The sequence below is a fragment of the Myxocyprinus asiaticus genome, chromosome 1 (assembly GCF_019703515.2).
Source record: "Myxocyprinus asiaticus isolate MX2 ecotype Aquarium Trade chromosome 1, UBuf_Myxa_2, whole genome shotgun sequence".
Lineage (NCBI taxonomy): Eukaryota > Metazoa > Chordata > Actinopteri > Cypriniformes > Catostomidae > Myxocyprinus > Myxocyprinus asiaticus.
This window is the reverse complement of record NC_059344.1, coordinates 13,658,649-13,945,454: the sequence shown is the minus strand read 5'-3', so window position 1 is coordinate 13,945,454 and position 286,806 is coordinate 13,658,649. Positions and strand designations below refer to the sequence as shown.

Below are 286,806 nucleotides of genomic sequence, written 5' to 3'. Positions count from 1 at the left end.
TAGATTTTAAAGGTGTACTTTTAGTCTAATACTTTATTTTAATTATATATTATTATAATTATATATATTATTTACTCTGCACCCGTCTACTGAGGTACTTCAACTTGGGAATTAACATTACTTGCGTTTGAACATCATATTTACGGGCAAATTGGCGTTATTTATTTATTTATTTTTTTTTTGACATTGCCGTTGAAGCAAACAATTGTGGGTTGTGAGTGCCCACGAAGGATACACCACATGCATCCTCCGAATTTCAGTGAAAGAAGATCACATTCGAAGGATGCATTTGGAGTGTCCTGCTCGCTTTTCTGAAACGAGACAGCCTCGATGACGTATGCGGCCGACAAATGCGACCTCCGGAGGACGCATCATTCCAAACGAGACATAAACTGGTCGGCCCCATCGTCCAGACTGCATTCTGGAGTTCTTGACTAACTTGCTACTCGAGTGATACGAGGAATGCCGACAGACCTGAGTGATGAATTACAGTAACAGACAGAGAGCACGTGGGTAGAATGGCATTACTAAAGGCTTGAAGTCGCTAAATGAGCGGGGAAAGTGGCTCAGAAGTTGTTTTTAATTGTTTAAATAGGATGGGTAAACAGTATTATTCTCCTGTTTATTTCAGTTCAGTTCAGTTGCTATTTAAGTATTAAGACCCGAAGCAGCTCAAAGACGGCGTTGTGTGGTGATGCTACTTTTCTCAGCGCTGGTCAGGATGGACCAATCACAGTCGCCTGTGATTATTGGACTTGTGGCGGGGGGTATTATGTGGATGTTAGGTTGATCATTTTACATACTGTTAAAAATATCAAAACGATTATACTTTTATTGTCCAAACTGTTTTTTTTTTTTTTAAATTTTTTTAAGTCCTGATTTTTTAATGCAGTCCAATGGAACATGCTTCTTTCTTACCCGCGAAGCGCCCCCTGGTGGAAGACACATAAAAAATGGCAATAATTTCCTCCCAAAGATGCGAGGTCGCTCTTTGGCCCATATAAAAGAAGGCTGCTGTAATCTGTCGGTCACATGGCCAGCTAGTAATCCATTAGAATGTCTCATAACTGGTGGCTGCGTGTAATTCTTTTCTTTTTCAGTTGTCAGTTCAGGTTGTCATTAACTGTCATATAAGCAGACTCGTTGCATGTTGTTTTCCCTCTGCTGAGCATTTTGAATCACATATAATAAGTAAAAATCAGCACATTGAAAGTGGTCTCCAGAAAGAAACTGGATCCCATATGTTTTATTGTTTTGATCGATTGTCACAATCTATTTATGACCCCTGGTGGTTGATCAGCAAATATAGGGGTGGTGTAATCAAGAGGTTTAAAGGAATAGTTCACCCAAAAATGAAAATTCATGTCATCCCAGTTGTGTATGACTTTCTTTCTTCTGCAGAACACAAACAAAGATTTTTAAAAGTATATCTCAGCTCTGTAGGTCCATACAATGCAAGTGAATGGTGATCAGCACTTTAATGATCCAAAAATCACAGACAATCGTAGTAAAAGTAATCCATACGACTCCAGTGGTTAAATGAATTTCTCCAATTCTAAAGCTATATGATCGCTTTGAGTGAGAAACAGGTCAATATTTAAATCCTTTCACTATAATTGTTTACTTCCGGTCGCTCTCCAATGCGCATTCATGAAAGAACCGAGTACACGCAGCCTCTCACGTGATGTAAGCGTGCTCGCATGTTCAGATGAAAGCAAAACCAATGAAGCAATGAAACAAATCGAGTTGCACTTCTGACTGTACTGCGCTAGTTCTCGTGTGAACATGCCAATGCGCTTACGTCGCGTGAGACACAGCGTGAACTGGGTGCGCATTGGAGAGCGACTGGAAGTAAACAATTATAGTGAAAAGGACTTAAATATTGACCTGTTTCTCACCCAAAGCAATCTAATTGCTTTAAAAGACATAATTGTAAGCACTGGAGTCGAATGGATTACTTTTACTTCAATTGTCTGTGCTCTTTGGAGCTTTAAAGTGCTGATCACCATCCACTTGCATTGTATGGACCTACAGAGCTTAAATATTCATCTAAAAATCTTTATTTGTGTTCTGCAGAAAAAATAAAGTCATACACATCTGGGATGATATGAGGGTGAGTAAATGATGAGAGAATTTTCATTTTTAGGTGAACTAACCCTTCAAGATCTAGTCTAGTAACCGGAAGGTTGCAGGTTGGAATCTCACAAGATGCAAATCTAGAATGATCAATATTGTGCACAAGGCACACAACCACAAGTTGCACCAGGGGATTGGCCCTTTCAATAAATATATTATTATAGAAGTACAGTAGCTTCAAAAGCATCAGCCAAATTAGCAATATTGTATCTAGTATATTTACATGATGTAATGCAGTATTGAAAATGTGTTTTTAAACTATAGCTCAAAACTAAACTCTGCATTCTCACAGAAATGGATTCATTTAGTCATTTTCATTTAGTCATTTAGCAGACGCTTTTATCCAAAGCGACTTACAAATGAGGAACATCGCAAGCAATTTCACCAGCATTATGCAAAAACATTTCTTGGTCTTTGTTTTCAACATCCATTGTTTTTTAGGAGATTGTGGGATTTAAAGCCAACATAAAGTCAAAATTGACCAGATATTTATCCTAATACACATTACTGATGTTATTGTTCATGATTCATCAGTGCACATCATATAAAAAAAAAAAAGTTTGTCTTCATAATCTTTCAGCAAAATGTAATACATTGCTTCTTTCTTTTCAGATGATATCACCAAAGCTGTGGAGGTGGGTAAAATTACCAAAGTTCAGCCATGCAACTCTATGTGATGCAAGCTGATGGGTTCTTTGAATTGTTATCTGTTAGCCAATCAGCTCGTTCACATGTGACCTGTTAAGTCAATAGGTTCCCATGGTGTAAGCTGATTGGTCCTTTGGCTTGTAACCGGGTAGCCAATCAACTTGCATCTCTCTCTTTGTGTAACATTAATATTGTTCAATTTAGCAGATAAGCTGGTTTCATTGCAGCTGTGAGAGTTTTCTCTTAAACCCACCTCCACCCCAGCATCACAGGTCTAGATATGCAACATAGAGGTTGTGTGCAGTGTCGATTTGTGCAGCAGCATGTCATACATGCTCGATGCAACATGTCTTGTGTTTTGTCTAATTGTGCAAGTCTCCGTACTTGCTCTGCAGCAGCAACAGCAGATCTGCCTTGTCAAAACCATTTTTTTTTTTTTTTCTCTCATTTAATAACCTATTTCACTCAGAAATATGTCACATTACAAAAGTAAAATGGGTTACAAATGCAGTTTCATTATGACTTTAAAAAGAAATTATGGTTCCAAGTTTAGGAGGAGTATTGCTTTGTTGGTACTGAGTGCAAGCAATAGGAGAAACATTTTCCATTAACTTTGAAAGAACTGAAAGTGTCATTTGGGTGACTCCTGTGTGAAAGTTCGCCAGACTGAAAAGCAGATATTCCTGAAGTTCATCTAAAACATGCCTACCAAGTGAACACTCTGTGGAGGCGAGGGCATGGTCGAGCGTTCATGTGGAAAGAGAGTAAGTGATAAGGGTTCTCACCTGAGATGAATTGCTGGTTATTGCTTGTTTCTGTGTTCGCAGTGAGAGACGGGGGAAGTAAAAGGGGCCAGACCTCAGAGTGTGAGAGGAGAGAGAGTGAGACAGACACAGACACCTGACGCTGTGTGTGTGTTGATCGCCTGGCCCTCAACGATAGATTGAAGCTTCTCCTTAATCGTTTTGTGCATTAATAAAAAGGGACATTCTTGAGTTGGAATCACCGTCTCCCGCTTCCTCATTCCATTGAACTGTTACACACTCCATGGATGTGTACAAGTTTTCTTTAACCTCTTTATGGTATAACACTTGATCACTAGGGAATCAAAACTCATACACTGAATAACAGAGAAAACAGCGAGTCTCAATAAATATTTACATGGCTTTGATGGAGGAATCACACAAGATAAAAATACAAAAGATAAAAACAACACATTTTGGTTACAAAAACTATTGTTCTGCAAAAAATACAGCAAAGCCTCCTCTGCTGACCGAAACATCTCAGGACAATTCATAAATTGGACTTTGAACCCTGTAAAAATGTGAATCCTAAAACAGTAAACAACTAAATACTGTCCCTCTCACATTTACAATATAGCTGTCTTTTTATTTCATTTTTCTTTTTCAGAGACACCACTGTGATTGATGCGCCTTCACATTGTTTGCTGACTGTACAAAGCAGAATACAGCGGTGCCCATGTTGACAGAAACAGACTTTTTGAAATTTCCTTTGAACTAGTTGTGGTGCTAAGTCACCCAGCTGTCTGTTCGTATGCGTTTGACGGACGGATCTTCCTGGTCCTCTGTCCCTGGTGATTTTCTGCTACCTTGTCCTGGGGTAGCAGTGACCGACTGAGAGTCCACCCGCTGGTCCTCACGGTCGCTACCCTCATGTGAACTACCAGAAGAGCTGAAGCTCTCCACAGGAGAACGACCCACTTCATGTCTGGAGTTGGGCAGATGCATAGTGTGGATGGAGGTGTAGATACACTGGGCGGCATGTTCTCTAGGTAGGGAGATGGGCTCTGAATTGATGGTGATGGAGCTGCTGGAGGGGTCAGAGGGCTGTGTGCCTCTGGAAAAATAATGGCCATATCTGCTATGTAATTTGTGTCTCAAAGGAATAGTTCACTTAAAAAATAAAAAATTATGTGATAATTTACTCATCCTCATGTCATTGGAAAACTGTATGTTTTTTGTTCCTCTGTGGACCAGAAAGGGAGAATGTGCTGGTTTGAATGTGCTAAAGCACATGACTGAGATTTGATAAACGTTTTTAGTCTGTTCCTCACTCAAAGCTATTGTATGGCTTCAAAAGACTTGGAACAAAGTGCATGAGTAATATGGACAACTTCAATGGAGCTTTTCTGTCCTTTTGGAGCTAGAAAATATGTATCAAGTAATTTTTATTTGTAAAGTGCTTTTTACAACAAACAATGTTTCAAAACAGATTTATAGAACATTGTGCTGTAATGTCTTAAAGTCCTCATTGAGCATATTCCATGAAAAACATGTTTGAATTTTATTTTTATTTTTTTTAAGTATTTGTCTTTAGGCCCCCAGTAAGCACTGTGGCAAGGAACCCAAAACTCCATCAGATGTTAGTTCATTGAGAAAAATAACCTTGGTAGAAACCAGGCTCAGCTTGGGGAACCAGTTTCCCTCTGGCTAGACAGCATGAATATAATGCCAATATTAGTTATCTACAGTATGTGTAATGTGTTATCAACATCATCATACACTACTGTTATATGCAAAAGAGCAGCCTGGACATTCGGCTAAATATCTCCATTTGTGCTCTATGAAAAAAAAACATGCAGGTTTTGAATGACAGGAGGTCGAGTAAACTGACAGAATTTTCATTTTTGTGTGAACTGTTCCTTTAATACTTTAATAATGTAAATGTATAAATATAGAAGGAATTGCATGCTCATTACGGATCATAATGTGACACCACTCCTCTACATCTCCTCTTTGTCTCACCTCTGAGTACTGAACCCTGGCTGACCATGCTGACTATGTTGCCGTGACGGCCCTGATGCGATGCCCTCTGGTGAACTGAAGTCATGCAAGGTACTGGGCTCTGGACTGTTCAATTCATAATCTGTAAGAAAAGAAAAAAGAGAGCTGTAAAACAATCATGTTGTCAGCTGAAAAGTTGTCAGTTGCTGTATGGGTGTGTGGTAGGCTGCTTACCTGTATTGAATGATGAGGTCATGGCTGAGTACACAAGGCCCTGGGGAGGCAGACTGGGTGTTGCCACGGAAACCACTGGCGTGGTCAGTGATTGACTGGACTGGGTGTTGTTTATTCTCTAAGGTTTAAATCAACAATAAAAGTGTTAAAAGGATAGTTCACACAAAAATGAAAGTTCATCTTTTACTCACATTCATGCTATCCTAGATGTGTGTGACTTTCTTTCTTCTGCAGAACACAAATTAACTTTGAATCTCCAAAACTCACATAAAGGCATCATAAAAGTAATCCATAAGACTCCAGTGGATAAATCTATATCTTCAGAAGCAATTCGATAGGTGTGGGTGAGAAACAGATCAATATTTCATTTTTTTTCTATAAATCAACACCTTTTGACTAGCCCTGACCATATGCACAAAGTTTGCAATCACCAAAAAACAAAAGAAGAATGTGGAAGTGAAAGTGAAAGTTAAAGATTAATAGTAAAATTGACTTAAATATTGATGGTTTTTCACCCACACTTATCATATCTCTTCAGAAGACATGAATTTAACCACTGGTGTTATGGATTACTTTTATGCTGCCTTTATACGCTTTTTGGAGATACAAAGGTCTGGTCACCATTCACTTGCATTGTATGGACCTAAAGAGCTGAGATATTCTTCTAAAAATCTTCATTTGTGTTCTGCAGAAGAAACAAAGTCATACACATCTGGGATGGCATGGGGGTGAGTAAAATGAGGAGAATTTTCATTTTTGGGTGAACTATCCCTTTAAGGAAACAATATACATATATTTGTAAGGATTGATTGATTTACAATTCATTTTATATAGAGTATTTTCAATATTATTAAATATTTGTTTTCTCACAAATCAAATTGTATGTGCAGTTTGTTAGGATTTAAATGATAAAAACAGAAAAAATACTGTTCAAATTGAAGACAAAATGTATTTGAACACTTCACACTTTTCAGTCCACCTGCTGTGCCCAGGTGTAGCCTACTTCCCTAAAGATCAAATGTTTATGAGAGACTCTCCTTGGCCTGATATTTTGTGCTTGTCACATAATATTTAGTATGGATAGTATGTAAATAGAGACGCAGGGCTTGTTTTCGAGACGCAGGGCTTGTTTCACCCCTCACCTGTGTTCTTGTTCATTGTATTTTCAGACTTTTTTGCCATTGACGCAAGTTCCAGCTTTACAGGTCACATACAGAGGTTGCGCTACAAATATCTGAAGGACTGGGTAGTAAAATTTAAATCACGGTCTATTTTCATCCGTCATATTAGTTTACATATCACTGATACTTTGTATATTTGATGCTGTCTCGATATAGTCAACATTTTCAGTAAAAAATTACTTTGCATAGTAAGCATGAGTCTGATGAAACAGGTGTTCTATTTAATAATTTGCAGAGTTGGGGATCATTCTTTTAAAAGTGTACTTACGTTATTGATGTTTCTGGCTGAAAGCAATCTCTTTCATGCAGGTGGACGAGCGAGAGTGTAAAAAGAGTACTTTAAAAGAGTGCACGTTCTGCCGCTCTCAGCCATAATTATCACATAAAGTCACGTGATGTAAAAGGGTGAAAACTGATGTGCAGTTTCGAATACATGAGTCCTAATTGTAGAGAGCACATCAATATGAAGACACACTGGATGCTTTTTTCAGGTTCGAAAAAGAGGACATGTCCAGGGTAAAAGAACGTATTAGTCCCCTTACAAAAATAAACTGCAGTAAAACTGCAGTCTGATTGCAGTATCACTGTAATCTATGCAGTAAAACTGCAGTCTGATTACAGTATCGCTACAATCTATGCAGTAAAATTAAAGTCTGATTACAGTATCACTGCAATTTGTGCAGTAAAACTGCAGTCTGATTGCAGTATCACTGTAATCTATGCAGTAAAACCGTAGTCTGATTACATTATCACTGCAATCTATGCAGTAAAACTGCAGTCTGATTACAGTATCGCTACAATCTATGCAGTAAAATTACAGTCTGGTTGCAGTATCGCTGCAATCTGTGCTATAAAAAGTGCAGTTTTGTGTAGTAAAATGATGCTGTACTGCACAATGACAGACAATACCTTTTGACTGCAGTACTGATATAGTGCACTGCAGCACAATTGCAGGTCAGTGTAATACTACTACAGTTCAGTGAAGCATATCTGCATTCCACAAAAGTATAACTGCAGTTCTTTACAAAATAATTGCAGTTCAGTGTAGTACAATTTCAAATCAATGCAGTAGGAGCTGCAGTTTGTGTAGCACACCTGCATTTCAGTGCAGTTCAATGAGCTGCACTCCAGTACAAACTGAGTTGCAATTGCAAATGTAGTTTTCACATTGAACAAAACACTGTGTCTAGAGCTGTTAAAATTAACGTGTTAATGCTGTAAAAGGCATTTACTGTTTATTCACTGTTCATTCTTGTTATTCTCATCCTGAACACTGGGGGCACTCAAGAGATTTTTGAGTAAGTTGTCGACCCAAATTAAGGAAGCAGAGAAGCAGTTAGGGGTAGGAAGCTTGAGAAGCTGGAGGAGGGTGTCCCAGGGTTGAAAACACTGGGTTGTGACTGGTGCGAAGATGGGCGGAAGTTTTGTAGAATCTGGAAATGATCTGTAAATGGAGGAATAGTTGTGTGGCAGGGAGTATGGAGGGAATTTAGTACAGAGTCAAAAAAGGAAAAAAAAAGTGGGAGTCAAGCATCTGGAACAGATAGTGAGAGAAAAAAAACATCAGGCCAGAAGAAGGAAAGAAGAGTATAAGGTGCTAATGGAATTCATGCCAGAATTTAAAAATAACCTGAACCCATTTAAGTTGACTAAAGCGCTGAAAGAAACGATTGGCAATATTGAAAGTGCTAAGATGTTGTGGGATGGTAAACTGCTGTTGTTTTGTAAGGATAGCACACAACAAAAGAAAGCTCTAGGGCTAAAATCTCTGCTAGGACAAACAGTCACTCTTTTCAAAAGTTCTGTGATGGGGGAAAATAAATGTATGAGACGAGTGATTACAGGGATTCCCACTAATGTTTCTGTTGATGTAATCAGGGCTGTAGCTAGTGGGGTGAAAGGTGGTAATGATTCTAGGGGCCCACAGTTCCAGGGGGGCCCCACAACAAATTCTAAACTGTATTTTTTTAATAGGAAAGGGGCCCTAACAAATATACAGTCAGGGGGCCCAGAATACCTTGCTACGGCCCTGGATGTAATTAAGAAAAGCATAACAGGAGCTACAGTGATTGACACTAGGCGATTAAAATACATCAGAAATAAGGAAAAGATGGACAGTCTCTCTGTAATGTTGCATTTCAATGAGGGAAAAATGCCAGAAAGAGTGTTTTTAGGAGTTATGAGTTCCACAGTAAGGCCATATACTGTATACCTTCCCCACTGAGATGTTATAAGTGTCAAAAATATGGTCATGTGGTGACTATATGTAAAGGAAAGCAGCGTTGTGCAAGATGTGGCAGAGATAATGAGTATGGGAAGTGTGAGGAAGGAGTGAAACCTAAGTGTTGCAACTGTGGGGGCAAACATTGTGCTGGGTATGGAGGATGTCAGGTAAGAAAGAATGCTGTCAAAATACAAAATGTTATGGCAATGGAGGGATTGACTTATGCGGAGGCGATTAAATGAGTGAAGTGGACAGAACAGAAGGAAGCAGAAGAGAATGAAGAAGCACCAAGGATGCAGAGCAAGTGGTTGAATCGGGGCATAGTAAATGATAACTGCATGTACAATGACAAATTGGCATTCATTACGTTTATAGCTGAAGTAGTAAATTGTTCGGCCCAAACTGAGAGTAGAACTGAAAGAATAAGAATAATGATTAGAGCAGCAGATAAGTACTTGAATGCAGAAGGAATAACAGTAGACCAGATACATGAGAAATTGAAGATGCAAACTACAACACTCAGAGAGTAAGTGGAGGATCGTAAGGGTGCTGATAGTCTTACAGTGGAATGCAAGAAGCTTAATAGCAAATGGGCATGAATTAAAAAGTGTATCAATAATTTTGTGAGTAGGATTTAGGGTGGTAGAAGTGGTGGAGGTATGGACAAGAAATCAGAGCGTAAGAGTAATTATTTTTTATAATCCATGCGATTAAAAAAAAAAAAAACGTAATACAAAAAAACTTGGGGGTGAGGGCAACTTCAAATTGATGTGATGTGTTGATTTGAATGCACATAGTACTTTATGGGGCAGTGCACATAATGATCATAATGGATACATTGTGGAAGAAATATTAGATTGCAATGACCTAGTGTGCTTAAACGATGGAAGAGCTCAGGGGCACAATTCGGCAATAGATTTAACAATTGTGTCATAAAGTCTGGCTAGATAATGCACATGAGATGTACTAGACCAAAGTACTAAAAGACCAAAGCGGATTGGGATCATTTTAAAGAATTAAGTGAAACTAAGATGTTAGGAATGAGAAATAATATAGAGGATGTAGAGGAGTTAAGTAATACAATAAAATATATTCTCTGTAGCACAGCTGAAGAGATAATTGGGAAAAATTCAGGGGAGAGGAGAAAGAAGACTGTGCCGTTGTGGACAGAGAAATGCAGTGAGATCATTACAATCAGAAATGGAGCACTGAGAAAGGTACAGAAAACTTATTCCTTCAATGACTAATATCTAAGTGAACTCAGGCAGTTGTCAAAAAAGTAATTAGGGCTGCCAAAAGAAATTACTGGAGACAATTTTGTGATGAAATCAGTGAAAGTTTAGACATGTGAATTGTGGGGCATGATTAGGAAGATGGGAGGGATTAAAATACACAGGAGTATACCTGTAATAATAGATGGGGATAAATATATCATTTCTGACCGTGAAAAAGCAGAGATCTTGGTAAAAGCCTTTGTTAAGGTACACAGCAAAAGTAATATATCATAGGACATGAAAACTCAAAGAGAACAAATTATGAGAGACAATTCTGATATCCTGGTCCAAAGAAGGCCTTCTGGATGCACTTTGGATGTAGATTTTACATTGTATGAACTGAAGCAGGTATTGTCAGGGGTAATGCATACATCTCCAGGAAAAGATGACATAGGCTATGAAAATGATAAAGCATTTATCAGATTTATCGTTGAATACTGTTTTACATCTTTTTGAATAAAGTATGGGAGATAAGAAAGCTTCCCTCTTCTTGGAAACATGGAGTGATTATTCTTATAGCTAAGCCTGGAAAGAACCATTCTATAGCAGCTAATTATAGACCAATTGCTCTAACATCTAACTTATGTAAAATAATGGAATGAATGGTAACCGCTAGATTAAATTATATGATAGAATTTAAAACTCTTTTGTGTCCACATCAAAGTGGTTTTAGGAAAGGTCACAACACAATGGATTCTATTATATGTTTAGAGTCTGAAATCAGAAAGGCATTAATGAATAAAGAAGTGTTAGTGGGAGTGTTTTTCAATGTAGAAAAAGCTTATGATATGCTGTGGAAGGAGGGACTTTAAATTAAATTGGACAGAACAGGTATTAAAGGGAGGTTATATAATTGGATCATGGATTTTTTTATTTGGTCAAACCATACAGGTCAGGGTTGGATCATGCTATTCAAAGATATACTTAATAGATAACGGTACTCAACAAGGCAGTATATGTAGCCCAATCCTGTTCAATATTATGATAAATGATATATTCTCTAAGGTAGGACAAGGGATAGGGAAATCCCTATATGCAGATGACGGAGCACTGTGGAAAAGAGGACAGAATGTACCATATGTGGAAAGAAGCATGCAGATTGGGGTTGAAGAAGTGGAAAAATGTGTAAATAAATGGGGCTTCAGACTTTCAGTAGAAAAAACGCAAGTCAAATATTTCTCAAAGAAGAAGAAAATTCCCAATATAAGATTAAAACTTTATGAACAAACATTAGAACAAGTTTCAGTGATTAGGTTTTTGGGGGTGTGGATGGATTCAAATCTTACATTTGCTTTTCATATAAAGAAAATATTAGACAAATGCAAAAAAGGAATACAATTTTTTAAGATGTCTGGCATGGGTTGATTGGGGTGTGAATCAACAATCATTAAAAATAATATATTGTGCAATGATTAAACCAGTAATAGATTATGGTAGCATATAGCTCAGCATCAGTGTCCATGTTCGCAAGCTTTAAGAATAAGTTGTGGGGCATGTAGAGCTTCCCCTATCCCAGCAATACAGGTGGAAATAGTGGAGATGCCTTTGGATACATATTGCAGATCATTAAAGGGACATGCTGAAATGCAGCCAGTTAATTTTTTTTAGAAAAATGTTGGGAACATGAATGTGCAGAATTAAATAGCTTTGGATGGAATGCACAAAAAGAAGCCCAGAACAGGAATAGACAACATAAACATAAGTCCCACTGTGGTAATGCCTGTAACATCTCCCTGGCTGTTCCCAGTGCCAACCGTTGATCTCAGTTGCTAAATAAGATACATGAAAATGGAAGATATATTTCAAAGGATATAGCTGTGAAGCAGCATCTGGACCAGGAATATTTCAATAGTATTCAAATATATATACAGATGGATAAAAAAAAAAACAGACTCTGAACAAAAGAAAGCTACTGTTTATATTCCTCATTTTAAATGTAGTGTTGTAAAAAGACTATCAGATCATGTCTCAGTATATATACAATTAAATTATTGCAATTCTAATGGCACTTCAATGGGTGGAAGATATTCATCATATGAACGTTTTGAGTAGCCTTCCACAAGCTTCTCACAATAAGTTGCTGGAATTTTGGCCCATTCCTCCAGACAGAACTGGTGTAACAGAGTCAGGTTTGTAGGCATCCTTGCTCGCACATGCTTTTTCAGTTCTGCCTACAAATCTTCTATCGGATTGAGGTCAGGGCTTTGTGATGGCCACTCCAATACCTTGACTTTGTTGTCCTTAAGCCATTTTGCCACAACTTTGGAGATATGCTTGGGGTCATTGTCTATTTGGAAGACCCATTTGCGACCAAGCTTTAACTTTATGGCTGATGTCTTGAGATGTTGTTTCAATATATCCACATAATTTTCCTTCCTCATGATGCCATCTATTTTGTGAAGTGCACCAGTCCCTCCTGCAGCAAAGCACCCCCACAACATGATGCTGCCACCCCCATGCTTCACAGTTGGGATGGTGTTCTTTGGCTTGCAAGCCTCACCTTTTTTCCTCCAAACAAACGCTGGTCATTATGGCCAAACAGTTCAATTTTTGTTTCATTAGACCAGAGGACATTTCTCCGAAAAGTAAGATCTTTGTCCCCATGTGCACTTGCAAACTGTAGTCTGGCTTTTTTATGGTGGTTTTGGAGCAGTGGCTTCTTCCTTGCTGAGCAGCCTTTCAGGTTATGTTGATATAGGACTCATTTTACTGTGGATATAGATACTTGTCCACCTGTTTCCTCCAGCATCTTCACAAGGTCCTTTACTGTTGTTCTGGGATTGATTTGCACTTTTGGCACCAAACTACATTCATCTCTAGGAGACTGCATCTCCTTTCTGAGCGGTAAGATGGCTGCGTGGTCCCATGGTGTTAATACTTGCGTACTATTGTTTGTACAGATGAACGTGGTACCTTCAGACATTTGAAAATTGCTCCCAAGGATGAACCAGACTTGTGGAGGTCAACAATTGTTTTTCTGAGGTCTTGGCAGATTTATTTAGATTTTCCCATGATGTCAAGCATAGAGGCACTGAGTTTGAAGGTAGGCCTTAAAATACATCCACAGGTACACCTCCAATTCAGTACACCTCCTATCAGAAGCTAATTGTCTAAAGGCTTGACATCATTTTCTGCTTAAGAAAATAAGCTGCTTAAAGGCAGTTAACTTAGTGTATGTAAACTTCTAACCCACTGTAATTGTGATATAGTCAATTAAAAGTGAAACAATCTGTCTGTAAGCAATTGTTGGAAAAATTACTTGTCATGCACAAAGTAGATGTCCTAACTGACTCTGTGGAGTGGTTAAAAAATGTGTTTTAATGACTTCAACCTAAGTGTATGTAAACTTCTGACTTCAACTGTATATAATATCCAAATTAAAGTTGGGGTTAAGAGATATAAATATGGAAACAGAAGGGAGGATGCTATAATATACAGGCGCCATATTGGGCATACCTTCCTTACCCATTCTCTTTTTGTCATTGGGAAAAGTGAATCCGAGTGTTGTGCACAGTGTGGCCTCCAAGAGACAGTTGAACATGTGCTGATTTATTGCTCTGCATTTGAGAGAGAAAGAATCCAGCTGACAGAAGTATTAAGTAACATTGGAATGAATAATCTGTCATTAAAATGTATATTCCAAAATGCACTGAAAGAACCAAGGGTGCACAATGCTCTGTTAAGATATTTAAAGGAAACAGGCTTCTTTGGTAGGATTTAGTTTTTTTGGTTTTTTTTTTTTTTTTTTTTCTTTCGTTGATATGCACAGTTAGCTGGTTTGCCAACCACCATATAAAACGAAAAAGAAGTTTGAGAAGATTTTGGTGTGAAGCTTTCCTCTTCATCTCCTTTGCCCTATTTTGAGGAATAAGTGTTCTGAAGCTCAGTGTAAGTACTTTGTAATTGTATTTATTTGCTTGCATTATCTTCTGTACAATTAGCATTGTCATGGATTTAGTTGTTAGGATATGGTCTTTGTTTGTTTTGTGTTTATGCACAGAGTTTTTTTTTTTTTTTTTTTTTTTTTTTTTTTGTCTGTCATTGGGACAACATTTATGGGCCTTTGAGCAAATCTTGGATTCATGAGTAATACCTTGGACTACTGCTTGCATTACTGCTTGGATTACTGCTTGTATTGCTGCTTGGATTATTGCTTGTATTGCTGCTTGGATTACTTCTTGGGCTTAGTCATTTTTTCCTCTTTTTGTTTTCACTATATTGTCATGCAAAAGACTGGGCAACTGCTATTCGGCCTTTGAAGCCTGGCCTGGAATCTAATGATTTATGGGTTATATTGGGATTTGAGGGTTTATGGGGATTGTGTTGGGCCTACTCTGCTGTGTTACAAGTTTGTGTTGAAACTGAGGGTAATAATACAAGTGACTTACTGAAACTTGGATGTTGTCCCTCCCTTATTTCTTATGTTAATTTACTCAAGTTTAGTAAGTGTTACAATGCACTGGTTGGAATAGGGCGGAACCTTTGCGATGTGTCGGAATCGACATTCCGTGTCAGCAATCAAAGTGGTTAACTGTATTTTTTATGTAAACTAAGCCACATTCAAGAAACTCATTGGAGTACAGCAGCCAGTGTTTCCTCTGCGCCTCGTTGCACTTTCATCTTACCAGACTATTCGGATAAAGTATCATTGTTATGCTAAAAGCAAAACATGACCCAGTGCTTTTCATGTGGAGTTCAAAGCGGCGCGAATCATGTGAATGTGACTTCACGATTGCTGTGGTAAAGTGGACAGCCACAGCCTGTTAGATGATTAAGATTGTGGAGGATGAGGGTTTATGAGATTCAGTGTGCATTGCAACCTACTGTATGTTCTTTCAATTTGTCTATTTCCAATGTAGACTTAAATAAATGTTTAATGTTACTTAATTGGTGCCATTTTAGTGCCTTTCTATCTTTACAAAATGAGGCTTTATTTTGAAAATATTAATAAAACATTATTGTTACATATTGTTTTGTTTTCTAAATAACTAAATGCATTTTGACAAGAAAAGAAGTATATTTACAGTCATATTTCAGCACTTTCACAATTTATGTAATTAATGTGATTTATCATGATTAAATACTTTAATTGACTGACAGAACTAGTTTGCTGTCATTGGTCAAGTTTTTAATTAAACAGTAGAACAGCAAATGTATAAAGTGTAGAAGTGCAGAGTTCTAGAGAACTGCAGTACAAGTGTGGTAATCTGGATACAGTATACCTGCAGTGTTCTATACTGCAGTACAAGTGTGGTAATTTGGACTCAGCATTCCTGCAGTTTTCTATACTGCAGTACAAGTGTGGTAATTTGGACTCCGTATTCCTGCAGTTTGCCATACTGTAGTACAAGTGTGTAAATTTGGACATAGTATTCCTGCAGTTTTCTATACTGCAGTACAAGTGTGATAATTTGGACATAGTGCTCCTGCAGTTTGCCATACTGCAGTAAATTTGTGGTTATTTGGACATAGATTCCTGCAGTTATCTATACTGCAGTACAAGTGTGGTAATTTGGACACAGAACTCCTGCAGTTTTCTATATTGCAGTTCAAGTGTGGTAATTTGGATGCAGTATTCCTGCAGTTTTCTATACTGCAGTACAAGTGTGGTAATTTGGACGCACTATTCCTGCAGTTTTCTATACTGCAGTACAAGTGTGGTAATTTGGATTCAGAACTCCTGCAGTTTTCTATATTGCAGTACAAGTGTGGTAATTTGGACACAGTATTCCTGCAGTTTTCTATACTGCAGTACAAGTGTGGTAATTTGGACGCACTATTCCTGCAGTTTTCTATACTGCAGTACAAGTGTGGTAATTTGGATGCAGAACTCCTGCAGTTTTCTATATTGCAGTACAAGTGTGGTAATTTGGACACAGTATTCCTGCAGTTTTCTATACTGCAGTACAAGTGTGGTAATTTGGACTCAGTATTCCTGTAGTTTTCTATATTGCAGTACAAGTGTGGTAATTTGGACACAGTATTCCTGCAGTTTTCTATACTGCAGTACAAATGTGGTAATTTGGATTCAGAACTCCTGCAGTTTTCTATATTGCAGTACAAGTGTGGTAATTTGGACACAGTATTCCTGCAGTTTTCTATATTGCAGTACAAGTGTGGTAATTTGGACACAGTATTCCTGCAGTTTTCTATACTGCAGTATAAGTGTGGTAATTTGGACTCAGTATTCCTGTAGTTTTCTATACTGCAGTAAAAGTGTGTAATTTGGACGCAGTATTCCTGCAGTTTTCTATACTGCAGTACAAGTGTGGTAATTTGGACTCAGTATTCCTGTAGTTTTCTATATTGCAGTACAAGTGTGGTAATTTGGACACAGTATTCCTGCAGTTTTCTATACTGCAGTACAAATGTGGTAATTTGGATTCAGAACTCCTGCAGTTTTCTATATTGCAGTACAAGTGTGGTAATTTGGACACAGTATTCCTGCAGTTTTCTATATTGCAGTACAAGTGTGGTAATTTGGACACAGTATTCCTGCAGTTTTCTATACTGCAGTACAAGTGTGGTAATTTGGACGCACTATTCCTGCAGTTTTCTATACTGCAGTACAAGTGTGGTAATTTGGATGCAGAACTCCTGCAGTTTTCTATATTGCAGTACAAGTGTGGTAATTTGGACACAGTATTCCTGCAGTTTTCTATACTGCAGTACAAGTGTGGTAATTTGGACTCAGTATTCCTGTAGTTTTCTATATTGCAGTACAAGTGTGGTAATTTGGACACAGTATTCCTGCAGTTTTCTATACTGCAGTACAAATGTGGTAATTTGGATTCAGAACTCCTGCAGTTTTCTATATTGCAGTACAAGTGTGGTAATTTGGACACAGTATTCCTGCAGTTTTCTATATTGCAGTACAAGTGTGGTAATTTGGACACAGTATTCCTGCAGTTTTCTATACTGCAGTATAAGTGTGGTAATTTGGACTCAGTATTCCTGTAGTTTTCTATACTGCAGTAAAAGTGTGTAATTTGGACGCAGTATTCCTGCAGTTTTCTATACTGCAGTACAAATGTGGTAATTTGGACGCAGAACTCCTGCAGTTTTCTATATTGCAGTACAAGTGTGGTAATCTGGATGCAGTATTCCTGCAGTTTTCTATACAGCAGTACAAGTGTGGTAATTTGGATGCAGTATTCCTGCAGTTATCTACTCTGCAGTACAAGTGTGGTAATTTGGACGCAGAACTCCTGCAGTTTTCTACACTGCAGTGCAAGTGTGGTAATTTGGATGCAGTATTCCTGCAGTTTTCTATACTGCAGTGCAAGTGTGGTAATTTGGACTCAGTATTCCTGCAGTTTTTTATACTGCAGTACAAGTGTGGTAATTTGGACGCAGTATTCCTGCAGTTTTCTATACTGCAGTACAAGTGTGGTAATTTGGACGCAGTATTACTGCAGTTTTCTATACTGCAGTTCAAGTGTGGTAATTTGGACGCAGTATTCCTGCAGTTTCCAGTACTGCAGTAATACTGTATCCAATTTACCACACTTGTACTACAGTTAAAAAACTGCTGTTATTTTTTTAAGGGTCACTTTATGATAGACCATACTAGTTAGGTGCACTACACCTGTGGTTACTCTGCTAGGGCACATGTGTGAACTTGAGAACTGATTTTATACAAATCACCTTGATCCAAGTGGTTTAAAATAGCAAAACATGGCTAATAAAGGTGAAGTAAGTTTGGTCTAGCATCAAAAGGTCTAGCATCATTTGGTTTGATATTTTGTTATCTAATACAATGATATTCATATATTTTTAAGTGTGACTTGAGAATCCAAATACATTTTTGCCAATATAGATTTTAATTTAATATAGCTGTACTTGTAAACTGAGTTTCACTTTAATAATAGGTTTTAGCATATGATTTTGACTGTAATGTGGCATTGAACCACTAGAGGACCTAATTTAATGTGGATGAGATTAACTATTAAAGGGATAGTTCACCCAAAAATTTAATTCTCTTATTATTTACTCACACTCATCCCATCCCAGATGTGTATGACTTGTATGTCTTTCTTTCAGATGTGAAAGTGAAACTAAACAGGCACTACATGTGCCTGTTTTACTTTCATATGTAAAAGTGAGCATGAAAGTGGAGATTTAGAGTAAAAAAAGACTTACATTTTGATCTGTTTCTCACCCACACCTATTATATACACTTCTGAAGATATAGATTTAACCACTGGAGTCTTATGGATTACTTCTGTGTTTCCTGTATGTGATTTTTGGAGTTACAAAGGTCTGATCCCCATTCACTTGCATTGTGTGGACCTACAGAGCTGATATATTCCTCTGAAAATCTTTGTTAGTGTTCAGCTGAAGAAAGAAATTCATACACATCTGGGATGGCATAAGGGTGAGTAGATGATGAGAGAATTTTCATTTTTGGGTGAACTATTCCTTTAACATGTAGAAACTAGGCAATATAAATTAAATTAAATATATTATAAAATTCTTTAAGACTTAGCCAATGAGTCATTTTTTAAAGGTTTTTAAATAAAACATTATCAAAATCCCTTTCCAAATGCTCATCTCCTTTCTCTGGCTGCTTGCAAGAAAAAGATTTAAAGTGGGTAATTTTATAACATATTTGTGTAACTATATGTAAGCTATTAATAGACAGCTATTCATTGACAGATTAAACACTGTGGTGCTATCAAAACATTGCTTTGACATAGCATAATTTGTTTAACCAATGGCGGGAGTTTGGGGCGGGACTATCTGTTTGTCACCCAATGGAGGACGGGGGAGTATTCAGGAAACCCAGTTGACAATTGTAAATAATGCAATACATTTTTGAAAAAAATTAGGTCAAGGACTGTTTCAGAAAGGTCAATAATCTCACCACTCGGTCTGTCCATTCCTAGATTTCGATTTTCCACCATAGGTGGTAGGTCATTCTGTTTCGTTGCTCCTAAGCTATGGAACTCATTACCTCTTAAGGCCTATTCGGATGGCAATTGTTTCTCAGGGTGACGTCTGTAAAAGTAGGTTTTCATGGCTCCTCTGTGATAAAACTCATGCGTTCAGATGACAATTAAATAATGGGGGACGAGCAAGAATTGTTGTCAATCACATGATTGCAGTTGCGCTTGTTATATGGAAAATTCATCAATCCACAAACTGTGTCCTCTGTGTTTTTGTTTAAATATGTTTGGAATTACGCTAAAGTGAAAATAAAATGTTTAAAGCATGAGGGAACAGTGCTGCGGACATTTACAGTGTACATTTTCACATGCGAAGAGCAATTAAACAAATCAAGAAACTGTAGGGACAAGACTGTTTATCAATGTAGCCAAATAAATCTGTCAATGGGGGTACGCATGTTTCGTGTCACACAAGCGCAAGCAAGGAGATACAGAAGCCGCACATATCAAGGACAGTAATGATAGTTAAAATGAAATTTGAGGAGCTAGCAGGGGTGTCAGTCTCGGTTCCTGGAGGGCCACAGTCCAGCAGAGTTTAGCTCCAACCCTAATTAAACACACCTGAAGCAGCTAATCAAGGTCTTCAGGGGTGCTTGAAGATTACAAGAAGGCATCTTGGAGCGGGGCTGGAACTAAACTCTGCAGGGCTGCGGCCCTCCAAGAACTGAGTTTGACACCCTGAGCTATGGTAAAAATTGTTTTCTTATGTTTTATCTATCAAAATGACAGACATCATTTGGAATTATCTGTCAGTGTTTAAAAAGTGGAGGTGGAAATTAAACTTTTAAATAAGATAGACATTAACCTGGCAACTTTTAAAGTATAAACGAGTAGTCATGCAAGCCCTATGTATAAATGTATTTAGTAAACGTTTCTACATTAAAATGTGATATATTAAACTTTTATTACATTGCTGCGGTAATGGGAGCCAGCTGGTATGTGATAGCTGTGTGGTATGTGTAAACCTCACTCCCCTGGCCTCAAGAGGCACACGAGTGACTGACGCTAGAGGCTGTAGCCTTTAGCCTCCTCATTAGTGCACCTGCCTCCCATGCTGCAGACGACGGTTTGAATCTCGCTCTGAGCGGGTCAAGCAGGACCGGTTACACTGCCATAATAATGGACCATTTCAAAAGTTTAAATTATCTGGCTCTCGTTTTTCTTTCCCTTCTACTTAAGAGTTCCCACTCACGGGGCCTGGGTAGCTCAGCGAGTATTGACGCTGACTACCACCACTGGAGTTGCGAGTTCGAATCCAGGGTGTGCTGAGTGACTCCAGCCAGGTCTCCTAAGCAACCAAATTGGCCCAGCTGCTAGGGAGGGTAGAGTCACATGGGGTAACCTCTTCGTGGTCACGATTAAGTGGTTCTCGCTTAATCGTGATAAGTTGTGTGTGGATTGCGGAGAGTAGCATGAGCCTCCACATGCTGTGAGTCTCCGCGGTGTCATGCATAGCGAGCCATGTGATAAGATGCGTGGATTGACTGTCTCAGAAGCAGAGGCAACTGAGACTTGTCCTCCGCCACCCGGATTGAGGTGAGTAACCACGCCACCACGAGGACCTAGTTAGTAGTGGGAATTGGGCATTTCAAAATTGGGGAGAAAAGAGGTTAAAAATAAAAAAAGATTTCCCACTCACTGTGGTGGAGCGGCGATGTAATTTTATTATTGTGAATTATTTCAAACATTTCTGTTACACAATCCTCCAACTTTCACAACTGTCCATAACGGCCAGAACTGTTACCACACGCAGTGCAAACGTATGGCACTTAGCAGTAGTCCAAAAGGATTTCCAAAACGACTTTTGGATTATAAACTCAGAGATGTGGATTTGGACGGTAATTAAATTACCACACGACTTTGGTGTTTGTCAAAATACAGTAGGTAATTTGATTGGAATTTTCTCGCGGGAGGTGGTTGAAAAACACAGACATTTCGGATTCGGACGGCAATAAAATCACTGACTACCCCCTGTAAATGCTGGAATTACCTCACGTCCCCATGTAAAATAATTGCTGTCCGAATAGTGCTTTAGTCTTCATAATATCTCTTCTTTATCCACTTTCAAGTCCCAACTAAAAACGTATCTCTTTACATTTTGAGTAACCCACTGAGGTGTTAGAGTTGCTTTTTCTTCTGTTGAATGTGTATTTTGTGTAATTGTATTAATGATATCAACTTATTGTAAAGCGACCCTGTGCTTGGGAAAGGCAATATATAAATTAAACTACTACTTCTTCAGGACTACAGAATGTTTAATTGACATTGGAGCTTTGTTGGTAATTGGAGACTGGTGAATATCTTACCAGTGAAGAAACATTGTCCTTGCATACAGGAGGTATGAGCACTCTCAGATCAGGTTTGCGGCCCATCGTAGACGACGCTTGAAATTTTTGAGACATGAGTCTTTCCATACTGCTTCCTTCAGAACCACCAATAAAGCCATTGGCTAAATGAGGCATAATAAATGAAGAGATTACAACATGTTTGGAGCTGTGAGAGTTTACATTGTAAACTGTAATCAAAAAGGTCAAACTTTTTGTAACCCTACTGATTTTTATCTGGTGTCAGGAGTTTTTCAGAGTAGTTACAGTACATTTTGGTCCAACCTAGTCTCATAGAATGAACTTTACTGTAAATACATTTTTGCAAACTGACTTTTACATGACGTGATCTACATTTTGTCACAGTTTCCTGGTGGAAAAAACACTAGAGGCTCTGCAACAACTATGCGTTTTATTCACTTTAACACAAATCCCGACTACAACGGCTGATTATGACATTAAAAACACTTTTGCAATATTACTTACACACTGCTATGTTATGATATCGAAAAACGTTTACTCTAATGCATCATTTAAAAAAAGAAACATTTTAATGCTTGTATTACAGACCCACCTACATTTACACACTTATTCCAATGTGATTAGCTTGCACAGTAGCTCACCTGATAGAGTGTTGGACTTTGAACTCAGAAGACCATGCTTTGAGCCTATTCAAGCACGTACGCTGACAGGTGAAACAAAAGTGTCATAGAAGTGACACAAAATGACTTGGTTGACACAAATAGGCTTTTCGTTTGGAATTTAGTTTTTGGACACTTTCGGTTAGGTTTAGTTGTTGGTTAAGGGTAAGGATGTCTTTTTTGTTTACCTCTCATTTGATCAGGACAACCTTGGTTAAGATTAGATTAAAGTTTTAGGTTAGGGAGGTACGTTTTACTCAAGACCTCCATCTAATTTTCACCTTAAAACCTCATCTGATTACAGTACCATTTCACTCGCTTTTGGTGCCCCTTCTGGACATTTCAGTGGGAAACTGCAGCAAAACGTGTAATAAGGTACGTCATTTTGTTTTGCAAAAATGTTGCCACGGTCACGTAATGTTCATGAGATCAGGCTGTTTTGGTCTGTTCTCACCCAAAACTGATTGTATCAGTTCAGAACACATGGATTAAACCATTCAGGTCGTATGGATTACCTTTAGGGTGCCTTTGTATCTCCTTTTTGGAGTTTGAAAGTGTTTGATCCCATTGACTTGCATTGTATGGATATAAACACATAATATCTCCATCAAAATATCTTTATTTGTGTTCTGCAGAAGATAGTAATGTGACTCTGAGATGGCATAAAAGGTGAGTAAATGATGAGAGAATTATGATTTTTGAATGAACTATTCCTTTAAGTTGTATTAAACCTGGAATATTCCTTTAACACAGAGAGATACTTTCTACTTTAGCATGCAGAACTAGCAGTCCTTAAAAACATAACTCTGAACTAACTCAGGTCTTGGCCTTATATTTCCTGTCTTCACCAATCAACATCAGAGATTACCATACAGAGTTGAATTAAAGGACATACAAACAATCTCTTACTGTATACATTCCCTGGTATTTTCATAGATGATTTACTGTATGAGTAGTAAGTGTATTTATTACACGGCTCTCTGGAATACTCAATTCTGATTGTTCAATGGTGCCATCTAGTGGTCCTACATTTCTCAGTAACAACCGCACATCCATGTATCAGACTGCTCATCCAGGTATTGTGAGCCATAGATCCTGCTTCTCGGCTCACTGTGTGATCTCTACAAGTAAGCTAATAAAATTATTTCAACTCAATCATGTGCATTTATTTATTTATTTGGCAAGTATTAGTGTAATAAAATGTATAATGAGCAAACACCAACATGACTCTGGATTTCAGCTGTTCAGTGATTTATTTCTTCTCACATAATGTCATAATTTCAACGCGAATCAATATTTTATGTTTATATATTTATGTATTTAGTTAGTAGCCGTGTAATAAGAGTCATTCGGTTGTTATCACAAAATAAACCTCTTCAGGCTGGCACAAGACCTGATCACCCTCTCAAGGTTTATTTTGCTATGCCATCTGGCTGGCTGTACAGTGTCTCTTACTTGTTTCATCATTAATCTGTCTGCAATGTACACATCTAACTTTTTAAATTAAATTCTCCTGATTTGTGGATGATATGCAATCTTATCTCCAATAATATGTTCTTTCATAGACATATTCAGTGAGCACAGGAGTACATTGCACTTGTACTGTGTGTTATTTACACAGACTTGCAAGTTAGTTGAACTTTATCATTATAGTCAGTCATATTGTACAAGTTAACCTGCTATCTCCACAGTAAGTACCTACCCACATGTCTGGAGTGGACACCATTTGGAAGTGTGACATCTGAGGAACTTCGCAAATCATCTGATCATGAAAAATATGAAATCATGAGATTAGAGATTACTCGTAAAAAAAAGAATAAAAAAAATAAGAACTTCATACTGCAAGGATTTAATATAAAATGGGTGAAACTGATTAATTAGCTGTAAAGTTTGACAACATTAAATCAGTTGAGCCAAGGGGGTATTTATTTATTGGGTTTTTTTTTTTTTCTTTGTTTCTTTTGTTTTTCTTCTTTGTTTTACTTTTCAATAAAATAAGTATGCAAATGAGAAGTAAAAAACAAAAAGTACTGTGGTGTACCATGATATAATTTTAGTAACAGATGTTGATACTTTGTACTTTGAAACAGTATATATAATGATAACTACCATTTCCATATATGTATTCACACGGTATTTCAATGTACTTTATGCAATTCTATCATAATACCGTGGCCCTTTTTGGTACTTTTTTTGTACTTACCCATGACCCCAGTGCTATCAGACCTCTGGAGAGACAGTATGCTCGCCCCACTTAGGGATGCTGGAATGTCCAGCGAACTGCCTGTACTATAGGAGAGAGGAGTGGGGTTGTTGACGGGCAAAGTCAAAGGTAAAGGGAAACTCTGCTGACCCAAAACAACTGGCTGGTGACGATAAAGAAGACAGAAGGAAAATGAGATAGATGTCAGGGATATAGATTAAACATGAACATTATTTCAAATAATCATGCTCATTTTAATGTCTGCCAGATGAAAATAATCAGTTTTATTGCTTTGAAAAGTGATACCACAACTCAACAAGCCACCCCAGGTCACTGTAAATTAACACTGTGCCACGCTATGACGATGTCATGTGAAAACATTTGAGTGACAGGGTTTTGAGGTGAAAGTCTACTCTTAATTAACTTAGATGCCATGAAGAAAAAAAGATGCCTTGGGCTTTGCTTACAATTTTATGATTTCTCATCATATTGTCGAACTCTTCATTAATTTTCTGATATTTCTCCTCTGTGTGAGGGGTGAGGATGTATGATGTCTCTGGATCTGGGCTGTCACATCCTCTTTGCTCTTTCTTATTCAACACCTATAGGGAGCAGCAAAGAATGAGAGTATGAAAATGTTTCATTCATTAGCAATTTAATGTTTTTAAGCAAAGCAAATATAAGCTAAATTAAAAGGTAGTTGACACAACATGTCCATAAGGATTTTTCAAGATTTTGGTTAAAGGTTATATGAATTTGTATGGGAAAGTGTATAACTTAGCCTCTTGGTGTGTAAAACTTCTTTGAATTCATAAGTTCAAAAATTGTCCTATGGTGTGACAAATTAATTTTAAAATGACAAATATTCATAAGCTAATAAAAACTGCACACAAAATACTACAGTATATAATAAAATATAATATATATTATAAATATATTAGATAATATAATAATTAGCAAAATGCTGTATAAAATGGTTTTAGATGGAGTATAGAATGCCACACTGCAGAACATGCCACCTTCCCAAAAGTATTTAGTGTCAACTACTCGAATGCACAATCTTCTTTGACATTTTTTTGATTATATGAAAAAACTCATAGAGAACACACGTAATACTCCAAACGCATTACATTTTATCCAAGGCGATTTTGATTTCCATCTTACAAATGAGAATAATCCAAGCATAAACAATTAATCCAGGGGAAAACAATACAAGAAGTGCCACATTTCTAGTACTGCACTATATGTCATAATACATTAGAAGTGTAAGTGTGGAACAGCACAGAAAGGGCTTTTCAGCACTTGGAGGCAACATGATCACAAGGGACGTCGGCATGTTGTTTCTGATACTTCCAGTACCCTAGTATCGGCCACATTATGCCGACTCCCTGACAAGCACCCTCTCCTAACAGACATTTTTGTATTGGCTCCAGAATCCATAGACCCTGGTTTGGAAACCACGTTGAAACCAGGATTTAATCACGTTTGCATAATCAGTGGCGAATGCGGTTTGGAGGTTGCATTTTTCTCTCTAACATAAAATGTTTATTCCACTGCATTTATCAGTTATGTTAAAGCTCCAAATATGAAAATATGCTAATCTGGGACCAAAGTATAAAAGCTTTGATTCAAAAATACATTTCCTCATGCACGTAAGAGATTTTCATTCATGTAAGCTAATGGCAGCAGTGCTTGCCAAGACTGCCAAGTCCTTGAATGATATTATCTCAGGTTTCTTAGTATGAATGTTAGATTTGACTGTATCCTTATTTTTAGGTATAACCAATTAGCACCACTTCCAGTAAATCTGTCCACATGGCCTCAGTACCAACAATGTTACAAGAGCTAATAGTAGACTAATGCAGATATTTTTGTTTTCTTTGAATTTTTTGGGTTTTTTTTTCCCTAAATTAATCAGTTGTAGGTTTAAACTTTTCCTATGCTTAAATGGCTATCTAGTAACAGGACAAATGATAGCAAGTTAATGTGTCTCAAGACTGAAATTCTCAGTTAATCTCATAAGGATATTGGCTGATTAGTATGGTATAATAATGATGCACCACAGCTCTATTACGTTAGGCAGTTGCTCAGATGATAAGGGCGATATGGTGTCTGAAGGTGGACACTCGGACGCAGTCGATGGACAAGCTCGCTAGTACTTCTCTCTGTGGAGAGGAAGACCACACTGCAGTCTCTGAAACTGAACTGTTAAAGGTGCTTTCTCGGGTGGTTGAGAACTTCAAGCTGGAATGGCCCACTCCCAGTGCGCATGAGCGTTCTTGGCTAGATGATTGGTTCTACCTCAGCTGGCGTGACTCAGTGTCCTGCCTCCAGGTACTGTTTTTCCTCGAGCTGCACGAAGAGCTTTCCAAGATGTGGTGTTCACCACCGAATGCTCATCTTAGGAGCCGCAGCCTTCACAATGCTGGACCTCACTGAGGAGCGTGGGTATGCGTTGATTGCCCCGGTTGAAGAGGCAGTAGCATCCCACTCGTGCCCCTACTTGAACTCAGCATGGAAGTCCAGCCCTGCTCACCCATCCAAACCCTGTAGAACAACATCTACTCTCTTAGGCAAGGCCTACAGAGCAGTGGGTCAGGCCTGCTTGGCTTTGCACACCATGGCAGTGCTGCAAGCCTGCTAGGCTGACCTACTCAGGGAGATGGACGCGAGCAGGCCCAAGTCTTTAACTAAGCTGCACCGCACCACTGACATAGCTCTCTGGGCTACAAAGATCACTACACAAGCCATCGGCAGATTGATGGGTAGCCTGGTGTCTGCAGAGCATCTTCTCTGGCTTAATTTGTTAGAAATGTGTGAGAGGGACAAAGCTGTGCTGTTAGATGCCCCGGTGTCTCAACATACCTGTTCAGTGATGCCATAAGTGTGTTCACAGAAAGGTCTCAGGTGGCACAAAAGCAGCCACAGGCCGACAAGCACATCTTGCCAAAGCAAGTGCCTCCAACTTGCTCATGCTCTTTTTCAGGACAATGCCCATGCAAACTCAATGCATCCGCTGCACCATCATGAGGAAAACAGAGACGGATCCTCCGATAAGGTCCCAACATCCTTGGCCCAAGCGCAAGATCGCAGTTTCAAGGTACACTTGTATGCAAGTATGCATTCCCTCTCGTCTGCTTCAAATATTGTGCAAAATTCGGGATGATGAGGAAACGGTACTGCTAGTTGCACCAAAATGGCCCAACCGCCCATGGCTCCCAGAGTTAATACAGCTCTTGGATGCCCAAGAGATTCACGATTTGGCAACCACAACTGGAATTGTGTAAACTTCACATCTGACCATTGAACGGTGCCCTTCTGATGCAAACGGGCTCTCACAACCAGTGCTTGACACCATATTACAGGCCCCCACAATGATATGTTTATATACCTTGAAATGGCAAGTGTTCACTGATTGTTGTTCCTCTCGAGGCAAGGACCCTGTACAATGCATCGTACAGCCTATACTTCACTTTCTGAAAGAACGTTTGGATGCGGGTCTCACCCCATCTAAGCTCAAAGTGTATGTCCCTGTCATAGCAACAAGACGCATCCCATTGGGTGGTCTGTCAGTAGGCAGATATCTTTTGATTGTGAAATTCTTGCATGGTGCGAGGCGGTTGAGACCGTCTCACCCCATTACTGTGCCAGTTTGGGACTTAGCGCTTGTGTTAAAGCACTCACAGGCCCACCGTTCGAGCTAGAGTTCTGCACAGGATTGTTTTTTTCCATCCCAATCCCGCAAGTTTCTATTCCGCACCCAAAAACTCCCTCTGAATTTTACTTCATGTTCACCAGCTCTCTGCCCGCAGTGATTTTCTTCCCAACCGCTCCCATTCCCACAACCCTGCATTGTTTTCCACATAGGACAAAAGCCATACAAACAAGTGTACACAAATAACGTTTTATTTTTCTGTTATTGTTATTATCAGATAACGTGTAACATGATGCCCATCTGACTTGCCTGAGGTTGGTTTCTTAACATTTAAATTGACAAGTTTCACATCCATTGATGACACAGTGTGTCCACGCTTTGTTCTGCCATTCTTGTAAAGCTCCGGTGACTATAGCCTGCTCTAAATATTTGATAATTTGATGCACATTTTGTGTGCACATTTTTACGATGGATTTTCTGTTTATTGTTATAAAAATTAAATTAATTGTAAAATAAAATAATAATTATTGTTTTGTTTTTTTGCATTCATAAATCAATAATATAAAAATAGATAATAGATATAGATAATAGATAAATAGATATCAGATTTTTCAAGCTCTTCTCTGACCAAACACAACTAATGGACGTACCATCCGCTACCGCCTTTCACTCGGAAATTTAATCGCCTCAAGATATCTGATCGGGTCCCGCGGGTCCTGCAGGAGTTCCACAGGAATGCAGACCTCTAGTTCGAGCCGTTGGAAAAACTGAGTTTATGTGTACTCTCATTAAAGTCTGCGCTGCTTCTCACTTTGGCTTCAGTGAAAAGGGTTGGGAACCTTCAAGCGCTGACAGTTGACGACTCCTGCTTAGGCTTGTCAAAAGCCGTTCTCAAACCCAAGAAAGGCTACGTGCTGAAAGTTTTGACCACTTCCTTCAGGGCACAGGTAATTAACCTTCAGGCTTTCTCCCCTCCTCCATTTGCTTCGGATGAAGAGGAGTGGCTGAACATACTGTGTCTTATAAGGGCACTGCATGCATACAGTATGCCCGATGACACACGTAGGGGAGGTGGAGCACAAAGCGCTATATGCCAATTCAAATTGCTGTTAATTCAGAGATTGGTTACACCTGCGGTGATAACCCCTTTCATTCTCTTCTTTCAAGGAACCATGATTACAGTCATAACCTTATCTTTTCACAATGTGTGTCCTGTGAAATGTAAATTAAAAATGTCATTATGTCCCGGTTTCAGCTGTTAGGCTTACTGAAATTAAATATCCTCAATGTCCCCTGGTGAAAATATTATATACTTAAGCACACTTTATTCTTGGATGCTTCAGTATACTAAAGTGTATTGCTGGCAGACTATAAATTGGTATACTTAAAGTCTGCTAAATTGGAACAGCTAATTTTGTACTTAATGCGCTTTAGTTTGCTGAAAGCAGTGCTTTATAAGCAGTGCAACTAAAGATGTAAGTATACTTGGTTGTGCTAAAACTGAACTATTTCAAATATACTTTAGTACACTTTAAATATCTACCCTTGAATTTAATTTTTGAAATACACAGAACTGACTCAATTTAAAGTATAATTTTTTTGATGTTACAATTGCAACTTCGTTACACTGTATTAGTGTTGGACATCCATTAATGTTATACTAATAATATACTGCTTGCCCACACCACAAATGCTTTCAGCAGGCAATAATACAATATATACTTCTGGCACTTGCATTAGAAGTATTATAGCATGGGTATTTTTGGGAACAAAGTTGGGGGACCAAGCATAGTGAGTCTTATAACCACTGTTAATCCACAATGATAACATTATATTACAAAGTATTACATTAGGTCATACACAGTGCAACATAGGATCACAGCTATCTCAAACAACACTAATCTCAACCAGGGTAACTAAAAAAATAACCCCTTTTCATAACATAAAACAACATATTTAACATTAAGCTTAACTCGAAACAAAACAATAACACCAATTACTTTTAAATGTTAGTTAATAAAACCCCCCAAACAGTCCCCAAAACCTACACAGACCCACCTCATTAATTATGAAAATCAACAGCCATTAGCAAGTCCCCATGCAGAAACATCAACAGATGTTACAGTATATTCCTGGAAAGGACTATAATTCTGTGTAGTTTTAACACCTGACATTTTATTAAAATAGGTAAACGTGCCATTTTGCCATTTGCATAAAGTGAATAAATGCAGACATCTGACTGGACCAACTTATCACTGATCTACAAAGGCCCCTGGCTTACTCTTTAACCCTTGCCTCTTCAAGCCACACAATGTCGAATGCAACATGCTGCTTTAAAAATGGTATAAAACACAGGGCAAACTCTATATGCGTAATGTTGTTGAATGCAGACACAAACAACAAAAGACTGTCTGATTGAGACTGATTTAATAGATGCATAAAGAGGAGGAACCCATTCACGAGATCCTGCAGTCGAACCAATTCAGTGTGTTCCAGTAGTATCATCATCAGTGGCTTAACAGACAGCATTTTATTTTGTTCGAAAAAATGTTTGAGCAGCAGTGTGTATGAACTGAAAATAATGACAAGCACATAGTCTCTCTCCGTGGAAGCAGATTTAAATATTTTTAGTTTGATTGCATCAACATTCGAACTGTGTAAGGGGACAGTTTTTGACTAATATTTATGTAGATAAATAACTATATTCACAGTGATTTTGACAATTTTGGAAGCTGGTCTGGTCTAAATTGGGTGTACAACCCACTCTGCATACTGACTATGTAATGTTGTTGCAATGATGTCACAACCAGCCGCCCTCTTCAAAACTGGTTCTGGTGCAGTGACTGCTGCACATATAAATTTAGTATCACTCTTCTGTTTTAAGGAATGTCCATTGTTCAGTTAAAAAACTACTCAAAATCATGTTTTAATTATCATTTTTAAATAAGTTTCCAGCATTAGTGACTTCTTGTCATAAGACATCCGAGTAATACGATTTTGTTCTCTGCTAATATGATAACAGTATGTTGAAATGCAAATGAAACATGCAGTCTTAAAAGTTATCAGAACAGACATGGCGTAATAAAATATACATTATATAGTATATAATAGGAAAATATTTTTAAGTCATATTACTAATATTTTTTGTGCTTGAAGAACATCATTATGACAATTGCTTTTAACACTGTTCAAACAAGTTGTAGAATCATAAAACTAGAAAATGGATATAAGCACCTAACCAGTGTACTTTCTTAAAGTACACAATATTTGAACTTAATGTATACTTTCCTTAATTGCATTTGTAAAGGCTATACTACTTTTCCACTTCATCTGTAGTGGTCAAAGTTTCTCCGTGTGCATTTGAAGAAAACGTGAAATAAGTGCAATTATATGGTAAATTAGTACATAGATATGTTAATGTGTTTGTAGGATACTTATCATGAAATAAATGTATTTTAAATACAATTTGGTATATTACTGACTGTTTACAGACAAGGAAAGTTGTTTCTTTGCTAGTGCATGTTGATTTGCAAATACTTTCTTACAATGTATATGGTTACCCTGAGAATGACGTCACACACTTGTCGCTGTTCTCTGTTGTCCTGTCAGCCAGCACAAAGGGAAATACCCAAATATCTCTCCATTGAGTACTGAGGTATGTTACAGCCAGAGTGAAGCAAGAACACATGTTAAAGAGGGTGAATACAGGTTAATTTGGCATTAGTGTTGTTTTAAAATGAATTCCAAAGGGTTTTATCCCCTTAAACAATACAATTTTAATGACTAAAGATCTCCACTACACTATACAGAGGGAAAAAAATAATAATTATATACAAAAACTTCAAATGCGTCCTCAAACAATCATAGAACCCAAATCACAATTGTCCAAGTGTGACAAATTGTCAACTGGCAAACTGTGACACCTTCATTGTCAAAGTGGGGCACCTAGTTCTTTTCAAATTTAATTATAAACGTAATCATAATAAAATGCACAATAACTTTATCTTGTTAGATTCACAAAGAGTTATGTTAACATCCATTAAAAACTCTTTTGTTTTGATTTTGAAAAGATTTGATCTCTACACACTGTATATGGCACACATCATCCTCTCTTATCCCACTGATTTAACTTCCTTTCTTCCTTTCTTTCTTTTTCTTTAATTCTTCCTTTTACATTTACTGTCTTTCTTCAATGCCACTGGATTGTGAAATACATGGTTTATTATCATAGTGAATGGGTCAACATAACAATAGAACTAGCTAACAAGCTACAGCATCTTAAAAGCAAATTTAGGAAAATTAATTCTCCTTTTAGACTGAACTATAGGGTTAGGAATAAACTTTTACTTTACCTTTTTGAATACGTCAAGTGGGAGGATGCGTGAATGAGCTTCTCTCATGAATGTGCATAGTACAGCTGGGTGGAAATGAAGCTTTTTGGTGAATAAGGATGTAATTTTTGCTAAGGACTGATTGCATTGCTTCAGAAGACATACTGTAGATTAAACCACTCGAGTCTGCCCCTATCTTTTTGGGGCTTTAAAGTGTTGGACCCCATCAAAAGCATCATACATCTATGGAAATGTTTTTATTACATAATCATTTATTATATCTTCATTTCATATCATCTTTGTGTTCTGCAGAAGAAAGAAAGTCATACGAGTTTGAAACAGCATTAGAGTGAGTAAATTATGAGACAATTATCTGTTTTGGGTAACCTATTCCTTTAACGCATTGGACTTCTCGATTGCAGAATCTAGATTGCAGAACCCCCTGTCCAAACCCTGAGTACCGGTTTGAGACTTTAAAAATCTGGTTGTAAAATGCCGATAAACGCACACCTGTGACCACATATTCTACATTAATGGATCAAGTTGCTATGTTGCTTGACAACCGTGAATAGCTTACAGTTCAATTAAATACAGGTGAACAATTTAATTATTTGTTGAATAGTCCTGTTTTATTGTATTGCTGTTGGCACTGTTTCAAAAAAGCAATAAACCGTCACATGCTGTGTTTTACAATGATTGTACCAAAGGTATTAATGCTTAGTGTCATGCCTAAAAATATTCAGAATACAGATTTACAGAATAAAATCACTGTAAAGCATGGCTTCTCACACAACCTTATTGCTTAAATGCATTTCAATGTTTGCTTATGATGACATCCACTTTGCATCGAGACTTAACACTTTTTGGATTGTGTGTGCATTGCTTTTATTACGATATGAACGGTTTTGAACACTGCAAAAGAAAATGACAGAATAAGACTTCATATGCTAATGGTAAATGGAGCAAATGCATGTGAACACGAAGGTGTAATTTGAGTGCATGCACCAGAGAAGACAGTGGTCTATAATTACAACAGCCAGCATGGTCAAAATGCAGCCAAACTGTCTGTTAACTATATTACAGCAATACTGTAGTTAATGCAGACTGCATACCCAGATGCCACTGGTACTAGATGCATTAGTGTAATCTATTAAAGCCTGCTCTGTAATATCCTTTTCAATCAGACATACTTCATAATATTTACAATGAATCAAGACCACTATGTGAGATGTCATAGAAGATATCAGTGATTAAATAACATTTGTTTTTAACTCTACATGGGAGCACTTTAACTTGGTTTCATACAATCTTCAAAAACATTCAGTTTAATACAAGTAATTAAAGTCCCTTTCAAGGCAAGTCAGTCCACTCAGCGGCAATCTTTTAAATGCTCCCAGGCAGGCTGGGCACTACTGTATTTGTAAACAAACACCATAAAAGTGCAGCTCCTATCTATTAGAATGGGGAAAGACTGAAATATCCATAACAGTTGGTCAAGATTATGATCAAAGAACATATTTCAAATCAGCAATAAAATCTGACAACAATGGTATTATAAAATATGCTTATTTAGCTCAGATCACGCTAAAAAACAATACTGTTCAGGCTTGTTCAGCTAATGCACATGCGCGTTCTCAAGTTGTCTGTATTTAAAAGGTGATTGGCTCTTCTACCTAAAAGGTGGGACTTCCTTATCTACATCCTTTGGTCATTGGGTGTTCCAATTTCTCCCATTCATTTTTATAGAAGTGGTCCGAATCTGCTACACTGTCTCTGTTTAAGGATAATTGTTTATTTTGTTTTTTCGATTTTAAAATACTTTCTTATATTCCAGCTCAATATGCAGAGACTATTAGTAGGCCATTTGTGAGTTGATTTTCCTGAAAAGACTAAACACTGTGGCTCTGTGGCACTATCAAAACACTGTTCCGTTCATTTAAGAATCCCAATATAACATTATTGATTCAACAAGTGGTGTGAGTTTTGAAGCAGGACTATCTGACCAATGACAGTGACCACTGGCCATTTCAAAACCTTTCAAAACCATTAAAAAAATTGAAAACAAGGAACTGTTTCATCCTTATATTTGCAATTCCATTTGGTGGCATTAGTGGCACCAAAATTATACACTTCAGCTTTAAATCAGAACAAATCTTTAATCATAACTTTGCTGTAATGAAACACTGTTAGAAGCGTAATCCATATTCTGCTTTTGAAGTTTACAACCTGCCTGAATGTGCAGCCACTTACTTCTACGATGTCAGAATTGGTTCTGCTCTCGTGGGGCTCATTGTATTCTGTGTACTTGAGTAAGACCTTGTCCATGTCCGTGCTGGCGTACTGGAAGAGCTTATTAGAGCTGTTGAAGATTATCAGGGCTATTTCACAGTCACACAGAACACTGAGCTCATATGCCTTCTTCATCAGACCAAACTTCCTCTTCGTGAATGTTACCTAAGACACAAAAAATAGGAAAATATCAGAAAAACAATAACTTCTTAAAGGTGTATATGTGTCCTCCTAGTTGTTATAGATGTTTGCTAATGAATTCAAGTAACTTGATCAAGTTCTATTTGCCTATAAACTGGGTTGACATTTGTAGCTTTTCAATTATAAATGGTTACAACCAAAAGACACATCCAAACCAAAAGATACATAAAAAAAATACTCAGCTGTACAGAGAAAGTGTAACGTTGTTGGCTGCTGACAATGTTGGCAATGACGAAGACGTGAAGATGAAGAACCCAAGTGCAGTTTATTTATAAACGTGATAACCAGTAACCCTAACTACAAACGTGATTTAACAAAAACATTCAATACTTGACCACCACACAATGGAAAACATGAGGCTTAAATACATGGACATGGGGGAACATAAACCAATGAACAAACAGAACTCATAACAAGCTGATTAAACAATAAACCAATGAAAACATGACACATGAAAATGGAGGGAAAACAGACACCCCGCTCCCGACATCCCAACACATAAACAAAACACGTAAAACATGACATAATTCAAAGTTCTGTAGGGAGCGGGGGTGTCTTGAGGCGTGGGGCGTGGCGAGAAAGGGCGAGGAGCATGGGACCAGGGCAAAATCCGTGGGGGGTGAAGCCATGAGAGGCTCGAGGGGCAGAGCCATGGAAGGTGGTGCCGTGAGAGGCTCGAGGGGCGGAGCCATGGAACGTGGTGCCCGGAGAGTAGCCGAAGACTCGAAGGGCCAGAGTGGAGCTGATGGCAGGGAGGACCAAGGCGGTGCTGGAGGCTCGGAGGAGCAAGGCGGAGCTGAGGGATCGGAAGACTGAGGTGGAGCCGGTGGGACTGAGGACCAAGGTGGAGCCGTAGGGAAGGAGGTCCCCGGTGAAGCTGACAGATCGGAGGGACGAGGCGCAGCCAGAGGATCGGAGAGCCAAAGCGGAGCCAGGTGACCGACAGACCAAGGAGGAGCCGGAGGGACGAGGGACCCCGGCACAGCCGACAGGCTGAAGGACCATAGTGGAGCCGAGGGAACGCCGACCTGAGGCAATGTCGAGGGACCGACAGGCCAAGGCGAAGTCCAGGGCTCGGAGGGTCCAGGCGGGGTCGGAGGGCCGAAAGTTCCCCTTGCCTGCTCAGGAGAACTAAGGGTGGGTATAAGGGTGGGAACCATCTCCAGGTCCCACTGCTCAGGTGTGGCTGTGACATGGCATGGAGCAGGCTGAGGCATTGCGGTGACGTGGCATGGAGCAGGCTGAGGCATTGCTGTGACGTGGCATGGAGCAGGCTGAGGCGTTGCTGTGACGTGGCATGGAGCAGGCTGAGGCGTTGCTGTGACATGGCATGGAGCAGGCTGAGGCGTTGCTGTGACGTAGCATGGAGCAGGTTGAGGCGTTGCTGTGACATGGCATGGAGCAGGCTGAGGCGTTGCTGCGACTTGGCATGGAGCAGGCTGAGGCGTTGCTGTGACATGGCACTCTGGTTCGGCGGCGGCCATGACGTGGAACTCTGGCTCGGCGGCGGCCATGACGTGGAACTCTGGCTCGGCGGCGGCCATGACGTGGAACTCTGGCTCAGCATCCGCCTCCCCCACAGTGAACGAGGAACCAATGAACCGTAGGGCGAGGTCGATATATTGAGCCAGGCTGAGGGAACTGCGTCCACCAGGCATCAAAAAAGAAATGGACTCATTCAATCCAAATCTGAAACAGTCTTTGAGGGCAACCTCATTAAAGTCCACCTGGCAGGCTAGACCACAGAAGTCCTCGACATAGTCCTCCAGGGGACAATTGCCCTGACGAAGGCGCAGAAGTAAAACTGCTGGGTTCATGGGTGGTCAAGTATTCTGTAACGTTGTTGGTTGCTGACAATGATGGCAATGACGAAGACGTGAAGATGAAGAACCCAAGTGCAGTTTATTTATAAACGTGATAACCAGTAACCCTAACTACAAACGTGATTTAACAAAAACATGAACTTGACATAAACTAGACTTGACTATGGCATGGCTTGGCTTGACAACAAAACAACATTCACATCCATCACATTCAATACTTGACCACCACACAATGGAAAACATGAGGCTTAAATACATGGACATGGGGGAACATAAACCAATGAACAAATAGAACTCATAACAAGCTAATTAAACAATAAACCAATGAAAACATGACACATGAACATGGAGGGAAAACAGAAATCACATGACAAGGGAAACAGGAACTAAACATTTCAAAATAAAAGACATGAATCAACAGAATACACATGATAGAAAGCTGTTATACATTATGCATATAGTTACAAACAGGGCTGGTACTAAGATGTGGTCAATTATTTTACCTGATCTCATCAATAAAAATATTTTTGTTGGTGTCTACTAAACAAGATGGCACCGCAGATGGCTGTGTCGGTGTGGAGCTCTCTAGCGTTTTTGTTACTTTTGTTTGTTTGTCATGTTTTTTGTCACTCTTTCACAATCAGTTTCACCAAGGAAGAACTGCTGAATATTCGGCAGAGCATACCTGATCATTTTTTGCCAGTGTTTGATTATTCAGACATTTTGTTAGACATCTTATTTGGAGGCAAAGCGGTGCTCTACAAGTGATCCAAGAGACGCAAGCGAGGGAAATGCGCTGGTTGATCACATCACAGACACGGAGCAACAACACCTGGACTCACTTTTTTCTTGGGGATTTTAACAAAGCAAACCTCACAGGTGAACTGTCCAAATACAAACAACACATAATTTCCCCCCCCCACCCCCCAGAGACAGAAATATACTGGACCACTGCTACAACACTGTAAAGGATGCATATGCTCTATCCCACGTGCAGCTTTAAGACTCTCTGATCACTGTCTAGTTCATCTTCTCCCGACCTACAAGCAGAAACCAAAATCAGCTAAGCCTGTAGTAAGGACTGTATGAAGTAATGGACCAATGAAGCAGAGCTGGAACTACAAGCCTGCTTTGAATGCACTGACTGGAGTGTTTTTGAAGCTGCAGCCACAGACATGGACGAGCTCACAGATACTGTGACATCATATATCAGTTTCTGTGAGTATATCTGCATCCCTACAAGGACTTTTTTATCATTAAATAATGATAAACCATGGTTTTCAGCAAAATTCAGACAGCTTCTTCATGCCAAAGAGGATGCTTACAGATGTGGGGATAAAATCTTGTACAACCAGGCCAGAAACACACTGACTAAGAAGCTATTCTGAAAAGCTGAAAAAGCAGAGGCCTGAATGACATCACCAAGTACAAGACACCACCCCCTCGCTCTGTAGAGATTTAACAAATGACTGATGAACTGAATGTGTTTTACTGCAGGTTTGAACACCCAGTCTCACACCCCTCCCCCACTCTGATCTTCACTTATGGTCTGTGAAGAGGATGTGTGTCGGTCTTCAAGAAACAGAAGACTAGGAAAGCTTCAGGCCCAGATGATGTTTCACCTGCCTGTCTGAAAGTCTGAGCTGACCAACTGGCCCACATCTTCACACAGATCTTCAATACATCACTAGAGCAGTGTAAAGTGCCCTGCTACTTCAAATGCTCCACCATCTTTCCGGTCCCCAAAAAACCCAAAATCACAGGACTTAATGACTACAGACCTGTCGCTCTCACATCTGTGGTCATGAAGTCATTAGAGAGACTGGTTTTGGCCTACTTGAAGGACATCACTGGACCCCTGCTAGACCCCCTTCAGTTTGCTTACAGAGCAAACAGGTCTGTGGATGATGCTGTCAACATGGGACTGCATTATATCCTGCAACACCTCGACAGACTTGGGACTTATGCAAGGATCCTATTTGTGGACTTCCGTTCAGTCTTCAATACCACCATGCCTGATCTTTTCTCAACCAAACTGACCCAGATCTCCATGCCCACCCCAATCTGTCGATGGATCATCAGTTTTCTGACAGATAGGCAGCAGCTAGTGAGACTGGGGAAATTCACATCCAGGACCCTGACTGTTAGCACTGGTGCTTCTCAAGGATGCGTTCTCTCTCCACTACTCTTCTCCCTGTACACAACTGACTGCACTGCAAAGGACCCCTCTGTCAAGCTCCTGAAGTTTGCAGATGACACCACGGTCATCTGCCTCATCTGCGATGGTGACGAGTCTGCATACAGATGGGAGGTTGAACATCTGGCTGTCTGGTGCGGTCACAACAACCTTGAGCTGAACATGCTCAAAACAGTGGAGATGATTGTGGACATCAGGAGGAACACTCCAACATTGACCCCCCTCACCATCTTGAACAGCACTGTGGCAGCAGTGGAGTCTTTCAGGTTCCTGGACTCTACCATCTCTCAGGACCTGAAGTGGGACACCCACATAGACTCCATTGTGAAGAAGGCTCAGCAGAGGTTGTACTTCCTTTGCCAGCTGAGGAAGTTTAACCTACCACAGGAGCTGCTGACACAGTTCTACTTGGCCGTCATTGAGTCTGTCCTGTGTACATCTATAAATGTCTGGTTTGGTTCATCCACCAAATCAAACAGAAGCAAACTACAGCGGACAATCGGGACTGCTGAGAGGATTATTGGTGCCCCCCTGCCCACCCTCCAAGATCTGTACATCTCCAGAGTGAGGAAACGTGCAGGTAGAATCACTCTGGACGACACACACCCTGCCCACTCTCTCTTTGAGCCACTGCCCTCTGGCCAGCGCTACAGAGCACTGTATGTCATGTACATATTTAAATTCACTGTACATACCCCTACCTTGCGCATACAGTACTGTGCAAAAGTCTTAGGCACATAAGATGTTTCACAAAAGCATTTGTCTTAAGATGGTTATTTATATCTTCAGCTTTAGTGTGTCAATAGGAAATATAAATGTTAGACTCCCAAACATTACTTTTGCAAATGGAAAAGATTAGAATAGAAGAACAGGGAGACACCTGCAACAGATGTCATGGCCCCCACAAAGCCCCCCACTGAACATTGTGTCAGTCTGAGATTACATAAAAAGACAGAAGCAATTGAGACAGCTTAAATAGAAATAAGAACTGTGGCAAATTAAAAAGATGCTTGGAACATCCTATCTTCCAACAACCAAGAAAAACTGTGTCCAGGTGTACCTAGGAGAACTGGTGATGTTTTAAAGGCAAAGGTGGCCACACCGAATAATGATTTAGCTTTTTTATGTTTACTGGACTTTGTATGACATTAAGTGATAAATGAAAACTATTTATGTAATTATTTTTGAAGACATCCTCACTATGCAACAATTTTCACAAGTGCCTAAAACTTTTGCACAGCACTGTATATTACCACTTGCACATGTACACATGCCATTCTATGTTATACGTCCTATTATTTGTATATCTATTCATACTTACCTTGTTTTATATTCTGTGTCTCACTGTAATTTTCTGTGTGCACTTGTTTCTCCTATCACCAAAAAAATTCCTTGTGTACATGAGAACACTTGACAATAAAGCTCATTCTGATTCTCTGATTCTGTAACCTTGTGTAGTCATGTTAATTCAATGATGTTAAAGGGGTCATGAACTGCCTTTTTTATTTTGTACTGTTCTCTGAGGTCCACTTATAATGTTATCAAAACTATAATGTTAATATAGTTCTAAATTATAATGTCACATCAAAAAACATCATAATTTAGAAGTAATAGGCTATTTTCTGTCCTGTTTTGACCCCCCTCATCATAACACACTGTTTGAATAGGCGTGGCGGATTGCAGACTCGGAAGTAAACGCCCACTGGTATGATTGGCTAACAGTTTTGCATATTTAAAAAACCTTTGCTTCTATGATAAGGTCCCAAAGTTCCAAAGGACAGCTGTGTGCCCACTGATGTAAACTTCTGCATGTATGTTTGACAGCCTACATCCTTCATAGATGGACACTCCTGTGATTTAGGTTACAAACGCATAAATACTCAGTACATATCAAACGATCTGTAATAACAGACAAAGCAATTGTGACCACCTAATAAAAACAGTTACTCACACTTGTGTGGTGCGACATTACTGTCGGATCCAATATAGTCAGCACAGCATCGTCTTTTAGTTTCAATCTTTCTGAAAATCCTGCATCGAATTGTGCCTTGTTTGTAAACGAATCCGCGGTAAAATGAAGTGAACAAAGGACCAAGTTCTTACTGATGTGGTCTGGAACTTCATTAAAAATAAAGTTCATCCACTCTTTCCTAATGTTGGGATCAGAAGGAAGGCAATGCAAAGACTGTGTTTTTCCACAACTTGGCAATGCACAGCATCTTGTTGTCTTCGGAGCCATCTTTATCGTTTGGTTTCTGCGTAGACCTGCGTTTGCCTCTCTCGTTATTTACCTACTACATGCGTGAATCAGTGGGCAGGGCTAAACAGGCAGTGATGTAGAAGCAGGCATTGATCTTCTTCTGTGGAGGCGGTGTTTAGCCACACTATTACGTAATAAAGTGGCACATTCCACATCCTGTCGTTTTGGCAGATTGGCTTCAATATAAGCTGTTTTTAGACTAACGAGAAAGTTTTGAGTTCTGAAACTTACAGGATGTTTTTATAGTACAATGACCTGTTAAATGTCAAAAGATCAAGGGAATTTTGATTTCTCAGTTCATGACCCCTTTAAATTATATTTTTGTCTTTTTGAAAAATGTTTTAGATGTTAACACATGAAACGCATTATATATATATATATATATATATATATATATATATACTTAAAAATACAGAAATACTTAAACCAGCCCGTCTGGCACCAACAATCATGCCACGGTCCAAATCACTGAGATCACATTTTTCCCCCATTCTGATGGTTGATGTGAACATTAACTGAAGCTCCTGACCAATATCTGCATGATTTTATGCACTGCACTGCTGCCACATGATTGGTTGATTAGATAATCACATGGATGATGGTTGGTGCCAGATGGGCTGGTATAAGTATTTCTGTAACTGCTGATCTCCTGGGATTTTCACACACAACAGTCTATAGAATTCAGTGAGCAGCAGTTCTGTGGATGGAAATGCCTTGTTGATGAGAAAGGTCAGACTTCGAACTGACAAAGTCTACGGTAACTCAGATAACCACTCTGTACAATTGTGGTGAGAAGAATAGCACCTCAGTATGCTATTCTGAGATGCGGGTTGGCGCTGTTTTGGCGGCACGAGGGGGGCCTACACAATATTAGGCAGGTCATTTTAATGTTGTGGCTGATCAGTGTATACTGTGTGGCTGTGCCCAGCTGTCAGGGTTGCCACATCTTATCATGCTTCCTGCCAATTATCACCCCTCCCTGAGGAATCTCAAGCATAAGAGCACTTCCATGCTAAAGGCCAGATTCTTACAGCAGTGCATGTAACTCTAACTGAGGACAAGCTCTTTTGCATGGGTTCCAGTAATGCCATGGCTTTTTGGACATGTAACATGGTAATACCATGTGTTTGGGGACCTGAATACCATGGTATACTTTGAAGTACCTTGAAATACTGTGTAAAAACATTGTTTATGAATATGTTCATTATTTATTGTATTACATTTGACAGCATCCCTGTGCTAGGTACCACCAATATACTTTTTTCTAAGAGTCATGCTAACATGGTCAATAGGTTTCCTACATCAGGCCATCGTTTCACTTAAAATGAACGCAAAGGAGAAATTACATACATGTGGCTCGTTGTGACCAAGAGGCTTGGCTGACAATGAAATACTGTATGAATATGATTCACCCAAAAAAATCACAGCTACACAAGCACTATTCATTTATACAGGAATTTATTTCTACATATGGTTATAATTGACTAAAAACCATCAGAGTAAATCACTGATAAAAAAAACACTGTGTATCCTAAAAATAATCTGTCAAACAAGAGCGTCCAGACAAGATAGGGTTTGTAGCCCTGGTTGGTGTTTTAAATTTAGATCCCAGGACAGACTGGGTAAATTCAGGACTGTCTCTGTGGTTTTTCTTTGAGTGATGGGCGTCAGGGGCAAAGAGAGAGACTGTACAGGCCCTCATACTGACCCAGTTGACTAATGAGAGATGTGGAGCCCTGAACTGCTCTAATTACTGTGACCATACCACAGGGACTGCAGTCTAGAGAGAGCCCCAGACAACAACTCCTGTGTGCAGCCACAAGGAGGTGGGTCAGTCTAGTCCCAATACTACAGACCTAGAGTCTGCCCTCTATTCTCATTAAACCAGTTTTAAAAAATGGGGCACTCCAGAAAGACCATTTGAACAGATCATGTATGTAAAGAATGAAGGTCTGTGGTGTTCCCACTGCTACAAACAGACTACAAAGCTGGAATCTTTAAAAAAGTCTCAACGCAAACGCATTTCAGTGAACGTTTTGTACACACAAATTGACTGGTACCATAATGCAAAAAAAAATGTTTTTTTAAATAAAATACAAAAATAATAATTCATTAGGTAGTAACCAAAGGCAAACCAATATAAGCTTAACATTACTTATGCTATAAGGGATAGAAATCCTAAGGAATTTATCAAATCCCATTCTGATTCCGATTCCACTTAACGATTTCGGGTTCCTTAATGATTCTATTTGCTTTGGAATTTTCTTAGCACTTTAAAGTAACCATTATGAAAGTAACAGCCTGATCTGATGAAATGTAGGTCACCATGGCAAAATTTTGCAAACCAAAATTAAGTGTTGTATTGCACGTTTGGCTGCAGTTTCCCAGTGGAATGCAGTGGGGGGCGCCAAAAGCGATTTGAAATTATGTAACCAGGTGTGGTTTTTGAGGTGAATATTAGATGGATGTTTTAATGAGTAAAATGTACTTCCCTAACCTTAAACTTTAGCCTAAATCTAACCAATAGTTTATCAATAGTGTGTTTCTGCGTGTACATTGTGTTTTGTCTTTGCTATATGCTATGCATAATTTTATTTCATTTAAACGACTGATCTCAGTTCAGGACATTCTGGGCTGTCAGTAAAGGGTTAAACTTTTGACGCACCAAATGAAGGCAGGCATATTTACATTTTTCACAATGGTGCAGAGACGTTAAACTGGTTATAGGGTTAAATGTTCAATAGGTTAAGAAAACCGAGAAGCAAGTGACCATTTGCGCTGGTGGAAACACATGAGTGTACGATGTAAATTCGCAAAAATGTAGTTATGTTAATGTTTATTCTATGAGACTAGGATGGAAAGTAATGACTTATTGCTCAGTGATAGTCAGGAACCACTCCAACCAATTCAGTAAGAGTTGTTTCAATTGAGACAGAGTCAAATTGATAGCTCGTCAGTTCGAGACTGATTTGTAAATCTCACAATTCATTAAAAAGAACCAAATTACCATTGGAATTTGTTTGTCAGTCACACTACACTGGTCGTACTTAATGGTTGTTGTTGTATGTAATCAATGAGTACTATGCAATAGAAAGATGTGTTGTCTATTCAATGTCTTTGCAGCACCTAGCCTTTCTCGTTTGCAAACTCAGCTAAAACATTATTTCTTTTCAACCTAGTCTCATAAAATGAACTTTAGTATAACAACATTTTTGCAAACTGACTTTACATGATGCGTTTTACGTTTTGCCGCAATTTCTTGGTGAAATTAACACTAGAGGCACTGCTACAACTCTTCATAAACACTTATCTTTTGCTCTTTTACTCACACACTGCAATGTTATGATATCGAAACACTTTTACTATAACACATCATATGAAATACGACACATTTTAACGCTTGTATTACAGACCCACCCACATTTACACACTTAGTCCAGTGAGATTAGCTTGCATGGTAGCTCAACGGTGGTGTTGAACGTTGGACTCGTAAGATTCAAGCCCAGCCAAGCACACAAGCTGACACATGAGACGAAAGTGTCATAGAAGTGGCACGAAATGACGTGGTTGCTTAAGAAAATTTGCTTTTCATGTCACATTTGCTTTTAGAACTCTATCGGTTAGGTTTAGGCTTTGGTTAAGGGTAAGGATGTCTGTTTTGTTTACCTCTCATTTGCTTTGAGGACAACATTGGTTAAGTTTAGATTCAAGTTTTAGGTTAGGGAGGTACGTTTTACTCATTAAAACCTCCATTTAATATTTATCTTAAAAACCTCGTCTGATTAAAACACCATTTCACTCTCTTTTGGCTTCCCCTGATGGACATTTCACTGAGAAACTGCAGCCAAGCATGTAATTAAATACGTAATTTCAATTTGCTAAACTTGCCACATTCACATAATGTTCACGAGATTAGGTTTCTTTTTCCATAGCACTGTAGATTTAGTAGCGCCACTGAATTTTCTATCAGAGTATTTTAGTATGATGTTTTGCCTGTATTGGCATAAGAATGCAGACATTTAAGAAAACGCTAATTGAATCAAACATTATGAAAATTGTTTCTAGGACTTTGTTAAAAATGGAAATATTAATATGATCAAAATCGAGTATTCCTGAGTGCCGTATTGTAAAATTAAATATTAGCTAATAACAGTTTTTAAAACTGCTAAAATTAAACATTAAACACTGATTTAACAAGATACTTGAAAAAAAGTGCATTATCGATTGACAAGATTGTTGGTAGATTTTGGCACTGACACACTTCTGTTAACTGGCCAAGCATGCATGTTTATTACCCTACAGCCGACCAATAATCTCACAATGGCCATATATGAGATGATTAATTGGTCTGCCTGATATACATATCATCTGTGGTGGTGGTGTAGTGGACTAAAGCACCGAACTGGTAAGCGGAAGGTTCAATCCCCACAGCCACCACCATTGTGTCCTTGAGCAAGGCACTTAACTCCAGGTTGCTCCAGGGGGATTGTCCCTGTAATCAGGGTACTGTAAGTCGCTTTGGATAAAAGCGTCTGCCAAATGCATAAATGTAAATGTGACAGACGACCAGTTCATCAGCTGATATTTGGTCTTTCTTCTACTTAGATATGACTTTGACATGGTTGAGCAGATGTCCTCATCTCACCTGTCTGTTTCTCTCATCCATTATCCGGGTTATCTGGATCTTCTTTCGCCCCATTGTCACTTCCTTCTGTTTCTCTGACAAACAATCCTCTTGATTCTCCAGTGATTGAGGGAGATTATGTTTTGGTTTTATTGCCAAGTAAGAAAACACTTTCTCTCTTCATTCTTCACCACACCATAACCTGAAAGAGACATCAGTAGATGTTGAGGAAAACGGAAAAGCTACTTTTAAGGAAATGTATGGAATTTACATAAAAATGATCAAAACTAGAATATCACAAACAGCCTAGATGAAAAAAAATTAGTTAGTTAGCTTTTACAAGCTACATTTCCATGTTTCCTGCAGTTTAATCAAACAAACATTTTTCAACACATCCATCTTAGAGAGCTCTCTTGTAATCTCATTTGCTGTCTGGTGTACACAGCAACAGTATTGTCCTAAAGCCACTGGATTATAGGGGCAGGAAAAGTCACTGTGCAAATTCCCCAAGTACAGTGCAACATGACTGACGGTAACACTATTTCTCATTAACATGGATTCAAGCCATCTTATTTCCCACTACAACAAAATCACATGGCTACTAGTGAATGTAATCCATCATAATCCTTAAATCTGAAATACAACATGTAATCTGGGTAATACATGGTAAAAGTATCATTAGAAATAGTCTAATACACAGGCAATTTGTACATAAATTCCAACATGGCCAAAAAAAACTAAACAACAACAACAACAACAACAACATCATAACGCTAAAACAAAACAAACCATGCCATGATATCCTTCGTCCAATGGCAGGCTAGAGCTTACTTCAATGAATACCACAGGCTGTTATTTCCTTTCAGAGCAGAACCATACAGATCCAAAAGAAAAAAAAAATTGTCTACCTTTGATTGCATTTATTCTTGGCTTTGAATGCTTCCCAAGAAATGTAAGATAAAAAAAGGGTCAAATTCCAACTATATTTGGAGCTACTTCTAAAGAATGGACTTAAAAGTCTATACATGGACCTTTTAAGTGGATGAAAGAAAACTGTCCCAGAATTATTCCTGTCTGGTGTCCCCAGTGCAGAAGCAGGTTTTGATATCTGCCTGTGATAAAAGACAAAGAACGACACCCTCATTCCTGCACTTTCACTCTTTCCTGTTCATCTCCACGGTTACCAGGGCAACCAAGGAGCTGCCTCACATATGATCTATCAACTCTAAGTGTAAAGAAAAGCCTGTTAAAGGGATGGGCCAAGCTGCTTCCTTATTGCAGCAGACAGTTAAATATGTCACGCTCTTTGAAATACATGACTCTGCCGTCAAATCTGTGACTTCAATTTTGGTAAGCCCAAACCGATTTCAGCAGCAGAACTTTCAATCTACTCTTTCCGAATTCACAGTGCAATCAGTCGGAAGCTATACTAATTGCATGTCACACGCAGCAATCAGCAGCCTCTATATTCTCACACAATAAAATAACTGTCTATTTCTTTAATTAATATGTGAAAAGCCATGTAATAAGTGGGATGATTTACAGTAACCCAGTCATAATTGCTAAATAAACCCCTTCAGGATTATGGACCTTATTCACACTAGCACCATCTTTGAGTTTTAATGGGAATGACAACGAGGCTGTGAGGGATAGACTTGCAGCCTCTTCAATGGGCTGTACTGCAGTTTAAAGTGTTTTTGGATCATTTTCCAAAGTCAAAACCTTGATAAAATATCTGTCCAAGAACATTCAATTTACAAAGAACTCCAGACAACATGAGTTGTGAAAAATCAAATGTGATCTAGGAGCTTTATACAGCTTTATACCGTTCATGCCATTGAAGAGATTGTAAGGCAGGGGGGTACACGGAGCCCCTGCACACGTTACGAGCCAGTTTATATAAAAATCGTACAGATGCAATCGTACACGACACAACTTTATGACCTGGTAAATTCCGGAGCAATCACACGATTTTTTGTGCTATTTATCATTATAAGACATAAAGCCAGAGAAGGACATTGCTTTAATTCCTTGCAATTTAGAAATAAAAAAGAAGACTGGCATGGCCAGGGGCTGCATTAGCTGAAAACTCATCTGCCGATTAAAAAACAAAAAGGATAATTATTTCAAATGCTGTCCAACATTTGACAAATTCAGATTTTGAAGGGAGGCTGTGAGATTTCATGACTGCACTGCATACAATCATAACGTCATTGTGTTGCTGCTGCCAGTGTTAAAGTGCACAAAATGTTTAAACAGAAAGTGCGGAAAATTCGCGCACCGTTTCTGTCGGTTATACTTGGATTTAATTTTAAGCACAAACGTTTAGTGCAGAATACCTGTCGCATTTTATCAGAGGCTATTAAGCAGAGACAGGCCACTTCTATTTAAATGAATGGGCAAAATTGGAATGCCCAACTATACAAGACAGGAAAATTTCGTGTTTTAGCGTAATATGAGGTAAAGCACAATTTAGGAATCCAGTATTATCACATTTTATTGCTGATTTGAAATATGTTCTTTGATCACAACCGTTTTTGAGATTTTGGTGTGCATGTATTATAGATATAGGCTACGTCCTTCTCGTGTCACTGCTTGCATGTTGATAGCAGACATTCTGAAAAAGATCCGTGAGGTCTTGTCCATGTGAATGCGCTTTAAAGCCGCATGTAGCAAAGCTTAAAAATCCTTGGTTTCACCAGACGCGCTTGGGGAGTTAAAAAAAATCTATCACATATCCACTATCGTGTGCATATACAATTATAACAGATGCTATATCCCCCTAAATGTAGCCCTAGAACTGAAACAAATGCAAGTATGATGAATAAAAATAGACCATGGCGGAAATTTAAAAACTCTGTCCATCAGAGTGAAATAGATTGTTTTCTAGCGGAACCCGTATGGCAAATTATTTGTTTGAAGAGCAGAGAGCAGCATGGCCTTTCTGTAGAATCCTTAGTGATGTGGTTGTGAATAATATGAGAAAAACAGTTTTAACATGACCATTTTCTCCAAATGTGTAAAAGCTTAATGAACACTCAGTTTTTATTGATTGTGTGAGTTGTAATACCTTCGCCTGATTGGTCAGCACATTTTACACATGCAAGAAATGTAATTGGTGCTTGCCAGCGCAATTTGCCAAAACAATGTTAGGGTGTTATGGGTGGTTATATATATATGGCCAATGAATAGCAAGTGCTCTAAACAGAGAGGACTTGTGAAGAAAGAGATGTTTTGGGAGGACCATCCTGCTGCAAAACATATGTCTTATAAGGACACACCATTTATCCATGCCCATGAGGAGGCCATGCCTCTAGTTGAGTGTGCTTTAACACCAACTGGGCAAGTCTGACCCTGTGACTCGTAAGCCAGGTTAATTGCATCGACAATCCAGTGAGAAAGTCTTTGTTTGGAGACGGACATTCCTTTCGTGCGTCCTCCATAGCATGTAAAGAGCTGATCAGACAGTCTGAACTGGCAAGTACGCTCAACGTATGCTTGTAGCGCCCGCACAGGGCATAACAAATGCAATGATTGTACCTCATCTGAATTAAATGGAGGAGGGAAGAAGGCCTGAAGGTGAACCACCTGTGCTTTGAAGGGTGTGGTCAGGACCTTGGGTACATAGCCTTTCCTGGGTTTGACAATGGCTCTTGAAAGACTGGGGCCAAACTCCAGACATGAATTGTCAACTGATAGTGCATGCAGGTCACCTACCCATTTTACTGAGGCCAGAGCCAGAAGTAGTGCGGTCTTCATGGAAAGCATACGCAAATCAACAGAGTCCAAAGGCTCGAAGGGGGGCCCTGCGAGAGCTTTTAAGCCCCAAGTCGGGACTGTAGCCGGCCAAGGTGGGTTTAATCGTCTTGATCCTTTAAGGAACTTTATGATTAAATCATGCTTGCCTATAGAGGCGCCAGTTTCACGTGCGTGATACACAGATATATTTGCCACATACACTTTGAGCTTTGACGGAGTGAGTCCTGCGTCTGTCAGTCTCAACAGTGGCGGTGAATGAATTCCACCTTGGCAGTTTATGTATGCCACAACTGTCATGTTGTCTGAGCGAACCAGGACATGACAGTTTGCTATTTCCGACTGAAAAGCCTTTAAAACTAGAATTACAGCCAATAGCTCTAGGCGGTTGATATGCCATGCCCTCCTCACACATGTCCTCGTGTCGAAAGTCGGGCGTCCATCGCACACCACCCCCCAACCTGTGTTGGAAGTATCCGTAGTCACCACTTTCCATCTGACAACTTGTCCCAGCGCGACACATCGCTGGTAAAATGCAGGAGCTGTCCATGGTACTAAAGAAGCTATACAGCGGTGGGATATTGTGATGCGCTTGCGCCCTTGGCACCAAGCATGTTGTGGCACACGGCGCTTCAGTCAGCACTTAAGAGGTCTCATGTGTAAGAGACCTAATGTGATGACGGCTGATGCCGCCACCATAAATCCCAATGCTTTCTGAAACAGCTTCAGAGGAAGTGTTCTCCCCAGTTTGAACTGAGACAGACACTGTAGAGTGGCCTGAACGCGCACACTTGTGAGGTGCAAGCGCCCGCTCGTGGAGTCGAGGCGGACTCCCAAAAAGGAGATTTTTGGCTGGGGGAAGAGCGTGCTCTTCGCCCAGTTTACATTGAGGCCCAAGCAGTTGAGATGCTGAAGCAGTAAGTCTCTGTGCTGGCATAACAGAGCCTCTGATTGTGCCAGTAATAGCCAATCATCGAGGTAGTTCAAGATGCGTATGTCGCTCAGTCTTAGAGGGGCGAGAACCGCATCAATGCACTTCGTGAATGAGCGAGGAGTCAGAGACAGTCCGAAGGGCAGGACTATGAATTGATACGCTGTTCCCTCAAACGCGAATCTCAAAAACATCCTGCGATGTCGTACAATTTGGATATGAAAGTACGCATCCATCAGATCTATCGACGCAAACCAATCGTGTGGGCGTACATGCAATAAGATCCATTTCTGAGTAATCATTTTGAATGGGCGCTTTATAAGTGCGCAATTTAAATGTCTCAGATCCAGGATTGGCTGAAGTGGGACAAGAAAATTACAGCTGTAAAACCCCTTTTGCACTTGACAATTTGGCAGAATCTCTATCGCATTTTTCATGATGAGATTGTGTATTTCGGCTCGTAACACAGGCACGTCTTTGGATGAAACTGTGAAAGACAGAACGGCATTGAAATGGGGTGGCCGGCATGCAAATTGGATCGTATAACCATGTTCGATCGTTTTTTGCACCCATTCTGAAATGCCCGTTAGGGCTCGCCATGCGTCCGCGTAATGGGACAGAGGGCAATTTGGTTTGCTCACCATATGATATAATGCGTCGCTCACCATAGGGAAGCAGTTGCGCATAATGTGTGTGCTTTGAAGAGGAAAAGGACTCTTTTTTGAGAATGTAGGAGCATCTCGTGCATTTGCAACAAGAGCTGTATTCTTTATTGTATTTTTTATAGCATGTTTTATTGCATAGGACACAGAAACAACATTTTGCAAAACATTGTGAACAACAATATACCTCTCCCGACGAACAGCAGTGGGGAGGTGGGGAACTGTGTTCTGTGTCTCTAATCGAGCCTTCTTTGGAGCATCGGAGGTAACCACGGGCCCCGTTTTCCGCTTCAAAGCGTTGCACCCGTCAGGAGCGCTTCCGCTGCGCGGAGGGGTTTCTCCTGTCGGTGTGAGGTGGGTGCTGGTACGGCTGCTTCCGTCTGGGCCACGGCTTGCATGGCCTCACTGGTGGCTCGGCTGGGGCAGGGGCAGGTGCTGGCACTGAGTTAGCAGGCATGGGTCTTTTAGCCGGGCACTGGCTTGAGACAGAGCAGGGACGAGCCATCTGCGCTATGCTCCGTTTGGGCATAAAATGTTTTATAGCTTGCGACTGCTGCTGAGTCGCAATGTAATGCTCAGCAAACGTACTCACTCCGCCACCAAAGAGGCCGGCTGGAGACACTGGTGCATTCAACAGAGATGTTTTCTCTCTGTCACTCATCTCCGTGAGGGTCAGCCATATATGCCACTCCAGAACGACCAGGTTGCCCATGGATTTACCGATGACCTGCACCGTGACTTTTGTGGCGCGCAGCACTAGGTCTGTAGCAGTCCGTAGCTCTTTGAAAGTCTCCGGATCAAAGCCTTGCTCATCCATTTGTCTGAGGAGCTTAGCTTGGAATACCTGGAGCACTGCCATTGTGTGGAGTGCTGATCCAGCTTGTCATGCCACCAAGTAGGCTTTTCCCGCCAGTGTGGACATCTGTTTACACGGCTTAGAAGGATGTATGGGGCGTGATTTCCACGCCCTGTTACTAGTAGGGCAGAGATGTGCCGCTACCGCCTCCTCCACAGGGGGTAGTTGGGCATAGCCGTTCTTTTCCCTGTGGTTCACGTTCGTGAGAATGGTGTCACTGTGCATGCATGCTGAGAAGGGCGCATGCCAGGATTTAGATAGTTCGCTATGCACTTCGGGGAAAAACGGGACAGATCTGTGGGACGTGGCCACTTGACGGTGTCCGGACTGCAAGAACCACTCATCAAGGCAAGACTGCCCAGGTTCCTCTGGGGGAGACCACTCGAGGTTGAGTTCTTCGACCGCCCTTGCAAGGACATGAAGCATCTCCCTGTCAGTGGTGCATACTCGGTCCTCGACCTCGCTGGGGGGAGGGGCGGTAGCATCATCCACTGACCACTCGCCTGATGCAGCGAGAGACATGACATCGTCATTATCATCCTTATCATCCCCAGTGTCAGATCCACCAAAAGAGACGAGGCCGCACGCTCCTTCAGAGGGCCGGAGCTCGTCTCGCACATAGCGTATTGGGAAACATGTGCTTCGTGGAGATTGAGGGGCTCGTGGGGTGTGTGCCAGCACGAAATCCACCTCAAATTCATCCTGCTCGACCTCGCGGCCCCACCATGCCTCCTCGTGTGAATCCTCGGGTATCACAGAAGAGGACTGCAGGGGAGCGGAGAGTCTTCTCGCTGCCATGAAGATTCCGTCCACTGACTCGTGTGTATCAATGGCGAAGGGTAGAGGGCTTCGAGACAAGAGATGATCGCTGTCTTGAAGGAAGAAATTCTGAGGAAATGGTGTCTGTGTACCTGTTTTTATAGCAGTCAGTTTCGTGCCAAAACAGGTGGGGCTCAAACACCATAGCCAATAATAGAATATTGGCGTTATTGTAGAGAGGTTTCAAATAGGTAATGTATGAATGCACTCCCCATATGCGTAACTACGCAATGTAAAGTGTACAGAGTCGTAAGGGAACAAAATGTTTTTCTCTCCGGCTCCGGCATTCCACAGCCTCCTTTCCAAATGGTAACCAGTTAGAACAAAATAAAATAAAAGTTAATGAGGTTCTAGTTAAAATGACAGTACTCTGCGCTAAGGGTGGGTGATATACCAGTTGCAGTATTTCCAGATCTCACAAGAGAAACAAGATAAAATTAAAGGACTTTCCTCACCCATATATATATATATATATATATATATATATATATATATACATACACAGTACTGTGCAAAAGTCTTAGGCACATAAGATGTTTCACAAAAGCATTTGTCTTAAGATGGTTATTTATATCTTCAGCTTTAGTGTGTCAATAGGAAATATAAATGTTAGACTCCCAAACATTACTTTTGCAAATAGAAAATATTAGAATAGAAGAACAGGTAGACACCTACAACAGATGTCATGGCCCCCACAAAGCCCCCCACTGAACATTGTGTCAGTCTGAGATTACATAAAGAGACAGAAGCAATTGAGACAGCCTAAATAGATAGAAGAACAGTGGCAAATTCTCCAAGAAGCTTGGAACATCCTATCTGCCAACAACCAAGAGAAACTGTGTCCGGGTGTACCTAGGAGAACTGGTGTTTTTTTAAAGGCAAAAGTGGCCACACTGAATATTGATTTAGCTTTTTTATGTTTACTGGACTTTGTAAGACATTAAGTGATAAATGAAAACTATTTATGTCATTATGTTTGAAGACATCCTCACTATGCAACAATTTTCATAAGTGCCTAAAACTTTTGCACAGTATTGTATATATATATATATATATATATATATATATATATATATATATATATATATACACTATACAGGTGCATCTCAATAAATTAAAATGTCGTGGAAAAGTTAATTTATTTCAGTAATTCAACTCAAATTGTGAAACTCGTGTATTAAATAAATTCAATGCACACAGACTGAAGTAGTTTAAGTCTTTGGTTCTTTTAATTGTGATGATTTTGGCTCACATTTAACAAAAACCCACCAATTCACTATCTCAAAAAATTAGAATACATCATAAGACCAATAAAAAAAACATTTTTAGTGAATTGTTGGCCTTCTGGAAAGTATGTTCATTTACTGTATATGTACTCAATACTTGGTAGGGGCTCATTTTGCTTTAATTACTGCCTCAATTTGGCGTGGCATGGAGGTGATCAGTTTGTGGCACTGCTGAGGTGGTATGAAAGCCCAGGTTTCTTTGACAGTGGCCTTCAGCTCATCTGCATTTTTTGGTCTCTTGTTTCTCATTTTCCTCTTGACAATACCACATAGATTCTCTATGGGGTTCAGGTCTGGTGAGTTTGCTGGCCAGTCAAGCACACCAACACCATGGTCATTTAACCAACTTTTGGTGCTTTTGGCAGTGTGGGCAGGTGCCAAATCCTGCTGGAAAATGAAATCAGCATCTTTAAAAAGCTGGTCAGCAGAAGGAAGCATGAAGTGCTCCAAAATTTCTTGGTAAACGGGTGCAGTGACTTTGGTTTTCAAAAAACAAAATGGACCAACACCAGCAGATGACATTGCACCCCAAATCATCACAGACTGTGGAAAATTAACACTGGACTTCAAGCAACTTGGACTATGAGCTTCTCCACCCTTCCTCCAGACTCTAGGACCTTGGTTTCCAAATGAAATACAAAACTTACTCTCATCTGAAAAGAGGACTTTGGAACACTGGGCAACAGTCCAGTTCTTCTTCTCCTTAGCCCAGGTAAGACGCCTCTGACGTTGTCTGTGGTTCAGGAGTGGCTTAACAAGAGGAATACGACAACTGTAGCCAAACTCCTTGACATGTCTGTGTGTGGTGGCTCTTGATGCCTTGACCCCAGCCTCAGTCCATTCCTTGTGAAGTTCACCCAAATTCTTGAATCGATTTTGCTTGACAATCATAAGGCTGCGGTTCTCTCGGTTGGTTGTGCATCTTTTTCTTCCACACTTTTTCCTTCCACTCAACTTTCTGTTAACATGCTCGGATACAGCACTCTGTGAACAGCCAGCTTCTTTGGCAATGAATGTTTGTGGCTTACCCTCCTTGTGAAGGGTGTCAATGATTGTCTTCTGGACAACTGTCAGATCAGCAGTCTTCCCCATGATTGTGTAGCCTAGTGAACCAAACTGAGAGACCATTTTGAAGGCTCAGGAAACCTTTGCAGGTGTTTTGAGTTGATTAGCTGATTGGCATGTCACCATATTCTAATTTTTGGAGATAGTGAATTGGTGGGTTTTTGTTAAATGTGAGCCAAAATCATCACAATTAAAAGAACCAAAGACTTAAACTACTTCAGTCTGTGTGCATTTAATTTATTTAATACACAAGTTTCACAATTTGAGTTGAATTACTGAAATAAATGAACTTTTCCACGACACTCTAATTTATTGAGATGCACCTGTATTGCCAAAAGTATTTGCTCACCCATCCAAATAATTGAATTCAGGTGTTTCAATCACTTCCATGGCCACAGGTGTATAAAATGAAGCACCTAGGCATGCAGACTGCTTCTACAAACATTTGTGAAAGAATGGGCCACTCTCAGGAGCTCAGTGAAACCCAGCGTGGTACTGTGATAGGATGCCACCTGTGCAACAAGTCCAGTCGTGAAATTTCCTCGCTACTAAATATTCCACAGTCAACTGTCAGTGGTATTATAACAAAGTGGAAGCGATTGGGAATGACAGCAACTCAGCCACGAAGTGGTAGGCCACGTAAAATGACAGAGCGGGGTCAGCGGATGCTGAGGCGCATAGTGCACAGAGGTCGCCAACTTTCTGCAGAGTCAATCGCTACAGACCTCCAAAGTTCATGTGGCCTTCAGATTAGCTCAAGAACAGTGCGTAGAGAGCTTCATGGAATGGATTTCCATGGCCGAGCAGCTGCATCCAAGCCATACATCACCAAGTGCAATGCAAAGCGTCGGATGCAGTGGTGTAAAGCACGCCGCCACTGGACTATAGAGCAGTGGAGACGCGTTCTCTGGAGTGACGAATCACGCTTCTCCATCTGGCAATCTGATGGACGAGTCTGGGTTTGGCGGTTGCCAGGAGAACAGTACTTGTCTGACTGCATTGTGCCAACTGTGAAGTTTGGTGGAGGGGGGATTATGGTGTGGGGTTGTTTTTCAGGAGCTGGGCTTGGCCCCTTAGTTCCAGTGAAAGGAACTCTGAATGCTTCAGCATACCAAGAGATTTTGGACAATTTCATGCTCCCAACTTTGTGGGAACAGTTTGGGGATGGCCCCTTCCTGTTCCAACATGACTGCGCACCAGTGCACAAAGCAAGGTTCATAAAGACATGGATGAGCGAGTTTGGTGTGGAAGAACTTCACTGGCCTGCACAGAGTCCTGACCTCAACCCGATAGAGCACCTTTGGGATGAATTAGAGCAAAGACTGCGAGCCAGGCCTTCTCGTCCAACATCAGTGTCTGACCTCACAAATGCGCTTCTGGAAGAATGGTCAAAAATTCCCATAAACACACTCCTAAACCTTGTGGAAAGCCTTCCCAGAAGAGTTGAAGCTGTTATAGCTGCAAAGGGTGGGCCGACGTCATATTAAACCCTATGGATTAAGAATGGGATGTCACTTAAGTTCATATGCGTCTAAAAGCAGATGAGCGAATACTTTTGGCAATATAGTGTATATAGTTTAAGTCAGAAGTTTACATACACCTTAGCCAAATACATGTAGACTCAAGTGCTGACATTTAATCATAGAAAACTTTCCCTGTCTTAGGTCAGTTAGGTTCACTACTTTATTTTAAGAATGTGAAATGTCTGAATAATAGTAGAGAGAATGAATTATTTCAGCTTTTATTTCTTTCATCACATTCCCAATGGGTCAGAAGTTTACATACACTTTGTTAGTATTTGGTAGCATTGCCTTTAAATTGTTTAACTTGGGTCAGACATTTTGGGTAGCCTTTCACAAGCTTCTCACAATAAGTTGCTGGAATTTTGGCGCATTCCTCCAGACAGAACTGGTGTAACTGAGTCAGGTTTGGAGGCCACCTTGCTCGCACACGCTTTTTCAGTTCTGCCCACAAATTTTCTATGAGATTGAGGTCAGAGTTTTGTGATGGCCACTCCAATACCTTGACTTTGTTGTCCTTAAGCCATTTTTCCACAATTTTGGAGGTGTGCTTGGGGTCATTGTCCATTTAGAAGACCCATTTGTGACTGAGCTTTAACTTCATGGCTGATGTCTTGAGATGTTGCTTCAATATATCCACATAAATTTCCTTCCTCATAATGCCATCTATTTTGTGAAGTGCACCAGTCCCTCCTGCAGCAAAGCACCCCCACAACATGATGCTGCCACCCCTATGCTTCGTGATTGGGATGATGTTCTTTGGCTTGCAAGCCTCACCCTTTTTCCTCAAAACACAGCAATGGTCATTATGGCCAAACAGTTCAATTTTTGTTTCATCAGACCAGAGTAAATTTCTCCAAATAGTACAATCTTTGTCCCCATGTGCACTTGCAAACTGTAGTCTGGCTTTTTTATGGCGGTTTTGGAGCAGTGGCTTCTTCCTTGCTGAGCAGCCTTTTAAGTTATGTCGATATAGGTCTAGTTTTACTGTGGATATAGATACATTTCTACCTGTTTCCTCCAGCATCTTCACAAGGTCCTTTGCTGTTGTTCTGGGATTGATTTGCACTTCTCGCACCAAACTACGTTCATCTCTAGGAGACAAAATGCGTCTCCTTCCTGAGCGGTATGATGGCTGCGTGGTCCCATGGTGTTTATACTTGCGTACTATTGTTTGTGCAGATGAATGTGGTACCTTCAGGCATTTGGAAATTGCTCCCAAGGATGAACCAGACTTGTGGAGGTCAACAATTTTTTTTCTGAGGTCTTGGCTGATTTCTTTTGATTTTCCCATGATGTCAAGCAAAGAGGCACTGAGTTTGAAGGTAGGCCTTAAAACACATCCACAGGTACACCTCCTATCAGAAGCTAATTTGTTAATTGTCTAAAGGCTTGACATCATTTTCTGGAATTTTCCAAGCTGTTTAAAGGCACAGTTAACTTAGTGAATGTAAACTTCTGACCCACTGGAATTGTGATATATTCAATTAAAAGTGAAACAATCTTTCTGTAAACAATTGTTGGAAAAAGAACTTGTGTCTTGCACAAAGTAGATGTCCTAAACGACATGCCAAAACTATAGTTTGCTAATATGAAATCTGTGGAATGGTTAAAAAATGAGTTTAATGACTTCAACCTAAGTGTATGTAAACTTCTAACTTCAACTGTGTATATACAGTTGTGCTCAAAAGTTTGCATACCCTTGGAGAATTGGTAATATATGTACCATTTTTACAGAAAACATGAGTGAGCAGGCAAAACACATTTCTTTTATTACTTATGGGATTCATATTCAACTGTAGGTTATAACAGATTGGCACAATCATAAAACAAAACATGGCAACAAAGAAAAATATGAAATGACCCCTGTTCAAAAGTCTGCATTCCCTTAGTTCTTAATACTGTGTATTGCCCCCTTTAGCATCAATGACAGCATGCAGTCTTTTGTAATAGTTGTCTATGAGGCCCCAAATTCTTGCAGGTGGTATGCCCATTCGTCTTGGCAAAATGCCTCCAGGTCGGTCGTCTTGCATGAACCGCACGTTTGAGATCTCCCCATAGTGGCTCGATGATATTAAGGTCAGGGGACTCTGATGGCCACTCCAGAACCTTCACCTTTTTCTGCTGTAACCACTGGAGGGTCAACTTGGCCTTGTGCTTAGGGTCATTGTCGTGCTGGAGAGTCCAAGAGCATCCCATGTGCAGCTTTCATGCAGAAGAATGCAAATTGTCGGCCAGTATTTTCTGATAATATGCTGCATTCATCTTGCCATCAATTTTCACAAGATTCCCCATGCCTTTAGAGCTCACACCCCCCCAAAACATCAATGAGCCACCACCATGCTTCACAGTGGGGATGGTATTCTTTTCACTATAGGCCTTGTTGACCCCTCTCCAAACATAGTGCTTATGGTTGTGACCATAAAGCTCTATTTTGGTCTTGTCACTCCAAATTACAGTGTGCCAGAAGCTGTGAGGCATGTCAAGGTGTTGATGGGCATATTGTAACTGGGCTTTTTTGTGGCATTGGTGCAGTAAAGGCTTCTTTCTGGCAACTCGACCATGCAGCTCATTTTTGTTCAAGTATCGTCATATTGTGCTCTTTGAAACAACCACACTGTCTTTTTCCAGAGCAGCCTGTATTTCTCCTGAGGTTACCTGTGGGTTTTTCTTTGTATCCCAAACAATTCTTTTGGCAGTTGTGGCTGAACTCTTTCTTGGTCTACCTGACCTTGGCTTGGTATCAAGAGATCCCAGAATTTTCCACTTCTTAATAAGTGATTGAACAGTACTGATTGGCATTTTCAAGGCTTTGGATATCTTTTTATATCCTTTTCCATCTTTATAAAGTTCCATTACCTTGTTACGCAGATCTTTTGACAGTTCTTTTCTGCTCCCCATGGCTCAGTATCTAGCCTGCTCAGTGCATTCACGTGAGAGCTAACAAACTCATTGACTATTTACACACAGACACTAATTGCAATTTTAAAAGCCACAGGTGTGGGAAATTAACCTTTAATTGCCATTTAAACCTGTGTGTGTCACCTTGTGTGTCTGTAACAAGGCCAAACATTCAAGGGTATGTAAACTTTTGATCTGGGCCATTTGGATGATTTCTGTTATCATTATGATTTAAAAAGGAGCCAAACAACTATGTAATAATAAATGGTTTCATATGATCACTATCCTTAAAAAAAATGTTGCATGATCAGTCATATTTTCAAAATCAATGCCAAAATTTCACAATTTCTGCCAGGGTATGCAAACTTTTCAGCACAACTGAAGTCCTGGTTGCTTGGGCATTGCTAAGTTGTTGCTAACTGATTCAAGTCAAAAGAGCTCACCATCAAATCTCGATGATATTCTGGCTACAGGCCCCTACTTCAGAGTAAGTCTATGGGATTTTTTTTTTCACATGATTTATCCTCTTCTTGGCAAAAATAGTAATTATAAGTGCTTAGAAAGCACCATTAAGATCTTAAGCTTTCCCCACCCAAAGTCTTTCTACAAGAATATCTATTCCTCAGATTTGCTTTTTTCCTTTCATCAATATTCTGACCATTCAGCGAATGCATGACTTCCTATTTATGTTACGAAAAAAGCACAATGAACCAAAGAGCACCTGCTGAGTTCCAGACTACTGACGGCTCCAACTGAATCTGTCCTGCTATGTTTGATTCAAATGAAATCACAGAGCTCACACTGAGAACTAATGCAATACAATCTCATGTTATCTCTAAATTAAGTTATAATCAGCTTGAAGCCACTGTATATTATGGACTGTTTATCAATTCACTGTTACATTGCATAGAAAACAAATAAATGAATTAGCACTGAACAGGCAATATTTTAGAAAAAAGAAAATATAAGTAGATGGACGACATTCACATAAGAATGGCTACATACAAATGTGAAACCAAACACACTAAATGAATTGTTCAATATATATTAGATGCTGACGTACTGTACATTTCCTATCTTAAAATGATATCACTGATAAATATAATGTTAAAATGACAAATAGAAGTTATGAAAAGAAATCCAGGCTTGTGTCCACTAGTTTGCTGAGACTGATTCAAAGCCATTTTTCTAATTATTTATCCAGGCCTGGAGCTTCTCTGCCTTGTTTACCAAAAATTTGTAATGTGTTTGTAATTGCTTGCAAGTACAGTTACAAACTTATTTACAAGGAACTTAAACGTATCATTGTTGGTGATTTTCAGTGTTATTCCTTTGGAGATGTTGACGTCTCAATAAGGGATAAATCATTTACATTTTATTTGTTATACCCTGTTGCTCCAAAGAGCAGAGAACTCATTACAAAATCATATTTAGACCCCCACGTGACTGCTGTGTGCATTTTCCATTTCCCTTTTTGATTTGTAACTAGTAGCACCTAATAAACAAGCAAAACATTTTAATAAAAAAATAAAAAATAACAATTCTAGAGCAAATAGTTTTCCTAAACATTGATGTCATCAACATCATCTTTATCAGCCCGCTGATGCATGCAAAATGAATGGACTTTTTAAAAACAGCATATCAAATGAAACTAGAGATGCTACTCTTTACAAATAAACAAGTTTAAAAAACTTCTGACCAGAGGCACTTTTGTTGGCGCTGCGCCCGTAGGAGCACTCACGGAAATCGACGTCACGCTGTTGTGTCATGTGATGCGGTGCGCCAGAAGTTTAACCCTTAAATGACAGTGTAGAGTCTTGTGAATAGTATTCAGTCTGTTTTAATTCATTGAAATTATGCTGTAGAGCCGAGGAGGGCGGGGCCGGGCTGGAATGACGCACACCCGGTCCCCAATCAGCCTGATGGGGCATGCGAGGGATAATGGCGGCCAGGGACACAGTTCAAGAAATAGAGAATTACAGGCAGCTGTACTGTGTGTTTATGGTTGTGTGTTTTTGTTTAAGTTTATTATTAAACTATTATTTATATTCTTAAGCCGGTTCTCGCCTCCTCCTTTCCACTGAACCCCCCTACACTGGTGCCGAAACCCGGGAGGGAGGAGGGATTCCCATCGCAGAGTCCTCGACACTGCCGTCCACCCAGGGGAGCGCCGCTGCCATCCGTTGGGGGACGGAGTAGCCCGACCGCCCGTCCGCGAGGCGAGTGGGGACTGGACTCCCCAACCGCCTGGAGCGAGGGAGCCGCTGCCGGGGGCGGAGGAGTGCCCTGCCGTCCCCCGGGAACGCGGAGGGGTCGAGAGAAGACCGCCGTCCACGGGGGGAGGAGGGAAGCGACTCCCCGACCGCCTGGAGTGGTAGGGCCGCTGCCAGGGGCGGAGGAGTGTCCCCACGGGACGCCGGGAACGCGGAGGGGCATTCTGTCCACTGGGTCCTGACTCCGGTCCGCCCGGGGAGGAGCGGCTGCCGTCCGCCTGAGAGGGTGGAGGAGTGATCGAGGACCACGCGACGGCACATCAGGGAACCGGTGAGTTTCTTTTTCTCTCTCTCCTCTCTCTCTCTGTCGCTCCGTGTCGGCCTTTCCCACGCCTATTTTGTTTTGTTGTTGTTGTTTTTCCCCTCCTGTCTCCTCCCAGGTCGAGGAAGGCGGGGATGACCCGCCGGCAGTCGGGGCACAAGGCACGCCCCCCCCGGAGAGGAAGGGGGGATGTACGTCATGCTGGGGGCTCCCCGGCCTGAGGCAATGCCGGGAGGAGTGTAGAGCCGAGGAGGGCTGATGGGGCGCGCGAGAGATAAAGGCGGCCGTGGACGACAGTTCGAAAGAGAGAGAATTACAGGCAGCTGTACTGTGTGTGTTTATGGTTGTGTGTTTTTGTTTAAGTTGTTCATTAAATTATTATTTAAGTTGTCAAGCCGGTTCTCGCCTCCTCCTTTCCATTGAACCCCCTTACATATGCATTATGTTTAGCTAAGCCAAAATACAATGTCCACACATGTGGACGCGGGGTTGCACGAGGTTAAGATTTATCCTGTAGGAGATTTTTTACAGAAAAGATTTCAGTTTGAGATGGATCCTTGTAGCTTCTGCTCGATGTGGTATGATCGCCCAGTTGCACCGCCTTAATGACAGCCCTGACTCGAACAACTTTATCTTGCAGACACCAGTAATGCTCCTCTTACATACACAATCCTAATGATAACTTCATTAATTTGTCCACAAAAGCAAAGTATATATGTGATCCTTAATGCAATTGTACCATTACTGGGTCAAAGGTGACACCAAAGACCCTTAATAAATCTAGAAGTAGACTGATTTGAGGAATAAAATTAGAAGAAGACTTAGGCAACTCATCTTAGATTGATACCTCAAGTGATCCTCATTATTAACGGTCAAAAATAAAATAAAATTTCATCCAAATCTCCCTACCCGCTGTCTTTATTATTTTCAGCTATTTTTATAATTTGTTCCTTTGCAAATTATTGCAAATAAGCATAAAAATGGGCGTGAGCCATTCATTCATGTTTGTTGAAAAAGGAGGGCAAGGTATTGGCTAACAGGAGACAAAAATAATAAGAAAATAAAATAAAACATCACCCACATCTCCCTACTCACTGTTTTTATTTTTTTCAGCTGTTTTTATTATTTTCAGCTATTTTTATTTTTTCCTTTGCAAATGGTGTCAATAAGTGCAACAACGGGAGAGAGCCGTTCTTTCATGTTTGCTGACATGTTATTAAGAATAAACTGCTTGAGTTTGTAAATTAATTTAATTATCTTTATTTTAAGATGCATTTTGGGAAATCTGTTTGAAACAGGACAACGATAAGGCAGCTGTAATGGCTGTTTTTTCGCAGGTTAAGTGTGGATCTTAAGGGAAATAAGCATAAGATAGGAAAAAATTAAAAAGCGAATGCATGAACATACACAATAGGGACAAAGATATGAGCAGCATGCACACTAGAAGCTCAGTTACAGGTACTGCACTAAAACAACTCAGAATTCTGCTCTAAACATCATGTTTGCAAAAAATTAAGAGAAACTGTGTGTCGGTTTTTAGCGCTTTCTTTCTCGTCTTTTACTTTTTTGTGCTTTATTATCATTCGTTAATACAAAGATGTAATGATTGATGTATGTCCTCATGAAATCAGAGACTCTCTCCTAAAAATCCAAACACAAGTGGTATGTATCTTGCTTGTACATTTGTGATCGGATCACCCAAAACGCTTCTTAATACCAGTGTACACATGGCCTCAGTCGGGGAAGAATGGTCGTGTAGCTGATACACAACAGTCCTGTGTTATGCGCACCAGCACGACGGAAAACATGACTGTGAGTCACAGAGCACCGACTGCAAGTTGTGTAGTGTACGCTCGGCTTAAATCACATGTGTGTGGAGCAAAAGTTACTTGTAAGTAACTTGACATTTTTCAACATTTCCCAGAATAAACAAACAGTGAAAATCATATTTATTTCCAAGGGAAATTAGATTTTATCCATTGTGAATTGATTGGAAAAATAGGCGTTCCATACTAGAGTGGAGCCAGATCTTGCAGTCAGATATGGTGAACTTCTCCCCTCCTGAAACCACCGATTCGACATATTATACTGGTACCTGAGCCACTGTGGCATGTTGTTTTTATTAAGCACAGAGAACAAACAGCACACAAACACACAGATTTGTATAGATTGCAAAACAATAACTGCCTTTGTTCTCAGCTTCTATTTGTTCCTGTCTTCTCCCCACCTACCCGGATTCTGGAAATTCCACAGGTGACCATCTAAGCACAAGCGAAACAGATAACTCATCTGCAGCATCCATGACTGACCCGCCAACACTCCCTTCTAAGTTATCTGTTTCCTTGTCGACCTCTTCCATGTCTGCTAATTGTGGTGCCTTCTTCACCGGTGATGCGCGATACCATCTCCCTCACCCCTTGGTTTGAGAACTCTTCCAGCGGTATCAGGACTTCGGTGTAGATAGTGGTGGGTTCATCGTTTTCTTCACGTAGCACCTCTCTGTGGCCCCCCTGCTGGATAGGGGAGAGATTTTTCACCACAGCCCAATCAGTGAGGGCCTTTCCATCCATGTAGTATTGGAAACATCCACAAAGAACACCCGCCATTCGGGTGACGGGTCAGACCTGATGGGACATGTCGGGTCCTGATCTGGCGAAAAGGGACACTCGTGGTCAGACTCTATTTCAGGGGGCTAGTTCAGCCATGCTGATTACCTCCAGATGCAGCGTGGCAAGGACTTCATTCAGATGGCGATCGGTCACCGTTAGTCACCATGACCCATCTGGATTTTTGGCAGGCCATATCAGGGAGTTGTACGCGGACTGACAGTGTTTCACAATTTCCAGAGCTTGTAGGTTGATATGGTACTGTTTCTGTAGTGCCGGTGGGGTCCCTGGGACCAGAAGCATGTTAGCACTCCTTCAGTCATTTTTGTGTGCAGCACACACTTCGTGGTATTTGGAGCATAATGCTCCTCATGAACCTGTCAGAGCCCAGTCATGATACAGCACGGTTGCTATGGATACCTTGGCTGTCCCTTTGGCTGTTTTCAGATTTCCTCTATATTGTCTGCCTTCTCCCCACACCAGCTGTAGGTTACTGATTCCCAATATGGGGACCTCCAGTCCTGGCAGCACATAGACTTGAGTTGTGTTGAAGTGATCTCCAAACTCAAACTTAATTGGTTCTAACAGGTACGTTTTCTTTCTGTGTCCCGTCACCCCATTGATTTCAAACGATTGTTGAGTGACAGGGAGATCCAAGTTGGTAAGTGTGATGAAGGCTCCAGTATCAGTAGATCGCACCCTTGGCCCCATAATGATACCTGGAGATACAGTGGAGTGCCAGCGCTTCAGCACTCATTCACAGGAACCGGTCACTCCTAGGCATAGTTCCATTTTCCGGAGGACCACCTCCATGCGGTGCAGGTTTCTTGATGGGGGTTGTGTGCTTGGGGTCATATGACACCTGCTTGGCTTCCAGAGCATTAGGCCGGGAAATGATCTGGTGTGGTACGCCCACACCCAGGACATCGAGTGGAATGACAGTCTCTCCAGAAGATAGTTCTGACGGTGAATACCTCCACCAAGGGCACCGCTGTTGCGGCGGCCACAACATGCTTCTTCCCTGCCTGATGTACTGTGTGCGCACACTGGAGGGTATCTGCATGTCCTTCTACACCTTTTCATGGTCCTTTGTGAGGCCCTCTTTGAATAGCCTCAGTAAGATCTTTCTGTATTTTGTCAGACTGTCCAAGCCGCTATGGGCCTGGAAGGCTGTTCTTCTCTGCGTACTCTTACACATCCAGGCAGATTTGGTCGATAAGGCCCCAGTTGAATGAGACCTTAACCAACGAATTCTGGGCTTTCTTAATGGTGTCAGCTGTCAGGGTACCCATCTCGTCTGGGTCCTTAAGTTCAGTAAGGTTGGAGGTTTTTAAATCCTTTCATGCGGTCCCATTCTTTGTACAGGGAGGGCATTGTGTTCTTCTATGCCGGTTGTGATGCCACCATGGCAAGGGGTGGACAGTAGTTTCTGGCACATTCAGAGTTTTAATTTTTTTGTAGTTCAAGAATGGTGAATGATGATCCTTCTCTTAACTTTCTTCTCTTCTTCCCTTACCATTTAGTCTTCAGTTTGTCCACGAGGAGAGTTAAATTGCTAAATTTCAATTTAAATGCCTAAATAGCTATTTGACTATTGGTTAACATACTGTAGACCGATAGCCCGTATTGCCATAGTGACTTCGACCAAAAAAAGAACGTTGTTTCAGATACGGAACAATTTATAACATCTCGATGGAAACTTTTTTTTCTTTGGAATAATGTTCTATCATGAATTATGCACAGTAAGACCAGAAGTGTGTTGAGACAGTAAATGTAATTAATTTGGATTGCATAGTGACTCTAAAGGCACTTTTCCACCATCAGGCCAAACAGTTCTGAGCATGGAGAGTAACAGTTTAAGTAGCATGTCACTTTAGCATGGTTTGGTGTGGTGCGATTTAAAACTGTTCCCAGCCTGGACTTCTCAGCAAGGTTAGCTAATCGTACTGTTGACAGAGAACTGTGTTGGTGGTACGACTTAAGAGACATGGCGAATCACGATTGGTCACTTGTCCAATCAGTCCATTTTAATCCTGATTTTGCAGCACCACAATGAAAAAAGAAACTGTAACCATGCCAACGGGCCCATGAAAGGCATGGTTCCGCAACAAGTACAGTTCGTCCAATGGTACAAAAGCCCCTTACGATGGGCTCGTTAACCGAATTCTCACAAATGTCCACAGATAATTAATTCTTCTAAATCTTTACTACAGTAGATCTGTTCAGATATGCAACAAGACATTAACAACAGAATTGTTTCAATGTCTATACAGTACTATATTGTAATAAATGTTGCCAAAAAGGCAACATTCACAAGTAATAAAGCAGAGAGGAGTTTGCTGTCGAGTGCCAGAGGCAGAGCGGCAGCCCTCAAGACCTCAGGTGATCACTGAGTCTTAACAGCCAGTCTAATAGAGCACATTCATGTTCCTTCCTCAAATCTAATGTACAGTTTGATTTGGCAAAGTCTAGACATTTCTATTTACAGTCCACAAAAGCATACTTCATGTGTCTGAATGAGAGCAAACTGAGGAGCTAATATTTAGAAACAATTATATTTGATTTCAGTATTTATTGAGTATAATTTTGAAAGATGAGGAATTTGTAGTTACAAACATGTGGAGCAGTGGTCAGATAGAAGGCAACCAGAGGTTTAGGGTTCTTAGGCTTTTGAGCCTGATGGCTGAGGGACCCCACAGGAGTGTGTAGTGAATTAAGCAGGGACAACTCAAAAACCCAAAGAGCCCAAGGGTTCTCTGAAATGCATTTGATCTATGTAAACATATGCAGTGGATACTTTAGGTTAAATCTAGAGTTTATGAAATGTAAAGGGTTGTTTCCTCCTTTTCAGCTTTTTTGTGGGTACTGAAACAAATTACATGCCCATTACACCAAAAAAAAAAATAAATAAATAAAAAAAAAAATTCACAGCAAACATTAGTTTGCAATGTCCAGTTTTGCTCCAAGACTACTGGGAAGAAAAAAAATTTACTCAGAGGTTGCTTCTTTTGTTCTCAGTTATGTTTCACGTATGTACTGTATCAACAAGTCTCAGATGTTTTCTCATTAAATTCATTAGGAGAAATAAAAAGACAAACAAATAAGACATTTGTTGACATGCAGTAAGTGTATAAAAGCTGTTAAATTAATTTGAATATAGTAGCTTAGAAAAATTGGTCTTGGAAAATTATTATAAAAAATTTTTGAGTTAATGTTGAATTTTCTGACTTTTTATTGCAGACTTCAGTATCTTGGGAAATCTGAGCACAGTCTTAAAAAGTTAGTTGAGATCTCATCTCTTTTGAAACTTCAGATGAGACACATGTGAGATTACTGTGGTCTTTTCTTATAGGAGAAAAATCAGAGAAGCACAAGATTTAAGCAAAAGTCTCAATTAGCTGTCCAATAAATCTCACTGCTGTCTGTTTGAAAGAAACAACCAAGATATAAAAAAATCTAATTTGTGATTTTTCTTCCTATGGGTGATGAGACACTTAATGTAATGCGTTGTATGGCACTTAAATGATCTTTGGTTTAGATGTTTAAAAAACACTTTTACGAGATGATCCTCTTCAGCTGGACAACTGCTTGTGAAAATAGTGGACTGTTCACTTCTGGCAAATTTGAATGTTCTGGTAAGTCCCAATGTTATATTTATTAATTCTTCTTTTATTCAAATGTTTATGACTATAAAATATGCACTAAATCACTTACAGTATATGCAACTGTGAATGAAGACCACATTGATACTCTCGTTTCTTGACTAACTGTATGAACCCTAATTACTATGAAATTAAACATCTGAATGCAGGCCACAGTATTATGGCCAGCTAAACAAAATGTCTTCTGGGAACATGAAAATAGGACAGGTTAAATTATACAGCAATCCTGTATAATAGAGCATGTAATCCATTAATCCATAACATGTCAATGTAATCCAAAATTGTCAGTGGACATATCCTGCTCACTGTCAGAGAAAGATGTAAAGAATATATATATATACACACCGATCAGCCACAACATTAAAACCACCTGCCTAATATTTTGTAGGTCCCCTACGTGCTGCCAAAACAACGCCAACCCGCATCTCAGAATAGCATTCTGAGATGCTATTCTTCTCACCACAATTGTAAAGAGTGGTTATCTGAGTTACCATAGACTTTGTCAGTTCGAACCAGTCTGGCCATTCTCTGTTGACCTCTCTCATCAACAAGGCGCTTCCGTCCACAGAACTGCCACTCACTGGATGTTTTTTGTTTTTGGTACCATTCTGAGTAAATTCTAGAGACTGTTGTGTGTGAAAATCCCAGGAGATCAGCAGTTACAGAAATACTCAAACCAGCCCATCTGGCACCAACAATCATCCATGTGATTATCTAATCAGCCAATCATGTGGCAGCAGTGCAGTGCATAAAATCATGCAGATATCGAGTCAGGTGCTTCAGTTAATGTTCACATCAACCATCAGAATGGGGGAAAAATGTGATCTCAGTGATTTGGACCGTGGCATGATTGTTGGTGCCAGATGGGCTGGTTTGAGTATTTCTGTAACTGCTTATCTTCTGGGATTTTCACACACATAATTTACTCTGTATATGTAGTTATGTATTCTTTCTTTTTTCTTTTTTTATTACAATGAAAAAACAAACATCAACAACTAAACAAAACAAAAAACACTCTATCATAACGACAGCATACAAATAAACAAACAAACAAATTCTAATAATATATATACTTCTAAGACTATTTACCATACATCATTTTTTCTTCCAAAAGTAAACAAATAAATAAATAAATAAATAAATAATAAAAAATAAGTAATAACTAAATTAAATGAAAAATAACTAAATAAATAAATAAAGTTCACTTTAAATTTCAGAGTAAAGGCACATCAATTACCTAAGCATTATGCATTTAGACTTACAAATAAAAGTCTTATAACAAATAATAAAAACATTTATTACAGTGGAAAGAATGCCTTAAACAAAATGTAATTAATCTTCACAGAAGCTAACTAACTTTGCCCAGTTTTTAAAAAAAATATCTTCTCTACATATTCGAGCTATTATCATTTTTTCTATCTACGGTATATATATATATATATATATATATATATATATATATATATATATATATACACACACACATATATATATATATATATATATATATATATAGGCACTGTTGTCACACTGTATAACATAGTTCAAATGTACTTTTCAAACCAAAGTGACAACAACATTCAACCTTGTGCTTTCGAAATAGGATTACATCACTGACACAATTCAACAAAAACATTTAACGCCGTATCATTATGACGTCAAACTACTGCGCGTAATTTAAGTGAGGTTATCAGCACTCGAGAAATATTATCAAGTCTAGAAAGGATATTATTATCATATTAGCGTATCACTTTTACTTTTAATTATTTTATTGTGACTCGTTAATTCCCCAGCAAGCCTTTAAAACCACGTTCTTTTGGAACAGAACAATTCATCACTTACCGCAAATAGCAACGTAAACTTGAAGGAATGGATTAAAATAACGGGAACGATCTTATCCCTAGTCATCCCTGGACTCTCGAGCGCGCGCTGTTGAGATCTGAGGAGGATCACAGCTCCTCCCCTCTCATACAACAGTGTCCTTCAAAGACCTTCCAACCCACTTCACAAATAAACTTATCGATTTCGTCTCCTGGTCAAGGAGCTACCTGACGGCATGCCATTTTACACAAGGCTGTTGCAATACTGTGTATTAATAATAATACTATTAGAATTGTCATAAAAAGATGGTGTTATTATTTTGTTTTATTAACATGTTTGGAGCTCTGTTCTACAAACAGTAGCTGTAATATGGAATAAAATTAATTAAAACTAAATCTGAAACAGTTCCAGTCCTCTAATCTAATTGGAGAAGCAAGTTTCAAGTGCTGAAGATAAATACTTACTGTAGTCTACTGTAGACACTTTCCTATCCCATAAGGCCATGCGAGCTTAGAAGTTATCAAATTTGGCATAGATTTCCACAAAACTGCAATGTCAGTTGTTCATAAAATTCTACATATCCCCGGCAAAGTGTTTCTTTATTAAATAATTTGGCTACTTTGATCATGACTTCATCTACAGTATGATTGTAGTATGCTCAGGTCCGTTTAACACGATTGTGACCAAAAATATGCACAGAAAATGTGGAAAAGTCTGCAGATTCCATCAGGGCATGGTTGGAGGTCCTGTGCCAAGAAAGTTGTTCCTTGTGGTTACTGTAAACCTATTTGTTTAACAACACCAGAGTAAAAAATTTTTTCATGGTTGTTGTTAGTCTGTCATAGGTCAGAGAACAAACAGCTCAAAGGGCAATGCCAGCGTGGCGGATGTAGTATTTATATTATATACCAGCCCACCTGCAGAACGTGAATTCATCAAAGGTTGAAAAATAAGTTCTATTCAGTACATATTAGGACAGAATGGGAATTCGGATACAGCCAATATTTTCATTAGAGGAGCAATAATAGACAAAACAAATGGCAATATTGTGTTTAAAAGGTTAGTTAGATCTACTCGATATCAACTTGTTTATCAAAATGTTTTATATTAGCAGTATCTCACTAGCAATAACACATGCCGTTGTACTGAATAGGTGATTCAGGGGTAAGTACGAGGCCACACAACTGTGCTGATATTCAGTACAATAGCACTCTAGCTTTGATCATGCTTGAATAAATCCATAAACAAATAATCACTTTCAGAAATAAATACAGAAATAAATAAATAAATAAAGCCATCAATACAAAAATATGAAATTAAATAAATGGTTGTAAGAATAAAAAAATAAAAAAAAAGGGCAAAACTCAAATGCAAAACTGATAATTGAATTTCATTTATTTATTTGCAGGTTTGGTCCTCCATACTTATATATATATATATATATATATATATATATATATATATATTATATTTGTTGAAATTATAATTAACCAATATGATTAAATGCTGTAAAAGTATTGTTCATTGTTAGTTCATGTTAACAATGGAACCTTATTATAAAGCGTTACTTACTGTTGCCTAGAAGTGCACAACATAACGAAATTTAAAAAGCAAACGAAAATTCACAACACAAATAAATTAAGCCACAACACAAAGAAATTAAGCCACAACACAAATAAATTAAGCTACAACACAAATAAATTAAGCCACAACACAAAAAAATTAAGCTACAACACAAATAAATTAAGCCACAACACAAATAAATTTGTTATGTTGCCTGGAGGCCGTTGTTAGTGTATTACAACCTTATTTTAAAGTTGCCTGGAGGCAACACCATACCATACAGAGTTACAATACACAGGAATTACAATACTCAGCTACACATGCACAAATGTCTTTGCCAAAATGTATTTAGTTAAATTAAAATCATAACATAATCAAAACATAAATCTACTTTACTCACATTGGGAATGTCTTAACGTCTCCTGTCCTCCTCGTGTAAGCATGTAATACTGCCAAAAAAAGAAAAAAACCTAAACATTATTCACCAGGTTGACGTTGCCCCCTAGCGGCAGGGAGCATTTCTGTTGTGTTGTGGCTTAATTTCGTTGTGTTGTGGCTTAATTTCATTGTGTTGTGGCTTAATTTATTTGTAATTTATTTGTGTTGTGGCTTAATTTCATTGTATTGTGCCTTAATTTCATTGTGTTGTGGCTTAATTTATTTGTGTTGTGGTTTAATTAATTTGTGTTGTGGCTTAATTTATTTGTGTTGTGGTTGTGGCTTAATTTATTTGTGTTGTGGTTTAATTTATTTGTGTTGTGGTTTAATTAATTTGTGTTGTGGCTTAATTTATTTTTGATGTGGCTTAATTTATTTGTGTTGTGGTTGTGGCTTAATTTATTTGTGTTGTGGTTTAATTTCATTGTGTTGTGGCTTAATTTATTTGTGATGTGGTTTAATTTCATTGTGTTGTGGCTTAATTTATTTGTGATGTGGTTTAATTTCATTGTGTTGTGGTTTAATTTATTTGTGATGTGGTTTAATTTCATTGTGTCATGGCTTAATTTATTTGTGATGTGGTTTAATTTCATTGTGTTGTGGTTTAATTTCATTGTGTTGTGGCTTAATTTATTTGTGATGTGGTTTAATTTCATTGTGTTGTGGCTTAATTTATTTGTGTTGTGGTTTAATTTCATTGTGTTGTGGCTTAATTTATTTGTGTTGTGGTTTAATTTCATTGTGTTGTGGCTTAATTTATTTGTGATGTGGTTTAATTTCATTGTGTTGTGGCTTAATTTATTTGTGTTGTGGTTTAATTTCATTGTGTTGTGGCTTAATTTATTTGTGATGTGGTTTAATTTCATTGTGTTGTGGCTTAATTTATTTGTGTTGTGGTTTAATTTATTTGTATTGTGGCTTAATTTATTTGTGTCGTGGTTTAATTAATTTGTGTTGTGGTTTAATTTTGTTGTGTTTTGGTTTAATTTCGTTGTGTTGTGGCTTAATTTATTTGTGATGTGACTTAATTTATTTGTGTTGTGGCTTCATTTATTTGTGTTGTGCTTAATTTATTTGTGTTGTGTCTTAATTTAGTTGTGATGTGGTTTAATTTATTTGTGTTTTGGTTTAATTCATTTGTGTTGTGGCTTCATTTATTTGTGATGTGACTTAATTTATTTGTGTTTTGGCTTAATTTATTTGTGTTGTGGCTTCATTTATTTGTGTTGTGGCTTCATTTATTTGTGATGTGACTTCATTTATTTGTGTTGTGGCTTAATTTAGTTGTGATGTGGTTTCATTTATTTGTGTTGTGGCTTCATTTATTTGTGTTGTGGCTTAATTTATTTGTGATGTGACTTAATTTATTTGTGTTTTGGCTTAATTTATTTGTGTTGTGGCTTCATTTATTTGTGTTGTGGCTTCATTTATTTGTGATGTGACTTAATTTAGTTGTGATGTGGTTTCATTTATTTGTGTTGTGGCTTCATTTATTTGTGTTGTGGCTTAATTTAGTTGTGATGTGGTTTCATTTATTTGTGTTGTGGCTTCATTTATTTGTGTTGTGGCTTCATTTATTTGTGTTATGGCTTAATTTAGTTGTAATGTGGTTTAATTTATTTGTGTTGTGGCTTCATTTATTTGTGATGTGACTTCATTTATTTATGTTGTGGCTTAATTTAGTTGTAATGTGGTTTAATTCATTTGTGTTGTGGCTTCATTTATTTGTGTTGTGAATTAACTTCGTTGTCTTGTGAGTTAATTTTGTTGTGTTGTAGCTTGATTTCTTTGTGTTGTGGCTTAATTTCTTTGTGTTATTAACTTTTGTTTGCTTTGTAAATTTTGTTGTGTTGTGCACCCCTGGGCCACCGAAGGTTACTGAGTTAAGCACCACAAAAACAGCAATTCAAATCACACTACAGGATTCAATTACATAAATTGTATCATTACAAATAACAGTCATATTGTTTGTTGTTTCTTGTTTTAAGTTTGCAGGATATGAGTGATAAATAAATGTTTATTCATGTGTGTACAAAATTAATCATATAATTTTTTTTTTTAAATGTACCATATATTAATTACATCATATACTTAATATGTAAAATTACCTTATAATTTAATAGATCATATGTTGCTGTTGTAACATGTGGCCTTAATGGTATTTTATTAAAAATACAATTATTTCTGTTTCATTGTAGAAAACTAAATCTCTTTTTGTTTCAGAAACGTTTGGTGAGAAGATGAACAGCAAGCAGGAGAGACATCTGTTGGCCTGCCACAGGGAATATTGTGTCTGAGACAGGAAAATGTATTACAATAAATGTTTCATTCAGTGTGATTTATGAGATGTCTGAGGACAGTGGCCTGGATGTTACAGTCTCAGTGATGTCAGAGAAGCTTTTCTGCAGACTGTAGAATATATATATATAAAGAATAGCATAAAAAAAGAAACAAATCACACAGACTACTAATGAAATCACACAATTCTTAATTAGTGAGGTAATAAGTAATGTACAAGTCTCATTTTCCAGCAGCTTAAAGTTTCGAAGGTCCAAAATGGTATTTGGCTGACTTAAAGAGATGGTTCACTCAAATATTAACATTCTCTCATCATTAACTCACCCTCACACCATCCCAGACACAAAAAGCACATGTAGAGGTGTCAAACTCAGTTCCTGGAGGGCCACTGCTCTGCAGAGTTAGTTCCAGCCCTGCTCCAAAATGCCTCCTTGTAATCTTCAAGCGCTCTTGAAGACCCTGATTAGCTGCTTCGGGTGTTTAATTAGGGTTGGAGCTAAACTCTGCTGGACTGTGGCCCTCCAGGAACCGAGTTTGACACCCAAGCATAAAAGTAATCCATTCGACTCCAGTGGTTTTAATCCATGACTTCTGAAGCAATATGATAGGTGTGGTTGAGAAACAGATCAATATTTAAGTCCTTTATTACTATAAATTCTCCTCCCTGCCCAGTAGGTGGCGATATGCATGAAACGAATCGCTAAAAACAAAAGACGAATGTGAAAGTGTAGATTTATAGTAAAAAAAAAAAAAAAAAGACTTAAATATTCATCTGTTTCTCATCCACGTCAATCATATCTCTTCTGAAGACATGGATTTAACAACTGGAGTCCTATGGATTACTTTTATGTGATTTGTGATTCTTCAAAGTTAAAGCCATCATTCATTTTCATTGTATGGATCTAAAATCTGTTTTGCTTTCTGCAGACAAAAGAAAGTCATACACAGCTGGGATGGCATGAGGGTGAGTAAATGAGAGATTTCTTTGTTTTTTTTGGTTGAACTATACCTTTAAATTTTTTAGATGATGTATATGGCACCAAGAAACATTCTTACCTAAGATGGGTTGCAAAAACAGCCAAATTGTTTTAAGGAAGAGAAAATCTGCTTATCACAGGCCGTATAAACTCTGACCCACCTCAGTGTTTAGTATCAGAAGTGGTTCTGATGTGACTTGCAAGTTTCGAGCCTGTGATAGTTTGCAAATGTGATTCCTTTTGTTACGTCACCAAGGGGTAGGACGCAACAAAGTAAAGGGAGGTGTGCTCCCCGCACAACCGTCAAACTAAAAAACCATTTACAAGATCATAGATCCGATATTTGTTTTTATTGGAAGTAGATACAGTATTAAAGATGTAAAAAAAATATGCAGCAGGTATTTGGGCTTCAGGGTGACCCCTGGCCCAAAATAACAAACTAAACAACCTAGAAAGAAAAGGAGAAAATAACCACCTTTCCGTGTTATATGTGACACATTAGATTCAGCTTCTGTGCCACCTTTGCAGAATAAAGATGTCTTAATTTCATGAACTTTTCCAAATTCAAAATGGCACTTCATTTGGATTCAATTTGTGCATGAACTTGAATTAATGACACACAACACACTTTTTAAACATTGTTGTTATTGGCAAACATCAGACATTTGAACAAGAAAGAGCACAATCATTTAGTTAGAAGTCTCAAAACGAGACAAAAAGGGCAATGTACAAAGTGTAGCTGAACAAACAAACTCTATTCTGCTATTCCTAGACAGCAAAAGATCTGGTGATTATGTATGATGAAACTATTAACAGTAACAATAATACTTTAACTTCAATATATCATCATCTTGCAGATCCACTTAAAAGGACAATATTGAAAGTTGAATGTTGGTAGCTTGTAGCAGTCTATGGCACCATGGCTAATAGTTGTAGTGTAGTAGTTAGCTAATCTCCCAAAGAACAATTCATGTCACGGTCTTGTGAAAATATTCTCCTCTACAAATATAAAAATATTTGGGAACTATTCCTTGAAGTTGCCTTCATTTAGAACAATCAATTGCAAGTTTTCCACACAAGTCAATTGGCACTTTTGAACATTTCATAGACAGCTCCACACAGGACCCATAACTTATGGGATAAAAATAGACACATGGTTTTCTTTTTACACAGTGCTTATTTAATCCTGGTCACTTTCAACAACACACACACTTGTTTATGAGCCTCGTTTAGTGGGCTTTGTTATAAAAGTCGCCTTTAAAGGGAAGTATTGGGTCATGGTTAAAAACAACAGCTAAAATGCAGATATAGATTTGTAATTCTTCAACAGTCCCTTTAGTACGGTTTGGACTTAATTTAGGAACAAACATTTCACTCTGTAGTAACATAAATGAAATGACTGAAAAATGTGGTCCATTTTCAATAAAGAGCTCTGAATAAATATACTCTCTTTCATTCTTTGAAATGGAAACTGAAAACTCTTTGTCCATATCTCAAAACTCAAGCACATTAATATTATTGATAATGTAAACAATATGACTTTCTCAAGAAAACTTCTTCAATTACAGCCTGAATGTTTTACATACTTTCATTAAGAACAATCTAATCTGTATTTCTGATATTCTTCAGTTTATATACCTACAACATTTCTGGGTAAACAATTCTTTATTGTTTGAATAGGTCTGGTTCTTCTCATTCAACATTCATTTCTGTACTCTAATCAGTTTTGCGCTGACTGCTGGCTTTGTAAATAAAGGATTTAACATGCTGATATGTGGCTGTCTTAAACATCTTCAGGACTTTGAGCTGCCAAATATTTATTGTTTAGTGAGGCCTGATGCACAGATATGTACAGCTATGGAGACCACTGCAAAATTATCAGTTTCTACAATTTATAGGTATGTGTTTGAGTAAAATGAACATTTTTGTTTTATTCTATAAAGTACTGACAACAATTCTCCCACATTCAAAATAAAAATACTGTAATTTAGAGCATTTATTTGCAGAAAAGGACAACTGGTCAAAATAACAAAAGATGCAGTGTTTTCAGACCTTGAATAATGCAAAGAAAACAAGTTCATATTCATTTTTAAACAACACAATACTAATGTTTTAACTTGGGAAGAGTTCAGAAATCAATATTTGGTGGAATAACCCTGATTTTCAATCACAACTTTCTTGCATCTTGGCATGCTCCCTACCAGTCTTTCACATTGCTGTTGGGTGACTTTATGCCACTCCTGGTGCAAAAATTCAAGCAGCTCAGCTTTGTTTGATGGCTTGTAGCCATCCATCTTCCTCTTGATCACATTCCAGAGGTTTTCAATGGGGTTCAGGTCTGGAGATTGGGCTGGCTATGACAGGGTCTTGATCCGGTGGTCCTCCATCCACACCTTGATTGATCTGGCTGTGTGACATGGAGCATTGTCCTGCTGGAAAAACCAATCCTCAGAGTTGGGGAACATTGTCAGAGCAGAAGGAAGCAAGTTTTCTTCCAGGATAACCTTGTACGTGGCTTGATTCATGCGTCCTTCACAAAGACGAATCTGCCTGATTCCAGCCTTGTTGGAGCACCCCCAGATCATCACCGATCCTCCACCTGGTCATCTAATGGTTAGACGGAGACTAGAAGAGACCTTCAAGCCACAGTGTCTCACATCTAATGTGAAATTTGGTGGAGGATCGGTGATGATCTGGGGGTGCTTCAGCAAGGCTGGAATCGGGCAGATTCGTCTTTGTGAAGGACACATGAATCAAGCCACGTACAAGGTTATCCTGGAAGACAACTTGCTTCCTTCTGCTCTGACAATGTTCCCCAACTCTGAGGATTGGTTTTTCCAGCAGGACAATGCTCCATGCCACACAGCCAGGTCAATCAAGGTGTGGATGAATGACCACCAGATCAAGACCCTGTCATGGCCAGCCCAATCTCCAGACCTGAACCTCCTTGAAAACCTCTGGAATGTGATCAAGAGGAAGATGTATGGCCACAAGCCATCAAACCAAGCTGAGCTGCTTTAATTTTTGCACCAGAAGTGGCATAAAGTCACCCAACAGCAATGTGAAAGACTGGTAGAGAGCATGCCAAGACGCATGAAAGCTGTGATTGAAAATCAGGGTTATTCCACCAAATAATGATTTCTGAAATCTTTCTAAGTTAAAACATTAGTATTTTGTTGTTTAAAAATGAATATGAACTTGTTTTCTTTGCATTATTCGAGGTCTGAAAACACTGCATCTTTTTTGTTATTCTGACCAGTTGTCATTTTCTGCAAATAAATGCTCTAAATTACAGTATTTTTATTTGGAAGAAATGTTGTCAGTACTTTATAGAATAAAACAAAAATGTTAATTTTACTCAAACACATACCTATAAATAGTAAATCCAGAGAAACTGATATTTTTGCATTGGTCTCTTAATTTTTTCCAGAGCTGTATTAGTTCAACAGAAAGTCTCTTGCAGTATACTACACATCCGTGACTATGAAAGCACCATGAGAAGTGATGTGAGGTTAGCGGATGAGAGATGTCAGCCCTGCAGGTCAAACGTCCTCAGACACTGGCTTGAGCAGCAGTATGCTACAAAACTCACAGTGGTTCTGTTTACACAAGAGTAAAAAGAGAGCGAGTGAGAAAAACTGTAAGTATGCTTTTAATGAGAGACGTCAAGAGAGGGAAAATAAAACACAAATTAATAACAAATGACTGATTATCAAAAACACAGAGGTGGAGAGCAACCTACTGCACAACTTTTCTATGGTTAGTGAACCACTAAAACCCCTTTTCAACTAGCTTACTGTAAGAGAATGATAAAAGAATGTTAATTAACTTTCATATCAGCTGAGATCTCAATATATTAACATTAAAATTTGTGCATGTAAAGAGACATTGTTTTACTTCCACAAAAATATGTGTTCCTATTAGGCAGCTCCATGCAGTGATATTGAAATAGTCTGGGTTTTCTGGTATGCTTTCACAAATACACACACAATGGCTAACTTGTTGACCCCAAGAGTGAAAAGGAAGAATGTAAAAGGAGGAAAACAAGGCAAATAGAACAAAATTCTCTAACATTTTCTTCAATCTTAAAGGGTTAGTTCAACAAAAAAAGAACATTATCTCATCATTTACTCGCCCTCATGCCATCCCAGATGTGTAAGACTTTCTTTCTTCTGCAGAACACAAACAAAGATTTTTAGAAGATTATTTTAGCTCTGTAGGTCCATACAATGCATGCGGATGGTGATCAGCACTTTAAGCTCCAAAATGCACAATCATAGTAAAAGTAATCCATACGACTCCAGTAGTTAAATTAATGTTTTCTAAAGTGATATTATAGCTTTGGGGGAGAAACAGATCAATATTTAAGTCCTTTTCACTATAATTGTTTACTTCTGGTCGCTCTCCAATGTGCGTCCATGAGGGGATCCAGTTCATGCTGCCGTAAGAGCGGCAGCTCGATTTGTTTACAAGAGAACACGGTTCACAAACTTCATTGGTTTTGCTTTAATTTGAACATGCCAGCACACTTACGTCTCGTAGTGAACTGGATCCCCTCATGGACACCCTTTGTAGAGCGATTGGAAGTAACAATTATAGTGAAAAGGACTTGAATATTGATCTGTTTCTCACCCAAAGCGATCATATTGCTTTAGAAGATATTAATCTAACCACTGGAGTCTTTTAAGGATTATTTATGGACAATGGATTACTTTTACTACGATTGTCTGTGCTTTTTGGAGCTTTAAAGTGCTGATCACCATTCACTTGCATTGTGAGGACCTACAGAGCTGACATATTCATCTGAAAATCTTCATTTGTTTTCTGCAGAGGAAAGAACATCATACATATCTGGGATGGCATGAGGGTGAGTAAATGAGGAGACAATTTTTCTTTTTGAGTGAATTATCCCTTTAAACGAATGGCAGCTGCCATTTGTGCGAGACTGTAATGAGTGTGTTATTGTATGCTGTGATTTCAGGGTCAGAATGAGCCACTTTCTATCTTTTCTTATTGTCTTTTTCTCTCTTTGTCACTTACAAACACACACGCTCTTCCAACACAACATTCATCTCCAAACAGCAGGTGAACACTCCATTAGATCTCTTAATGCATGTGAAGTAGCTGAGAGCTGCAGCTGAGCAGGCTGATTGGGTTATGCTGGGAGATGCTGATACCAAAGCACAGTGTTGCGTTACAGATGGGGCATAACAGGCAGTGGAGTAAACACAGCTCGTTTCCACACGCTCAACATTTCAACCAATCAAATGAGAAGGAAGATGAGCAGATAAAGGAAGTGAGGTGGATTAGAGAAAACAGGCATGGAAAAGAGAGAGTGAGTGAGAGAGTCTGTAAATGAAGGGATGAACAAATGAATAAGAGCCTAAATGAATACGTGTATGACTGAGTGAGTTAATGAGTGAATAAGAGAAAACCACAGGACGACTGAATGAATAAGTGAATATGAGAAAGAGAGAGAGGGAAAATGAATGAATGAGTGAAGTGAGTGAGAGTTAGTAAAAGAGAATGAAAAAGTGAGAGAGTGAAATAATGAATGAATGAATGAAGGCGTGAATGTGTTAGTAAATACTAGTGAGAAAAAAGTGAATGACTACATTTGTGAGTGAGTGAGTGAGTGAATGAGTGAGTGAATGATTAAGCGAGTGAAGAAATTAATGACAGATTAAGTGAGAAAATGAATGAATAAATAAATGAGTGAAAAGGTGAATAAGGGAGTGCAGTTAGAGTGAAGGAATGAGTACATGAGAAAGTGAATGAATGAGCGAGTGAAAGGATGAATTATGAAGTGAATAGTGAGGGAGTGAAAGAATGAGTGAGAAAGTGAATTAATGAGAATGTAGGAATGAACCAGTGAGGGAGTGAATAAATGAGCATGGAAGTAAATGAATTAGGCAATGAATGAGAATAATGACAGAGCATAAATGAGTGAGAGTGAAGGAATAAATGAGTGAGGGAGTGAATGAGTGTGGGAATGAATGAATGGGTGAAGGAGAAAGTGAATGAATGTGTGGAAGGGTGAATGAATGAGGGAATGAATAAATTAGTGAAAGAGAAAGTGAAAGTTAATGAATGAGACAATGAGTAAAAGGGTGAATGAGGGAGTGAGTAGTGAGGGAGTAAATGAATAAATGAGAAAGTAAATGAATGAGAGTGAGAGAATGAATCAGTGAGGAAGTGAATGAGTAAGTGAATAGTTAATTAATGAGAGAAAGTCAATGAGTGAGAGTGAAGGAAAATAATCTGTGAAGGAGTGAATGTATGAATGAGAGTAAAAAAATGAGCGAGGGAGGGAATTAATAAATGAGTGAATGAATGAGTGAAAGAATGAACGAGTGAGGGAGTAAATGGTAAAGGAATAATCAAATGAGGGCATGAATGTGTGACTTTGAACAGTGAGTGGAAAAGTGAATGAGTGTGTTTGTGAGTGAGTGAATGATTAAGTGAGTAAGTGAGTGAAGGAATGAAGGAGCGATTGAGAAAAGTAATGAGAGGGTAAAAAGGTGAGTAGTGAGGGAGTGAATAAATGAATGAGTGAGGGAGAAAGTGAATGTGTGAGGGAATAAATGAATTGGGCAATGAATACATGACTGAGTGAGAAAGTGAATGAATGAATGAGGCAATGAGCAAGTGAAAGGGTGAATTAGGGAGTGAGTAGTGAGGGAGTGAATTAATAAATTATAAAGTAAATTAATGAGTGAGAGCGAGCAAGAGAATGAATCAGTGAGGGAGTAAATAAATGAGTGAAATAGTGAATGAATGAGTGAGGAAGTTAAGGAAGGATTGAGCTAGGAAGAAACTGAATGAACGAGTGGAAGTGAAGTAATTAATCAGTGAGGGAGTGAATAAATGAATGAGTGAGAGAGTAGGAATGAATGAGTGGGGGAATGAATGGATGGTGAGAGAGAAAGTAAATGAATGGGTGAGGGGTGAATAAATGAATGAATAAGGGAATTAATGAATGAGTGAGGGAGTAAATGAATAATGGAATGAATGAATGAATGTGTGAGGGAGTGAATTAATGAGGTAATGAACACATGATTGAATGAGTGAGAGAAAGTGAATGAATGAATAAGTGAAGGACTGAATGAGTGAGGGAGTGAATGATTGATGGAATTAATGTATGGGTGAGAGAAAGTAAATGAATAAGAGTTAATGAATGAGTGAGTGAGAGAATGTGACAGGTAGAGAGGGAAACAGAGCGAAGTGAAAGTAAACAAGGGCTTCAGAGTGAGTTTTTCGACATGCGAAAGAAATTAGAAAAATAAACATAAACAAGATGACGTTTTTGGTACATGAGCATGTAAATGACAGCATGAGTTAATCAATCTTAGTCAAGAGAGTAGGCAGCAAAGAGATGAAGAGGCAGAGTAAATGTGTGATATGATACAAGAGCATGCTCAGAGCAGTACCTCTTGTGCACTCCAGCGAGTGCGGTCTCTCTGAGAGGGAAGAGTTTGGGGTAGACGATGGTGAACATAGGCTGACTGCAGCGGTGACAGTGACCCAGAGGCCACTGGACCACATCCAGCAGACTCTTAGGCAACAGGAACTGCACATCTGCATGAAAAACCAAAGAACAATGATCATGAAGAGCTCAGACAAAGATCTTGGTGAGAGTTAAAACCCTTCAAGGGTTCATCCATGAGCTATTACTATTGGGCCCTTGAGCAAGACACTTAACTTTAGGTTACTCCGGGGAGATTGTCCCTTTAATATGTCTACTGCAAATCTCTTGGGCAAAAACCTAAGCTAAATGATAAAATAGTAATAACTATAATAATAATAATAATTTATTACCCATGCTCATAAACCTAGTGAACTTTTCAGCATTGAATGAAAACACTAATCAACATTTCCCTTAACACAATCCACCATCGTGAATGCATTTTCGGAAGAACACATGGAAAGCTGTCTTAGAATCTGGCCAAAATAAGATATTTTAGAAGGCTGAATAGCCTTCGTGTGAAGGAGTACACCTATTATACTTTAAAATGCACTGGAGGCAGCTCACAGGCTTTTGTAACAGAGCCTAAATCTTAGGCACTAGCACCATGTAACCCGATACATTGTTGTAGGTTTGTTTGAGACTCTTACCTGTACTGGTTCTGTTATGGGCCGCATGCAGGACTCTGCACGCCAGCTCTTCCAGAGGTAATACACAGTCAGTCTCGGAGCATATGGCCTTCACTTCAGAGGGGAGAGGAACGGTCACATCTCCCAGAGTCAAAGAGAGCTGCTTCACGTCAGAGATCTCAGTTGCTAGACCGCATCTGTGCACAAGCATTTTTGTTTGAGGCATACAGCAGCAAATAAATGAGATATCATTGAGCAAAACCATATTATCTGCTTTAAATGCAGTGTTATATCTTAGAATTAACCAGTGCATTATCATTATTTATGGACAAAAATTCTGACCACACGCACATACAAGTCTACACGCACAGTGAGTGTATTAACATTATGTTCTACGTGTGTGGTCATGTAAACACACTAATCAGCTTTCCTTTATTTGTGTAAGATCATTAACGGCGTAAGAATAAACCGATCAACACGGGTAGATTTTTGCCCATTACGCCAATTTCGTGTTGCATGCAAATACCATAACTGGCATTCTTACCGGCTCATCCAATGTACACGCATGTTGAGCGCATGCCTCTTCACGGCTGGACGTCAAATGTGGGGAATAACGCGATTATTTCAAATGTCATGATTTTTGGTAGTTATCAGCGTATTGGTGTGCATGAAAATGAGCTCATTGTGTGCCTTTTGCTCCATTGTTTGAATTAGCTACCGGCTAATATCTTGTAAAAACTAACCAAACTGTGACTGGTCATTTATCATGTCAGCTAGACAACCCCTTCCTCTTTAAGGATCTTAGATTGATTAAAATGGCAATAATCAAAAGTGAGGCTTATGCTTCATGTTTTCAATTTTTAAACTTTGGATTCTGGAGTCTGATAGCACATTACAACAAGAAGAAAGAACTCACCCACTGCAGCCAATGACTTTGTTATAAAGATACGACGGGAGACCCTTCAGGTGAGCGTTGTTGTCCACAAAGACAAACTGCAACTCCATGGAGCGCCCCATATCTGACAGAAACAAATGATTCTTCAGTATATGTTCCCATGATTAAAGATGCCCCCATGATCTCAATACCCTCAATGTCATTCAAATCCTGCCCAACATAAATGTCAGATAATTCCCCTGGAATGCCCCTCTGATGTCTCAATGCTGCCATAAACATTATCCATGTGCCCACTTATGTTATGTGGTGTAACAATCTGAAGTTGACATGAAGTTGACATGCACATCTGTCTGAAGGAATACAACATGCTCCTCAACTTTACAACATATGATTGTCTCAAATAATTACAAACCCAGCTCCTAACTCCTCCTACTCCAAACATAGATCCCCAAATTCAAACCCTAAATATTAACCCCAACCAGGGTCATTTTGACCATCAGGAAAGACAACAAATTAATAATAAATAAAAAATACCCAATAAAAAAAAACAAATCCCCTTTCAAATATACTACTAGTGTACAATAAAAAATAAAAAATGGCCCTGATTCATTCCTGAGAAACAGAAAGGAGTTTTTGCACTCTGGAGTTCCTGAAAAACAGATATGTTATATGAATACTAGTTAACAGAATATGGCTTCTGTTAACTTTACAACCATAATTTTATTCTTTCTTTCAAACGAGAATAAAGAATAAAGAATGTGTGTGTGTGTCTGCTCACCCAGAGGCAGTGAGGTCAGGCAGTTGGCGGCCATGGAGAGCTCATTGAGGTCAGGCAGCAGGCAGAGCTGGCGAGGAAGGCAGTGCAGGAGGTTGCGGTCTGCCGTCAGGCACTGCAGGGACAGACACCTGTGCAGACGCTCTGGCAGAGTCCTCAGGAAGTTCATGGAAACATCGAGAGTCTCCAGCTCTCTCAGATCTCCCAGCTCTACCAGCACAAGCAAGTCATTTTTAAAAAAAGAACCATGATTACATACGTGACATACAGTATGTATGGGTGAGGCTTTGAAACACAATAAAACTATCCATGCTAGTTAAATCATGTTAGAAAGTGTCTGAACAAGGCATTGTAAAACACTTGAACATGTTTTGAACACTTTCTGTACGATAAATTAAAGCCAGTCTCAGCTTCAGACGAAACGTTAACCAATTTACATGGAAAAGCTCAATAAAAGAAAGACAAAAGATGACTTTGCTCAAGTGTTTTGGAACAAAGTGTTTTAAAGAGTGTCAAAGGGCTTAGTAAGGGTTGTAACAATTCATTCGTTTTCTCGATGCATCGATTAGTAATCCTGCCGATTCATATGCATCCATCTTGAAATATGATTTTTGAATCAAGAATCGTTAGTGTTTGTCAAAAATCGATTTAGACCGTTAAAATACGAATGAATCGTGATTCAGTAAATTAGATACAATATTTTAGAATATATAAATATTTATTAGTTTCAGTACATGTGATTTAAATGAGACATGTGTGGCTTCATTCTATAGCACATCCCAAAAACTGCCCTCGTAATGAATTATTATTAGTTGATGTTGATGGAATTTTTGGGGTAAGACGTATACATTCTCAGACTTAAGAATTTGTAGGCTATTAATTAAATTAATATATTGACATTTTGACAAATGAATAAGACACAGTTTACGTTTTAAATTGATAGAAAAATGATGCCCTCATAAAAGTCAAAAATGCCCCTGAAAATCAAATACATGGGGCAAATATTGACCATAAATGTAAAAGTAAATTTTTGACACTGGAACACCATTGAAATAAAGTGATTTAATTGTGAGGTCAATTATAAAGCCACCATTTTCTATACGATAAAATATTGCCATTTTACTGGTATCATTGTTTAGTTGGGGACTTGGTGTGCAGAAAACTTTTAAATTGAAGTCATCAATACGATTGCTTTTCTCTTTTCTTTGAAACTGAATGTAGTCAGATCATGTTACTTTAATGTTGTAATATTTGGATTCGTTTATTGATTCAGGGTCCCCACAGTCATAGAAAACCTGGAAATATCTGGGAATTTTAAAATTGTGGTTTCAAAGCCTGGAAAAGTAATTCAAATTAATAAATACTTTTATAGTGAAAAATGGAATATGGAATTCTTTTCTAGCTACGTTCAGCTCAGAAATATTTTATTGGCACATTGTACTCTTGTACTATTATTGTATTCCAAGTAACCTGTATGTACATGTATTTAATGTGTTTTCTTTCGAGTTACTTTTGGTGAAATAAGCAATCTTAAGTAGTTTTTCTTACTTAAGATACATTAGGGGAAGTATTCAAAGGTGCTGTAAGCATTTGTTTTCATGGAAAGTTATGCAGAAAATGTTCCAACTCCCTGAAAGATATTCATGAAATAAGTGTCATAAGATATCTTACCTGTCTCTGTGACAGCACTAGACGCAAATAAAAATGTGTCCGTGGGCCACGGACAATGACGCTTTCAACCTGTCAATCATTTTGCGCGTTCTCATAGTATTGTAGTTGCAGCGAATTATTGAGGCTTACTGCCATTTTTAAGCCATGTTGTTCATAGCAGTTGTCTGTTGAGGGCACTATTTTGCTGCTGTTGTTTTAAACAACCATTTCTGCACGATGTCGGTCTCAATAAAGCTCATTGGTTATCTTTGGGGTGTGGGGTTTTGGAAAGAGGGGGCATGGCTAATTCAACGACTCAGTCTCGTGGAAGCAGAACAGCTGAAATCGCTTACAGCACCTTTAAAGAAAACTATAAATGCATTTTAAAAAAAATTTCTTGTGAACTGAATCATTTTGAATTTGCAAAAATCGTTTTTAAATCGAACTGAATAAATTGTATAAAACCCTTTGAATCGTGAATCGAATCAATTCGCTTTCAACCCAAAGATTCACACCGCTAGGCTTATTTACTAGAAAACTCCCCAGAGTTCACAATTCACTATTTCAGTTTAAATACATTACGCTCCTTCCATTTTAGATCAGTTTACCTTCATGGGTAGAAGGGTTTAAAGTTTCAGAGTAAAGACAGCAGAGTTATCTGGCTTCCTGCTCCTTTTTTGAGATCAATTCACCCAAAACTTTAACAGAACTCGCTTGCAGTAAGATTCTGTGAGTTCCAAGCATTTGTACGTTTCTGTGTATCATTAAAAATTGTTTTAGTTACAGTTTTTCAAATTAAGCATGTTGAAAGGCAACACAGTGAGCTTAAGAGGAAAATATATAACCAAGAGAGGTTAAAGGCTTGTGTTCTCATTTAGAAGCCAGGCTTACAAAAAAATCAAAGTCTTGGCTAAATGAAGTTCACCAATTGCATTGTCTACTGAAGTTTAAATGCTCCTGGTGATGTTGTTTCCTCATACTTAGCTGGTGAGCAAAGAAAGATGCTGTCAAAACTTGAAAGTGAATGTACCAGGAACTACTGTATATTCTGATGTGTTTGGTTCTATATTATATACAGATGTGTGTCAGCGTTCTCAATCCCAAACATCATCAAATCAGTTTGTTCTCCATTTACTTTTGATTATCTGCACAATATCTGGCTCCTGCACAAATTCACAATATGTGAGGAATCACATATTTTTTTCAAGGAAAAAAATGTCTCTCATTGAATGGAAGGAATCTCACCCACTCGCTTCTCTTCCATAGTCTCTGCACCCCTTCCCTCCACTAACCATTTCTCTTCACTTGACTTAATGAAGCTACAAATGCTCTTTGCTCAACTTTAAATTCTTGTCTTAATAGTGTCTGTCCTCTTTCCTCCAGGCCAGCACATGCCACACCCTCCAGCCCCTGGCTGTCAGAGACACTTCGTGTTCACTGAACCGAGCTGAGGGCTGTGGAGAGAAAGTGGCACAAGTCAAAATACCCTGCTGACCTGTGTAAGTATCAAATTACTTCTCTTTTTCTGCTAGAGCTTCTGCTGCTAAAATTGATTATTACTAGAACAAGATCAGTAACACTTCAGATTCCCATAAACTCTTCAACTTTCTCATCTCTTCTCTATCCTCCTCCACCACATCCTACTACTCTGACTGCTGATGACTTTGCCATGTTTTTTACTGACAAGTTAGTGAGCATCAGCAGCCAGTTCTCTACACCTAACACCCACAGCTACTCTCTTCCAACATCCATTCCTGTTTTCCTCTTTCTCTCCTCTCTCTGAGACTGAGGTCTTCAAAGAGCTTTTTTCTAACCATCCTACCACCTGTCCACTTGACCCTGTCCCCTCCCATCTTATGCAAGATGCCGATCTAACCCATACTCACACACATTATCAACGCATCTCTCACAACTGGAAACTTTCCCAATACATTCAAGGAGGCAGTAACCCCACTGTTTAAAAAACTAACACATAACCCCACAGTAGTCAACAACTACAGACCAGTCTCTCTACTACCCTTACTGTCTAAAACTACTGAGAGGGTTTGTGGCGGTGGGGGCATGGACGAGCATTCGTCCGGAGAGAGAGAAAGTGGTAAGGGTGCACACTCCTGAGCGCTATAATGTCTAACACCTGTTTCTGATAGCAGTAAGCACTGGGGAGAGCGATGACACAATGAGGCGGCGGGACAAACCCCCGCTATCGTGGAGCTGGCTTCGGCGGCAGGATTCCACACCTCCGGGGTACTGGGATGGGCTGCAGTGAAGGGACACAGGGGGAGGGGAGAGAGAGAGAGAGAGAGAGAGAGAGAGAGTGGGAGGGCTCTTCCGCCCTCTGATATGCCGACATATGGTCTTCCGCCACTTGGACGGCCTCCTCCAGTGACGCCGGGCAGTGGCGCTGGACCCACTCTGCCATTCCTTTTGGGAGACGACGGATAAGTTGCTCCAGCACCACGAGATGTAATATTGATGACTCCCTCGGCATCGCGGTCCTCAGCCAGCAGCCACTTCCAGCAGGCGTCCCGGAGCTGTTGAGTGAAGGCAAACGGGTGGCTGCGACCATCCGTCTTCATCAACCGGAAGAGTTGTCGGTATTTCTCCGGGCTGTGACCGACCCACTGCAGGATGGTCTTCCTCAGATCATCATACACCAGGAGACTTGCCACCGGTAGTTGTTTTGCCGCGAGTTGAGCTACCCCAGACAACAATGGGATGAGTCTGGCCACCCACTGGGGATGCAGCCAGGCCCAGATCTTGGCCGTCCTTTCGAAAAGATCTAGGAAGGCTTCGGGATAATCTTCTGCCCCCATCATCATAAGGGCAACCGGGGGCATGGGGGCTGCTGGGTCCGGGGTCACGGCCGGGGTTTTGTCCTGGTGTAGTAGGCTCCGGATCACGTGCCGGTCCTCTGCTTGAGCTTGGAGTACCTCCGGAATCGGCGATCCTGGTCCTGGCGTAGTTCAAGCAGGGCCTGATGTTGTGCATGTTTAAATTCTTGCCTTAATAGTGTCTGTCCTCTTTCCTCCAGGCCAGCACAGGGCCACTGCTATGCAGATGATACGCAGCTCTACCTGTCATTCCAGCCTGATGACCCTACTGTCTCAGCTCGTATCTCTGCCTGCCTCTCGGACATTTTGGCCTGGATGAAGGAACGACACCTTCAGCTCAACCTTGTCAAGACAGAACTCCTTGTGATCCCAGCCAACCCATCTGTTGACCACAACCTCACTATTCAACTTGGTTCAACTACACTAACACCAACCAGAACAGCCCGGAACCTGGGAGTGGTAGTAGATGACCAGCTTAATTTCACTGCACACATCTCATCAACTGCCTGGTCTTGCAGATTCTGGTCTTGCTTTACAACATCAGAAAAATCAAACCTTTCCTGTCGGAGTTTGCTACACAGCTTCTGGTCCAAGTTCTGGTCATTTCAAGGAGATCAGTAGTTACAGAAATCCTCAAATCAGCCCGTCTGGCACAACAATCATCCATGCGATTATCTAATAAACCAATCCTGTGGCAGCAGTGCAATGCATAAAATAATGCAGATACGGGTCAGGAGCTTCAGTTAATGTTCACATTCAACCATCAGAATGATGAAAAAATGTGATCTCAGTGATTTCGACCATGGCATGATTGTTGGTGCCAGATGGGCTGGTTTGAGTATTTCTGTAGCTGCTGATCTCCTGGGATTTCCATACACAACAGTCTCTAGAATTTACTCTGAATGGTGCCAAAAACAAAAAAACATCCAGTGAGCGGCAGTTCTGTGGATGGAAATGCCTTGTTGATGAGAGAGGTCAACAGAGAATGGTCAGACTGGTTCGAACTGACAAAGTCTATGGTAACTCAGATAACTGCACTGTACAATTGTGGTGAGAAGAATAGCATGTCAGAATGCTATTCTGAGATGTGGGTTGCCGCTGTTTTGGGGTCACGAGGGGGGCCTACACAATATTAGGCAGGCGGTTTTAATGTTGCGGCTGATCGGTGTATGTGGTGAACAAAAGCAAAGTCTCAGAGTATAATTTATTTACCAAAAAATCGAGTATATAACTAACAAGGAGAGTACCTGCACTTTTTTTCTTTTACTTCAAGCATTGCATGGATAAAACCACATCACATATACAAAATATATATGTTTGTGTTCTGCAGAAGAAAGAAAATCATACAGCTTTGAGACGGCATAAGGGTTATTTGTAAATGATGAGAGAATTATAATTTTTGGGTAAAAAAATAAAGGTTAGGTAATTGTCATTTCGAAAACTGTAAGACAACATTTAAAAGAAGTTCTCTCGTTTTCAGAAATGCACTTACAATAGAAGTCTATGGGACAATCGTTGTACATTTTGTTTCACAAAATGTTGTGTTTTTTACAATCTCTGGCATGAGTTGAAATTATTTTCTGTAGTGGAGCAGTGGTGGAGCAACAAAACAAAATACATAAATTTGTCAATTATTGGATCTTTTTCTGCATAGACTATTTATCACAATATTCGGTAGTAGTCCAATACATGCTCTACTTATTAATTTAGAGAGTAATGCTAGATGAAAGGCTAAAACATGATTGCATGATTCACCTTGTGGGAGAAATTTCAGCTGATTGTTGGCCAATCGCAGGTGTCGTAATGAGCGCAGTTGACCAATCTCTGGGCAGATGACTTGCAGAGCATTGTCACTCAGGTCCAGTGACTGCAGCTTCACCAGGTTGCCAATAGCTGCATTAACATGAAGACAAGAATGTCATCCTTCTAAATCAACCTCCTAAATAATCTACCTGAAATAAAAAAGTCTCAATGTGTAATTATGTTAAAATTACCTTGAGGAATAATAGCAATATTGTTCGAGTGCAGGTATCTGAATGAAAAAGATAGATTGTGCGATTAAGTTGAATAATAATGTTTATTTATTTATTTAAATCAGAAGTTAAAAAAAAAAAAAAAAAAACAGTGATTCTACCAAGCTCTTTACAGTCATACAGTGGCTTCAAAACGTATTTGGACATTTAAGCCAAACTTAAAAATGTCTGAATGTCGATGCATTAGACAACAAAATATCAAACTAACTGGCAGATCTGCAAACAAATGATGCTAGGCCTTTTCCTAGAAATAACTTCACTTTTGCCCCTTTCTTTTTTTTTTTTTTTTTTACAATGACTTGTTTTTTTTGTTTTTTTTAGTGGATGAATAAGGTCAGATCCCCGCAAGTTCACACTAGCAGAGAAACCACAGATGTAGTTCATCACATCCACTATGAACATGTTTCACGACATTTGACAGTGTCCAAATACTTTTTTTTTTGTATTCATTTTGAAAAGTATATCTATTGTTTTATCATTTAAAACCTGTATTTTATCTTTCTTAAATATAAATAACACCCATTTCTGAGTGTGGCTTAAGTTTCCAAAAATCTTTTGGGGCCACTGTACATAAAAAGTAGCTCATTTCAACATGGGGCATGTTGGTTAAAAAGAGATTACAACTAAAATCAGAGGGCCCTCTATTGGACAACAGCAATATTACAGTTGATCATTAAACCCAGAGCATATCTACAAACATTGACATCATGAACAATTAAAATTATTAAATTTAGAAATAAAAATAAACAATTAACATATATTAAAATAATTAATAAATTTATTCATGAAAAATGACATTATTAAATGTAAAATTATAAAATTGAAGTTATTCAATTTAAAATAAACAACTCACAATGTATTCATAAACTATGACATTTTTACATTTAAAATTAAACAATTACATTATTTTAAAATAAATATTAAAGTTATTCATGAACAAATAAAATATTATATTATTAAATAAAAAAAACAAATAAATTATTAGAACATCAACATTAAATGTATTCATGGACAACTGAAATAATACATTAAAAAAAATTAATTCAATTATTTTAAAATCAATATTAAATATATTCATGAACAATTACATTATTAAATTTAAAATAAAAACAAATAAATTATTATAATATCAACATTATATTTATTCATGGACAATAAAATTACTAAATTTAAAAATGAAAAATAAACAGCTAAATTATTTTAAAATCAATATTAAAGTTATTAATGAACAAATAAATTAATAAATTTGAAATTTAAAAATAAAAAATTCCATTATTTTAAAATGAAAATGAAAGTTATTCATGAACAATTAAATTAATAAATTAAAATTATAAATAAACAATTACATTATTTTAAAATCAATATTAAAGTTATCATGAACAATTAAATATATATATATATATATATATATAAACAAACAATTAAATTATTACAAAATCAACAAAGTTATTCTATACAATATACACTTTCAACACTTAAATTTGTGAGGAGTGTAACAAAGATAAATACTCACAATTCAATCAGGTTAGGAAGTTTCTGGGCAAGATTCTCAGGCTGTCAAGAAGAGAGCAGAATTAGGGTAAGTCAATTATTTACTGTTCCTACATGGAGTCTAAGCTCAGGTGGAAACCATTAGCATTGTGAGTGAGATCTCACCAGTGTTGTGAGCGAGTTTCTCTTCATGTAGAGTCTCTCTAAGAACTGCAGACCTTCATCTTTAAGAAGCTCGACAGGGAAATTGTTGAGGTTTCTATAGTTCAGGAAAAGATTCTTGTGCCGCTCTTGTTTGGCCATAAAGATCGTTTCATGGAGCTCTGAGGCCATGGCTGCGAGAGATATCTTTTGCTGATAGAGTTTTTCCTCTCTCAGCTTCTAATCTCCAGAACCTAAAAGATTTTTAATTTTTTTTTTTAATGTAGACTATTTTTTTTCCCATATTTTTATGGGTGATGGTGAACCTCACAAAATTATGTCTGGGTCATATTTCACCCCAAAATCAATTGAAAGAAATAAGATTATATTTTGCATGAAGCCTATTATTCGGACCATTAAGATTTTAGATAATTCCCCCATACCCAAGATTTAGACTGGGTACTTAAATGTTTTTAGGAAAGTCCTCCTAAAGTGTAAAAATGTGTTGCCGAGATTCATGGCATCTGATTCTAACCACATCTTCCTTGTTTTCCATTTAGATAAAAATGTCAAGTGTCTCAGTGGTAACAGCACTGTATCATGAAGATAAAAGGTCAAAAAATATGTAGAGAACATTTTTGTTGCCGTCATAAAAATAAGAAGTATAAGTCTATATAGTCTTTGAACATTAGCTGGTTGATGCAATAAGGCTTGCAATGGTCATTATTTTGAGAGTCCATCATTACCACACCCCAAACAACAACAACAACAACAACACATGAAGCTGCTCATTAACTAATATTGACTTCTAGTATGAAAACATTGTAATGACAGATCAAGCACTATAGGAGTAATGCATGCAATGCATGAAACAGAGATGTGTATCCACTAATAGCTCAAACCAGTTCACTGTACTGTCAGTCTGTTAAAAAACATACATGTAAATATAAACTGAAGTGGTGACAGTATTAATCTGATCATAACTGGTGGGCATCTCTCAAACTATTGCTTTCGAGACTAGACTGTGTGGACTGATTTAAGCAATACAGTGCGCGACAAATGTTTAGCATGCATGAATTACAACTTACATCACATCCCCGTTTAGCAATAAGAAATCGCTCTCGCGAAAATCCCTGGTGTTGTTTATGTACAGCGCTTCTGCTTCTTCTTCTGCTTCTTCGTCGTCGTTTAATGACGGTTGGCAAACCAGCAAAAGGTGCATTTCTGCCACCTACTGATCTGGAGTATGAAGCCTTGAAATTGGAAGAGGATATATATATATATATATATATATATATATATATATATATATATATATATATATATATATATATATATATATATATAGGTCATAGTTCATGACTAAAAGAGGCAATATAAATAATGAATGTAATAACTTTACATATCTTTAAATATAGTGATTTATATGTTCTTTTCTATTGAGCGGCACATGTCCCCCAGTCTAACCCTCAAAACTGCACTTAGAAATTAAACAACTAAATATTTTTTCATATTTTTAAAACACTTCATCCTAATGTACCTTTTCAAGTCCTATCTAAATTTAGCTGACAGGAGTTTTTCTGCCATTTAATTTTTTTTTTTAAGAATTTATTTATATAGAAAAGATGTTGTCCCCCATTTTTTTGTCGATACCGAAACGCAAACAAAAAAGTCTCTCTGGATTGATGCAACATTAGCCACAACCCAAACCATGTGACCAGGAAGACTCATAAGGCCTTCTTCCCTCCTGGAGCACATGGTGAGTAGATGTTCTTTAACATTTTGAAATAAATTTGTTGTAAAGTCAGAAAACCTGGATGTGTTTTTAAAAAGTGTCATTACCAAACTTCTTGTTACGCTTATAAAAACAAGATGTAATGTTTGAAAAAAATTATATGTGTTTTTTGTGACTTTATTCTGTTAAAAGCATTGATGTCCAGCATTCTGTTTTGCTCACATTTTAAGATAAAGGCAAGTTATTGTAGAATTGTCAAACCCGAAACAGTCAATACCGAAACACTTTTTGTCAGTACCGAACAAGCAATGCTGTTTTGGTATTGACATATTTGTTTTGGTAGTGAAATTCAGTTGTTAATTTTATGTATAATAATTCATAACATTTATATATGTAAATTTTTACTGATTGATACAGACAGAGAAACACAAGAGACATGCAAATATGCCAAAAAGTACAGCTGAGCACCTGCGCAAATATAGGCAGAGGATCAGGGATGACCCCATAAGATACCAGCAATACCTACAAAAAGATCGAGAAAGAAATTTAAGGCGCAATCAAGAGGGTAAATTTAAATACATAAAGGACTTGACTGAAAGGGAAAAGAGATACACTCGTGCGAAATGGAGAGCAAGTCAAAAACAGCATAGGTCACGGATGAAAGTACAGAAAGAGCTAGAGACCTTCTGTAGGGAAACAACTCCACCTGGTACATCATGTGAGGGTCAACGTACACCAGACCACAACATACCAGAACAGAGAAGGGCCAGAAGAAGGAGTCAGAATGCAAGGAAAATGAAACTGTTAGAGAGGGAGTTACAGTCCATGAAAAGAAGAGTTTTCAGATACAAGAAGAGATTACAAAGAATGAAGCCAGAGCAGTCAGTTAGTGAATCCCAAAAACCAAAACACAAAGACAACTGAAAAATATCAAAGTTCCCCATCATGTCAGGAAGTCTATCCTGTTGCACAATACACTCATTGACCATTTGAAACACAAGTATAGCTCTAAAAGCTTTAAAATCAAACATGTGTATGGTAGAGTCTTCTCAACTAAGATGCTGAAGAAGTACAGGAGAACAAGTAGGCATTTCACATCACCACTATAAGAAAAACTCAAAAAACACAAACCTTTCATTCGTATCAAGGAGAGGGTTGAATCTCAGTACAAAAGAAATGATGAGCACAGTGAGGATCTTGTCGAGGAGTTGAGATGACAATAGCTAGCTGTCTTCAGGGAAGAAACTATCATGCGTTTCGGGAAAAAAAAAAAAAGCAGAAAAGATATCTCTGAATCTATGCAAAATCTCCACTAAATGTTGATTTTGGAGATGCCCCAATTTAAGATTTCATAATCCTATTTCTGTAGATTGAGACCATTCTGGATTGTGTGTCCAAACATTAACAACAGGGACACCTGCTTATGCAAAGTGCATGAAAATGCTCAATTTAAGGCAGACAGACTAAAGCAGCTTGGCATCATCAGCACTAATAACTTGTTGAATGTGGCAGAGAGCTTGTGTTGTGATAAAAGCAGAAAACCTGCATGTACCAAGAGTGTGTGTCATGTAAAAACCGGCCCCTCCCTTTCATGTCAAGCACTTTGGGAGAATGAATGGATCACAAAACGAGAAAACTATGAATAGGAGAAGGATGGACAGAAAGAAAAGATCACAGTGTCAAAAACAGTCAAGTAAAGAATTGAGGGCACAGCTGAAGAGCTTTTGAAAATATTTGAAAAAGACATGAAATCAAAAGTTTCAAACATCTCTTTAATATTCAGCATCAGTATACGAACCTGCAAGCACTGAAACGTTCCCTGAGAGACAATGAAGCCATTCTGCACGTTGACTATGCTGAAAACTGGCAATGTAAGTATGCTTCAGAGGTGCATCAAATACACTTTGGAGCATCCCACAGACAGACAACACTGCACAATTGTGTTGTATACACTACAAAGGGTACAGTATCATTCTGTTCCATCTCTCCCTCAATGAAGCATGACTCCACCGCTATTTGGGCAGAGCTAAAACCTGTTCTCCAATATCTCAAAGAGTAGCATTCAAGTGTGCAAAAGCTGTTCTTCATTAGTGATGGTCCAACAATGCAGTATCGAGGAAAGAAAAACTTTCACCTTTTGTCAACATTTCCATTTCAGATGGGTTTCACTGTAGTTAACTGGAGTTTTCTGGAGGCAGGGCATGGGAAGGGTCCTGCTGATGGTGTCGGAGCAACTATAAAGAGATCAGTCGATTTTTTTGGTGGCTAAGGGCATTGACCTCCCCAATGCTAAAATCCTCTTTGAAACATTTCTGTCCCTGACAAAAATAAATCTGTTCTATGTAGAGGAGAAGGAGATTCAGGAAGTATCTTCTCTAATTCCTAATGATCTTCCATCAGTGAAAGGCATTCTGGGCATACATCAGGTTATCAGCATTACACATGGCACAATAAAAAACCGTGAGCTTAGCTGTTTCTGCCAACGGGAGAACTCCTGTCCTTGCCTTCCGTCAGTAACCATGAGAATGAAATTATCAAATTCTCATGAGGAGCAAATCAGAACATCACAAGGAAATGCCCTAGAGAGTAATGACACAAGCAACAAAACTGAAGAGACATTGTCACCACTTGAAGATGTCACCGACAACCTGGTGGGAAAGTGGTGCCTTTTGCAATATGACAATGACTTTTAACCAGGAACAATTGAAGATGTGGAGGAAGGAGCTTTAGAGGTTAAAACCATGCACAAAGTTGGCAAAAACCAATACTTCTGGCCAAAGATGGAGGACAAGATATGGTACACAGTAGACAAAGTCCTGACCTTAATCCCTCCACCTCAAAAATGTGACAAAAAGGCATGTACAAATCAACCCAAAACTGTTTGATGTTGTCTGCAAGATGTGGAATATAGAATAGAGTGAAGAAATGGTCACAAACGGTAATGAAAATGTTTTCATTTCCAGTTTTAATGTTGAAATGCATTGATAAACATTACTATTAATCTTGTCGTAATTTTTGTTGGTTTTTCTGATCATTCTAATATTGTTTGTTAAATGAGGACTACAAGACTAAAAACTAGATTGGTTCCACAGTATTGTTGACAGTTCTGAATATCAGCATCAAACAGACCTATTGTGTCTCAGCACAAGACTGTTCAATATAGCCTGTTAAAAGAAAGCTCTGTTATTGTACAGTGAAGAAACCAATGTTGTAGTTTTCATGTCTTGTCCATTGTGTAACATTTTCTAAATGTTTTGAATATCAGCACAGGCCTGCTAGATATGTTTAATGATTGAGTAACAGAGTATGTCTCCATTATCCATCCAAGTTTTTGGTTCTTTCACAATATTTTTGATGCAAATAAATGGATGACATAAGTATAAAAAACTGCTGTTTCTCCTTGTTTTTTACTGAAAACTAGTTATAGTTGCTAACATTTTCATTAAGTGACTTGGTATGAGGCAAATGAGTAAAAGATGTGCCATAAAAATTAAGGTCACTACTAAAACATTAAGGTCACAACATAAGGTTCATTATTTTCAATGAAAATAATACCATGATTCTTTTTTAAAAAATTTTAAATGGTGACCAGGATGGGGCGCATTATCATTGTATAAATTTGAAATTGATATCTTCAAAATCTAACATTTACCAAAAAATAAAAGATTGATTTTCACACTAGCTGTATAATCTGAAGTATAATAGGGAATAGAAAACAGTTCTGAAATAGCTTAACAGCTAATACAGGTCCAAAAAGTACAATAAAAGAAATTATTTTATGCTAAATCAACATAAATGAAAAATACTTATTTGTTTCCTATTTACTGTAAATTTTCAGTTGTAAAGACAAGAGTAAAAAAAAAACACTGAATTTGCACCATTTCTGCAGAATGACCCATATATATATGCATGCATGTACAGTTGTGCTCAAAAGTTTGCATACCCTGGCAGAAAATGTGAAATTTTGGCATTGATTTTGAAAATATGACTGATCATGCAAAAACACTGTCTTTTATTTAAGGATAGTGATCATATGAAGCCATTTGTTATCACATAGTTGTTTGGCTCCTTTTTAAATCATAATGATAACAGAAATCACCCAAATGGCCCTGATCAAAAGTTTACATACCCTTGAATGTTTGGCCTTGTTACAGATACACAAGGTGACACACACAGGTTTAAATGGCAATTAAAGTTTAATTTCCCACACCTGTGGCTTTTGTATAAATAGTTAATGAGTTTGTTAGCTCTCACATGGATGCACTGAGCAGGCTAGATACTGAGCCATGGGGAGCAGAAAAGAACTGTCAAAAGACCTGCGGAACAAGGTAATGAAACTTTATAAAGATGGAAAAGGATATAAAAAGATATCCAAAGCCTTGAAAATGCCAGTCAGTACTGTTCAATCACTTATTAAGAAGTGGAAAGTTCTGGGATCTCTTGATACCAAGACAAGGTCAGGTAGACCAAGAAAGGTTTCAGCCACAACTGCCAGAAGAATTGTTTGGGAGACAAACAGGTAACCTCAGGAAAAATACAGGTTGCTGTGGAAAAAGACGGTGTGGTTGTTTCAAGGAGCACAATACGATGATACTTGAACAAAAATGAGCTGCATGGTCGAGTTGTCAGAAAGAAGCCTTTACTGCGGAAATGCCACAAAAAGGCCCGGTTACAATATGCCCGACAACACCTTGACACGCCTTTGGAGTGACGAGACCAAAATAGAGCCATAAGCCTTTGTTTGGAGAGGGGTCAACAAGGCCTATAGTGAAAAGAATACCATCCCCACTGTGAAGCATGGTGGTGGCTCACTGATGTTTTGGGGGTGTGAGAGCTCTAAAGGCATGGGGAATCTTGTGAAAATTGATGGCAAGTTGAATGCAGCATGTTATCAGAAAATACTGGCAGACAATTTGCATTCTTCTGCAGGAAAGCTGCGCATGGGACGCACTTGGACTTTCCAGCACGACAATGACCCTAAGCACAAGGCCAAGTTGACCCTCCAGTGGTTACAGCAGAAAAAGGTGAAGGTTCTGGAGTGGCCATCACAGTCTCCTGACCTTCATATCATCGAGCCACTCTGGGGAGATCTCAAACGTGTGGTTCATGCAAGACGACCAAAGACTTTGCATGACCTGGAGGCATTTTGCCAAGACGATTGGGCAGCTATACTACCTGCAAGAATTTGGGGCCTCATAGACAACTATTACAAAAGACTGCACGCTGTCATTGATGCTAAAGGGGGCAATACACAGTATTAAGGACTAAGGGTATGCAGACTTTTGAACAGGGGTCATTTCATTTTTTTCTTTGTTGCCATGTTTTGTTTTATGATTGTGCCATTCTGTTATAACCTACAGTTGAATATGAATCCCATAAGAAATAAAAGAAATGTGTTTTGCCTGCTCACACGTTTTCTTTAAAAATGGTACATATATTACCAATTCTCCAAGGGTATGCAAACTTTTGAGCACAGCTGTATATTCACACACACAAATCTATATATACACATACATACCACTCTATATTCTATTGATCACACCTGTTGTTCTTATATAATTTAAGAGAACATCATAAATTGTAATCTGCTTTGGGCACTTTGCAATAATATTTTCAATTATATCTGTTCAATACCCATTTCTTGTTGTGTTCTTTCATTTTCATATGCAATTTCAAAGCACGTGCTCCACAGTTTCTGGAGAACCACAAGCATTACAAATACCAGATTCATGTTTACCAACAATGAAGAGATAATAATTAAGTGCGGTATGCCCAATATGCATATGAGATATTATTGTGTCCTCTTTCCTACCACCACAATTCCTCCTCTCAGCACCAACATGCTTTTGAATATTATAAAGATGACAGCCTTTTATTTCCCCATCCCACATCCTCCTGCCATTTTTTAATCACAGCTACTCTAATGAATCCTTTAATTTCTGTTTTGCTCAATGGAAATTTAACATTAATGTTTGAGTATCTCAAGGCCTGCTGTGCCAAATTTTCTACCTCTTCATTTCCTTCCACCCCTACATGTGCTGGCACCCATAAGAAAGAAATTATTAACCCTAGCTGGTGGATCCTAAACATACTGTGGAGAATTTCATATAATATATCTTTTCTTGATGCAGATTTGCCACTCAGTAGACTAGTCTAGTCAGTGCTGAGTAGGAGTCAAATCACTGTGACTACTCTCTGTACTTCCTCCACCCACTGAAGGGCCATTAAAATAGCGATTAAAATCTGATATCATCCTTGCTATACTGACTTTAAATTGTTGTATATATACAGCTGTCCGGATTCAGGTTCTTTTGATCCATCAGTATATATCTGTAATCTATGTATTTCTGGCCCAGATATTGATTAACCAGTATATCGTTGGAAATATATCTATTCCTATCTTTGATCGTATCAATCAACTTAAGATCTATTTTTGACAGTATATAACCAAGGAGGAATGATAGGCACTACCACAGTTGGGCTGATTTCTATTCTAGACAATCCCATATGTGCTTCTTTATTTCCATCTCTTCCAAAACTTTTTAAATGAGCTGCCTCATACTCACACCACTCCTCCAACACTTTTTTTTTTATTGGATGAAATTCTGCATGACCTTGTATTGAAGACCAGTAAGCCATAGATAGTTTAATCCTATGTAATTCTAATGGCATCTCTCCCATCTCCACCTGAATAGCTGGCACAGAGGAGGATCTAAAAGCACCACAGCATATACTCAAAGCCTGTGTTTGTAAAACATCTATGTCCTTTAAGAGAGTTGCCAATGCAGAACGATAGGCCAAACACCGATAATCTATCACTGCTCTTATCACTGCACAATAAATACTCTTTAAAGATTGTCGTCTGGCACCCCATTCCACCCCTGCCATTCATCTTAATATATTGACTCCTTTCTTACATTTATCAATAATCTTTTGAATATGTGTTGCAAATGTCATTTTGTCAATACCCTACAAATCTTATCACAGATACCTGCTCCAACAGCTGTCTATATAGTTTTAGTTTGATCTTGAAGGAATTCTTATTTTTAGAGAAACATATCACCTGTGTCTTTGACACAGATATACAGAAGCCCCATAATCCAGCCCATTTTTCCACCTCACCCACTGCACTTTGCATTTTTCCCAAAACATGATTTACATTCCGTCCCTCTTCCATATAGCCCCATCATCAGCATATAATGACTTCCCTATATCTGGTTCTTTAGAGAAAATATCATAAATCATTATGTTGAATAGTATAAGGCTACTAAAACTATCTATTTTATAAATCTCTGAATGTGATGCTCCTACCCTAACTCGGATTGTTCGATCAAACAATTTTTTTTTTATCCAGTTAGGCGTTCTGCCTTTAATTCCCAATTTATCCAACATAATTGTTTTCTCCCCTTTTCTTCCCAATTTGGAATGCCCAATTCCCAATGTGCTCTAAGTCCTCATGGTGGTGTAGTGACTTGCCTCAATCCGGGTGGCGGAGGACCAATCTCTGAGACCATCAATCTGCACATCATATCACATGGCTTGTTGAGCGCATTACCGCGGAGATATAGCGCATGTGGAGGCTTCACGCTATTCCCCACAGTGTCCACGCGCAACTCACCACGTGCCCCACCGAGAGCGAGAACCACATTATAGCGACCACGAGGAGGTTACCCAATGTGACTCTACCCTCCCTAGCAACCAGGCTAATTTGGTTGCTTAGGAGACCTGGCTGGAGACACTCAGCATGCCCTGGATTCGAACTCACGACTCCAGGGGTGGTAGTCAGCGTCTTTACTCACTGAGCTACCCAGGCCCCATTTATCCAACTTAATTAAAAGCCCTTCCTTCCATAGCATATCCTTTTCCACATCAAAGAACACTCCTATTAAAATCTCTTTGTTAACTTGTGCCTTTCTAACATCGGTCTCTAAGCAAAAAACAGCATCCATAGTATTGCGTCCTCTTCTAAAACCACTCTGATGATGAGAAATGAATCCCTTATTTTCCAGAATATATGTCAGCCTAACCATTACCATTCTTTCCTTTAGCTTACAGAGTTTAGACGTAAGTGCTGTTGGCTTGTAACTATTAGCTTGGGATTTATCTTTACCTGGTTTAGCAATGGGAATAATAATTCCATGCTTCCAAGATGATAACTTTCCTGCTTCCCATATTTTATTGTACTTAGATAATATAACATTCAGTGATGCATCAGATAAGTGTTTAAGCATTTCATTACATACATCATCTCTCCCAGGAGAAGTCTGTCTAACACCAGCTATAGCCTGTTTTAGCTCGAATACTGTCAAATCTGCATCTAATGTACAACCTGTTGGACCTTTGTGTACCACAACATCTGGATTCTCGTTTAAAATCTGTTCCCTAAGCCTTCTCATTTCGTTTGATATGTTATTGTTACTATGCACATTGACAAATGCACCTTTGCTAGTACCTCATCTTTGTCCTCATCTTTTATTGCTGGTCTATCACCATTCATAAGCACCGGTACTCTACTAAAGTTTTGAATTCCTCCCATCCTTCTTATCGTGTCCCATATCTTACTATTTTCACCAATACTGTCACAAAATTTCCTCCAATATTCTCTTTTGGCAGCTCTGATTGTTCTTCTAATTTCTGCTTGCGCCCTCTTATAATTAATAAAATCCTCATAAGAATATGATTTTCTAACTTTCCTGAGTGCTTTGTTTCTCACAAGGATTATTTTGCTACAGTTCTGACCACCATGGCACACCTTTCTTACCTTTTAACTTCCATTGCTGTACTACATAGTATTTCACTTATCTTATCATTATACTCTTCTATGTCATCAATAGATTTGTCCATCTTTATCTCACAAATCTTATTGAATTTTTCCCAATTTGCCGATTTAAATTTCCATTTATGAATTCTTTCCCCCACATCTTGCTTTACATTTACTCCTATGTTGCACTGTATGGGAAAATGATAGCTACCTACTGTACAGTCTTCTAAAACCTCCCAAGCACACTTTCTAGCCAGATTTTCTGACGCAATCATTAAATCAATTGCCAAATAATGTCCACGACCTACATCCATCAGCCCAGCCATCATTCAGGCACACTAGTCCACTGCATTCTAGCATTTCTTCCATTATACTACCATTATAAACTGTTTTCACACTTCCCCATAATGTATTATGTGCATTAAAATCCTCACACCACACCACCCTGTGACCCCTCAATTCTCCAATGTCTTCTAGTACTTCTCTACTTAATCTATTACATGGGTTATAGTAATTAATTACTATATATGTATAGTATAGTATACTCTGTATTCTTGTCCATATTTCCACCACTATCGCCTCATAATCTTATACCTATCACCCTGAAACCAACCTCTTGCATTGCAAAAATAGCCACCCTCCCCCATTTCCAGAATTTATATCCCTATGCACAACTTCATAACCTTGTAAAACAGAATTTAACTGTGGTTTTTAAGCCATGTTTCTTGGAAACACTATCTGAGGTTTACTATCTACTTCATCCACAAAAAAGACTTCTTGCATTCCACTGTAAAATGGTAAAAACTATTACGATCCCACACATATTGTTTGCGTATTTGCAGTCTGCATCTTTAGCTTCTCATCCCTCAACCCTACTGTAACTTTTTTCTGCTGCTCTGATTACAATTCTAATCCTTTCTGTTCTGCTTTCCATTTGAGCTGAATTATTTACCACTATAAAAGAAACGAATGCCACCTTGTCTACAATCATATAATTTTCTTGTATACATTCCATATCCTGATCACTTCCGGATTCTACACTATTACCTTCCATCAATACTCCAGTCACAGACCAGTGTTGCCTTACCGCTTCACTTACCTGTGAACAGCGCTCACTGGCCTTCCATCTGACAACATACACATCACGATACTCGCACAGAGAGCATTATGGGTAATGTCATTTTCAGAATCAGAATGAGTTTTATTGACAAGTATGCTTCCACATACAAGCAGAGGTGGGTAGAGTAGCCAAAAACTTTACTCAAGTAAAAGTACAGTTACTTAAAAAAATGAATAATGTTATAAATTACTCGAGTAAGAGTAATAAAGTATCCAATAAAAAGAATACTCAAGTAGTGAGTAACTAGTTACTTTAACATATAACGTAATGGATGTTTACTCTCCTATATTCCAGTACATGATACACATTTAACATGCATTACAGAATGATTATTAATGATAATAATAATACTATCAATATTATTGTTAATAATGGAAATTGTCATCATTCACCACCATGTTGTTCCAAACCCATATGACTGATTTCTTCCATGCATCAAATTAAAGGGATGGTTCACCAAAATTTTTTAATGCTCTCATTTTCTCACCCTCATGCCATCCCAGATGTGTATGACTTTCTTTCTTCTGCAGAACACATATGAAGATTTTATATAATGAGTTGTATATAATGTTTAATTATACACTGAAGCAAGATTATGCTTTATTCATGCCTTCTGTCATTATTTCACAGCTTTTTACATCCTGCGTCAGTGACGGTCCAGCACTGTCAGTGTCGAAAGAATTTAGATAATTTAATAAAACAAAGCCGCCCGCAGCTGTCAAATGCACATGCAGAAATGGTCACAATCACTATAGGCAGGGCAAAACATTTGCACTTAGCACGGATGATTACAAGGACAGTAGGCACTGATATGTTGCAGCACTGATATAAAAATGCAAACTTAGAAACTGAGGTCATAAGAGCCCACAGTTACAGATTCACGCTGAAAATGAATGAGTATCACCATGACACATACAAGCCCACATTATCTCTAAAATTGACCTCACTGGGTTTTCTTAAGTTGGAGCTGCAATTTTAATCTTGAAATATATCATTGTCTTGGTGTAAAATGAAGGCATTGTGTGGAGTGAAGAAATTTTTGTGCGCTTGCCGCTGTAGTGTTGAACGCGACTCAAGTGACAGCGTGCAGCTGTGAAGTTCTGCTGTCATAAGAGTCCCATTCAAAAATCTCAATAAATGTAACACTTATTAAATTAAAACCAGTAATGTAATGATAGGAACACTACCCATTGTAACAAAGTAAAAGTAAAACTTTTTTTATCAGAAAGAGAAAGGGTGAAAAGTACCCACCATGAAATATACTCAAAGTAATTTTTTTCCAGAAAGTTACTCAAGTAAATGTATCGGAGTAAATGTAGCACGTTACTACCCACCTCTGCATACAAGGAAGCCTCTGCATACAGAAGTTTCCAGTGCACAAACAATACAACAATAAGACATATATAATAAAATGTAATACAAATAAAGAGCGAAAAGAAATATAAGTATATATAGAAATACACAATAAGACAAAAATATACATATAGTATGTACAAATACAAATCTGATATATACAGTGCAAGGGAATGTAATGCAGAAGAGGTAGGATATGTTAAATAACATAACTGACTAGGCTGTGTATTGCATGTAATTATAGTATAGTTTTAACTGTTCATGAGGTTGATAGTCTGAGGGAAAATAAACTGTTCCTGTGCCTGACGGTTCTGGTGCTCAGTGCTCTGTAAAATCAGCCAGAAGGCAACAGTTCAAAAAGGTAGTGGGCTGGGTGAGTGGGGTCCAGAGTGATTTTTCCAGCCCTTTTCCTCACTCTGGATGTGTACAGTTCTTGAAGGGAGGACAGGGGGCAACCAATAATCCACTTAGCAGTCCACAGTGTCCTTTGTAGTCTTCTGATATCCAGTTTCATAGCTGAACCAAACCAGACAGTTTCTGAAGTGCAGAGGACAGACTCAATGACTGCTGAGTAGAACTGTATCAGCAGCGCCTGTGGCAGGTTGGACTTACTCAACTGTTGAAGGAAGTACAAACTCTGCTGCGCCTTTTTCTCAGTGGAGTCAATGTGGGTCTCCCACTTCAGGACCTGTGAGATGGTAGTGCCCAGGAACCTGAATGTCTCCACTGCTGCCACAGTGCTGTTTAGAATGGTGAGGGGGGTCAATGTTGGGGTGTTCCTCCTAAAGTCCACTATCATCTCCACTGTTTTGAGCTTGTTCAGCTCCAGGTTGTTTCGACTGCACCAGTGAGCCAGCCGTTCAACCTACCTTCTGTATACAGACTCATCGTTATCTTGGATGAGGCCGATGACAGTAGTGTCGTCTGCAAACTTCAGGAGTTTGACAGAGGGGTCCTTGGCAGTGCAGTCGTTGGTATACAGGAAGAAGAGTAGAGGGGAGAGCACACATCCCTGGGGGGCACCAGTGCTGATCATACATGTGCTGGAAGTGAATTTCCCCTTTCTCACTAGCTGCTGCCTGTCCATCAGAAAGCTGGTGATCCACTGACGTGGGAACAGAGAGCTAGGTTAATTTAGTCCATAGCAAAGCTGGAATGATGGTGTTGAAAGCCGAACTGAAGTCCACAGAAACAGTCCTTGCATATGTCCCTGGTCTGTCCAGATGATGCAGGATATGATGCAATCCCATGTTGACTGCATCATTCACAGACCTGTTTGCGCTATAAGCAAATTGAAGGGGATCTAGAAAGGGTCAAGTGATGTCCTTCAGGTGGGCCAACACTAGTCTCTCAAATAACTTCATGACCACAGACTAATGACTTCATGCCAGCACATCTGCGATTATATTATGTTATATTATAGGCCACTATTATTTAACAACACAATATATGTTATGCCTTGTAACTATCATTCAAATAAAGTTCTGCTTCATAATTATTCGATTATCTAATGCGATTATCTAATCAGCCAATCATGTGGCAGCTGTGAAATGCATAAAATAATTCAGATACAGGTCAGGAGCTTCAGTTAATGTTCAAATCAACCATCAGAATGGGGAAACAATTTTATCCCAGTGATTTCAACCGTGGCATGATTTTTGGTGCCAAATGGGCTGGTTTGGGTATTTCTGTAACTGCTGATCTCCTAGGATTTTCACGCACAACAATCTCTAGAGTTTACTCAGAATGGTGCCAAAAACAAAAAACATCCAGTGAGCGGCAGTTCTGCGGATGGAAACGCCTTGTTGATGAGAGAGGTCACCAGAGAAAAGCCAGGCTGGTTCGAGCTGACAAAGTCTACGGTAACTCAGATAACCACTCTGTACAATTGTAGTGAGCAGAATAGCATCTCAGAATGCACAACATGTCGAACCTTTAGGCGAATGGGCTACAACAGCAGAAGACCACGTCGGGTTCCACTTCTGTTAGCCAAGAACAGAAAGCTGAAGCTGCAGTGGGCCTCCCATTTGTGTACCTCAGCAGAAATCAAGATTCATCAGACCAGGCTATGTTTTTCCAGTCTTCAACTGTCTAGTTTTGGTGAGCCTGTGTCCACTGCCTCAGTTTCCTGTTCTTGGTAGCCTCGCTGCTGTTGTAGCCCATCCGCCTCAAGGTTCAACGTGTTCTGCATTCCAAGATGCTATTCTGTTCACTAACTTGAAAATATTAAGTAAATTCTACATTTGTTTTTAATTCAAACATGTAAAAAATGTTTTAGCTTACAAGTAAATATTATTTATGATTTGTTATTTTTTTAAATGGGTCATGTATCAATACTAAAGTAGAAATCCTTGTCATTTTTATTTTTTTGCAAATTTGAACAAATTTCACTGGGAAATAAAATAAGTAAATTTTACTAATTTTTTCAAAGTTGATGTTCCCAACATTTATTGGGCTTGAATAATTAATGAGCTTGCATGGTTTCACTATTTGCAAATTTATTTACACAATTTTTTATTTTGTTGTTACATTTCATAACTTCTTGTTTTGTGAAGTCTGAAGTTCATTTTCTACTCAAAATTACCTGTTCATGATAAATAATAATAATAAAATCTATTCATTGTTACTGTCATCGTGTTTAGTGCACCAAGAGTTGAGGTCTGCATGCGCAGCTCTCTATTGTGTTCCTGTGGAAAGCTTGCATCCCTCATGTGGTACACATTTTTAACATGCTAATAATGTTAAAAATGTGGAATGTTCTAGTAAAATGTTCATTTAAATGTTACTAAGCTTATTTAAATAACGTGTATCGCATTTAGAAAAGTTACTAAAATGTTTAAGTTAAATTTACTTTTTCCCCTCAATCAATATTATGTCATGAAATTAAGTAGATTTTAATTAATTTTAAACTAATAAAATGTCCTTAGAAAATCTGTGCAAAAACTTGCGAAATAAAAATTAAGTAAATTTTACTTGTCGTTTTTTTTTTCAGTGTATTGTATGTACCGAATCATGACAGAATGTCAAAATCTGCTTTATATTCATTTATCCAAACCTACTTGTATGCAAAAGTTGAAATCACAAAGCTATTATTCTTGATTAATTATAAGCATTATTTGATCCACACAAATAACACATTTTAAGCAATGAGCCACCATGAACTCTCTATATTGGGATACATGATTTCTTCAAACTTATACAAAAGAAAAACAATACAAAGAAAGTTAATAAGTTCCTTTTTTAATCAGAACAGCCAGGTTTGAACAGATTTGGACCACAAAACTTTCTCCATTCTCCCCTCCCTCTGGATCTGTAACACCCCTTTATACAGTATAATTAACTTTTATAATAAAAGTTGTACATCTCTTGATCTTGATGACGTGCTGGCATGTCTCAACGGCTCTTGAACATCTTAACATTTTGCTCTACCGGCATCAACAAGTTTAATGAAATAACATGGAGTTAAACAAATCCTTTTCAGTTTCTATCGAGATGGTGCAACCAGACCATGAAGACCTCCTATTGCTCAACTCTCAGACCTCCTGTACTCACAGAGCACACTGTAATGCCCAGATTTCAGAAGATTCATCTCGTGAGATGATAGGGAGCAGCAGTGTCATCAGCAGCAGGGTCGAGTGAGCTCTCAGGACGGGTCACTTCCTGTCCCTTTGATGCCCACTCAAAACCTTCAGCCCTGAGAATATCTAGCCCAAAGTCAATAGATCTGTATCAGGAAACTGAACAATCTTGAAATGGTGTTACAGCTAAGACATGGTCAGAGAGGAGCATTAGGTTGGCGTCTTGAATGATCTTGGACCATCTTTAAATAACCAAATGTGCAACGTTCATGAAGAGAAAAAAAACAAAACAAAACAACAACATGTAAATGCTTTTAAATCATTCGCTTGGGCCAGTTTCAATGACCAACAGTTTGTACACTTCCCTTGTAATCAGATGTACCAAAATGTTCAGATGTTTAATTTATTCAGCCCAATATCATGCACCAAACACATCACAATAGTTGAATTGTTTTGAACTGAATAAGTAATATTCTGTCTTGAACAGCTATGAAATAAATAAACCGTTAATAAAAGCTACTTTTATACTGCTTCTGTTCATTTTTACTTCAATTACACTGAAATAGTTTGCCCAATATCGCAATGACCTTTTATATGGGATTTTTCCTGGTGATATAAAAAATAGTTTTGTTTTCCAAAGGTCATAAAAATTGTTCATCATACTGTACATTTGATGCACCTGATAACATACATCCATTTTCACCCAAAGTGTTTTCGAAATAATAAACATTTGATTTCTGAAATATTTAAGTACAATCTTCCAATAAATGTGTAAAGACATTTTTAAATAAGAAAGATGCAAACAGTGAGTTTCAGAGACATGAAAGGGCGAGGAGATCAGAAAATCATTATATATAGTGAAAAAATATAATAATTAAATGTCAGCAACATTCCAGCATTTGGAGTCAATTGTCAGACCTGTATTTTTAATCTCAGAAATAAATAATAGACACATTTGAGCGAGATCCGATAAGAAAGAAAGCAGCTATTCATTAAAAAATGTCCATAAATCCGCAATTTCTCCACTCCAAGATTGTGGTTTGAAGCGTTTATGAGGTTTACCCAGATACAGAGACCAGTAACATTGCCCTCTTAATGAAAAAGGTCAGATGTACTTTATATACAGGTACATAAAAAAAAAAGAGTGAGGTAGATAAATATTTGAAGAAAAAAGAAAAAATCCCAAATCATGAAAAAAAAAAAAAAAAAAAAAAAAAAAAACACAACATGTAAAAATATCTAAAATGTAACACTTCATCAAGGTTTTTTTATTATTATTATTTACAGTGATCATAAACATATCACAAATAGGTGAGAAACAAAATAAATAATGGAAAAAAAGAACGAAAAAAGCTCAGGATGGGGAAAACAAAAAAGGAAAAATCCTTAAAGGAAAAAAGGCTCAAAAACTGGTGCTCATGGTCAAACCTGTATCTTAAATGTATACAAGTGATCTATGTTACAAACACAACTTCTGCATAGAGTTATGCTGAATCGTATCTGTAGAATTCTTGTTTATCAGACTCTGCTTGGAAGGAAGGAAATGCAGAGTTCATAACATATAAAAACGGTGGCAGGATCAGTCACAAATAAGGCTGAACAATCAATAAAGTATGCGGCAAGTCGACATTTACGAAATTAAATGAATTCAAAAGCAAATTTTGCCTTAATTTTCAATCCAGTCGACTTGTGAATGCGTATGACCAAAAACAGAGGAATGAATAACGACACAAGAAAACATTACAGGGGTCTGAGACCAAAACTTGAAGGAGTTTGACCTGAGAGAATTTGTAGCGCATTAATATGGTGAGAAACACAGTGCGGAGCTGTTTGAGAATCACGTTCGCCGTTGTTATAATGGCATGAAGACAGAAGTATGTTACCTTGCAGATTTTCCTTTTCAAGAGAAAAAAAAAACAGTATGAATCTAACTTTAGAAAAATCTGTCCAAAAAACCAAGGCATTAAACAACTTTACATGGCAAAACTCAACTCGTGAACTCTTTATCTCTTTTCTTCTTTTGCAGAACTATAAGCATATTAAAATGGACTGTAGTGGAAAGGCAAAGAATTACACCTGAAGAATCTCTTTATATCTATCCATATATATACTGTATATATTACAACTACAAAAGAAAAACAAGAATAAAATAGCAGCTTTTTTCAGCACAGACACATAGATGGTCATCTGAACTGTAAAAAAGGTACAAAAGTGACAAACCATGTACACGCTTTGTGGTCCAACATACAACTGAAAGACCAATCGAGAGATGTCTAGTTAAACATTAAGATAGAAAAACTTTTGAGCTCTATTTTACCCAAATCCATTCTAAATTTTATTTTGCAATTTTGTGTCTGTTGCATTTGTTGTCATTTTGGTGCCATGTTGTTTTTGCATCGTTTCACCTTTTCTTGCTGTCTGAAATGCGTCTAACCCAAAGCAAGAAGCTTCGTATACATCCGGCCAATGAGAACAAGAGGCAGGCGTAGAAAGTACTGATTTAACTTTTTGGCTAGAATATGACTGGAAAAAGCATGTACACCAGTGTGAAAAGAGTGAAGTGTCTTATTTGATATTTTCGAGCTGATTGAGAACATAAAAGGAGAAAGGAATGAGGCCAAGATGAAGTTGAAGGGACAGGTAAAGAGACGACAGAATAATTTGGCAATGCAAAAAAGGAAAGAATTTGGCAGGTTTGAGAATTTCTTTTGATATATATATATATTTCTTCTCAGGAGACCACACAGTGGCTTGACAAACACGGAGATATGTCCATGTTTCAGTCAAAGAGACGTGACGTAAAGGGAACTGGATCAGCAAGCCGATGACTGGGGCAAGGCACGCTCATTCTTTCGCCCCCCGTTCATGTGAGTGTAAGACTGGGTCTCGTCAAAAGGGCTCCGGAGAACCATGGAGGGTCCGTTCGCAGCGGATGCCGGGAGCGGGTGCTTGTCCGTGGAGCAGGGGGAGGAAGGGGGCGAGGATGGCCCGGCGGGCGTGACAGAGCCCTGGGGTACAGGGGTACACTGCTGGGGGAAGGCCGAGGAGGGGGTGAGGGGCTGCAGGTTGGAGGATGGCTCTAGAGGAACGTTCTCCATGGTTCCCACATTCTCCATGTCCAGCTCTTCAGTGTCAGGAGGTTTGTTCTCCTCGCTGTAGAAGAAGCTAGTCTCTTTGAAGCCCAGCTCCAGGTCGTCCTTGATGCTGCTGATGATCTCCAGGAAGGATGGCCGCATTTTGGGGTTGTACTGCCAGCACATGCGCATCAGTTCAAACCTGAGGGTTCACACACAAACATAAAAGACAGACTGATCAAAATGATCCTTAAAATATCATAAATATAGATAGACTGATGTGCTCGGCCAGGGTGATAATTTTGTCGATATTTGGACATTTTGAGATTATCAAATGGCTGATGAGCGATTAAATGATTGACTGCCTGGCCGATAAACAGAAGAGTAAGCTCACTTTGTGTCAATTCCAAAATCTACTGACAGCCTTGTTTATAAAACATTTTTCAGTCAATTTTGAGTAAAAACACACAGCATTGAGCAAAAGTTAAGCAATTTTGTATAGTAAAGCCCTGTTCACACTGCCCGAGGCATCATGTGACAAAGCTAAATGATCCCATTCATTTTCAATGAGAGCAGAGCGACTTCCGACGACACGAAATGCAGTGGTATGGACTGGGAAAACGGATATTTCTGAAAACAATGACGTATTTGTTGTCATGTGACGCAGTCATGTGATCCATGCAACCAAAACAATCAAGATGGCGGCCCATGTTATAGTGGTGCTGTCATGCCTGATATTCACTTTGATAGTGCTGTTAAAGATAAATGTTACTTTGTACAACATTCACATTGCATTCCTTCAAAGGCGACGGGAAGTTTACTCGGAATTGGTGTCTGGCGAGAGAACACAAGAACAATTGCATTTCAGACTGTACATGCAACGGCAATTACCACTTTTTCTCTTCCGATCAGATATCGGAAATCTCAGTTTCGGCCGATACCGATCCCAAGCCGATACCAGCGTTGCTTTTTTGCATAATCTGTTTAGAATATCTTTACATTATTGTGTGGAACTAATTGGGAGTACTCTTCAATATGTAAAGAAACACAAACCTCTAACTACACATTATTTCAATATAAATGTATAGCTTATTAAGAAAAACTTTATTATTAACTAGTATACTGGATAATGATAATAATTAACAGTAATTCCAGTCTTCAAGTCTTCAGTAGAAAAGAAACCAGTGTTTTATTTTTGCCTTTTTTTTTTTTTCCAAAAATGTTTCAACTTGCATCTGGACTTTAAAGGATTCAGATCTCTTTTTTGTTCAATTTAGTTGTAAGACATCAGTCCACTTTTCATTCACACAGTTATTTTATGGAACCCATTCAACTTAAATATTGTTATAAATTAAATTCTTATTAATATTATTGACTTTTAATTTTAAATACAACAGTAATATATTTAAATCGTGCACTTTTTAAACCCTCAAGCTTTTATTTTGACATTCTAAACTCTCCAGGAAGTCCTGTATGTGTCTGTTTGTAGGCAAGTTCACTAGTTTAATTACCTTCTTATTCAAATTCTGGTAAAATGCACCTTCGGTGCCATTCTAAATTCATATTATAAGTGAATCAAACAATTGAGCATCTACATCCGAGATGCTGTTCTTAAGTAGCGCTCAAATATTGCGCACCGAGTGAAGGTAAAAATAGCCGCGAGTGCATCACCAGCCTGTGCTTGAGTTTGTGTCAACAGAGCAGCACCATTCACTAACGGGCTGGCGCTGCGCATACTATATATTTACTTATTAAACACAGCCTTTTGCGATTCACAGAGCTATCACATGTCTTCAAGTGGCTTTGAATAAAATGCACGAGTCATATGAACTGCTTTAATGGTGTTTTTATGGTTCTTTTATGTCATTTTTGGAGCTTGACAGTAACGAACATCACTAACACATAGTATCGGATTTGGATCGGGCTCGTCGGACCGATACCCGATCCGTCTAAAAGCTTCAGTATCGGAACCGATACCGATCCAGGTATCGGTGCATCCCTAATGCACAGTAAGGGGATTTAAGCGTTTTCACACGTTTCAGTGTGGACAAGCAACTTTTGGAAAACGCTTAAAAATGGCGGTGTGAACGGGGCTTAAGGATGTTTTCAAAAATAACGGCATGAATAATTCCTATTTATCAGTTAAGTAAAAACTAAATCAATATTTGTTGTGACCACCCTACGCCTTTAAAACAGCACCAATTCTCCTAAGTACTTCAAATATCAAATAAGACACTTCACTCTTTTTACACCGGTGTACATACTTGTGCACAGTTTTTCAAAGTTGTTGGCAAATAGATTGTTTCCAGTAACTTGGAGAACTTGCCACAGTTTCTTCATGTAATCCCAAACTGACTCAGTGATGTTGAGATTCACGCTCCATGAGAGCCATGCCATCTGTTGTAGGTCTCCTTGTTCTACTTCTATTCTATTTGTTAAAGGAATGTTTGGAAATCTAAAATTCATATTTCCTAACCTGACACACTAAAGCAGAAGACTTAAAATAATCATCTAAAAAACAAATGTTTTTGCACAGTGCGTTAAAAGTTTCATATTTCAGCAAATTTTGTGTATGTTTTGTTTGCTACTTTTAAATGGTATTAAATTGAAATACTTGGTAATAATGTAATTCATAAGTTACCTTGATCACTAAATATCAGCATCTGCCAAATGAAAAATGTTATTGGTCGACCACCAATCGGGTGAAATATTTTTGCAAATGGTCAAGAAATGCCTGGGTAAACTTTCACCCAAAAAAATAAATAAATAAAATGCAACTTATAATTTACATAAAGAAAAATAAGTCTAATTTTAAGAACATTAGGATATCTTTCTGCGATCGGGAGTCACGTGACGCTATGCGAGTGGAAGCAGCCTAGTGGCATTTTCCACTACACTTTGCTATAATTATCCTTTCAATCAACATGAATCGGTGAGAACTGATTCACGGGGAGTGTAGGATGTGGAAGAATTTGAAATCGTCGGCCTGTGAGGACATTAAAAAGCATTAACAGTCACACACGTCTGACGCCTCTCAAGAACAAGATGGCGGGGGTCCGGTTGGGAATGACAACGCGCCTCAGGATGTAGGTCAAGATATTGCGAACATTTATGCAGCGCTAAAGAAAATATCGAATGACATAGAGGGCCTCGCGGAAATACGTCGAACGATCACATCTATAGAGACGAAAATTTCCGCCCTGATCACAAGAATGGACAAGGCTGAAAAGCGAATTGAGTCTCTGGAAGCAGCCGGAAGAGAGCTGCAGACTAACCTGCTGGCCACCAAAACTGATATGGATATGGAAAATCGAAGCAGACATAATAATGTTTGTTTAGTTGGAATCCCTAGGGAAAGGAAGGTCAAGATATGGTCAAGCTCCTGGACGGGGTTATTCCGAATTTGTTCGACACAGCAGGCCATCATCTGTTAATAGAGCGTGAGCACAGAGCTCTCGGTCGCTTCCTAGAGAGGGTCCATCCATTCTGGCAAGATTCTTGCGGTCGGTAGACAGAGACTTTGTTTTACATGCAGCGAGGAATAAAGGCAAGTTGTGCTGGGAGGAGTACAACATTATGGTTTTTCCGGACTTTTGAAGTGTTACATAAGCGAAACGGGAGAGATTCAAAGATTGTAAGAAATTATTTCACACACAGGATGTGAGCTTCGCTTTGCTATTCCCAGCTAAACTGAGAATTGATGCCAAGGATGGACATAAGACTTTCACATGCCCACAAGAAGTTATAGCCTTCAATAAATCAATGGAGTGAGTGGGTAGCTTTGACAGTGCTGAATCAGCGGGACTACACATGGTGCATTTTGCTGATGTGGTCTGAGAGGGTTTGTTATGCGGTTGGTTGCCCACTGTCTATCTCTCTCGATCTACAATTTTTTTGCATGTCAATATGTCACACTTTAATATAGGTAAAATGTTTCTCTACACATGGAATATTAATAGGCTGAGACACCCTATAAAAGGAAGGAATGTTATATCTTTTCTTTTTTTTTCTCCCCTTTTCTCCCCAATTTGGAATGCCCAGTTCCCAATGCTCTCTAAGTCCTCGTGGTGGCGTAGCGACTCGCCTAAATCCAGGTGGCGGAGGACGAATCTCAGTTGCCTCCGCGTCTGAGACCGTCAATCTGCGTATCTTATCACGTGGCTTGTTGAGCATGTTACTGCGGAGATGTAGCGCATGTGGAGGCCCACGCTATTCTCCGCAGCATCCACTCACAACTCACCACGCCCCCCTACCGAGACCGAGAACCACACATTATAGTGACCATGAGGAGGTTACCTCATGTGACTACCCTCCCTAGCAACCGGGCCAATTTGGTTGCTTAGGAGACCTGGATGGAGTCACTCAGCACGCCCTGGATTCGAACTTGCGACTCCAGGGGTGGTAGTCAGCATCAATACTCGCTGAGCTACCCAGGCCCCCGGTTATATCTTTTCTTAAGCGTAAACATTTTTGATATAGAGTTCCTTCAAGAAACGCACCTTTCCGAACAGGAAGCTGAAAAACTTGGTAGAGCATTGGGTGGGCATGTGTTTTGCAGTGCTGGTTCGAATAAGAGCAGGGGAGTCATCACATTGATAAGCAAACATTTACAATTTAATTGTCTCAAACAGATTAAAGATAATTTAGGAAGAGTCATTATTGTTCTGGCTGAAATAGAGGGGCAAAATCTTATTTTGTCTAATATTTATGCACCAACGCTGATGATCAGAACTTTTTTATAGATCTTGAGGGAAAGTTACAAGCTGCTGAGATCATCTATGAAATGGTTTTGAGTCGAGACTTCAGTATTTTAATGTATCTGGTCCTTGATAATAGTGATGCAAAAGTGTGTAGATCCTTTAAAGCAATGTTGACACTAGAGAGGATGTGTAAAAATCTTGGTCTTACAGACATCTGGAGACTTCTGAATCCATCTGGGAGGGACTACACATTTTTTCATCAGTTTATAAGATTTACACTAGATTTTTTTAATATACACACACACGTCGCTTATTCCATTTGCCACCGATTGCTCAATTGGGAACATTTTAGGTTTTGCTGCATATAGAGAAAAGAAAATCATATAGATGCTGCTTTAATACATCCCTCCTGCAGGACCCAGCATTTCAACAACTGTTAAAGACAGAAGTTAATGTTTATGTGGAGGCCAACTGGTCCCTAGTGCCCTCTGTGGGCATGGCATGGGAGGCGCTTAAGGCAGTTCTTAGGGGGCGGATCATACAATGTCTCATTCATTAAAAAAGATCAAAGCACAGGAATTCATGGAATTGGAAAAGAGCAATAAATGTGCTGAAACAGAGCTGAAGCGCCGAATGTCTTCCAATGGTCTTAGAGAGTTGACTAAAATATGACTAAAGTTGACTATAAAATATATTCTGTCACAGAAGGTAGAGTTTTGCTTATTCAGGGCAAGACAGACAGAGTATTTCTCTCAGATATTACTTTGGAGGTGCTTGTTGATGTAATTAAATCCTTGCCAACAGGTAAGGCACTGGGGCCAGATGGTTTTGCCACAGAATTCTTTAGATCTATGTCACAGAACTGGCTCCACTTATGTAAGAAGTTTACACAGAGTAATTAAAGAAAGGTGAACTACCGCCAACCATGATGCAAGCCCTGATCAGTCTCATTCTTAAAAAAGATAAAGACCCAAATTAATGTAAAAGTTATTGTCCAATTTCCCTGATCCAGTTAGATGTAAAAATATTGTCTAAAATTCTGGCTAATCGATTAAGCTGAGCAATTATATCTTTAAATACATATAGATTAAGTGGGGTTTATTTGTGGTCGTAGTTATTTTTGTCTTGGTAAGGGAACCCGGCAAGGCTGTTCTCTCTCCCCTTTGCTGTTCTGTCTTGCCTTGGAACCATTAGCAGCTGCAATAAGAAAATAGGATGATATTCCTGGTATTGTAGCAGGACGTGTGGTGCATAAACTTTTACTCTACGCAGATGACATATTAGTATTTGTCTCCATCCCTAGAAGATCTATGCCTTGCATCCACAGAATTATTAATTCAGATTTTCAGGATACAAGGTGAATTGGTCTAAATCGGAAGCTCTTGCTCTGACAGTATATTGCCCTACCACAGCTTTCCGACCTGACACCTTTCAATGGCCCAAGCAAGGCATTAGGTATTTAGGCATTTTATTTTCAGCATATTTGAGAGATTTAGTTAATTTTGACCCATTAATGAAAAAGTTCTCATGTGATGTTGATACGTGGGCTTCACTACATTTGTCTATGGCTGGGAAGGTCAATGTTATAAAAATGAATTGTATCCCTAAATTCAATTATTTACTACAGTCTCTCCCTCTAGAAGTTCCTCTTTCTTATTTTAAACAATTTGATAGAACATCTGAGTTTTTTATTTGGAATGGTAAACAACCTCGGTTACATTTCAGTAAGTTACATAGACCAATTGACAAAGGAGGTTTATGCCTCCCCAAAATTTTTGTTTTTATTATTATGCTTTTAACCTTAGACACTTGGCCCATTGGTCTCTTCCACCTGAGAGAGCCCCTCCCTGGTACAACCCTGAACAAGTGGTACTTGCCACAATTTTACCATTGCAAAGTCTTTCTATTAAATTGCCTAGAGAAGTAAAAATGCATCCCATTATTTCACACTTGCATTCAGTATGGACAAAGGTTTTCTGTTCAGTTTTGATACTTACCTAAATGTTTTCTCAAGCATATGGCTGAACCCCAAATTATGTATTAACAAGTCCCCCTTTTGGAAAGAATGGATGGATAGGGGTGTTGCTACACTTGGTGGCCTTTCTGAAAACTGAGCTTTGAGATCATTTGAAAATATAACAGCAATTTGGGATTTCTAGGTCTCAATTTTTCAGGTATTTACAGATACTCCATTTAGTTTGTACTATTTTTGGTGGTAGTACACAACCCCCTAAAGCTGCAGACACTCTTTGTATGGTGCTCACAGCCTTTGAAAAGGGTCATGAAGCTTCAATGTAGTATTCCTCGTTGATACAGAGTCTTGGTGATGGGGCCTTAACAGCCCTTAAGAGGTTATGGGAAAGAGATTTTAAATTGGTATTGGAGGATGGGTAGTGGGAAAGAATTTTAAATTTTTTTAAAACTATGTCTAGGGATGCAAGTGCACACATTACTCAGTTTAAGATTTTTCATAATTTCTATTGGACTCCCTCTAGATTGTTTAGGCTTGCTTTAAAAGACACACCTAACTGCTGGTGATGTCAGTTGGAGGATGGAAACATAGCCCATACTCTGTGGTTCTGCGCTAAGATTCAAGAATTCTGGTTAAGAGTATCTGTGAGGTTTTAGATACTCAAATTTCATTCTACCCCAGACTATGCATATTGGGTGATGGGGCGGTTATTAAATTAGGTGACAAATATACAAAAAGCTGGGTCCAAACTAGTGTAATGATTGGCAGACAAATAATTCTTAGAGGATGGAAGTCAATTATTGCTCCCTCATTTCAAAAATGCTTCACCGAATTGGGCAGGGTGGCGGTATTCAAAAAGACGTCATACAAACAGCTTGGCAGATTAGATTCGTATGTTAAGAAATGGGACAAATACATGACCTTTCTGAAAGGCTCTCAGTGAGGGCCATGTAGAGAGAAACCATTTCTCTCTCTCTCTCTCTTCATGTTTATATGTGTATACTCAGGCTTGGACCATGGGGATGTTTGTTGGGGATTAGGGTGGGGATTGGGAGGGGTATAGGGAATTAATGGGGGTTAAGGGGGATAATGGTTGACTCTGTACATGTATATTCTCCTTTGTTGTGATACGTTTGATAACCAATAAAAATGTTAATCTGAAAAGATATATTTTTGCAATGTGAAATCCCAAATTCTCAGTGAATTACTACACAAATAATGATATCTTATTTAAAATTGTAAAGTACTTTTACATAATCATATAATTTGTTGAGCTGCCTTTAATCTATGCTGATCAATAAAAACACCCTTCGCAAAGGAGGGTTTTTTTATCACTGTATTACAGTACTGATAAATTGGCAGAATTTAACCCTATAACGCCATATGTATCAAATATGATACATAACGTTTGACGGCTCCTGTCTCACTCTGTTCAAGCTGAATTGCCAAAGAAACGTATGGTATGTACGTTTCACATGTTTATGGCACCATCGAGTGGTTATTTGTGAAAAAAGTGGTTTCAATGTTCATATCAATCTATTTAAAATGGTGACGGACTTCCGCAAAAAATGACTCCTGTTGGGATAAATAACAGCTTAATTTAATAAAGTAAAAGTGACAGTAATGATTATATTGTTACTGATATTTTAAAATGCAACTTATGCTTGGTTAAAATTTTGTATATTATTTTATTGAAAAAGCATGTTGGAATTAAATGCATCAAATATGATACAATAGGCTTTTGAGGTATACCTCTCAATCACCATTCCATTCCATTCATGCCCACTATAAAAAAAAGACAATTCTTTCAAATGTCAGGCTTTACAGGGTTAAACTTTTTTTTTTTTTTTTCACAAAATAAAAAAGGATGACCCATATTGAGGAAAAATTCAATATTTCGAAATTTGCAACATTGTTTTCTATTCATGTGATCATAAATCAAATGACCCATGTAACATCAAGATCTCTTTGTGGTTTCTTTTTCCGACACTATATTATGGGTCATTGAGAGTGCTTAAGAGCTTGAATTTAACTTTCAGAAATGTAAGTACTGAATACCTCGAAAAATCGCCTTGTTTTGTTGTAAAAGGGCTTGAAATTTAAACAGAACATTCCTTCTATGTAATGTGTGTCAATCAAAGACGAGATCCCCACACTTCACTTTAACTGAACAGTGTCTTTAATATCCTTTCTGTTCTTTACAATCAGTTGTTGATCAAAAAGTAAAAAAATAATCAAAAATAGCAAGGACGGGGCAAAAAAAAAAAAAAAAAAAAAAAGTGTGATATAAATGGGAATATGTCAATGATAAAGTACAACTGTCCCTTGCATGTTATAGAGGAGTTTTGTTTGCACCCTGTCATATTTATCAGGACATGTTCGGTTAAGCTGAATTGCTTGTCCTGCACCTAATCAGCCTGTATGAAGCTGACTAGTTTTAAGGGTTAATTTGTTTGTGATCTTTTCTTAAAGGTGCTGTATATGAAACTACAAATGTATATGAGAAACTCTTATTATTTGAACATTAGTATTGTGTATTAGAGAACTATTCTGATAAGAAATTATAATGTGCATTTTGTTCAAAAATCCTTCTAAAAAATATACAATTGTCTGTCTGTTTTTGTCATTCAAAGGAATAGTTCACCCCAAAATGAAAATTCTCTAATCATTTACTCATCCTCATGCCATCCCAGATGTGTATGACTTTCTTTCTGCTGCAGGACACAAATTAAGATTTTTAAAAGAAAATCCAAACAATGCAAGTGAATGGTGACCCAAAAGGCAGTATAACAGTAATCCATAAGACTCCATTGGTTAATTCCATATATTATGAAGTGATATAATAGGTGTGGGTGAGAAACAGATCAATATACAAGTCCTACATTTTCACTTTCGCATTCAGTTACCTACTGGTTGGGGCTGGTCAAACGTGGAGATTTATAGTAAAAAAAGGACTTAAATATCGATCCGTTTCTCACCCATACCTATCATAATTCTTCAGAAGGTTTGGATTTAACCACTTGAGCCGTATAGATTACTTTTATGCTGGCTGTGATCTTTTTGGACCTTCTGAGTTCTGGTCACCATTCACCTGCAATGTAAGGATCAACAGCTCTGAGATATTCTTCTAAAAATCTTCATTTGTGTTCTGCAGAAGACAAAATTTCATCCACATCTGGGATGGCATGAGGGTGAGTAAATGATGAGGGAATTTTCATTTTTGGGAGAACTATCCCTTTAAGTGCTGTTATATCGAAATAAGATTATATTGAATCATGAACCTCACATCATACATAAAACCAAATCATGATATAACCATATCATCCCACCCCTAATTACAGTAAATTAAGTTGTCATTCAATAGGCATCATCTGCCTTGGAACTCAATGATTTTCAACAGGATACTGAAACTTGGCACAACTCCCCGCACTGAACAAAAGGTGGCTGTGTGATGAATCAGCAACATAAACATGCATGCTATCAACAGTTACGTCCTAAACACAGCTGCAGTGAGCTCATAGTGAAAGCTGAGGCCTGCTTTACTGTACAGCAAACACAGAGCCATAATGAAATCACACTGCAAAGCTGCAGAGACCCATAAAGGAGGCCTGAGAATGCTGGCGAAGAGGAACTGCTACAGTTACAGAGGAAGAAAGTAAAAGAGAGAGCGATCTCGCTGACACTTGAGCATTCCTGTTCACCGTCCTTAATTATACACCAACAAGCTAAGAATACCAAAGAAGACTGCTGAAATAAATACTCGACACCGTCTGCCAGCTCACACACACACACACACGCAGAGTTACACACATTATTAGTCTTACAAACACCAACACCAACACCAACTACACACAGCTAGCGCAAACATCAGCTGACAGTTACAACTACCCGTGCACCACATACACAAACATTCACACCAGCGAATCCAAATGCAGTATTTTCACTGACACTCACACACTTACGAGGGCTCTTGGCCCTCCAGCTGTGAGATACACAGATTGGACTCGTTGCCCTCAGAGCTCTAGCTTGTTTTCCTGCATGCTACTAAATGAAGTTTCCATTGATGTTGGGTCAGACAAAGTTTTTCAAGATTCCTGACATTTAATCATAGAAAACATTCCCTATCTTAGGTCAGTTAGGATCACTATTTTAAGAATGTGACATAATACACAATAAGTAGAGAGAATGATTTATTTCAGCTTTTATTTCTTTCATCACATTCCCAGTGGGTCAGAAGTTTACATACACTTTGTTAGTATTTGGTAGCATTGCCTTTAAATGGTTTAACTTGGGTCAAATGTTTTGGGTAGCCTTCCACAAGCTTCTCACATTGCTGGAATTTTGGCCCATTCCTCCAGACAGAACTGGTGTAACTGAATCAGGTTTGTAGGCCTCCTTGCTCGCACACGCTTTTTCAGTTCCCACAAATTTTCTATCGGATTGAGGTCAGTGCTTTGTGATGGCCAATCCAATACCTTGACTTTGTTATCCTTAAGCCATTTTGCCACAATTTTTTTAGGTATGCTTGGGGTCATTGTCCATTTGGTAGACCCATTTACGACCAAGCTTTAACTTCCTGGCTGATGTCTTGAGATGTTGCTTCAATATATCCACATAATTTTCCTTCCTCATGATGCCATCTATTTTGTGAAGTGCACCAGTCCCTCCTGCAGCAAAGCACCCCCACAACATGATGTTGCCATCCCCATGCTTCACAGTTGGGATGGTGTTCTTCGGCTTGCAAGCCTCACCCTTTTTCCTCCATAATGATGGTCATTATGGCCAAACAGTTACATTTTTATTTCATCAGAGCAGAGGACATTTCTTCAAGAAGTAAGATCTTTGTCCAGGATATGTCGATATAGGACTTGTTTTACTGTGGCTATAGATATTTGTCTACCTGTTTCCTCCAGCATCTTCACAAGGTCCTTTGCTGTTGTTCTGAGATTGAGTTGCACTTTTCACACCAAACTACGTTCATCTCTAGGAGACAGAATGCATCTCCTTCCTGAGCAGTATGATGGCTGCGTGGTCCCATGGTGTTTATACTTGCGTACTATTGTTTGTACAGATGAACGTGGTACCTTCAGGCATTTGGAAATTGCTCCCAAGGATGAACCAGACTTGTGGAGGTCCACAATTTTTTTTCTGAGGGCTGATTTCTTTTGATTTTCCCATGATGTCAAGCAAAGAGGCACGGAGTTTGAAAGTAGGCCTTAAAATACATCCACACGTACACCTCCTATCAGAAGCTAATTGACTAACTGTCTAAAGGCTTGACATCATTTTCTGGAATTTTCCAGGCTGCTTAAAGGCACAGTTAACTTAATGTATGTAAACTTCTGACCCACTGGAACTGTGATATAGTCAATTAAAAGTTATACAATCTGTCTTTAAACAATTGTTGGAAAAATTACTTGTGTCATGCACAAAGTAGATGTCCTAAACGACTTGCCAAAACTATAGTTTGCTAATATTAAATCTGTGGAGTGGTGAAAAATAGATTTTAATGACTAATGTTAACTTCTGACTTCAACTGTATGTACAAACGTGTTTGAAATATAAATTAGGGCTGTCAATCGTTTAAAATTCTTAATCGAATTAAATCGCAGTTAATGGCATTTATAATATTTTCGGCAAAAATGTATATATTAATTATATAACAATAATGTAATGTTGTTGAATAATTGTAATGAATAAACAATATATTTTAACAATTTTAAATAATACATATTATAAATATAATAATTCTGATCAATAAAATCCATTACATTAATGAGGCAGACAAGTCTTCATTGATAAGTCAAGACAAAAAGTGACTTTAGATGCCAATATATTATTTATTTCCATATTATTGAACATAAGCCTATCATTGGCCTACAGTCCACAGCAAATCATTTTGCAACTGAATTAGTCAATCTGTCTGAGACAGATTTATTATAAGGGCTTTTCTAAGGATGTGTCAGTGTTAATGTACATATGCGTCAGACGGACGCTTTTGGAGCGTCTCACTTTGGTTGCGTCATGTCATAAACACGTGTTTTTAGGTCGCTGTGTCAAGTTAAATGTCGTTTTTGAACTTCGTCTCGAGACCCCTGCATTCGGAATTGCGCTCCGTCCAGCTGCGCTCCTCTGTCGCTGGCATCAAGCAAGCCTGAGTGTTTTTTTTTTTTTGTACAGCAGCGCATTGCCTATACAGCTGGAGTTTTGCTTACTGCCCCCTGCTGTAAACAGGTGGTACTTCAACCTTGAATAGCTCAATTTCCTGATTATGGTCTGGGGACATGATTAATTGCGTACAACACGTTATTTTTTTATATAATTAATCGCAATGAACGTTTTAAATCGACAGCCCTAATATAAATTGTAATTTATAATACAATCTTATTATAACAATTCATAATAACTTTCATTAAAAACATTAGGAAACATTATTACATTATATAATCCTTACAATAAAACAGATAGCTCAGTTTTGAAGGCTGAAATATAGAATTCTAGCTTGGTCTGTCAACAGGACTGTGAAACTAATTTAAAATGTTTTCCTTAAATATATCCAAAATGTAAATTATATTCAAATTATAAAGACATTATTTCAGTTGGGAGGAAAAAGAAGCTACAAGACATAAGTGACAATCAGATTTTAAATTGATGCTGTCCACAATGTCCAAAAGAGGGCACAATGAATGAATAAAAAGCAAACAGCACCATGTTATATTGTTTAATGTAAAGAACATTCCCGGCTGATGACAAAAGTGCATTTAATTTTTAACTAAAGTGCATACTTACACAGTGCACAGCTTCAAAATACATAAAGTATCACAGTGTTTTTCATTAACTACAGTTGTATGTTCGGTAATAATATTCCCAGATAATAGTGATATTCAGCATTTGTGGCTCAGACTCTGTCACACAGCGGTAACGGCATGTATGAGCCCAGTGCTGCAATAGGGGCTGTTCAAACATGTCGCTAGACAGATTGCAACAGAATGGAGCCGGACATGGGGATCTTGAAAAGCGTGTATTAAAACTCAACTCTTTTCAAACCCACACAGCATTTGAAAACACATTGTTTATGCTGCGAGACACTGATAAGAGAGCAAGATGCAACGGCCAAAAGAGCTACACTTAATTAATTGTCAGTGCTTGGAACACATACTGTATAGTTCGAACAAAATCCTTTAGTTTAAACATTGGCCACCAACATCTACTCAGTTTAACAATTTAACTTGACTTGCATTACACATAGATGACTAATATTGGCATCGTATTCACGCTGTTTAGCCAGAGGGGAACTGGCCCCCCCAGTGAGCCTGGTTTCTCCCAAGGTTATTTTTCTACATTATCTACATCTTATGGAGTTTTGTGTTCCTTGCCACAGTCGCCTTCGGCCTGCTCACTGGGAGCCTATAAACAATTATTTTTTTAAGGCATGCTTTTTATCGCATTACTCATTATAACCACACAATAAGGACTTCAATAGCATAATTTTTTGTTACAAAATTTTCTGTAAAGCTGCTTTGAAACTATGCGTGTTATACAAATAAATATGATGACCTAAAATTTGAATGCATTTTCAGCATTCAAATGTTAATTTTGTCCTAATTTGAATAATTTTAATTTGACAGCCTTAGTTCCAGCCAAGCTAAAATACACATTATAGTACCAGCTATTCCATGAAGCACCTGTTTTCCTACTGTGTATAACACTGTACAACAACTCTATAATGTGGTTACCACTTTATAAAACAATAAGGCACTTGAAGCCATGCAATTTGGTGAAATCGCAGTTAAACGCGACTCCGCTGTGCGTCTTAGCCGTGACTACATTTAGAATACAGCATGGCCTTTTGTACCTTTTTGCCTATATAGTAAATGTACCTTCAACAGTTTGAAATATAATATTTGATCAGAAATAAAATACTGACATATGAAGAATTGTATAATGTTTGTTAAAGATGAACTGAAAGTTATTAAACAGTGCCACCGAATGCATTTTGGTTGGGAGGCTATTTCCAGTCATGCCAGTGCAGCTCCTATCTATTTGAATGGGGAAGAGACCGAAATCTCAAAAACGGTTGGTGAATCAAAGAACATATTTCAAATCAGCAATAAAATTTGACAACACTGGAATCATAAATTGTGCTCCTTCAGATTACACTAATAAACACAATTTCCCTGGCTTGAATAGCTAATGCACATGCGCACTCTCGAATTGATTGACAGGCAATGTATCTAAAAGGTGATTGGCTCTTTTACCTGTAAGGCTGCTAATTAGGCGCTTACAGCTCTGTGGTTGAGCATTCCAATTTTTCCCATTCATTTTAATTGAAGTGGCCAGTCTCTGCTAAATAGTCTCTGTCCTAACATGGCAGCCCCCATGAGGGGACCCTCTCCAGGTAGAATAAAACTAATTTTATAAAGTTACCGATATGACTAGAGTCCTCATCTTATGTGATTTTATAGATATGTTTCAAAATTACAATTCATTTCTTTAGGAGTAAAACATTTTTATTGGAGAAAAAATTACTGAGTGCACCTTTCATTTTCCAAACCTTGTTTTTTGGCCTTTTTGCAACTTCTACTGAAAGGTTCAGTATAAAAAGTGGACAGGAAATTATGGGGAGAGTGGAGGGGGACAGCATCGAGAAACAATGCGAACTGGACCTGCAACATGAGCAACATGGCTTAATGTGTTTGAGAACATGCGCTAACCGCAAGGCCACTGCTCTGATTTATTTTGCAGTTTTACTGAATAACTGGACTTCCTTTACAAGGTCTATACCCCCCTCTGAATGGCAAGGGTTTTACTTCTGTGACACTTGGCACTGTGAGTCTCAGCAGTCCTGAACTGGGTCATTAAAACAGAATAAAGAGCAGCAGCAATAATGCAGCACTTACTGTACCACCTCAGAACCCTCCCACACACCCTCATTCACCTCCTGTTCTGGCAGCTTTAAAGAGCTCTTTCACCCTTCCCGGCACTTCTCTCAAACAGTGAGGAGCCAGACTTGAGCCAACCACAACAGAGATCGTACACCAGAGTGCTGTGAGATGAAAACTAGGCACAATCCAACCTAAACCATTGAGCACTTCCTGTTAATGGACAGTGGTGAAAAATGCCATTACTCTCAGAACAAAACATAATTGTTCATTTGTTTCACCGAAATAATACTGGTTGTGAATTTTTATTTCCTTTATAAACTCAAAAAGGAGACAATTTTCTGTGGCTGGCTGACATATTGAATATTTACAATATATCCAGTACTATGTTTGTTGGCAATGAGAAATTAACAATAACATGAATGTCATATGCAAAGAATCTGTGATTCAGTTTTGTTCATCAAGTTTTCTAAAGACAATGCCAGTACATTACTGTAGCTTTGCTAAATTTTAATGACTGAGACCAAGGATTGTTTGAATTAATTTTCAATGTATGCATTTCTTTGTATGGATTTCTCTCTGTATGTATACTGACTTGGATAAGGACCTTGGTGTGTGTGTATATCATTTTTGATTATATACTGGTTAGGGATATTATTGTAATCCTGCATGGTTTTAAAGGTTTATTATGCTGTAAATCTAAATAAGGAATACTTTGATGTTTAGAAGTTATACTACCTTTAATGTATAATACCATGTTTTTCAGATTTTCAATTCTAATGCATAATAGTAGAGTACTTTCAGTAAATACTTATAATATAAATGATTGCTGCTGTGTTGCTTACAGGTGTGTGTGTGTGTGTAAATACATACATATAAAATATGTAAATATTTAAGTATATTATCGAATATCAATAAAGGCAGAAATATTTTGAGATAATCTTATAAAGATTGACACTTTTTTCTTCATTATTTTTTTTTCATCAGTTTTTAGTTTTAATTAAAATGCATTTAATATTTTTATAATGTAGTAACCATCATATAAAAGCAGTAAGGCACTTGAGGTCATGTGATATTGTAAATATGGGTGTCACACCCACAGGCACTCATAACAACGTCCTCTAGACGTGACTATCCAATATAGCATGGCCTCTCGTTTCTTACTGCGTAAACAGGTAATACACAAACAGACAGAAGTGTCATATTTGAATATGCATGAAGTACTGACCTTTGAAGCATGATATAATGCTTGGTTTATGACTTAATGAAAGTTATTAAACAGTGCTACCGATTCTAAATCATTGGATTTTATTTTAAGTTGCTATTTTAAGCCATTTCAGAGCAAGTACATACATTTTAAATATGTTGTTGAATATCATCAAAAGACTGACAAATACTGTCTTCTTTAGCCAAATTGGCCAGCCCTAATTTTCTGTTATATTTAAACTGCTGATGAGCTGTCACTTAAGCCATGGCCGATGAAATAAGAGTTGTGTCATGAAGCCAAGAATTGAGGCTTCATGTGAACATAAGCTATCCCTTACCACAAAAACTGGCTTCCCATTCTTCGCACCACACACCCCTACCTACCTTCCAAATATAATGTTATATTATTAAAAATGTGGTATCCCTGTAGCCACACTGTTCTTTGACGTATGAGAGCAGGCAGTGATCAGCAACATACAAACACACAGACTGAAGCCAGACGCAACCTAACTAATTTCAAGCCAAAGAAAACCCTGAGCTTGGAGGTTCTCACGGATCAACAAATTGTACTTAAATTTAGAGCACAGAACCCACTGGCAGAGTGTACTTAGTAGCTTTAAAGTCCAAGACAAATAATGGCAGAATCAAAACAAATAATGGCAGATTTCAAAAACAGTTTGGTCCTAACATTAATTCTCAAGATAATACAGGTTGCCATTTAAATTCTTGTTTTTTTAACTTTGTAATGAGGCCACCAGCACACATCATACAAAGATGGTTTGTTGGTGAATCTCATGATGAAACCTCATATTTTTCTTTTTTTTAAAGCAATGTTATTACCATTAAGGTTATTTGCATTGTGCATTGTAGTGTTTTTTTTATAATTAATTTAAATAATTATAATACAGGATTTAATTTACTCTGATATAGTAAAAAATACTGTATTTACAGAATTAAAAGAACTCAAAAGCAAAATGTCTGCACACATTACTGCAATAACAATGAGATTATTTGCATTACAGTAGGTAAACTTGATGTAATGAGGAAATGTGCTTAATTGACATGCAACTAATGCACACCAATCTCAATTATCCAAAAATAGGCTTATTTTCTTTATGCAATCTTTTTCTTTTGATCTAGGGGTAAATTATGACCTGGACATGTTTTTGTGAGATTCATCCTTCTACATCAACTCTTTTGAAGACTTCTAAGTAGAATTAAATGAGAGGAGACTTACAGCATATCAGGGCAGTTATCTGGTTTGTCGAGCAGTCCTCCCTCCATGACAAACCGCAGCACCTGCTCATTGGACATGCCCTGATAGGGCTGTTCGGCAAGGGTGGCGATTTCCCACAACACCACCCCAAAGGACCTGCCCAGAGAAGAGAAGGTTGGAATCGATCTACATTGGCACAGAGTGACCAAAGTGTCACAACATAAGCTGGCTATAAAAGAACAAGCATTGTCATGTTACTCTTTTTTTTTTTTTTTTTTTTTTATTATTATCTGTTAAAACGTATTAGAACAACAGTCAATAATGATTTCTGAAAGGTAAGCCAGATTACTATATGTATGGATGAAAGCTGCCTTGCTGCTAAATGAAGGTATTTTCTCAAGAAATATGAATCTTTTTTTAACTTCACAAGCCATTAAATTGCTATCCGATTGGAGTATCCACATTCCATTTACACTATGTCACATATGTAAATCTGATCTATTACTTCTATTTGCAAATATATTTCACTTCCATGATGATAACACCAGGCAGTGAAATTTTGCTTCAACAACTGTGGTGAAAAGGCAACAGCTGTTATGTCTTAAACTCCTGAGGTGGTCTGAGTGCCCGGATTACTATCCATCTTGAATGCATCTTGGAAGGCATTTGCACTTGTTCTTGTCATGATCGTATAGTTATCTGATCAATAAAAATGCAAGTGACCAAGTATAAATATCAACTAAAAATGTGAGTGCAAGTACCATGTTGCTAAGCTAATGAGTGAAAACTCTAAGCACAAAATCTGCATTTTTAATTAGTATGCATACTACAGCCATTCATACTCTGAGATCTCTGGTAGTATGCATGGCTTTTAAATAGCATTAAAGGGATAGTTCACCCAAAAATTTAAATTCTCTCATCATTTTCTCACCCTCATGCCATCCCAGATGTGTATGACTTTCTTTCTTAAGCAGAACACAAACCAAGATTTTTAGGAGAAAAAAGAAGGGGGTTGGTGTGCGTTGCGGCCTCCTCTTTGGCATCCCCCCAGCAGGTGGCGCCCTAGGCGACCACCTAGTTCGCCTATGCCTAGAAACGGCCCTGCACTGGAAGATGAATCAGCTCGAGATTCCTCAAGGCTCTGGAATGCCGCTCATATCAGCCGCAGCTGATGCTGTTTTCGGAAAAGCGCGGTCTAGACACCCCGAGGTTTTCTTTGAATTTTCTTAAATGTGACTAGCATATGAGGGAAATGTTTCCTAGCTCATATGAGGCCTGATACCCAGCTTCATCTCAAATATATGGAAAGACGTTTCTCCTCATTCCCTACCACATAAACGTATGCAGCATGTAATGGAAAATGTGTGATGAGCTGTGCAAGTGTGGGTTTTATTTCACTGGAGTGGTCACTGCGGCGGTCTTTGCTCAAATACAGATGTCTAAGAGAGTTGTTCTCATAGTTGCTGTTTAAAGGATTAGTTCAGCCGAAAATGAAAATCCTCTCATTATTTACTCACCCTCATGTCATTCTAAACCCTTGTAAAAAAAATTCTGTGGAAGACTTCGAAGAATTTCGAAGAATTGTAGTGGGGTTCCCCCCCCATGCAAATACAATGAATGGGGACCGAGGCTTTCAAGCTTTAAAAGGATGCAAACGTATCATAAAAGTATCATCAAGGTGGTCTATACAACTCATGCTCTGCAAGACATCCGAAGCAGTAAACGACTGCTATGTCTTCAGAAGTATTGAAACATAACACAGGAGTCACATGGGAGGCACTTTTATAAAACTTTTATGGAGCTTTTGTGTCCTTATTGAAGCTTGAAAGCCTCAGTCTTCAGAATTTCTCCTTTTGTGTTCCACGTACGAATTAAAGTCACAGGGATTTGGAAAAACATGAGGGTCGAAAATGATGCTCATTTTTAGGTCATTTATTCCTTTAATAGAATTGTGAACCAGTGTACCTTGACACATTGTGCATTTCACGTCTCGGTTGATATTTCTGTGTTTCTAACATCATGTAAGCATGCACACACTGATTCTCTGTAGAGTACTTGAAAGCTTACCACACATCAGACATGGTGGTGAATACTCCATCTTTGAGGGACTCTGGAGACATCCACCGCACAGGCAGCAGTCCCTTGCCTCCTTTTCTGTAGTAATCTGTCTCATAAATGTCCCGCGTCATGCCAAAATCTGCATATTAAGGACAAATGAGGTGAGATTACTCAGCTTCTATAATTTTACTTAAGATTTAGCCAAACAAAACGAAGAACATACAGTCTAATACTGCATTATCAACAATTGTCAAAATGTAGAGCATATATCCTATACAGCAATTAATTGTTTAATTTTATCAAACAAGAAACCCATGATATTCTGTTAAAGAAGTGCCACTTACTTTACTGTTCACAACCATTTTTGACTGGAAACAGAACAGGTGTAATTTATTTTCTTTTTTTTTAAGAAATTATAACATTTCTTCTTCCCTGATTTCAAGTTTTTTTTAGATCTAATATACATATACGTTTCTTGATTTCACCATTTATTTGCATATGCAAATAAGCAAATTTATGTAACTTCAAAACAGTAAAAAGCTACACATCTATAAATTTAAACATGAGAATGTGTCATGTTTTAGGGGGAATATTGCTGTCAAAAAATAAAATTTGACTTGAAAATCATGTTATGACAATAATAGCCAGTAGATGGCTGCAGTATATGCAGCCACCTGTGTAGTAAGTCTAAATTTTAAATTAGGTGCACTGTGGGTGTGTTATGCCTTACCCCTTCCTTTCTGTGTGTGTGTGTTCTGCTTTATGGCTGATTTATATATTGTATTTGTGAAAAAAAAATGCTCAGTTTTTTAGTCCCCATTCATTTCCAATGGTCGGCCAGTTTTGACAACAGTAAAGGTGTCACTTTTGTTCTTACAACTACTTAAGACTTATCAAATCAAGTCCAAATATTTTTTGTGTGTTCAGATGGCAAATGGATGAAAAGTCACCAAGTCCTGTACTGCTCAGATAAAGGAAACCATTTTTTTTACATTGGAAAAAATGATTTCGGTCACAAATGGCCGAACAGTAATGACCCAATAAAAGGATTTGCTTAAATCTAATATTTTCGTTTTATTACATACCACCAATTTTCACTATAAAGTCCTCGGCCACCATGCAATTCCTGGCTGCCAAGTCTCTATGAACAAACTTGTTGGCATTGAGGTAAGCCATGCCATCCGCAATCTCTCCTGCCATCTGGATCATCTTTTTCAAGGGTGGTAATGGCAGACTAGAGGTGCTCTGAGGAACAAGGAAGAGGAGAAGAAGGTGAGACAATGGGGAACAAAATTGGAGGAGAATGTAGACTATTCTCTGACTGTACAGAGCAGCTCATTAAGGCAAAGAAATAAATCATGTGAGAACAGAAGTTTAATTCTTATTCATGGAAAACTCTCAACTATGCAACACAGTTCTGCTACACTTCGTGGCGGCAATTCTTACCTTGCTGGAATTGTATATAATGGTACGGAAAAATTTGTCAAATGTGTGTGTCTGTATTTACCTCTGTGGACCGTAGCGAGCGGAGATAACTCTTCAGATCTCCCCGTGTCATAAGCTCCATGATCACAAGGGTGGGCTGTCCCTGCGAGACCACACCCAGCAGACGCACCTACACCAATCACAAAAGGCATCACAGGTGTAGTACAACTCACCAGTCAACAACTGTCAACATTATTCAACAATATTCAAGGAATAGTTCACCTGAAAATGAAAATGATCTCATCATTTAATCACCATCATGCCATCCCAGATGTTTATGACTTACTTTCTTCTGCAGAACACAAAGATTTTAGCTCTGTAGGTCCATACAATACAAGTGAATGGTGGCCAAAACTTTGAAGCTCCAAAAAGCACATAAAGGCAGCTTAAAAATAATCCATGCAACTCCAGAGGTTTAATCCATGTCTTCAGAAGTGATCCAATCAGTTTTAGGTGAGAACAGACCAAAATATAATTCCCCTTTCACTGTACATCTTGCCATTGCAGTCTCTTGGCACCATCATGATTTCTGGATCGCGTCAGAAGACATGGATTAAACCACTGGAGTCGTATGGATTGCTTTTATGCTGCCTTTATGTGCTTTTTGGAGCTTCAAAGTTTTGCCCACCATTCACTTGCATTGTATGGACCTACAGAGCTAAAATATTCTTCTAAAAATCTGTGTGTTCAACAGATGAAAGAAAGTCAAACACATCTGGGATGGCATGAGGATGAGTAAATGAGAGATTTTTCATTTTTGGGTGAACTATCCCTTTAAAGGCTGAGTTACATCAGTACTATAAATGTTTTGAGTTTCACATGACATTTTGCATGTGTGCTTTAACTGACCACATGGTGACAGTTGAATTCCTTCATTACGGAGGCTTCATTCAGAAACTCAATGCGCTCGTTCAAGCTAGCCGATTCGTTGACTGTTTTGATGGCCACCCTGGTTTCCGGCTCGTCCTTGACGACGCCCTTGGCGATGCCCTCATACACCATACCAAAGGATCCTTGCCCAAGCTCTCTACACATTGTGATTTTCTCTCGCTCAACTTCCCATTCGTCTGGCACATACACTGTAAACGGAAATTACAATAGAAGTTAATCACAGAGCTGCTGCATATTTAAAAAAAATAAAATAAAAAATACATATAAAAATGTCAAGTGCAAACAAAGTGTGACCATCTGTTTTAGATGGGTTCACACTGAAGCCAAGATAGACGTGTGCACAAATGCATGTAATAATGGCAGAATAAAATTTCCTAAATGGTTCTGGGAACAAACTGATTTCAGTTTCTCTATTTTAGTATAAACAAATAAGGCACTTAAGGCCATACATTACAGTGATTTTACAATGGTTAAGGTGTGTTGTTAGTGGAGACACAACATGAAGCGGAAAATGAACCTGGAACTTTTAAAGTTTTAAAGTCTTTTTAACAGTGCCAAAATAAGATGAAATAATAATAAAAGATAAAAATACATAAAATACATAAGATAAAATACATCACTGTTCAATAAATAAAATAGCTAATATATTGTATACACACTTGTGAATACAATCAAATACACTGTTCAATAAATTACTATTTTTAATAATAAATATTAGGGCTGTGAAATTGAATGTGTTAATTTCTGCGATTCATATTTTTTGTTTAACGAGTAAAAAACAATTAATGCATTTAACGCAGTGTCCGTTTCTTTTTTACTTCCTGAAACTTCACAAGATAGCAGAAATGTGTCCTGAGTTGTTCCCAGGGACTTTAGTACAATGGGCGAAACTTCACTAATGTTTTTTTTCACACTGTCTGTGGCTAAAATTGGCATATATACATTCAGGAGGTCCATGAAACTGATTGTGTGAAGCAGAGCATGCTTATTCATTGCGCATGATGCATGTCTCGGGCATAATTAACACAGGAGCAGTTTTACTGTACTGAGAAAGAAGACTTAACCCGCAAACGGTTAACTAAGCATGTGAGAGATATGGGCGAGCTTTGCATCGCCTGAAAATGCTCACTCACTTTCATCTGAACCAGTTTCAAAAGTGAACCCTCCCGAGTGAGACCCAGCGTGTGCTCGAGAGGGACCTGTCGTTCAGCAAGCCGCAGACAGGTATACATGAAGAGACTGAACGGCAGCCAGAGAAATAACTCAACAGTTTTGAGATTTTAAACTTCAGCAAATTACAGTTTTATATCTGTATGTATAGTGTCTAATAATGCATTGGCAATGTACACTTAAGTTTCTCTTGCCAATAAAGTTTGAACTGTATCTGCCCATTTGATCCTATTATTAAAAAAAGTCCACTGGAAAACGGCAGAAGGTTTTGCCCAAATTGTAATTGCAACATGTCCACTGATTTTATGGCATGTATACATATACTTGTATCAAAGATTAATACCTGTAAAAATGTGTCTAATTAACTATCCGGAGAGGAAAAAAAAAAAAAACATTTTAACGTACATATTTAAATAATTAAAATAAATGATAAATAAAATAAACTAACCAATTTCTTGCATTTTCCTTGAGAAAAAGTATAAAATACTGTACATTTATGATGATTTTGTAATGTTTGTTGTAATGTATCATGTACCATAATTTAACCTTGATTAATCATGATTAATCACAGAAAACACGATTAATTGGTTAAAAAAAAATGATCGATTCACAGCCCTAACAATATTAAAAAATATGTAGTATTATTATTATTACGATTATTGCTTTCATTATTAATTGAAATACATAATAATTAAACAATAATTAAAAATAATAAAATAAACCATTCTTCCATCAAGTCATAGCCTAACTGTAGGTGATATTGCAGATATACAGAATGCATTAACATAAAATTCAATTGATGAACTATTATGTGGTTCAGATTTCAGAGCTGGAAACATCTGTATTAGAATGGGAGTTTAATCATTGAAATGACAGTGGAATGCTTTTTGTATGTAGAAAATGAACTGCACATGTTGTTCACTGCCTGTACTGTCCTAAAAGGAGTTCATTCTGACCAGGACAGGCCAGTATGGAGATGACAGCATACTCACTTTCTGCTGCACTAAAGTACTCTGGATTAACAGAAGCGTAAAGGACCCCGTTTCCAAGCCTGTCACTGTTCCTGTAGATTCCAGACAACATTTATTAACCAAAAACAGCACTAAATCATTTCATTTCAGGGCATTCACTTTGTTATATACCGTAGTGTGACAAACAGAAGTGCGAAAGTGTGATTGAGGCAGTTTTACTAATATTAATTACAAGAATAAAGAAAGTGTAGATATGTTCAGACTGGTACCGTTTCTTATTGACCAAGATGAAAACCACTCCAGTGAAGACGGCTAATATCATAATAATTGGGATGATCATGAAGTACAGGAAGTGCTCGTAACCTGATTCTGAAACATGCCAAAAGAGAACATTTTAACACTCAACAATGTGTCAACAAATCTTTAATTTAAATTCTCATGTCTTGGAATGTAAGAATACATAGGCAAGAACTACAGTGAAGAAAATCTACCTACGTTCAACCTGAAGCACATAGAATGCTATTGGATCTGTCCACGACCCATTTCCTGCGAGAGAAGTGGCCCGCACACGTGCAGAGTAGTTTCCAGGTCCCAAGTTGGAGAGTTTCATGCCTTTGTGCTCCCTGTAGTGTTGTCGGGATACACATTCGTGCTTCTCGGGCTATACCCCACCCCAAAAAAAAAAAAAAAAAAAAAAAAAAATGCTGGTCAATGTACTTACAAAAACGATTTTTGAATGCCGACTGCTCATGCAAAACTCGCCACAAAGATACAAAGATGTTGTAAGGGGTTACCAGGTTGTTGCTATGTGGTTGCTGTATGGGCCAAGGCAAAAGAGCCCAGTCCAGAGTCAATGATATTTTGATGCCTATACAAAGTTTGTCACATTTTATCATCCACGAGGCAAAACATTTACGTTTGATTGCATAGAAAAATTATAGCGCACTTCTGCTGAATAATTCGCAGAATTTGAGCTATCACTCAAATTCATTACTTAAGATTTGGGGTTTGTTTAAACCCCTTACCATATGTATAGGCAATATTTATAGTGATACTTGCTAAAGGAAACATCTAATTGGGAATTCAGTGTTCACCTCAGCTCCAAGACGGTACTGAATCTCATAGAGCAGGATCAGGCCGTTGGGTTTGTGCGGTTCGGGCCACTTAAGGAACACTGAATCCTCTAGACCTTCCCAGGTCACAGGGCCAGGAATGTCATCGGCTCTTTCTACAAGCAAAAAATGAAGAAACAGGAAGGTTTGTCGATGATCTTTTAATGCAGCATGCATCCATTTTCTATAACCACTTATCCTATTTAATGTAGCAGTTGTTGACTAATTACTTGTTGACATCCTGCCCTTACCTGCCGGTTTGGTGCGGGAAAATACGAAGGCGGCTGCGCTACAGTGTCGAACCTCGTCATCGCAAGCGTGCAGGTCAATGCGGTAGACGGTAAAGGGCTGCAGGGACCTGATGTCAGCTGTGCGCTCCCTCACCTTCCTCTCGTGAAAGAAGTGTTCACGTCTGGTCGGCTCATCATCTGAGAAGTTTCCCCCTGTCAGGTTCCAGTTTCCAGGCATCAGAGTGTGGATGGAAGTTGCGTTTGCCACGCCAAACACATCTCGCCGTCGCCTGTCGGGAGGTCTGGGACAAGAGAGATGGGACACATTGGGGCTACGTTGTTCAACTTTTGGTGGTGCAGAAACTGAAACTAGTGCCATTTAAATTCAAACCAATTGAAGGAATGTTCCACGTCCAACACAAGTTCAGCTCTATTGACAGCATCTGTGATATTATGTCAATTGCCATAGAAAACTATTTATGTAGACTTAAAAAAAAAAAACAAACAAAAGATAAAGTAATGCACTTACAATGAAAGTCTATGGGGCAAGTGTGCTGAAGGGTTTAAAAGCAGAAACATGCAGCTCACAATTTTGTTAGAGTTTATATTAGTTTATCTTTACAAAGAAGCGTGTAAATTTTGCTGTAAAATTGTCTAAATCACCCTTTTAGGAACTATTATTCTAGGTGGACACACATCGAGACACATTGAGTTCAAGATGGTGGATTTTTCTCCATGTAATCAGTACTTAGCAGATAGTTATGTCATGCTTTCAGACATCCTTGGGCGTATTGTGTGAAAGTCCCCACGTTCACCGCCTTTACATGGTCATGACATGAGCTGAAAGTTTGGTAATGACTTAGTAAGTTAGTAAGTGATTTTATGACACTATGTTGACAAATATTATGATTAACTTGTGTGGCTACACTTGAACTGTGTGTGTTTTAACATTTTTCCCGGTGCAATGCCTTACCCCATAGACTTCTATTGTATGTGCATTACTGTGTGTGTTTATTTTTTGTTTTTTACTTAGGGTCAAGTTTAAATATTTTTTGTGGTAATCTACAGTATCCCACAGATCTTGTCAATAGAGCTTAATTTAATGTTTCTTCCAAAAATTATAATTCTCATTTATTACCCTCATGCTTTCTCAAACTTGTTTGACTTCATTTGTCTACAGAACACAAACAACCCATTTTTTTTAAAAGAATATTTCAGCTGTTTTTGTCCATACAACGAAAGTCAAAGTGACCGCAAATGGGGTCATGAACGTGGATTACACCACTCAAATCGTATGGATAATTTATGTACTTTTCGAAACTTTTACGTTTTGTAACCCATTGATTTGAACTGTATGGGCAGTTTCTGGTTGGCTGGGGGAGTAAGTGTCAAATTGGTTTGTTTGGGGGTGTGTTAGTATTAAAGTAACCCTTTTTGTTGGTTTTGCAGCTCTTTCTTTAGGGTAAGTTCACCTAACAGAGAAGTCATAGCTCAGCTATACTCACCTATATTTAACAGCATATGATAGGCTATTTGTTGTTTGTTTAAAACCCCTTGACATTTTGGCTTTATTATGTTAATTTGAAATGATTTACAATAAAATTACATCTTTAATTGCATTTTGTGTCTGACTCTCCTTAATGCTGCGGTCTTGAATAAGCTGGCCAAAACATAAATTGGGGGCTCGTCCGGGATCATATGGAGCTGTGCTGGTTAGTATGTGAATGGCAAATCTTGTGAACAGTGGACGTTACCTGAAAGGAGCCAGCTGGTTGGAAGGGAGGGCTTGGTGATGCAAACCAAAAATTACAATTAAAATTTCAGAGGTGGAGCAAGTTATTTCTTTTTAAGGAAAGACTACATATACAAACTTTTTTTTTTCCTTTGGAATGACATGGACCAATTAATAATTGGTAACAATAAGAGCAGGAACATGTACTGTATTAAGAAAGTGAATATGGTAATTTTTTTTTACTGAATTTTGATTTGAACTTGTATTGAACCTGGAACATTCTTTTAATTACCATTCAGTTTGTGAAAAGTAGAAATTTACCCATTTGCGGGTGTATTCATAAATTCGTGGGGTAACAGTGGGATGGCTGCGTTATCCCCTAAGTTACACCAGTCCGTGCCAAAGCAATCATGTATTTTGTCCCCAGATGATCTGGCAAAAACTATATCCCCCTAAACACACACACGCTAAAGCTGGTCTCCAATCCTCTGCCTGCTAACAATCACACATTGGAGCGGTATGTCATTCAACTCCCTACAAGATGCAAGTCCTTCCTCTGCCTGCTTGAAACACATATCCTACCACCACAGATGGATTGAGTTTGGATGAAAGCATGTGACCAAAAACACCGGAAATGCATCTCACTCTGTTTACACCTGATGCACACTGGATATCCTCATCACTTTTGTTTTTTAGCAAGTGACTAGAAATGACTGTACTTGGGTAAGCAACTATGTTCGAAGCGAAATAGAAGCATGTTCTGCATACTTCACACACTAGTATGGTACACTGTTGACTTCAGAGCCTTGCATGTTTGAAGGGATAGTTCACCCAAAAATTTAAATTCTCTCATTATTTACTCACCCTCATGATATCCCAGGCGTGTATGACTGACTTTCTTCACCAGACCACATTTGAAGAAACTAGAAAAATATCTCAATGGATGGTGATCTGATTTTTGAAGCTCCAAAAATCACAGGATAATCAACATAAACTTCATCGATATGTTGATGATACGATCGCTTTTGGTGCGAAAAAATAAAAAAAAAGTAACTTAATATTTATCTTTTTTGCATCAAAAGTGATGGCGTCGCTTTAGAAGCCATTAATTTAACAGCTGAAGGCGTATGGCTGACGTTTATGCTGGCTGTCTGTGATTTTGGAGCTTCAAAAATCGGATCACAATTCACTTGCATTTTAAGGATCTACTGAGCTGAGATATTTTTCTATTTTCTTCAAATGTGGTCTGGTGAAGAAAGTCATACACACCTGGGATATCATGAGGGTGAGTAAATGAGAATTTAAATTTTTGGATGAACTATCCCTTTAATCATAGACTAATAGTTTGCCTAAAATATGTCGCATACTGTCATGAGACAAGGAAGAACCACAACAATAACTGACAACAAAAACTGGTGCGATGCATATTTACGCACCAATGCATAAGATTTGAGAGCTAAGAGGAGGGAAAGATTTTCAGTAGAAAACTTACATTTGGTCTGTTTATCACACAAAGCTTCAGAAGACTTGGAATGTAGCACCCAAGTCATATGAACTACTTTAATGATGCTTCTACAGTACTTTTTACATTACCTTTTTGGAGCTCACACTGGGCACTTACGTATGTTTTCATTGCATAAAAAGAGCAGCATAAGTGGCTGGTCACACAGACAGACAACAACCTCTCGAACATTTCTGCACAGTTTTTAATTGCTTTTCTATGCAAACATGCTCTATATGGTTTTGACGGTTAATTCGCATCTTGCTATTTAGTCAGCATCTAGCACGTGATTGTCCCATTTTTAAGATGCAGTGTCAAGTTAGAAAAGCTTCAACTTTTAAAAACATGTCTTGAGACACCTGTGTTTGGTTCTTTGTTGCACTGCGTTGAGCTGTTTTAACACAAGAACAAGAAAGTGCTCTGCCTGAATGTCCCTTAAATTTTCAATTTCGATAAAGGTAGAGGATAAGGCGAATTAATCGGTCGATGTTTTAAAAAATCTATTTATAGAACGTTTTATATAACATTTCTTAGTCTTTCCTTGTTGTGACAAGCACAGATATAGACACTACAGGAGTCCAAATTTAACAGTCTCAGATGCAGTTTATTGTTCAATCAAAATTCCAATAATACCCCCACCCCCCACAAGATATAAACTTTGAGACAATGTGTGTGCTGATGGAGCACTTTTCCATTAAATTGCACCTCTAGAGGCAACTGTTATACTGTAGAATCAAGCTGTTGTAATTGTAGAATCAAGGGGTGGAAAGAGTACTGAAAAATAATACTCAAGTAAAAGTACTGTTACTTCATAAAAAAATTAGTTTGAGTAAAAGTACCTGTTCTAAAAACTACTCAAGTAAGAGTAAAAGAGTAGCTCATTTAAAAGTACTCATGAGTAGTGAGTATTGAGTACTGAGTTGTGAAAGCTATGCCCCTTTATAATAAAAACTCTATGCCGCAGTTTAAAAATGTAGCACACATCCCGTAATTTACATTCCTTTTTATGGCTGTTTGCCAGAAAGAATAAAAAATATAGGTATTTTATAGGTGTTTGTGATTGACAGCTTTTAAAATACATCACTTACCTATGATACTGTAAACATTTCATGAATCTGATTTAAAAAACAAATAAAAGGCCGACATGATTACAGAAATGAAAAGATGAAAAAGTTATTTTCAATATCATAATATATGAAACAATTACATTAAAATCAGTTTATGTGTAGGGTCTAAATTTCCCTTAATGCCGACTGAGAGTTATTGTTGCGCATAAAACATGTTGAAAACAATGCAAGGAATGCAAAAAAAAAAAAGTCACTTGGCGCGTCATGTCCCGCACAATAGAGGCAGTAGAGCAGTTGTTTGGTACAGGGGCCACATCGGGCTTCAAAGGAATAATTCACACAAAAATGAAAATTCTCTCATCATTTACTCACCCTTATGCCAACCCAGATATGTATGACTTTCTTTCTTCAGCAGAATACAAATTAAGATTTTTAGAAGAATATTTCAGTTCTTTTGGTCCATACAATGCAAGTGAATGGGTGCCAAAATTTTGAAGCTCCAAAAATCACATAAGTCAGCATAAAAGTAGCTTAATCTATGTGACTCCAGAGGTTAAATCCATGTCTTCAGAAGAGATATGATAGGTTGGGTGAGAAACAGATCAATATTTAAGTCAATTTTTACTATAAATTCTCCTCCCTGCTCAGTCAATCTCCACTTTAACTTTCACTTTCTTCTTCTTTTGTTTTTTTGTTCTCATTCTAATGCATGATGGACAATTTTCTGAAGTTTGTGTCTGGTGGAATGTTCTGCCTGAAGTATTGCTCTACAAAGGTTGATACTTTTCTATCAGGCATTAGGAAAAAACTTGATAAACGCTAAGCATAATTAGAAATTATTTTATCATCTCTACTTTCCTGGTAATTTATTATACAAATTAACACACTCTCTACATCAGGGGTTGGCATTATAAAAATAAAATCTAACAATATTATTAAAAAAATAGTATTATTAAAAATGTCAAAAAATGTTTATTCTATTACATTAATACTTTTAAAGCTACTCAAGTTATTCAGCCAAAAGTAGTGAGTGGTTTTCTCGTTTCTTTATTGTTGTTTGATTAATAGCCTTTTTATGACATAACCTACTATACAGTGCTCAATTCGGTTACATGTACACTAAAAATCTGATATTTTGATGCAAATATGCTTTTTGTCCCACTGTTTTCGTTCACTTTAGACCAAAACGACTGCGTTTACATTAATGCCTCACCAAGACGGGCATTGGCGGAATTATAAAGTGTATTTGACCGTTAAGGCGCATACCCGCATTAGCACTCTTGGGAGCACACGAGCATGTAAAGCGCACAAACATTAGCCGCCTGTCAATCAAACAGCACACAGCTACAGACGCCCGGAAATAAAAAGTCAATCTTTTATATTTTATCTAGATCAACCAACCAGTGGTTGTCTTGCTATCACAATCGATGTAATGAACACCCCTTTTCTAGATGTAGAACATAGGCTAAGTATAGAAAATTACTCAAAAGTTTATCGTCGATATCGAGGACATCTCTTTTTTTTTTTCAGATAAACATCAAGATTGGTTTATTGCCCAACCCTATTGATAACATCGCCTTAATCTCTCACAGCAACCCAATAATCTCAGTGATAGATAAATTACAGGCTGTTATTGATACAGAATCTAGTATGCAGAAATATGAAATTTACCTTGATATGTTTCTTAAAATTAGAGGCAGGATTAATGCTGATATCTGGCTTGAGCAAGCTAAATTCACATGACACGATCAAGCAATTGGCCTTTTTCACTGCGAAAAGCCCTTTCAGGTGCGGCCGTGATGTTCAGGTGTTGAAATTTGAGGCATCCTCCACATCCATAACAGTTGGCGCCCGATCTACAGCTGCCATTCAAGTTTTTTTACCTGTGATCTGATGGGAGTCACCAGACTCTCCCTAGCCAATCATGTTGATAGATAAAAATAAAATCACAGACGGTGGGAAAATAGCGCGTTAAAAGTACAGTTACATCACTTAAAATGTACTCAAGTAGAAGTATACCAATTTTAAACTACTTAAAGTAAAATTCCTGGGGAAAACTACTTACAGTAACGTGAGTATTTGTAATTCGTTACTTTACACCCCTGGTAGAATCCTACAGTGGCGGCCACAGAGGAACATGGATGAATAAAAAAAAAGAAAAAAAAGGCAACTATCAGCATAGATATTTGCTGATAACCGATAGTTCCAAAAAACAACTATCATCACCGATTAATTGGTAAAACCGATATATTGACCTACCTCCATCCCATGCATACAGAAACATGCATACTCTGCACAAAATACACACAGCAAGAGTAGTATGGTACTGTAGCACGCTATTCCGAACATACCCACTCTCATGACTCAAGACAATATCTTACATTCTTTTTCTCTCTCTCTTTCTCCAATTGTTTCTTCAGCCCCCTCTGTGCAGAGTGGCATTCATTGATCTGTGTGCACTCTGGCTAGAGGGATCTTCCCTTTATTTCATTGGTATTCCAGATGCCATTATTGTGCATTTCCTGGCAGCCGAGCTGTTTTTGGGGGACGGGGGGGGGATGGGACGGCAACTGAATGGATATAATTTCCTCTTCTCTCGCTCTCCAAATCCTGAACTTCAAGGGAACTCGAGGCACTTTCCTCAATATCTCGGTTTTCAATAAAAATAGGTTGTGTTGGCCCAGATACAGACATACTTCTCAGCTGCCTGACATATTTCTGGCACCGCCGCTTTCTTCGTCAGCCAAGCAATGGCAAACATGCAGAGGAAAAAAAGCAGGCCAGACAGAGGAGGATAATCCAGTCCCAAATCATGCAGAGTGGAGTATCAATGCCATTTCTGTGTCCTCAAGCCATATTTTTCCTGCACCACTATAAATGAACAGAAAATCGAATTCATAAGGCACATTGATTTCAATAACTGCCCGCTCAGGTGATGCAGCCCCCGTACAGCGATCTTGGCACGCTCCGCAGGACACACGTAATCGCAGCCCAATAATGGATAATACAATACAGATGTCGGTCCACATTTAAGCTGAGAACACTTAATACGTTACACCTTTGAGATAAGAGAGAAAACAAGGCTTACGTAGTCGTTTACATTTGTTTTGCATGGTCTCCCGTGCTATTTGGATTGAGCCCATACCACACAATTACCAACATCAGGGCTGCAGGGAAACAATAACCGAGGGAATGTTGAAAATGTTCCATAACAACCATAACAAAGTCTGTTGGATCTTTTGTATATCCATCAAAATGTATTATTCATGTTCTTGTAATAGCTTCAATCTACCATCCACGAGTTACAGTTTCAATAGTACAGTTACAAAATACAGTTTAAAAACATTTTATTTTTTTATTTTTTTAATGAAGCAAAAAAGTTATCCAACACCTATATTACCCATGTGAAAAACTAACTGCCCCTTTAAAATTAATAGATGGCTGTGCCACCTTTAGCAGCAACAACTGCAAATAAACGCTTCTGCTAACTGGAGATCAGTCTTACAATGCTGTGGTGGAATTTTGGCCAACTCATCTTTGCAGAACTGCTTTAGTTCAGCCACATTGGAGGGTATTCGAGCATGAACTGCCCGTTTAAGGTCCTGTCACAGCATCTCAATCGGGTTCAAGTCAGGACTTGGACTAGGCCACTCCAAAACTTTAATTTTGCTTCTTTTGAGCCATTCAGAGGTGGACTTACTCCTATGCTTTGGATCACTGTCTTGCTGCATAATCCAGTTTCGCTTGAGATTCAACTCCTGGACTGATGACCAGACGTTCTCCTTTAGGATTTTCTGGTAGAGAGCAGAATTCATGTTTCCCTCAATTATTGCAAGTTGCCCTTGCCCTGAAGCAGCAAAGCATCCCCACACCTTCACACTACCACCACCATGCTTGACCGTAGCTATGATGTTCTTTTTGTGGAATTCTGTGTTTGATTTACACCAGATGTAACGGGACCACTGTCTTCCAAACAGTTCCACTTTCGACTCATCAGTCCACAGAACATTCTCTCAAAAGCTTTGAGGATCATCAAGGTGTGTTTTGGCAAATTTCAGACAAGACTTAATGTTCTTCTGGGTTAGCAGTGGTTTTCGCCTCGCCACTCTTCCATGGATGGCATTATTGGCCAGTGTCTGATAGTGGAGTCATGAACAGTGAACTTTATTGATGCAAGAGGGGCCTGCATTTCCTTGAATGTTGTCCTTGGCTTTTTTGTGACTTCCTGGATGAGTCGTCGCTGTGCTCTTGGAGGAATTTTGGAAGGTTCACTACTGTGCCAAGTTCTCTCCATTTGGAGATAATGGCTATCACTGTGGTTCTTTGGAGTCCCAGAACCTTTGAAATAGCTTTGTAACCCTTCCCAGACTAATGTATTTAAATCACCTTTTTCCTCATTATTTCTGGAATTTCTTTTGACCTTGGTATAGTGTGCTACTGGGTGAGACCTTTTAGCCAACTTCATGCTGCTGAAAAAGTTCTATTTAGGTGATGATTTGATTGAACAGGGCTGGCAGTAATCAGGCCTGGGTGTGTTTAGTCCAGCTGAACCCCATTATGAATGCAGTTTCATAGATTTGGGGATTTAGTAACTAAGGGGGCAAATACTTTCACACAGGCCCATTTGGTATTGGTTAACTTTTTTGCTTCAATATATAATACGATCATTTGAAAACTGTATTTTGTGTTTTATGTTAAATTCTGTTTGAATTTCCCGGTGAATTTTCTAAGAGGCAAATACTTTTTCACAGCACTGTATGTTAAACTTATTATTAACAGAAAAGACAAATTATAAAATAACAAATTCAGGTCTGACAAAAGATTAAAATAATGAATCTCAAATATCTCAAACTTCTTTCTTCTTCACAACAAAATGTGAGATACAATTGCTCCCAGAACTGTGAAAGACAAACAAGTTTAGGTGTCAAATTTAAGGGAAGGAAGCAACATGGTAAGGAAGCAACATGGTAAGGCTGTTTTTCAACCAATGTATTGTTTTAGTATAAAAGTTAATCATTGTATTAATGGCTTTTTAATTTAATTACTAATAAGTAACAATGCCAAAAGACTTCCAAAGTAATACCAGCTAAAATGACCCCATTCTGGTCACTGATGCCAAAACACATTGGTTCTTGTAACTGAACACAATCAAAGTCACTTTAAGGCAAGTCAGGTCACTCAGCAGCCATATTCGTAACGCCTCCGAGCAGCTATTTTCTAGTCATCCAAGTACAGCTAATATTTACTTGAATGGGGCAAGAAGGAAATCTCCAAAACGGCTGGTAAAGACTACAATCAAATAACATTTCAAATCAGCAGTATTATACAGTATTATAAATTCTGCTTCTTTAGAACAAATCACACAAACACACAAAAAATGCTATTTTTCAGGCTGGTCCAGCAAATGTGCATGCTCATTCTCAATGAAAACTGACAGATAATGTCTCTGTCAAAAAAGTGAATAGCTCTTTAAACTGCAAGATGGGACTTCTATTTCTACAGCCGCCAAATTGAGCATTATGATTTCTCCCATTCATGAATACGACCCGTTGTATAATGTAACCGACACAACACAACATTTTTGAATTCTAGTCTCGACCTGTCCTTGTATGGCAAGAGCTGCAAAAATTCTACTTAAAATTTCTATTATTTATTTTTAATGGAAAAAATAATAGCATACGGGTTTGGAACGATATGAGGGTGAATAATAAATGACAGAATTTGCAATTTTGGGTCAACCATTCCTTTAACGTTCCTGCTTTTGGAGCATGTAATCATCATATTCATCATCATCCCTCTCAGGTGCGTTTACCTGGGTGTAAATATGGTATTATGGAGGAAATTTTCAAAGGCTTTGCGGTAGTAGATGTCATCCTCGATTTCCTTCAGATCCTTTTCTGATTTAGGGCATGGACAACAGGAGGTTTTGTCACGACTTGTTTCAGGATTGGTGGGATTTGTGTTCTCTGTTTCTGTCAAACCTGTGGCTGAAATCCTGATCGGGATCTTCAGATCTGTCAGGAAACAACAAAAGCATGGTTACCCGTACATGTTAAACTGTAATGGCTAAACTAGTGTATTAAACAAAGCGTGAAATCATGAAAAGTATGAAACTTAGTGTGTCTATTACCAACATGCTGCTGTTTAAAACTTGCCAAAACTTGTCAGATTTATAACTATATATTCAGATTTACAACTGTACAATCCGATTTATGTACATAAGTGTTGTAAAACTGTATTTACATTTGAAGTACCTGCATTTAACTACGTCTGTAGTTACACTGTTAACCTTAGACGTAACCCTAAACCTAGCCCTACCCCAAACCTTACTCTAAACCTAACCCTACCCCAAACCTTACCCTAAAACTACCCAAATCCCTTACCCTTATCTGCCATGGCACACTTTCACCAAAAAAAAAAAAAAAAAAAAAAGCACACCACTATCCCACATCACCATCGTCAATAGTTTCCTTTTCAAGAACTTATCCATGTTTTCTTTCTGTCTAAGTAGCATGTTAACTCGTAATGTTTGAAATTCGGCTATGCAAAAAACACAAGTCACGTAGGTACGCTGTATAATGAGGTCACAGGTGGCAAGAGCGCTAAGTGGGTAATGAAAAAACAATAAATTTGCATCTTTTTTTCATTTGTAGATTTGTTCTTGAAAAATAATTCTTGCAACACCACAGCAAATGTATTTTTTTATTTACTTTGTGGAATATGATAATTTTCAATGGCACACTTGACAATCTTTCACGGCAAACCACAATGGTTGGGAAATACTGCCTTAACCCTAACCCTACTCCAAAACCCAACCCTATCCCAACCCTTACCCTAAACCAAACCCTATCCCAACCCTTACCCTAAACCCTAACATTTACTCCTAAACACACCTAACCTCAGTAGCAGGAAATGTGAAACTCGTGTGAGAATTTTGCAGAACAACATATAGTTACACAATAAATACATTGTATTGTACGTAGTTTAATGTTACTAAATAGTAGTTAAAGACACCTAATACAGTATAAAGTGGAACCAGATTTTCTATATTATTATTATTTCATGTTTTTCCCCCATGTTTGTCGAAACCAACTTTCTGCTTGATATTTCCTTTTACATTCCACTGAAGAAAGGAAGTCCTACAGTTTTGGAACAACATGGAGGTGAGTGAATGATGACAATTTTAACTTTTGGGTTAACTATCCCTTAAGATGTAAGCAATGATATGTTTAAACTTTTGATGGTTAAAAGTTTGAATTGCTGTTTAAAATAAACAATATGCTCTTTCCCTGTGACCCAGACATAGGATATTCAGAGTTTGGATCAAGCCTGTAATTTGGAATGGACCTTTGGAGCAGTAGTTGTGCTGGTAGAGCTCCTGATCCTCTCCTTGCTGTTTCCAGCGGAGCAGGTAGTAGGTGTTATTCCCATTGGGAGCCACAGGGGGAGACCACCGGATCACCAGCATTGATGAGGAATTAGAGTAAGCACGAATGTCTACAGGCATTGAGGGTGCTGGAAAAGAGAAAAAGGGTTAGTACATCAATTTCACATTTGTTGTTTAATTTAGCAAACACAAATCTCTTTACTACAGTGACAATTCATTTGGAGCAAGCTGAGGTTAAGTGCCTCGCCCAAGGGTACAGTGAAAACTCATGAATCGCCCCTTCTGGGGTTTGAACCTACAACTTGTGGGTTCTTTAGCCACTAAGCCACACAGCCCATGTGGAACAAATAGACACTACAATAAAATTATATTCTTAATCAGTGTCTTTGTCTTTGAAAAACCTTTAAAATACCTTTAAAACATGATATAATTTTGTGCATAATATAAAAGTAGTATAAGTGTAGTGTGCGTATTCTGTCGTGTTCCATTGGCAAAATCTTTTCACTTGTATTAAGCATAAACCTCACTATACTAAAACAGCACAAGTTGAGATAAACTGAAACAAATCTGCCAATGAAACATGACAAAAAGCACATATATAGACACAGTACATTCTCTAAAAACAAGTCTGTAAAAATCACCCTCAATCATCAACAATGCATCAATTTGACAATGAAAATGACTCAAATTAATGATCAATTATAATTACAATAAAATACCCAAAGTATTATAAATTCATTTCTTATAACAAAAACATTTGTTGACCTATTTTCAGTTGTAAAAATCCACCAAATCCAGATCTACCAAAAATCTACCTCAAGCAACAGTTTTCTTCAGCACATTTTGAAAAACATTATGAATTGTAACAAATAAATGAATCAAAATAAATTTCAGATTTCAAGACGCATTTAGTAAAGAACTGTAATCAAATCAAATTATTGTCTGAGCAAATTATTTATACCTATGTACATAGGCATAGATTTAGGTATGGATGATAGGGAAATGTCCATATCAACTCAGAAAATTGGAAATATCCCAACTAAAATTTAGGCAATTTTGGACACTTTATTGTCCTACCTCTTCACAAGCATCGCATGAACGGTGTTGACACGTGGCACCTGTTAGTTTTCTCAGTGCTGTTCAGGATGCACCAATCACAGTCATTTGTATTTTTTATTTTTTTTTCTGGAGATTACATGGGTGGATTACCATTGGTATCTTATGTCCTATCCTTGAAATTAATAGATTTAAACAAGCATATTTTTCGTGTACAAATGTTTCCTGTCAAAAAGTCAAAAATGCCCTGAGTTCTGCAAGCAGCCAAATTAAGAATTCTGCTATTTTGGCTGGTTTCCATTTTTTTCTCCATTAGATTTCCATTTGTTTAATGCTGGGTAATACGTTTTACAAAATGTCACTTCATGTCCCTTGGATATAATTTTCTAGAGGTAAATCTTAACAATATAACATTTGATTTTGACCTATTAATCTTAGGTTTATCGGATATCACTGTCACATTATCCAAGTTTATCGCACATCACATTTTACCTCCTAACCTTGAAGCTCTAGTGGTCAGTTCTTAATTAGTTTGTTCTTTGTAAATTCTTAAAAAAAAAGGGCTAATATTTAATATTGTGCGGCAGAGAAATTATGAATATTATCCTTGCTATATGTCCCTACCAACTTTCAAACCAAACCTTCGCCCTTGCCTATGTAATACATTATGAAATTTTGCTTCTCATGTAAAAGATATTCTTGTATTTTTAATGCAAAACAAGACAAAGATACTGATTAAGAATATAATTTTTTTTGCAGAGGAATAAATGACTAAGGTAGTAGTAGTAGTCTAAATAATTCTCCTCTGACATTCTGCTTATAAATTACCTGAGAATAAGTGCAGTTCATTACCTGATGGTTTAGTCCGAATGTACACCACTTCACTCTTCGCCCCAAGATGCTGCCTGTGCTTGTCCTCAACAACTAATGTTACAGCTTTAACAAAGATAGCATACTGAGTCCAGGGCTTCAATAAGGACAACAGAACACCAGGATTCTGGGTTCGGTCCTCCGGTAAGTCTACGTCAACCATGTTCCAGCTGTCCGATCCGCAACCATCCTGACCATCAAACTCTGTAATGTTCTGGAAAGGCCTACCAGAGAACACAATGGAAATGGTCGATACTGCACAAACATGTTAACGGTATTGAGAAAACAAGTATAATAATATAGCTAAATAAAAAATAAAAAAAATAAAATAAAAAAAAAAATCACCCATAAACTCTGAAATTGTAGTAATACTCACGCTTCTTTGTAGTATACGACAAAACTGACAAGGTCTCTGTAATCAGGTGGCCGATATCGTTCCCACGTCAAACTGATTCGATTACTCCTCGTGCTATTAGATATGAACTTGAGAATTTTACTTTCACCTATGAAAAGAAATTGAACAAAATTGTATTAAATATTTGAATATTATAAAATGTTAATGAAACACTGATATGCACAGTCACCCCAAAAATTATTTGGACACTGAAGCAACTCTTAAAATTTTATACATGTCTTTGGATTATACACTCGCATTCAACTTTATTAGGTACACCTGTACATCTATTTATTCATGCGATTATCTAATCAGCCAATCATGTGGCAGCAGTGTAATGTATAAAATCATGCAGATATGGGTCAGGAGCGATCTCAGTGATTTAGACCACGGCATGATTGCTGGTGTCAGACGGGCTGTTTTGAGTATTTCTGTAACTGTAACAACCAATGAGCGGCAGTTCTGTGGACGAAAACACCTTGTTGATGACAGAGATCAACAGAGAATAGCCAGACTGGTTTGAGCTGACAGAAAGGCTACGATAACTCCGATAACCGCTCTGTACAATTAGAGTAGAAAAATAGCATCTCAGAATGCACAACATGTCGAACCTTGAGGCGAATGCGCTACAATAGCAGAAGACCACGTTGGTTCCATTCTGTTAGACAAGAACAGAAAACTGAGGCTGCAGTGGGCCTACCATTTGTGTACCTCCTCAGAAATCCAGATTTGTCAAACCAGGTGAAGTTTTTCCAATCGTCTACTGTCCAGTTTTGGTGAGCCTGTGTCCACTGCAGCCTCAGTTTCCTGTTCTAAGCTGACAGCAGTGGTACCCGGAAGGTTCTTCTGTTGCTGTAGCCCATCCACCTCAATGTTCAACATGTTGTATGTTCAGAAATAATTCTGCATAGAACTGTTGTAACGTGTGTTTATTTGAGTTACTGTCACCTTCCTGTCAGCTTGGACCAGTCTGGCGATTCTCCTCTGACCTCTGCTATTAACAAGCCGTTTTCACTCACAGAACTGCCGCTTGCTGGATGTTTTTTTTAGTTTTTTGCACAGTTCTCTTTACACTCTAGAGACTGTTGTGTGTGAAAATCCCAGGAGATCAGCAGTTACAGAAATACTCAAACCAGCCCATCTGGAACCAAGGTCTAAATCACCGAAATAATTTGTTCCCCATCCTGATGGTTGATGTGAACATTAACTGAAGCTCCTGACCCATATCTGCATTACGCTGCTGCCACACGATTAGCTGATTAGACAAATCGCATGAATAAGTAGATGTACAGGTGTACCTAATAAAGTGGCCGGTGAGTGTATAACAAAATATCAAATCAAGTGACTTATTTTAAATGAAAGATTGCACACGCAGACTTCAAACAAAATGATCAAACAATATACAGTATACTTTTGAAAATTAACAAAAAGTATATTTTTTTCTAAACATTAGTGCAACAAGTTCATATTTAATGTGATGAACTACACCTGCGGTTACTCTTTGGCTTGATATTTTGTTATCTTATGCAATAAATTTTTTTTAATTTGCATTTGACTTAATGTCCAAAAGTGTCCAATATTTTTTGGGGCCATTGTATGTACAGTTCATATCCATTATCAATATTCTTTCATTTGATCAATACTGAACAAATAAATATTTACAGCTTGCACGGTTTCCATTGTTGCGGAAATCTTCTTCCAAAAACTTCTCTGTAATTCCGGTTTTGGCCCACATCTTGTGTATCTCGGACATGCAGAGTTTGGGGTTGAGACGGAAGTAAAGTTTTCCAGTGTTTATGGTGAGATTGTGCTGAGACCAGTCCCACAGAAACTGGAGGTGCTGGTTATCCAATGCAGCAAAGGCATACATGCTGAAGAAGCAACAACATAGCAATGACCATGAATAAATGATTCAGAGGGAAACAGGCAAAACAATCCAATGTTTCACCAGGTGACAGTTACGACATAAATATAAGCTGTATGAATCTCCAGCACTGATGTAAATGAGCATAAAAAATAAACAGATTCAGCAAATAGCTGTGATTGGAATGTAAGCACTTTACTTGCATTATGCCAAGTATTTCTCTTGGCCCTACAGTAAACCTAAAAACATTAGTCTAGTCTGTTTACTGGTTTATTAACTCTGTTAAAATTAATAGCTGCGATAAAATAGTTGGATGACTTTTATAGTACTTTTTTTCTACTTTTCTGAGCTTGAACCCTCGGGGTCACTGTCCATATTTACTATATGGAAAAGAGCCGCTCTCCTTTTGCATTCCACCACCAAAAAAAAAAACATCATTCAGGTTTGGAAATGATGACGACTTTTAATTTAGGGTAAACTGTCCATATACAGTAAGTCGCAAATGTTCTCACTATATTTAATCACTTGCGTATTAAAGTTCTGACAGGATGCTTGTGTAATAGAATGTTAACAGAACAAACTTATAAATGTTAAGTATGTAGATTGAGGGCTTGCTTGTTTATATTTGTTTCTAAAAGTGTTCCCAGTGCTCAATTTAGTCTTTCATAACAACAAGGCACACAGAAGGATGCTTCGATCTGTCATGAAAATTGGATAAAAGTAAACAAACAGGGATGGAATAAAATTGTACATTTTTCTATGACTCATGGGACCCATTCTGTGCAAGGCAAATGTTGACACTAGTATCATTTGTACACTCTCATGACCAGAAATAACTCTTGCCTTCAATCTTAAATGATTAACATGTTCAATGTAGCAAAACCTAAACAGTGAAATACAAAATGTATTAAATAGAAACCATCGCAACACTTTACAATAAGGTTCTATGTGTTAACATTAGTAAATGCATTAGATATCATAACAGCCTCTACATTGCGAGTAAATTTTGCACTATGCGACCAAAAAAAAAAACGTCTGTAGCCACTGGCAAGTAAATATTAACATTTCATTTCGCCAGTGATAGAGTTGTGTAGTGTCGAAGCACCGAGGCCCTTTTACTGAATAAAAGCAGTTGATTAAGAAGCTGGATTCAGCCTCGTCTTTCCCTGCAATGGATAAGCACTTGTATCTCATTCAGTTGAACTCCGAGCATCTCAGGGAACCGCACTGCGGACATCACAAGAGCAGCTCTCTTGAGAGCGCGTGAAGATGAACCACTTCACAAGCACTCTGATGTGCACGCCGTCTACAGAGGCTTGCGCCAAACTCCCGCGAAAATATAAACAAGGTATAAATTTAAAATTTTGTGAACGCAAAGTGCTCCAGTTTCACTTAACGGCCTTGTAATGGCAAATGTCCATGGTCACTGTGGGTTTATTCACGCAGTTTTAATAACACGCAGTGAGACAAAGGAGATGCCCTGCTCTATTTCTGTGGGGATGATAAAATGCAAGAAACAGAAACTCAAAGTCTTCCTTCACGAGAAATAAGGGCTTGTGAGTTAATCAGAGAGCCTTAAAATAATGTGTGAAAGTGAAGAATTTAAGGCAGAAATAGTTTACTATTGCATAATATAATATAATATAATAGCTATACAGGTTGGCTGGGTTACAAAAGAAGCAAAAAGAAAACAAAACATTGAAATAGTCCAATGGATCAAAAGTAAATCGGACAAATAAGAAAGATACAGTTGTGCTCAAAAGTTTGCATATCCTGGCAGAAATTGTGACATTTTGGCATGGAGTTTGAAAATATGACTGATCATGCATCTTTTATTTAAGGATAGTGATCATATGCAGCCATTTATCATCACATAGTTGTTTGGCTCCTTTTTAAATCATAATGATAACAAAAATCACCCAAATGGCCCTGATCAAAAGTTTACATACCCTTGAATGTTTGGCCTTGTTACAGACACTCAAGGTGACACACATATGTTTAAATGGCAATTAAAGGTTAATTTCCCACACCTGTGGCTTTTTAAATTGCAATTAGTGTCTGTGTATAAATAGTCAATGAGTTAGTTAGCTCTCACGTGAATGCACTGAGCAGGCTAGATACTGAGCCATGGGGAGCAGAAAAGAACTGTCAAAAGACCTGCGTAGCAAGGTAATGGAACTTTTTATATAGTACAATATACTATATTGCATGAATATATATGAAGAGGCCCCCTCAGTTTGCTTAATATATTTTTTAGTTACATTATGCTTACATGTCATCAAAAGTCTGGTGAGTAAAAACAAACATTTACTAGCCAATGACGATTCTTTCTCCAACATGATCACAGAGGGTTGCATAAACTAACAATGAATGCCATTTTTACAATATTTATTAATCTTGGTTAACGTTCATTAATGCATATACAATTTATTGTTTGTTCATGCTAGTTCTTAACGCATTCATGTTAACATATACAATTTTTTATGTTAAAATGTATTAGTATATGTTAATTTGTGTAAAATGTATTGTTCATTGTTTGTTCATGTTAACGAATACAACCTTACTGCAAAGTGTTACAGAAATCTTTACACTTATTCCATGATTTCTCTGCCATTAGCATCCTAACAGAATTGTGAACAAAATAATGACTATTTTCAAACAGCTTTCCTCATACAATCTTTTAAATACAGAACTTCCCCTTTAAATATGGAACTATGCTTAAAAGTCATTTTGATGATACATCAACAGGTTCTTTTTTTTTTTCTCCCCTTTTTCTCCCAATTTGCTCTAAGTCCTCGTGGTGGCGTAGTGACTCGCTTCAATCCGGGTGGCGGAGGACGAATCTCAGCTGCCTCCGCGTCTGAGACCATCAACCCACGCATCTTATCACGTGGCTCATTGAGCGCATTACCACGGAGACATAGCGCGTTTGGAGGCTTCACGCCATCCACCGCGGCATCAACACACAATACACCACGCTCCCCACCGAGAACGAACCACATTATAGCGATCACAAGGAGGTTACCCCCTAGCAACAAGGCCAATTTTGGTTGCTTAGGAGACCTGGCTGTAGTCACTCAGCACGCCCTGGTATTCGAACTCATGAACTCCAGGGGGTGGTAGCCAGCGTCTTTACCACTGAGCTACTCAGGCACCCTACATCATCAGGTTCTTAAGCTAGAGACACAAGAATGACACCGTAACAGTCTAAAGTGTCAAAACCAATAGTAATCTTACTCATCCCACAGTTCTTCTCCGTTGATGTATCTCAGACTCTTGAGGAAGGAGAGAGAGTTCAGGGTGTGAGATGATCGAATCTTCACGTATCCCGTCACTGTCTTGATGAGACCTAGAAAATTCTCCAGCTCTGAGGCGATATTATCTTGAGAGATGGAGAAAGACAGAGCATGTCAAGGGAAACCAATCAGTCCAGTGCTAATTGCATCAGTCTAACAGGTTTAGTCAAATGGCTACTCACTGCCACGGCGGATGTTGATATGCAGGTTGCCTCTGATAACAGTACATCCCTTGAGGGACTGAGCCGCATCCACCGAGTCAATGACCTTTTCATCGCAAAACTTGTCACACAGGCCGTCACAGGCTTTACAGAACATGCTGCCAGATACACGGGAACAAAAGATCATGATGTACCACTACAAAACAACCATCCAATTTATCATGTGCCCTTTTGCTCAGTCAGTACGTTTACATGCGTGGTTATAATCGAGCTACAGCAGGTTTTTGCGTAGTCAAGCTTCAGTCACACAGCGTAATTGAATATTTGAAGGAAGGACGTTGGGTTATATACACATTGTGCATCATGTAGGCTATGGACACTAAGGGTGTGCCCGAAACCGAATACCGTATTCGGTTATGGCACGAATAATGACTTCAAAACGAATAACAAATTCATTCAAATAATGAGAAAATATTCGTTTGACTGACTAAAAAGTGACATTGTAAATATATCCAAAATAACAACAAATGTATTAGTCTTTGAAGCCAATATTACTAAAGTGTAAACCTCATGAATGCATATGCGCATGGTGTGATTACAAATCGGATGGCCGCGGTCTCGACTCAGATCGCTGTTTCCGTTTATTGGGCACGTCTGGAGCTTGTCGAAAGGAAACTTAATTAAGTCACAACATTATATACATTTTACACTTCTTGGAATGTCTATGTTAATGTATCACACGATATACACGTAATGATTCCCATGTATTAATTTATAAACCAACCTGAGCGTGATGTTAATTTCCTGAGTTGAAATGATTTCACGTCGGAGTCCGTCTATCCTTCTCTTAAATTTGACCACATTTATATCCACATCAGCAATTAAGGTAATTATCTGGTTAAGACTATTCAAAAAATATGTTTAAATGCTCCATAGAGTGTACATCTATTCAGAAAATCCCTGCTCACATGATATGAAGAAACTGAAACAGGCACGTTCTGAATGTTTAGTGTTCTTGATATATAAATGTATTATTATTTTCCCACTATTCTCTTCTGGAAAAACTAGAGAGGTTCACTCTTGCCATTTATTCTGCTGCATTTCGCTGCTCATGTAATTTAACTAAATAATCATGTCCTCCACATTATGTTAAAATATGTGTGCACAAATCAGCCTCGATTGTATTGTGAAAATTCCTAAATAGACTTACGGGACTTTCACCTCTTTGTAGGCAATACTGATTTCTTTTCATTTATTTTAATGTTTGTAATTGTATTTTATATTCGCTGCAAAATGTGTGCTTAACATATAAAGGGATAGTTCACCCAAAAATTAAAATTCTATCACTTACTCACCCTCATGCCATCCCAGATGTGTATGACTTTCTTTCTTCTGCAGAAAACAAATTAAATTTTTAGAAGAATATTTCAGCTCTGTAGGTCCATACAATGCAAGTGAATGGGTGCCAAAAGGTTGACACTCCAAAAAGCATATAAAGGCATCATAAAATAACTTCATATGACTCCAGTGTTTTAATCAATATCTTCAGAAGTTATATGAAAGGTGTGGGTGAGAAACAGATCAATATTTAAGTCATTTTTTGCTTGAAATTATTCTCCCTTCCCAGTGGGGGGCAGTATGAATGAAGAATGTGAATCACCAAAAACACAAGAATGTGAAAGTGATCTATTATTCACCCACACCAATCATATCACTTCAGAAGATATGGATTAAAACACTGGAGTCATATGGATTACTTTTATGCTGATTTATGTGATTTTGGCACCCATTTACTTGCATTGTATGGACCAAAAGAGTGGAAATATTCTTCTAAAAATCTTCATTTGAGTTCAGCAGATGAAAGAAAGTCATACACATCAGGGATGGCATGAGAGTGCGTAAAATGAGTGTATTTTCATTTTTGGGTGAACTACTCCTTTAACAATTGCTTGACACCTCGTGCCTCCAAAATAACGTGGTTATACATACACGGATATAAACAAAAATTCTGTTTCAGCAGATATTAATGTCAGAAATACAAGAAGAAACAACAGTTAACAACATACAGTATTCCACAGTTATTGTAGCCTACATATTCAGCTTTATCTGGTAAGAAAAAAAGAATAAAATTATATATATATATATATATATATATATATATATATATATATATATATATATATATATATATATATATATATATATATATATATATATATATATATGTTGTGACTAAAAATCCAAAATAAATCAAAACTGTTATATTTTAGCATCTTCATAGTAGCCACCCTTTGCCTAGAATTTGCAGACATGTACTCTTGACATTTTCTCAACCAACTTCTTGAGGTATCACCCTGGGATGATTTTTAAACAGTATTGAAGGAGTTCCCATCTATGTTGGGCACTTATTGGCTGCTTTTCTTTATTATTTGGTCCAAGTCATCCATTTCAAAATCACCCAATTTTTTTTTATTACATTTTAGTTTTATAATGAAATAAATTAAAATGGTGGCACAATTATACTTTTGTCTACAAAACTAATTTCAAACATTTAAACATATGCCTTCAGATCAAAAGATTTTTAAGATCATGAGAAACATTTCAGTCAAGTTTTGACACCGGTAGTGTGTGTGTGTGTGTGTGTGTGTGTGTGTGTGTGTGTGTGTGTGTGTGTGTGTGTATATATATATATATAAAATAACTTGATGATAATAATTATTATAATGAATTTTATTACTAGGCAATTATTATGAATAAGCATATAAAAGGTATATTTTATTGAATCTGACATTTTCATATCTGATCTGGGCCACTTTAAGTGGAAATAAATCAGATACGTATCTGATTTTTTCCAATGTGCCTTCATTGTGAACAGCCAGGTCAGATTTAATGTGACGTTTACATCAATCTAACTCAACATTTGTCATCTGTGCACTTGATTTCCGGCATATATAGGCATGTTATGGTTTAAAACTTATACTTGTGAGTCATATCTTTTTCTTGTTAATTAATTAATCTCTTTAAGAAAATAAAATTAAAGGCTCAACGTTTTATTAGCTGTTCTTTTAAGTGGATAGGACACTTGAAAATTCTCTCATTATTCATTTACCCTGATGCCATCCCTTCAAAAGGAAACAAATAAAAAAAAAAAAGCTCTGTAAGTCCTTATAATGTAAGTAAATGGGTCCATCAGGCTGCTGGCTATTTGACAGTCCAAAAGGCATATTTAGACAGCATAAAAGTAATCCACACGACTCCAGTCGATCAATTAATGTCTTCTGAAGAAAATCAATAGGTTGGTGTAAGAAACAAATTGATAAATAAAATGTTTTTTTTTTTTTTACTTTAAATCATTGCTTCTGGCAGCACTGGGATGCTATTTGAAATGAACTAACTCTTGCGTGACTTTCGTTCCTCAGTTGTCTGTAAAGCGTACGCTTCCGACTTTTCACGTGAATGCGCCATTGCGCTTACGTCACTGATGTGTCGACTGCTGGCAGGAAGCAATTTTTTTTTTTAAAGTTAATAAAGTTTTAATTATCAATTTGTTTCTTACACCAACCTATTGATCAACTGAAATCGTGTGGATTACTTTTATGCTGCCTAAATATGCCTTTTGGACCGTCAAATAGCCAGCAGCCTGATGGCACCCGTTTACTTGCATAATAAGGACCTACAGAGCTTCAACATTTTTCTAAAAATCTTAATTTGTGTTCTGCTGAAGAAAGATAGTCATCCACATCTGGGATGGCATCAGGGAAAGCGAATGAGAGAATTTTCAAGTGTCCTATCTGCTTAAAAGTAAAGCTAATAATTTTATATGCAATTTAATAGATTATTCATATTAGAATACTGAACATCCCAGAGTTTGATACGCATGCTCAGGGAGTGTTATATGCATGCGGTTCAGTTAACAAGCAGCTCCTGTTCAGACCAGTATCCGATATTGGCTGCTTTTAAAATGTCATGTGAACAACCTTACAAATAATTCCAATTTGAACAGAAAAACAGATTTGGGTAACATTCAGCTGCGGTGTGAATGTAGCCATAGAGTAACATTTAAAAATGGTGTTTCATTTAGTTTTGATGCACTTCCATTTAAAACCCCTCCCACATCTGGTTCTATCTGAATACAGATATAGATAATTTTGCATTAGAAACAGATACAGAAACAGATAATGGCTTCACTGCACACCCCTAATGGACACAAAAAAAGTTAAAGTTTAATGTTCTTTTTCTCAAACACTGCATGTACACGAAACGTCCGTACCTCTGGTTCTCATCATGTGTGAAGCCAGGCGGGCAGTCGGACATGCACTCTCCTCCGTGGATCACAAAACGGTCATAATCAGGCAGGTGGATCTTGGAGCACAAGTCCATGGTGATGCAGCGCCAGCCCTCAAACTTGTATGTGCCGGGCGGGCAGTCCTCCACGCAGCGGCCCTCATGATAGTAATGCTGGCAGGCTGAACAGGCCCGGTCGTTATTGGGCATGGTGCAGCTGCCCAGGCACTGGGGGTGGCAGCACTCGCCCGAGTCCGTACATGCCCGCTGTCCACACCATTCTGGACAAACTGGAGGTAAAAAAAACAGAAGGGAAACGATGATATAAATTTGATCTGACTTTATTTAAAATCATGTTTAAAAGCATATCTTCAGGCCAGAGAGTTTGAAATGCTTCTGAGAGATTAAAATGTGTTCTGTTATTTATTATTTCTTGGTAGGGACGGAACGATAAATTGAATTTCGATGTATTGCGAACCAATAAAAAATTCTGAACCATATAGAGACAAAACTCAATATTTTGAAATTTTAAACACTGTTTTCTATTCATGAGATCATAAATTAAATGACCCATCAAACATCATAATCTGTCTACAGCTTGATTTTCCTACATCGTTTTTTTTCCTACATTGTTTACAGGGTTTGAACAAGGTCCTTCAAGTGCTTAAAGTGCCTGAATTTAGCTCTTAAAAATGTAAGTATTGGAATACCTGGAAAATCGCCTTGTTTCGTTGAAAAGTGCTTGAGATTAAAACGGACTATGTCTTCCGTGTAATGTGTGTCCATCAAAGATAAGATTCCGCACTCCACTTTCATTGAATAATGAGTCTTAACATCCTTTCTGTTCTTGACAGTCAAAATGCGCAAAAAAACGAGACTTCTCTCTCATTAATAAATGAACCGCAACAGCTGTGCGAGTCTGTGATATGCACAATAAACTCTTAAAGTGACAGTACCGTTATAGCACTTATACAAACGTATAGAAACTTAATGTTATTACTTGTATATTGTACACATTATTTCAAACATTGACAGCTCATATCATTATTATATATACAATTTCAAGAAATAATATTAATTGATAGAAAGTAGAATTTTTGTATTTTTAAAAAGTTAAAAATGTATTATAACAATCAAGACAAATTACTAAAAAACAATATAATAATAATTCACTTTCACATACTCTTTCAGGACAGGTTCTGTTCAGTTCTAATGCTTGTTCTGCATCTGCCTGAATGTAGCCCACTATTTTTGAAGGCTTATTTGTTTGTGATCTTTTCTTATAGTGAAAGGTATATGAAAAACTAAAACTGTGAAGATTTATATAGTTTATAAAATAACTTTATTTTGATGATAAATTAAAATGTGCATTTTGCACAAATATTTTTCAAAATATAAACAATTTGCTGCCATTATTTTGTAATTTAAGTGTTATCATATCAAATCCAGATAATATCGAATTGTAAACCTAATACTGTTTATCAAACCAAATAGTCTCATCCCTATTTCTTGGTAAAATCAAATGTTTTCCTTGATTCAGTTAAGGTATTATTGGTTATGGGCAAATATGGGGTGGGGGGTAATATGTTAACCCCAAAACAAGAATAAAAAAAATAATAAATTATATTTTGCATAAAGAACATTATGCATATTTTTAGGATCATCTCATTGTCATTACTATAATGTTAAAAACAAATACTAACTTTATATATGTGGCATACATATAAAGTATTTGTTTTTAACATTATTTTTTATTTACTTTTTGTTTGTAAAAAATTATTTTATTTTTTTGCATTTTGCATTTTGCTATAAATGCATATATTATATATTTTATACTGTACATATTTCTTAGCAGCTATGTGATGTCATGATTTTGCCCGAGTCTGTTTGGCCAGAAGAGAGAGACTGTAGATTTTAAAAGCTTGTGTGTTCTTAAACAAAACTGCAATGTTTAAAAGTACACTAGCTTCTAGATTTCTTTAACACGAATAGATATGGACTGAAAGACTATTTATTGTTATTTTTTTAATTGCACTGGGTCTTTAAAAGTCAAGTATATAATTTCGGTGACACTAGTTAAAACAAACAGAATTGGAAAATTACTATTTTCAAACAGGTTTCCCAAACATGCCACTTGTCTGCAACTGGTCGAGAAAACAGATAGTACTGCCCCTAACTCATGCCATTGGACAATGTTGTTGTGTTTGGCTGGTCAGGATGCTCAAACAAAGAGAATTTTAACATCTAAAAAATTACACACATGACCATTCAGAAAAAGGTCCTAAAACATGCTTAATTTTGCAAAATACAATTTCTTTTGATTGTCGAGTGAAATACATGTTCTTTACAAGTTTCTTGAGATTTACCCTTAGTTAGACAAAGAAAAAGAGAAACGAAAAAAGACAAACTTTGAGTTGCACGGTGAGATATGGGCAAATCAAACCCAGTGGGAGAAAAAAATCTGTCTGCTTTGCTTACTGCTTTCTGGTCCTCCTTACATTGATATATAAAAACATATTGCACTGATCAAATCTCCTGAAGTATTATTTGAACTAGTTGACAGCATTCAGAAGTCAAATACATACCCAAATTAAATGTATTAATTTCCTGACCCAGCCATAAGGTTAAAAGCCTGGCACAAACCCAAGTGGTTTGCAGTGCAAAGTCAGGGTCATGTGATAGTGTGTCCTCGCTCCCTTACTGTCTATTTCCTGTCGACCTTCCCAGTGTTTTTCAAGCTTGACTGATGGAGGATACTGCTTCCTGACCCAAGGATACAATGCCATACGCTTCACAAACAAGGGCACACTTAACAATAGTTAGTGTTACTTGATTTAAACTATTGCTCATCTAAAAATATTACACCAAAACAACCAATCTAATCCTAATAAAATGCATGTTAGGGAAAAATAGACTAATACAAAAGCAGACAGAGGGTGGGAAATTAACCAGTATTTGGGGCAAAACAACCAATATAAATTTAAAATGGACCAGATATATAAATGGTGGACTTGGTCAATAAATGTTTTTTTTTTTTAATCTGTTACATAACATTTGATACTGACATTTCAAATATTTCATTCTGGGCCTTTCTAGTCACAAATTTAATATGGTTTTGGTGCATCTGCAGACACTGTAGTGAAGATAAGTGATTTAATCATTTAGATTCCATGAAAAAGGCATATCAAGTTAATTTAAACTAAATAACAAATCCAAGTGTGACATTTCAACGGGTTTAAGATTTGTTTGTCAATGTTTAATTTTAAATTTAAGGTTAAAGCATTGATAATGTTCTGTAAATGTTGTTAATAAATGATAAACAAAACATAAGTCTAATAATTTTCTGTTTAAGTATATAAAATAAAAAAATTATGGCTTTTTTAAAATAATAGTTACAATTACCCATTTCGTCTCAAGAATTCACAAAATAAAATCCCTTTAACAGATTTATTGGCGATACTGCCCTTGATAATATCGGATCGAATTAAAATAAAAAAATATCACCAATCGTATACATTGACTCGAGGCGAGTGTTGTTAAATGTTAGCTAATTTGCAGTGTTTTTTTGATGAAATCAGCCTTGAAAATGGTTTAAAAAAAGAAAAAAAATAATCCCAACACTTAAAATTGTAATTACAGAAAAACCTACTGTGAAGGCAGACTGTTGAAAGCTATATATCAAAGGGATTGGCCAATCATTTTTAATGTATAATAGTAGAGTGATTATTGTCTTACTGTATGTTCTCTTCTGCATAATTAATTTTTTGTATTTCATATTGACTTGATTTTGTACTGTGGGCAACAGCCATTATTGTTCCCATTGATAATTTATTTTTACATTATTAAATAATAATAATAATTTTTTTAAAAAGTATTCGACATGAATGTACACACACAGTGTTTTATAAACAGTGATTTATACAGTTTATGTACAGTGTTTTACTGTATATACTTAGAAAACAATGTCCTTATAAAAGGTAAAATTGTCCCTAAAAAAAAAAAAAAAAAAAAAAAAAAAAAAAAAAACTATAGTCAAATATTGCCCTTATTAATAATAATAATAACGTTTATTTCTGGCACTGGTTCACATGCATGAACAGTGAGTTTTCCAGTGACCATCTATTTGTTCCATGCTCGAATGACATATTAGGGGCATGTGTGAGTGTTTCAAGCCCAGCAGCACTTTACAATCAAATCCAGTCCGCATATTTCATCCAACCGAGACTAGGTATGATTTGACCACAGTACTTGCTATCATTCTAAATAAAAGCGCATTGTAACAGGGGAGAGGAAAAACTGATTCAGGTCACAGCACCACAAGGAAAACACCAGCTTTAGCACAAGAATGCCCTACATTTAGAATTGAGAAACTCAGTCAACCCGATCTTTCTTTCCGTGTCATAACACAGCCTGGAAGGCAGGAAACTCACTTTCCAAAATGGCCAAAGTTAGACTTCTCATATACACCGATCAGCCACAACATTAAAACCACCTGCCTAATATTGTGTAGGTCCCCGTCGTGCCGCCAAAACGGCGCCAACCTGCATCTCAGAATAGCATTCTGAGATACTGTTCTTCTCACCACAATTATACAGAGTGGTTATCGGAGTTACTGTAGACTTTGTCAGTACAAACCAGTCTGGCCATTCTCTGTTGACCTCTCTTATCAACAAGGCATTCCGGGAATGATAAAGCTTGCCGGACAATTATGAAAAAAATCCGGTCATCAAAATAAACAGATTATTTTGCACCACGATGGACTATGCATAGTAATGCAGTATAATAATGACACAATCAAGTCAAAATGAACGATACACAATTGTTCATTATAACTGCTTTTCCATCCAAAAATATTCTTCTTTTTTTTTTTTTTTTTCACGGCCATCACGGAAATAGCATCTAATTTAAACAAAAATGTTCAACAGGGGGCAAAGCAAAAAACTAAACTGCAATTTGCCACACATCTTTTCGTTTATAAAGAAATATCAAAACAACAAACCATTAGGTTATGTCATTTAATTTCTCACCTTGGCTAATTTCCTTGGCTCTTTATTTTTATGACAATTTTCCTCTGATGTTTTGTAGCGCAAAAGTGTTTTGCTGACGAAGTGAAGTTAAATGTATCCAGTGTTTCAATACAACTTGACATTCACATGAGCCTGCTGTCCTTCTCCTCCAAAAGACGGTAACGCAAGGCTATTTTAATGTAGGCTAATTTTGAAGTGAGACGCTTCTCACTGCGGGCACACGAGATGGGAATAATGTGTAAAAACTCACATTTACAAGCCAATGGTGATTCTTTCTCCATCGTGAAGAATGTCTGAAGAAGGTTGAACAGACAAAAAGATGGATGCATTTCTGCACAGATTTACATTGATACAACACGCTGTATCCCTTTGGTATTGACGTTGCAATTTAATTTCCACAAGGATGTGTACTAATGGTGATACAACAACTGATCAAAGATTTGCAGCTTTTTATTACAACCACAATAATTAAAGATTTGATTTGGCCAGCCCTGCTAAAGCCATAAGAACTGCATTTACCACAGAAATGCAGACATCTGTCTAACCTAAAACATCTTCCTGTCCTGCCATTTCATTTTGCTGAAGACTAACGATCTTTGGGTTTCATAAAGTACAACATTTGCTTTTGCTGTTTTGAATTTCTATCAGCACTCTGTACCTGCCAATGACATTAAAAGGATGGTTAAAAAAATGCTGAAAATGATCTACTGTCAAGTGGTGTTAGATTAGGCCACTCTCACAGAAGTCCCCTCAGAGAGTCGCCCCTTCCCTTCCCTGCATTTACCATCATGGCACTGACAGTAGAGGCACAGAAAGGATGCATCAGGCGTTTTTATTTTTATTCAACATAGTCACCTCAGCTTCTTTATTAATTCAGGAAACTCTCCAAGTTCATCTGAGGTCTTTTCATCACTGCTGATCTTGGCTGCCACAAACCAGCATGTCTGAGGAAAACAGGTTGCATTCGCTGGCACAGTGTGTTCCATCTGCCTCTGTTCTGCCCTCTCTCTCTCTCTCTACATTAAAGTGAGTGCGCTTGAGAGAACAGCAGCAGACAGTGTAAGAAAGAATAATGTGTACCATCCTCCCTGAAACATTCATTTTTCCAGAGGGACAGAGAAAAATGGGAACGTGTGGCTCCCAAATCTCAAGATTATTTCTCAATTCTTAAATTTCAAAGACATCTAATATGATACCTCAAGGTCACATTTAGTCTTCAATACGGTAGTGATGCAAATTTGTGGAGGATGAAATGATGCTCCTTCCTCAAGAATATTGCTATTGTTACTTGTAGAACAAGTTATGTACTGCATAAACCCACCTTTGATGTAATCCAATGCGTACACAATCAAAAACATCAAGAGAGAGGTCGCAGGGTCAGTCTAATGCCCGAAACATACTCTAAGCAAGTACACAAAGGCTGTTTCTTTTGTGTTCTTACGTTCTCATGGACACGTTTTACGTCATCATCCACTGCTGAAGTTTGATTCCAATCCTCAAGAATGCAAGTACTGAGGATGCAGGAAATTGCCCGGATGTGTCCTTGATTTAGAGGATGCATCGGATGGTGACTTTTGGGCAAGAACTCGGTACTCCTGGGAAAACGAAGGACATTTATCGAGTGTTCCACTATAAGCTTGCGAAAGTCTGACGGCTCGTGAGAGTCGTTATACTCAGTCAACATTTGTTTGTTTTTTTAGGCATAATTTTAACATCGTAATAAACACATGGAGAAAATGAGTCTGTACAGACGTGTCACTAGTCCTGCAAAACCTCACTGGTGTGATGATATTAACGCTGGTGGTAGTTCTCCCACTGGATTCAAATGTGCTGTGATGGTTAATTGCGCAACAGGAAGATCACAGCACATCTCAAAGCTCGCAATAGATGCGTTCTGCATCCTCCTGTCTTTCCGAGTTCATTCTTCCAAGGTAGCTTGGCAAGACTGGTCTTCATAAGAACGCAAGTCTGTTCTCTGCGTTCTTAGAATTGAGAAACACCCAAACTGTAGAGTTAGACAATATATTGGTTTACTGATTAATCTGTGCCGATAGTTGCTTTTTGGAACTCTGTTATCGGCAAAAACCTATGCCGATAGTTTTTTTTTTTATTCCTCTGTGTTCCTCTGTGGCCAGTGCTGGAGGATTTAACAGCTAGAGCGGCTTGATTCTGTAGTATAACAGTGGCCTCTAGAGGTGAAACAGAAACAATCACTGACATCACGTTGGGATTTGCTGCATCTAAATCTTTCATCATTGATAATATTCATTCATATTTTTAATCCTCACTTCAATGCATTTTTTTTTTATTAGATAAATCTAGTGTTTTAAATTGAAGCAAAGGCATGCAAAGAAAACTGCGACAATATAGAAACATGCCCCATCAGCAACTTCATATCTTGTAAATACTGCAACAATAAAAAATAAAAAAAATCTCATCTGGTGAAATGAATCTATACAAAATCTGGTGAATACAGGCTATAAGAGCTTAATTGGGTAAATACTTAAATATGGAACATACTAAAGTATTTGTAATTTCAATATAAGAGTCCCTAAATAAGTAAGTTTGTAACAGGTGTTTATAGTTAAAAGTCTTATCTTTTCTGGTTAATATTGGGATTTTCTTTGCACAATAAACTTCTGGGATTTTGTTCATTTTGGACTCTTGTAGCCTCTATGTCTGTGCCCGTCACAGTAACAAAAGAAAAATCCTTTTTTTTTCAGTGAAGTCACTTTTCCCCGTAGCGGCCATATTTGTGACCATCAGCGGGAGGAAACAATGGCGGTGAATGGAAAAACTATATCAAGAAAAACATCAAAAATTGCTTTTGATCCATGCCAAGACCCAGGAAAAGTTCATACTGGTCTGAAGACAGCACAAATATTGCCAAATTTAACATTTAAAGATATTTTATCCACGATTCATCCATGGATGTGACCAGCGTGTACACACACACCCACCTGTACATCACTGTAAACATCTCTCATTCAGAAGTTACAAATGTTTTGTGTCTTTTTCTGGTCTGATTTAGTCACAGTATTAAAAAACATCTGTGATGATCCCATCTATATGAAAGTAAGAGCTTCCTTTAACTCATGAAGAAGGTTTTTGTCATATCTCACAGCGCAGCACAATGAAGGTATATGGAATATTGGTCACAAACATGGCAGTGCGGTCATACAGTGACGTCACATGAAACAGGACAATAAGTTGTTTTAAAAAAATTATTGGCCGATTATTCGGTTATTTTCCACAATTGGATTTTAGTTATCGTATCGGCAAAATCCACTATTGGTCGACCTCTAACAAACTGCGTCAAAAAAAACAATGCATTGCAAGCATGCAGTCTTGTACATTTGTGTACTGTGCGCTATTCTGTCAATAACAAGCCCCAGTAGGTCCACAGAGTAACATTCAAATGTTTAAGCCATCAAAATGGATGTGCTATCATTTCGGGAGCTAGCGGTAAACATCTTAACAGTTTAAGGAACTTTAACAAACTTGCTCAACAATACTCTTTTTTAACTGTTGCTTCAGTAGTTCACATGAAAGAGAAAACTGAGCGTTCCATTTTAATGTGATACTGGTGTATGTTCTACTGGTTGTTTAGATCAAAGTTACTATCAGAAATAATAATTATTTATTTAGTTATTAATTAATATTTAAATTAAGTAATAGAATCTAACTCATTGAAACCTCATACGGGGCTCCAGTAAATGTAGTGCGCTACGTTCAGGAGCGGGTTTGGTTATTAGCAATAAGTAATAATTATCAAAGATAATTATCAGTTATTAAAATCAATAGAACATTGATTTGAATCAATATTAGCTCTTTTAATCCTTCACATCAACAATCAAAGATAACCATCATATTCAATAGAATATTAATTATCAAAGATAATCATTAATTATTAAAAATCAATGGAACATTGATTAGAATTAACACTAGCTTATTGATCCTTCAAATTCAACAATCAAAGATAATTATCAATTATCAAAAATCAATAGAATATTAATAAGGATTAATATCGCCGGGGCACCACCCTGGAATCAGGGACTAATAACCAGATAGTATAACTGTCTCAATATTTGTTCTCTTAGGAAAATTGACATCTGAAAAATATCGACCTTCGAAAAGAAACAATGAAGGTTTGAATCCGAGCACTGACATCCCCTGTCAGCATGTGACACAGGTGTATGCAAAACAAACCAAAACACTTCTCTTTGAAACAAAGTTTATTTATGCAGTAATATCAATTAATAATTAATACAATGCAGTCAATAAACTTCCGACTTTACAACTACAAACTAAACAGCGACATGATTAGTTATGGTAACCAAAATAAGCCTATAACATAGGTTAACATGTGAGAGGAAGGTAGGTGTGTGTGTGTGTGTGTGTGTGTGTGTGTAAGGTGTGACGCGACAAAATGGCGGACGTGACCCTCGTGGAGAGTACGTCACGCGAGATTTCCGGCCAGAAAATATGGCCGTGAATGTGGGCGGAGAGAAGCCAGTTAATGACGTCTTCCCGTTTACCGCGTGTCTCCGCTTGTACGATAACTTGGGGACAAAGCTGAGCTTTATCACCAAGTTATCTACTAGCCAAAAGTGTGCGCGAGAATGTTTGTGAGGGGTCGCGTGTGCGTGTGTGTGTGTGTGTGGGGTTAGTACGAGAGAGAGAGAGATTAAAGTGGCGGCACCAAAGCCGGTTTCGCAATCGTGGGAGAGAAAGCAGCTGTTCGTTTATCACTCAGAGACGCGGTGGACGGCTCGTAAACCGTCCCGCGGTATTTGGTTCTTTAATGGATAAACTCAACACAACAGTCCAATGTGGTTGGACTACAACACAGCAGATCTCGTTTCTGATAACAGTACATTACAGTAATACCTTGAGTATTATTAGCAGCGATGAGAGGACTCGGCGGCCCGTAACTGTACAAGCAATAACCTTGATAAACAAGAATAACACACTATAATATTCTATCTCTGCCCAGACATAAACCTCTTACTTGAATCATATGAGGATGCAGACGAATGTGTGTTCATCCGTCCTTTAAATCTTTTCTCTTCACTTCTACAGGCAAACGGATGAAGATGCGGATTGCTCGGCAGTCTCCTTCAGATCCGTTAGAGTGTTCGGTGGAACACAGAGTAATCTCAACTCGTCCAGTGAGATGGAGATTGTATGGCCACAGTTTCAAGTCGGATGTTACTTCCTTGTGCCACGAGGCTACACCTGAGAGCAGCAATGAGCTGCATCTACACACGGCAAGCAAAGTTGCTGGAAGCAATTCCTGGAAGGGTCTCAGAGTTATTTCTACTCCAGATGACATCATGGTTGAGGGCCGTTCTGTTGTGTGCCTCATCCAATAGGAGTTGAGAGTTCGATCCTTTAGTGAATCAAATCAAAATCAAATCACTTTATTCAAATCAAATTTTGAGCAAGGCTTCATGGGATTTGTAGTCTGTCTTGGACTCCCTTTGTTTGATTTTGGCGCGGTTTTTATCAGTAAGATTTATGACTTTGTGTGTGGGCCTCAATTAGGTTTTACGACTGTGTTAGGCCTGCCTTTGTCTTCTATCTGAATACATGAGGCCCAACACTGGTGTGCACTGACTTGTACTCTTAAAGTGATCGTACTTCTGTCATCATGTGCAAATGTTTATGATTTTCCTTCTACCGTGGAACTCAAAATGAGATGTTTGGGAGAATGTATGGAAAAAATAAATAAAAATAGTGACAGTGCATGGTGACTGGAACTAACATTCTGCCTAAAATCTCCTTTGTTGGGGGGTGAGTAATGACAGAAATTGCATTTTTGGGGAACTGCCCTTTAACTACATGTTAAAGTCTTTGTTAAAGGTATCTGCCAAGAATAACAACATATATGTAATTCAGCACATGATTGCATCACGTCTTGCTAAGAAACAAGTGACTGAAGCAGAGGACCATAATTAGGCTACATACTTTAAAAATAATTCCATCTGAATAAAACTAGAGGTAAGAATTGTAACCCCCGTGAGATTTAGGTAAAATTGTTGTAAATGTTCAGATGTTTTAGTACATTTTACCCCCAGAGCTCTTCAAAAGCCCCCAGTAAACACACATGGCAAGGCGAACATGAATAACCCATCTATAATGAGTCTAAGGTCATTTTAAGCTATTCCACCACTGATGCGTGTAAATATGTGTCAGGTGTTACAGGCTCATGGACACACGCACAACAGCACCACTGCTGAAAAAAATCCTAGGGGAAACACTGAGTGCCCCTAGCAGCAACACTGAGAATGCAATGCATTGATGTGTTGCCTTATAAATTGCACCCTGGCACATTTCATAACACAACAGCACATTAAACTGATCTTGTGTAGCTTGCAAGTGCTAGGCTAACAATCTTCTATAGGCCTATTAGCAAAATAGCTAGCTAATGTTAATAAGCCAATCTACAAAATGCAAAGTTGAACCAATTTTTGATTGCTCCAGTTACTGAGCTAAAAATGACTTTGTTACATGGACACCAGAAAGCGGCTTCTTGCAAGAAAGCAGTTAATTGAAAGTGGCATTCCCATTTACATGCACTTGTTAGCGGCTTTCTATTTACTCCCGTATACATGCGGCTCGGTCAGTAAATGGCTTTCTCCACAGCAACGTAATTTCCTCGCAAAGCTTGTGTAAATGACAAACATGGCATCTGAGGAAGACTTAGCTATTTTATTCTTCGGTGCTTCGCTTTATTTCCATATGGTTGTTGCTGTGTTTGTTACTTTAACATTATATCGTGACCTGCAGTGGAACTGCGCTGCAATAGTGGGATTTTCCTCTTACGTAAAACTAAGGGATTACACTATGTGTGCATACATGTTAAAGTGAGGGACAGTCGATATTTTACATGGGTGTGTATAAATGGGTATAGTATATAGTGTTTGTGCTCTTCCAACTGCACGCCCAGAAATGTTGAATTCTTTCCGCTGTGTTGATTTGTCTTTGGTCTCTATCCTACGACGTTTGTTTTCCGGTCTGTTCACAAACATGCACACTCCTCAAAAACCTGTAAGAATGCAACAGAAGCCTTTATATTGCAACATCAAGCCGTGTTCTATTCTAAAATGAGTGTTGAGTCATGAATCTCAATTAGCAAAGCATAATTTCACTCATCACTCCTGGTGACAAGCATTCATCTATATAGAACTCTACGAATGGACAATGGAAAAGATGGGTATGGAAGGGAACGGAGGGCTCCAGCTGGGTAGGACATCACTGCTCACCAACCTAGAGTGACACCAGATAGAGTTTCACTATCATATCAGATGGCAAACATCACCCGCAAAATGCATGGGCATGATCAAAACAACATCCATCACTCTTTGCTCAGCCAGCCACATACTACAGAACAGCACACAGTCACTGAAGAACAGCTTTATTTTTTTACAATCCCCCCCCCGAAATCAAACAGTTTTAGGTCAGATTTTACTTTAAAAAAAATGTGTATCTATTACAGAGCAATTTTAAATAGTCCCTTGCAATTTGACGTCAACACTGTACACAGCAACTCGCAAAGGACATCAATGTTGTCATCTCACAAGCTCACAACTTTGTGATACTCTTTTAGTACAGGTCAACGAAAGGTGCATGTATTGACAATGTGCACAGATGAGGACAGTCTGCGTAGAGAAAATCTGGGTCGCACAAGGACAATCCATGCAGATTGTGCTGATGAAGAAATCTGCATCATACATACTGTGAACTTTCTGATCACCAACGTGGAAAACCGAAGTATATTTTGGCCTTAGTGGAGAGTGATATGAAAACATCATAGTTGAGAAAAACAGCAATGTGGAACAGCTGAGGGTGCCAGTGACTAAACTATTTCAGTGCATGAAAAACAAACTACTCCTAACAAATAATCAATTAGACTTTGGTAGAAGACACCATGCAATGTTCTTACCAGTCAAGTGTAGATGACTAATGCTAACATTTCTATAACGTTCTTATTAGGCTCTCAGTCAAATCTGCCGAAACATGTAACTGCTGTTTTACCTGACAATATAATAGTGCCTCAGACCTGTCTGGTCTCACATTATAGGGCCTGCCCCCTGTAAACCCATTTTAATAAGCCTGAAACCTTCAAATTTACTCTACTAAAATCCGACTGCAGATGGAAGGCTCAACAGTTATTACAAAGCAGACAGTTGGCTAGGTAACAGTCTACCATAAACACTGCCTAACAATTTCCAGATTTTAAACCTAAATACATGAAGTGTTCAGGGGCCATTTTCCCTTATGTGCCCTGCAAAAGAGTGTCTGTTTTTGACTTGCTCTGAGGGCCTTTTCGTGAATAGTATTTAGCCTGTTCTCTTCACAAGGACTGACTCACTAATAGCCTCCAGCACTAATAACAGAGTCCTCATCCAGACAGCCTGAAGGCCAGTGTCGATTATGCAATGTCTGTGATCCAACACATAAAAGGGAGTGACAGGGTACATAAAAAACTATGTAAACATCAATTACATCTCTACTTGAGGTAAAGTTGTGAATTTTAAAACCATCTAAAGAAAAACAGCAGAGTAATGTTTGTGTTATAAAACAGCACTCAAAGCTAGGACTGCGACCCGTCCGCAATGTAGACATAAATTAATTGCAGCATCTGAATGACAGGAATAAGTAACTCTTTTAAAAATGTATTCCCGTCACAGGACTGCGGTTTGAATCTGGAAAGGTTGATGGGTGTCTTTCTTACTCTGCTAAACAGGGCTCACTGCATTCGTGGGCGTTTGAGGTCTTGCAATGTTCGGATGGCATGATGCAGAATGCCCAGCTAGCTGAACTAGCCTCTATGTCTCTATGTTTAACAGAGGCCAAAGGTGCTGAGAGTATGTTTCAGTTATCAAAATTTTGTTGGCTGTGATAGTGATCCTGTAGACTGATACATCAACTTGGACGATTAATCATTGATATTGGCCCATTTTGAAATGACCTGTATTGGTTGATAACTGTGACAATTTCTGTTAATCTACCTGGTGGTTATTCTAACAGATGGACAGATGGTTTAATTGTCTCTTTTTAATTGCCTCGATTAATTGTCTCTTTTAGGGCTTTCACGATTAATTGTCAAATAAATGATCACATTTCATATTTAACTTAAAATATATAAATGAAATAATAAAAGAGGGATGTCTTCCTTTTAAGGCTTTAAATGACATGAAAAATAATGTTTTAAATATCAAAATAATTCTGTCAACTTTAGTTTCAGTCAATTTTACATTTACACTGTTTTTGGAACACATTTTACACTATAGTTTTTTATTAAATATATATATATATATGAAGTTAAATATGAAATGTGATAATTTATAGTGATTAATTATGTGATAATTAAAGCCTATGCCGGTGGTGCGCTCATAAATGTGCTTAAGCGTTTCACGCTTCTCTTCCTTAAAAATCCCTTCTTTGGGCATTAAAATTTGATTGGAAATTGAAGTGGACAATAGTCACAGTTATCTCAAATAACCACGGTTCAAATAACCACGTTCAGACGATTATTCAAAAATCGCTACAGGCCTACTCTCGGGTGGTTTCATTTTTGAAAATGATTCAGGTGACAGAAGTTGCGCATTTACAGGAGATGCAAAGAGATACATTAGCTTCCCAGTATCTCTCGCACGCATGGTTAATTGAACAAGACTCTCACACGCAAGTCTCCATTTTCTGTATAGTAAATCTGAATAAGTGTGCACTACTCCACACAATCAGTTTCTGTGCTAGGATGTGCAGTAGTATTCATAACCATATATGGAGCCTGTAAGGCTAAGTAGCCTGCCAGGAACAACTCGAGACACCTTTCTTCCATTGTGTGAAGTTTCAGGAAGTAAAGAAAAAAAATGGATACTGCATTAATTGCATAAAAAATGTTTAATGCGATAAATAAAAAAATATTATAACGCAGATTTAATTAACGCATTAAATTTCCCAGCCCTAATATATTCACTGCGTGTCCAATTATTAGGCAAGTGAGTATTCTGATCTTATCATTATTTCCATGTACATTTTCCAACTCCAAACCATATAAACTTGAATGCTCATTGGATTCAATCATTTTCAGGTGGTATGTATGTGTGTAATCAGGGAGAGTGTGGCTGAAGGCTGAAACATGACCACCACTGAATATATTCACAATTTGAAGTGTCAAGATTGGGCAAAGAAATACATGAAGACAGATTTTTCAAAGGTTTTATGGACAGATGAAATGAGAGTGACACTCGACCAGATGGATGGGCCCGTGGCTGGATCACTAATGGACACAAGGCACCACTTCGAGTCAGGTGCCAGCAAGATGGAGGAGGGGTACTGGTATGGGCTGCTATCATTAAGGATGAGGTAGTTGGACCTTTTCGAGTTGAAGATGGACTGAAACTCAACTCTCAAACCTACTGCCAGTTTCTGGAAAGTACTTTCTTCAAGCAGTGGTACAGGAAGAAGTCCTCAGCATTCAAGAAGGCCATGATCTTTATGCAGGACAATGCTCCATCACATGCATCCAAGTACTCCACTGCTTGGCTAGCCAGCAAGGGCCTCAAAGATGCCCAAATAATGACTTGGCCCCCTTCTTTGCCTGACTTAAATCCTACTGAGAACTTGTGGGCCCTTCTCAAACATGAGATTTACAGTGAGGGAAGACAATACACCTCTTTGAACAGCATTTGGGAGGCTGTGGTTGCTGCTTCAGAGAAAGTTGACCGTGAACAGATTAAGAAACTGACAGACTCCATGAAAGGAAGGCTCATGGCAGTTACTGAAAAGAAGGGTGGCTATATTGGTCACTGAATATTTTTGAAAGGCCAAAAATGTTATTTAATTGTCATTTTGTGTTACTTATTTGTTGCACCTACTCTAAAAATTGAGAATAAACAACTGAGTTGGGAGAAATTATTTTTGTAATTTAGTTGCCTAATAATTGTGCACACTAATATATAAGTATATATATTACAGTCGGCAACCTGCATTGCATTGGCTATTAAGACCCCTTCCAAAAGAATAAAAAAAACTGTACAAACAGTATCATTGCGACAACATTCTACAAGAGGAAAGAAGGCCAAGACTGCTGCTCTGCCGTAATGCTATTTTTCCTCATTAGTCCTTTAAGCACACATGGTCAGTTGAAACTGAGCCCCGAGGTGAAACCGAGGGGTACAACACAACGCAAAAACATGAAATCCCATCTAGCAATGCCATTAGTGAAAGGTGAGAGAGCAGGGCACTGCTCCAGCTGGTGGGGGATTGGAGGGTGTCAAGCCCCTGGAGGATCAAGCGAAGGGGAGCTAGAGGGGGACTGTTGAGCCAAACTATAGACCTTACTCACTGCTGCACCATCTTTGATTTTTGACGGGAATGACAACGAGGCTGTAAGGGATATACAAAACAGTCTCTTCAATGGGATGTACTGCAGTTTGAAACATGAGTTGTGGAAAATCAGTTGGGATCTTGGAGCTTTATACAGGTTTATACCATGCGTGCCATTGAAGAGATAGTAAGTCTATCCCTCACAGCCTCGTTTTCAGTCCAGGTAAAAAAATGATGAAAGATGGCACTACTGTGAATAAGGTCTATACTAGGGCTGAAACGATTAGTCGACGTTATCGACAACGTCGACAATCAAAAATTTTCGTTGTCGAATAGCTGTTTGATCTTAACGTAACATAAAATCAAATGAAACTCTAATGATGATGCACAAGAGCAGCACTGCAGCTCGCGCCTGACTGAGGAGAGGAAGAAAACACATCTCACAGTCCAGACGCACTCTAAACTTTCCAAACAGCCTCAGGTGATGTAGATTGCAAAGTATGAGGGGAATTATAATGCAAAAATACAAAATAAGTAAATACAGAAGCACTCTTGTTGTGGAATAAGCAGAACCAGAGCTGATGCTTAGCTTAAGCAAAACTTGCGTGTTGAGCGTTTTTAAAGGAAACACCCCGGAGTTACATCTTTAATGCAGTTCTATTTAATGCGTTATAGCTTTATTAAAAGTTAAAATAATAAGGAAACTGGCATTTCTCTGTGCGATCAGTGCCTCTTCTATGAGTTGCGCGAAGTGTCCCGATCTAAGGGGGAAGAGATTGAAACTGCACCCGGCTGAGGTACACTGTTGCGGGGACGCTCATCCCTCGAGTGCGCGCGCTTAATGCAGCTAGATTATAATGCAATGGCAACTTATTGAATCATAATATGTCACTGTGCATTTCTTATCGTGAAGAAAATTGGAAAAACGCAGCTTTATTAATAAGAGAGAGTTTGTTTTTTTGTGAGTTAAAGATGGACTGAAGTGAACAAAAAGGTGAGAGAGGGTAGTCTTCGCCCCATTATACACTGCAAAAACAATACATTTTTTATTTGTTTTTGTTTTGGCTTGTTTTCCAATATAAATATCTAAAACTCCTTTAAAACAACATACATTTACTTTAGCAGCTATACTGCAGAATAATTTTTATTTTTTTTATCTGAGAATGTTGAATATAATATTACAAATACAAATATTTTAAAATATCTAAAAAAATCCTTTAAAAAAAAAAAGATGCATTCATCTGAGAAGCAGCATATAAGATGTTTAGACATGCTTTTAGAGAATAGATCTTGAATATAAGTGTATTTTGTCTTTACTGCACTCGTAGAAGAATAACCAAGTGAAAAAATACACTTGTATTTAAGATACATTCTCTTAAAGCAAGTCTAAATATCTTATGTTACTTCTCAAGTAAATGTATCTTGTTTTAAGGATTTTTAGACAATTTTAAATGGGAAAAAAAGAGAAATACACTTGATAACAATAGGATTTTTTGTAGTGAAATTTTTACTGAATTAAAAAGTATTTTTCCCTTTAATTCAGTGAATGTCATTTAGAGGTATTTTTAAAAGATGATTTTGTCCTCTTTATTGTTAGCAAGCACGTTTAATACAACCTTTTAAGTCGGGGAACAAGCTGGATAGTCGGTTTAGAGCTAATGATTAATCGTTGCAATAATCGCCCGAATAGTCGAATATTTGTTCTAATAATCATTAGATTAGCCGATTATCAAAATAATCGTTAGTTGCAGCCCTAGTCTATACTCTATAAAAGTGACACTCCTAATACTTCATAGAATTAAGAGGGTAGACCAATCAATTTTAGCTTCATGTCGCAAAAACTAATTTAAACAATTGAAGCATATCTAGGATTCGTATTTCTCTAGCCTCTATTTCAAGAGAGACCAAGCAAAAAACAAAGACAGTATGACAGAAAAGTAGGACTGCATGATGTGGAAAATGATTAGTGGCACTGCAGCCAACAGGGACTGCTTTCTAATAAACTTCAAATGTATTCATCTTTATACTGAGCTGGTCATTTCCTCAAACACTAGCAGATGTGGATGCAACCCTGTGTAACATGGGTAGCACATTTCAAGTTCATTCTTCCACTCTTATTATTGCGTAAACCATGGGCACATTCGATTATGACAGCCAACCAATAAAATAAATAAATAAACTATTGTGTAGCATTTTTAAAAGGTGAAGCATAAGTCTCACCCTGTTTTCCTGAGGAAGGGTAGCGAGGAAATTTAAGGTAAGGTAGTGCTGTACTTTTTTTCTGAAATACAAATTTTTTTTTTTTTTTTTTTTTTTTGTAGGTAGGGAAGTGAGGAACTTTTTGAAGTACAGTACGAGAAACTTTTTTGGGGTAGGGTAGTGAGGTCCTTTTCTCTGAGGTACGGTAGCAAGGAACTGTTTCGGAGTTCACTGCACTGAAAATTCTGGACACTGATTCATGACGAACTGACCAACCTAATGAAGAGCACCAGTAGGCTAAACCTATCAAGCTAAGTCTTAAGTCTTTCCACTTGGTCATTTAAAACACCATAAGAATCAGATGTAGTAGATTAGAGTCTTATTCTGTATTTCCACTTGATCATGATTTCACAATCAGGTAGGGACCCACTTCACCAGCTTGCTTGCTCAGCAGCAGTAATGGGTGGTGGGAGTTTATTAGGTGCCGCACGTGGCAGCCGTGTGGAGGTGGGGCAGTGGGGACAGGAATAACAATGAGGGATGTAGTGGCAGTCAGTAAATGGCAGCAGGCTTATACAGGTCTGAATCATAGGGATTGATCCCTGTACCAGACAGTTGTCCTGTTCCTGCCCTCACAGGGTGTGCACTCACTGAGTCAGGCAGTCTGCTTCGGGCCAGGAGGATTAGCTTGGCCGGGGAGATTATGAGGTAGTGAAATGCTGTCCACGGTGAGAGGGGTGGTCTGCAGGGGTTGAATGCAAGACAATGCTTCCTCTATTCAACCAAGTTTCGGGTGCGACGTTGGCCTTGCACACTGCCACGTTAGGTGATAGCCAGTGGACAAAGCCTTGCAGAATAGGCGCTCACTGTGCTTGGCCAGACAGCAAGACACTTGATTGAACGCATTCAAGCTGAACATGGCACATTCTTTGTACAAACTGATGAGTGTGAAATTATATAAGTTGACGAGAAGAACAGAATCGTCTCAGCTGTTATAGAAGAAACTAGAGCAGTAGGTTTCTTGCAGGTAAAGACCACACTGGTCTGTAGTACAACAGCAGCCTTGAATGTTGGCTTGATTGTATTTTTGTTTGCCAAATGGAACCTACCATCATACAGGGCAACCTATTCAAAGATGTGGATATTGGATGCCACGAACAGCATGCCATGTCATGTGTGCAGTTGAAGGAACTATTATAAATCATTCATAAGCATGGGGATTGGGGAAAGAGTTTTAAGGTGTAGTTCTTAGAAGGACCACAGTACAGAGGAATTAATTAGGCTGTCAAGATTTATCTGAGAAAATGCAATGATGTCTGAGGTTTGAAACTTACCAGACTCAGCAGGTGTGAACATGGTGCTTTAATTTCCCCTAGGATTGATTTGTTTTCATCCTCAGCAAGTCTCTGGCCATCCATAGGGCACTTCTTGTTTGTGAGGCTTCCGAGGCCTTGTCAATGCACTGAGCATGTAGACATCCCACAACTGCAATCCATACCTCTTTATGTTCAAAGTTTCCACTCTGACCCTTACATGCTAAAAGCATGCTGGCATTTCCTAGAAAAGCTTCCCTGCCTACAGTCACAAAGAAAAGCTCATACTAGCATCAGCAATTCTATAGAGGAAAAGCTTATCTGATTAAAAAAAAAAAAAATTTTCCAGGTTGACGTCCAGGAAAGATATAACTAAAAACTAAGCGACAACTTGTTAGGACATAACTACAAAGGGTTTGCAAACTTTATGGACCACAAAGCCACTGTAATTTCATTCATGTTTTGGAGTGAACACATAGGCTTCATAACATCATCCCTTTCTTGATTCCTTTCAAAGACACAGTCGATGGAAAACAGAACACCTTACACAGCCAGAAAATGGAGACGTTCCATTCTTAAATGACTAACCTTTCGGAGACAGAAGGGGAATAGAAGGGGCTCTCTATCAGTTTTGGATGTCGTCCCAGACAGGGGTGAACAGTATAGTACAAAGAACATAGTTGCCAAGAGAAATCCATGCCTGCCTTACCAAAGGTCTCCTACTATATTTCACCTACCCACATTACTGGCACCATTCTCTACTATCTGCTACCGCCATCTCCCTTGACCGTGGGAACTCACCTGTGCAAGCACTTTTCACTTAACGCAGCTTGTTTCAAACCACAGCCAGGCATTGTACTAATGGTCCTAATGTTAACTATATGCTGTTGACAAAATGTTAATAAACATGCTTGGATATCAGCTTTGTCAATTTTCCATCTGAATATGGCTCAGTCAGGTGTGTGTGGTTGGAGAAAATACTTGAAGTTAAACTATCACAGAGTAAATCGGCTCCATCTAACAATATGCCCCTTGCTCTCAAGCTCGTGCAAGTCTGAGAAAAGGTCAATTCAATGTACTTTGACCTTACTGTACTTATTTTATGTCTAAACTTATTTAATGGAGAAAACTGGTTAAGGAGAAAAACAGTATTAAGCATAAGACAGCAACTTTTCAGTTGGTAAAAGTCTGGCATTGTGCATAAGGCCTGAAAAACATCTGTGTCAATCTCCTGTGTCTGCCACTACCCCTGCTTACAAAAGAGCTGCCAGACATGCCAGCGGGCGGCACCACTAGGGTACTGCTGCAGCAATAATAAAGTAGGACTAACAGGCACAGACTGAACCCATCTCTTTCACACGGCTTAATACAGAGTGTGCTGCACAGTCTCTTCATTGCCAAAGGAAACCGGTAAAACAGACGTGACGCAGTAATGCGAGAATGAGTAGTTAAGATAAGAATTGAATTAAATAACTTTTGGGGTTGTTTCTCACCAAAATGTATCGGACACATGAGCCACATGGACTACTTGTATGATACAGGGGCTTATTTTAAGCTTTAAAGTGAGCCACTATCCACTGCCATTGTGTTAAAAAGATGGTTCATGATATTCATTAAAAGTTCTCCTTTTGTGTTCCACATAAGAAAGAAAGTCATACAGGTTTGGAACGAAATGAGGGTGATTACATTATGAAACTATTTTTGTTTTTGAATGAACTATTCCTTTAATGAAGTTGGGTGCAAAGCATTGCATTATGTCTTCGGTTCATAATAATACCACATTGATGGCGTGCTATTCTTTTTTTCACTTTTATTTATAAAAACAGTAGAGGGGAGAATGGGATCATGAAATGATGAAAGTGGGACTTGAACTTGCATCATCAACAATGACTACGTTTACATGGACACCAGAAAGTTGCTTATTGCTAGAAAACAGCTATTTTATTCTCCGTTGCTTTGCTTTATTTACAGATATTCTAGAGTTGCTGCTGTGTTTGTTTCCTTCATGTTCTATCCAACCTGCAGCAGAACTGCACTGCAATAGTGGGGATTTCCTCTTACATAAAACTCTGGGATTCCCCCAGTGTACGAGCGCATATACACGAACATAAGGGACAGTAGGTTTTTTCCATGGGTGTGTATAAATGGGTGCAGTTTATAGTTTATATCAGTGCTTCTCAAACTTCTCAGGTCAAGTACCACCTTCGATCAATTCAGAACATTCAAGTACCACCTAGTCACCACAAATGTTCACTCAAATATTCTTTCAGCATTCGGCAAATATATATTTTTGAGAGCAGTATTGGAGGAATATTCCAGGTTCAATAAAAGTTTAACTCAATCTACAGCATTAGTGGCACAATGCTGATTACCAAAAAATAAATAAATAAATCACAAAAATCGACTCATTCCTTTAAAAAAAGCAAAAATCAAGGTTACAGTGAGGCACTTGTAACAATGGAAGTGAATGGGGACAATTTTTGGAGGTCTTAAAGGCAGAAATATGAAGCTTACAAATGTATAAAAGCACATTAATTATTCTGTTTCAACTAATTTATCATTTGAGCCATACAGTTGTTTAAATCGATTTTAGGATTTTAGGGTTTGCTGACTACATCATCATGGCAACAAATGTAAAATTGGATAAAACTTTACACAGAAAAGGTAAGCGATTTTATCACACTAAAATCATGTTAACATGCATATTGTTCACCTCTTGTTGCTACACTTATGTGCCTCACTGTAACCCAGTTAAAGAATTTTTTTTTTTTTTTGTTGTAATCAACATTGTCACAAATGCTGTCGACTGAGCATAACTTATATTGAACCCAGAATATTCCTTAAAGATTGTGAGCAACACAATGTCATATTTGATTAATATCAATATTCCTGCAGTTCACACAATCAGCAAGAGTGTGTTTCTAAAAAACACACAATAGAAACATTTAGAAGTTTTGCAATCCAGTTCAAACAAACTTATACATCATATACATTCAGAAATTTGGAGCCTAGGCATAGACCCTATGTTTCATCTCAGCCCCCTTAAAATTCTGCAGCTAGCATCACCCTTAAAAAAATGTGACAATGTGCATGTGATCTATATCTTCAATATATCTATATTCATCTCCTATGACTCGATCGGTGATCAGTAATTTTGCTCATGTCACAAAAGACGCGCGGCTCCTTTAAGACTTCAGCAGCACTGTCATGGCAACACAAGGTGTGGGAAATACCAGAGACAGCTGTGTCTCGTTTCGAAGGCTGCGTCCTCCCGAGGTCACATTTGTCGGCCGCATACGTCATCGAGGCTGTCTCGTTTCAGAAAAGCAAGTAGGACACTCCAAATGCAGCCTTCGAATGAGACCTTCTTTCACAGGAATTTGGAGGATGCATGAGGTGTATCCTTCGTGGGCACTCACAACCCACAATTCTTTGCTTTAATGGAAATTAACATCATTTGTCTAAAAAAAAATAATTAAGCCAATTTGCCCGTAAATATGATGTTCAAACACAAGTAATGTTAATTCCCAAGTTGAAGTACCTCAGTAGACGGGTGCAGAGTAAATAATATGTATAATTATAGTAATATATTATTAAAATAAAGTATTAAAAACTAAAATACACCTGCAAAATCTATTTTCTTTTCTCTTTACATCATTATAACTCTACTAAAATGTACCTCATACATTCCCTTCCAAAGGTACTTTGTTATCCTCTCACTCAAAGCGCTCACGCTTGTTAAAGAGCAGCGTGCTATCATAGCAACCATGATAAGTTTTGTTTCCATTTGTCCTACGAAGGCTGTCTCGTTTAAACGAGGCTCGTTTAAAGGAGGACGCTCAGTATACTGCAGCCTTCAAAGGACGCGTCCTACCTAGCACGCAGCCTTCTAAACAAGACACAGCTAACGCAAAGGGAACAGTGCGTGCTGTGAAACGGTCCTTATTATCGTTCATGGAGGCAGCTTCTCAGTTTCCGCAGGGCACAAGCATCTCAGTAATAGCGTGAATTACAAGATGTGGTGTAATTCAAACATCTTTATTAAATATCTCCAGATTAATTGGCATTAATAATAGTAGCACCTGTAGAGTCCAGAAACACACGCTCTTTCTCTGCTTTCCTTTCATCTCTTACCCTCATGAGAGAGTGCGTGTTCACCTCATTAAAGTTCAAGTAGCAACAAGTGAAAAATGAACTATTAACACAATCATCCAACTAAATGAAAAGGCAGGGAAGGAATATATAAATATAATTATTTCTAATTATAAAAATTCAATTAACAGTGACAGTGTGCAGAAAGCTTACATATAGCCAGTTATGACAGAGATCCAGATAAAAGGTGAAATGATCAGTATCGGGATTGGTATCAGCCGATCAGGTGAAGATCGGTATCGGCTGTAAAAATCCTGATCGGAGCACCCCTATAAGTGACAAAGCGCTGCCTTGCACACAGCTGTCAGATGCCCGCTCCATTTCTCTGTCCCTCATCCGAACAATCTTCCAGTGAAATCACAAACAAAATAGAGCCAAATACAACGCAATGTTTTTGAGTAGAAAGCACCATTTAAGATCGCCTGAAATCAAGCTCACAGACTTTAAAGGAAGTCTGAGAATGTGTAAATTAAACCAAATAATATCTTGCCTCGATCACATCAGTTTTTGCCATTCTGTTTTCTGCGTGGGAATAACGTGGTGGTATGCTCACAGACATCAGCGCAGCCGCGCTCAACGAGAACGTTACCTATTCACATCCCGCACTGCCAATATAAAAAAAAAAAAAAAAAAAAAAAAAAAAAAAGTACAACAAAGTGTGCTATACATGACTCGTATAGACACCCAAAGACGTATTAAACTTGTAATCATACATTAGAAATAAACCACCTGAGGGCACTCCGCATCCCACTGGATTGTGAACCACTGGTTTATGTGATTTTCCCACTGTACTTCCAGAAATGTTTAATTCTTTCCACTGTGTTCCCTTGTTGTTGGGCTCTATCCTATGATGTTTGTTATCCGGGTCTGTTCCACATACGCGCACTCTTAAAACACCCATCAGAACGGCACTTATGCGTTTGCATGACCAGATTAAGCTACGTTTTCCCGAAAGACACCGAGGTGTTAAACCGCTTTCTCTTAATCCCTTAAATGGTGTTAGGAAATCATCGTTCTTGTTTACAAGATGTTTCAGAACGCTGCTTTCTGCTAAAACCCTGTAATAAACCATTTTTTTAAGTGCACGTAAATATGGTCAGTGAGCACCACAGTTCAACGTGACTAAGCATGTGTGCCAACCACTATGCCACGGCTCTGACCGTTTGTAGTTCTTTACGGTAAATAGTCAGCTGTATGATCAGACAGTGAATGATCTGGATCAATATACCACTTTTGTAGGACAAACCCAGTGAGTGGCAATTATGTAGGAATTGTAATAAAACTGGTGCATATCTTAACATTTTATTTACATTTTTTTTTTTTTTTTTTTTAGACCAAAAAGGAGTTGCTTCTGCTATACATGTTCAACATCTGAGTGTATGATTTGCATGTCCTCTGAAAAAGCTTCTACTTCCATGTAGCTTGAGCATTGGAATTGAGCAATATCAGGGCGTAATGGGTGCAGGTGCCCTCATTTGTCTACATCGCTGTCATTAATAATCACGTAGGCTCTTTGGCACACAGACGAATCTGAGAGGAGGGATGCAATGGCATGGCATCTGCAACGCAAACTACTGTAGAAGCACATGCTGTTCCTACAGGGACAGATGCAACAGGGTGAGCACAGAACGAGACAGACTGAGCATTTTCTGTGACTCTAAATGCAACATTAATGTCGGCCAAGTATGTAGCTTTTGAAAATAAAATTTAAATATTATAAGTAATGCATTTTAAGGCGTTCCCATGCATAATTATACTTCTCTCACCAAAATCATAGGCATATAAAGTCTAGAAAGACAGACAGACTTTTTTTTTTTTTTTTTTATTCCATTCCACTACACGCATAACCCAAAACATACATTTAAAACGGCTGACTTTTGACTTTTTTAATTTTATTGATCAAAAATGGAAGCACTGTTCTGCTTGGCAGTAGCTCAAAATTTCACAATCAGAAAACATATTTTGATAATGCCATTTCATGAGCAAGAAACCCACACTGGAACAACACAAACTCAAACATGCTTTGAGCTAATCCCCCCCCTCCCCAAAATATACTGACGAATAGATGCTGAACAAGGTTGTTTGTCCTCAACTGGCACCATGATTTGATAAAGGGTGTGAGGTCATAACAAGCTGAGACTGTTGGACAATGTCAACGTGGAATACTCAGTGCTATAACAAAAAAAAAAAAAAAGCGACAGTTTGTACATGCAGTGATGAGCTGTAACTTTGTGCCTTACCCCTTTTTCGCGTCTCACGCAGCATGTTTCTGCAGTTGTTTGGGGCATGTTCTTTTCTGGGAACGCAGCGTTATAAAAGCCTAGAGTGCCTAAATCTCATATCCTATTAAAACTCTTTCAGGTTCTCTCTACCTTATTTAACAATAATGCTTTAAAACAGCATGGACCTCATTTAAGGGAAGAAAGATGTTTAAAAAGGTAGCAAAGAGGGCAGCTTGACATTTTATGAGGCCTACAGGAAAAGATGTGCCAGTGGGATACAAAAACAAGAAAGCCTTTTCAGATAGTACCTTCAACTAATGAAGGTTAGGCATGTAACGGAACTTTGATTTAGGTAGACTTAGCAAGAATCACTAATAAAACGTTTCCAAACAGGTTTAAAAAGAAACTGTTTTCTTGAGAGTTGAAATCTTCTGATTATTCTCTGCATTTGTCAGAAATCATGCTCAACACTTGCTCAAATTTGATATGATGGTAAAGCTGTTGATATGAAGGTACAAAGAACGCAAAATCTTTTTTTGACGATAAAGGAATGCCATATAAGGCATTTACAAAACCACAAACATTGTTGCTGAAGCATAATCGGTGCAAGACTGTGCATGTCAACGCACTCACTGTTTACACACAAGGAAATCAACCTACGAATGGTTTACTAGCTAATAGTCATCTCTGCACTTTAAACTGGTGGAGGAGAGCATATTTGAACACAGAGCATTCATGTTAAACAGCACTGATTTTACTGTTGTAAACTGCGCCACTCTATCAGTCAAGGTGTTCTGAGATATTCGCTATGTGCACGAGTATAAAGTATACACACAATTTCACACAGACGAAAGCTTTCATGAAGTAGTATAAATATTTTAGCTACTAATTATGGTGAAAGGGCATTGACATCAGGCCACATAGGGTTTGCGTGTGTGCTAGAGGGTGCATGTGTTTTGATGGCGAAGCAAGGCTACCGAGAAGACCGGCAGAACAGGACCAATACAAAAAGCTTTTTCAAAGGGCCGGAAAACAAGTCGAGTTCCAGGTTCTTGGTGGGAACTCCATGCTGAAGCCTCACAGACCGGTCTGTGTGTGGAGAAACTAGGCCATGGTGTTTGTCACACCAGCAAGGTGAGGGGCTTCTGGGTGCAGGAACCAGGAAGGAGGGAAAGCGAAGAACTCAAATAACCTCTTCTCTCCACCCACTCATCTGGCAAACCCACAGCTACACACTCCTAGCAAATTCCACAGCCCAACTACAAAACGTTCATACCTGCATGAGGCCAACGACAGAATGAGAGACTCATCCCATTCCCGATGAAAGAAAAGCATGTGTTAGGAGCATCCAAATAACAGATAGAGGGAGAGTAAAGCCATAACACATAAGGAATGAGGTTTGCTATCTTTACAAGGACAGAAAGGCCATGCAGAGGCACTTTGAGCTCGTCTGACAGGCGGGACCATGAAGTTTTGGAGAAGCCATGCTGGCACACTGTTGCATCCTCCACAAATGTTGTATGCTTTTACAGAGGGTACAGAATTAACTTTGACCTTTTAATGTCAAGTGAATGATAAAATTGGCCAAAATATTTCTTACCAGACGTGAAACTGCATTTTGCATGATCTATTTTAAATATGTAGGCTATATTTTGCAGTTCCAATGGTAAACGAAATTTTTTAGGCTATCTGTTTGGCCAACTTTCATTGCAACTTTAAGCATGTATTATCTTGAAACTAGTGATAGACCGACATATTGGCCAGACAGATTAATCAGCCGATATTTGGCCATTTGGTTGTGTTCGCTTGGCCTATTACTAGAAGTGTTAACTTTCCCTTGTGACAGTTCCGAAATCTACCAATGGATTTGTTAATGGATTGTCCAAAAATTCTGTTTTCAAGGTTTTTTGCTTTTGAAGTTTATGCAAGATTTACCCACATTTGCATAAGTGTTTGTTTCAATTTAGAAATTTTGTGTACATCGGATTTATTGTTGTTAAATTGTATTACGTTTGTCAGCATTTGTATCAGCCATCCTGCTCTCTAGATATTAGTATTAGCCATTGAAAAACCCATATCGGTCAACCACTTGTTGTAATTCCTAAAAGTTAAAAGCCAATTGGCCAGTAGTTTTAATTATTCACCAAAACCAATTTTTAACAAAAATGTGGATTATTAATTTTGGACAATGGTTATGCAAAAGCATTTTCAATGTTGACATCTTCACCAATTAACTAAAAGAATAAAATTCTCATCACAACATAAAAAGTAATCTTGGGGGGCCTGGGTAGCTCAGCGAGTATTGACGCTGACTACCACCCCTGGAGTCACCAGTTCGAATCCAGGGCGTGCTGAGTGACTCCAGGCAGGTCTCCTAAGCAACCAAATTGGCCTGGTTGCTAGGGAGGGTAGAGTCACATGGGGTAACCTCCTCGTGGTCGCTATTACGTGTGGTTCTCGCTCTTGGTGGGGCGCGTGGTGAGTTGTGCGTGGATGCCGCGGAGAATAGCGTGGGCCTCCACATGCGCTATGTCTCCGCGGTAACGCGCTCAACAAGCCACTTGATAAGATGCATGGATTGACGGTCTCAGACGCGGAGGCAACTGAGATTCGTCACTACACCACCACCACGAGGACTTAGAGCGCATTAGGAATTGGGCATTCCAAACTGGGGAGAAAAGGGGAGAAAAAAAGTCAACTTGGGATAAACAATATATGAGTGTCTATATCAGAATTGCCTAATATTAGCATTTTTTATTGATACTGGGAAAATATCAGGGCTTATTTTTATTTATTTTAAATCAAACAGTATACTTTATGCAATCTTATCTCTATGTCAGTTTCAAAAGTACTAAATAGTTTTCCATCTTTTCTGATTTACATTATTATGTTTTGAAGCCAGATTCTACACAGCTTTCATGTGTAAAAAGGATCATTAATATCGGACATCGTATATGTTATCTGCAATAACATAAATACTAGTGATAAACCATTAAATCAAAAACTTGTTGGCCATTTTGACATTATGATTTAGTAAAGTCCACCCAAACTTCATGTGTTGATGATGGTATCAAAGCTTAAAAGCACAGTAAATGATACCAGATGTTAGTAGTAAGTCACAGATGTGAGTAGAAAGCGGAAAATAAGCCTTGTTCTCCTGAAGTACTTCAAAGGGATCTTCACTTAAACCAAAGTGTTTCCCTGAGGCTTCCTGAGATTGAGACAGGGGTTTTAATAAAGAGCATGAGGGCTTCATGATGGTAATTACAGAATGGGCAAGGGCTATAAATCCCACTTAAAGGGGTGTGCAAGGTATTATCCAGGAGAAGAACAGGAAGAAACCATTGCTACAGGATTCGAGGCGAGAAGGGTTTATCCTAACAGCCTCCAAAAGGAGAGGAAAGCACACTGGAATTTCTTTGGATCGGCTTTGCTATATTGGAGCACACATAAAAAACAAAAAGGGATGGGAAACAATGAAATTAAGGTTTATGGTTCCGATTCCACTTATCGATTCTAGTTCTTTAACAATGATTTTAGTACTTTTGAGGAAGCACCGCATAATTGAAGCTAACTATATTATATAATACATCTTGTATAAATATATTATGAACATACAATATACTATTATAATATTTAAATAATATTTACTAATTTATATTTTGAGAGTCCCACAGCCACTGGGGGTTGTGTCAGGAAGGGCATCCGGCGTAAAACCTGTGCCAAGTCAAATATGCAGATCATGGATTGTGTGGCGACCCCTGACGGGAGCAGCCGAAAGAAGATGATGATTTACTATTCATATTTTATATTTATTCACAGTATATTTGTAATTAGGGATGCACCAATGTTTCGGCTGCTGAAATTTCGGTGCATCACTACTAATAAATCTAAAACATAAATCTTAAATTTTACTTAAATAGTAACAATTAATTAGCAGGGAAAAATGGCTGAACATCTTGGCCAAAGATTTGAACAAAACATTTTTACATTAAAATCAGGTAACAGAAACACTCACATGGAGAATAAGCATTGTATATATTGCACATTAAAGTTCAAATTCCCAGAACTGAAGTGATTGCTCTCTTGGTCATTAGCGCATTAATGAAGAGTGTTTTCCAGTGCTCTGGTTTTATGTGTCGTGGTTGTTACTGTCAAGCTCCAATATTATTTTAAAGAAGCTAAAAAACACCATTAAAGTAGACTATATGACACATGCATTATATTAAAAGTTTTGTGAATCCCAAAGGATGTGTTCAGGCCCGGTTCTATGCTTGAGGGTGCTAATGGACTGGTTCTGAATAAGAACCTGTTCTTCATTCCAAACCCTAACAACAAACATCTCTTAATCCAAGAGCAGGTGTTCTTAACTTTTGAATAGCAAAACAAGACATCAACATGTGTGAGATATCTGGGCAAGAGGGAAATATGAGGCTCTACATACTCAGAGGACATGTCAGTCTTTAATGGGCATTATTCTCATGGGAACAGCAACCCAGAGGAGGTTGCAGTGGTCAGGTACTTCCTGTGGGAGTTACGTATGGCATCCACTGAAGGAAAACATGAGGCACAGAATGGGTTTTTAGGGTTGTAGTGAAATGCTAACAGGCTCATACAGTCATAAAAACACTATAACCAAAGGCCATTACAGCTTCAATACAGGGTCACAAAGAACAAACTCTTGCTTGTTAAAACTGAACCACAATACAAAAAAAAAAAAAAAAAAAAAACACTTACATGCTTAGGCTATATCTGTACCGCTCCTAATTGGTTATTTCAAGTGGTGCAAAAACGACATACAGCATGGGTTCACTGAATAAACATCATTATCTGTTGCTCACCTGCTGGATCCATTTACATGAACACAAGCAAATTCTAGGAATTCCTCAACTGAGGTCCCAGTGGGGAACACACACAAAAAGTCGTTGGTACAATCAGACTACAATCTAAACACACCACAAACTTACACCGAATTAGCGTAGAAGTTCAATATTTTATGTTTTGAATTCAGACAAAAGGGAAAATTATTCAGAAAAGACTGAAAATAAAAGCTGATATTAAGAAAACTGAGAGCATATCTGTTCTGAAGGGAAAGTTTAATTTGGTTAACATTTAGTCAATTTTTTTTATTTATTTCTTTTTTTTTTTTTTTACTTTTCCCACCTCCAAATGGCTATTCTAGCAATTTTATGGTGATACAAAACACAAAACATTTTAATAATTTCAATTTTTTTGCTTGTGTTATGGGTGTCAGTAAAACAAGTCAAAATGAATTTTTAAAATGGAAATATACAGTGCATTCAGAAAGTATTCAGACCTCTTCATTTTTTTCTCATTTTGTTATGTTGCAGCCTAATGCTAAAATACTTTAAATTATTTTTTTCACATCAATCTACATTCCATACCCCATAATGACAAAGCAAAAAACAGATTTTTGATAACTTTGCAAATTTATTAAAAAGAAAAGCCTGAAATATCACACTGATGTAAGTATTCAGACCCTTTGGTATGACACTTGAAATTTAGCTCAGGTGCATCCCATTTCTCTGGATCATCTTTGAGATGTTTCTACACTTTGCTTGGAGTCCACCTGTGGCAAATTCAATGGATTGGACATGATTTGGAAAGGCACACACCTGTATATAAGGTCTCACAGCTGAAAATGCATATCAGAGCAAAAACTAAGCCATGAGGTCAGAGGAACTGCCTGCAGAGCTCAGAGACGGTTTGTGTCGAGGCACAGACCTGGGGAAGGCTACAAAAACATTCGGCTGCATTGAAGGTTCCCAAGAGCACAGCGGCCTCCATAATTCTTAAATGGAAGAAGTTTGGAACAAACTGGGGACGGATTCACAAACAAGTTCTTAAGAAAAAAAAATAAAACATACTTAAGATAAATAATAAGACGTTTGGAAGAACATTCCTAAGTGCAATTCTTGAATTTTTTTTAAAGAAGTTCTCAGATATTTTCTTAAGAACATCATAATTCTTTTTCTTAAGAATAAAAAGACAGGCTTTGACATGGTCTGATCATACTAGCCTGTTCATGGAGTTGCCTTGTCTAATAGCCCACAACAAATTCAATACTTCAACACAATCGTAACGATAAATGTTTCTATTAACCTTTTTTTAAATAGTAAGCAACTCGCGATCTTTTTTTATGTAAAGTGCGTGAGATGTGTTAGTTTAACGACACTACCCATCATAGGAGAATTTACTTGCTGGTAACCATTTGATAACTTTTAATCTGACATGGAAGAAAAGAAACAAATACTTCAGTAGACAAGTTCTTGAAGAAATTACTGCAAGGAAAAAGTTCTCCATTTGGGAAGCTTGATAATTATATCACGTCGGAATGTAAGAGACGGGTAAATGGGAAAGTGTGGCAGAGGCTGTCTCAGCTGGGATGTGGATAGAGTGTGAAAAAGAAAGTCTCAGCTTTCTAATGTTATAGGCTAATTATTATGCATCTATGAACTAATTATTGCAGAGAGAGCGTGCTATGCAGTGCATCCGTTTGAATAGCATGATTGGTCTCCACTTTAAGACACTTCAAAACAACATTTATTGTTTGAATTTGGTGATAACATTTACATGGTTTACAAGCTGAAAATAAAAAAAAAGCATAACACACAAAACAGTCAAAAACATGTTTTGGGCTAAAATCACATTTCTACGTAAACAGCCCATTATAACTTCTGACTCAACATGATAGAATGTGTCACATTTGAAAAAATGTAGGATTTAAGACAACTGTGAGGTTATCCTAACTTTAAGATGTTATTTACAATGATTTTTAAGAACATTTTTTTCAAGAATTTGAATGCTTCCTAGGTTTTTTCTTAAGAACAATCTTATGAAAAAAGATCTTAAGTTTTTTCTGGAATACAAAATAGTTCTTAACTTTTTTCTAAGTTAGAAATTAAGAAGAAAATTCTTCTTAAGAACGTTTAGTGAATCCAGCCCCAGGACTCTTCCTAGAGCTGGCCGTCCGGTCAAACAGAGCAATCGGGGGAGAAGGGCCTTGGTAAGAGAGGTGACCAAGAACTCAACGGTCACTCTGGCTGAGCTCCAGAGATCATGTGTGGAGATGGGAGAAACTTGCAGAAGGACAACCATCACTGCAACACTCCACCGATCTGAGCTTAATGGCAGAGTGACCAAACGAAAGACTCTCCTCAGTGCAAGACACATGAAAGCCCTCTTGGAATTTGCAGGTAGGTTTGCTCGATTATGGCAAAAATCATAATCAAGATTATTTTGGTCAATATTGAGATCATGATTATTTAACACGATTACTTATTGACTTTATGCACTTATTTAACTTAAAAAAAAAAGTGTCTTTTTAACAGTGGATTTCCATGAACTTTAAATGTAAACTGCACTGGGTAGGGAAGGAGAATTGTCATATGGTAATTATTTTATGTTACGTATGGTATTCAAATAAAGAAAAGCCTCCATAGCCATCATTTACAGCAGGGATGCTCATAGTTCTATGGAATGAGATCCACTTTTTCATCTTGTTATTGCAGCAAGATCTACCATGTACAATAAAGGCTATACATTATCACAATACCAAAAATACAGGAGTCTGTAGTGAAATTTGACAATTCTCAATACCAGCTTCAAAACCACAACATATAATAACAACTAATTTGTTAATTATGGAAGAATGGTTTCAAGTTCTTAAGTAATTATTCAAGACCAGTAAACAGTCAGTAAAAAAAACAAAAAAAAAAACAGCAATGAATAGAAATAGCAGGTCTATTAGCTTACATTTATACTTACAAGTCCGACATTTTAATACAAATCCACTTTTTTCTCTCCACTGTTTACGTTCACTTTAGACATCACTCTCTGTGTTTACATGAATACCTCACCAAGATGGGCATTTTTGCGGAATTTTTGAAATGTATTTGACTGTTCAGGTGCGCATTAGCGTGAGCATTTTCGGAACACGCACATGTTCAGCACACACATACGCCGCCTGTCAATCAAACAAGGCGCAGCTGTTACTAGATCACTAGCGAATTATAAAATGACATGCTCTGGATTAATTTCAACAGCAGAATAAGAATATGAAATTTTTAATAAGTGACACAGGCCTAGGCTATCACAAATATTGCTAGTTATTTGTTCGTTATTTAAGTTTTAATCAGTCTGCTTGTCCGGTCGGGCAGGTAAAATTCTCTTTCACTTTCCCCTTCAAAAATCCACTTGTCTCGGACAAGTGTTAATGTTGAGCCCTGATTAAATATTGTATTCAACATTCTCAGAAAACAATATTTTCTTCTGTAGTATAGCTCCTAATGTAAATGTACGTTGTTTTAAAGGAGTTTTAAATATTATTTTGGAAAACAAGCCAAAAAAAGACTAATCAAAAATGTATTTTGTTCCTGTGTATAATGGGCTAAGACTACATTCTCTCACCTTTGTCCACTTTGATCCATCTTTAACTCACAAAAAACAAACTTTCTCTTCTTAATAGAGCTGCGTATCGCAGATTTTCTTCATAATACATATATTATGATTCACTACATCGCGAGCCATCACATTATAATCTAGCTGCAGCAAACACGCACAAGTGGTGAGCATCCCTGGGCCAGTGTGCACATCAGCCAGGAGAAGATTCAATCTTTTCCCCGGTCACTTCACGCAACTTATAGATGCAGAGCTGACCACACAGAGAAATGCCAGTTTCAGACTTTATTTTCATAGCCCGCTTCCTTATTATTTCAACTTTAATTGAGGATGCTTTAAAGATATAACTGCGGGGTGTTTCATTGCAAAACGGAATGCAGCTGTGAGAAACAAGATTCTCTGGTCTGATGAAATGAAGATTGAACCGTTTGGCCTCAATTCCAAGCGTCATGTCTGGAGGAAACCAGGCACCGCTCATCACATGTGTAATACCATCCCAATGGTGAAGCATGGTGGTAGTAGCATCATACTGTGGGGGGTGTTTTTCAGAGGCAGGGACTGGGGGACTGGTCAAGGTTGAAGGAAAGCTGAACACAGCAAAATACAGAGATATCCTTAATGAAAACCTGGTCCAGAGCGCTCAGGACCTCAGACTGGGCAGAAGGTTCACCTTCCAACAGGATAATGACCCTAAGCACACAGCCAAGACAACACAAGAGTGGACAACTCTGTAAATGTCCTTGAGTGGCCCAGCCAGATCCCGGATTTAAACCCAATTGAAAATCTCTGGAGAGACCTGAAATGGCTGTCCATCGACGGTCCCCATCCAACCTGACAGAGCTTGAGAGGATCTGCAGAGAAGAATGGCAGAAAATCCCCAAATCCAGGTGTGCAAAGCTTGTCGCATCATAACCAAAAAGACTTGAAGCTGTAGTTGCTGCCAAAGGTGCTTCAACTAAGTACTGAGTTAAGGGTCTGAATACTTATGTCAATGTGATATTTCAGTTTTTTATTTTTATTAAATTTGCAAAGTTATCAAAAATCCTTTTTTTTTTTTTTTTGCTTTGTCATTATGGGGTATGGAGGGTAGATTGATGTGAGAAAAAAAAAATTATTTAAAGCTTTTTAGCATAAGGCTGCAACATAAAAAAAATGTGAAAAAAATGAAGGGGTCTGAATGCTTTCTGAATGCACTGTATGTGAGCTCCAGTTCTGAGGTGACACGTCTACAGAGTGGCACCAATAGGGAGTTGTTTTTAGTTGTAAATGACATAATACATTTCAACAGGAATGCATATTTTATTAACTCTACTCCCTAACCCAAACCTCAACCCTAAACCTAACCATCAGTGAAGTAAACATTTAATTTCAGAGTGACAATGCAACCTCTGACCCATTGTTTAAGTGAATTTCCTGGTTGTCATAGGACCAGAACCTGTGTCTCATGCGCTACTGGTAGCGCTAGGCTAGAGGAAAATGTGATGTGAATCGATGCGAAAAATGTCTGATGGTGGATGGTGCTTGTCAGTAATTTGGCTGAATTGGGTTGATTTCAGGGTGCATAAACTTTCGAAGCAGAATGTCGATTTCCTGTTTGATCATGCCGAATAAATTCCAACGTCTCCGTTTATTGCCAACAAATAATCTATTCTATTTCATTAAATCTCATTTTGACATTAATGATAAAGGGTTAAGTAGCAGTAAATGCACTAGGGAAACATTTAAATAAAGCATTGTAAAAGAGAACCCATTTTACTTGCATAATGTGACATATTTTTGAGTGTGACAGGATTTTCAATGAGAAAAAACACTTTGGAAAAATGTACTTTACACTGATGAATTATGCACAATTGACCGGTAACATGTATTAATAAGTAAATTGGGTCAATTTTGATTTAATGTTGACTTTTACAGTGACATAAAAGAACTGCTGATTCGCATTAATTCATTTAATTGATGCCCCAAGTGCATGAGGTTAAGAGTTTCACAGACTGTTTACATTAATGGAAATGAAATGAAAGGCCAACAGCACAACTGTGAACTGTGTAACTTTCCATCAAGAGCGTCCACAACTCACTTGAGTGAGCACATTAGCAGGGGTGAACGGAGATGCGGTGAGCTATTAAACAAAGACAGGCATAAACACACTCTAAGCTGCATGTAGACCAATACTGAGCATGAGGTCAGCGAGGGTACCACTCAAACTCAACAGCAGAAAACAGCCACTCTTCATGGTGTCCAGGTATTTTTGACCAAATCCCAACCGAATGCCATCTGCAGGGCAAGAGGTATCCTTAGGCCTCTCTGAAAATCTCATAAGGTTACCTTTATTCAAACTAAATCACATTAGACTTTAGGGTTTATGTTCATAAGGTTGGTATACTAAAAAGGATGCAAGGAGAACATCGGCAACACGAGCAAAATAGGACACTCGCGTCACCATGCGCAACTACTGTGCAAGGGTTTCCAAAGAACAAAACATTTATCAAATAAGAGCTGATGGCTCATGGGGATAAGGTTCGAATCCAAAAAGCGAGTGTAACAACGTACTATATATTGTTTTAGGATGCTTTGATTTTTTTATTTATTATTATTTATTTTTTATTTTTTTTACAGGAACAAACAAAAAACAAAAGAACTATTCAAGAAAAAGATTGTAAGAAAATAATTTATTGCAATGCATTGGTTGATAAATCAAACTTATTCTCAAAACTGACACTCAAAGATTATTTCCGTAAAATAATTTGCACTAGGTGACCACAGGACAAGACTGTGGTCATCTGTGCCGTTTGCCCTTGCCAGTTAATTTTATAGGGAACAGTCTTTAATAAGCATTAATGTACACAATGTGCTCTACCCTGCTATATATATCCCACACTAAGTCCCCATTATCTGATGATGAAACAATAAAACACTTGACAAGTATCCCCTATTAATCTCTGATATTATTGGAGCAAGACAGCAGCCACTATCTGCTTGCACATCTGTCTTAGCGCTGTGAGTGCTTGCTTTCACTTGTGGAATATCTCGGCATAGCCACTTCCCTGCCTGAGAACAGCTCCCCCACCCCCTCACCTTTTTCACTGGGATGTTTTTTTTTATTATTATTACATAATGCCTTAATTGCCTGGCTGTGCTTCTGTCTGCATAACAGAGATTGTGGTCAAGCTATCAGCGAACAGACGCTCTGCCATCCAACCAAATACGTGATGCAATACCAATGAAATTAGAGACGTTTTGCCACTTATTTAAGCTTATGAAATGGATAGTTCCGACACTAATTTCTGACTGGATGAAAAGCGTTCGAAGCTGTTGTAAAAAGCCAATAAATGTTGCAAACCTGTCACCGCACATACATGCATGTGCATACTTAAAACAATATGAATTTATCTGATAAACTGCTGCATAAGATATTAAAGCTTGATTCAGAGAATGTATCTTGAATGCAAGTGTATTTTTTCTTGCACCTGCAAATTTTAATCATTTGTTTTTCACATGTGTATATGCTTAAAACAAATTCTGCTAACCAGAAAAATTTGTATCGTTAAAGGAAAACAAGAAAAGAAACTCATTAGGGAATATGATCTTTTGCAGTGAAATGGGTCATTTAAATTATTAGCCTAATACATTTAACTATTTGAACATTGTTGAACTCTAGAGGTGGGTAAAACTATTGTTTATACAATGCATCGCAATCTTCATTTGAACAATCTCAATATCAATTCTTAAATCCCAAGACTGATCTTTAATTCAATGTACAACCCTCCACTACAAAGAGAGGAAATCACTCGCATTCCTAAGAACACCCCTCACGGATGTTAAAAACACTGTAATGCACAGCCAAAAAAGTGTCCAAAATTAACACTCATAAAGCAAATGCGAGTAGAAATTGATTTGGCGTTTAAATAAATCGTTATCTGCTAGTGGTGGTAACTTTATTACAAACTGTAACATAATAAATGGTTCAAGTCGAACTGTAAGAATTAAGACCCTCTTTCGCTCAAGCAAGCGACACAAGCAATTGAAACAGTCTACTGAAGAAAACATCTGTCACCACTTGTGCATCTTACAACTTTTATCTCAGTGGAAAATGTACCATCAGAAGTTTAGAGACCATTTCAAGGGCTATACATCGGTTTAAGGAAGTGCCATCTTTGTGCCTTGGACAACAATGAGGTTATGAAACTAAAAACAGAAAAGTTTGTAATATGAGGCTTCTAGTGATACAATGACCTGTGCTTGTCACTAATATAAGAATAACAGCTAAATAATCCCATTGTGTTAAGGACAAACATTTATATTTTATTTAGTTTTAAACCATGCAAATTATAATATTTAAGAAAATGCAAGAAATTTTTTATTTTATTTTTAATATTTAACTTTAAATTTAATTAAATGTAATTATCACAAATAATTAAATTAAAAAAAGTTTTTCCAATTGTACTGTGTATGCACCTGCCCACGGTGTGTTTATTTATGGGTAACAGCATTACCACTGACGATACGTTATCAACTGAACGCGATTTACTGATGCCTACACTATATTGTGAAACCTAAATTATAGAGCTCATATAAAAAAAAAAAAAACTGTCCAACCAGTCAAGAAAAATCTAGCACCTCTGCTGGAAAAAAACGATAAGAAGAGTTCGAAAAAAAATAATAATTCAAGCAATAAAGAAATGTTTCTAAATAAGTAAATTTCGTTCGTACCAACTAACGTTTTGAAAATACGAAAACATTCATGAATTCAAGAATTTACGTCAGAACGGCTTTACAAACGATTTATACAAAAAATTATTCTGCTCGTGTTTCATGATGAGGCCCAAGATATAGGTGCAAAACAGTAGAAAACGAGTGGTTTAAATGCTATCATAAAGGGGGAGAACAAAATAAAGGGGATTTTTTCCTGTTTTACCATTATTACATTTCAAAACAGCATAAATTATTTTTATTTATTTTTTTTAAGTGTTTTATGCATAATTTCAATATTTTTCAGTATTTTTCTAATAATTTTAGCAAGGCAACTTAATACCGTGATACCACTGTATTTTTTGTGAAGGTTATTGTACCGTGAACATTTTATACAGATACACCGCTAAGCCATCAGTGGTTTCTCTGCAAGCTCCGGGTGAGTGCAAATGTGTTTTACTCTTTTATTAACTTTTTTCATTTTTGTTAACGCATATTGTTCATTTCATTTTCTTTCCCCAAACAAAAGCATAGTTTAAGTTATCTTATTTTGAAACCGTTCTTAGTAACGTTTGTGAATAAAACAGTATACATTTTACATCCGTGTTCACTTGTTTTTTGTTTTAGTTTTTTACTCATTTTAATTAACGAGTAACTGATCACTTGGTTATTTTTTTTTTTGTTGGTTAGAGTACTTAACTACACAATTTCTCGAAAATGCCCATCCCTAGAAGGAACATCTTTAATCTTGACTCTCAGAGAAAAGTAAATAAAAAAAAATATTAAAAACGACAGTATCTACAAAAAACACAGACAGACCCCCCAAAAAACAAGTACTGCTATTTCGCCCTGACTGCGGGTAATCTACAACCGAGCCAGCTTGCTTAACAGGAAGCAGTATAATGCTAGCATTTCTATGAATGAAACGGTGAATGTGTGGGATGAATCACTGCTCCCCTGTAAGAGTGCAGGAAACTGGCTCCACACAAGGCCTAATTTCCCTTTCACATGTTGCCATGCCACAAGAGGAAGAAAGACTTCCTGTACTCATTCATGCCATGCGTTTTAATGCATAGATAGTGAGTAGTAGTGGTCGACTGCTATGGATTTTTTTAATGGCCGATGTCGATATCCAGAGAGCAGGGTGGCCGATAGGCTGATACAATGCTGATATATCACACAATTTAATATAGTAAATATTATAAACATAAAATTGCTAAAAAAATAATTAAACTCTTATTTAGCACTATATTTACTCAATTTCACACAAAATTTTAAAAAATAGGATTGTATTTTAAATGGTAGTTAGCAGTTTCTTCTGATTTCTGGTTAGTCATCAATTTTTAGTAATTTATTTGCATATAAAGAAATTGTTAATATATTAGAAAGAAGGAAATAACAGTACACACAGTAGTCCAGCAACCATGGATGGCATGTCCACGTTAGCAATTGCATTTCCTCAAAAAATACCGAATCAAACCAATTGTACATACAGTACATAGTGAAGAAACCATTTACTCATAGCACACGTGAAGCGCTTTTACATTGAAGTTGCACTCACGCGCTCGTGCAGATCTAGCGCGAGCAGCAGTACTCTACTGACAGTTTAAACGACCTGGATCGCCTGTTTGGATTATCACGGACTGACCGTCATGATTTGTGTATCAGAGGAACATTTGATCCTGATCCCGACATTTTGATTCGTGCTGATAGAACACACGCTTCAGGAGGAAGATATTAGATGAGCGCTCAATGGGAAGAAAACGCTGGAATTCGCAAGGTTCGTGAATTACATCTGCATATTTGCAGACGGTATATAACAGAAGTTTTATTGATATTTGCCTTTTATCATTAGAAAAAAAAAAGTTAAAATTTAAAGGGAACTGCTGAGGAGAGGCTGACAGAATACGTGCTTTAGAGGTAAATAAATGAGTGTGCCACAGGATGCTGGATCTGCTCAAGTTTTGTGAGGTTTGTGTATTTCATCCGTTTAAACGAGATATGCACATATTTGCAGACAGTATATGATATTAGTGTTACTGATTTTTGCCTTTTTATCATTAGACAAGACAGTTAAAAGTTACAGGGAACTGCTGAGAAGAGAGAGGGAGAATTAAACAGGTGAGCACATTAACATTATGAGCGCAAACGCGTCTGCTGCGGCACTGATATGCGGACCGTTTAAATAAGACTGTGTTGCACACCGGACTATTACTGTAGTAACACGATGGCAAGTAACAACAAAACCAACCGTGACAGGACATTTACATGTCTCAGCCCCTTCACATGCAAGCAGGTGATTCTCAGCACCCTCAAGAAACAAACTGGCCAAACAGGAAAATGTATCGTCCGATGCGATAATTAAAAAGAGTCAGAATATCGGCCGATTTATCGGCCTCGGCGATATATCAGCTGACCACTAGTGAGAAGGATGTGTTAATCTCATCCACAGAAATTATCTTAACAAATAGGGTCATTCAGTTTGGTTTGACACAAATTTAGTCTCAGTGCCACTCTGCGTAAACTTCATGTAAGAACCTTGCATTTGTTTATGAGCGATGAGTAATAAACTAATTTTAAAGAATCGTCTTCACTTTTTAAATAAGTGTTCTTTATCTTAATGTGCATGATTCATCAGTGCATATTATATAGAAAAAAATGCTTATTTTCAAAATGTAATAACTTTTTTGGTGACAACCAAGATTACATGGGTGAGGAACAACAACATTTAATCATATTAAATAAAATAAAGTCCCATCTAGGGCTATACGATTTGACCCATTAATGGAATGAAATTGTGTATGTGATAAATATGGATATCGAACGATATGTAAAAAATATATATATATATATATATATATATACACACACACACACACAGGTGCATCTCAATAAATTAGAATGTCGTGGAAAAGTTCATTTATTTCAGTAATTCAACTCAAATTGTGAAACTCGTGTATTAAATAAATTCAATGCACACAGACTGAAGTAGTTTAAGTCTTTGGTTCTTTTAATTGTGATGATTTTGGCTCACATTTAACAAAAACCCACCAATTCACTATCTCAAAAAATTAGAATATGGTGACATGCCAATCAGCTAATCAACTCAAAACACCTGCAAAGGTTTCCTGAGCCTTCAAAATGGTCTCTCAGTTTGGTTCACTAGGCTACACAATCATGGGGAAGACTGCTGATCTGACAGTTGTCCAGAAGACAATCACTGACACCCTTCACAAGGAGGGTAAGCCACAAACATTCATTGCCAAAGAAGCTGGCTGTTCACAGAGTGCTGTATCCAAGCATGTTAACAGAAAGTTGAGTGGAAGGAACAAGTGTGGAAGAAAAAGATGCACAACCAACCGAGAGAACCGCAGCCTTACGATTGTCAAGCAAAATCGATTCAAGAATTTGGGTGAACTTCACAAGGAATGGACTGAGGCTGGGGTCAAGGCATCAAGAGCCACCACACACAGATGTGTCAAGGAATTTGGCTACAGTTGTCGTATTCCTCTTGTTAAGCCACTCCTGAACCACAGACAACGTCAGAGGCGTCTTACCTGGGCTAAGGAGAAGAAGAACTGGACTGTTGCCCAGTGTTCCAAAGTCCTCTTTTCAGATGAGAGCAAGTTTTGTATTTCATTTGGAAACCAAGGTCCTAGAGTCTGGAGGAAGGGTGGAGAAGCTCATAGCCCAAGTTGCTTGAAGTCCAGTGTTAAGTTTCCACAGTCTGTGATGATTTGGGGTGCAATGTCATCTGCTGGTGTTGGTCCATTGTGTTTTTTGAAAACCAAAGTCACTGCACCCGTTTACCAAGAAATTTTGGAGCACTTCATGCTTCCTTCTGCTGACCAGCTCTTTAAAGATGCTGATTTCATTTTCCAGCAGGATTTGGCACCTGCCCACACTGCCAAAAGCACCAAAAGTTGGTTAAATGACCATGGTGTTGGTGTGCTTGACTGGTCAGCAAACTCACCAGACCTGAACCCCATAGAGAATCTATGGGGTATTGTCAAGAGGAAAATGAGAAACAAGAGACCAAAAAATGCAGATGAGCTGAAGGCCACTGTCAAAGAAACCTGGACTTCCATACCACCTCAGCAGTGCCACAAACTGATCACCTCCATGCCACGCCGAATTGAGGCAGTAATTAAAGCAAAAGGAGCCCCTACCAAGTATTGAGTACATATACAGTAAATGAACATACTTTCCAGAAGGCCAACAATTCACTAAAAATGTTTTTTTTATTGGTCTTATGATGTATTCTAATTTTTTGAGATAGTGAATTGGTGGGTTTTTGTTAAATGTGAGCCAAAATCATCACAATTAAAAGAACCAAAGACTTAAACTACTTCAGTCTGTGTGCATTGAATTTATTTAATACACGAGTTTCACAATTTGAGTTGAATTACTGAAATAAATGAACTTTTCCACGACATTCTAATTTATTGAGATGCACCTGTATATATATATATATATATATATATATATATATATATATATATATATATATATATATATATATATATATATATGTGTGTGATAATATTTTTAGCCATACCGCCCAGTGCTAGTCCCATCCAGTGTTAATCTAGTCAAGGAAATCGCTAACGAAAACATTAGCTGACGAAGGGTTTTTTGACATCGTCAACGATAATGAAGAAGAGATGAAAAAGATGGACCATGACGATAATTAAATAATTTTAATAAAGCATACTGTTAACGAAAATATGATGAGATAAAAATGATACTGCAAGATATTAACAGTGCGAGATATAAACAGAAGAAACAACATCTTGAGAATCTGTATATAGAAGATATTAGACATGGATTCATCTAATACATTAATCCAGTATGTTAGGGATTTCTCCGCTTGACCTACATGAGTTCAACGCGCTGAACACCGTCATAATGAACGGTAGGCTACATTAGAAACTGAATTTAAACATTTGAGTTTGAATATTTGATTAAAGTTTGGTCTGTTACAGTTTGACCATTTTTTTTGCCCATTTTGCACATCATCAACTAAAAGATATAATTTTTGTGACAAATTTTAATTTCGTCAGAGTAAAACTGACTAAATTTAATGAATTTGACATGACAAAATACTGACTAATTTTAAAGGACATTTTTGTCAAAAGCCTAATACTATGACAAAAACAAAAAAAACTGAAAAAATGAACACTGGTCCTATCCCAGCATTGTTCAAATTGATTCTGTTTCACTCTGAAATGAATCACATTATCAAAGTGAAATGTGTTGTGAAGGCAGTTTCACGTTGTCTTTAAAGACATTTTAATGCACAAAAGAAGGGCTTTTTTCTTTTTAAAGAAATAGGCTAGATCACCTAAAAATGAAAATTCTGTTATCATTTATCAAATCAATCCAAACCCCTATTTTGACGTAACTAACATTTTTAGATTTTCTATATTCTCCTCGGCTGAAGCTCTGAATTGCATTTGCATTCAAATTTTGTGAGCATTCAAACTTGCCACATGAAGGAAGACGCATTGCTCCAGGTTTGTCATTAAGGACATCAAACATCATTGGTTCTCGCATCTCTCGTGATGGATCTCATGGAAATTAACGATCAATTAATCGATTAACCGTTAACGTTAATACCAAAAACACAAGTGGAGGACTCCAAATAATATGTACATTTAGCCTACTGTTTAAATATAATTTTAAATGAATACACTTAAGAAATGCAATTATTGGCATTTACCCCTTAAAATATTCTTAAATCAGTGAATTTTATTACATGTAGGCTATCTTTAGTATGAAGTTTTGAATTGTTTAATTACTGTTAATGAATTACTGTTAATAATAACTTGTATACAAGATACACATTTGAGTTCATTAAAACTTCACGTTGTGGATCTTGGGATATTTCAGACCTTTGGACTTATTAATTATAAATAATAATTAATGTCAAATCATAACATGCTGTGTAAATACAGTGGCCTACATAACATACCGCTTCTCCGGTACTGGTGAGAAGTCAGCTGAATGTGCCTGCGTGCTTTTCCGGCGAATACCGACATAACTGTAGGTTGGGCTGAAACAAGGAGACCGGCAGATAAACAATGCTTGTTGCCATGATGTACTTTAACAAACTAATCTGTGCGCCTGTGTGGTTCTTCTTCTGTGATGTGGACAAAGCGTTACATTCAGCACGCAAGCATCCTCTAGCGGCGGATGACTGTATAGACAGCCTTATCATAGTCTGCTGGCATGAACACGGATGCATTTGTTCTGAAACTAATTAATCGACTATCAATAGGCTGAATCGATCAAATTATTAATGACATTTAATTGATTATCGATTAATCATTAACAACCCTAAATACGACACAAGAATTGAACATTAAGTCTCCCTTGAAGCAATCACCTATACTTCAAGGGAGATCATTCGTAACATGCTTGGGCAAAAGCGTGGAACTCTACTGGTTAAACAAGCTGTGCCAAAATCAAACAACCCCAGACTGCCCTTGCAAATTAACTCCTGCTACTACCACAGCATCCCCAACACTGCCCGCCCCCCACCCCTCCCCATTTTCACACACATTCTTGCAGAATGATTGAGTGAGCCAGTGGTCCCTGCACTGGCTGAGAACGATGGTTTTCCCCTTTATCCTCTCTATACAGTGGTAATTAAGCCAGATGGAATTCCTGCCAAATGATTTGCCCACTTAAAGGGGACAGATTCCTCTCTTACCAGTCTTACCAGTCTGATAACGGATGTTTCAGCACATCAGAATGGAATCTGCGAGAATCTGACTGAGAGTGGAAATAAAACCTGTGCCAATTTCTCAAATGTGACTCAACAGATCCCTGAATAATACAAGCTGGGTGAATCTTACAAAGAAATGTCACTCCAAAATCAAAAGAAAAAAATACATATATTATGCATAAAGGCCACTGATCAATATCAGCCGATATTCACGTCCTATGACTCGATCAGTGATCTGTAATTTGGCTGATCGCATAAACCAATCGCTCATGTCACAAAAGACGCACGGTTTCTTTAAAGGAATGTTCCGGGTTCAGTACAAGTTCTCAGTCGACAACATTTGTGGCATAATGTTGATTACCACAAAAATATATTTTGTCTTGTTCCTCCTTTTCTTTAAAGGTGCAATATGTAAAATTTTTCACGTAATATGAAACATGAAACATTTTTTTGCCGATGTGCGAGCGGCTTGTAACGCAACTTAAAAAATTAGCCCTTCCCGGACTTCCTAGGTTGCCTATTAAAGCCTGTAGACTGATTTTCATGCGAAGGGAGCGGGTCGCTTTTGCCGGGAAAATCCAAAGGATGTGACGTTTATGCGTGCTCCCGAGAGCCTTGCCTCAGTGCTTCCGCTATTCAATAGTGTCAACAGACAGTCTGCAACAGTACGTAACGTTATCTTAGAGATGCAATCCAGCAAACATCCGGCTCCCAGCACAACACCAGCTCCTACACAAACTCAGAGTAAGCCAAAAAACAAAACAAAAAAACATTTATCTACTGAATCCCGTCTGGCTAAGCGGGAATGTGATCGTGGTCGAGCGAAAACTAGAGTGAACATCAGCAGGGCATTTGATTCTTGGAGGGACCTTCTTTCAGTTTTGGGGATCAAAACCGACCCTGAATTGGCATTCTTCTTATTGGACAGGTAAGCTTACATAACTGCAAAGCATGTGAAATATAGTGCCATAAGGATTGATCAGTGTAATTTTATCTAACTTGATCTTGCCTGCTAACGCTGACAAATTGCAAGCTATCTTGCTTCGTAACTTTCAAATAATTTAAATGATCTTCTGTTTATGCTAAAAGTCAGGTTAATGTCAATGTTAATCTGTAATTATTCAGCAAGGTAAACTACAATAATACATAAAATGAATGCTAGACAATGTTCAAGAATGCAAAAAGCTCCATTCATAAGTGTAACGTAACTTGGTTATACAGAAAATCTATACAATCTATTATTATAAAACAATAGCGCATCGATATATCAAAATGACAGTTGTGATGGAATCACATCAATACTGAATTATGTCAACATATTTATAATGTACAGTCTATTTTATAAACAGCTACTGTCATCATCCACCAAATTTAGCTAACAGCTATTGATAAAGCTGGCTAGCTAGCTAACGCCGACATAGGCTATCGTATAAATGCAGTCAATGTATCATGCAAAGAAAAGTGATTACTTCAAACTACAGTCTCGCATAGTCAGACCTATATCCACACTTTGTTTTAGCCCTGTTCCAGCACTGGAGAGTCAAATATAATATACAGTCTCAAAGTTTCAAGTAAAACAATCATAACTGTGTAATTTTAATTATGCTGCCTCATCTGTCAGCATGATGCCGGTGAATCACGTTCAGCCTCTTTATTTTGGTCGATGATCGTGTCCCTATGGAGTGAGTGTGCGTGATCACGAGCAACAGGCAGCTAGCTACAGTTCACTTAATGGCCACAGGTGTCATTAATAACAAGTTTTTCTGAATCTTACATACTGCACCTTTAAAAAAAAAAAAAAAAAAAATCGAGATGACAGAGAGGCACTTACAATGGAAGTGAATGGGGATAACAATTTTTGGAGGGTTTAAACAGAGAAATGTGAAGCTTATAATTTTAAAAAAGCACTTGCATTAATTATTCTGTAAAAACTCTACTTTCAAAAATCTCAAATGTATTATTTGAGCTTTAAAGTGGTTTAAATTGTCATTTTTACAGTACTTTTAGGGTTTGTTGACATTACATCATCATGGTAATGAAGTTGTAATATTGGCTATAACTTTACATAGAAAAGGTTTCTAAGTGATTTTATCACACTAAAATCATGTTTACACGCATATTGTTTATGTCTTGTGGTTATACTTTTGAAACAGTAAGAATTTTAACATTAAAAAATTGGCCCCATTCACTTCCATTGGAACATTCCTTTAAGACTTCAGCAGCACTGTCATGGAAACACAGAGGGTGGGGAATACTGGCATAGTGTTGTAGGACAACAAACTTGATTCAGCAGTTAAGAACGATGCAGTGGGAGAGGTATGGCAAATATGAAAATTTTGTGTACTGTACTGTTTGTGGCATTTCAAATGCGACAAGGCAAAGGGAAAACAGCACGAGCTGTGACTAGGGATGGGTAAAAATATTGTTTTTCTGATGTATACATATATATATATATATATATATATATATATATATATCATTCAGTTGAAGTCAGAAGTTTACATGCACTTAGGTTGAAGTCATTAAAACTCGTTTTTTAACCACTCCACAGATTTAATATTAGCAAACTAAAGTTTTGGCAAGTCGTTTAGGACATCTATTTTGTGAAAGACAGGAGTAATTTTTCCAGTAATTGTTTACAGATTGTTTCACTTTTAATTGACTATATCACAATTCCAGTGGGTCAGAAGTTTACATACACCAAGTTAACTGTGCCTTTAAGCAGCTTGGGAAATTCCTGAAAATGATGTCAAGCCTTTAGACAATCAGCTTCTGATAGGAGGTATACTGAATTGGAGGTGTTCCTGTGAATGTATTTTAACGCCTACCTTCAAACTCGGTGCCTCTTTGCTTGACATCATGGGAAAATCAAAATAAATCAGGCAAGACCTCAGAAAAATAATTGTGGACCTCCACAAGTCTGGTTCATCCTTGGGAGCAATTTCCAAATGCCTGAAGGCACCACGTTCATCTGTACAAACAATAGTACGCAAGTATAAACACCATGGGACCACACAGCCATCATACTGCTCAGGAAGGAGATGCATTCTGTCTCCTAGAGATGAATGTAGTTTGGTGCAAATCAATCCCAGAACAACAGCAAAGGACCTTGTGAAGAGAAAACAGGTAGACAAGTATCTATATCCACAGTAAAATGAGTCCTATATCTACTTAACCTGAAAGGCTGCTCAGCAAGGAAGAAGCCACGGCTCCAAAACCGCCATAAAAAAGCCAGACTATGTATGTAAAAAAGCCAGAAGGTGTATGTAAACTTCTGACTTCAACTGTGTGTATCTATATATATATATATATATATATATATATATATATATTAGGGGTGTAACGGTACATGTATTCGTCCCGAACCGTCACGGTATTGACGTCATGGTTCGGTGCATGCAGTCAGATGAGTCAGTCACAGGCGATCTACACACCAATCCAGAAGGGGGCATGCGCGGTAATGCAACGCTGTTTGCTAACTGCCACAACAGGAAAAAGAGCAGAAGAAGAAGAGACCAACTATGAACCAATCCAAAACAAGAATAGTGAGTTCAGATGACATGCAAGAGCTCGAAGAGCTCAGGTATCTAGACTGCTGGGAAAAATCAGAAGAACTGTTCGCTTTTTCTACCGCAGCTCAATGGCTGCCCTTATTTTGGAGACAAAGCAGGAGATGCTTCACGTGCCAAAACACCGTCTCATATATGATGTGCCTACGTGCTGGAACTCCAGCTATGAGATGGTTGAGTGGTATCTTGAACAGAAATCTTCTGTTTACTCAGCACTAACAGAAAGGGCCCTCAAAAACAAGGATAGTGCCAATCTGACTGACCACGAGGTGAGCGTCGCAGAGAGTGTGATTGAGATTATGAAGCCTCTGAAGACAATTACTACAATACTGTGCACTGAAACAACACCATCAGTTTCCATTCAAATCAATGATCTTGGAATCCATGAAACAAAATGATGACGACACTCCCATTGTCAGGGAAATCAAGCAAGCCATCAGAGAAAATCTGCAAACCAGATATTCTGACCCTGGTCTTGAGGACTTCCTTCACAAGTGCACTGCACTTGATCCACGGTTCAAGACACTTCCTCATCTGGATCCAGCCTGTCATCTGAGAATCTATGAAGATATCCTCATCACAGAAGTTCTGAGCACAGCAGAACAGGTATGTATTATATAATAATTTTATCCTAAGGTTGAATTATATAATAATTTTATCCTAAAGTTGATATTTTCTCTCATGTCAACTGAAAATATTACTGTTGTTACGATGTTCACTGAACTCACTTACTAATTAGATGTTTTGTTTTTGTCATTTTACTGCAGGGTGAAACCAGAGAGACAACAGAGGCCAGTCCATTGACTTCATCACAGCCCAGTCCATCGCCCGTGACAGCAGAGTCAGAGGCAGCATCTTCCCCTCCACCAAAGAGGTCAGCCATGGCAGAACTTTTTGGCCCACACTTCAAAACTGGTAAGAAGAACCAGCCTGATTTGCAGCAGCAGTTGAAGGATGAAGTGTAAGCCTACATGGCAAAGGAGTGCATTTCAATTGACTCCAACCCATTTGCCTGGTGGAAGGCTCAAGAGTCTTTTTATCCTAATCTAGCCAAGCTGGCAAATCGTTTCCTGGCAATACCTGCAACCTCAGTCCCCAGCGAGAGGGTTTTCTCGACAGCAGGTGACAGGTTACTGCCACCAGATCTGCACTCACTACTGATAATGTGGACAAACTGATCTTTTTGAAGAAAAACTTGAAAATAGAATAAATCTTGAATAGCTTTTAAGAGGTGCATAATGACCTTACAGACTCACAAGTTAATCACAAAATGTGATACATTGCTCCAAAGGTACAGATTTTATATTTAACATTTTATTTATACTGGGAGATGTTATTCATTTCTGTATTGCCTTTTAATTTGCATCAGCCCTAGGCCAAAATAATTGAAACACTCCTTGTTATTATTTATTTTGTAGTATTTTCATAAAAAAATAAATAAATAAAAAGCGCGTTCAGTTTTGTAGTTTATTGAACCTTTTTATTTGACATCAGCCATTGCCAACATAAAAATACGGCCTATGGGACACTATGTTCGCAGTTTAAATACAGCACAATAAGAATTTTTTTTTTTTTTTTTTATAATGAAGTTACCAGTTGGCAAATACTACCTGGCTGTACCTGGCCTGCTACCTCAGTACCTCCCTACTAGCAAGGGTGGTTTGTTTTTCAGTCTTTTTGGGAGGGTTGGGCTTAAGCTTTGAATGTTTAAATATAGTTTAAGTGGAACAAATTGTAACACTCCTTCTCCTAATGCACAAGTTTTATTTTTCATTATTCTATTTATTTTGTACTTTTATAACACAAGAGATGCTTTTCAGTTTTGTAGCTGATTGTGACCAAGTACCTTGTTTTTTATCAGCCCTACAAAAAAAGATGACCTATGCAAGAGTGCATTCTGTTTACTGCTTAGTGCTTAATACATTAAAGGAGGCTGTACTGTACCAACTACCTCAGGGGGTACTAAATGCCGCTAAATGGAACAAACTGTTCAAAATAAATGAAGAGACCTAGCATTTGGGATTTGTTGCCTTTTCCTGTTGTACCGAACTCGTATCGAACCGTAACCCCAAAATCGAGGTACGTACCGAACCGTGACTTCTGTGTACCATTACACCCCAATATATTATATATGTATAATCAAAATGCTACAAATGTTAATAATACCCATTGTATTCTTATCTAGAATATATTTTTGAACATGCAACTTTGATGAAAGCCAAGACATTCAACAAGATACAGTCAAGGCCAGACAGTGTCTTTGACAATAACTCCGGCACTGAGCTGCCCTGGCGGAGACACAATACTCTGGTGAAAGAGTTATACTCTTCCCTGAGGTTAATGAAGTATGTGGGAGAGGCAGAACACAAAGAGGAAGTCACACTATTGTGATGCCAGGCCAGGCAGAAACCCAGCCTTTATATGTGGGCAGATAAACAGGCAGTAATTAAAAAAAGGCCCACATTCTCCGGTCGTCTGTTTTGAGACAGTCCCCCAAGCGTTTGTCGGGAGCTGAATGTTTCCGGACGCGGTGCGGAGAGGATGAGATCACTCAGAGGCAGCTCATTAAGTGATGAGTGCTTTCTCTCCCGTGGGGCGCTGCAGCAAGTTCTTCTGCTAGATAAACAGACACCCCAATCGTAACTTAGCTATGTTCCTACACTAGCTACATTGGTAGTTTTCTAGTAAATTTAAATTATATGTTTTTAGACCATAGTTTTCATACTAGTACTATAGACAAAAAACAAGTATCGACAAACAAGTTGAACATTTGATTCCAATTTATTATTTTGTCACGCCCTCTTTAAAACAGGAAAAAAAGCTAAAATAAATGAAGCTATTTATTTTTATGTTATGGCCAAGAAACTTTTTTTTTGCATATGTTTTGTTCACATGCGTACACATACATTGATACCAAAAATCAGCTTATTCAAAAAAAAAAAAAAAAAAAAAAAAAAAAACAATGTAAAAAAAAACATGTTCACATGACACTTGAAATCATCGGGTTATTCTCTGGATTTGACGTCAAAACTTAAAGGTTCATGCACGCAAAATTTGCCGTTAAATGTGTTTATGCGCAAAGTGAAATCAATAATCTACTTAGTGCAGATCAGTTTTTGCTGAAACTGCTCATGACCTTACCACGACACAGGTGAACCGTTTAAAGCGTTTACATGGCCTTATGCATACACAGCTTACCTACCATACTTGGTGCAAGATCGTGAATGTAAACATGCTCAATATTAGCAAAAAGCTAAATAGCTGATGAGGATCCCTATTCCAAGATCCAGCCAATTCCCGATGGATAAAATCCAAGTCCTGTCCAAATTTTTTTGACTCATTCAGTATCCTGTTTCATTCATAAATACATCACATTATGGAAGTAAAAAGTGGTTGTGAATGTTGTGAATGTTGATTTTAAACAAATAAATAACAATGTGTGCTAATCCAATTGATGAGTAGTTTCTTTGGCACTATTTCTCGTCAGTGCATTAGAGCACCCTTAAGACATTTTTACTTGTTTGCATTAAAACAAGAAAGAGCACACCAATAAAGTAGCAAATTAAAAACTGCCTAATACCTTGTGGTACTCAGTGCAAGAACGAAACCTCCAGTTGTGAGTGTTAAGTTACAAGACACTGCAATCGGTTCGGCTAAAGCACTTGACATTTTAGTGACATTTTCGCTTGTCTGCACCCAAGAGTGGTCAGTAGAGAGATGAAACAAAGCATTCACCTGTCACCTGTGAAAGACACTGCAAAATCTCACTACTTCATCATGTCTTACGAATGAACTCCAACTCCTTCCCACTGCCGTCCCATAGCACATCACAGCGAACCAGACAGCCAGAATTCCTTGTATGCATCATCAAAAGATTCAAAAGACACATTCCAGGTCTAGCCTTTTGGACTCTTTTCCTTCAATATATCTGGTTATGAAAAATAAATAAATAAATAAATAAATAAATAAATAAAATCGACCACATCATCAACCTTTGGAAACAGCCACTAGCTAGCCTTCAGCAAAGTCTCCTCAATAATGAAAATACACCAAAGAAAAACACAGATTGTTCCAAAACTTTATAACTAATTGAGAATCATTCATCCTAGTGCAATGTTTAGAACTTTAGCATATTGTAATTTATCATATATGACCTAAATGCAAGTCTTTGCTGCTTTGTATAACTCAATACAATTATCCTACTCGTGTTTTGATGCAAATGGAAACACCCCCATCATAAGGAATCATATTATGCTGACGCATCGGTTACAGCGCAAAATAATCAGTACTGTGTGACATTTACAGCTTTGAGGTCATTGTAACAATCAAACTGTTGCTAACAATGTATTGAAAAGGTCATGTTTGGGTTTATGGTATCTGCTAAGTAATCACAAGCTTGTGAGGAGCTTTCCATCATCCTCCTTTTACTGGATCTGGTCTGTTGAGTATCTTTTGAAGTCTTTTTGAAAATTTAACAATCAGGAAGAGGGACAACTGGCTCCAGAGAATTCCAATTAGTGGTTCGTGCAAAGACAAGCATCCCATCACTATTGCTCATGCTTAAGAGTTTTGGATTGGACCCCTAACCCTAAAGGTGCGGTCAGATTTACCTTCACATGGCAAAATTCCATGGGCGAAATACAGTCTCTCAATGGGAATCTGCACTATCGTGAATTTTGAGCGACGGACTTCGCCTGGTGAAGAATTTCCCTTTTAGTGTGTAGTTTTAGTTTGATGAACTTTGACAGGCGAATTCACCACGTTGACCAATAGGAAGTTGCTTGGTTTGGCAGTGACCTCTGTACAGGCAGTGTTTCGCAAACAGCTACACTAAATATTCACAATGGACAAGGATATAATTTTAGCGGCGAGTTTCTCCCAGAGTATAAAGTGCTGCATTAAAAAGAACTGCTTGGCAATTTGTTTTTTGCTGGTATCACACGCACTCAACATACATCTATGCCTTCTTCGTCCGCGGAATCTCGCAGTGTAAAGGTACATGTGACTGTGCCTTAAGAAGTGTTGGAAACTGAGAGCCGGTTCATTTTTAGAACCGGTTCCATTTTAAAAATAAAATAGCAGAATAAATGTATCACATTCAGTTCCATTAACAGTATTCAAATGTGCATTCTTCCGCCTATGTCAATGCAACACTGCGCTAAATCACGACAGCAGTCTCCTTGGTGATCGTGATTTGAAGCTCGATTACACTTCCTACAGCGCCATCTAGTACTCTGCTTAGGCCTATCACAATTAATAAATAATCGTCTGATCGTGGTTATTTGATTTAACTGTGGTTTTTTGAGAGATTACCGCGATTATTGAGCACTTTAAATTCCAATCATGTTTTAATGCCCAAATAAGGGAATTTTAAGAGAATATACAAATGTCGTGAACAGCACGTGTCATTCAGCTGAACTCAGAGTGTCACCGAGCCCCACCACGAACGTCAACCAGAGTAGCTCCTGCCTGGAAGAGCACGTGAAATGCTTCAAGCATTCTGATGCGCGTGCCATCAGCAGAGGCTCGCACCAAACTCCCGCAAAAATATAAACTAACAAATATAAACTTTGATAGTGAAAGCAAAGCACTCCGGTTTCACTTTAATTTAACGATCCTGGTCATATCGGGTACATACACTCAGTGTTAATGAAATGCATTAACACAGAGGAGGAAAAGCACGCTTACTATTTCTGTGGAGTGATAAAATGATGAAACGAAATTTCAAAGGCTTTGCTTCAAGAGAAAAAAGGGCTTGTGGATTTAATTAAAGAGCCTTAATATCATGTGAGAATATGCAGAAATTAGGACAGAAATATTTTACTATTGCATAATATAATATAATGTAATATAATATTTTTATTATATGTTTTATCTATTGACCAAAACTAAAATTGACCAAAAAGAGAGACATATTTTAAGTATTTAGAAGATTTTTAAAACATTATTTTTCCATGTCCATCATAAGTTTTTAAAGCCTTAGAAGGAAATCATATTTCCCCATTATATTGTTTGATTTATATATTTGAAGTTAAATATGTAAAAAAGACTTCTTAAGGTGTGTGAAGCACACATGCACCTTTAGAAATATGACAATTTATATGAGAATTAATCGTGAAAGTCCCTAAAAGAGACAATTAATAGTCATAATTGCAATTATGTGTTTGACAATTAATCGTCAGCTCATGTTGGGGTAACCTCCTCGTGGTCGCTATAATGTGGTTCTCGCTCTCGGTGGGGCACGTGGCGAGTTGTTCGTGGATGCCACGGAGAATAGCGCAAAGCCTCCACACACGCTAGGTCTCCGCGGTAACGTACTCAACAAGCCACGTGATAAGATGCGTGGATTGACTGTCTCAGACGGAGGCAACCGAGATTCATCCTCCGCCACCCAGACTGAGGCGAGTCACTACGCCACCACGAGGACTTGGGCATTGGGAATTGGGCATGCCAAACTGAAAAATAAATAAATAAATAAATAAATAAATAAAAATTATTGCATCTCACATTAAAACCACCACCACATGTTATTAATTGACCCCACTAATCAACAAGTCAGTCGTTCGACGACTGGACGACTAGTCGATTATTCGACCACCATGGCACATCCCTACTAGCAACTAGTGCCCGACCGATATATCGGCCGCTTGATATTAGCATCACCGATATACCGGTATTGCGTATATTTTACCGATATGTGCCAATATGAAAAATTTCAGAACATATAATGCAGAAAACAATGCTTTAGAATTGGTGTCATAGCGTAGTTTGTCCAGCAGAGTGCGCTCTGACTCCATTGTTTACAGAGCTGACGGTGGCTCTGCAGACAGGGCGGAGTTAAGCAGTGTCTCGGTAAGTTAACTAGTTTGTGAAATACATACTGGAAACTTAAACAATGACCCCATCATTTTCCCTTTTCAATATAACTAATATAACATTAACCTTGTCCCTGACAACCATGTCACTCATGTCTGTTTGCTGTTAGCCAGCTATAGTTTGTCAGTGCAGTAAGTAATGTAGCAGATTGAAAGGTAAACATCTGAGCATCTTTTTGCAGCTCAACAGTGCGGTGGTGGATTGTGTCTGATGAGTGTTGATTTCATGCTATGTTATGTAGTCGTTGAGACACAATGCTGGAAAGTAAAATAAACAACGTCTGTCTTTTACTCTCCGTGACAATGAGCTTATAGCTAACTAGCTAATCACGTAGCTACTTTCAGTATCTACGTTTCCATCCAAGGATTTTTCGCGAAAAAACTTTTAGCGCACCAAAATAAAGCTGATGGAAACGCAAATTATCTCTAAAATTTCACAAGTGTCAACATAATATTTTTCCGTTTACCTCTAGCACATATACTCAATGTCACGAAAAACTGGTTTGGAAACACTTTTTGTCAAGAAAATTGGCATTAACGCAAAAATGTAGTGTCACATGACAGAATTTACCTCAATCGTTAGCCTGTGTTAATCATGACAACAAGGTATACCTCCATAAAAGCCAATTTATTGTACGTGATTATGGATTGATCTGAACGGCATAAAGATCCGATCACTGCAAACATGACACTCCAGGAGTGCCAACACAAATACCTCATATCAAGACATTCACATTGATAAGTGCACAGAGAACAAATTAATGGCCACTCTTTGCGATTAATTTAATCACGCAGACATCCGTTTATTTATTAAAGTTGCTTTTACACACCATTCAAAATAATAGACGGCAGTCACAGAATTAGCCCACAATACAAAAAACATAATTTCTGTGCACAAAGATGTTTTAAATTAAAAATAAATACACAATAAGAGGAAAGCATCAGTGTGCTTTTTTGGAACACTAACAGCCCAATTATATTAAATTATTGTTTAGCTTACTTTTGAAAAATGCCAGCAAAATTCCCTGTATTAAATTAAATGAAATTTTTAAACAAAAAATGCATTAAATTAAAAAAAATTATCAAACGAAAAAAATTATATTTTTAGACCTATATATGCCTTTTCTTTACACAAACTTATATTAGCTGTACCCTGTTCTATAGATGAATAAAGTTGGCTGAATTACATTTTCTACACTTCAAGACTATGAACTATCAGAACTATTTGTCCAATGAGTTCACTTTCAGAAAACGAGCTTTTGAACATTTTAAAACTTTGAAATATTTTAAATCTAACCCTCTTTACCTCAGATCACATTTGCTGAGCTTCTTCAGAAAATGTAAATTGCATTATGACGCTAAAATTAATTTTAGATGACAATCAAGTTCAGTTGGTCATTAAAAGTTGTGGGACAAATATGCGGGACATAATGCAGTTGAGATGGCAATGCTTTAGATTAGATGATTGTTCAAAATAGCCTATTGAATATCTGGAATGTATCATATGTAAACCCTGATATTACACTGCATCAATTTTTCTTTAATAGCTGTGCACACAGCATATACACATCGATGGATAGTCCTTATACTAAGACCGAAAATTTCCCCACTACTTGGTGCAGGTTGCCAGCTTGAACAGGGCCATGACGATTCGCTTTCAGGTCGGAACCGGTGGCAACATGTGACAGGCTCAACATCAGGTCCAATATTACAGTCCTATCAGAAGGGCAACTGTTCCCTTTTGATTGCAATTCCTCGTCTTCTGATTGCATTTATTTGTGAAATTAAAATGACATTTAGCTGGTTAATTTCAATGAATTGTCTCAATACTCTCCCCATTTTACCAAAATTAGGGCCATCTGGGAGGCGAATTAGCGATACACACATTTCTGTATGGAAACGGCTTAAGGGCAGATTTCTTTTGCGATAAACCAAAACTTATGCGACAAAGTGTTTTTTTTAGGCATGACGTCATCACACCCACCATTTTTATCGATAAAAGGCCATTTGAATGAAAACAGACAGAAGACGGCAAATTTTGCAAAAACTATATGCATTTTCACTTTGTCGATAACAAAATAGCGTGAAAAGTGGATGGAAACTAGGCTATTGTTGTCAGATGAGTGGAAGCTAATGTGTAAACATGAATTCACCAAACTGTTTTGTTCAGGATTCACAGTTTGGTACCCCCTTCAACAATTCCATTCATGTAATTTATAAAATGTAATATTTAAAAGTCTGGTTTTCCACCATTGAATGTTTCCCCTGAACTTGTATAGCAGAATACGGTATAACACCGCTGCCGCTGTTTCTCTCTTGACTCGGCAGTATTAATATAGTCAGCATTTGACTGATACTAAACAGTAATACTGATGTGTATTTAGCTATTTATTTTATTTTTATTTATTCTTTATTTTCTCAGTGTTGATTTCTAGAATTTGTTGACAATGTATAATAATAATGTCAAATATTCTTTGATAAAAATATTTGTTTAAGAAAGCAGCCTTCTGAGTACCTTTGCATAGTCATATTGGTGCAAAAGCGGTGAAAAATCCACATAGAAAAGGTCTGTTTTCATTCCAGCTCAAATTTAATATATCGGCCACCATATTGGTAATCGGTGAATTGTCCCTCTCTAAAATCGGTATCGGCCGGGCTCGACTAGCAACAACCGAGTACACCTTTGCAACGGCAATGGCAACACCCTAGCAGTATTGTGGCGGCAAGTATTGTATGGGTAAGCACAATACACACTTCAGAAAAATGTACAAATCTACTGTAGTTGACTATTACTGCCATTTGATCATATTTAGAAGCTTGCGACCTGAGGCTAGATGTAATCTTATTTTGTATTTCAACTGAACCTAAACTGTTAAGAAGTCTATTTGATGTGGGCTCTTTCCTGTTGTCGCGCACATGTTTGTGTGTGTGCCTGTGCATGTGTGCACATATTTGCAGTAAGCTCAATCTACTCTAAATGTAGCTGAAATGCAAAGTACAAGGCTGGTGAACAACGAGTCCTGACTGGGTAATTAAAGAGCTGGGAAGAAAAAAGGCAAGGCAGACTGACTGGAAACCACTACCAGCCCTTGAAGAAACATCTGTGTTAAAGCAAAACAAGGTAATTATATGGAAAGAGGGAGGAACTGCTAAAGTATTTTGCCTACAGAGTGAGGCGCTTTGTCTGCCACTGTAGCATCCTTCTGTCCAAAAAGACCACAATAGTGGGAAAACTACAACCAGACTTCTTCATGCAGCATTTGTTTTATATGTTAGTAATGTGTATTCCACATTTACATTTTCTTTTCACCATTTCACAGTCAGAACTAATACAAATGCATTTTAGTGACACTTTGACTTCAAACCTACATACCTAATGTTATTTTACAAAATAATTTTTTTTCCTTTTAATTAATGAAAATTTTTACATTTGTGATGTTGAACAAATTCATCTGTCACCTAACTGAAAATAGGTAGTACTCTCAAACAAATTCACTTGAATTTATCAATTTCACTAACATTGTCTAGAATTTAACTGATTTCAAGGACCCTTCCAGACACAAACATTTCTGTGAATGGTTTAATTTTTTATAATAAACTTGAGGCTGAAAACTTGCACTCTCCCAAGACTGAGAGTTCACTATTATACATTAGCCAGTCAGATGAAGGCTACAGGGAATGAATGAATGAATCCTGGATGACCCCTCTCTCTACTCAACTGATACAGCAAAGCTTCACATTGGCAGACTCTCTGCTTTAAGGTTATTACTGATAGGGAAGACATGCATATGAGCACTTGCCAAATATCTTTTCTCTAAAAGATGCTGGCAAAGGCATGAATAGTAGGATCTGTGTATTGATGAAGTAGAGCATTAGGTCCGAAACGTACTCATGAATAGTGGTCGACTAATATGGGTTTTTTAATGGCCGATGCCGATATCCAGAAAGCAGGGTGGCTGATAGGACGATACAATGCCGATATATAACACAATTTAATATAGTATATAACAAATATAAAATTGCTAAAAAAAATAAATAAAAAAAAACAATTATTTTGCACTATATTTACTCAATTTCACACAAAATTTTAGCTTTGTAAAAAAATAAAAAAATATTAATATTGTGTTTTAAATGGTAGATAGCAATTTCTTCTGATTTCTGTTTAGTCATCAAATTTTAGTAATTTATTTGCACAAAGAAATTGTTATATATTAGGAAGAAGGAAATAACAGTACACACAGTAGTCCAGCAACCATGGATGGCATGTCCACATTAGCAATCGTGTTTACTCAAAAAAAAAATAAATAAAAAAAAAATAAAAAAAATAAAAATAAAATAAAAAATAAAAATACCAAATCAATAAAATGGCGTCTCGTTTACTATGCTTTGTGGGTGTGGCTTTTTTGCTGTGTCATCACCATTCATATCTATACAACCCAGGGCTCGACATTAACACTTGTCCCTTTTTTCCAGGACAAATGGATTTTTGAAAGGGCAAGTGAAAGAGAATTTTACATGCCCGACCGCACCAGCAGACTGATTAAAATGTCAATAACAAAAAAATAGGGGGCCTGGGTAGCTCACCGAGTATTGACGCTGACTACCACCCCTGGAGTCACGAGTTTGAATCCAGGGTGTACTGACTGACTCCAGCCAGGTCTCCTAAGCAGCCAAATTGGCCCAGTTGCTAGGGAGGGTAGAGTCACATGGGGTAACCTCCTCATGGTCGCGATTAGTGGTTCTCGCTCTCAATGGAGCGCATAAGTTGTGCGAGGATTGCGGAGAGTAGCATGAGCCTCCACATGCGGAGTCTCCACGGTGTCATGCACAATAAGCCACGTGATAAGATGCGCGGATTGACAACTGAGACTTGTCCTCCGCCACCCGTATTGAGGTAAGTAACCGCGCTACCACGAGGACCTACTAAGTAGTGGGAATTGGGCATTCCAAACTGGGAGAAAAGGGGATAAAAAATAAATAAAAAATAACTGGCAATATTTGTGATAGCCTAGGCCTGTGTCACTTATTAGAAAGTTCATATATTAATATTCTGCTGTTGAAAGTAATCCAGAGCACGTAATTTTATAATTCGCTAGTGATCTAGTAACAGCTTCGCCCTGTTTGATTGACAGGCAGCGTATGTGTGTGTGCTAAACATGCACGTGTGTGTGAAAATGCTCGCACTAATGTGCATCTGAAAGGTCAAATACATTCCGCCAAAATGCCCGTCTTGGTGATGTATTCATGTAAACACAGAGAGTTATGTCTAAAGTGAACGTAAACAGAAAAAAGCGGATTTGTATTAAAATGTCGGACTTGTAAGTGTAAATGTAAGCTAATAGACCTGCTGCTGTCTAGTGTGTCATTATAATAAACAACCATAAAAAGACCAGTAGTAGTTTTATGTTGCATTTCATTCTGAATGTTTACTTGAATACTTGATACTGCTGTTAATTTTTTTTTAAAGCTGTTACAAAAAGAACTGAACTTTCTAAATTTGTATTTTTGGTTCTATTATTTTTAATCTATTTCTATTCATTGCTGTTTTTTTTTTTTGTTTTTTTTATTACTGACTGTTTAGTAGTCTTGAATAATTACTTAAGAAATTGAAACCATTCTTCCATAATTAACAAATTAGTTAAGTGTTATTATTTGTTGTGGTTTTTAAGCTGGCATTAAGAATTATCAAATTTCACTACAGACTCCTGAAATTTTGGTATTGTAATAATGTATAGCCTTTATTGTACATGGTAGATCTTGCTGCAATAACATGATGAAAATGTAGATCTCACTCCATAGAAGTGTGAGCACCCCTGCTGTTAATGGTGGCAATGGAGGCTTTTTTTTTTATTTTACTACCATCCTTAACATAAAATTATTATCATATGGCAATAGCCTCCTCTCCTACCCAGTGCAGTTTACATCTGTCGCAGAGAATTTAGTTGATTGCATAGGTACACAAATAGTTTGGGCATCAGTCATAATTTTAGAAAAACATACAACATAAACTTTGACATGTTACTTGAGCATGTAACTTCAATGTCCTTTTTTCTCTCCGGACAAGTAACTTTTTTTTATAGTAAGTTACTTATTCACCGGACAAGTGAATGACCAATGTACTTGTACGGAGGACAAGCACATGGCAATGCTTAATTTCGAGCCCTGCAACAAATGTGTTATGATTAAATTACTTTTAGAGCACAAAGTGCTTCACAGATCTAGCCTCTTAATTTTGCTCTCAAAGTGCACCAGACTGATGCATTTAACTTTAAAATGTACAAAATTTTCTTACAGGGGAACATGCCCCTGGACCCCACCAGAGGGTCCGAGGTCAACCCACCACAGTCTCACAAACTCCTGTGGGAAACACTGACCTGTATACGCGCGCACAGTCAAATGAAGTATACTTTAAAAGGCTAGCGTTCGACCGTCCGCAGACGCTAAGATTTTGCTTCAAAACCTATGTATATTTGGTGTTGTTGCATAGGGTATTACAGCAGCATTGGTATAAACTTTCTTCTTCTTCGGTCAGGGTTAGTTTTATCTTTCATGTCAACCATAGTCATGGCGGAGCAATAGTGTAAGAGAATCTTGCTAAGAAAGTTAGCTAGTAGTTGCTTAGCAGTTTTTTTTAAACGATCAATATGTTTATAGCTAGCTACTTAAATAATTAACACATCCAGTTTAATTGTAAACACATCTGAAGGTAACTCCATCACCCCCTTGAGTAATGAGGTTTCTTACCACAACTAAAACTCAAGAAAGCACATTAAACTTGTACAACAGAACCACACTCTTGCAGTATGTTGGCCAAGCATTTGCATCCGTGTTGCGCAATGTTTCAGGCCTTACTCATTATAGGAGGAATTAAACAAAACAAAAAAAGACAATTATAGTACCCTTTAGCATTTTGTTAAAAAGATAACCAGATCCTTACCTTTCTGGCAGTGGTTGGAGGTCCAGCATCTGTAATTGTATTTGCTGTTGAAGTTCGTCTTGATACACTGAGGGTTGTCCTCCATGATTCCAGGGCAAACATCTCCACACTCCTTCGACTGCTTATTTCCAGCAATAATATTGTTAAATTCAGCATCCATAATGAGGGACCAGTCTACAGAATCCAAGTAGCAGAGCTCAGGATTCTTCTCGATTCGTATCGCTCCTCGAGTGATGTTTCGCAGGTTGTAGAGGCCAATGTCCTTCAGGCTGGTCAACTCAAATATGACCAGGGCATAGTTGTAGAACAGGTTGCGGCCACGGATGACAGTGAGGTTTGGGAAGAGTGTGCTGAGTGTGTCCAGCCCGGAAACACGGAAGAGGAGAAGGTAATCCGTAATCATGGTCAGCTTGGGGAAACTCAGGGTGCGGAAGACCTCCTGGTTGTTATTGTTTTTGCCTCCGATGAGAAGAATTTGCAGGTAGCCCTCAACCACCGTACAGTTCTCCAGACGCTTAAAATTACTGATGTCATTTCCAATGTCAATGCCTGGACCACAGACTGGATTGGGGGAAAGACAGAAGTAATAATCAGATGACACTCATCGCAGAGGATTGCTATATTCAACAGTAACTAGTGGTAAACAAACTTTCAACAGATGCATTCTTCTGCGTTAGTGATGCAGTTTAAATTAAACATGCATATCAAAATAAATATTGGCCTTGAGCAGTTGCTTCAATCTTTCACCAAATAAAACAAGGAGTAGTGATTGTCTCCTTTCATTGCAAAAGTTTTAATATTAACACTTTTGAAAATGTATTATGGGGAAAAAAAACTTTGCACAGTTGTTGACTGACTGGACAATCCATTAGTCACTACGCAAATTACGTAATATAGCGAAGACAAACTAAGAAGCGCAAACAATGCAGAATGTACACATTAAAACAGCACATTCAGTCCAGAGAAATTATCTTCAGATGCAATGATTTAAAGTATGATTTAAGCCAATAAAATGAACGCACAAGACATTTACAGACTGTCAAGCCAATTAGATGTGAAAAGTTTCGCCTAACTTTTCTTCTGCCAATGACATACTGGCATTAGCCATGAAGAAAGCTTTATGAAAATACTTTTGTTTTATGACAGGCATGCCAAGACAGACATCTTTTTGTTTACTACCACCCATTATACCGTTTCCTCTCTACAGAGTGATTTGCCCACAGGCTAAAACATTTACAGTAAGAGGAAAACACTGAGAAAGTCATTGTGAAAAATGTAATAAGATAATTATAGACCTCCTGAATTATACAGCTTACATTAACTTTAAAAGAATGTCTATGGTTGTTCCTTTTGCTCGATTTGCAGAGCTTACCGCTAGCAACACCAAGGTTTGATTCAAACCTTGAAGGCACTGTCACTTCGGATAAAAGCATCTGCTTAATTGCATAAAAGTGAAAGATACGCTTTTAACCCTTTAAAACGCTGATAACACTTAACAGGGAAAAAGCTTGCTGCTTCTTCTTTAAGGCAATCGTTTCTTTAACATCCATTTTTAAATTGTAATTTTAACAAGTTTGCACTGGAATATTATGCTTAATACAATTATGCTGCAAAACAGAAGTAAAACTAAAGGGGAAAAGCATCCTCCTGTCTGCAGACTAGAACATTTTTACACTGCAGAGTAAACAGTACTATCTTTATTGCTTTGAAGGCTCTCCAAATCTCATGTTTACATTTGATAACCCAATTCCAGCCTGCCACTGCAAACTTGCCGAGGTAGCGGGGTTGAAGCATTTGGAAATTAGGTCAGAAACTGATGTCATTGTTTAGAAATGAAACACCAAAAAAAAAAAATTGCAACCCAAGCTTGTAAATACTAGCACACAGAGTCTACAACAAGACAGAGCACAACAGAATGCTCCAGTATGAACGAAGAAGCTAAAACAACCACAATGGCTGAGCGGTGTCAAAACTTGCCAATATCTTAAATCAGGAGGAAATGTTAGTGATAAGATCCTTAAATCAGAAGTATCCATGTTGTATTGATAAAGATTTTTCCAAATTGCTTTAATCCAACCAAAAAAGGCAGATCAAAAAATAAGCCAGTTAACCTGAGGCTACATTTATGCCCCACAGGGAGTCTTTAGCCATCCTGTGCCAAGAGAGACAGGTTATACTTAGGATTTCCATGGAGAACCTCTGCCTTGCTGCCCTGAAACCGCTGGGGCTAACAGTAAAACCCAATTAAACATACTTCACAAACTCCTCACTCTTCCAATCAACAGAACCGGGTCTGTTTTGCTAGAGCGGCTGTTTTTACATGTTCTATTTTAAAAACATGGATTTTTCTCTCTCTCTCTCTCGCTCTCTTGATGAATTGGATGAATCGGGAGGTCTTATTCGCAGTTTACTTGGAAACTTGGACATTTTGTGATGGTCAAACATGAAGGGAAGCAAAATAGCTTTTTTTTTTGTAAGAATTGACGGGGTTGTTGGTTTTAAGGAGACAGAAAATTTAACAGGCCTCCTAGGCATCTTCTGTGTTTTCCTACATATGTATGGGCCAGTTTTAGTATTTTTTTTTTAAAGCTGATGTGTTTCGTTTTTGCAAAGTTAAAATACTGTCTCGTGGGGCTGGCCGACATTAAGCCAAAAGTATGCATTACTTTGTCAGTGTTGCCACAAATGTCGCAACAGAAGCATTGGCATAAATTCTGAAGTCTTCTTCTATGGTCAGTTTTCTCTTTCACGTCAACTATAGTCAAGGGGGAACACTGGTGTAAAGAGAATAGTTTTTTAAACTATGGGGTGGGTGAAAATATTGTTTTTCCAATTAATTGTGATCTTCATTTGAATGATCTCGATATCGATTCTTAAATCCCAAGATCGATCTTTCACTCAGTGCGCAACCCTCCCCTACAATGAGAGGAAATGACTCGCATTTGCAACCAAATTTTGCACTATGCGACTAAAGTGAATATATTTGGCAACTGGCTGGTAAATGTTTACATTTCACTCACCAGTAAATGTGTAGTTTAGTCGAGAAGTGTTCAGCAGCGAGATCCATTCACAGAGTGTTGTGAGTAAAAGTTGTTCCGTGTAATGCATGTCCAAGACGAGATCCACACAACCCATTTGTCATTGAATACGGCCTATTTTAATACACTTTCCGTTCTTTACAGTAAGTTGTTGATCAAAAACAACTACAAAAAAGCATTTAATTGTAACCATGCGTCGCACAGAAGAGGTAAAGCCATTCGAGTCCTCTCTTGTTAACATGCGCTCATTTAAAGGCGCTGGTTACTGAAATGCCGTTTTGTGCTAAAGAGACAGTACCGGTTTTAGCACATGTTCAACAAATCAATGTAAATACTTGGAAATAGTACAAATTATGCAATTTAACAAATATGTAACAAAAGTAATATATGTATAAATAAATATATTATCTTATTTATTGATTGAATGCATTAATTTGTTCATTTTTAAAATGCCAAAATGTGATCAAAATTATGAAAAATAAAATATAATTAGAAAATATTTATATTTTCCTAATGTAGTTAAAGGTTCCCCTGTATAATTAACAGCATTAGCTGGGAGATTATTTATTTTATATGCAACCAAAAGGGACATAATATCTGAAATAAACATCAATTTACATCAAACAATATAAATCGATATTGAATCTAAATCTGAAAAGCTTGTGAATCAGAACTGAATTGAATCAGGGAATCTGTATCAATACCCAGCCCTTTTAAACTATCAATGTTTAGAGCTAACTACCGAAGTAATTAGGCTAAGGCAAGTTCTTTTAATTTGAAGTTCAACAAGTATACTCATTTTAGGGTTTAATACTACATAAGGTGTGTGAACTCTTTTCGATTAAATTACACCAATTTCATTTGCACGTTTGACTCCACTGAAAGACTTTCTTGTGACGCTCCACACTCCAGCTCAGTAGGTGGCAGTAATGCACCATGAGCTTGATTGCCAAACGCTAATAAACATCACAAGAAGAAGAAAAACTTTTGCATGTGACAGCAATATGGATCATAAAAAACACTTCAATTAAACGGTACATAAATAAACAGTGATGGTGTTGATGCTGGAGGAGTTGTTGTGTTCAGTTGTCTTTTTTCGATACACAACAATATAATTTTGGCTGGATAGCTAGCTGCTAGCTAGCAGCTACCAAGCCTTATTACTGGTTTCCACGACAGCATGGCTTATGTAGCTGCTAGCCAGCTAATACTTCCTAACAGGCTGATTTCATGACAGTGATTCAGTTTGCTAGTTGTGTGCATGACTTTGACAAACTGCTTTCGTTTTTAGCAACACGTACCTGATCCGACTGTCTAGATGTAGAACATAGGCAAAATATCAAAAATTACACAAAAGCTTACCACCGTTATAGAGGATTTATTTTGTCAGATAAATATTGATATAGTTTTATCGCTCAGCTCTACTTTCTCGTATCCAAGCTTCATACACAAAAGACAACTGTAAGTAAGCCATTCGTGTATTGATTATTCCCGAAAAGTGTAAACACGTGGCACAGTAAAATGTTCATACACTGATCTGTTAGTTTGAGCAGCACGGCCAGCCCGACACGGCAATGCTGACTCAACCAATGGCATGCGTTTGGGGCGGGACTATCTTTTTGTTCAAACAATGGCGGGAGTATTCGGGAATCCATTTAAAAACAATGCATATTTTTGCAGTTCTGTTTGCAGACGACAGTGTTGCAAAAACACTTCAGCTTTAAAAAAATCACTTTTTCCAATTTGTTTGTATGCAGTGGTTAACATTCCAAGGAAACCATGCAAACTATTTTCTCGGCAAAGCACAAAAAATTACACGTACAGTATCAAGTAAACAAAAATGCCCTCTTACTGAGCATGTCAGTGTTTTTCCATCACCACTGACACTAATTTATTGTCTCTTAAATCACTTTCATTTACAGAGGCAATGCTAACACATCCTAACCAGCCCCCCTCTAGTAACATCACAAAAAAAACACACAGTTGAAGTCAGAAGTTTACATAGTCTTAGGTTGAAGTCATAAAATTCATTTTTTAACCACTTCACAGATTTAATATTAGCAAACTATAATTTGGCAAGATGTTTAGGACATCTATTTTGTGCATGACATGAGTAATTTTTCCAACAATTGGTTACAGGCAGATTGTTTCAATTAAAAGTGAAACAATCACAATTCCAGTGGGTCAGAAGTTTACATACACTAAGTTAACGTTGCCTTTAAGCAGCTTGGAAAATTCCAGAAAATGATGTCAAGCCTTTAGGCAATTAGCTTCTGATAGGAGGTGTACTGAACTGGGTGTACCTTTGGATGTATTTTAAGGCCTTCCTTCAAACTCAGCTCGTCTTTGCTTGACATCATGGGAAAACCAAAAGAAATCAGCGAAGACCTCAGAAAAAACAATTGTGGACCTCCACAAGTCTGGTTCATCCTTGGGAGCAATTTCTAAATGCCTGAAGGTACCACCTTCATCTGTACAAACAATATTACGCAAGTATAAACACCATGGGACCACGCAGCCATCTTTCCGCTCAGGAAGGAGACACATTCTGTCTCCTAGAGGTGAACGTAGTTTGATGCGAAAAGTGCAAATCAATCCCAGAACAACAGCAAAGGACCTTGTGAAGATGCTGGAGGAAACAGGTAGACAAGTATCTATATCAACAGTAAAACGAGTCCTATATCAACATAACCTTAAAGGCTGCTCAGCAAGGAAGAACCACTGCTCCAAAACCACCATAAAAAAGTCAGACTACAGTCTGCACGTGCACATGGGGACAAAGATCTTACTTTTTGGAGAAATGTCCTCTGGTCTAATGAAACAAAAATTGAACTGTTTGGCCATAATGACCATCGTTATGTTTGGAGGAAAAAGGGTGAGGCTTGCAAGCTGAAGAACACCATCCCAACTGAGAAGCATGGGGGTGCTTTGCTGCAGGAAGGACTGGTGCACTTCACTTCACGAGGAAGGAAAATTATGTGGATATATTGAAGCAACATCAAGACATCAGCCAGGAAGTTTAAAGCTCGGTCGCAAATGGGTCTTCCAAATGGACAATGATGTTGCCTCCAAAATTGTGGCAAAATGGCTTAAGGATAACAAAGTCAAGGTATTGGAGTGGCCATCACAAAGCCCTGACCTCAATCCGATAGAAAATTTTTGGGCAGAACTGAAAAAGGGTGTGTGAGCAAGGAGGCCTACAAACCTGACTCAGTTACACCAGTTCTGTCTGGAGGAATGGGCCAAAATTCCAGCAACTTATTGTGAGAAGCTTGTGGAGGCTACCCAACATGTTTGACCCAAGTTAAACAATTTAAAGGCAATGCTACCAAATACTAACAGTGTATGTAAACTTCTGACCCACTGGGAATGTGATGAAAGAAATAAAAGCTGAAATAAATCACTCTCTCTACTATTATTCTGACATTACACATTCTTAAAATAAAGTAGTGATCCTAACTGACCTAAGACAGGGAAAGTTTTCTACAATTAAATGTCAGAAATTGTGAAAAACCAAGTTTAAATGTATTTGACCTAGGTGTACGTAAACTTCTGACTTCAGCTGTATCTGCACTATCTGTTGGTTATGTTAATCAAAGGAAACAGAGATAATCTGCGGCAAACGCTGTTAATCACCTGTTTCAAAAAGGAACAAAAGTTGGAAGTATTTGCATAAAGTAGCTGTAAGACTACTAAATATGTACGTGAAACAAGTTAAATTGTCATACGAACGAGATAACACAAAATTAGTCAGCTTGTGTAAGATTGTTCACCAATCTAAATCTTACAAAGCCATATGGTCATTCCAAAAAGCAATGCCCATCAGAAGGTCAAAACATGATCCGAGTGTTAAAAAACTACAACTTAATTACTGGGAATATCCTTTGAGTTTTATGCCCAATGTCCAAGTCTGATGTCCAAACAGTACCCCAAGTGAACTATCAGTAAGGTATGTTTACATAATTGGAAGACACTCTTGAATAAAGCTAAATACAATTTAAAAGGTTAGCACAAGTTACACTAACCTCAAAATAATCTAACTGCACTTCAATAATTTATATCCCAATAACCTGTTGGGTGAATCAATATGGTTTAAATGACTCAGATCCTGCCTTCAAAATATCCCATGCTGATTTCATGATGTTGTGATAAGTCAGACTTGAGTTAACTCATTCTGCTATATGTAGATCTAAACATACGGGTGGACTGGAAAATCTGTCACTTTGGATTACATTACTATTATTATCATCATTTGATGGTTGTAGATGTAAATAGAAACCCCTATGACGGTTTAAATGGCATGATTTGAATCATGATGACTATAGTTTACTGTTGTTTTCTTTGACATTGCAGAGCCAAAAAACTTAGCAGATAATCCTGTGAAAGCAGGAGAACATTGGATTAAGAGAAAATTAACAGGTTTAAAAAGTTTTCCTAGATGTTTATGCACTTTTCTGGCCACATATCTCAAATAAAACCGTAGAACTCCACATAACACCAATGAGATCACTTGCAAAGGAAAATGAAAGTGAATTATTCAGGTTCTCATCCCAGCCACACTTAAATAAAACGAAAACTATTTCACGCGCATTCGCTTTAACTTACTTTCTCCATGGCAGAGAGCGCTTAGGACCAGCACCAGACCACAAAACAAGGTCCAATGTCTCCTCTGTTTACTAGACCTCATTCCTGTACAAAAACAAGGCAAACACAAGGCAAAAAAAAGGGGTACAGCTCAAGCCTTTAAAGTGGATGGTGCTTGACTCAAAGTATTTAGGTACAAAAATATTTCATCAAAGTTTCTTTATCCAGCTCGGTCCTTCCTTTTGAATAGGTGAAAAATTAACAGATAGAGGAGAGCAGGGAACAAATCAAATAACACTGATTTCGTCCATCTTCGTAGTGTTTTTGCTGGGATAAATGACCCTCCAGACACCCCAGCGAGCTATCCAACAGACACAGCCCGCTCTGCCCTCACCATGAGTCGGATTCACCCGCACCGATTCTCGTGCTCTTTAAAATTATCAATTATTATTATTGAGAGCTGCTTCTCGCCGATAAACGTGAAAACAATCCAGAAAAACACGTCAAGGCTTGATAATCCACATTTTCGTGCTCCATTTCGTGGTAAAGTGGGGAAAACACGTTGTAGGTCTCCTCGTTGGCTGCTTTTTAGCTGTGAAAACTGCTTAGTTAGATCCAATGGCTAAAACAGTCTGGACGCATGTGTCTGTCTGACCGCATATGTGTGTATGCATGCATGCGTGATCTTCATGAGCTGCGAGATGCCTTATTTCTATCATACAGCGTGTGTTAAAGGCCTAAAATCGGTGAAGAAACTCAAAGAGATGGCAAATAATATCCGTCCAGTCTGTAAAATGGTCTCTCTATGCCTCCCACCCTCTTCAGTATGAGATTTCAGAGATGCATTTGTCCCATCAAGACGCGGGAATTGAGGTAATTGAACACAGATGGTGTTTGAAGGATCGGTTCTGTTAATTTAGGAGATGTGAAGGATGTAGAGTAGATCCCGTAGTTTCTCTCCGTTGAATTGACTCTGTAAACAAGGCTTGATCTCTCTTAACACACACACACACACGCATTCACACACAGAGTAGGTTAACATTACGTTGGAAAAGGTATGACGGAAAACCCGGCATGGATCACACACACAGAGAAAAGAGATTCGGGTTTCGGGTTCGCCAATACTGGTGAAAAACAACTTCAACAGCCTACCTAGTGAACAGCCTGCATGCCTGACAGCAACTTTAGACATCATAGTCAAAAGTATATATATATATATATATATATATATATAGGTGATTTGTATCTAGGAACATTACTCTTGTCCTGTGTATATCTATAATAAAAACAATGTAATGTCATAGGTCTACAATGTACAGTATATGGTATTTTTAGTGAGCTGCTGATCTGGACAGAATGTTTGGGCATCATAGGCACATAAAAAAATACAAAATAAATAAAAATAAGATTTACCAATTTCAAATTCATAACAAATTTCCTATATTTATAATTGAGTAATCTTTTTATTACTTTATTTTTTAATTCAATTATGTTAAACATTGCACAGTTCAAATTAGTGGAATTTTGTTATGAAATTTAAATGTGCAAATCTTAAAAATGGGCTAAAGTTTTTTAAGTCTTTTTTGCAAAATATGTGTTTTAGATACTACACTTTCTGTACTTTTGTATGCTTGTTGAAACACTCATATGATGTCATTTCAAGTCTTGTGATGTCAACATGTCAACTGGATTCTTCTAACTGTAGTTTAAACACTCATTGTAGGACTGAATATGAAATACAAAAAATAAGATAGTTATGTTGTTTTATTATGATAGATATACAGTAGTCATATTTTTAAACAACTTCTATGTGATTATATAAAAATAATAATAAAATTACTACTTTTTAAAAGAATACTTTTAATAAATTAAATACTTTTTGGCAAGAGATTCAGGGTGGGATATGGTTCAGTTTAAACTTATGGTTCACTAAATGCCCCTACTGAAATAAAAATATGATGTTTTAGGTGCTATGAACAGCAGAACACTTCTCAGAAATAGTGTTGTTTTTGTATTCTGATACATGTTAATAAAAATTAGTTATTTACTGGATTATAACATTGATTATTCAATTGTTTTGGCTGCCACATTTGATTGCTTCAAAATTAAGTTTACTTTAAAAATAAGTTTATTACTTTTTAAGAATCAAATATGTGCAATACAATATTATGTCTCAATTTATACTTAAAATATGGTTGTTTCAATGAGTATATAAATTACATATTCTACTTTTCATTATTATTTCCTTTGGAAGCAAAGGCTTGGTTTGGGTGTCTGTCCAATTTTACATTAAAACTATTTTGATGTTACTCTATTTCTACTTACTGAGTCATTGCTTAAATTACAACTGGTTTTATCTTACTGGAAACAATATTAACTTTTAACCAAGAGCAATTGCTTTGGGCTGCTCAACAAAAAACATACATTAAACACTGACACGTCTGACCCAAGCTGTCGGCATACTGTGCTGTTCCATAAAGCTGTTTGCTTGGAGGCACAGCAAAGCACACCGGTGTGAATCCTGGTAAATGAATGACACATCATCTTCTATCTAGTCATACATTAGTCATATGCACAGTAATCCAAATTGCAAGCAATCTCCTACATGTCTAGACAGGGATCTTATATTGACAATATTAGTCTAACGTTTATGGAACATTCTGGCACGTGCTTCTGTCCTGATGCTTTTTGATGGGTAATGACAAAATACACTGAAAAAATGCAACCAAAAATGTGCATCATGTGGTAACATCTAAATTTAATGGTTTGGTTCAAGTCAAAAATATTATTTAACATTACTCCTGAGTGCATTAGGTTACACCAATAAAACTATTTTTAAGGTTTATATCAAGTAGAAACAGCTCCTTGAGGCTTACAGTTTACTACTTTTTATCCAACAATCAAGTCGTCATTTTTATTTGTATAGCGCTTTTCACAACACACATCGTTTCAAAAAGCTTTACAGAAATCATGCTTTAGCAGAAAATAAAACTGTAATATCTATAATGTCTTAGAGTCATCATTGTGCAGTTTGATAAAAAATATGATTGTAAATTGTGTATAAAAATAAATAATTAAGTAAATAATATTTGTATTTTGAACCCCAGTGAGCAAGCCGAAGGCCACTGTGGCAAGGAACACAAAACTCCACAAGATGTTGGTTAATGGAGAAAAATGACCTAATGGAGAATCCAGGCCCACTGTGGGGGCCAGTTCCCCTCTGGCTAAACAGCAAGAATATAATGCCATTATTAGTTATTTGTGTGCAGTGCAAGTCACGGTTTAAAATAAGTAAACTAAGTAAGTGTTAAGGGTCAGTGTTTAAACAACAAAATTTTGTACGAATTGTAAGATTAATGATAATGTCTTTGAAATCCATCCTGGATTAACTGCAGAAGATCACATAGATGCATTTTCCTTTGTTGGTTGATGTAGACTTTTGTTGGCAATTAATTGATAGTCTTAGTATTCTATTTTAGTCCATCATTAGACTAAGGTGATGCAGGCAGAGATCAGTGAGGTGCATTGCAGTTCAACTGGCAGGTCATTTCGGTGAGGCTCGGTGAGGTCCATCCTAAATTCAGGCAGTGGCATATGAAGTATCCCATGTCTTACGGTTGGAGGTGGCATTAGTTTATTCTCTGAAGTCCATCGTAGTAGACTGAAGTGATGTCTGGCTGGCACAGACTGCAGTTAGTCGTCATCACTAAGCGACACGTAGCAGTGGAGTCAGACACCAAGCAGGAATGTAGCTGGATCTGGCAGGCTCTGGTAACCTCGAGATATGAATCCCAGGTTGAGACAGGGAAATAAATAGAATAATATTAGCATATATGCCATTCAATTTATTTCAGATTTATAGAATATGAGAAGTGTTTGCAGCTCCTACAGACCTAACTAAATCAGCATAACTATGAGTTGATGGATACATTAGGTGTATGCCTGGCTGTCGCTGAATAGATGAGTCTTTGGTCTAGACTTAAACTGAGAGAGTGTGTCTGAGTCCTGAACAGAGCAAGGAGATAATAATATTAAGAGGAAGTTCTGAGATTACAGGGAATCTCTTTTAAGAGCTTAGTATATAACATACATGTTGTTGCTTTTGTTGTTTCTATAAGTTTTGTTAGCTCTTTATGACCTATGACAGCGAAGGATTGAAGTTGCTCATGAGGAAAATTATGAGACACTGTTTTCTGAGGTCCTGTGGCAGATGATTGCATAATTATAATTTTATTTTTGATGATTTCAATTTTATCAGTAAAGAAAATCATGAAGGCATTACTATTGTGCTGCGATACCTAGGATTGTTGTAGTTTTTTTCTATGAGTTTGCTAAAATATGTTGACCTGGCAGTATTTAGTACCTTTTTAGTACACCAAAACCTTCAGTGTAAATTGTAGCAACACCTCTTCCTCGACCCTTCAGGTGAGGCTCTTGTTTATAACAATAACCTGGGAGAGTAGATTCATTTAAACTAATATATTCATCCAGTTTAAGTCAGGTTTCAGTCAAACAGAGCACATCCAAACTATGATCTGTAATAATTTCATTTACTATTAGTGCTTTGGTTGAAAGAGATCTAATGTTTAGTAGCCCTATCTTTATATGATGTTTATCTTCCTTTTTTTTTTTTTTTTCAAGTTTGACCTTAATCGCATTTTTTCTAAATGATTTAGTTAGGGGTTTGTGTTTGGTAGGTCGGGGAACAGACACAGTCTCTATATGATCTCTAGGTGATACAGTCTCTATGTGTTGTAGTTTATGTGACCTGTGCGACGTGTTACGGCAGCTTGCAGAAGGATATTTAAGCCATTCTGTCTGCTTCCTGATCTGGGCCCCAGTTAGTCAAATACTATCACTAATAAGACTATGAGCCAGATTGCTACACAGGAGAGCAGCACCTTCCCTGGAGGGATGGAGTCCATCTCTCTTTAGCAGGTCAGGTCGTCACTCGTCCAATTGTCTATAAATCCTGTGCTATTCTCTGGACACCACTCAGACATCCAGCTGTTCAGTGACACTAATCTACTATAAACCTCATCGCCACGATGAGCAGGGAGGGGGCCAGAGCATATTACAGTGTCTGACATCATTTTTGCAAGTTCACACACCTCTTTAACATTATATTACATGAACAATGTAATATATTTTATAAAAAAAAATATTACAATGGTATCAATAATATTTCTGAGTGTATTAGAGCAGTGTTTCCCAACCTTTTTGTCTTATGTATGTGCATACCCCCACTAGTTGGGCTCAACTCATCAACACCAAATATGGCCAGAAATATAACTGATATTATACTGCATATAATTAAGCATGATCACTAATATTATTAAACTAGCCATTATTAGAATGATTTACTTTTAAGCTATAAACAATAGAAAGTTTAAGTAATAATCTCTGTTTTATATTTAATAAAGCCAAATCTGGGAGTCACGTGATGCCATACGAGAATCGGACGTGTGAACGGCAAGCTCTGCGCACTTTAATACTTTTTATGACATAAACCAGTGAGATTAGATACACTCTATTCCATAACTGTTCTAGGAGGACAATATGTCAAAGAATTCAAAATCCTCAGGCTCTGGAGACATTAATAGACACTTACGTGCTCAAGCAGACACCCCCGAGCAGGCCGTGGGTCTGGGAGTCAGTTTGGTCGGGGAGGTGCAGGAAATGTGGTGGGAGATGCTGAACATGTCAGCAATGCTGACGAAGGTCGTTGCTGACATGGAGGATCTTGCTGTGATACGTCGATCGATCACCGCCAAGGAGGCGAATTTCACTGATGTGGTTACAAGAGTGGGGTATGTCGAGAAATGGATAGATTACCTGAAGTCATCGGAGAGGGAATTATCTGCTAATCCGCTAGCAACCAAGGTGGATTTGGAGTGTGTCTGGGAGAAGTTGGAGGACATGGAAAACTGTAGCCGGCGGAATAACATCCGCATCGTCGGTGTCCCAGACAGAGTAGAGGGACAGGATATGTTGAAATTCTTGGATGGGCCTTTTCCGAATCTGCTCGACATAGCAGGTCATAAGCTGGAAATCGAGCAAGCTCACAGGGTTCCTGCTCGTCGATCTCCTGCATGGAGGGAGACAGGCCCCAATCAATTCTGGCTAAATTTCTGAGATCATCTGATAAAGATCTTGTGTTACGTGAGGCGAGGAGTAAAGGAAGGCTTTCTTGAAAGAACCACAGCATTTTCTTGTTCCCAGACCTTGCGAACTCAACAAGAGAGAAACGTGATCAATTCAAGGAATGTAAGAAACATTTACATCAACGGAAGGTTGCTTTTGCACTGATATTCCCGGACAAATTGAGAATAGATGCTAAGTAAGGATGGCCGTAAACATTCACATGCCCACAGCAAGCGATGTCCTTCATAAAGTCAATGGAGTGAGTGGGTCATCTTGTTGTACTCACATTGTAGCGGAGTAAGCCGGCTCGCTGAACATCCACTTGACTGTTTGGGGAATCTGCGTGCTTTTTTTTGCTGGTTCCGCCTAGCGGCTGGAGTTTATTTTGTAGAGTAACACACCTTCAGGACAGTTTTATGGATGAATCTACATGCTCTTTGTGCTAAGTCCGCCTATTAGCTGGAGTTTATTTTGTAGAGTAACACACCTTCAGGACAGTTTTATGGATGAATCTACACGCTCTTTGTGTTTATTCCGCCTATCGGCTGGAGTTTGTTTTATAGATTATCTTTTGCTGTGTAATTCTGTCTCACAAAACTTGTATAGAAACACCGGACTTGAGCAATTAGACAGCAAGTTTGTCGCCGGGGCTTTCGTAGGTGTGCATGGATTGTTTGAGTTTGGAGGGATGGATGCCAGTTGGCACTGTCGTGCGCGGGGTTAATGCACACGTTTTTCTTTTTTCTGTTTGTTTGGTTCTGGGGGATGTTCGGGTTTTGATGGTTGCATTAATGTTAGAATGTGGTCTTTATAATCTTGTTTTAGACAAATTTTTTCTTGTATGTTAAAATGTCAGATGTTAAAATGAGTGGATTGTCTCCCTCCACGTGGAATGTGAATGGGCTGGGGCACCCCATAAAAAGAAGGAAGGTTATTTCTCTTCTTAAGCATAAGAAATATGATATAGTGATTCTTCAAGAAACGCACCTTTCTCCACAGGAAGCTGAAAAATGTGAGAAGATATGGGGTGGGCATATTTTTTATAGTGCTGGCTCGAGTAAGAGCAGGGGAGTCATTACGCTGATAAGTAAACATCTACAGTTCAAATGTCTCAAACAGAGTAAAGATAAATTAGGGAGAGTCATTATTGTTTTAGCTGAAATTCAGGGACAAAGTCTTATTTTGGCTAATATTTATGCACCTAACGTTGATGATCAGGGCTTTTTTATAGATCTTGAAGGGATGTTGCAAGCCGCTGGCATCCCTCATGATATAATATTGGGAGGAAACTTTAATCTTTTGATGGACTCCTTGATCATAGTAAAGCAAAAGTGTGCAAGCCCCCAAGAGCAATATTGACGCTTCACAGGATGTGTAAAAATCTTGGTCTTACAGATATTTAGAGACCTTTGAACCCATCTGGTAGGGACTATACATTTTTTTTTTTCATCAGTCCATAAGATTTATTCTAGAATAGATTTTTTTATATATATCTAAGTCCCTCATTACATCTGTTGTTGATTGCTCAATTGGAAACATTTTAGTCTCAGATCATGCTCTGCTGCGTTTAGAGGTGTTGCCACATATGGAGAAAAATAAATCATATAGTTGGCACTTTAAAGTATCCCTTTTGCAAAATCCTAAATTCCAACAAATGCTAAAGGCTGAAATCAATGTCTATATGGAGACCAACTGGTCCTCAGTATCCTATGTGGGCATGGCTTGGGAGGCACTTCAGGTGGTTCTTAGGGGCCGGATCATACAGTATGCCTCATTCACCAAAAAATCCAAAGCACAAGAAGGAATTGGAAGGGAATATTAAAAGTGCCGATGCAGAGCTGAAGTGCCGAATTTCATCTATTGGCCTCAGGGAACTGACCCAATTGAAATACAGATATAAAACTATTTTGGCACGGAGGGTGGAGTTTTGGCTATTCAGGGCAAGATAGTCATACTTTGAGTCGGGGGACAAGGCAGGGAAACTTCTGGCTAGATATATAAATCAGAGTGAGTCTTTTTCTACCATTCCTTCAGTGAAATCTGCTGGTGGTGAAATATTTACCTCGGTCATTGATATTAATAATGCTTTTAAAGAATTCTATCTTGATCTCTATAGTTCCACGTCTTTGTCTACTGATGAGGATATTAGAAACTTTGTGGAACCATTAGAACTTCCTAAACTGATGACTGAGCAAAAACATTATCTTGATTCTGAGATAATCTTGGAGGAGCTTGGTGAGGTAATTAAGGCCTTGCCTACAGGCTTTGCCGCTGAATTTTTTAGATCTTATGCTACAGAACTGGCTCCACTTTTGCTAGAAGTTTATGCGGAATCATTAAAGAATGGAAAGCTTCCGCCAACCACGACACTATCCCGAATCAGTCTGATTCTTAAAAAGGAGAAAGATCCAAGCGAGCGTAAGAGTTACCATCCAATTTCCCTGATCCAGCTAGATATTGTCAAAAATTTTGGCTAATCGATTAAGTAAAGTTATGACATCTCTTATACATATAAATCAGGTGGGGTTTATTTGGGGCCGTAGCTCTTCTGATAACATTAGGCGTTTCATCAATATCATGTGGTAAGTGGCGAATGATCAGATTCTAGTCGCTGCCATCTCACTTGACACAGAAAAGGTGTTTGATATGGTAGAATGGGATTACCTTATTAAGATTTTGGAAATGTACTTGTTCGGGAATACTTTTTTGGATGGATTAAGTTACTTTATAGACACCGGTGGTACAAACAAATGGATTAATTTCAGATAATTTGACTCTGGATAGGGGCACCCGGCAGGGTTGCCCTCTTTACCCATTATTGTTCTGTCTTGCCCTGGAACCATTAGCAGCCACGATAAGAAAGGAGGATGATTTTCCAGGGGTGATGGCGGGAGGTGTGGTGCATAAGCTTTTGCTTTACGCAGATTATATTTTATTATTCATCTCCGAACCTACTAGATCTATGCCTTGCCTCCACAGAATTATGTGATTACTGTGAGTGGTGATTACTGCTTTTGGAAAAGGGCATGAGGCATCAGTGTACTACTTCCTGCTAATTCAATGTCTGGGGGGACGGAGATTCAACTTCTCTCAAGAGATTATGGGAGAAAGATTTAAACTTGGTATTGGAGGGTGGAGTGTGGGCTAGGATTCTAATAAACATCAAGTCTACATATAGAGATGCAAGGGTGCGCCTTATGCAATTTAAGATTTTTCATCAATTCTATTGGACCCCCTCTAGATTGTATAGGCTTGATCTTAAAGACACACCCACCTGCTGTCAATGCCAATCAGAAGATGGGGACACAACCCATGTTTTTTGGTGGTGTGTTAAGATCCAAGAATTTTGGATGAGGGTTCAGAGTTTTATGTGTGACATATTGGGCACTCAAATTTCATTTGCCCCAGACTCTGTATTTTAGGCGATGGGGTGGTCATTAATATAGGGGATAAATGCATAAAAAATTGGGTTCTAGCCAGTGTTATGATCGGCAGACAGATCATTCTTAGGGGATGGAAGTCAGCTGGAGCGCCCTCATTTCAAGAGCGGTGCACAGAGATGGGCAGGATAGTGGCATTCGAGGAAATGTCATGTAGAAGGCTAGGCAACTTAGATTAATTTAATAAAAAATGGGGCAGCTATATGGACTTTTTGGAGGGCTCACGGGGAGGGGCAGTGGAGAGAGAAGTATAGGTTTAAATGTGTATGAATATTGTTTTTATATATATATATATATATATATATATATATATATATATATATATATATATATATATATTTCTTTCTTTCTTTCTTTTGTGTGTGTGTATACTCAAGTTGTGACCACAGGGAAATTTGTTGAGGGTCAGGGTGGGGTCGGGGATTGAGAGCGGGAAAGGGAATAATGGGGGTTAAATATTGATTCTGTGAATATCTGTTTAGCTTTTGTGTCAGTTGTGTGAATCAATAAAAAGTGTTAACCGAAACAAAGCCAAATCTGAATATTTCTACCCCTAGTTAAATGTATCCCTGGTTGTGAATCACTCTGTTAGACCATAGAAAAAACAATTTAAGTTCATGAACAGAATATTAACATAATGCCACAAAGTTCTGGCAGTGCTTGAAAGGTTTTGTTTTTTTTTGTTTTGGTTTTGGTTTATTTTTTGCCAGGTTATTATTATCTGAATTGTGTGCTTTGAAAATGTAAACATATTACATTTCCTATGATATAATAAGATTTATCCAATTGTTTGTCAAATATCAAATACCAAACTTGAAAAAAAACTTAAGTATATATTAAACAATGGACATTCATTTAACTGGCCTGATTCATCCAGCATTTATCAGCACTTAACGCTTAACAGATTTTCCATACAATTATTATTATGGAGTGATATTTATCAACAGATGAAAATCTTCTCATGCAAATGTGTTCTGATGATGGCAGCTGTCTACACAAGCAAACAGATCCTCACGCAATACGTCTGATCGGAGAAACCAGAGTGAGGACTTACCATGTTAAGGATTAAAAAAATAAAGGAAAGCCTAAGGCACTGACACATGCAAATACATGCAAATGAAAATAAAAGTTCACTGTAGGAAAATGAGCTCTGACAAACATACTGTGTATTTATTCTGTTACTCATAATATGTGTGATTTCACTCTGAGTCTGAGGGTCTTTGGATAGCAGAAGTGACAGTAACACTCTTTAAGAGTAAGTTCACCCAAAAACCTAAAATATGTAATTTACTCACCCTCATGTTGTTCCAAACCCAAGTGACTTTCTTTCTTCCGTGGAACACAAAAGGAGATGTTAGTAATTGACAGACTCAGTCACCTCACCATTCACTTTCACTGTATGGAAAAAAAAAAAAGATCCAATGAAAGTAAATGAGGATTGAGGCTGTCAGTCCTTAACATTATGCCTAATATCTCCTTTTGTGTTGCAGAAAGGCTTTGAAACTACATGAGGGTGAGTAAATGATGACACAATGGTGAAAAACCTTGCTTCTTTCTCTTGAATTCTGTCTTCTCTTTAAATTCCACACTTAAAGGAATAGTTCACTGAAAAATGAACATTCTATAATCATTATGTCGATCCAACCCATATGACGTTCTTTCTTATACAGAAAACAAAAGGACAAATTTTGAAGAATGTTCTTGTCCACAAGGGCAGTAAATAATGACTGAGAACCTGAGCTCCCTCACGTGTTCATGCGAGAACTTTTTTTGCAACATCCGGGAGCTTAGGGCTAAACAATAGAAGTTCTCACGTGAACACGTTTACATATGACGACCAAACTAGTGTGAAAAAGCTCTTCTCATGCACTCTAATGAGCACACAATGGATGTCAAGATTTTCACTGAATAATAACTTAAATTTTAGGTTGTCTGTCACCAAAACCTTTTATATGCCTTCAGAACAGTTGGAATACAACAAATTTAATACAACAAACTTTGTGTCCTTTTTGAAGCTTTACAGCGGAGTCACTATCCACTGCTATTGTGTTGAAAAGAGGGACCCAGTACATAAACATTCCCTCTATTGTGTTCCACAGAAGAAAGAAAGTTATACAGGTTTGTTAAAACATGAAGGTGAATAAATGATCACAGAATATTAGGAGACTGAGTCCTTTAAAATTCAGATTTTGACAAGTATGCATTGGTATTTTATATGCACTAATTGTCTTTCTGTTATATTAAGTTTAGACTTCTCAGGAACTCAGCAATAGGAAATCCCTACTCAGTCCAACAAGGAAATTTTAGGCCTAAGGATTAATAAGTAAATGTGCAATTAACTGCTTTCCATCCCACTGCTGAATTTCATTGCCATATCCTGTGGTTGATTCAGTTATTTTCAAACAAACAGGAGATACACAGAAAGCTCAGTTTGTTTGCATGTTGGTGGTCCTTTCTCTAATGAAACAAGAAGTAGCCTTTGTGCTGAATTATAATCTGTGACAGTCTTGAATATCACCGTAATTATAGAGCTCTATTGGCCCAAAGAGGAGAGCACAAAAGAACTGTGTTAATGTGGCACAAATAACTTGATTCTGGCACACACATTTGATCACATTTGGACAATTATAGGGAGAGAACACACATACACACATTAAACAATGGACTGCACATCCGTGGCCACCCAAGACTTCAACAGGCACAAATTGAAACTGTACAAACATGCCCGTCTGATCTCACCCACCCTTCCCACCCACTAAATGTTTTGCCTGTCCTCTTGCATTTGTTAAGTCCTCATAAATTGTCCCCATAAAAGTGGCATACGGCCCACCTACCTTGAGTGCCTCTTGTTGGTTTCATTCTCTCTCTGTGATCAAGTGGAAATAAATGTGTTTACCACCAGCGGGTCACACATGCTAATGAATGGCTGTTTGTTTTTCAGGAGGAATGGAATTTGAGATGAGAAAATGAGTGAAAAAATTATAAAGATCCGCAGATGGTGCCTGAATCAAAATATTCACTTAAACACAGAATCCTGTTTCAGGGTGGAAAGGTTATATGCTGACCCACTTATAAAGTGTACTTTGAAACACCTTACTGAGAATCTTTTGAAAATGATTCTTGGGACGATTTTTTCCTTCTTTCCAGGAATTAAAATAGCAGTCATAACGGTATGAGTGACAGAATGACTGTGGCTGATATACAGCCTGTTTCTAACTAAGGCAAAGATTAATAAGCAAGCTATATTAGATATACCAAACTGTTGGGTAAACACAGCATTGCTGTTTTAGTTATTGGGCAAGTCATTTCAATTCTGAAAAAGCAACTAAGCACAGAGTGGGTTATATGGATATCGAAGGTATTTAAACATTACGACTCCATACAACTCCAGTGGTTAAATCCATGCCTTCAGAAGCGATATGATAGATGTGGGTGAGAAAGAGATGAATATTTATGTCCTTTTTTACAATAATTCTCAACTTTCACTTCCACATTCTTTTTTTGTTTTTCTTGGCTATTTGCATTATTCATGCACATCACCACCTTCTGGTCGGGCTGGTCAAAGGTGGAGATTTATATTTAAAAAAGGACTTAAATATTGATCTGTTTCTCTCCCCCACTTATCATATCACTTCTGAAGAGATGGATTTAACCACTGGAGTCATATGGGTTACTTTTATACTATCTTTATGTGCTTTTTGGAGCTACAAAGTTCTGGCCATCATTCAATTGTATTGTATGGACCTACAGAGCTGATGTATTCTCCTAAAAAACTTCACTTCTGGGATAGTATGAGGAGTAAATGAATAGAGAATTTTCATTTAACTATTCCTTTAAGTTGCTAACTAAAATGTTATTCAACACACATATTAGACAGACATACTGTACTGACTTGCCGTAGAATGTAAATAAAGTTTTAAAAGCTTGGGGTTTGAAGGTTTTACAGACCTTACAGTGAGACAGATGTGACAGACAGACAGACAGATAGACAAACAGATAGATAGATAGATTACACTAATGCAGTTTCATCTACAGTAAGCAATGAATCATAAAACTGGCATGATGAAAACCCCAGGCACTGGAATAGAGTCCCTCCAAACCCATTTTTTTTTTTTTTTTTTTTTTTTTTTTTAAAGACCTCTCTGGAACTAATTTGGAATCTATGATACGCTGAGACTCGTCCCAAATTATACATTACAATTTATCTGACGTATTTATGAATAGAGATCTATATTCGTTGCATTCAATTTGATTTGCTCATCTGGCCAGCAGAGGGACCCACAGAACAAATTAACAAATCATCACTGGAACGGCACAGCTGAACAGAATGTAAACTTAATTTACTTTTTATTTTCTTGGCAGATGCTTTTGGACCATAGAGACTTTATATTTTAATAGCTTTAGGTTATTCAGAAATACTAAAGATGGGACATTTCCAAGTATGTCAATATGACTTTAATAATGATCTTTCCCCTTCAATTATTTGCAATGGATTATTACCGGTGACTGCAGGGCAGGGCAGGCCTGTGTTGATGCTTTTAAATCATCTCCTGTCTAGATATATCTGTCTGTCTGTACTGTGAACGTGTGGGGAGTTAGACTATTCTATTGTAATACTGTAAAATGCACTTGGATAAATACGTTTTATTCCATTCTAGAGTTTAAATGTGCTCTCAGTATTTATTTATTTATTTTACAAACGGCTTACCTTTTAAACAGGAAAAATTAAAAATATGTTTATAATGAAGTACACCAAAGTCTTTCTAGCAAGTCAGTCCACTGTCGGCCATCTTTGGAACGCTCTCGGGAGGCTATTTCTAGTAATGACAGTGCAGCTCCTATCTACTTGAATGGGGAAAGACCGAAATCTCAAAAACGGTTGGTCAAAATTACGATCAAAGAACATATTTCAAACTGTTGGGTAAACACAGCATTGCTGTTTCAGTTATTGGGCAAGTCATTTCAATTCTGAAAAAGCAACTAAGCACAGAGTGGGTTATCTGGATATCGAAGGTATTTAATGAAGGATTCCTTTCCTAAAAATATTACGACTCCATACAACTCCAGTGGTTAAATCCATGCCTTCAGAAGCGATATGATAGATGTGGGTGAGAAAGAGATGAATAATAGATATAAAATTTGACAGTACTGGAATCATAAATTGTCCTTCTTTACCTCATATTACATTAAAAAATTCAATATAGCTTATATAGCTAATGCTCATGCGCGTTTTCGAGTTGATTGATAGGTGATGTCTGTATCTAAAAGGTGATTGGCTCTTTTACCTGTAAGGCTGGACTTCCTTTCTACATCCATTGATCAAGTTGATTTGCGCATCTGGCCAGCAGAGGGACCCACAGAACAAATTAACAAATCATCACTGGAACGGCACAGCTGAACAGAATGTAAACTGAATTTACCTTTATTTTCTTGGCAGATGCCTATGGACCATAGAGACTTTACATTTTAATAGCTTTAGATTATTCAGAAATACAAAAAATGGGACATTTCCAAGTATGTCAATATGACTTTAATAATGATCTTTCCCCTTCAATTCTTTGCAATGGATTATAACTAGGTGACTGCAGGGCAGGGCAGGCCTGTGTTGATGCTTTTAAATCATCTCCTATCTAGATATACACTATATTGCCAAAAGTATTTGCTCACCCATCCAGATAATTGAATTCAGGTGTTCCAATCACTTCCATGGCCACAGGTATATAAAATGAAGCACCTAGGCATGCAGACTGCTTCTACAAACATTTGTGAAAGAATGGGCTGCTCTCAGGAGCTCAGTGAATTCCAGCGTGGTAATGTGATAGGATGCCACCTGTGCAACAAGTCCAGTCGTGAAATTTCCTCACTACTAAATATTCCACAGTCAACTGTCAGTGGTATTACAACAAAGTGGAAGCGATTGGGAATGACAGCAACTCAGCCACGAAGTGGTAGGCCACGTAAAATGACAGAGCGGGGTCAGAGGATGCTGAGGCGCATAGTGCGCAGAGGTCGCCATCTTTCTGCAGAGTCAATCGCTACAGACCTCCAAAGTTCATGTGGCCTTCAGATTAGCTCAAGAACAGTGCGTAGAGAGCTTCATGGAATGGGTTTCCATGGCCGAGCAGCTGCATCCAAGCCATACATCACCAAGTGCAATGCAAAGCGTCGGATGCAGTGGTGTAAAGCACGCCGCCACTGGACTCTAGAGCAGTGGAGACGCGTTCTCTGGAGTGACGAATCACGCTTCTCCATCTGGCAATCTGATGGACAAGTCTGGGTTTGGCGGTTGCCAGGAGAACGGTACTTGTCTGACTGCATTGTGCCAACTGTGAAGTTTGGTGGAGGGGGATTATGGTGTGGGGTTGTTTTTCAGGAGCTGGGCTTGGCCCCTTAGTTCCAGTGAAAGAAACTCTGAATGCTTCAGCATACCAAGAGATTTTGGACAATTCCATGCACCCAACTTTGTGGGAACAGTTTGGGGATGGCCCCTTCCTGTTCCAACATGACTGCGCACCAGTGCACAAAGCAAGGTCCATAAAGACATGGATGAGCGAGTTTGGTGTGGAACAACTTGACTGGCCTGCACAGAGTCCTGACCTCAACTCGATAGAGCACCTTTGGGATGAATTAGAGCAAAGACTGCGAGCCAGGCCTTCTCGTCCAACATCAGTGTCTGACCTCACAAATGCGCTTCTGGAAGAATGGTCAAAAATTCCCATAAACACACTCCTAAACCTTGTGGAAAGCCTTCCCAGAAGAGTTGAAGCTGTTATAGCTGCAAAGGGTGGGCCGACGTCATATTAAACCCTATGGATTAAGAATGGGATGTCACTTAAGTTCACATGCGTCTAAAGGCAGATGAGCGAATACTTTTGGCAATATAGTGTATCTGTCTTTATCTGTCATGTGAACGTGTGGGGAGTTAGACTATTCTATTGTAATACTGTAAAATGCACTTGGATAAATACGTTTTATTCCATTCTAGAGTTTAAATGTGCTCTCAGTATTTATTTATTTATTTTGCAAACGGCTTACTTTTTAAACAGAAAAGAAAAATTGTGGATTTAAAAAAAAATAAATTTAAAAAATATGTTTATATTGAAGTACACCAAAGTCTTTCTAGCAAGTCAGACCACTATCTCCACTCTTATCTACTTGAATGGGGAAAGACCAAAATCTCAAAAACAGTTGGTCAAAATTACAATCAAAGAACGTATTTCAAATCAGCAATAAAATTTGACAGTACTGGAATCATAAATTGTCCTTCTTTACCTCATATTACATTAAAAAACGCAATTTCCCGGCTTGTATAGCTAATGCTTATGCGCGTTCTCGAGTTGATTGATAGGTGATGTCTGTATCTAAAAGGTGACTGGCTCTTTTACCTGTAAGGCTGGACTTCCTTTCTACATACGATGACCGTTGGGCACTTAGAGCTACTTGGCTGGGAATTCAAATTTCTCTCATTCATTTTAATAGAAGTGGCCTGTCTGCTAAATAGTCTCTGAGTACACTAAGATGAGATGATATGGCTTTAGTCATATAAAGGCAGGACTTAATGTACAGTGAGTGTAATCCCCCACCTCTACCTTGCATTTAGAACAGAGTGAAGTATTACTTGGATTGATTTTGTTTCTAATAAATGGTGTTATGAGCAGTCTGTGCAAAATCCTGAGCTGAATAGCTTTGCTCTGTTACATACTAAAATCTTATTGGCCTGATTCCAAACCATTTCCCATTCATCCTCTGTTATGTCCATCCTGAGCTCTCTCTCCCATAACACTCTAAGGTCATGTGTATCCACTATACTGTAACACCACACAGATTTTGGGGTTCAACAAAATCTCCTTTATTGACGTCACCAAGATGGGATACAGGCAGATGTGATTAACACACAGGAGCTTTTGCCACTATTACATAACACAGATCAAGCTAAGCACACACAATCCACAAAAGCACTAAACAAAAAGCACTAGTGGAGCTCCGATGTGACGTAGTCACATAGGAAGCCAGGCTGTCGCCGTGCGTGCCTTGGATGTTGCACCTCATTTGTAATCTGTCCACGAGGGAAAAGAGGTGCAGGCAATGGTGGCCCCATTACGTCCATCAATGGCGAAGGGCTCAATGGGTATCCAAGGTCCTCAGAGCCCTCAGTTGTCCGGACCTCCGCCCATGGCTGGTACAATGCTAAATGGTCCCTATGCAGCACCACTGTCCAGTGCCACCGAGGCTCCATACGAAACCTGTATACAACATCTGAGATGTTTTTCAACACCTCAAAGGGTTCCAGCCAATGACTTTCCAATTTAGGAGAACACCCTTTTTCCTGATAGGGCAGTAAACCCAAACCTGATCTTCATGCCAAAGTCCTGGCTGTTTGTTCATGTGTTGTAAGTGCACTCTGCTTGCAAGCAGCCGCTTCTTGTTGCTCTCTAGCCAAGGCGTGAACCATCCGCAACTGGTCCTGCAGCAGATGGAGGTCATCCATCCTGTAGCCACCAGGAATTTCTGGCTTCGGAGGTGCCCCGAAAATTAAATCCATGGGTGTTTGTAGCTCCTGCCCAAACATGAGCCCTGCAGGAGTACATCCGGTCGACTCCTGCACTGCTGTCCGGTATGTCCACAGGATCAAAGCTAGGCTAAGTCATGGTGATTCTTGCTAGTGAAGATGGCAAGCTGAGTGGCTAGGGTGTGACTGAAGCGCTCCACTAGGCCGTCACTCTGCGGGTGAAGAGGGGTGATATGGGTCTTTCGTACCCCCAACCACCGACAGACCTCCGTGAACACCTCCACCTCGAAGTTCTGCCCTTGATCACTGTGGATCTCCTCAGGTACCTCGAACTGGCAGAACATCTTCTCGACTAACTTCCCCGCAGTTGTGATGGCACTTTGGTCAGGAATACGCCTCCAGCCACATTGTGAAATAATCCATGGCCACCAGAATATAGTGATACCCGGCCTCTGAGGTGGGAAACGGCCTGAGTATGTCCACCCCATCGCGTTCCATGGGTGCCCCCACCAAGTACTGCTTCAGAGGGACATGTGGTCTTTGGGACGGCCCTTTTTGGGCAGTGCATACATCACAGCAATGCAAATACATTTCCACGTCTTGTCGGCAACCAGCCCAGTGGAAAAGATTCTGCAACCGTTTCAGGGACTTTGTTATGCCAAAATGACCCAACCCCACTGAGCCATGCACCGTTTTTAGTACTTGTGGCCAGAGGGACCGTGGAACCAACAACTGGAACTGGAAAGTTCCATCCACTGGCGACTGTCAGCACCGATACACCAAGCCATCCCACAGAGCCAGAGTGTCCCATTGCGAGTGGTAAGCTTTTACCTCAGGGTCCAGTCGAGCTACTACCTCCCACTCCGGTCGTTGCCCATCCTCCAGCCAAGCCCACATCCGTGTCAGTAAGGGGTCCCCCTCCTGGTGCTTTCGCAGTTGTTGGTCATCAAAGGTGGGTTGGTCCTCCTCAGCGTTGGGGCTAGCTGGTGCTGAGGCTGTCCTGAGCACTGCTGTCTGCTCCTCCAAACGCTGATAGTAGCAGCATTCACCAGCCTCGCAGGGGAGGCAGGAAAGAGCGTCAGCGTTGCCATGCTGCTGACCAGGCCGATGCTGAATTTCAAAGTTGTAATCCTGCAATGCCTCCAGCCACCTGGCCACCTGGCCCTCCGGATCCTTAAAATTGAGGAGCCAAGTCAGCGATGCATGGTCTGTCCGCAAAAGGAATTTCTGTCTGTACAAATATGGCCGGAAGTGGCGTAGAGTCTGTACCACCACAAGTAGCTCCCTGCGCATTACACAGTAATTCTTTTCAAGACGGCTGAGCGTCCAGCTGTAGTAAGCAATGACTCTTTCTCCATCTTCCCCAACCTGGGAGAGCGCAGCCCCTTCGTTGCTTGCGTCAGTGTCCACAATGAAGAGCTGGTCTTTACATGGGTACACCAGCACTGGAGCTTGGACCAGTGCTTGCCGAAGCTTATGGAAAGCCATGGCACAAGCCTCTGACTGTATTAGTCCTTCCTTGTGACAGTGTTGAGGCATCGGCAGTCCACACAACCACGATGAGTCTTTCTTTTTGAACAGCACTGCTGGTGCTGCCCACAAGCTGTCCTAGGGTTCAATAACTCCCGCCCTGTCTGCCCACACTCCACATCCTGGGCAGTAAAAATATCAAATATGCCTCCAATAATCCTTTGAGCTGCTCCTGTTGCCACATTGTCAACTTCTCACCTCTGCATTGCCATAACTCCTGCACAGCCTAACTAGTTTCTGTTGACGGAGACTCAGTGGAGATGGACGGTGTGGGGGAAGAAGTTTTGACTAGCTCGGGCTGGCGTGCCGCAGTGGACATGCTCCGGTGCAAACTCGGACTCCATTGCTCAGCCAATTGCCACCCCCTCCAGCGGTACAATTTCCATGTGTAACTGGAGTGCAGTACCCAGCACATCAATGAGTGCTCCAAGGCAGTGAAAGAGATCCGCCCCATTATGCACTCGTCCTCAATGTCAGCCAGCCAAACATTGTGCTCGATATTTTCGGTGCCTGTCTCTACTTGAACAGACTTTTTCCCTCGGAGCATTGCTCTCGCACCAGTCACTGTCAGCATGCACTTTGATGTGGAAGCCCAGTCAGCAGGCAAACAAAAGAGATGGTAGAGCCAGTATCCACCAGGGCTCAGCAGAAGTAACAGTCCATAGTGCATGAAATGTAGAAGCCGTAATCCTGACCTCATCCCAAAGGAAGGTTGTGGAAGTTCCATCAGCATAGCCGCTGTGTCAACACGGCAGACCTCCTCGGTTCCACCATTGCCATCCTTGCTGGAGTACCCAGCTTGATGCACCCTCATGGCCTCTGCATGCTCTGCCTCCTCGAGCACCTGCATTAAGGAATTGGGTGTAGCCAGGCAGATGTGCTGCCAGAGTCTTTCAGTCTTCACCTGCAGAAAAGTGTGGAGGGCCAACTCCCCCGTGCCTCCACAGCACACTGTAGGTACCCTCGTTAGGCATAGAATTGGACAGCCGCTGTGAGGGACCCCAGGCTTTCACCGTCCTTCCTCCAATGGGTAGGCAATTTATCCTGCCATTGTTCTGGGGCACGCCATTCCCCAAAGTGCCGCTCCAGTGCTGCCACGAGGGTCCTATAATGCCACTACTCAGTAAGTGCGAGATCGAGAAGGATCTGCAGGGCCAGACCCTTGAGCGCCAATGCGAGGTGGGCTGCCGTGTCCTCTTGGCTCCACCCACCATGCCAGACTGCCAGCTGGACCTGTGCGAGGTATGACTCAGGTGGCGCCAAGCCATCATACCTTGGCAGCTTCACTGGGGCCCTCATAGCCACAGCGTGACCCACATTCCCCACCGTCGTGCCTTCATGGGAACCTGTCGCCCTCTTCTGAGAAGATCGAGGCCTGCATGCTCACTCTCGTCTGATAGGAAATCATCCACTTCCCGGATCTGGCCATGGGGACTTTGGGCTCATGCCTCGAAAGAGGCGATTGAACCATTGCGAGAACAGGGACTGGCCGCACGGAACATGGTGTGTCTCGTGCTAGCTCAAGCCTCCTCTCTCTGGTCCGATGACTTAATATCCTCTTCACGGGTTCTCAAACCGGTAGCAACGGCACTATCTTGAGCCTAGGGCTGAAAGCCTTGGCACAGTTCTGCAATGAGGCTGTCCAGATCCCATAGGATCTGTATTAATTCACGGTCTGCCATCCTACTTCTGACACCAGTGTAATGCCAGACAGATTTTGGGAACAAAATTCTCCTTTATTGACATCAAAAAGATGGAACACAGGTACATGTTTACATGTATACATGTTTAACACACAGGAGCTTTTGCATCTGTTACATAACACAGATCAAGCTTAACACACACAACTCACAAAAACACCTAACAAAAAGCACTACACTTCTGCTGGATGGTGAGAGAAAAATAGTAAGTACCCATAATCCTTTGCAATGTGAACAGTCAATCAGAACTAAGAACAAAATTAAGCTGGGATGCTACAATACTATATGACCATAATGCTTTGTAAAAAAATGTATCTGCTTTTGTGACAGATAATTTAAAAGAATCTTCTAACTAATAATGAAGAGTTAGTAATAAGAGTAGTACTTTTAAAAATGTAGTCCCTGATTTGAAGAAATCTAAAACAATTATGTCTAGGCAGCTTATATTTTATGACCTTAGAGGACATCAAAGATCCTTCCTCAAAAAAGATCAAGTCTACATTTACCCAGGGCCACACATAAGGGGGGAAAAAGTGGAGAGCTATCAGGGGCCCAGCCACGGAAGAGGGCTCAAGAGAGATTGTTCAACAACCCCGATAGTGCTACGACATCTAGAGATCACCCAATGGAGATCACGCACGCTTATTGCCCACGACAAATACTGGGGCTCCAACATGCGTATCTCCCCTTCTCCATCTCCAGCAGCAATGCTTCTTCAGAAATGTGCCCATGGCGACCGGTTCCAGCATGCTGCGATCATTCACGTTGGCGGTGGTGATCATCTAAGGGGTATCTTGTCAGTGGGTTTCATTAGTGAGACATGTACGTGCTTAGGTGAGGCACTCACCGTAATTTCCCCCCAGCAGTAAAACAGGACAAAGCGGCCTCTGAGACTGCATTGCTTGAAGTTTCTCATTTGAGTCTCAAAAATAAATAAATAGGATAAACATTGTTCACCGTGTTCGTGTGCCTCAAAATTTCACGGCCGGTGCCATTCTTTCCAAAGGCTGCACGAGCAGCTTCACTTGACAATCTTTGCGGTGCTTGTTAAATGTGCCAGGTCTATGCCCAGGAGATTGGCCTGGTGTCTGTGAAGTGGCGACCCTGGCTAAATTTGTAAAAAATTAACCTCTCGGTTTCCCTGCCATTGTGAGCTGGAAAGGAGAGTATGACATCTCCAGTGTAACAGGATAGTTCACCGTTTTTTTTTTTTTTTACTATTGATGATGACATGCCAGGGACTGATTTGCCTAGTAGCCCTCCCGCTTTCCCCGCTGCTGCGAGTCGGGAATGAGTTTGTGTTCTGTGCCTGTGTTTACTGTTGTTGATGCCATACCTAAAGACTGACATATTGCACACAGATATTTTAGGCATCTCCATGTTGCCTAGTAGCTCTCTCGCTTTCCCTGCTGTTGCGAGCCAAGAACAAGTTTGTGGTGTGACACGTCACTTCGATGCTTGGTTTCACTGTTGTTGCTGCTATCTCACAACATGCATATTTTAGGCGCCTCCACGTTGCCTAGTAGCACTCTCACTTTCCCTGCTGTTGCGAGCCTGGAACAAGTTTGTGGTGTGACACAGGCCACTTCAATGCCTGTTTTTACTGTTGTTGATGCCATGCCAGAAGACTGCCATGTTGCAACATGGAAATCTTAGGCTCCTTCATGTCACCTTGTAGCCCCTCTCGCTTCCCCACCGGCGGCAAGCCGGGAATGAGTACACGGTCACAGTGTGTTCACTGTTTGTGTTTCTGTTCACTCCATGCCATGATTGTCACCTTCCAACAAAGTTTTCGAGCCCCGTTGCGGTTGCACGAGGCACAAAGCTACTCAATATGCAGACTATGAGCTTCAGGTCACCAGGAGTCAGGAAGTCTCCATTTAGCATGATTATTCAGATACAGATTTTGTCTTACATCTGTCCTCTGAACTGGTTTATGTGAACCGATCTGAATGACACATTCTTGTGTAGATTGCCCCTCGACACAGGCCATTCTTGAGATTTGCCTTCGAGGGGACTGCATACCAGTTCAAAGATCTTCTACTTGTCCCTTGCCCCACAGGTAAATTAAATGAGTTGATGCGGCACCCATAAAACTACCTCAAAGATTGGTTGATGTTAGCAAAATCCGAGAAACAAGCGTGCAAGCACAGTGATCTGCTGCTTACATATTTGGGGCATTTGGGCTTCAAAAGTCAAATGGTCGAAAAGTGTAATGGTGCCCAGTCAACAAGTTTCCTTCTTGGAATGAAACGTGACTCGGTGCCCATGTTGTGCGTCTGACTGATGATCATGCTTAATTTATATTTCGAGAGGGTGTAACGCTTCATAGAGGGGTCAGATACTCAGTCATGACATACTTGACATGATGAAGCCCTGTGTGATGGCAGTCTGGTCTTCGGCACCTGGAAAGGTGCACAAACTATTTGGCACATATATCACCCAGAACTGCTTGCAGTCGTGCGAGTTCACAGTCTGAGCCGCATGGACAACACTGCAGTTGTGACCCCAGAGACCACGCATAGTCGCTTTTGGTACTACATGACAGGCTTCGCTGGGCTTGCAAACTTTAGCTCACAAATGGCCAGCTACACACAAATATGCATTGTCTCCCATCCGCTTGCTACACCGAGTGCTGTGCAAGATTCGGGAAGACAGGGAAACTGTGTTGCTGATTCTTTTGTGGCTCAATGGTTTTTGGTTCCTGGAGCTGGTAGTGCTGTTGGATACTTTCCCATGGGGAAATTCCTTTGTGGAGGAATCTGCTCATGCAAGATCTAGCATCCCCTGCCTGAGTTGGCCCAGACCCTCCCATCTCGCTACTGTCATGGTCTGGTACTTGATGCTTGTGTCAAATGCATTAATCGGTTCCCCGTTTAAACTGCGTGAGTCGACGAGCGATATGTGCCTAAGGGTTTGTCTACTCCTTTCAGGGCTCTGGTGGTAACTTTGAATGCTTTGTCTCCTCCTTTCAAGTCAGATGAGGCCATTTGCTCTGCCCTGTGAGGACACTGTGTTTGTACTCAGATATCCTACAGATATCCTCAGCTAAATTGCCTACAAGATCAGGCAGTATGCTATCTAAAAATGGTTGCCATATATTATCAAAGGTCTTTAGGGAGCCCAAGAGTGAAAATCACATTTTTTCCAAGTTTAATAAAAGTGAACATCTCTTTGATCCACATTTCAAAAGTAGGGGGTGAAGCATGTTTCAACTTTAACAGGATAAGGCATCTACCTAATACAGGAAGGCCATCTTCAGGTGGCACACCAAAAATAGCTGGAAGTGGATGTGGCTCAAGGGGTGTGTTAAAGGCATCCTGTAAAGTTTTAAATATTTTAGCCCAATAGTCAAACAGTTTTGGACATGACCACAGCATATGTATGAGATAGGCAGGTGATTTACATCGATTACATGCGTCACTGTCATTGGGGTATATTTTAGCAAGCTTGGCATTAGAAAAATAAATACTATGCAGAATCTTGCAATGTCAAGTGGACAAGACCAAGAATTTGTCCCCATTTCTCGTCCGATGGATCGGTGCCCAAGTCTTCCTCCCAAGCTATCTTAGTCCAGGCAGGAAGACCCAGACTAGTATCATCGATCAGTTCGTAAATAGTAGAGATACAGTGTTTTAATTGGGGATCCAGTCTTAAAACAATTTCTAGTGGAGATTCGGGGGGGCGATTGGGGAAATGAGGAAACTGCTTTTGGACAAAATGTCTGATTTGGAAAAAACTGAATAAATGGGAGTTGGGCAGGATAAACCGAGTTGAAAGGACAGTGAAGGATGAAAAAACTCCATTATCATATAGATCATCAATGGTCTTTATGCCCTTGTTAAACCAGGTTTGAATGTTAAGTCTGAGACTGATGGTAAAAAAAATATGGTTGTCAAAGATTGGGGATTGGGTGTAGGGTCTATGTAGCCCAAGGTGTTTTCTAAACTGAATCCATATCTTCATTGACTGGATGACTATCGGATTTGCACAATCTATAGTAGGCAATGACAATTGAGAGCAAATGATAGAACCTAGAGAAAGGGATACAGATGATTGTTTCATTTGAACCCAGCAGGGAGATTCAGCATCTAAACTATCCATCCAATACAGGATTCTTTGAATATTGCATGCCCAATAGAATTGTAAAAAATTGCAAGTTGCAAGATTGCCTTTCTGATACTGACAGATCTGTTACACCATAGAAAAGATGATATTCATTTGTCCAAGTCTGCAAAAAACTTTTTATTAAGGCGAATTGGGATGTGTTGGAACAGATATAAAAACCTAGGTAGGTTGACCATCCTGACTAGGCCTATAAGGCCTGTGAGAGATATGGGAAATCTTGACCACAGTTCCATGTCAGATTCACATTTGTTAAGTAAAGGAGCAAAATTTGGCACAAACATGTCTGATAGGAACTTGGTGATGAAAATCCCAAGGTATTTAAACCCTTCATCCATCCTTCTAAATGAAAAAGTAAATATGGGAGATCGTCAGCTAAGGAGTTGATTGGAAGCAGCTCACACTTATGAAGGTTGAGCTTATATCCTGAGATTATGCCAAATTGGTCCAAGATGCCCATGATGACAGGGAGAGGAGACATTGGGTTAGAGATGTATAAAAGTAGATCATCTGCATACAGCGATAACTTATGCATGGATCCAAAATGAGATATACCTTCAAAGTCACTGTCTTCATGAATCCAGATAGCTAGAGGTTCGATCGCAATGGCAAAAAGTAGTGGTGAAAGGGGGCAGCCTTGCCTAGTGCCTCGATGAAGTGGGAAAGGGGATGAGAGCATGCCATTAGTCTGCACTGATGCCATCAGGGCAGCATATAATAGTTTGGTCCAAGAAATGAAGTAATAGCTAAAGCCAAATTTCTCCAGTACAAAAAAGAGGTATCTCCACTCTATTCTATCAAAGGCCTTCTCCGCGTCATGAGATAGAACAACTTCTGGTGCATCTGAACTAGGTATGTTAAGAATACTGAGAAGCTTTCTGATATTATAGAATGAGTGCCTTCCACTCTTGAATCCTGTTTGATCAGTAGTGATTATTTGGGGAAGTGCTTGCTGCAAACGCAGAGATAAGATCTTAGCTAGAATTTTATAGTCAACATTGAGTAATGAAATAGGCCTGTAACTACTACATGACAGAGGGTCTTTGTCCTTCTTACTTATCAAAGCAATTGAAGCCTGTGAAAGAGTGGGAAGCAGGTGGCTGCAAGTAAAAGCTACATTATACAACTTATGTACTACTGGTGCAAGAGAAGTAGAAAATGTCTTAACCCTTACCAGCCGGAGCATTCAAATTTGGGAACAATTATTCCCATGGTTCCTGTCTCAGTACCTTTGCCATGCAATCACCAATTTTATTTCTGAAAACTGCCAGATACTCATGACAATATAAGCTAAAAGCACATATGATTGGTTAAGCGGTTATTGGGTGTGAATAATAAATGTATTGTCATCAGCATCATCCTCCATTTGCCTGAGCGGAGCCAGAGAGGATATCCTGGGAGATTCCCTGGAGTGTTGGACTTACTGCTTCAAATTGAAAACTGAGGCGATCTTTCAAGGTAAGACAAGTTATTTAACATGTGTTGTCAATATTGTCTATTTAAAGTCAAAACGTTTTAGTTACGAAGCATTTATTTGTAGGAGTAACGCTAGTTATTTCTGAAAAAAATTACATGACAATTGACGTTCATCGGACAGGAAGATAGCCTCTATTTTTAAGCAAATTTCTGTGAAAATTGCTAAATAAACATTAGTTAGCAATACTATGTAAAACTTTAGCTAAATATCAATAACCTTTTTGGCCAATTTTGTCACTTGTGGAAGATAGTCAATCCTTTTTAGTTACGAAGCATTTATTTGCACTAGCTAGTTTTTTTCTGGAAAAATTTACGTGACCGTCATCGGCGAGCCTCTTCTTTTATATAAACTTTTTTTTGGCAGTTTCTGTGAAACTTGCTAAAACATTAGCTAGCAATACTATGTACATTTTTAACTAAATATCAATAACTTTTTTGCCAATTTTGTCTCTTGTGAAAAATCCGCCTGAAGTAATGTGAGGCAGAGAGCAGACGCTGTTCAGCCCTTTTCTTTTTACGCTGTTCAGCCCTGCCTGGAAACTGGCCTGCTAGTTAGATAAGTTATCTAGCTTGTTGATTTTCCCATGTAATAAAAAAAATGGTAGATATCTTTCTATAATTTAGCAGATAGACTTACCCATCCATCACACAGACATGATTTTAGATTGTGTGTAGCTTCCTGTTCACAAGGAAAGTGTGAGACGGCTGTCTGCAGTTGGACATTCTGGTTAGTCTGCAAGCCTTTGGTGACTATTCAGTGTACGGATTTGTGAAGAACACACTGCTGGCTACCAGTTGTGTACTTTTTTCTGTTGTAGAGATGGATAGAAACTATGGCTCCCTGCTCAGCACCCACAAGAGGAGGAGGCAGCTGGCTGCTGATGAGCTTAGGTTCATAGCAGAAGAGGACATGGCTCATGAGGGCATGAGCACACAGGAGGAAGATCTGCTGGACCAGGAACTACTGCAGGAAGACCCGGACCACAAGGAGATGGATGATGAGATGGAACCTGATCCCCAACCAAGACCATCAACTGGGTATATATGAATGTGTATGTATTGTTTGTTTCCATTTCTCATATGACTGATACTCACAGTAACACTAACACTGTTACTCTTATTATTTTGGGTATGGCTAGCCATTCTCGCACAGGTCCCAAGTCAGCTAGAATGCGTAAATGCTTCCCTGATTCCCAGGCACCAAAACCTCTCCCATTTAAGCCTAGCCATCCATTCGGTATTGACTTAGGTAGCATGCGTCATGCTGTGCGGTCAACCTCCAATATGATGTTGCAAGAAATTGACTTTTTAATGCTGTTTTTTTACTCAGGCTGTAGTCCTAAACTGTCTGTCATATTCCAGCTACCAAGGAGCTTGGATGGAGGTGACCCCCGATTAATTTTACAAATTTCTTGGGTTGCTCATTTACATGGGGTTTTCAATTCTCCCTGATTCCCATCGTCATTGGGGAACCAAGTCACTTCAGGGCTCGTGGGCGAGGGGATTTATGTCGCGTGACCACTATAAGGCTCTTTTAGCAGCTCTACATGTTGTGGACCCTACCACAGAGGATAATCAGGATTGCCTTAGAAGTTGTATTATCTTATGGACCACCTCAAACAAAAATGCCAGCAGCTCTTTCAGCCTAACCAAAATCTTGCAATAGATGAACGTATGGTCAAATCTAAAGCTCGGTCAGGATTTAAACAATACATGAAGGGCAAGCCTACTCATGGGGTTTTAAATTATGGGTAATTGCAACATCAGACTCGGGGTATACTCTCAACTTTAATGTTTACACAGGTAGTCATGATAGGCGTGTCACTGATTTGACCACCAAAGTAGTTGAATCGTTACTGCAGCCATTCATAGACCAGGGCCACAATGTTTGGTTTGACAACTTTTACACGTCCCCAGCTCTTATGGTTAAGTTGTTAGAAATGGGAACTAATGCCTGTGGGACATGCAGGGTGAATCGTAAACTGTTTCCTGCAGAATTCAAAGACATCAAAAGATGGGAACGCAAGACAGCTTGTGGGGATATGAGGTGGTGTAGGATTGAGGGGAATATACTTGTAATTCAATGGAAGGACACGCGTGCAGTTACATGCCTCTCCAATTTCAAATTACAAATCTCCAGGTTTGTAAAAAATGATGGCGACTGGACAAAAGAAGTAGCCCTCCAGCCCACTGTCATCAGTGATTATAACAAAAACTTGGGCGGTGTTGATAGGTCAGACCAAATGATAAAATCTTACGACATCCTACAAAAAACTCAGAAGTGGTGGAAGACTCTTTTTTTCCACTTCATAGACATTGCTGTCGTCAATAGTTTCATATTGTTTAAGGAATGGCAACACATTCATGCAGCACCAGGGGATGAGCGTAGACCGGTGAACTTAACCCAGATAGATTTCAGAGAAAACCTGGCTTGTCAGCTGGGAGGTATCGATATTCATGCAAGTTTCCCTTTGCATACACTAAAGCCTGTAGTCCCTCCTTCGTCATCACTCCACACAGCCCATGTCCCTAAATTTGAAGAGTCCTCTAAGAGATGTTGGCTATTCTATCGGAAATGTAGGACTGAAAATAAAACTAAAGTAGCTTGTTGCACGCCGGAATGTAACGGCAAAAGACTTTGCTTGGTTCGCAATAGGAACTGTTTTCAGCCTTGGCACTCAGCTGAGTGTGACCAGTTTCGCGAAGAGACCTAGGTTGGGCTGTGTTTACTGGTGTTGTCGTCCTCCCCCTCCCCTCTTTTCTCCCTCTCTTCTCTCCACAGGTATTGCAGTTGTTGCATTGCACTCTTTATTAAAAATGTATTTACTGTAGATAGTTCGAAAGTTTGATTTTGTATGTTTGCTGTGTAATACGTGTGTAATTCTAATGTTCAAATTAAATAAAGTGTGTGTTTTATTGAACACATAAAATGTATATTTCAATGTTTGTCCTTCAATTTCAGATGCAATCTCAATTTATTATTACAGGTGCTCAAAAGGAGTATTTGAGGAGTGGTCATGTGAAATTTATCTTAACATTCTAAATGTTTGCTTTATTCCATTTTCCCACTAATCACTAGAATGGTCATAACTTTTTAACAATAGATTATATTTCTAGTCTGTCTGCTATTCTGCATTGCCCATAAAATTATGTATATTTCATATACTCTAAGTTTCCCTCTAGCTTGTAAATAAAATGGTTGAAAATGCAGTAGTCTGATGAAGTATGGTGGCCGGAGAAGATTTTTGTAAAAATTGCTGTGTGAAATCTTATTGATAAAGGATGATTAGCCTTAAATAATCATACATATATTTATATCATTTGAAAGCCCTAGTTCTTCTCTTCAATATGGTATATACAGTTCAGGTGTGTGATGTTATATGAATATGAATATAATATGAATTTTGATATGAATATCATATTCTGGCACAGAATAGAATTTTCGGAATTTTGGGCTCAGGCTTTAAAGGGTTAAACAATTCAACTGGGAACCCTTCAGGGCCAGAGGATTTACCGGATTGTAACAATCTTATGGCTTCATTAATTTCAACAACCAATATTGGATCACCTAAAGTTTTTGCTATAGCACCATTAATTTGTGGAAATTTAATTCTATCAAGGGGCCGATTATCCCACTCAGAGTTAATGGGGAGATCAGAGGCATATAATTCTGAGTAAAACGCTAGAAATGTGTCATTAATTTTATTTGGGTCAGAAATTATTTCTCCCTGCAGTGACCTAATTTTTGGAATCAATCTTGATGCTGCTTTAGCCCTGGCTTGGTAAGCCAACAACCTGCCTGCTTTATCGCCCATTTCAAAAATGCGTTGTCTGGATTTAAGCAACTGAAGTTCAGCTTTACTTGTGGTTAAAAGATCAAATTCTGTTTGTAACTGGAGGCATTTTTCATACAAATCTGGGTTTGGAGCTGTAACATATTGACTATCCAGAGTACGAAGGTCTCACAGAATTTCCATTGACCTCGCCTTTCCTGCCTTCTTCATCCCAGACATGTAACAAATGATCTGACCTCGCAAGTAAGCTTTAAAAGTTTCCCAAAAATACTCCCCTTTTAATACCAGGCATATCGTTAATTTAAAAAATGTTCCATTTGTAAGTTCAAAAACTGTTTAAAGACATCATTAGATATTAAAATGGTGGGAAATCGCCACTGTTTGAATGAGAAGGTGATTTGGTAGGTTAATATCAACAGTGGTAAGTGCATTATCTGAAATCATGATGCTATAATATTCGAGAATAATCTGTTCTATGTGTAACCCTTCTGTGGGAAAGTACACACTAGATAGTGCGATTTGAATAACTGATGGGCCAAATAAAAGGTGAGACCCAAAGGGTTCACTAAATCACATCAAAGAGTTGTTTGAAATCAAAGACAATCTAAGATACCAGTGATATTTTCCACATCACTTGATGAACAAGTTGAATCATTAAATGCTTACATGAACACCACTAAATTAAATAATTAATTAATTAGTAGGATTAAACCATACCCTTGTAAGAGAAACTGTTAACTCATCATTTGTGTTCACGTTCAACATATAAATGAAAGTAACATTTCTTTGTCTAAAATCAGTATCGTACATCAAATACAATTCACTTAATTTACTAAGTAACAACAGTATTAATCAAAATAATACATGAATTATGGCTTGGTCGCTGTTGTGACCTGTTGCCGTGATTAAATTAATCAGCACTCACCAAGATTCAAACGAATATTTTACATCTAAAATACATAATACATCGGTATTTAAGTTTCTTTAACACTTAAATCAACTTCTAACTAAAAGACATTGATTAATGGAGTCGCGTGGCGCCATGAGAGGTTCGGACGTGTGAACGGCGAGCTCTGCGCACTTTGCTAGTTTTAATACTTTTTGTGTCATAAACCGGTGAGATTCGAAACACCCTGATTCTTAACTGTTCTAGGAAGAAAATATGTCAAAGAATTCAAAATCCTCGGGCTTTGGAGACATTAAAAGACACTTACGTGCTTAAGCTAAAGCCCCTGAGCAGCAGGCTGTAAGCTTGGGAGCCGATTTGGCCAGTGAATGAAATTTGGCGAGAATTGTTGAACGTGTCGGCAGTGCTGACGAAGGTCGTTGCTGACTTGGAGGATCTTGCTGTAATACGTCGATCGATCACTGCCATGGAGACGAAATTCAATGAGGTGGTTACGAGAGTGGGGGATGTCGAGAAACGGATTATCTGGAGTCATCGGTGAGGGAATTAGCTGCTAATCCGCTAGTGACCAAGGTGGATTTGGAGCGCGTCTGGGAGAAGCTGGAGGATTTGGAGAACCGTAACCAGCGGAATAACATCTGGATTGTTGGAATTCCTGAGGACGAAGAAGGTCGGAATATGGTGAAATTCCTGGAGTCTGCTAGACATAACAGGCCATAAGCTGGAAATCGAGTGAGCTCACAGGGTTCTGGCTCGGCAATCTGCAGAGGGAGATCAATTCAGGCCAAATTTATGAGATCATCCGACAAAGATCTCATGTTACACGAGGCGAGGAGTAAAGGAAGGCTTTCTTGGAAGAACCACAGCATTTTCTTGTTCCCAGACTTTGTGAATTCGACAAGAGAGAAAAGAGATCAATTCAAGGAATGCAAGAAACTCTTACATCAACGGAAGGTTGTTTTTGCACTGATGTTCCTGGCCAAATTGAGAATAGATGCTAAGGATGGCTGCAAAATATTTACATGTCCTCAGCAAGCAATGTCCTTCATAAAGTCAATGGACTGAGTAAATTATTTTGTGGTACTCAAGTTGCAGCCAAATGAGAACTATACATTCACTTGACCGTCCGAGGAAACTGAGTGCCTTTTTGTTTCTTTTTGTGCTGGTTCTGCCTAGCGGCTGGAGTTGCTTTGTGTAGTAGCACTCCTTCGGGACAGTGTTGTGGATGAATCTGCATGTTCTTTGCGCTTATGCCTTCTATTGGTTGAAGTTTGTTTTGTGGAATATTTCTTGCAGGACACTGGAGTGATTGGGTCATTTGTTGCACTCATGTAGCAGTTGAATGGCTTATTTTTTTTGCTGGTTCCGCTAGCAGCTGGAGCTTGTTTTGTGGAGGAACACACCTTCGGGACAGTTATGTGGATGAATCTACACGTTCTTTGTATTTATTCTGCCTATTGGCTGGAGTTTGTTTTATAGATTATCTTCTGTTGTGTAATTCTGTCTCACGACAATTGTATAGAATCACTGGACTTGAGCAATCCGATGGCAAAGTTGTCGTGGGGGCTCTCTTAGACATACATGGACTGTTTGAGTTTAGAGGGATGGACACCAGTTGGCGCTGTCATGCGCAGGGTTAATGCGCATGTTTTTCTTTTTTCTGTTTGTTTGGTTCAGGGAAAAGTTTGGGGTTTTATTATCACACTAATGTTGTGTTATGACAGGCAGACAGATTATTTTAAGGGGATGGATGTTGGCTGGAGTGCCCTCATTTTGGGAATGGTGCGTGGAAATGGGGAGGGTGGCAGCTTTTGAGGAGGTGTCATGTAGAAGGCTGGGGATCTGGGATTAATTTGATAGGAAATGGGGCAGTTATTTGGCATTTTTGGGGGACTCTCAGGGAGGGGCTGTGGAGAGAGAGGCATAGTTCAGCGTTTGCTCACACACGCAGCCAAGGAGGCGGGGCTTGCAATTTTTTCCTAGCCAATAACAATTTTCTGTTTGGAAACACAGCAGTTGCTAGGCAGATCTTCAGAAATTAGGTTATACAACGAAATATGTTTGGAGGAATCCTAAAAAGGATACTAAATCAATATAAAATGATTATAAGAATTTTACTCTTATAAGAATTTCTTATAGGGGTTACACCCTCCCCCTCTAAATTAACATGAGTCCCTTCATGTTACTTAGATCACATAGTAATTTGAGGCTGTAGTGTTTCTCAAGGTCATATCCTGTTTTTCTATCAAAGTGTTAATGACTGCTTGATAAAATCCTTCTAGTAAAGTCTGTGCAAATGAAATTAGGTGTTTCTCTAACTCTGGGTAATGAAACAATCCCGGAGGTCTACTAATTATCTCCGATCTGCGCACAGAACATTCACTAAGCATCTCATTGGAGGAATTCTCAACATTGGCATTAGTCTCCATGGAATTCTGGTCTTGTCTTATGCAATTTGTTGTTTGTCCATCCACACAAGTTCCATATGTGTTCTCTCTTAAACGTGAGACCTGTTCAGCTGGACTCTCATGTGCATCTCCTGCTTCTTCATCCATGGATGTGGGAGGTAAGTTCCCTTCCTCAACTCTTGTTCAAGGTGAGTTACTCTGATACTCTGCTTCATCCTTAGTTTGGGTAGTGCCAACTGTACCATCAGAAGGAATCTCCACAAACATTTCGGCAGGTAAGGCTTGCTCTCCTGTGCTCAGGTCTGGAGCAGGCTGGAATGGAATATCCCTCATCATGTTCTCCTTAACAGGCTGATTTGAGAATGTGTGTCTCCCTGGCATTTCATATACTTCCACCATCCACATTTCTGTGAGATCTGATGTGGTGAACATAGGCTGCCAATAGTGTTCCCCATCCTCTGAATCAGGTTCTTCAGGTTGAACACAGTCTTGTCTTGTCTTGCGGGTATAACTACTTCCTCTGGCTCTTTAGTTTCAGGAAGAAATCCGCAAGGAAGAAGGTGATCACGGTGCAGTGTCCTTACAGGTACATCTGCATTCTCAGGCTTCACAGAGTACCCCCATACGTTTACTTACAATATAAACTGTAGATTCCCATTGATCAGTGAGTTTATGCTTGTTACGCAGATGCAGGTTTCTCACTAGTACTCTGTCTCCGATCTCCAAAGTGGACTCTCTGATAACCTTATCAAAGCGTCTCTCTTTGCAACTTTAGCGTTTTGGATTGCAATTCCATAGCTGTGTTCCATTCTGGCTTTCAAGTACTTTACATACTGAGAATGAGAAGAGGTTCTATCATCCTTGACAAGGCAATATCGATAGGTAGCCTTGGTTGTCGCCAAACATGAGCTCATAGGGTGACAACCCAGTAACTTCATTCTTTGTACAGTTATAAGCATGAGCTAATGGCTTCACATAATCATGGCAATGAGTTTTCTCTTTATCTTGCAGGGTATATAGCATGCTTAGGAGGGTACGTGTGATGAGGAGGAGGGCTGGGCCGGACCGTGACTACGCACACCCAGCCCCCAATTGGGCTAATCAGCCGAGGAGAGGGATAAGTGCAGTGGGATGCAGCAGTTCAAGAGAGAGAGAGAGCCACACGCAGCTGCCGTGTGTGTTTATGTTTATGTCTTTTAAGTTTTCATTAAACATTATTTTGACTGTTCAGCCAGTTCCCGCCTCCTCCTTTCCCCATCCTTAACCTTGTTACATTGGTGCCGGAACCCGGGAAGGAGGAGGGATGCGCTGTTGTGGAGTCCTCGCCACTGCCGTCCGCCTGGACATGGAGGAATGGCCGCTATCTGCGAGGGGAGGAGGGGCTCGCTGCCGGCCACCTGGAGCGGTGGAGCCGCTGCCAGGGGCGGAGGGGCTCCCTACTGGCCGCCAGAACGTGGAAGTGTGTTCCATCCACCAGGGGTCGGAGGAGCAGCTGTCGTCCACCAGAGGGTGGAGGAGTGATCGAGGACCAGGCGATGGCGTGTCTGGGAACCTGCGAGCAAGTTTTTTTCTCTCTCTCCTCTCTCTCTCTCTCTCTCTCTCACTGTCGCTCCACCTTGCCCTTTTCCCTCAGGTTCCCTGGCCTGAAACAAAGGAGGGAGGAGTGTGACGAGGAGGAGGGCTAAGGTCATGACTTTGCACAATCATCTCCAATCGGGCTAATCAGCTGAGGAGAGGGATAAGTGCAGCGGGATGCATCAGTTCAAGAGAGAGAGGGCCACACGCAGCTGCCGTGTGTGTTTATGTTTGTGTCTTTTAAGTTTTCATTAAACATTATTTTGACTGTTCAGCCGGTTCCCGCCTCCTCCTTTCCCAAATCCTTAACCTTGATACAGTATGATTAAAATGCTCCACAGGGTTCCCTCTGGGATGATACAGGCTTGTTCTCACCTTACGAATGCTTGTAATGGCACATAACTCTCTTATGACATGAGATTAGAAGTCTCTGCCTTGGTCACTATGGAGTCGCTTAGGGAATCTGTAGTATGTGAAGAAATGGTCCCACAAACACTTAGCGACTGTAGCGGCCTTTTGATCTCTCGTGGGAATGGCCACTGACATGTATATCCTTAGTGTTCCGACTATCTGGCTCCAGTGATAGAAAATCCATGCACACCCATTCCATGGGTCTGGTAGTGCATATGTTGACAAGTGGAGCTGCTTTATTGGGCTGAGATTTCCTCCGGATACACCTTCCGCAGGTCTTGATTTTCCACTCACCTCGAGAGACATCTTGGGCCAATAAAATCTTGATCTAACAAGGTCAAGAGTTTGTTCAATCCCTAAATGGCCCATGTCATCATGAAGTTTCTGGAGTACAATGGGTCGGACCACTTCTGGTAATACTAATTGAAAGACTGTCTGGCCTTCACACAGCCGTGTTCTTTATAGGAGTTCATTCTTCAGCTGAAGATGGTCCCACTCACTCAGCATCAACTGGAGGTCCAGATTGTCAACCTTCCGATTGGCAGATAACCGTTGTTCAGCCTCCAGGAGATTTATGACATGGTTAATGATGGGATCCTCTCTTTGCAGCTTTTTGAGGTCTGCTTGGCTGTACTTCAGCAGAGGTGAAACATCACCTCTCAACACTCAATGTCCTGTTCCTCAAAGCTGGCAGGAACAGCTCATGACTGCATTGCTAAAGACTCTACATAGCAAAGGTGATGGATATGCTCGAAATGTTGGCTAACAATATGCCTTTGACATGTGGCTTCAACTGTTTCTCTAACGATAGCTCTCAATGGACTACAGGATGCTACGATATGTGCAGTAAATCGCTGGATTTTCTGGGTCTCGTCTTTGGATGCACCATCATCCTCCCATGCATCATGAGGTCTCCTTGATAATCCGTCAGCATCCATGTTACGTTTACCTGCTCGGTACTTGATGTTAAAGGTAAAAGTGGACAAAGCAGCTAGCCAGCGATAGCTTACTGCATCCAACTTGGCTGTAGTGAGCAGGTAAGTCAGTGGATTGTTGTCTGTGACTACTGTAAATTGGCGTCCATAGAGATAATAATGGAACTTTTCCACAAAAATTCAAGCTTATGAGCTGGGTATCTTCATTCACTATGGCTTAACCCTCTGCTTGCATAAGCAATAACGCAGGGTTGCCTGTTTTGTTCTTGATACAGTGCTGCACCCTAGCCAGTAGTGCTAGCATCTGTATGCAAGTCAAGTCATTTTTATTTGTATAGCGCTTTTCACAACACACATCATTTCAAAGCAGCTTTACAGAATATCATGCATTAACAGAAAATGAATCTGTAATATCTATAAAGTCTTAGAGTAATCATTGTGTAGTTTGATTAAATATGATTATGAAGTGTGTATAAAAATAAGTAATTAAATAATAATTGTATTTAGAAACCCAGTGAGCAAGCCGAAGGTGACTGTGGCATGGAACCCAAAACTCCATAAGGTGTTGGTTAATGGAGAAAAATAACCTTGGGAGAAACCAGGCTCACTGTGGGGGCCAGTTCCCCTCTGGATAACAATGCCAATAATGCCAATATTACTTATTTATGTGCAGTGCAAGTCATGGTTTAAAATGATTAAACTAAGTAAGTGTTAAGGACCAGTGTTTAAACAAAGATTTTGTAAGAATTGTAAGATTAATGACTAATGCTTTTACATCAATGAAAGTTGGTGTACAGATCTAACAACATTAAAGAAGATGTGCTGTCCTAATTTGGAAGCGCTCTTTATAAACTGTAAGTCTTTCTACTCGCCACGGGAGTTTTCCTCGTTTATTCTGGTGAGTGTTTACATTGTGCCAAACGCAAGTTTGAATGCCGTGCTGCAACAGCTGGCTGATCAAATCACAGACATGGAACAACAATATCCAGACTCAGTTATTATTATTCTTGGGGATTTTAACAAAGCAAACCTCACATGTGAACTGCCCAAATACAAACAGCACATTACATGCCCAACCAGAGACAGAAATATACTGGATCACTGCTACACAACAATAAAGGATGCATATTGCTCTGTTCCTAGAGCAGATTTGGGACTCTCTGTTCACTGTCTGGTTCATCTTCTTCCAAAATACAAACAGAAACTAAAATCTGCTAAGCCTGTAATAAGGACTGTAAAGAGATGGGCCAATGAAGCAGAGCTGGAATGACAAGCTTGCTTTGACTCCACTGATTGGAGTGTTTTTGAGGCTGCAGACACCAATCTGGACGAGCTCACAGATACTGTTACATCATATATCAGTTTCCGTGAGCATATATAAGGAGGATATGTGCATCCCTACTAGGACTTATTTAACATTTAACAATGACAAACCATGATTTACAGCAGAACTCAGGCAGCTTCATCAGGCCAAAGAGGATGCATACAGAGGTGGGGATAAAGTCTTGTACAATCAGGCCAGGGACACACTGAATAGGGAAATCAGAGTGGATAAAAGAAGATACTCTGAGAAGCTGAAAAACAAGTTTTCAGCTAACGACCCTAAATCAGTGTGGAGTGGCATGAAACAACTTACAAATTACAGGACTCCTACCCCCAACCCTGTGGTGGAACAACAACTGGCTGACGACCTGAATGTGTTTTACTGTAGATTTGAAAGGCCCAATCTTACACCCCACACCCGCTCTGACTTTCACTTCACACAAACACCAACACCTCCTGCAACCCCCCTCCTCCCCCCTCCTGCTACTCAAACTGCACTTAAGATCTATGAAGATGATGTGTGCCGTGTCTTTCGGAAACAAAAGATAAGGAAAGCTTCAGGCCCAGATGGCGTTTCACCTGCATGTCTTAGAGCCTGTGGTAACCAGCTGGCCCCCATCTTCACACTGATTTTCAATAGATCACTGGAGTAGTGTGAAGTCCCATGCTGCTTCAAAAGCTGAATCATCATTCCTGTCCCAAAGAAACCCAAAATCACACGACTTAATGACTACAGACCTGTCACCCTGACGTCTGTGGTCATGAAGTCATTTGAGAGACTGGTGTTGGCCCATCTAAAGGACATCACTGGACCCTTTCTAGATCCCCTTCAATTTGCTTATTGAGCAAACAGGTCTGTGGATGATGCAGTCATCTTGGGATTGCATCATATCCTGCAACATCTGGACAGACCAGGGACATATGCAAGGATCCTTTTTGTGGACTTCAGTTTGGCTTTCAATGCCATCATCCCAGCTATTCTCCTGACTAAATTACACCAACTTTCTGTCCCCACGTCTATCTGTTAGTGGATTACCAGCTTTCTGACGGACAGGCAGCAGCTTGTGAGACAGGGGAAATTCACTTCCAGCACCTGTACAATCAGCACTGGTGCCCCCCAGGGATGTGTGCTCTCCCCACTACGCTTCTCCCTCTACACCAATGACTGCATCACCAAGGACCCCTCTGTCAAGCTCCTGAAGTTTGCAGATGACACTACTGTCATTGGCCTCATCTGAGATGATGATGAGTTGAACAGCTGGCTCACTGGTGCAGGCAAAACAACCTTGAGCTGAACATACTCAGAACGGTGGAGATGATTGTGGATTTTAGGATGAACACCCCAACACTGAACTTGCTCACCATTCTAAACAGCACTGTGGCAGCAGTGGAGTCATTCAGGTTCCTGGGCACTACCATCTCACAGGACATGAACTGGGAGACCCACATTGACTCCATTGCGTAAAAGGCCCAGCAGAGGTTGTACGTCCTTTGCCAGTTGAGGAAGTTCAACCTGCCACAGGCGCTGCTGATACAGTTCTACTCAGCAGTCATTGAGTCTGTCCTCTGCACTTCAATATCTGTCTGGTTTGGTTCAGCTACTAAATCGGATATCAGAAGACTACAAAGGACAGTTCAGACTGCTGAGAGGATTATTGGTTGCCCCCTGCCCTCCCTTCAAGAACTATAAACTTCCAGAGTGAGGAAAAAGGCTGGAAAAATCACTCTGGACCCCACTCACCCAGCCCACTACCTTTTTGAACTGTTGCCTTCTGGCCGATGCTTCAGAGCTCTGAGCACCAGAACCGTCAGGCACAGGAACAGTTTTTTTCCCTCAGGCTATCCATCTCATGAACAGTTAAAACTGCCTCTATTGAGCAATAATTAATGTGCAATACACAGCTTAGTCTTTTTATATTATCCAACACATCCAACCTCTTCTGCCATTACATTCCCTTGCACTGTATATAACCGATTTATATTTATATTTGCACTTCCTATGTGTATGTATGTATGTATGTATATATATATATATATATATATATATATATATATATATATATATATATATATATATATATATATATGTGTGTGTGTGTGTGTGTGTGTGTGTGTGTGTGTGTGTGTATATATATATATATATATATATATATATATATATATAATCTATTGTGTATTCTATATATACACTTTATTTCTTTTTTTATTCAATTTTTAATTATATTTTAAAAGTCTTGTTGCTGTTTTGTATTGTTGTGTACTGGAAGCTCCTGTCATCAAGACAAATTCCTTGTATGTGTAAGCATACTTGGCAATAAAGCTCATTCTGATTCTGATTCTGATTCTAATGTCTTTGAAGTTCATCCTGGATTAACTGCAGAAGTTCATATAGATGCATTGTCCTTTGTTAGTTGGCTGATGAAGGCTTTTGTTGGCAGTATATTGATAGTCTATGTATTCCATTTTAAGAGCGTAGTCCATCATTAGACCAAGGTGATGCAGGCCGAGATCAGTGAGGTGCTTCACAGTTCAACCGGCCATTAATTTCGGTGAGGTCTATTCTAAGTCCAGGCAATGTCATATGAAGTATCCCATGTTTTATGGTTGGAGTTGGCATCAGTTCATCCTCTGAGGTCCATTGTAATAGACTGAAGTGATGTCTGGCTGGCACCGGCTGCATTTTGTCATCATCACTCAGAGACACATAGCAGTGGAGTCTGATACTAAGCAGGAATGGAGCTGGATACAGCCGGTTCTGGTGACCTCGGGATAGGAGTCCCGAGGTTGAGACATGGAAACAAATAGAATAATATTAGCGTAAATGCCATTCAATTGTTTGCAGAGTTATAGATCATGATCAGTGTTTCAGGTTCCGGCAGACCTAACTAAAGCAGCCTAATTGTGTGGTGAAGAATAAATTAGGTGTATGCCTGGCTAAATAGATGAGTCTTTAGTCTAGACTTAAACTCAGTGAGTGTGTCTGCATCCCGAACAGTGTTAGAGAGACTATTCCATAGTTTAGGAGCCAAATAGGAAAAGGATCTACCTCCTTTTGTGGATTTTGATATTCTAGGAACTATTAACATGCCAGAGTTTTGCGATCATAAAAAACATGATGGAATATAGCATGGTAGGCTGTCACTTAAGTACTGTGGAGCTAGACCATTCAAAGCTTTGTATGTAGTTAACAGTATTTTTAAATTAATACGAAATTTGACAGGTAGTCAATGTAACGATGATAAAATGGGGCTAATATGATCATATTTCTTGGTTCAAGTCAGCACTCTGGCTGCTGCATTTTGAACCAATTGAAGTTTATTTATTGAACTCGGTGGGCATCCTCCCAGTAATGCATTACAATAATCTAGTATTGAGGTCATGAACGTATGAATTAGTTTTTTGGCATCAGCAACAGAGAGCATGTGTCGTAACTTAGCAATATTTCTTAGGTGGAAGAATACTGTTCTAAAAAACGTTTTTTTTTTTTTTGTGGATTTTTCCCCTTTTTCACCCAATTTGGAATGCCCAATTCCCTATGCGCTTTTAAGTCCTCGTGGTCACGTAGTGATTCACCTCAATCCGGGTGGCAGAGGACGAATCCCAGCTGCCTCCGCATCTGAGACCGCCAACCTGCGCATCTTATCACGTGGCTTGTTGAGCGCATTGCCACGGAGACATAGCACGTGTGGAAGCTTCACGCTATCCACCGCGGCATCCACGCTCAACTCACCACGTGCCCCACCGAGAATGAACCACATTATAGTGACCACGAAGAGGTTACCCCATGTAACTCTACCCTCCCTAGCAACCGGGCCAATTTGGTTGCTTAGGAGACCTGGTTGGAGTCACTCAGCATGCTCTGGGATTCGAACTAGCGAGCTAGCGAACTCAGGGTGGTAGCAGAAATTTGATTTTCAAATGACATATTGGTATCAAATGTAACACCTAAGTTCTTCGCTTTTGAAGACGATGTAACAGTACATTCATCGAGAGTCATATTATATTTAAGCAGCTTATTTTTAGAGATTTTTGGTCCAATAACTAGCACCTTGGAATTGAGTAGAAGGAAATTTCTGGCCATCCAGTCTTTGATTTCATTGATACACTCTGCTAATTTGGAGAATTGTGAAATTTTGTCGGGTTTCGAAGAAATATAAAGTTGGGTATCGAGGGCATAACAGTGGAAACTTATTCCATGATTCCTGATACTATCTCCCAGGGAAAGCATATATAAGGAGAAAAGCAGAGGCCCTAAAACTGATCCCTGTGGCACTCCATACTTAACTTTTGTTTGATTTGAAAATTCCTCATTTACACAGACAAAGTGGTAGCGGTCTGCAAAATAGGACTTAAACCATACTAATGCAAGTCAACAAATGCCAACATGATTCTCTAGCCTATTCAAGAGAATATCGTGATCTATCATGTCGAAGGCAGCACTAAGATCTAAAAGCACTAGAAGAGAAATGCAGCTGCAATCAGATGGTAAGAGCAAGTCATTAGTAACTCTGATATGTGAAGTCTCTGTACTGTGGTGTGGCTTAAATCCTGACTGAAATTGTTCATATATACTATTTCTCTGTAGAAATGAACATAATTGGGAGAACACAACCTTTTCTAGTATTTTCAACATAAATGGGAGGTTTGAAATCGGTCTATAATTAGCCAGTTCTCCAGGATCAAGTTGAGGCTTCTTAATAAGCAGTTTGAAAACTGCCATTTTAAAGTTTCTTGGGACATGTCCTAAGGATAGTGAGGAGTTAATAATAATAAGGAGAGGTTCTGAGATTACAGGGAATCTCTTTTAAGAGCTTAGTTGGTATTGGATCTAACATACATGTTGTTGCTTTTGATGTTTCGATAAGTTTTCTTAGCTCTTCATGACCTATGACAGTGAAGGATAGAAGTTGCACATGAGGAAAATTATGAGACGCTGTTTTCTGAGGTACTGTGACAGATGATTGCATAATTCCAATTTTATTTCTGATTATTTCAATTTTATCAGTAAAGAAATTGTACTATTGTACTGCATAGATACGGAATATCTGGTTCAGTTGAAGCTTTATTCCTAACCAATTTTTGCCACAGTACTGAATAAGCACCTAGGATTGTTGTGGTTATTTTCTATGAATTTGCTAAAATATGTCTTTAGCTACAGACACTATCCTTCCATGCACTGCGAAATACATCTAATTTTGTATTCTTCCACTTGTGCTCCATTTTCCGAGCTGCTCTCTTGAGAGCATGAGTGTGATCATTGTACCATGGTGCAGGGCTTTTTTCTTTAATTTTCTTTAATTGAAGGGGGGCGACACTATCAAGAGTGCTAGAGAAGACTGTATTTATATTTTCTGTTATTTCATCAAGTTCTTCTAGACTTTGGGGCTTACTGAGTGTATGAGATAGATCTGGAAGATTATTAGTGAAGCTATCTTTAGTGGTTGAAAGAATTGTTCTACCTGAACAATAGCGTGGTGTAGATTGAGTAACATTAGCTGATCGCAGCATACAAGAGACGAGGTAATGATCTGAGATGTCATCGCTCTGCAGTAGAATTTCTATAGTATCAGCATCAACTCCATATTACAGAATTAAATCTAGCATATGATTATGGCGATGAGTTGGTCCTGTTAAATTTTTTCTGACTCCAAGCGAGTTGAGAAAATCTGTAAATGCTAATCCCAATATGTCATTTACATTGTCTATGTGAATGTTGAAATCACCAACAATTAAAGCTCTATCTACAGTAACTACTTGGTCTTATAGAAAATTTGCAGATTCACCAAGGAAACCAGAATAAGGCCTGTATATACTGTAGCAAGGGCAAAAGATGACAGAGATTTTTTTATTTATATCTGACGGTGTTACATTAAGCATTATTAGTTCAAAAGACTTAAACTTATATCCTGTCCTCTGAGTAACACCAAAAATGTCACTGTAAATTGTAGCAACACCTCCTCGTCGACCCTTCAGATGAGGCTCATTTTTATAACAATAACCTGGTGGAGTAGATTAATTTAAACTAATATATTCATCCAGCTTAAGCCAGGTTTCAGTCAAACAGAGCACATCCAAACTATGATCTGTAATAACTTCATTTACAATCAGTGCTTTGGTTGAAAGAGATCTAATATTTAGTAGCCCTATCTTTATATGATGTTTATCTTCATTTTTTTTTTTCAAGTTTGACCTTAATCAAATTTTTTCTAAATGATTTAGTTAGGGGTTTGTGTTTGGTAGTTCAGGGAACAGACACAGTCTCTATATGATATATAGGTGATACAGTCTCTATGTTTTGTAGTTTATGTGACCTGTGTGATGTCTCAAGGTAGCTAGCAGACATTCGGTTTAGCCAGTTTGTCTGCTTCCTGACCTGGGCCTATGAGCCAAATTACTAGAGAGGAGAGCGACACCTTCCCTGGAGGGATGGAGTCCGTCTCTCTTTAGCAGGTCAGGTCTACCCCAAAAACTCTTCCAATTGTCTATAAATCCGATGCTATTCTCCAGACACCACTCAAACATCCAGCCATCAGTGACACTAATCTACTATAAACCTCTTCACCACGACGAGCAGGGAGGTGGCCAGAGCATATTACAGTGTCTGACATTGTTTTTCCAACTTCACACACCTCTTTAACATTAAAGCCAGACATAGTTAGTGCCGACATGAATAACAATTTTATAAAATCTACATTTAGCATAAGCCAGCACTTGTAAATTTGACCTGATGTCAGACGCTCTGGCACCCGAAATGCACTTAACGATGGTGGGTGGAGTCTCTATTTCTATGTTCCTTACAATAGAATCACCTATGACCAAGGCTCTTTTAACATGATTCTCAGTGGGTGCATCACTGAATGGGAAGAATCGATTGGAAATCCTAACAGGAACGGGAGAGTGGTGTTGCTTTGCTGAGCGAGTATGCCGCCGAGACATCACCCAGTCGCCCTGCTGTGGGGGCTCTAGAGCCGGAACCAAAGTGTGTGTGTTGCTCGCTGTTCTACCCGCATCTGAAACAGTATCAACCGGCTTCTCTTTTTCACTGACCTCCACTAGCGTTCGGATGCGGGTCTCTAACTCATTAAACCATCTCTGTCAGCCTGACTAATTCCTTACATTTATCACATGTGAATCCCTCACTGCTGATGGAAGAAGCTATAGTAAACATGTGGCATGTAATGCAGGAAGCAGTAATATGAGAGGACGCCATGACTTACCGCAATTTTTTGTTGCTGTTGTTGGTTATTCCTGAGCGGCGAGGGTTTGAGATCTATATGAATCCCTCACACAATTGTTTGTTGTTATGGTTGTTCTTGATAAGTGGTGCTTTGAGATCGATGCAATAATCTGTGTAGCACAGAGGAGAAAACGGGTGACCCACTGTAAAATGCACACAGTTGATCGTGATAAAAATAGAAAGCAGATGCGCACTGAAAAATACACGCAGTTGAATCGCGATAAGATAATAATGTGGGGGAAAACCTGATGCATGCTGAAAAATGGCAGATATTAAAGATTAAAAGCTGAAAACAGATAGATAAAAAAAGCTAGCAGGCTACACAGACTCGAGCTAGGCGCCAGCAGCAACAGTATGCAGCGTATAAAATAGCTTAAAGCCAGTGAAGCCAAGAACAGAAGCTGAGGTTAATTTATCAATAATGGACTCAAAGGCTTTCTGACACTCTTGACTCCAATGTTCAGCAAAAGGCTCTTTGGTATTCAAGTACCTGTGTAACCTGATCTGTAACAGAATCGCTAATCCTACTGAGTTCATCCCTCAGAACATCTTCAAATTGTTGTCCACGCAAATTTGCTAATTGTTCAGCTCATACAGGTAAGCTTTAGTGGTTGTGGTGCCACAGGTCTCACTATACATGCTTGCTAGACTCTGAATATGATTAAATACTTCAGGATCCCCATGAAAAGGTCTGTGATAAGGTAAGAGAAGAGCTTCTAAAGCTGTCATGGCATAACCATATTCTAATTCAACTACTGCCTGCCCACAGTATGGGGACTGAATATCAGTTATCTCTACTGTTCGAGAGATGCTTCTATACTTATGCAAAAACTCAAAAACTTCATCATCAACAGCAGCAGGGTTTGATAACCCACTTATCAAGACACAATTAGGTACTTTCAAATTCTCCTTAATAACCATATCCATGTTATCTTTACACAATGAATTATATCAAGGCAACAGAAATTTTAGAAGGAAACACTGTTTAAGGTAGACTGAATTACAGCACAACAGTTCAACAACTTCAAAATATTGTGTACTTTTTTTAAGGTAATAAAAGGTTCTTGGGAAACTTTGGGTCTTCGAATTGCACAAAATTAAATTCTCCTGGCTGGCTCACCAAGGTTTACTGTGTAACCTTTCTGTGGGTAAGTACACACTAGGTTGTGTAATTTGAATAATTGATGGCCGAATAAAAGGAGGAATCCAAAGGCTTCACTAAATCACATCAAAGAGTTGTTTGAAATCAAAGACAATCAAAGATACCATCAAAGTTTGTAACTTGTATTAACATGTATTAACAGTAACAATGAATTGCAATAAACAATTACTATTAAAAACATGTGTGTGTGTTATCAGTGTAAATGTATAAGTCCTTTTGATCAGTTAATTTGACCAGTTCAGTTTGTTCCAACTTTACGTTGCTGAGCTCATATCAGTTGAGGTTCAGACTAGTTGGGGTTAACCCTTTTCTGACAAAAGCAAAAAAAAAAAAAAAAAAAAAGCCTGAATAGCTATATCCATGGATGAAATTCTGGAAAAAGGGAATCCAGTGGAATTTGTGAGTTCTTGTACAGTCCTACCACACTGTTAGATGGAGAGGAACACTCTATACAGTCACTGAAGGTCAAAGAATCGATGCTAGGTGGCTCACCATATTCCATCTGGAAGAGTTCCAATGGAAAAATAACCTGGCCTGCATAGAAACAGGTACATCAGAACATATTAACTCAAAGTCAATTGTCATGAGCATTAATACGTAATACACATGAATTTTAGCATTATAATTCAATTTCAAATCCTGAATCCACTTAACATAAAACAGTATGTGATATCATATGCATGAATATTTCTTACATTTCCTGCACTTGACATAAATTACTATTGTCACATAGATTAAAGACAAGCCAACATAATGATATTTTCCACATTACTTGATGAATAAGATGAATCATTATATGCTTACATGAACACCACTAAATTAATTAATTAATTAATTAGTAGGATTAAACCATACCCTTAGAAAGAGAAACTGTTAACATCTCATAATTTGTATTCACGTTCAACATATAAATAAAAGTAACACTTCTTTGTCCAAAATCAGTATCGTACATCAAATAAAACTGACTTAATTTGCTAGGTAACAACAGTATTAATCAAAATAATACTGTCACAGTCTGTCTCCCTCATTTTCTTCATTTTCTTCAAGGACTCTTATTTTGAAGTTTTCCATTGGACTGCATTTCCCATAGTTCACTGCCCTAATCACTTCCATCTGTTCCTTATTACACTCACCTGTATTCCATTCCCTCATTTAGCTCATTGTATAAATATCCTCTAGTTTTACCCACTCCTATGTCAGTCCTTGAAGTGTTATGTTGAGTTAGTGAAGTGTTATGTTATGATTTATTGTTAGTTCCACTCCAGTGATTACTAGTGTTAAGATTTGTGTGTTTCCACTCCAGATTATTATTAAAGGATTTAAAGAATCTACTCCTGCATTTCCTCTCTTCCACTCCTAGATCCTAACTTTACAGAAGGACTGACCAACAAGGAAATATGGATTTATTTACTTGTTACCCCAAATGTCTTCCTCTATTCCAGTGATCCCTTTAATCATCCTCCCACTCATCCTGACCCACATGAGCATGGAGCCAACAAGGTTATTCATGGAGCTTTTCTAGCAGGATCTTCCCCCTCCTGGAATGTCCTTGCCCTGTGGCCGCCTCCTGAGCCACCTGGCCCAGTCCTTGCCCTGTGGCCGCCTCCCGGGCCACCTGACCCAGTCCTTGCCCTGTGGCCACGGCTTTGCCCCTCGAGCCTCCCACGGCTCCGCCTTCCACGGCTTTGCCCCTCCTCCAGCGGTTCGGCCTCCTGGCCCAGTCCTTGCCCTGTGGCCGCCTCCCGGGCCTCCTGGCCCAGTTCCTGCCCTAAAGCCGACCCCTAGGCCTCCTGTTCATCCTCCTCGAATCCTTCATCTTCTGCGTCATCTTACCCTCGTCTGTCGTTGTGCGCCTGGAGTCGCCCTTTAGAAGGGGGTGTATTGTCACAGTCTGTCTCCCTCATTTTCTTCAAGGACTCTTATTTTGAAGTTTTCCATTGGACTGCATTTCCCATAGTTCACTGCCCTAAATCACATCCATCTGTTCCTTATTACTCTCACCTGTATTCCACTCCCTCATTTAGTTTGTATAAATAACCTAGTTTTACCCACTCCTTTGTCAGTCCTTGAAGTGTTACGTTGAGTTAGTGAAGTGTTAAGACTTATTGTGTTTCCACTCCAGCAACGATTATTAAAGGATTTAAAGAATCTAATCCTGCGTCTCCTCTCTTCCTCTTCCACTCCTAGACCCCAGCATTACAAATACATGAATTATGGCTTGGTTGCTAAAGTGACCTGTTGCCGTGATTAAATTAATTTGCACTCACTGAGATTCAAACTAATGTTTTTGCATCTCCAAAATCGGGCTCAGAAGGGGTCCTTTGTATCTCTTCTTTGGTATTTAAGTTTCTTTAACCCTGAAATCAACTTCTAATTAAACATTTATTTCTTTGTTTATCCAGCCTAGTTCTCTTGTTGGTCATGCTTCAACTCTTTTTCTCTCTCTCAGCACTTGCTCACACACATGCAGCCAAAGAGGCTGGGCTTGCTGCATTTCTTTTCCTAGCCAATAACAATTTTCTGTTTGGAAACACCGCAGTTACTAGGCAGATCTAATTAGGTTATATAACGGTGATACAACAATATATCAGGAATGGCAGTGAAAAAATTGGAGATGAACTGATCATCATCCCAGTTCTGGGTGTACACTAGAGGTCCGCAACCCAGGCCCGACAGGACCCAAAAACCCAACGGGTTTTGGGATGGGTTCTGGTCAGTTTTTACATGTTAGTGAAGACAACGGGCATGTCTCTCAGTTTACCAGTAAAAAATAACATAACGCCTGTTAGTATATATACACTACCGGTCAATAGTTTTGAAACACTTATTTATTATAATTTTTCACATTTTAGAATAATAGTAAAGTCATTAAAACTATGGAATATTATAAATGGAACTATGGGAATTATGTTGTGACTAAACAATCCAAAATAAATCAAAACTGTGTTATATTTTAGCATCTTCAAAGTAGTCACCCTTTGCCTAGAATTTTCAGAAATGTACTCTTGACATTTTCTCAACCAACTTCTTGAGGTATCACCCTGGGATCCTTTTTAAACAGTATTGAAGGAGTTCCCATCTATATGCTGGGCACTTATTGGATGCTTTTCTTTATTATTTGGTCCAAGTCATCAATTACAAAAACTTTTTTTTAAATTTTTATTAAATTTTAGATTTGTAATGAAATAAATTAATGTGGTGGCACAATTATATTTTTGTCTACAAAACTAATTTCCAACATTTAAGCATACGCCTTCAGATCAAAAGATATTTAAGATCATGGGAAATATTTCGGTCAAGTGTTACAAAACTTTTGACTGGTAGTGTATATATAAAAAAATAAATAAAAAAAACCCAGACAGAGATAATGAAAACACAAACAATAATAACCAATGGCAGCCACATCAAAAACACTAACTTCCCAAAATCCAAACCCCAATACAATCTCATTGCTCTAAATGGCAAACATCACCACACATAATAATCAGTCAAACTCAGATTAAATAAAATAGAAAGGTGGTAGACTGAGATGAACTTGTATAATATGCTGTTAAATGAATCATGCTCATGGTTCCTCAACCGTCTTACATCAGTGGGCTAGTAGAAACTTGCCAGCCTCCTGCTCAAATGACAATCGTCTTTTTTTCCTGGCCTTGGTAGTAACAAACAGCTAGGTTGGGTAATGAAGTGAAGGTTTGAAGCTGAGCTCGTAAAGCTCTCTCATTACCTCTGGATATGCAGCTTGCATTTCCAAAACCTCGGGGCTGTAGTTCTCATGGATGAAAATAGGGTTGCCTCAGTACTGAAGCTTCCCCCTTAATTTACGAGATTCACGGATCACCAAGTCTTTGGTCTTGAACCGGTGAAAACGAACCACCACTGATCTAGGCTTCTCCCCAGGCTTCGGTTTTGCTGTGAGGACACGGTGCGCACGATCAAGCTTGGGAGGCAAAGCCAGCAGCTGCTCACGAAAGATCTACCTCAAAAGCTCTGAGAAAAAGATTGTTGGTTGATGACCCTCAATCATCTCTGATAGGCTGAAAATACGTATTTTGTTCCTGTGGCTCTGTCCTTCCAGGTCCATTACTTTGGCCTTTAGCTTAGTGTTGTCGCTAGCTAGTGTTGCATACTTCGCCTCGAGGGCCCAAAGGCTTTGGTCGGTTGTTACTGCATTTGACTCTATTGCGATGAGCCGTTGTTCGTGGTCCAAAACAGTTGTGTGCATCCACTCTTGCTTCAATGGTCAAAAAAGCAGATTTAATTTCCGATGACAACGCCGTTATATGCTCTTCAAGGAACGCGGTCAGTATGGACATATCCGATTTGCTAACATTGAGTTGAGAATCGTCTTTCTTGGCATTGTCTTATTGCTTGGACATATTTTTGTTCAAAACAGGTTGTAGAATAAGTATTTGTTTGATAAATTAACTTGCAGCTATATTGTTGGGCTAAAAACATGAAATTATTGCAAAGCTTGTGGGAGCATGGGAGGAGTGCAACTACTCCATACTCGTACCAACTGGAAGTCCCAAGCAGAGGCTTTCTTATTGGGTTCACACCTGTTGGTGTTCTTCCATGCAGTGTTTCAACTCCCGTCGGCTAGTGTCGTTGTAAATTCCTGTCCTCTTCTAAAAAAGGGGTATTTGTGGTTCTCCCTCCTTCCTATTATCTTATATAATATGGACTTTGTGTTTGCGCTTTTCTACCCTTTTAGCTAGTAGCGCAATTTGTGTGTGCAATCAGTGGCACAGCATAATGGTATGGATCCTCTTAGTGTCAGCTACTGACGCAATGTAGAAGTCGCTGACTTGAATGGGAATGCTCAGGTTACTACTGTAACCCCGGTTCCCAGAATGGTGGGAAAGAGACGCTGCATACGCTTGCCACACTACTTTTTCTCACTGTTAAGGGACTGAAAGATGTGCTCTCCTCCCTTCAGAAGGAAATTCTGATGAGATGGTGGTGAGTTTCCACTTATATGCTTGCGGTTATATGTGCAGTGGGGGTGGGATGCTAAGCTGCCAATAAATTGCTGTGATTGTATAAGACTGAAGACATTGTCACTTCTGCTTGGACCTCCCCTTAGCATCAGCTACTGATGAAGCATCTCATTCCGACCTTTCAGGGACCTCGGGTTACAGTTGTAACCTGAGCGTTTATAAATTCAAAACGTTGTGCCTGTAAATCACTGAAAAAACATCTTTCACTCTAGTGCACATAAATCAAACACAAAAGAAAGAGCATCACAATAAGCAAAATAACTTGAAAGACTTGAAAACAAGGAGCAGCTGTTCACCCTCACATTTAGGCTGGTCTGTAGGTTCATGGTTTTAAAAACCAGTAATAACATTTCTCTGATTGCCCGCTCCACACTTCCCACAACCACCCTCTGACCTATCACGCCCCCTGCCAAAAAACACTGCCATATCTCTTGAGTAAAATCCCTGGGCTAATGTAACTTTTTGAAGAGGTTACATAACACCCTTTGTGCAAAGTCAATAACTCAAACAAAGAGAGATTAATCAAACTGCAAACAAAAGAGGCTAAACAGTTCAAAAATCAAATCAAAATCAAATCACTTTATTGTCACACCGCCATATACACAAGTGCAATGGTGTGTGAAATTCTTGGGTGCAGTTCCGATCAACATAGCAGTCGTGACAGTGATGAGACATATACCAATTTACACTAACATCAAATTAACACAACACAATTTAAACATCTGATATACACATAATTACACTCAACAATATAGAAATAATAACATACACTGTACAGTATACAATATGCACTATATAGATACACATTATTCAATAAAAATAAAAAATAAAATATATAAAAAAAGTATATATAGTATATATAGAATGTACAGTATTGTACTGTATTGACATTCAGCTGTCGGTTGATAGTCAGTTATTAAGAGAGAATATAATATAATAATAATATAATTTATGACAGTCCGGTGTGAGATATAAGAGTAAGGGTAATAAAGCGCAGTGCTGATGTATTTGATCGTGGGAGATCAAGAGTTCAGAAGTCTGATTGCTTGGGGGAAGAAGCTATCATGAAGTCAGCTGGTGCGGGTCCTGATGCTGCGATACCGCCTGCCTGATGGTAGCAGTGAGAACAGCCCATGGCTCGGGTGGCTGGAGTCTCTGATGATCCTCCGAGCTTTTTTCACACACCGCCTTGTATATATTTCCTGGAGGGAGGGAAGCTCACCTCCGATGATGTGTCTGGCAGTTCGCACCACTCTTTGCAGTGCTTTGCGGTTGTGGGCGGTGCTATTGCCGTACCAGGCGGAGATGCAGCCAGTCAGGATGCTCTCTACAGTGCACGTGTAGAACCGTGTGAGGATGTGGCGG

General features: G+C 38.6%; 3 protein-coding genes and 1 pseudogene across 3 annotated transcripts; all 4 read right to left on the bottom strand.

Annotated features, from left to right (window-relative positions):
* Positions 1 to 2,146: 2,146 nt before the first annotated feature.
* Positions 2,147 to 70,478, bottom strand: LOC127444855 (myocyte-specific enhancer factor 2A-like). The gene is made up of 10 exons (XM_051704443.1): positions 70,379 to 70,478; positions 45,959 to 46,139; positions 34,794 to 34,997; positions 25,025 to 25,159; positions 24,558 to 24,720; positions 24,057 to 24,116; positions 21,696 to 21,838; positions 5,763 to 5,880; positions 5,550 to 5,670; positions 2,147 to 4,641 (listed from the first exon to the last, which is right to left on the bottom strand). The coding sequence occupies exons 2-10, from the start codon at positions 46,010 to 46,012 to the stop codon at positions 4,314 to 4,316; spliced, it is 1,326 nt and encodes a 441-aa protein (XP_051560403.1). The 5' UTR covers positions 46,013 to 46,139; positions 70,379 to 70,478; the 3' UTR covers positions 2,147 to 4,313.
* An 8,464-nt stretch (positions 70,479 to 78,942) lies between these two features.
* On the bottom strand, positions 78,943 to 96,613 carry LOC127444874 (leucine-rich repeat-containing protein 28-like). The gene is made up of 11 exons (XM_051704477.1): positions 96,410 to 96,613; positions 94,632 to 94,796; positions 93,568 to 93,797; positions 93,425 to 93,465; positions 91,873 to 91,910; positions 91,634 to 91,771; positions 85,401 to 85,607; positions 84,644 to 84,746; positions 83,749 to 83,924; positions 83,064 to 83,211; positions 78,943 to 79,232 (listed from the first exon to the last, which is right to left on the bottom strand). Exons 3-11 carry the CDS (start codon positions 93,733 to 93,735, stop codon positions 79,163 to 79,165), a joined length of 1,089 nt encoding a protein of 362 aa, XP_051560437.1. The 5' UTR covers positions 93,736 to 93,797; positions 94,632 to 94,796; positions 96,410 to 96,613; the 3' UTR covers positions 78,943 to 79,162.
* Positions 96,614 to 109,745: 13,132 nt separating this feature from the next.
* Positions 109,746 to 234,755, bottom strand: LOC127444755 (insulin-like growth factor 1 receptor). The gene is made up of 21 exons (XM_051704317.1): positions 233,787 to 234,755; positions 226,144 to 226,704; positions 162,656 to 162,959; positions 158,407 to 158,543; positions 158,166 to 158,310; positions 154,727 to 154,935; positions 153,047 to 153,173; positions 152,653 to 152,894; positions 150,705 to 150,872; positions 149,170 to 149,371; positions 139,079 to 139,359; positions 138,810 to 138,943; positions 138,211 to 138,376; positions 137,985 to 138,084; positions 137,737 to 137,807; positions 135,533 to 135,762; positions 134,706 to 134,813; positions 134,284 to 134,443; positions 133,208 to 133,337; positions 131,162 to 131,296; positions 109,746 to 113,366 (listed from the first exon to the last, which is right to left on the bottom strand). The coding sequence occupies exons 1-21, from the start codon at positions 233,866 to 233,868 to the stop codon at positions 112,904 to 112,906; spliced, it is 4,155 nt and encodes a 1,384-aa protein (XP_051560277.1). The 5' UTR covers positions 233,869 to 234,755; the 3' UTR covers positions 109,746 to 112,903.
* A 40,120-nt stretch (positions 234,756 to 274,875) lies between these two features.
* On the bottom strand, positions 274,876 to 278,177 carry LOC127454575 (uncharacterized; annotated as a pseudogene).
* Between the last annotated feature and the right edge of the window lie 8,629 nt (positions 278,178 to 286,806).

Excerpts from the sequence above, each read along its gene's own strand:
- LOC127444755 (XM_051704317.1), bottom strand. The coding sequence starts at position 233,868 with ATGAGGTCTAGTAAACAGAGGAGACATTGGACCTTGTTTTGTGGTCTG. Across the intron at positions 162,960-226,143 it reads CTCCAACCACTGCCAGAAAG|TTTGTCCAGAATGGTGTGGA; the intron begins GTAAGGATCTGG and ends TTTTACCTCCAG. Across the intron at positions 113,367-131,161 it reads GATAACTGCCCTGATATGCT|GTTTGAACTGATGCGCATGT; the intron begins GTAAGTCTCCTC and ends GTGAACCCTCAG.
- LOC127444855 (XM_051704443.1), bottom strand. The coding sequence starts at position 46,012 with ATGGGGCGAAAGAAGATCCAGATAACCCGGATAATGGATGAGAGAAAC. Across the intron at positions 24,721-25,024 it reads TGATGAGAAATCATAAAATT|CCAGTTGTTTTGGGTCAGCA; the intron begins GTAAGCAAAGCC and ends TATCGTCACCAG. Across the intron at positions 5,671-5,762 it reads GACCTCATCATTCAATACAG|ATTATGAATTGAACAGTCCA; the intron begins GTAAGCAGCCTA and ends CTTTTCTTACAG.
- LOC127444874 (XM_051704477.1), bottom strand. The coding sequence starts at position 93,735 with ATGGCCTCAGAGCTCCATGAAACGATCTTTATGGCCAAACAAGAGCGG. Across the intron at positions 83,212-83,748 it reads CCATAACAGAACCAGTACAG|ATGTGCAGTTCCTGTTGCCT; the intron begins GTAAGAGTCTCA and ends TTTTTCATGCAG. Across the intron at positions 79,233-83,063 it reads CTCGCTGGAGTGCACAAGAG|AACCACTGTGAGTTTTGTAG; the intron begins GTACTGCTCTGA and ends TTGTGTAAACAG.